Below are 286,316 nucleotides of genomic sequence, written 5' to 3' on the forward strand. Positions count from 1 at the left end.
GGTTCTCTCCTATTTTGCTTTAAGACAGGGTCTCTCTTGTTGTGTTACTATGTTGTGTTTTGCTAATTTTCACGTGGGTTACAGGGATTAAACTCAGGTTGACAGGCTTGCACAGGAAGCATTTTGACTTGTTGGACCAGCTCCTATTTACAGACCCTGTCTTTTCTTTTCTTTTTTTTTTTTTTTTTTTTTTTTTGAGGCAGGGTTTCTCTGTATAACCCTGGCTGTCCTGGAACTCACTTTGTAGACCAGGCTGGCCTTGAACTCAGAAGTCCGCCTGCCTCTGCCTCCCAAGTGCTGAGATTAAAGGCGTGTGCCACCACGCCTGGCTCTGTATTTTCTTTAAAATTTTTTCTAGCTGGTTGTGGTGGTACATGCCTTTAATCCTAGCATTCAGGAATCATGGGCAGGTAGATGTCTATGAGTTCAAGGCCAACATGGGACATTAATTAATTATTCATTATTAATTAATTAATGTTCCAGGGATGGCAAACACCTTTATCCATTGAACCACATCACTGGTTCTGATTGTTGCTGTTTTCTTGTAAGCTCAGCAAATGTATATTTATTAAGGAAAAGAATGGAGGGAGGGGCTCTAAAGAAGGAATACCCATCCTCAGACTTATCCCATGTGTTGGGATTACAGGGTTGGCTCTGTTTCTTTAGATGATAGGATCTCATTATGTAGCCCTGGCTGGTCTCAAACTCAGAGATGTTCCAGATCTGCTTCCTAGGAGCTGGGAACGCAGGCATGTGTCACTCAGCCACCTTTTAACTGCTCAATAAATCGCCATATGTGGTCAGTGGTGACTGTAGTGGACAGTGCAGAAATGGAGCACTCCATTGCCATGGAAAGAGCCACAGGATGTCATCATTGTCAGTGCACTTCCGTCTGAAATGCTCGAAAGCTGACACGCTCATCAGCCAAACACCCAGAGCTCTCGGTAGTCCATCGAGATTCAGAAGCAGAAGTGAGCAACCTTCCCTTATCACTCAGGACAAACCCTCAGCAAGGTAGGCTCTGAAGGGTTCGCCTCTCTGCAAGTGACACCTACAGGTCAGAAGTCTCCGGCTCTTCTACGTGAATGGTGCTGGTGATAAGCACCCTGTGCTGCTCACCGCCTGACCACCTAACCTAGTTAACAGATTTTGCCAAGTGAGATCAGCTGCCTTAGTTAGGGCTTCTGTTAGTATGAAGAGGCACCATGACCAAGGCAACTCTCATAAAGGGAAACATTTAATTTGGGCTGGCTTACAGGTTCTGAGGTTTAATTCATTATCATCATGGTGGGAAATATGTCAGTGTTCGAGCAGACATGGTGCTGGAGAAGGAGCTGAGAGTTCTACATCTTAATCCAAAGGCAGCAAGGAAGAGACTGGATGGTGTTTCACACTGGGCATAGCTTGAGTGTTTAAGACCTTAAAGCCCAGCCTCCACAGTGTCACACTTCCTCTAACAAGGCCACATCTCCTCCAATAATGCCACACCTTCTATTTGAGTCACTCCCTATGGGCTAAGCATTCAAACACAAAAATCTATGGGGGCCATTCCTGTTCAAACACCACACAAGCCTTACCTGTTCTTCCCATCTGATGTCTATCTTGACACCACATCTCCTTGGAAGCTGGTCCCGAGGCCAGCTCTTCTGCAGTGGCCTAGGGCAGGTTCTTAGGTTCTCCCGGCACTTCAGTGTTTCCCTGAAAGCAGAGTTTAGCTACCTTTGAAAGGAAGCAGGGATCAGTGCCTGTCTACAATATCTGCAACAGGGATTACATTCCAGAATAACTCACCAGGACTTCTCAGGACAGACAGCTTAGGGACGCCATTGGGGGGTTCTATTTTGCCTGCTGTTTTAGGTACACTCTCCCTGCTTGTAAAATACTAGAGGAAAGGGACCATGGAGGTTTATATGGATTTACAGCTTAAGGGATGGGGGAGAGGGAGGTCACCTGTGATCACACTGCCTCTGCAACCAGGAAGCAGACAGAGCGGGAAGATGGTATTCCACTTGCTTTCTCATTTTTCCCTAATCCAGGACCCCAGCCTATGGGATGGTGCCACCCAGGATGGATCTTCCCACCTAAGTTCAGTTAACCCAATCTAGACACCCCCTTTACAGATACACCCAGACCTACCTTTCTTTCTTTCTTTCTTTCTTTCTTTCTTTCTTTCTTTCTTTCTTTCTTTCTTTCTTTCTCTCTCTCTCTCTCTCTCTCTCTCTCTCTCTCTCTCTCTCTTTCTCTCTCTCTCCCTCTCTCTCTCTCTTTCTTTCTTTCTTTCTTGTGTGTGTGTGTATGGTTTTTTGAGACAGGGTTTCTCTGTATAGCCCTGGCTGTCCTGGAACTCACTTTGTAGACCAGGCTGGCCTTGAACTCAGAAATCTGCCTGCCTCTGCCTCCCGGGTGCTGGGATTAAAGGCATGCGCCACCACGCCCAGCTCACCCAGGCGTTTCTAAAGGCTATCAAGATGATAGTAATGTTTTTCTTAGGAGATTTATTTTTATTTATGTGTGTGCATGTGCTTGCATGACATTATGTGCACCATGTGGGAACTTTACAGATGTCGATTCAGGCCAGAAATGACTGGATCCCTTGGAGGGTTGTGTAGGTGCCTGTAGGTTACACACAGCTGTGAGCTGCCATTTTGGTGATGGGAGCTGAACTCAGTCTGTTGGAAGAGAAAGTAAGCATCCCTTACCACTGGGCCAGCTCTCCAGCCCCAGCAATCAGTCTTCACCACATCTGTTTGGTACAGGAGTGGAGAAGGAGGAAAAGCAAAGGGGAACGGAACGCCCCCTCTTCCTACTGGGGTTACTAAGATGAGAGACAAAGGCTTGCCTTCCTTGCCTCTCGGCCTGAGCCAGCTTGAAAAGTGAATCTTGGAGAGCAGGAAAATGGAGACAGGGGAGCCTTGCTGTGTCCCAGAGACCCCAGCACCAATTGTGCCAAATTCCATGTGACAATGCGGCCACACTTGGACAAGTTCCTTCTTGGTTTAGTTTGAGCTGAGTCTCTGTCGCATATAACCAAACAAACCTCCATACAGTTACCAGGCTACAAGATTTGGGGGTGGCAGGAGAAGAAGCCTTTGCTTAGAGACCAAGTTCAAGTCCTTGTCAAGAGTCCCTGTGCTGTAGTTACTTTTTTACTGCTGGGAAGAGACACCATGAGCAAGCCTACTTATAGAAGAAAGCATTTAACAGGGTGCTTGCTTCCAGTTTCCCAGGGTGAGTCCATGTTCACTGTTGCGGAAAGCACCGCTGCTGACAGGGAAGTAGGCACTGACATCCTGATTTACAAGCAGGAGAAGAGGGGGTGGGGAGATTGGGCCTGACATGGGCTTTTGAAACCTCCAGGCTTACCCTCAGTGACACATTTCCTTTTTGAGACAGGATTTCTTGGTGTAGCTCCTGGCTGCTCCTGGTTGTCCCGGAACTCTTTCTGGAGACCAGGCTGACCTTGAATTCAGAGATCTACTTGCCTCTGACTCCCTAGCGCTGGGATTAGCATGTGCCATCACTGCAGTGCTAAAGCCACACCGATTAATCCTTCCTAAACAGTTCTACCCGCTGGGGACTGTGAGCCTGGGGGGGGGGGGGGCATTCCCATTCAAACCACCACAGCTTATAAGAAATGGCCAGATGAAAATGTACAGTCCAGAGACTAATATTGATCATAGGTTTATCTTCCTAATGCTATCCTCTGTTCCTGATAATTTTCCCCCTCTTCAGCTTTCTAAATGCCGCCCCTCCCCCCATTATAAAAGCTCTGGTTAGGAGCTGGAGAATTGGCTCAGCTGTAAAGAATACTTGTTGCTCTGCTGAAGTACCCAAGTTCAATTCCCAGCACTGACAAGGTGGCTTACAACTTTTGGTAACTCCAGTTCCAGGGTGGGTATCTAACTCTCTCTTTTGACCTATCAGGGCATCAGGTATATACATGCACAAATACACACACATGCACAGAGGAAAAACTTTCATACACATAAAATAATTTTTAAAAATCTAACAAAACAAAACAAAAACCTCTGGTTAGAGCCCTTCGCCTCCAAATGCTTGCCCAACCGTGCATGTGGTGAGTTCCCTATCCTCTGCCCTTGCCCTCTACTTCAATTATCAATGACATCTGCTTCCCTTGTCTGGAATGAAACTTAAGTTTCGCTGTTCACAGTAAAATCCACCGGGTCAATGTCAGAGCTAGCACATAAAACTTTTTTGTTTCTGTTTTGGGTAACAGTTTCTTCTGAGGAGGAAACATTTTAACCCACAGGGAATCTCCTCAAGCAGGAACAGCTTCAGGAAGTCCCTGAAACAGAGCAGATTCAATAGCCTCTTTCTCCCAGAATAAACAAACCAAGCTGCAGAGAAGACTCTGAGACCAGCAGAGCTGCTTGGAAGAAACAGAAACCAACAGTACTGCCTGGAAAAGGTTTAGACCAGAGTCACTTGGAAAGGACACTCTCCAACCTGTTGAGCTCCAGGTTCCCAGCTTTTGTGACCTGTCACCCATGCTGGAGTGGGCTTTGGTGATGCAGCTGTCTTTGAGTCATTTCTCCTCCTGAAAGTAACATCAATTAACATCAGTAATTGTTTCACCATGCTGGACTTTGCTGACATCCATACTTCAGTCTGTCATGAGATCCCTACTTGGGGTGAGTAGATGTGTGTATTACATCTCCCCAGAAAAAAGTTTTGCCATACAACACTCTGACAGAAAGCCAGTGTAATATCTGGCACATAACAGACCTCAATGACTATCTGGGGAACACGAAAAGTTATGGGACATGATTTTAGGGTAGAAAATCGCTGGGATGTCATAGTATAGGAGCAACTAGAGACAAGTTGCTTCCAGCTCTCCTTAGATAGGAGGCAAGCATGCTATTCAAATGCCTGATGACAATCAACTGCATTCCTCTGTTAAAGCTATCTGATGGCCTCTTGCCAGAACCCATATCAGAGAATGAAGACGGGGAAGGGAAGGAGACAGAAGATAGGAAGGGCAAGGTGCTGGACTCTCTGGAGCTCAGAGTTGTCTCTCCCAACTCGGGAAAGTGGCCTCTTGGCTCCTCTATCAACCTCTGTAGATCAGGCTGCTCAGTTTCTTCTACTTGTGACTTCATTTCACCTAAGAAATTTTTGACTCAGCTGGGCGTGGTGGCGCACGCCTTTAATCCCAGCACTCGGGAGGCAGAGGCAGGCGGATTTCTGAGTTCGAGGCCAGCCTGGTCTACAAAGTGAGTGTCAGGACAGCCAGGGCTACACAGAGAAACCCTGTCTCGAAAAAACAAAAAAAAAAAAAAAAAAAAGAAAAAACAAAACAAAACAAAAAGAAATTTTTGACTCTCGGAATATAGGTATATAAAACAGATTTTAAAAAATAATTTTCTGATGACAGACCATAGAGAAATTGATTTCAAAACAATTCTTTGGTACACATATAATTTTAGTATTTATTAAAGATGATGTAAAATTTCATACTAATGAGATAGGTGTGCACAGGAGGCAGAGGCAGCATGATCTGTGAGTTGGAGGCTTGCCTAGTCTACAAAACAAGATTCAGGATAGCCAGGGCTAAACAGAACATCCCTGTCTCGAAACTCTCCATCCACAAGTTTTGTTTATTTTTATATTATGTATATGAGGGTTTTGCCTGCACCCAGTGTGTACTAGCTGCCCTCGGAGGTCAGAAGAGGGCAATGAGGTCCCAGGGACCTGGACTTATGGTTGTCAGCTGCCACACGTGGGTTCTGAGAACTGACCCTGGAACTTCGGAAGGAGCAGACAGTGTTCTTCATTGCTGAGCCACCATTCCAGCCCTTCCTGTTTAATAATTTTTTTTTAAAGATGAAACTCATGTCAGTAACTCAAACAATAATTTTGTGGTTGTTTTGTGGTGCTTGGAATCGAACCCATGACCTCCCAGATGCCAGGCAAGCTACACGTCCAGTCCTCAAAAGGCACTTTTGAAGATCAATCGTTCTAACTCAATTGAATCCAAAGACATACTATGAAGGAGGAAGATGAGAACATAGTAAGAATCTTTGGTTTTGGTCGGGCGTGGTGGCGCACGCCTTTGATCCCAGCACTTGGGAGGCAGAGGCAGGCAGATTTCTGAGTTCCAGGCCAGCCTGGTCTACAAAGTGAGTTCCAGGACAGCCAGGGCTACACAGAGAAACCCTGTCTCAAAAAAAAAAAAAAAAAAAAGAATCTTTGTTTTCCATAGTTAAACTCTCATGTTCCTATGAGAGCAGAAAGCTTTGTACGTACGTACAGTGTACGTACACTGTAAAACACTATATCTGTAGTATACAGGGGTCTGTGAGCCTTGCATGGTGTGTGCAGTGTGAAGTGCAAGTGTACACACAGAACCAGGCTGCAGCACAGTCATGCTCTGCCACTGTTGGGTGCTGTCAGAAAGACCTTGGGTTCCTTACCAGCCCTACAAAGAATCAATCTCCCTAGGGCCTGCTCCCACCAGAGGAGTCTGAATGGCAGTCAGTCATTTCCCAGACACCCTCCCCAACCTAAAAAGTGCCCAGGGTTTGACAACATTCAAGCTATTAAAAATAATTTAAAAGCCTTTTGAGTGGTGAGGAGATCCTTGAGATAAGCTCGTACCTTGTTCTTTGAAAGGCAAATACACTTCAGCTGGGCAGGTGGGTAGGTGGGCGGGCAGGGGTGGAATATCTTTCTTTTCTTCAGGTACAATAATAAATGGTCACACAGAAAATGCAGACCTGCAAATCTTTTCTATTTGCTTTGGAGTTTATTATTTGATTTGGTTACTTGTTTTCCTCCCAGAATAATGTCATGGCTTAGACTTAAGTCTAAAGTCCCAGTAACCAGGACGGCTGACAGTGACTTCCAGGTGGGTTGATGGTCGGTCGGGTGGCTGGGTAAGCCCCTTCATAGATAACGTACCTATGAGCTAACGTTCCCCAGGAGAGCCACATCTATCTTAAGGTTCTGCACATGGATGACCTGAATAGAGGGTCTCTTCTGGCTATTCCAATCTCTGACTCCATGTGGCAATAAAGAAATTAATATACTAAGTCTGACCTTGGAAACCCAGTACTTATAATCTGAAATTAAGAAAGAAAAACAACCAAATAGTGTAACTTTAGCTATTTCAAACCTTATTTCTAATGATGGTTCTTGAATGCTTTAACCTCCCTTGTAGCTCATCACCCACCAGAGGTAGTGGGAAAGAAAGGATATGAGGGAACTAGAGCTGTTTAGAAAGGTTCTTTGGAGCAACTCCTGTATGTATTGTCTGGAAATTGGCAGTTCGGTTCACAGGTTAGCAGCAGCATCTCCGTCCACTCGAATTTGGGGATACACTAGCAGTCCAGTTCCATAGAGTCAGGTTAGCAGTAGTGATGACACCTTGCAGAGAGACAGCCAGGCCTCAACCTTGGCTCGAGTCAGCAGGAAGGAGCAGCAGAAGGGAGCAGCAGGAACAGCAGAAGCTGTTCTCTCTCAGCTTGGTTACATACAAGAGAGTAACAAAAGGTGATGAAGACCAGACGATTCCACAAAGTGCCCCACATGCAGAAAGTATGGGTTTTGGTAAGAGCACCTGGCAGCCAAGGACAGGATGGGCCCGTGAGTCTCCTCATTGACACTGTGCCGGTGGAAACTCTCAGCTATGCCAACCACCTGTGTGGCAATTCCCAGTTTCCTGGATGAGTTGCTGATGACTTAGGAGACCCTCAGGGCTGGGCCTCAGTTACTGTAGCGTGCTTTAGAACCAACTTGCGTTCCCTGTATGGTCTGGTGCAGAAACCAAGGGAAGGGTATGCAGAACAAGCTACCTCAGTATGACTTTCCTGTCATCTGAGGAAAGTCAGACTAGCCAGGGCTGAGAACTCACACGCCAATGCAATGAGCAAAACACAGCCATGATTATAGCCAGGGAGAACTGCCTCCCTCTGCAAGCAGCTGGGCAAGTGCCTACTAATTAAGCTCTTGTTCATTGTTTTGGAAGGATCTGGTGGAGTCCCTGGAAGACCTGCCCTGCCCTTCTGCTCGCCAAGGTGTTGAAGATTGAGGATTGCAAGGGAATCAGTGTGGAACTCCTCTGTCTGATTTAAGAACAGCCAGACTTACTCCAGACTCAGGAAGCCTCCCAAGCAAGACCCTTTTATCTTTTGCAGCATGTGGGGATTGTCAGTGTGTGAAATAAATGGAATAAAAATTCTTATGAGGCTAGAGAGATCTCAGTAGTTAAGAACTCTTGCAGAAGATAAGAAGCTCACAAGCGCCTGAAATTCCAGATCCAGGGGTATCCAGTGCTTCTGCAGGTGCCAGCATTCACATGTACACACCCCTACACACACACACACACACACACACACACACATATATATAATTTAAAAAAAAAGATTACACATACTGAGCCAGGCATGGTGGTACATACCTCAACCTCAGCATTCAGGAGACAAAGGCAGGTGAATCTATGACTCTGACATCAGCCTGCCCTATATATCGAGATGCAGGCCAGCCAGAGCATCACAGAGACCTCGTCTCAAAAACCAAACCAAACCAACCAATCAAACAAACGCCCCAAGAATCTACATGCTAAAGCTGGGTGTACTGTGAGTGCTGACAATCCCAGCTTTCAGAAGGTGGTTGAAGGAGGATCAGGGATTCAAGGCCAGCCTTGGCTACATGAGTCCTATCAAACACCAGTGTAACAGCAAAGAGAATGAAGATCTACATCAGCCCTGAATTAGAAAATTTCCAGCGACTTTTATGAACCCCATACCTGAACACCTCTAGTACAAAAGGATCTAGAAGTCCCCCCAAATAACTAAAAATACCATGTCACCCAGTAGGTCTACTCCAGACAGTCTTTCACTTTGGTATGGAGCAGTGTACAGCTTGTTTATCTATCCACAGTCTCGCAGACAGAATAGCAGCCCATAGAGGCCAGAGTCAGGCAATGAACAGCAAGCTGTGTCTAAAGCAAACCCAAGGCCTCTAAGGCCGGTGTGTGGGTGCCAACTCCCTGTCTCAGGTGTTCTGAGTGCTGACTGAGCCCTTTTATGTACTGATAAGGTAGGTGAGCATAAGAGATCTTCAGAAATGGTTCACACCGCTCCCGGCTTCTTGAAAAACCGCAAGTGATTGGCAAACGCTTCGGTTGCAGATGCAAAGTCAAACAACAGCTGTTTCTTTCAGACTGCCCAAGAGGCAGGAGTTGTGTGCATGGGGCAGTCCCCTTCTCCCTTCCCCCACAGCCTCTTCCTCTTTCTGATGTCACATTTTTCTGACACCAGGAACGGAGGAAGCTATCAATAGAGACTTTCAAGAAGGGGCACCCCACCCCACCCCCTGTTATAACCCTCTCTAAGAGTTAATTATAAATCTTCCTTCTCAGTGGTTTTGGGAGAAGCTTGGGACCACAAAGCTTTGAATTATTGAGTGTTCTACGGCATGGAATTACAGTGTCTATAGCTTCATCTAGCACTCTCTGCTGAAATGCAGAATTGAGACGGCCCTTCCCTTACTTGCTGAGCATTTTAAGGTGCATACAGAAACAGATATTTGTTTGTTTGAGACAGGGTCTCTCTCTATAGCCCCCAACTGGTCTCAAACACATATATCATAACGTTTTACCTGTTTAATGATAATAAAAGACCCTGATGGTATCTCTTTAAAAGTATCAATTGATTTATTTTATGTGTATGGGTGTTGTGTTTCCATGAATGTTTGTGTATCACATGAATGCCTGGTGACCATAGAGGCCAGGCGAGGACATCAGATTCTCTGGAACTGGAGTTACAGGTAGTTGTGAACTGCCACGCGTGGGTGCTGGGAATCAAATTTGGATCCTCTAGGAAGAGGAACCAACACTCTCAACCACTGAGGCATCTCTCTGGTCCCCACTCTATTGATCAAAACACACAATTCAGATGGAGGTGGTGGTGTATGCTTTTGGTCTCACTAGGAAATCTGTTAACTAGTCATGGCTGTCAACTTGGCTATAACCAAAATCCAACCATGGAGGGTACACCTGTGAGTGAATTTTGCTCAATTTGCAGTAAGAAGATCCTCTTCTAGTCTGGGTCTTTGAGGTAGGAAGACATGCCTTTAACCCAGGTCTTTTGACCTGGGAAAGGGTGAGCCTTTAATCCGGGCGACACCTTCTGATGGTGATGGTGATGGTGATGGTGATGGTGATGGTGATGGTGATGGGCATGGGAGAAAGAAGTCGTTGCTCTTTGTCTTTTGCTCTCACTCTTGCTGGAAAGTCAGTTTCTTCACTGGCATCAGAGCCTCCTTTCTTCGGGATTCTGGCTTATACTGAAGATCCAGATGACACATCCGGCCTGTGGACCGAGCAACTCCTGGATATTTGGACTTTCTGTTTCCAGTGGCCATTATTGCATTAGCTGGATTGCAACCTGTACGTCATTCTAATAAACCCTCTTTCTCTTTATGAGATTCATTCCATAAATTCTGCTACTCTAGAGAACCCTGACTAATACACAGACAGAGGCAGCGACTCATAAAAGAGGCTGGAAGCCAGAGGATCATTTAAGCCCAGAATTTCCAGAGCAGTGTGGAACGGGGCCTTGCAGCATAGGTAGGTAATACCAGGTACTCAGGAAGTTGAAGCAGGAGGATCACTGCCCCAAGGCTTGTCTGAGAGCTACAAAGTACCCTCAAAAGTGGCCTGGGCAACTTAATAAGACTATCTCAAAAACAAACAAAGGAACAAAAAACCCCCAAAGGGTCAGACATGTATCTCAGTAGAAGAACACTTGCCTAGCGTGCATGAGTCTATGAGTTCAAGTCCTAGCACAAACAAACGACAGTAAGAACAGAACACTCCCTTCCCCCACACTCCCAAAACCCAGCCTGACCCATCTGTTTAAATTGTAGTTAAAATGTACAATTCTGGCTATTGTGTAACTCAGTGCGAGAACCCATGTTTAACACGGGTATAATTTCCAACACAAAACCCCAACTCAGCAGTCAAGAATAACTAGCGCAACTGTCCCGGTATCTCAGAGTCCTGAACTTGTTAGCAGCAATTCCTCATTCCTCCAACCCTGTTCTGTGCAGTTTAGACAATATTCGGTTCTTTGTGACTGGTTTCTCGGCAATATGCTTTCAAGCTCACCCCAAGATTCGGGACGTCCTTCTACTGTATTCCACATGACCTTTCTCTTTACCACCAGCAGTCGATGGCTATTTGAGTTTCTATTGTGGGTCTGCTCCAAATAATGCTGTTTGAGCATTTATGTTCACAGTTGTGTGTGGACAGGTGTTCTCATGTCTCCTAGGGACAATCCTGGGACTGGAATTGTGGGTCATCAAGGGAATCTATGTTTAATCTTTGAAGAACGGCCAGACTGTTCTGCAAAGCAGGGACAGCAGCTGTGTGAGAGAGAGGGTTGTAGTTTTCTCCCAGGCCTTAGGAATACTCACTGTCATATGCAGCAGCCTTCACTGTTGGTTTTTCTTTGCATATCCTCCGATAAAGCTGTGGGTTTGTGTTTGGTGCCCATTTATATAGCTTTTTGGAGAGATGTCTATTCAGACCCTTTACACATTTAAAAATAGGTTGTCTTTTTATTGAATTGTAGGGTTGTGTGTGTGTGTGTTACATTTCTCCCATTCTTCCCCCTCCCCCCATCTCCCCCACCTCCAGCCCCCAGGGTCTTACTATGCAGTCCTGGCTGTCCTAGAACTCACTATGTAGACCAGGCTGGCCTTGACCTTAAGAGATCAGCCTGCTTCTGCTTCCCAAGTGCTGGCATTAAATGTATGTATACATCACCATGCCTGGCCTCTTTCTTTTTTTAAGACAAAGTCTCACTCTATATTCCAGGCTGGAGTCTCTATGTGGCCCTGAAAGCCAGGATCAAATGCCTGGCAATTTTATTTTCAGTCCTAGTCACAGAGCCTCATACATGTAACTGAAGCAATCTGCCACCGGGCTTGCAACCTCTAGACCTTCACTCTTCTAATTCAGAAAAGTTTGATACTGTGAAGTTTATCATCTTTCTTCCCCTTTTGTTGTATGTGACACACTTTTTCTTGTTTTCTGTGGTGCTGGGCTTCAAACTCAGAGCCCTGTCCACGATAGGCTCTGCTAAAACGCAACTTGCAACCCTGAAAGCACAGATTTCTGAGTGTAGTAGGCTCACCTTTGAGGATTTCTTCCATGTTTGGGGATGAAGTTCTGTCAGCCTCAGCAAGCCAGGGCCCCTCCTCACAGCCAGGGATCACAGCCCCAGGGGATCTATTGCCTGTGTTTACATCCCTCCCTTTCCTGATGTTCACAATGGAGCAGCAGAAATGACAATTGTGAAAACTCAGTGGCCTTGGTGTCTGGGATTCGAAGCTTTCCTGCGAGGCTTGGTAGCAGGCGTTGAGAGGCAAGGGATGAGAAACTCTGCATTGGTTCCCTGTGAGTCATCTTGACTCTGGTTGTTTGGTTTTCTCATCCATAAACTAGGGGGAACACCTCCATTCTCCCTTCCAAGTGGAGGGGCTGAGGAGATGAATTAATTTGTATTTGTTAGACACCCTGAGACCTCAGATTAAAGGCATTACTGAGACTCAAGGTGTTATTATAATAATAAATGATTTAATAGCAGGGCGAGGCCGCTCGCTGAAGCAAGAACTGGTGGGAAGGCAGAAAGGCTCAAAGCTGAGAAGGGGGCTGCGGCTCGGCTCGAGACCCTGGTCCAGACACTGACTCTGGGGCTTGGAGGTAGGAAACTGATCTTTTATAAAGTCTTGCTTGTTTCATCTGGCTCCAGCATGGCCTTATTGAATGCTTCTTACAAGTTCTGCATAGTAAGATTACAATCTTTTCAGGAAATGGGCATATAAATTAAAGCAATTAGAAACAACTCGAGGCGGCTTTAGAATCAAGTTCAGGATGGACTAACAAGTGTCTAGAAGGAAGTGGAGAAAGAGCTGCCTGGCTAAATGCAGTTTTCCCTGTGGGTAGAAACTCCCAGCTCTACCACCCACTAGCAGTATGACCAAGCCTCAGTTTCTCCTTCTGTAACCGCAATTGTTCTTGTAAAATGCTCAAAGGTTAACACAGTAAACTCTCCAGTGTCGCTCCCTCAGACTACGCCTTGATGCAATTGATCTTGGCCAGACTGCTCCATCCTTAGAGCCTCAATATTCTTCCTGCAAAATGGGAGTAAGTGTATTCCTGCCTTAGTGATTATAAAGTACAGTGCACTTGGTAGCACCCTTCCCTAACCATTACTATCATCAACATTTTATTTTTCTTTCCTGGCTAAGGAGCCAGTCATGCATTCAAATTTTAAATCTCTGGGTTGGGGCTGGGGGACGTCTTTGGAAGTTGGGAGTTTAAGATTAGTAGGGAAGGACTGGTAAGATTTAACAGATTAGTGAAGAAACCAGAAACCCAGAAAGTTCGAGGCCGGAAGGAGTGGGACTTCTCCCTTTCCCATCCCACCCAGTAGTTTTATCTCTTTCTCCCGTTCCCGGGTAATCTTGCTTCTCACCAGTGCTGTCCTCTAGTCTGCCGCTCTTCAAGCCTAACCTGCGGACTAAGTAATGTGAGCCTTACTTTCTGGCCCTCCCGCAGTCAGGAGCAAGGACTACTTTAATCTTTACTCTTCCCAGGGATCCCGTTTCAAAGTCACCTGAAAGCCATTTCCTCTCCCTCTGCCCCGCCCCTCCCCGTAAATCACTAGGTGCTCGCTTTTCCCTGGGGCAGCTTTTTTTTTTTTTTTTTTTTTTTTTTTTTTGAGGGCAGTGGTGGAGGAGGGGATTTTATAAACCATTTAGGATTTTCACTTGTCTACACTTCTACACTTGGGGGTCTAAATGCTGAGTTACTGGGGTCGATTCTCCATTCCTGTTCCAAGAACCTGGTGCCATCGTTTAACGCAGGAGTCCTACTCTTTCTGTGATCTCACACTGGGCTCCCATCTCCTACCCCTCTTCATGGTGCGTACTGGGGACAGCATCTAATGCTACCTCCCCTAAGATCTTTACCAATGAAAGATTTATTCTTAGTGAGCTGTAGTAGCGCTCACCTATAATTCTAGCACTCTGGGGGGGGGTCACTCAAGAGTTCTGGGCTAGCTTGGGCTACAAAGTGTGGGCCTGTCTCAAATCAAAAAATAAAATAAAAACGATAATTAGGGAGTGGTGGTGCACACCAGTAATCCCAGCACTCGGGAGATAGAGGGTGGAGAACCATTACTCTCAAGATTACCCTCTGCCAGTCTCAGGTAATTGAAATCCTGCTTCCAAAACAAAAACAAAAACCACACAAAAGATTTATGTTCTTGCTCAATATCTAACTGGTTTGTATTATATGTGCTTGTGCTAAACACTTCTCATCCCCCAATTTTCCCATCCCCTAATTTCCCAGTTCATGCCTTTTGTTGATCGCACTCAAAATGGGGTCCACTGACATTCAGGTTCCTCAATCCTGCTTTTCTTACTAACAGTCCCGCTGAGCGCCCCGCCCCGCCCCGCCCCGCCCCAAGTTATGCGCTTCTTATCTCTTTCTCCTCAGAAGGAAAGATTTTACAACAGTAAAGAGCCACCGAGACCTAGTTTCGGCGAGGAATTAGAGACGTGCCTTTCTGACTCAGCGGTCGTGGTGACCTGCTCCAGAAGGACCAGGACGTCCTTGCCATCTAAACCTGTGCTTCTCCTGGGAAAGTCCAGGTGGCTGGGCTCCGAGTCCTCTCTGGTCGGAACCTGGTCTGGAGGTTTTCGTTGCCCTCTCGGCGTGAGATCAGGGCGGTGGCACTAGAGTAACCCCACCACGTGCGTCTTGGGATCCCAGAGTTCCAGGTGGCAAGGGGAGGCGGCCAGCGGGACCCACATGGCGGGCCACGCGCGTTAATCATTAGCCACGGCGGCCGCTGTCTACAGCGGGAGCCACAGCTCGCTCGCACCGCCGCGAAGGTTTCCCCCCCCTCGGCCCCCCAGAGCAGCCAATTGCTGGATCGCAGCCGCGAGCACAGTCTCCACCCACTGGAAACATTCCTGGTCCGCCCCTCCCTGGCTCCCTCCCTCTCCCTCTCTCCCTCCCTCCCTCCCACCCTCCCGCCGCAGCCTGGACTCCGGCCGCAGCTTCCTGCCCGGTGCTGGGTAACCGTGCGCATTTCGGGGGTCCCCTGGAGTCTGGTGCTCGCAGCGAGCAGAGGCTGGGACCGCGGGGCGGCCAGCCGTGGGCGGGAGCGGCCGGCGGCCTCTGCCGCTTCCGAGAGCGACTTTCAAACTCGAGCCCGCTTCGCGGCGCCACCTGGGCAGCTCCGCGCGCCTGGCGCGTCGCGAGCTGGCGGGGCGGCCACCGCTTGGTGAGTGTCCCCAGGTTTGCCCTTCTCTCTTTGCCCATGCTCGATTGACTGAGTGGCAGCGCTCTGCGGAGACCCCAGGCTAGCCTTCTGTGGGATGAGGACCTGGCCCAGGGCTGCTTCGGACACACTCGGAGGAGGTTGGGTCGCGGGAAGGTCGTAAGGGGAGTCACTTTTTGTCCCCACCCCGGAAACCAAAGCAGCATAGGCTTTGCAGAGTTTAAAATCCGGGCAGCTCTCGACATTCCCGCCACCCCTTCCTTGTGTGCCCTGACGCCCGTGGCCTGAGACTGTGGGCCCTTCTAGAAGGACTCGCCTCTGGTCCCGCCAGCCTAGGAGTGCGCAGGCACTCAGTCTGTTCTGGGTTGGTGCCACACCGTGCTTCTGGGAATCTCAGCTGCATGTCCAGGAGGATTATTAGAGTGGGTGTCAGAAGCCAAGTGTCCAAGAGCTGCAAACCTAGAGCCCCTTGATGCTGCCCCTAACAGCCTCTCCTTCCCTCCCTTCAACTGGTTTGGTTATTCGCACCCTTCTCCCAGACCTTCAATTTGGGAAGCTTCAAGCTTCAGTCGTTCAAGATGCTCCTTTGGTGTTAACGATTTATTCTGTGGCCACTTTTGAAAACAAAGGGGAAAAAAAAAAAAAACCCGGAACAAGCCGCTTGATGGTTGGAGGGTGGAGAAAGAGGCACTGCGAGGTGGTGCTAAAAGTTGGGTTAGAGTATCCTCTAGAGTCGCTAAACTCTTGGTAGATTAAGGGCTGTTAAGGTTGTTAACCCCCCCCACCCCCCAGCAACCGATCAGCATTTGAGCACCTTACAGAGAACCCTAGTCTTAGGGTTCCCAGTCTTCCAAGCTGTGCTTGTTCAAGAGTGAATTCCAGTCACAATGAACCCTTCAGAAATAATTAGTGTGGAGTATAATGACAGCCTGAGAGGGAGAGGCGAAGATGTTCCCTGCTGTGCCTGGCCTTCCCGAGAGTTCCTTTCCAGTCCCTCTGCTAAACTGGAATCTTGCTCCATAGATGCTCAGCATAAAACCTAGGGACTAAATACCAGAAAGCCAACTGTGGCGCTGCTGTTATTTCTTATGGTTCTGGGCTCACTGGATGGCTCACAGACCCCATCTCTCATGTAGACAGACTACTAGCATGCCTGCTTGCCTCTGCTGGCCGCACTCTCTGGACTTTCCCACTGGTGCTGGAAATCAGGGATGAAGCAGGCCACTTTCACCCCTCCACTTAGTCTGGGCTGATAAGGGTGGTAGTCTGTTTTAGAGTGGCCTTGGGACTTTTCTATTGACTTTTATCAGAGGTGGCCCAGCTAGGAGAGTGTTGGAAGACCACTGGGCTGAGAGTCCAACAGGATTTTTTGCTAGAGGTTTAATGCTGGCTGTATTGCGTCACATCAGAGACTGATCCTGTCTGAGGCTTTTTTTTCTTACATGATTGGCCTGAAGCCAGATCTCACCCTCTCCTCAACTCACTTATCTTTTCTGACTCAGTTTCCATATAGAGTAGTCTTTTTGCTTTATAGGGGATGTGGTAATGATAAAGGGGAGGAGGGTGTAGGAGAAGTAGTCCATAAACTCCTATCAAAAAAAAAAAAAAGCTGTGTTGTGGCTGCAAGGGGCCCTTACATGTTTGCTGGATATACCCCATGTGTGTGACACAGGAGATGGTAGACACCAGGAGCCAATTGTGGCAGTTTACTCTCCAGCTTGTAATATCATAGTCCCAGAGTAAATATTGACTTTACCAAACCCGCTGCTATCTCAGGGTCACCGTGTTTATGCTAGAACAGGCCAAAGGCCACGGCCTGAGGGATGGCCAGACCCGGAGGGAAGGGAGGAAGGTGCCGGTCCCAGATGTAGGGCTTGCTATTCCCACCCCACTCACCACCCTGTACAGGCTCTGGTCCTGAGACTGGAGGTTGCCACAAGCCGTGACTTGCCCTGGAGGGTTAACTGTGAAGCTGCTCTCTGTGGTGTTGTGGGTGGAGAGGACCATGGTGATGGGAGGTGTTGTCTTTGCAGCTGCACTGAGGGCTGACTTCAGTCCAGCCATCCCGGGCTGTTCTCCGGCTCAGGCCACTGCTCTGTCCCGCCTCTCTGGCCAGCTGCATGTCCACAGGCCTTTGTTAAAGTACAGAAGCCCTCCCTACTCATTGCCCTCCTTCCCCAGTTTCTAGAAGCCCTCAGGACAGGACTTGGCATTACTACAGACTGTAGGAAAGCTCTTCTGGAGTCCCCAGGGTCCGACAGACCTGGTAGGCTCATCCCGAGGCCTCCAATACTCCCGGGTACATACTGTCTCTGTTGTCATCTTTCCCTCCTCCTTCCTACATCCATGCATCTTAGATCTATTTTATTTATTCATCCATTTTTATCTAGCATCGTCTATGTATGAATACTGGGCACCAGGGAACACGGCAGTGACTGAAATATAGTTTTGTTTTGTTTTGTTTTGTTTTGTTTTTAGCAATTGTTGACCTGGTGGAGTGGAATTCTACTGGGGGAAGTGGACGGAAAACAAGACAGGTCATTGAAAGCGAGTTTAAAGTTATCAGGAAGGCATGCCAGGGAAGGTCAATATGAATGGTTGAGGACGGGAGGAGGTGACAGCTGTCCCCTAAGGAAGGGACTTTGGAGTTGATCATGAGATATTTTCTTTGAGCTCTGGATCCCTTGAAACCCAGGTCAGCATCCTGATGTGATATTTAGGAACAGGATTTGGAGTTGCACAGACCTAGGTTTAAATCTCGACTTGATAACTTCCTAGCCCTGCAGCCATTTGTTGACTAAACTCCTTTATGTCTGTTTCTCACCTGGAAAGTGGAGCTAGTCATCCGGGCCTACCGCATGTGGCTTTGTGAGAGTGAACAAAGAGATAGCGCATCTACAGCACTTAGCAAGCCCCACAGAGCCGTGCGCCACAGTGAATTCTTTCTCCAGAGGTGGCAGGGGATATATCCTGCCAAGTGCTAGCCAGGACTCTGGGTGAGAGGCCTTTTTGAAGTATTGGGAAGGAGCAGGGAATTCAAAAGGAGGGCCACTAGAAGGCTTCTGTCTGTCTGGTAGTGAGTGAGCCTCTCCATGCTACCCTGGATTCTAGCTGGTTGAGGATGCAGGACTCCCAGATGTGTGCTGGCCACTGTCCCTCAGATAGACAGGGTGACCTAGGGCAGCCCTGGCCTGCCTGGCTTTGGAATTCCCCTGCTTCCAGTCAGTTGGTGAATCACACCTCTGTGTCTAGCCTCTTTGCTTGGCCTCACCGTCCTGAAGGCTGTCCACCCCTCTTCACCTTCATCCTCTGAGTGCATTTGGTTTACTAAGTGTGGGGGGGTGGGGAACATATTGAGATTAAAGACTGAGGGATTGAGGGGAGAGGGGCACACAGTGAGCGAGCTGATCAGGGAGAGTTGGATAGAGGTTCCGAGGTACACTGCAAAGACTTTTAATAAAGGCTCATCCACCAGGGACCAGAATGAATTAAAAATGTGGAGGTGAACTTGTGGGAGTCCTACCACGCTCCCACACCCCCAGGATCAAACTATCAGGTTTGGTGGTTACGACTGAAGCCGTTTTGTTGGTGCAGAAATTAGTAGGGTCTTGCTGTGTTGTCTAGGCCGTCTTCTCTCTCCTGGGCTTTACAAATCTCTACTCAAAATTGCAACTGGCTGGATTTTGGACAGTTATAGGAACTCTTGAGAGCTCAGGGTCTGGCACACCCAAGTCCAGAGTGTCTCCGCCCAACCCCTGTGATGGGTCTGTCTCCTCCCGTCTCTGCTGGAACCACCAGCCTCCTCCTCCGGAACAGTTTAATCTAAAATGCTGTTGTCAAAGTTTGTGGTCAGCGGTTTCCTGGGGGCCCTCCTGTGCAGGAAGTGAAAAATGTGCAGTGGAGGCCAGGCCTAGGGAAGTGGTCATCAGGCAGAGCACTCCCACAAGGCCTCTACAGGCTCATACATGCACAGGCAGGGCAGCCAGGCCCGCTCTGTGATGAAGGGACTTTTGGAGACTGTCAGTTGGTATATAGCCGGATAGAATCAAGCCTCAAAACCAAAACAAAACAAAAAAACCCCACAACAACAACAAAAAACAGCCGGGCGGCACGCCTTTCATCCCAGCACTTGGAAGGCAGAGGCAGGCAGATTCCTGAGTTCGAGGCTAGCCTGGTCTACAGAGTGAGTTCCAGGACAGCCAGGGCGATACAGAGAAACCCTGTCTCGAAAAACCAAAAACAAAACAAAACAAAAATCAGGCCTCAGAGGAAGTTAGGAAGAGGGCCCTGTTGTAACCTTGAACTTGGTTGTGACGTTGGTATTCAGAGGTCAGGAGGAAGAAAACAGGGCCCTTGATCAGCAAGAGGTTTGCCTAGAGTTGCTAGCTGCTCTTCTGATGTCAGCCATCTGGGGACCAGGATGTCTTGTTAACTGGACCTGAGATACATTGGCTTCTTTTCCATCCTTTGAAACAGGGTCTGGCCGGACAGAGAGCTATGCTTTTTTCCCCCCAGACCATTTTCACCTCACACTTGACGCGATCTACTTGCCTTTGCCTCCCAAGTGCTGAGAACTGTGCCACCATGTTTGGCTCTGTTGGCTTCGTTTCGTTTAGAGGCTCTCTGAGGGCAGGCATGGGGCTTTGCTCAATCTTGTTCTCATTCAGAACTGGGGATAGTACAAAGTGTGATCTGCAGGGCATGATGGGCTGGTGCAGAGGCTCCACCGGGAGGAATCCCAGCTTGGTGGGCTCACCCGCCCTGGGGCTGGGAAGAGTGCACATGTAGAGTCTACACCGAGTGGGCTCTTGCCATCTGAGAAAACGAAAGGATACCAATATCTGGATGGTGCGTTTGGCTGGCATTTGGAGAGGATGCTTTTCTTTAATGTCAGGGATTAGGAAGACTCCTATTCCGTGTGCTGAACAGCCTCAAGAACTGAACATAGACTGAGCAAGGCTCAAGAAGGTGCCAGGTACATGTAGTCCTTTTAGAGACATAGCGAGAGTCCTAGGAATTTCTCTAATTATTGCTAGAGTCCGAGTTGAGATGGGAGAGAGGAATGTAAGATTTTTTTTTTAAAGCCATTTTCTTTTGTGTATTTGATGTGTGTGCGCGCACATATACATGTGTATGTGTGTGTTTTCAGAGAACACCTTACTTCTACCACGTAGGACCCAGGAGTTGACGTCATCAGGTGTGGTGGCAAGTACCTTTACTCACAGATCCAACTATCTGATAAATATATATATATGTGTGTGTGTGTGTGTGTGTGTGTGTGTGTGTATTGGTTTTACTCTTGAACCCAAGAGGATATCCTGTGGTATCTTTGTGGATGAACTGGCTCTAGGACCTTGTAAAAATTCACATGTTTTAAAATTGATTTTGTTGCTTTTATCCCAGACTAACACGAGACCTCTACATATGACTGAGGAGAACCTTGAGCCTCAGGTCCTTCTCCACTTCCTAGTGCGTTGATTGTAGGCGTTCACCGCCGTGGCTGGTTTATGCATTGCTGGGGATGGACCGCTTGGTTTCATGTATGCCAAGCAAGCATTCTACTGGCTGAGTTACAACTCTGGCTCTCCTTGCTTTTTTTTATTTTTATTTATTTATTTATTTTTGAGATGGAATGTTTCTATGTAGTCAGGCTGGCTTATTTTGTTTTTAAAGGCTAATATATATATATATAATATGTATATTATTTATTTAGTTTTGTTTTATGTACATTGGTAATTTGACTACATGTATGTCTGTGTGAGGATGTCGGATCCCCTGGAACAGGAGTTAAAGACAGTTGAAAGCTGCCATGTGGGTGCTAGGAATTGAACCCAGGTCCTCTGGTAGAACGGCCAGTGCTCTTCCAGAGGATCCAGGTTCAATTCCCAGCACCCACATGGCAGTTTACAGCTGTCTAACTCCAGTTCTAAGGGATCTGATACCCTTACAGCAAAAAATAGCTGGAGAGATGGTTCAGTGGTTAAGAGCACTGGCTGTTCTTCCAGAGGACCAAGGTTTGAGTTTTACTTGGTGGCTCACAACTGTACACCCTCTTCTGGCTTCCACAGGCACTACACACACGCGATGCACAGAGACACATGCAGGCAGAACATCCATACACATAGGACAAAAAAAAAGCTATTTTTTTTTTTTTTTTTGGTTTTTCGAGACAGGTTTCTCTGTGTAGCCCTGGCTGTCCTGGCACTCACTTTGTAGACCAGGCTGGCCTCGAACTCATAAATCCACCTGCCTCTGCCTCCCGAGTGCTGGGATTAAAGGCGTGTGCCACCACGCCCGGCTAAAAAAAGCTATTTTTAAAAGCTATGAGCTTTTACTTTTTTATTTTTTAAAGATTTATTATATATAAGTATACTGTAGCTGTCTTTAGACACACCAGAAGAGGGCGTCAGATCTCATTACAGATGGTTGTGAGCCACCATGTTGTTGCTGGGATTTGAACTCAGGACCTTCTGAAGAGCGGTCAGTATTCTTAACCGCTGAGCCATCTCTCCAGCCTGAGCTTTTACTCTTAAGGCTATGGGGAGACACACACTCTCTCTCTCTCTGCCTCTGTGTGTGTGTGTGTGTGTGTGTGTGTGTGTGTATGTGTGTGTACCACAGACTTGAGCAACAGATGACAAATCTTTATTGTAGAGAAAGAGGAACTAGTGTCCTTACAGTTTCTAAGTAGGTCATTGCTACATCCCCAGTGCCTGTTGTATGGTAGGTTACAATAAGTACTTGTCAAATAAGAGTCATGCTACTGTGTGATAAACCTTAGGAGTGGAGTTTTTGTTTGTATTTATTTCTATGGTCTCCAGTCTGGTCTTGAACTCAAAATCTTCTCGCCATAGCCACCAAGTGCTGGGATTACAGATGTGAGCCACCGTGTCTGGTTTATAAATGATCTATTCTTGTCTTCTAATGCAAATGATCAGGATATAAGATTCTACTTTGTACCTGCACAGGTGAGGCCGTGATGCAGGCAGCCTAGTATTCTTGTACCTTGCAAAATGTAAGGGACCCGGGAGTCCCTGGGGTCCATATTCCCAGGCCCACTGCAGAGTTTATCACCGTGCAAATGGGGCCAAGAGAGGACATTAGGGTGTGCTTTTATAGATTTGAATATACGTCCCATGATATCCTATGACACCACTCTCAGCTGCTTGGCAGCCTCCCTAATTTGCCCATCACCAAGAAGGGCATATAGCCAGGGGTTGAGATACCTATGAAATATATTCACAGCAGGCCCTGTCTCTCTTCCACCCAGCCTGTTTAACATCCCCGTATAACCTGTGTCTTAGGGCTGAGCCCATTGCAGATGGGTAGCGGTAAGTGAGGAAGCCGGAATAGAAAGGGAGAACCATCGTGGGGCGGTAGGTTGGCAAGGAAAACAGGCTGAAACAGAAACACCCGGAAAAGCCAGTCCTAGCGGAAGGACCCGGGGTCATTTGTTTGCAGGGAATGGCTTGACACACCTTCCTTCCACCTGGATCGGTGGAGGGACGATGGATGCCTGGCCAGCAGCCGTGATCCTGACTCATGAAGAAAAAGCTAAATTATGCTCCCTTAACTGGGTTTAGGGAAAGCAAGGAAGTGGAAAAAACATAATTTTAAAAATTCCCGGTCTGATTGACTGTAATCGTAAGCGATGTTGATCATCGACTAATGAGCTCACAGATCTCCCCAAGCTCTTTCAAGGTCTGGTAAATTGCCCAGTGTCTCTGTGCTGACACTTAGAAAAGATAATGTTTGAATTTCCCTTACCCTTTAAAAAAAATGGGGTGGGGGTGGGGGTTAGGACTGGAAATGAGCCCAGGGTCTTCTGCCTCTGGGAAAGCTCCCCACCTCAGCCACACTCTTACTCGGGTCTTGAACTTCCTAATGACTCCTGAGCATGCGCTCTCGGCCCTCTCACTGTGGAATCGCAAGTGTGGACTGTGCTCTGTGGTGTCGTGGTGGGGCACCGCTGGAGCCCAGGTTTGGGTTACAGTAGAAGTGGGATGGCTCCTCACTTAGTTCAGTTCTGTGAACATTGATTGCCAGGTATCCTGGAGGTTGCCTATCTCTCAGAACAAGAGTGCTTCCCGTGCATCTGTTTCACCGCTAGCATTTTCGGAGGCCAGAAAATGACGGGGAGAAATTGCCATCTCAACACCCCACAGGAATTCGCCTCTTTGTTTAACTTCTGGGCTCTGCCGCAGATGCTGAACTGTGTGGTCTTGGTGTCTGGTGATCCAGAATGCTAAGTTTCCGGGCTTGTCTCTTATAGAAGTAAAATGTTCTGATTTCCCCTGCACCCAGCCACCATGATATTTTCATTTTAAACTTACCTGGAGTGTACTTTCTGGTTGCTGGATTTTGGCCCTGGCACTGCATGAAAGAGCTCACTCTGGGTCACAGTCATGGTCGCAACATGCTTCAGGGACCGTGTATGTACCCATGGCTAACCTTGTAAGATGGAGATGATTTAATTTTTTTTTTTTCCAGAACACTAGCCAATTCCCCCCCTCCCACCCCCCATTGCTTATTGAGTGGTCTATACTCCCCTACTGGCTTGTCTTTAATGTTTTCCTTTTCTTATTATTTTGTTTCATTGAGATATATTTTATATATAAATTAAAAGTCACCCACGCACAGTGTATCATTCATTGGTTTATATTTACAGTTGCAGAGTTGTGTAACCATGTGTAACTAATTTTATAACATTTTTTATTACCCACCCCTCAAGAAAAGCCTGTTCCTGCCGGGCGGTGGTGGCGCACGCCTTTAATCCCAGCACTTGGGAGGCAGAGGCAGGTGGATTTTTGAGTTCGAGGCCAGCCTGGTCTACAAAGTGAGTTCCAGGACAGCCAGAGCTATACAGAGAAACCCTGTCTCGAAAAACCAAAAAAAAAAAAAAAAAAGAAAAGCCTGTTCCTATTAGCAGCCAGTTCCCATTTCCCCAGCCCCCAGCTCTAGGTAGGCACTGAAGTACTTCCTGTCTCCCTAGGGTTACCTATTTTGGACATATACAAATAGATTTTTATACTTTTACTATCTGTCTTTCTGATTGACTTCCTTTCTGCACTTAACCTCTGGTTTCCGGTTCACCAGTGTCTCCTAAGATGTTCCATGTTGTAGAAAGCAATTCATTTTTTTATTGCCAAATAATTTGGCATTGTGTGGATATATTACATTTTGCTCATTTGTCTACCAGCTGATGGGCATGTCTGTTTGAGCTGTTTAGTGTTATGAGTAATGCTGTTGGGCGGGGCCATAGCTCAGTGGTAAAATACTTGTTTAGATGCACAGGGTCCTGGGTTTGAACCCCCAGCATTACCAGTAAGTAAATACATTTTAAAAGTAGATATGGCCGGGCATGGTGGCGCATGCCTTTAATCCCAGCACTCAGGAGGCAGAGGCAGGCGGATTTCTGAGTTCAAGGTCAGCCTGGTCTACAGAGTGAGTTCCAGGACAGCCAGGGCGATACAGAGAAGCCCTGTCTCGAAAAACAAAAACAAAAAACAAAAAAGTGGATATGGCTGCTGTGAACATTAGATTATGTAATGTGTAAACTTCTTGGTGTGGATATATGTTAATGATTTACTCAAGACTAGGATTGTTGGGTCACATGGTAATCCTGTGTTTAGTTAAAAGAAATCTTTGTGTATAAATGTGTGTATCTGTGTGTGTGTAGGTATATGTTTGTGTGCGTGTGTACATGCATGTTCATGTGGGCAAGCATGTGGAGGTCAGGACAATCTTGGATGTGAGTCCCTATCTTTGACCTTGCTTGAGAAAGAGTACCTTAGTCACTGCTGTGCACTCTGAGCTAGCTGACCTGGGAGTTCCTAAAGATTCACCTGCCTCTGCTTCCCAGTGACCTGACTCCACCAATACATCTTTTTTTGTTTGTTTGTTTGTTTGTTTGTTTTTTCGAGCCAGGGCTTTTCTGTATCGCCCTGGCTGTCCTGGAACTCTGTAGACCAGGCTGGCCTGGAACTCAGAAATCCGCCTGCCTCTGCCTCCCAAGTGCTGGGATTAAAGGCGTGCGCCACCACGTTCGGTTTGGCTTTACCAATAAATCTTATATGACGATACTCACACTGACTATAAATGTGCAGCTTTATTTCTGTGCTCTCAGCTCTGTGCTCTCGGCTATATGCTCTTATGGGAGCCAGAAGAGTTCGGTCCTGATGGTCCTGATGTCAGTGCTTTCGAGGGGGGAGGGACAAGGAGAGCCAAATCTGCAGATGGGAGTTGCCATTTTTAACAGTGCTAAGTGCTCAGTATGGATAGACCACGAATGACTATCTGCTTGTTTGACGATCCTTAATTTCTTTCAACAGTATTTTAGTTTCTTGTGGCTTTTTTCTTTTATATTTTTATTATTTATTTATTTTTGAAACAGGGTCTCTCCACATAGCTCTGGCTGTCCTGGAACTTACTGTGTGGATCAGGATGGCACTGAACTCACAGAAATTCATCTATACCTAGCCTTTCTTGCTTGCCTTAAAAAAAAATATTTATGGGGCTGGAAAGTTGGTTTAGGAGTTAAGAGCTCTCTGGCTGCTCTTCCAGAGGTCCTGAGTTAAATTCCCACACCTACATGGTCGCTCACATTCTTTATGACTGTAATCCTGTGGAATCCAATGCCCTCTTCTGGTGTGCAGACATGTAGATACAACACTGTACAATAAAGTAATACATTAAGAAATGTGAAAAAGCTATGTATGTGTGGATGGATGGATGGATGGATTGGGGTGTCTGAGGTCAGAGGACAACCTGCAGTTCACTCCTTCCACTGTAGAGTGCAGAGGACTGAACTCAGATGCTCAGTGGGTACTGCAGCAAGTGATTTACCTGCTGAGCCATCTCATTACTCCGGGTTGTCTTCTTAATTACGTTTTTAGATTTTTCATTGTTATTATTATTGTATAGGAACGGGTCTCATTATTTTTTAAAGATTTAGTATGTGTGTGTGTGTGTGTGTCTGTCTGTCTGTCTGTCTGTCTGTCTTGGGGGGTGGGTATGCCTATGCTGTGGCCTGCATGTGGAGGTCTGAAGATTACCACCAGGAGTTGGTTCTTCTGGAACTATGTGGGTCCCAGGTCAACAGGTTTGGGAGAAAAATACGTGAGCCATCTTGCTAGCCTCTTGCAAGTTTTGCATTGAGCTTTTTCTCTTCGTGGGATGTAGAGAGACAGGCTTCAAAGCAAGTCTCTGGGGCTTCAAAGCAAGCCATTGTGCAAATCTGTGCTTCCTTGCGATGGGTAGGTTTGGGCTTGCCGTGAGTGGAAGTGGATGGTTGAGGTGGGGTAGAGGAGCAGCTTGCCTGTTTGGCTGCTTTTTACTGTGTATGTCATCTGGACACCTCATCCTGCTCTCTTCTACCTAACAACTCTCCCTTCCCCACCACACCATTTTTCCTCTTTTCTTCTTCTGCATGGCACTTAGTGCCATCCTGCAGTATACTGTTTATTTACTGGTGTGGCTGTCTTCCCTGCTGTCACCTAAGTTCAGTAAGAAGAAGCACAGTCTTGTATTCATGCTGCTGGTCGCTGTGTCCCCAGCATTTAGCCTATAATTTATACTGAGATCAAACATGAGTGAAGCCTCTGCCTTTCCTGGGTAGTGAGCATGGGGAGGGGGGGCGATGGGGACAGGGACTGGCTCCTGGGGTCTCACATGTGCCAGGCGAGCAGTAAACTCCTGGGAAGTTAGGCCAGCTTTGGTTCTGTGGTATCAGCTACAGCCAGGCAGTGGACAGGTCAGCTGCACCTCAACCCCCCATTCCCAAGCCTACACCAGTGTCTCTGCCAGGAGGACACCTCTTTCCTCAAACACAGTCACCCACAATGTACCATCTGTGTTCACATCACCTACACACTCATTTACATCAGCCTTCTTCTGGCAAGTCCTCACACAGCTGTCAGCACAACTGACAGGACCTGGAGGACACTAAGGGCACAAACGTCTTGGACTTGCTGTCCGAGTTTGTAAGTGGGGTACATTGTCGGGACACTCTCAGAAGCAGTACGAGATTCTTGTGCCTCACTGAGTGCTGTGTGCAGACTACTACCCCACTTCCCTGGAGTGTGTGGGCAGAAGAACACCGCTGTGTGTTTGCCTCTTCTGCTGGTCTCACAAGTGGTTTCTTACTGGACGCATCTATGGGTGAGTTATAGGTTCCCAGATGACTCCGTTTGGGCCTCTTTCTGAGGTTGTCACACTGTGTGGGAACTTTTCCCCGGCAAAATGTTAACTTTTAAAAAGAGCAACAAAAAAAGGAGGTATTCCATGAGGGACTGTGGATTCCTCTCTGGCTCCATCTAGTCTCTTGGGTCCTGTGTGTGAGGAGGGGGAGGCGTGCTGTTTCTTGTGAATGGCTTGCTCTGGAATCCTGGATTCCAGCAAACCCTGCCTTCCACCTCCCTAGCCGCATGGCCTCCAGTCGGAGTCAGGGGTGGGAGTGTGGGGGGGTGTTGTGAAATTACATAGCGAATGTGTCACAGCGGTGCCTGGGACACCCTCGTAAAATGTGGCCTGCAATTTTAGTTTGCTATCTGGGAACAGCTTGTGCCTCAGTGTTCCTGACCAGAAAAGCAGGGATAATTCTGCTGTCCACCTGTGTCCCACCTTCCAACTTGCAGCCTCGAGGACCGAAGGGTTAATAGCCTCAGGCTTTGAGGGCCTGAGTGGGGGAGGTGCCCCACAAATGGAGTATTGTTGTGTTGTTGACTGATCTGGCTTTGTTTGAGTCTTCAGTGTTTGACTTCCTGCACTTAGTACCCCATGTGCTTAATCTCTGGAGATATCTGTGGTCTTCTTCTGCAAGGTGCTTACCTCCTGGGGCTGGGGCTGGGGCCTGGGTCCTCCCCCCATTGGGAGCCTGCTAAGTTTTGCCGGGAAGATACGTTTTCATGGTTAAGGCCCCCCAGCAATCAGGAATGAGAGAAATGCAGCAAGTATGACCCACACGCAGAACTGGTTCTGAATAGGACGTTTATTGAAGAGGTTTCAGCAGGAGGCAGCGGGCGCTTTAATTCCCGAGGTTGTTGGTGGCAGTTCGTTGCTTGCCCAGCCCGAGCCTGTTAACTGCTGGGCTGCCGAACTCCGGAGAGAATGCCGCTCCCCAGTCTCTGGCCACCTTCCCAGGACTGTTCTCTGTGTTGGGATGGGAGCCCTTTTGAGGAAAGCGGTAGGTAGCCTCTGAGACCCGGCCAAGGGTGGCTGAGTGGGGTGCAGCTGGGACTCTGTGAACTCTGGGACTCTAAACCTCGCCTGGCAACCTCTGGGGAACGTGAGCAGCCACAGGCTTGTGGCACAGGGCTTTCCAGTCTCCCCTGGAGGTTCAGAAATGGAGGACCACACCTGGTTCATTGTAGAAAAGTGACTTCTATTTACCTTGCCTGGATGCTTCCAGTAGGTTTGGCCATGTGACTGGCAGACAGCCCTGTGGCTTTTGGAGTGCTTTGCTTGGGGACTTCAGAGGTCTTCTCTCAACATTCACGGATGGGTGGCTAGAGAAGGTCCTGTGTCCCCATACCCCGCATACATACATGCATAATGGGAAAACAGTGTCCTTTTCCCAGAATCCATAGCGGGTGGTGGTAGTGGTTGTTCTAGATGAAATCAAGTGGCACCATTGGCAGGGGAGGTAACAAGTGGGTCCTGGATACCCTAATGGGTGTCAGGCCGGGTGGAGCCAGCACCTACCATCTGTGTAGCTCTAGGAGGCAGGTGCAGGGAGCCGGGGGCAGATCCTTGCTCGGACTTCACTACTTCTTTCTCTTGTGTGTCAAGGCCTCCCTCTTCATGGAGTGGACTGCCACCGGAGCTGCCGTGCCCTGTGTACTCTGTAGCCTCTGGGGTTTGGTAACAGGTGAGGGAACTGTCGAAATTCTGGTCTTTGTGTGCTCCTCGCTGAGGGAGAAGTTTCCTCTCTGCTGGAAACTGGTTGGATGAGTTTCCTTTAGGCCTGTCTGGCTGAGGCCTCTTAGCCAGGGTGTGAGGGACTGGGGGATGGGAGCAGGTGTTGTGGGTGGAGTGGCTTTCAGAGCTGCGGCAGGCACAGCAGGGTGAGGCGCTGGATTTGAAGATCTGCCTGACTGTGAGGATTTAACACTTGTGTGCAAATCCCTAAGGTCTGCCTTGGAAAAGCCACTCCCCTAGCTTCTGGGCTAGGATCATATGGTCCTGGTGGAAGCCCCGGCAGAAGTAGGGGTGGATTGTGGAGAAGCCACGGAGGAGGAAGTTGGTGTTTTAACTACATCAGTCCAGGAGGGAGCTTCTCTTGTACGTTTGTTTCTGTACCTGGAGGCTCATGCTTAGAATTAGGAAGGAGCCAAGAATGAGGAGATACCGTGCTGGCAGCCTCACCCCCCACTCTGACAAGTGTGGGAAAGAAAGGTAAAAGATGGGGTAGGGGGTGTCCCTTTGATGTTAAGATTCATATGGACCCTTCCCCCGCCCAGATGAGAGCTATAAGTCCCTATTCCTAGAGGGAGACTCCCCTCCAGCTAAGACTGGAACCTCAGTGGTCCCTGTTGGATAATAGCCTCAGGTCAGGAGGAATTGCATTAAGCTGTTTGGGTGATAGCTCTTACAGTCCCTTTCAACCCTACCTCTACCCCATTCTAGAAAGGTCACATACAGCCCAAACTGGACACACACTCCCTATGTAGCTAAGAATAGTTTTGAACCTCCAGTCTTTTGTTTCCACCTCTGGTTTTACGTAGTACTAGGTATCAAACTCAATCTTTCCTTCAGGCAAGCACTTTAGCAACTGGGCAACATCCCAGCTCTTCCTGCTTTTCTGAAACACCTAATTTACACATTGCTTCGAGTCACCTTGATTTTTGGGTCTCCCATCTTCCCTCTGCGAGTGAAGATCTCGGGGTAGATCTTACTCCTTTCTGTCGAGTGATCTCTGGGGTGCTTCCCCCGAAGCCCCACCTCACGCCCTAGATATCAGCTGTGGAATGTCTGCAGGTCCTGGGTCTCTACCTTCCTTTCAAACACCTCTTGGCCCCGTGGGCACCTGAGCTGCAGTCTGATTTCTCAAGTGGTGCCTTTTGAGGGCATATTCTCCCATCTCATCACCTGGGGCCTGTTTCCACCTGTCTCTGTTGCTTGATCCTCCAGACCTGCCCTGGTTGTCCTTTCTCACAAAGCATATCAGGTGCTCCCAGGCCCTGCTTCCCAGGCCTTGCTGCTCCAGCTGGTCTGGATGCTGTCCCTTTAAAGGGAATCCAGCTTTGCTGACCCCCTTTGGATCTCTTCTTAGCCTGGCTTTCTCCTCATTAGTGACTCAATCAAAATATCACCTCCTTTTACAAAGCTTGCAGGTCCCGGGCATACTTGCTCTTCTGTTAGCCTCTTTTGTTAATTCATTATTGACTTAAGTGCCCGTACTCAGGGCATTGTTACATAGATAATCTGCCTACAAGCCCTTTTCCTTCTAGAGTTCAAGTTCCTCAAAAACAGAGACTGTGTGTCACCAATTCTAGTGTCCCCAGGGCTTAGCATCAGGCTCAGAAGCGGCACATAACTAAGCTGGAGGCCTTCCGGAGCTCTCGGGCATCTCATGACTCACTCTCTGGATGTTTGAGTCCTGTTTTCACAGGATAAGGTCTTGAACGCCAGACCTGAAACATGCTAGCAAGCCCTCCCCCTCCCCCGGCCACATCCCCCAGCCCGTGCTACCCCTTAACCCCGCTGTGTGATTGCTACACTTGTTTCTCCTCATAGAAGAAGCTCTTGTGAGTCCGGCCTGTGTGTGATTCATTGTTGTGGCTCCCACATGGCTGCCACAGTGTCTTTGTGCAAAAAGTAGGCACTGAATAAACGCTTGAGTGAGTGAATTCCCAAGCTCCAAGCTTAGGGATGGCAGCTAGTGTTATCTCCAAGTGAGCTTAGGCATGGAGGCGAGTCCAGGAAGCAGAGATAGCCCCTCTTAGCCACTGTTCTGCTGGGAAGAGGCACCATAGCCAAGGCAGTGGTGGGAAGCTGTGAGTTTGGGGGCTTGCTTATGTCTTCAGAGGGTGAGTCTAGGACCTTATGGTGGGGAGCTTGGCAGTAAGCAAGCAGGGGTGGGCATGGGGCTGGCTGTAGCAGTAGCTGAGAGCTTATGTCTGATTAATAAGTTGGAGGCAGAGAGGGAAGGATAGAGAGATGGAGGGGGGAGAGGAGGGAGAGGAAGGCTGGGCCTGGTGTGAGTTTTGAACTCCCAGCCCACCCCCAGTGACAGACCTCTTCCAATAAGGCCACACCTCTTAATCCTTTCTAAGCAAATCCACTAATTGGGAATCAAGCATTCAGTTTATCTGAGCCTATGGGGTGAGTGGGTGGGGGGCATTCTCATCAAAACCACTACAGCAGGCTACAGTCCTGGTCTCTTGTATTCTTCTGCCTTTTTTCCTGTTTGATACGCCCTGTGATTTACGAGCACAGGGTCCCTCCTTGCTGCTATGACAGTCTGAAGCTGTTCTCCAAAACCCAAGGACCAGTGTGAAGGATGGAGTGTGTTGCTCACTTATTTGTGCTTTCGCTCCCACAGGGCTTTGACTGTCTTTTCCCTTGGGCTTGTGGCTCCCCACAGTTCTGCTGCCTCTGCCATTTTGCCCTATGGAAAGCTGAGGAATGTGTCCTGTCACGCGCTCTTGGTGGGGGCTCTGACTGACCTGGGCTTCTCTGGTGTGAGTTTCAGTTGAGCTGCCCTTATGAGATTGTGAGAGGGAGACCTTGGTCTGAACTGTGTCGGGACCCTAGAAGATGGATACACACTGGTTTAGTGGGAAGGGCTAGGACACTGCTGGTCCACCACGTTTGACTTGAGCCATTATTATTATTTATTGTATGCATGTGTGTGCACGTGTGTGCATCTGTGCATGTATGTGTGTGTGTGTGTGTTTTGTGTGGGTGTGTGAATGCTACATCATGAGATGGTCAGAGGACAGCTTGCTTGAGGAAGCTGGTTTTCTTCTTCATCTCGTTAGTTCCAGGGATGAGACCCATTGTCCTCTGGCTCGGTGGCAAAGCCTTTTTCTGCTGAGTTATGGTATGAGATATGGGTGGGTACAAACTTAGGTCTAAGTGAGAAGAATATTCCCGGGTGCTTGTGGAGCAAGGATTCTCTTCTCTGGCTCTTGGTCGTCTTTCTGTATGTTGATGCTCAGGTTACTGGCACCCTCCAGTCTTGGAGGCAGACAGGGTTATTGTGACCACTTATCCGATGGAGAGCTTGAAGCTTAAGGCCACATATAGTACCGTTGTGGGAAAGTGAAGATCTACCTGCTTCCAAGCCTGTGGTGTGAAGTAGTGCATCTTAACTTCTATTGCATGCCCACGTTGTCTCTTCTTTGCTGAGAGCTCTGCTGGCCCCAATAGATTCCCTCTGTGTTTCTCCCCTGCCTCTGAAGTGCTTTCAGTAACAAATGCTATAGCTGTGGTTCCTTTTCTCCTTTTGCAGCTAGCTCCCGATAGGCCTCAAAGCAAGGAGCTCTCCAAATGGGGGTGAGGCTAATAACATGGGGAGTTTTCAGGGCTGGGGCTTCCAGCCTTGACCTTGAACTTTGCTAGTAAGTAGTAGTGGTTGTGAATGAGAGAAAGTGTGTCTCTGTGTGTATGTTTTTCTTTTTTTGTTTGTTTGTTTGTTTTTGTTTTTTCAAGACAGGGTTTCTCTGTGTAGCCCTGGCTGTCCTGGAACTCACTTTGTAGACCAGGCTGGCCTCGAACTTAAAAATCCGCCTCCCAAGTGCTGGGATTAAAGGCGTGCGCTGCCACCGCTGCCCGGCTGTGTGTGTTTGTTTAAGTACTAGAGATTGAACCCAGGACCTAGGGTAAATACCACTTAGCTATATCCCCAGCACCCTTCACCGCCCCCCACCCCCACCCCTTTAAACCAAGAGATGAGGGGCTAAAGAGAGAGCTCAGAAGTTAAAAGCACTGACTTGGCTTCAGTTCCCAGCACCCACATGGCAGTTCCCAGCCATCTGTAACCCTAGTTCCAGACGATCCAATGCCATCTTCTGGACTCTGTGGGCACCAGGTACACAAGTGAGGCACAGATATATATGAAGCAAAGCACCCGTACACATAAAATCAATACCAAAACAACAACAAAAAAAGATATTTTAAATCTATAGAGGAAAGGCCCCTTCCGTAGGTTTGCAGTTCCCCCAGCACAGCCTTCAGGAACCTTTATTGCTTCCAAGGTCTTGGCTGCTTCCTCTTCTGGTACTCTGTGTCTTTCTCTGCTTGGTGACAAGATTTGCCAGAAGCCAGATAGACTTAGCCCAGCTGTGAGCAGTAGTCCCCCTCCTCTGTCCATGTGAAACTTCTTGCTAGGCTGCTTTCTTTGGAATACGTATAGGGAGACCTTATCGCAGCAGTCCCATGTCTAGACTTGGCTGCTTGCCCTCTCCTCCAGTCTTTTATGACTGATCACTGAGTCTGTGGCATGGCAGGGCTGCCTCTGTGGGGCCAAGTATGACGAGATTGCTGGGGTGAATGATCAGTCACCGATGCTGGGGACGTCTGGGCTCATGAGACTCTCTGGCAGTGACTAATGTGAGTACTTGTAGGAGGAACTAGCTTAGGTCATGATCTCAACAACTGTTTAGCCTTCTCCTGCCTATGGGAGGTCGTGAGAGGTGTTCTAGAACTGTAGGTCTTCCTGTGGGTGTTTATTGAGCACCTAAGGGTGCCTTGCCCTGTTCAGACCCAGCCTGTTGGGTTTCTACAGACTTAGGTCCGAAGAAACATTTACTTATATCCACCTCATGAACCAGTGTGTCTTTATGTGTATAAGTGTTTTGCCTGAATATATGTATGAGGTCTCCACAAGGATGCTGGGAACTGAACCTGGTTCCGCAAATGCTCTTAACCACTGAGCTAGCTCTTCACTTCCCTCGTCCCCCAGTCTTCAAGGTGTGTGTGTGTAACTTTATTCTGGTCTCATGGGGCTATGTGTTCCCTTTTCTTTCTCTTTATAGCTTTCAGAGGCTGCTGTGTACCCTTTGACTTTGTGATCTTCCTCTGTGGTCAAAGGTAACATCTCCCAATCCGACTCGCCTTCCTCATCCTGTAGACTTCTGACTCAGGCTTCTGCTTGGTGTCTTTTATGATATCTTGGGCTGACTCAGATAATCCAAGATAATTTCCACTTCTCAATACTCTTTTATTTCCGTGGTTTTCAACATGTGGGTCACGACCCTTTCTGGGTCAAACAACTGTTTCCTGGGTCACACGTTAGATATCCTGCATATCAGATATGCACTATTCATAACAGTAGCAAAATTATAGTTATGAGGTAACAATGAAAATAATTTTATGGTTGGGGGCTACCACACCACGAGGACCTGTTTAAAGGAGCGCACCGTTAGGAAGACTGAGAACCACCGCTTTATTTGATCGGGATTGGGATGTGAATGTCTTTGGTGGTGGTGGGGGACCTATTTGGCTAGCAATAGAGTATATATATATATATATATATATATATATACATCGGGAGGGTTTATGAATGGCTGAAGCAGAGTAGATTCTGAAAGTGGCGATTGGGCTAGTGTAGAGGGAGGGGGAGGGGATGGGGGGCTTTCAAGTGTGAGAGCAAGCATGATGAAGCTAGGCCTCCCTTGTGAGAGGAAGGAACAGTAGGAAGTAGGGTTGTGTCCTCCCACTGAAGCAAGGTGCCAGGGGCTTCCCTTCTCCTCGAAGGGCAAGCTGAGTGTTTTGGACGTTAGTCCGTAGGCCTGGTCTTCCTCTGGGGTTCAGGTGTCCTATCCTCTAGGCAGCTGTGGTCTTGCTGTCTTCCAGCCAGCCAAGGGCTCCTGCTGTTCCTGGGTGGTGGGAAAATGGATTCTTCAGAGAAAATGAGTCCCAGCCAGCTGGGCTGGGCTTGGGTGGCCCTGAAACCCCGGTCACACTGTTCACACAACCTCTCCAGAACACATTGCTCACATTGAACACAAGCACTCCCCAGGGATCGTCTCGGGGCGCAGGGCCCTTGAATCTCTAGGAGGCGTGGAATGGGCCTGTGACACACATTGGGGATAGTGACAGCCACAACCCCGGAGAGGCCTCCCCCCATCCCCCAGAACCTCAGAAGGGAATGTGTAGCTTTAAGAACACATTGGCAAGAGTGGGGCTTCTGGGAACACTTAGGAAGTAAGTATGATCTGTGTGTGGGGTGGGGGTGTGCCGACTTGTGGCGAGAGCACAGCCCAGTGGTTTGTGGATCTCGCTTGAGATCTCTAAAGAAGTTCACATTGCTCCTCCACCTGTTTCAGTGGAAAAGTTGTAGCTGTTCTCTAATGTTTCCTTCTGCTACCCTCTCTAGGGAGGTTCTGAAAGTAGAGTCAGGGATTGCTCTGGGGAAGGTCAAAGGTCCTTTGGCTGCTCTGATCTCCAGAGGTTGGGCTGGGAGGCCAAGAAGGCCAGTGGATGGAGGCTGGAATGTCTCTGAGGAAGGACTGCTGCTGGTGAAGGGGCTGGATGAATTCTTTCCCCACAGGGACCCATGGGATCCCCTCCCACCACCCCCACCCCTCACTCCTTTTCTTGGTGCTGCTGAGGTAGGTGTGGCACGTGGGGCTTCCTGGGTAGGGTGAAGGGTAGTAGGTGGAAGATTGATTGGAACCCGAATTTTTACTGGTAGTCTCCAACCTCCCCTTCTGCTAGACTTGGGGTTCGCCAAGTCTACAATTCCTCTAACTCTCCTGCCTTCTCCTGAGAAGGGACAGTTAGAGGAAGTGTAGACAATTCTCGGGGGTCTCCCCAGGATCAGCAACAAGTTCCAGAAGGCTCCAGTGGGTTCTTCTGTGGGAGGATCTTTTGTGAAGGGAAGAGTGTCTGAATGACAAGAGGCCCGAGGACAGTACAGAGCCTCTGTGCATTTGGGGGTATCCCCCTTTTGGGTCAAATTGAGGGCACGCTATTGAGACATAGTTGGAAGAGAAAGGTGCAGGCTTGGCTCCAGTCTACTACTAGGAATCCCAGGGGCCTGTTGCAGCCTGCCTGTCTCCCTGCCTGGGGAGACTCAGGGAAGGTCCTTGTGGGTGGAGCCATACACTTTAGATGGGTGTGGGTGGAGGAAGGCAGTAGATAATATTTCAATTTAGATATAGAAGGTGAGGAGGGAGGGGAAGGAAGGAAAGAAGGAGAGAAGGAAGGATGGGTGGGTTTCTCTTCCTTGGATTCTTTGGGGGAATGTCTCAAAGAGGGTTTTGTAGGGTAGGACTTGAGATTCAGTTCTCCAGAAGGCTGGCTTATGGATTGATAACTTGCTGGTTGCCCAGTGCTGAAAGATGAGCGCCATCTCTGCAGGAGATAGCTGGGGACTTGACTGTGGTGGGATAGGTGGGCTTGAGTCGTGGCTACTGCTGTGGCTGCTTCTCCTTCTCCTCTTTCCCCAGTGGACCTTGTCTTAAAAGACTTAAAAGTTTGAGCCTGGCAGTGGTGGCTCACGCCTTTAATCCCAGCACTTGAGAAGCAGAGGAGGCAGAGAGAGGGGGAAATTTCAGAGTTCAAGGCCAGCTCTGGTCTACAGAGCAAGTTCCAGGATAGCCAGGGCTAAACAGGGAAACACTGTCTCAAAAAAACAAAAAAACCAGCCGGGTGGTTGGCGCACGCCTTTAATCCCAGCACTCGGGAGGCAGAGGCGGGTGGATTTCTGAGTTCGAGGCCAGCCTGGTCTACAGAGTGAGTTCCAGGACAGCCAGGGCTATACAGAGAAACCCTGTCTCGAAAAACCAAACCAAACAAACGAAAAACAAAACAACAACAAAACAAACAAGCAAACAAATTAAAGTTTGAGGGACCAGATTCTGGTTCTGGTTTAGGGTGAATCTTTGACAGTGGGTGCTGTTCATCAGAAGAAAGGACAGGTCGCTCTGCCCTAGGGAGAATTTGGGGAGGATTTGGCTTAGGGGTCTACACTGTCCACCTGGCAGTGACTCAGGGCAGCCTCTTGAGTAGGATATGTCTTCCGTCAGCACCCTGTGGCTAGCCTAACTGGTCACTCTTGAGTCTTGCTCCTGCATGTTCACGGCCACTCGGGCTCTTTGGATCCTTCCTTCTGGCCTCTTTCTCCAGGAGGGAGGCCCTTGTGATCACAGGTAAGACCCCAGATCACTGCAAGTCTGTGTGTGTCATCGGACCCTGGGGATCCTCTGCTCACTGCTTCCCCTATGGCCCATGATCCCAGAGTCTGTACTGTCTATTTTGTTCCAGTGCTAGGGTAAGTCTTCAGAGACTGGCCACATGGGACAGCTCCAGAAGTAGCCTTCTCAGTCCTTTGGATGGTCATGTAGGTCTCAGGCTTTCAAGTTAACGTGTGTCCTTGTAGCTTATCCTAATTCAAAGCAGTGGCACCCAAGGGACCGTGACTAATGCTTTGCTGGTATGAGGTCCTTTAGTGTGGTAGCGGCTGTGAGAGTGTGGGTCATGGAGTCCCAAGTGTGGCACAGTTCCATACTCAGTACATCTGGACAAGGACACTCACAATAGCATCCACTGCAAGGCATTGCCAGGGATAGGTGAGACCACCCTGCAGCCCTCAGACCGTTGAGCCAGTGTGTGTTCTGTTTTGTTTGGGTTCCAGGGGATGCAGGTAGGTAGGTTCCCTGCTTTCAACAGGACTGCTGGATTTGCATTCAGAAAGCTGTATGTAATTAAAGAGTGATTCTCAGAAGGTACCTTTCAGAGACTAACCCCTCTGATTGTGTGTGTGTGTGTGTGTGTGTGTGAGAGAGAGAGAGAGAGAGAGAGAGAGAGAGGGGTGGGGGCAGGCTGTGGTGACTCTCTGTAAGGCTAATGACCTGGCTGGCTGTGAAATTCATTTGGGAATTGGGTCTTTTCCATTTAGCCTCCCCTCAGGAGCTGACCTGACCCAGGGGCTAATCTGAGAAAGGTCTCAAGAGAACTCCAGGGTTGCTGCTTCTGGTCCCAGAGAGGATGCTCGTGAGAGAACATCTAAATTTCTTTGCCTGGTTGTTTTCTAGCTGGGTCTGACCTGGGTGGAGATCAAGGGCAATGTAGCATTTGAGCCCCTGGCTCTGTAGTGAGCTAGCTAACATAAAGGCTCTTGGAGGCGGGGAGGGCTGGAGGGAGCAACAGAGCAGAGAGCAGCAGAGCAGACTTCTCCGGAGTGTTCCCCCTAAGATGAGCTCCTGTGCTCTAGGCAGAAGCATACACTAGCACCAACACCAGAGTTGCCACTGGGCTCTCACCTGTCACGTGATAGGCTTAGCTAGAGTATCTCACAGGGCTCTGTATAATCCCTTAGCTGAGACACAGTGACCAAGTACTGACCCTTCTAATGGTTTGAGTTATTGTTGGACCACAAGTGGGTCTGAGCATGCTTAGCTTTTAGCTTAATAAAGCAACACTCTGGGGATGTGGCTCCCTTGGTAAAATCCTTGCCGAGCATTTAGGAAACCCTGGGGATGAGCCCCAGCACTCCATAAATTAGGCGGGGTGGCATGTGCCTGTAATCCCAGGAACCAGGAGGTGTGGGTAGAAGGATCAGAAGTTCAGGGTCATCTTTGGGAGCTAGTTGGAGGCCAGCCTTAAACATTGAAGACCCTATCACAAAAAGAAGGGGGAAAAATCTAGTTAAAACCCAGCAATGTGTTAACCATTACGAGTCACCAGACAGTCCTAATGACCCCTGATCATGTAACTGGTAGCCCAGGGCAGAGAATCTCAAGCTAATCTCAGTTCCACGTCGTGTGAGAGTAGAAGAGGAGACCGGAGGCAATCAGTACACAGCAGAGGCCTCCAGGGTCACTGCTTCTGATCCCAGAGAGCATGCTCGAGAGAGAACTTCTAGCCTGAGACTGGAAGGTTGAATGCAACATGGAGTAGGTACGGAGAGTGAATGCCAGGTAGAGAGGCAACGTTTGCAAAAATCGGAGTCCGAAGACCCTGGTTTGTAGGTGAGAGTAGAGAGAGACACAGGAAAATGGATGGAAGTGACAACTGTTTATAGATGGGTCTCTGGTATAGCTTGCCTGTGCGCCAGGCCTATTGATGAATTGACCCTTTCACAGGGGTTGCACATCAAATAACCTGAATACCAGGTATTTATATTACAATTATATTATGAAAGAGAAAAGCTACCTGGTCTGGTAGCTTCTGCATCTCAGGTTGGAGTTACGAACACTTGGGAGAGTAGAGGTGAGAAAAGTGCCTAAAGTTCTTCCTCTCCCCCCTCCCCCCTCCCCCCATGCGCCCCCCCCCCCCCTTCTCCAGGGAAAACAACTGAGAGAACATTCTGGCAGCTTTGGTCCCATGGGTAGACGTGAGGTGTTCTCTCTCTCTCTCTGGGCTGTGAGCAGTAGTGCCATCTGCTCAGGGACTAAAGTCCACCTGTGGCTGTGTTTGTCTCACCTGGGTGCAGCTTCCTGCCTGCTGAGCCGTTCTGCCCGGCTGTGCTAAGAGGAGACTCAGCTGTGGCTCAGCGCAGGGGAATTTCCTGCCGCCCTGGCTGAGTCAAGGGCCTGCCTACAGCAGGTACCTGGGAGCGGGGCAAGGAGGAATGCTGGCTCAGTTTTCGTCATCTTCGCCCTTCCCTCTGAGTAGAGAGAAAGTTTCAGGTACAGGCGGAGACACTGGGTGCCCTGAGATTTTCAGTCCTTCTGAGAGTATTACTTGCTGGTTGTAGGAAATTAGGAGCCGGACGTGGTGGCACACGCCTTTAATCCCAGTACTTGGGGAGGCAGAGAGAGGCAAGCGGATTTCTAAGTTTGAGGCCAGCCTGGTCTACAAAGTGAGTTCCAGGACAGCCAGGGCTATACGGAGAAACCCTGTCTCGAAAAACCAAAATAAATAAATAAATAAATAAATAAATAAATTAGGAGCCTGGGTTGGTGAGCCGGCTCAGTGGGTAGAGGTGTCTAGCCCGGTAATGACTTAAAATTAATGGCAGGAGGAGAGAACCATATATGTACATATACTACATATGTGTATATATGGTATATACATACGTACACATATACACACAAACATAAACACATAAATACATTTTTTTTTTTTAAAAAGAACCAACCTTTGGCCTACCCTGTGCAGAGATGCTTAGCATGGGCCCAGAGGGGCAGGCACGTAGGCTACACATTGTGATAACCACCATTATCATCATGTACTGATGGTTTGTGGAATATTCACTCTGCCATGTACTGTGCTCAGAGGCAGGCAGTGGGGTTGCACTACCTTTGAGGACATAGCTCTGGGGTACGCTCTATTTTACGGGTAAAACCCAAGAGGCTGAGCACTTTGCCTAAGTGGCTGACTTGTCTAGTTTTCTTCCTTTTTAAAAAAATAATAGTTTTTTGATAGTGTCTCATGAGGCCCAGGCTAGCCTGGAACTCACTGTATGGCTGAGGATAGCCTTGACCTTCTGATGGTCTTGCCTCTACTTCCCAAGTGCTGGGATCACAGGTACGTGGCACCATGCCTGGTTACAGCCTTGTGCGTGCCAGGCAAGCGCTTTACCGGCTGAGCTATAGTGGCAGCCCTTAGACCTGGGTTTTGAGTTCTTCAGAAGGCATCCTAGACTATTATGTTAGCTTAGGTAGCCTCTCTACTACCTTGAGCAACCTTATCAGACAGTGTTCATAGTCTGAGGGAACGGTCTTCCCTGGAGTTTAATTTTGTGTGTTTGTTTTTAATTTATTACACTTATTTATCCCGGAGGTGGCTGCACATGCTTTGGCACACATGGGAAAGTCAGAGGACAGCTTGCAGGACTCAGTTCTCTCTTTTTACCATGTGGGTCTCAGAGACACAGCTCAGGTTCGCAGGCGTGGTGGCAAGAGCCTTTACCTGCTGGGCATCTCCGTGGCCTTGTTTTTAAAATTGTGGTAAGACTTGCAAAAGTGAAAATTGATCGTCTTAACCATTTGTGAATGTAGTTCAGTGACATCGAGTACTTTTGTGTCATTACCACATACATGACGATCCATTCTGAAACCGTTTTCATCTTACACAGTGAACTTTGGACCCACTCATAGTGACTTCCCATTCCGCCCCCTCCCTGTCTCTGGCAATCTCCCTTCTGCTTTCTGATTCTGCAGGTACTAGAGCTTGACCCTCCATCTGTCTGTTTTGCTCCAGAATCTCCCCGAGGTGACAGCCCCAGGCAGCGATGCCAGGATGCCCGTCTCCACTGCCCTCCACCAAGATGGCAGCCAGGAGCGGCCACCGAGCCTAATGTCCACCACTTCTTCATCCGGCTCCTCTCGTGACAGCCACAGTGCCATGGAGGAGCCCACTGGCTCGGAGGCTTCAGCCCAGAATGGGACAGGCTCCCCTTGGGACCGGCATGTTCCCAACAGCAACAACAACTCCAGCGGCTGGCTGAACATGAAGGGACCTCTCTCCCCATTCAACGGCCGTGCAGGAACAAGTCCTGCCTACCACAAGCTCAGCTATCTGGGCCGGGTGGTGAGAGAGATCGTGGAAACAGAGCGCATGTATGTGCAGGACCTGCGGAGCATTGTGGAGGTGAGTGCTGAGTCTGGGAGGGGCTGGCTAGCTAAGAGGCCTTAGGATGCTGGCCTCCAGTGGCCCATCTCCAGTGGTACAACCTGTTTTTATACATTTGTTTCTCATAAGGCCATGAGGAAGCTTTGGGGACCTGCTGGTGGGGACTCTTGGCTTCTCACACTTCCTTATGACACCAAGCCGCATTAGTAGGATTGTAGAATTTCCCGTAGTTGCTTGGGGAGTGGGCACTGTGCTAGCACAGGGAGGGGCTTTAGCCTGACAAGGAGGACCTAAGGCTCTGTAGGAATTAAGCCTGGGTAGGTTCATCCAGGTTCCCCTCTCCGCTATTTCATGGCTGTGGGACCTTGAGCACGGGCACAATGCCCGGAGCCTCGGGCTCTTTGCCTGAAAAAGATTAGGCATGGCAGAAGAAAAATGTTTCATACGGTAGGGCATTTGGGGAAAGGTGACATGTGCCTTCCATCGAGGAACCTGCCTGGGGAGGAGGCAGGTGTGTGAGTCTATTAGTGCGATGCACAAAACCTGCTGACTTAAAGCACCACAAATGAATTCTCTTTCAGACTGTTTGTTTTGATTAAGAAAGTGTGGGGCTGGAGACATGGCTCAGCGGTTAAGAGCGCTTGGCTGCTCTTCCAGAGGTCCTGGGTTCAATTCCCAGCAGCCACGTGGTGGCTCACAACCATCCATAATGGGATCTGGCGCCCTCTTCTGGTGTGTCTGAAAACAAAGCACTCATATATGTAAAATACATGAATAAATAAATCTAAAATGAGATCTGGGTGTGGTGGGAGCACGCACGCTGATCCCCGCATTCTGGAGGCAGAGGCAGGCAGATCTCTGTGAATTTAAGGTCAGCCTGGTCTGCAAATGGAGAAAAACTCCATCTCAAAAAACAACAAAAAAGAGAGAACACGTTTACGTGAACACATATGCATGTGTGTATGTTTGAGCATGTGTATGAAGTGAAGATGTTCCATCTTTAAGTGGTTCTGAGGATCCAATCAGGCCACTAGGCAAGCATCTTTACCTGATGAGACATCTCACCAGCCTCTTGGCTTGATTTTATTTATTTATTTTTTTAAAGAATTATTCATTTATTATATGTAAGTACACTGTAGCTGTCTTCAGATGCATCAGAAGAGGGCATCGGATCTCATTACGGGTGGTTGTGAGCCACCATGTAGTTGCTGGGATTTGAACTCAGGACCTTCTGAAGAGTAATCAGTGCTTTTCTGCTGAGCCATCTCGCCAGCCCCCCCCCGCCCCCCCCCGCCCCCCCCCCCTCCTTTAAGATAGGATTTTGCTGTGTAGCTCTGGAGGGCCCTTAACTCAAGGCAGCTCTCATGGCTCTGCCTCCCAAGTACTGGGATTACAGACAGTCATGATTAATTTTCTCAAGTGTCCTGTGGCTGCGTTGACCTGGCTTCCTCCCATTACCTGCTTTCTGGCTGTGCCCTTATCTCTGTGAAGGACACCAGCAATTAGACTTAGAGCCTCCTTAAATATTAAATGATGTCAACTTGAGCAGTTTAATGACAAAGACCCTGTCTCCAAATAAGGTTACATTCCAAGTTGCCAAGTGGATGTATGTTTCTGAGTCAATACCTGTCACTCGGGACAGTGGCGCTGCCCGCGGGGATTGCGTCATCGCAGAGTGAGGTGTGATTTGGGGGGTTAGGTGATCAAGCCAAGGGGTGCAGGGTGTTCACACTTCTCTCCATGCAGGACTACCTCTTGAAGATCATTGACACTCCAGGACTCCTGAAGCCAGAGCAAGTCAGCGCCCTCTTTGGGAACATAGAGAGCATATATGCACTGAACAGGTATGTGCTCGGCCTGTGTTGTCTGGGGGCCTGGGGAGAACCCCTCGACGTCTGGATACACGGGCTATAACACATAGGCCTGACTGTGGCGATGGGGAGTTGAAGTCTACCCTTGCACAAGATCTTGGTGCTAGGCTGGGAGAGGGCGCCAGCTGGCCTTTCTTGGTCACATGCTTGCAGGAACGGTGTTAGGCCTTGTGTACTTGTGTGCTTCCTGTGGGTGCCTCTTTTTTTTTTTTCTATATCATCTTGCACATCTTACAGTTTATTTCTCTTCCTTCCCACGGATTCCAAGGGAACCAAAGACTCTCTGAAGGTCTGGCCTGTTACAGTGGGTTCTCAGCTTGTGGGTGGTGACCCCTTTCGTGAACCTTTGCCTCCAAATATATTCACATTACAGTTCATAACACCAGCAGAACTGCAGTTATGAAGTAGCAGTGAAAAAATTTTAGAGAGCTGGAGAGATGGCTCAGAGGTTAAGAGCACTGACTGCTCTTCCACAGGTCCTGAGTTCAATTCCCAGCAACCACATGGTGGCTCACAACCATCTGTCATGGGATCCCATGCCCTCTTCTGGTGTGTCTGAAGACAGCTACAGTGTACTCATATACATAAAATAAAGAAATATTAAGAAGAAGAAAACTTTAAAAATTTTAGAGTTGGGGTTGGGGGTCACCACAACATGAGACAGTGTATTTAAAGGGTTGCAGCGTTAGGAAGGTTGAGAACCACCGTATTAGGATATCACACAGGCCAGGCAAAAATGGCTTGATAAGCCCCTGAAGATTCAGTCTGCTGTTCTGAGACCATAGACTCTCAGACAAGGGTACTGTCAAGAAAAACAGTTTAGAGAGCAGCAGTTGACTGGGCAAGACTCTCCTTCCGGTTCTTTGCAGCTGGAGGAGTCTGGGCAGTGTGTAGTTAAGAGGGTGGGCTACACACACAAGACCTAGGAAGGCACAGAGCAGGAAAGAGGGAAACGAATGGACGGGAGAGGCTTGCTGTCTCCAGTGTATCTCAAGCGCCCCCACCCAAGCTCAGAGTGCTGAGTCTCCTCCTGTCTCTCTTCCCCCTGCACTCTCCTATCTGGGCGCGGTCTTTGCTAGTTTCCTCTCTCTCTTTTTTTTTTTCTTCTCTCCTTTAATCTCTTCTTTTGTGTGTTTGACTCCTGCCTACAGAGGAGCTGTGTCCTCTCCTAAGGTGGGTACTGGTGTGGCCCTCTTCCTCTGTTGCTTGCTGAGCATGTGGGTCTCCGGGTGTGTGTGGTGTTCTGAATATTTTCTGTGGTATTCCCGGGGGCAGGGTTTACTCAGGGCAGAAGCCGTGACTCACAGCATGACATCAAGGATAGCTGTGTTCTGTGTCTGAGGAGGTGGGCAGCGGGTATGTAGCTACAGAGGAGGGGGTCTCATGGTCTTTGTCCCCTCCCACAGCCAGCTTCTCAGAGACCTGGACAGCTGCAATAGTGACCCTGTGGCAGTGGCCAGCTGCTTCGTGGAAAGGGTAAGAGTGACTGGGTCCCCTCTCCTTGTCCTGTGCTTCTGGAATTGGAGAGCCCCAATATAAGAGGACACTTAAGCACTGAGCATCTCTGTCTAAGGCTGGTAGGTGGGTGGGATGCCAAGATGGCTCTGCAGGCTCTCAGGGATGAGAAGACTATTCCCAGGAGTTGGGAACCAGTACTACCCTAACCCCACCTCCCCGCCCCCATGTCTAGTCCTCTGAGAATCTCCCTGTAATCCTTTCCCTTTTTTTCTTTCTTTTTTTTGGTCTTTCCTTAGAGCCAAGAGTTTGATATATACACTCAGTATTGCAACAACTACCCCAAGTGAGTAATTTTGGGTAGAGAGGGACAGCTGGGCCATTTGATGAGTATGGGGTTCCTGCCCCCACCCCTCCCCCCACCAGACCTTCCCCAGATGGTAACACCCATTCCCACCCCTCCCAGCTCAGTGGCAGCCCTCACAGAGTGCATGCAAGACAAGCAGCAAGCCAAGTTCTTCCGAGATCGGCAGGAACTGCTGCAGCACTCCCTGCCTCTGGGCTCCTACCTGCTGAAGCCGGTCCAGCGTGTCCTGAAGTACCACCTGCTGCTCCAGGTAGCTCAGGCCTTCCCCCCAGGTAGCAGGCATGTGCCGGGGTGCGGGGCAGAGCCTCGGAGTCGGTCTCGCTCAGACAGCTGTCATTGTCTAGGAAATTGCCAAACATTTTGATGAGGAAGAGGATGGCTTCGAGGTGGTGGAGGATGCCATCGACACCATGACGTGCGTGGCCTGGTACATCAACGACATGAAGAGGAGGCATGAGCATGCAGTTCGGCTACAGGTGCTCTGGGCTGGGAGGAGATGGGGCTTGAAAGCAGGAGTATTGATTGCGCTGTGCTTGGCTGAGTCGGGGCGTGGTATCCGAGGAAGCCTTTGGGGTGGCATCTGTGTGAGCTTCCTGGGAACAGTGAGGCCTGACTCCGGGTGTCCACGGGGTCTTTACTGCAGGAGATCCAGTCACTGCTCATTAACTGGAAGGGACCGGACCTGACCACTTACGGGGAGCTGGTCCTGGAAGCCACCTTTCGTGTGCACCGCGTGCGCAATGACAGAACTTTCTTCCTCTTTGACAAGATACTGCTCATTACCAAGAAGCGAGGCGACCACTTTGTCTACAAGGGCCACATTCCGGTAACTATGCTGTCTCTCTCTTGCTGCCTTCTCTCCTTCACTATGGACCCTGGCTCCAGCTTCCTTCTGGCTTCAATGGGCTCTGCTGCCATCTTCTGAGACTTGTCTCAGGGTTGGGGTCCCCCTCTCTCCTGCTTAATTATCTTGTTCTCTGCCCCCTCCTCCCCACAGTGCTCCTCACTGATGCTGATCGAAAGCACCAGAGACTCTCTGTGCTTCACCGTCACCCACTATAAGCACAGCAAACAACAATACAGTATCCAGGTGAGGAGTGGCTTAGGTGAGGGTGTTCCCTGGCTGCCCCATGCCCTAATGTCTCCATCTGTAAAGTGAGATTATCAGGGGCACCTCTCCGAAGTATAGACAGAAATCCTAGCCCTCCTACTCTTTCTGTCCCTTGGTAGAAGTACTGTGTGCTGGACAGTTCTGACCTGAAATAATAAACCCAGTTCTTTCCCCTTGGGCCCTCCTAGGCCAAGACCGTGGAGGAGAAACGGAGCTGGACTCACCACATCAAGAGGCTCATCTTGGAGAACCACCATGCCACCATACCCCAGAAGGTTGGCTCCTAGGGCACACTCAGATGGGCTTCAGGGAAAGCATGACCCAGCTCCCGAGAATCTGCTGGAGCCTTTCTTCCTGGCTCCAGTGCACATTGGGTGTTGTACACCGCAGATATACAAGCCATGGCATGAAACTGTGGGTGTCCTCTGGGCAGGCAAGGCGCAGTCAGGTAATTAATTACTATATGGGTTTCTTTTCCTTCTAGGCCAAGGAAGCCATCTTGGAAATGGACTCCTATTGTAAGTTACTCTTTTCTGCCTGTTTCATCCCTAATTGCGTACATGGTTAAGTCAGGCCATATCATGGGCAAATCCTATCTAATATGTTTGCCTAGGAGCAAGAAAGATGGGGGCTCTTGCTGCCAAGGGCTGGGATCAGTTGTATAATTAGTGACATGGTCCAACTGAATGAATGGGCGTCTCAGTGCTTGAAGCAACCAGTTGTAAGAAGATGGAAGATGGGGGACCTCCAAAGAGGCATCTAGCACCATCAGGAGTTGGTGTGGGTGAAGAATATGCCATCCGGTATGGGCAGCTTCTAGTTAGGCCATTGGGGAACCAGAGACCTAATTATTTCTCTCCTGGCTACAGATCCCAGTCGGTATCGCTGCAGCCCGGAGCGGATGAAAAAGGCCTGGTCCTCCCAGGATGAGGTGTCTACCCACGTGCGCCAAGGACGTCGGCAGTCTGGTGAGGGAAGGGCTGTGTGGACAAGAACCTTGTTTCTAGGATCCTGGCCCAGGCTGGGATCATCTGCAGCGACATAGTGGGGCGCTGGTCTCTTCAAAAGGCTGGGGAGGACAGCAGGGTGGGTTGGTGGATGTCTGTGGACCGTTTTCTCCTTATGCCCAGGTTTCCCTCCACCAGCCACCTCCTGTGCCTTCTGCTCACCAGGGCTGTCCACCTGCTCAAGGGCCTGGGGATGTTTATTATTCAGGATTTGGCGTCTCTTCTTAGCCATCTAAACCTCCTTGTGTTGCTGCTGCTCAGCCAGAGTAGCACTTGGAGATCATGGGATAGTTTCTCCGTTCAGGTCTCGAGTGACAGCAGAGGCTGGGTGGGCGGAAAAACACTTAGACCAAGTGGCACCAAATCCAGACAGGAAATATTTATTTTGGGTCATGCTATTTTCCTTTCCTGGGTTTTCTTCCATGACGGGATTTGCTAATGTGCTCGTGGAGTTATTAGAATGAAGCGTCTGTTGAGAGAGAGAGAAACCTTGCTCTTTAAGTCTTAGCTCGGCCGCGATGGGGTGGGATGGGGTGTTTCTGTGATCAATTTTACCTTTTTTTTTGCTCTATTTCTCTCTAACAATAAGCCTGAGCCCCAGATGCAGATCTGGATTAAGCTGTGGTGAGGCTGGAAACGAGTTCCATGCGACAGTAGCTTGGAACAGATGCTTTTAGATTGAGAATATTGTTTTGGTTGGATTCACGGGTGTTTGGGTCATGTTTGGCCACCACCTTCAGGGTCCTTGAATACTTGGGATTGATATCTTAACTTTGGTCTTTCTGGAGCCAGGTGGTCTCTGGGGGAGTTTTCACGATTGCAATATTTGGTATTATTCCAGGTGACTCCTTTCTAGGATAGCTTAATTTGGCTATTTAAATTTTATGATTAAAAGCCTCAAACCGGGGTGCTGCTTTATTGGTCGCAGGCTTCTGTATTTCTCTTCCCTTCTGTAATTCTCTCCCTTTCCCTCTAATGGTCTCTCTTAGCTTGCCGTAGCTTAGTACTAGAAGAGTCTAGCAGTGGTAATTGTTCCAGTTTCTTTTCTGGTACCATGATAAAATACTCTCCCCGAAAGCACCTTAGGAGAGGGAAGGATTCATTCAGCTCACACCCCATTGAGGGAAGTCAAGACAGGAACTTAAGGCAGCCCCACTCGCTATTCCACATATTACCCGTGACCAAGGAACTCACTCCACAGCTGAGAAGTACAGCAGGAGCCGTGGAGGAGGATGCTTGCTAGCTGACTCTCTATGGCTCATGCTCAGATAGCTTCTTTATACAGTCTAGGGAATGGTGCCTCCCACAGTGGGCTGTGTCCTCCTACATTAATTAGCAATCAAGACAATCCCTTACAGTCCTGCCCACAGACCAACCTGATAAAAGACGGTTACTCACTTGAGACTTTCAGGTGGTTCTAGGCTGTGACAGGTTGACAGTTATTGGCAATTAGGATAGCTGTGGTATTAATACCATTGTCTATTACGACATCAACATCAGAACTTTAGCTCTAAGAGGTAGGGATAAGAGCTCAGCGGCAGAGCACTTGGCTAGTGTGCCAAGGCCCTAGGTTCAAGTCTTCAGTATCACAGAAGACAAATAGTGCCTCCCAGCCAGGTGGTGGTGTTACATGCCTTTAATCCCAGTACTTAGGAGGCAAAGGCAGGTGGATCTCAGAGTTTGAGGTCAGTCTGGTCTTCAGGGTTCTATGACCAGCCAGGACTATACAAAGAAAACCTGTCTCTAAAAACCAAAACAAAACAACAACAACAAAAAAAAACCAGAAAAGTCCCCCAAACTAGAAAAGTACCCCTTGATACACACACACACACACACACACCCCTCACACCCCACTAGCAGCAGCTCTGAGGAACAGCTCTGCTAATGTATTTAAAGCCATTGAAGTGTGTACTTTACACAGGTGGTGTATATAGTGTGTGAACTATAGCTCAGTAAAACCGTTGTCTTTCTACCTCAAGACTGTAGCTGTTCAGGATGGTTGGGAAATGAAATTTCCATGTGGCTGAGATTTTAGCCTGTGACTACTTAGAGAGTTGGCTTTTTTTATTTTTATTTTTTATATTTTTTCGGAGCTGAGGACCGAACCCAGGTCCTTGCACTTGCTAGGCAAGCTTGGCTTTTTAAAGACTTGTTAATTTTTCTGAGACATGCTTCATCCTTGGGAGCCTTCTAGAAGACCACCTTTTCCTTTTCTGGAGTTGGTGCTGCAATGCTATTGATGGTGTGTGAGCTACCAGATGCGATGGTGGCAGCACTGTGGGTGGCCGTGGCGATGGCCTGTATTTGAGATTCATGTTCATCATGACATTTCTTCCATAATACTGGGGAGTGTCCATCCTCTTGCTCCTAGCATGTTCCCTAGAGTGGCTCTTCTTTCTCTTGAGTGGTGGAGATCAGCTGATGGATTTGGAGGAATTATGTGTAAAAGCAGTCCTTGGAGTTGCAGAGAGGAAGGACTGAGACCACATGGTACAGCTTAGGTTCCCAGGCTCAGGGTCTTATGCCTCTGCCTCCTCCTCCTCTCCTTCCTCCTCTCCTTCCTCCTCTTCTTCCTCTTCCTCTTTCTCCTCCTCCTCCTCCACCACCACCACCACCACAGCTGTATCAGGCAGACAAAGCCACCGTGGTATAAGTTAGGATCATAGCTTTTAAACTCTTAAATAGTCTTAAAAGGTTTCAATGGAAAGAATAGAACATTTCTATTTCCCACCTTGTTACATTTTAAAACCTTTCATTTTAATTTAATGCCACATGTATTTCTCTCTCTGGGTAATGTGTGTATTCAAATGCTATGGCCTTCCACCATGTGTGTTCTGGGGACCAAACTCAGGCCGTCTGGTTTGGCAGCTAGTGCCTATCCTGATGAGCCCTCTTCCTCATTAAGCAATCAAGAGAGGGTAGTTGGTGCTTGCCACATAAGAATGTGGTCCTGAGGGGCTGAAGAGATGTCTGATCTTCTAGAGGTCCTGAGTTAATTCCCAGCCGCCCACATGGTGGCTCACAACCATCTATACTAGGATCAGGTGCTGCCTTCTGGCATGCAGGTGTCCACACAGATAGAGCACTCATTTACATAAAATAAATGAAAAAAAAAACCCCAACCTGTTATGGTTCTGTTTACTCTCAAATTGGGGTTTCTACTCCACCTTAGATTATTCAGTTCCAAGATAAAAGATACATAACCTTTATATTTATAAAAAGCTTTAATCAGCACTAAAGCTGGGCAGATATCTACCTACCACCGGTATCAATAATTCCGAGTTATGACTTGTCCATCTGGGCTGCTCTTAACTCTTAATAGGCTAGCCCTCATGGCCATGTTTTCATGACTCACCTGCCCCATGGCATCTCTCCTCTCCCACCTTCTCTCTCTCCTCCTCATGGTCCTCTGACCCCAAGCCTGGCAACCAAAAAACCCCTGACTATCTCCTGCCCAGCTATAGGCTGTATGCAATCTTATCACCAATCAGAGATAACTTGGGGCAAGGTTACATAGAATCACTTGGGTTTACCTGCAGATTCTCTCATCCCTGGGGGCAACCAGGCCTTGGGGGCCAGTATTTAGCATTACAACATGTATCAAAAGACCAAACCTCAACAAGGACCTCAAGTGGATTCTCCGGTCTGCACATTAAAAGTCAGACACAGCTGTGCGTGCCTCTGATTCCAGTGTTGGGGAGATGGAGGCAGAAGGATCCACGGGGCTTTCTGAATAGTCAGTCTTGCTGATTGGTGAGCTCTAGGTTCCTTGAGAGACCCTGCCTCAAGAAATAAGGTATGGCACTCCTGAGGAAGACATCTGATATTGATCCGTGGTCCTTCACACATATACAAATACATGTCCAAACATGTGTGAGCACAAAACAACAAAAGTGCATGCAATTAGGAGCCAGAGGCTGTAGTCAGTAGGGAGAGTGGTCATCTAGCATGTATGAATCCCTGGATTCACCCCTAGCTCCGTGTAAAGCAGGTATGGTGGTATGTATACTCTAGGAATCCGAGCACTTAGGAGGCGGAGACACAAGGGTCAGAGGTTCAAGGATATGCTTGGCTATCAAATTTCAGGCCAGCTATGTGAGATAATGTCTTTTCAAAAAGCAATTAGGAGTTTACTTATGTGGATATAGCTAGGGAATGTGCCACTGTGCTGGTCTCAGTGTGACCCCTTGAGGAGCAGCTAAAAGATCTCTGTAGACTTTGCTGTGACTCTAGAATTACAGAAAATCAGGGACATCCATAAGCCGTCACATTTCATCAGGCAGGGTAGAGGTGGGCTGAGGTCTCTGTAGAAACAGGATTCTCTTATCCTTCCCCTCCTGTCTCACATCTGTCTCCAGAAAGTGGTGGCACCATTAGCCTAATAGCTGTGTTTTGTGTCCTCAGAGCCTGGTCATACCCTGTTCAGCAGGGCAACACTCCCCAGCAGGCAGCAAGGATTCGAGATGCCAGGCCTTAAGGGCCGTAGAAAGTCGGGTGCGACCTCTGCTTCCCGGCCTGCATGCTAAGAGGGCTTGGTGTGGGACATAGCTATTGTGCTGCTGCCGCTGCCTGTCACAGAGGTAGAAGTGCTTGAGGTAGAAGCGTGGCTAGTGGCTAGTCGGTCTGAAGTGGGTAGCATGGGGTCCATCTTTTCCAGATGGCTCCTTAACTAAGGCCTTGGCTGGCATGCTAATACAAGGACTGAGCAGTTCACCCTGTGCTGCAGAGAGGCAGAGGTGGCTCAGGCCCCACCAGGGGGCCTCGGTAACACTGAAGAAGGCTTTCTTGAGGCTGGGCTGGCGGGGCAGGGGCAGCTAGAGTGGACTTTGAGCTGGTGATGGGTCGGTGATGCATTGAGCTTGGGACCCAGATTAGGAGCAGCTGTTTCTTGGCCTGTGCTAACTACCTGTCTGTGTTCTTCAGAGCCCACCAGACACCTGCTCAGGCAACTGAGTGAGAAAGGTGAGTGTGGGGGAAGAGCAGGCAGGTCTCCCCGGGCTTCCTCGGTGGGGTGGGAGGGCGAAAGCAGCTAGGAACCTGGTTAGGGACTGTGGAGAACAAGCTAGAGGGAATTTGACTTCAGTTCTTCACCCCTGCTGTCTGTAGAGCCCCATGTGTTTCCTCCCACCCCACCCCACCCCCCAGTCCCGTACACTGTGCCCTTTCTTCCATTGTGATAGGAGCCTAGCAGCTCACATTGGCTCTGTGCTGGGCTCCTGAGCTGCCAATCATTCCTTTGAAAGCCAGGACTAGGTGAGGGGTCCGGCAGTGTAGGAGCCCACATGAGGCTTCCCCAGGGGCTCTGGTCTCTCTAAAAAGGCTCTTTCTTTCTCTTCTTCTTCCCTGCCCCTCTTACCGCGTGTGCTTGGACCCTGCGGTGGTATCAGCAGCCAGAGCAGCGGGAATGAAGGTGAGTCAGGGGCTCCAGGTACTGGAAGGAGGGATTGTGGGTGGCACTGTCCAGACTTCTCCCCTGGGGACCCTTTCGTACCCTCTTCCTTACAGCAGCACCCCGTGGTGCCCTGCTTGGCCTGCGTCTTCTCATTTTTCCCTCTTGGAGTATATAGGCTTTTGGGGGGGGGGGTGGACCAGATCTCAGCCTTGCCACCATAAAACACCTCACTTCAAAGAAAGCCAGGATTGGGCATTTAGGAGTAGATTTTTCTACAAAGCCATTTCTAGCCGCCTACTGGAGGGGTTGCCCACAAGGCAGGTGACAAGGGGGGGCTCTTCTGCTCTGAACAGCATGCAGGCAGTGCTGGAGCCCTCTTGGACTTTGGGCAGCCAGCCCATGCACAGAAGCAGCAGCCAGAGGCTGAGAGGGCTGCCAGGGAAGAGCTTGAGGAAGAGGAGGAGCTGGTGGAGGAGGAAGAACAGCGGCAGCAGAGCTTCCCGGGCTCCCTGGAGGGCCTTGCAGGGCATGATGGCAGCGAGAAGGTGCCTGGGCCAGAGCTCCCGGGCTCGGAGGAGGAGGAGGAAGAGAGTCTAGCAGTGGCGGAGCAGGTAGCTGACTTTGCCAGCTCCCTGCTGGCCGCCCTGCACTGCTGGCACTATCGGGCCAACGCTTTACTTTTCTCCCGGGGTGCTATGGTGAGGTGTCTCTTTGATCTCCCTTCTCCCTTGCATGGTACCTGGCATGTGCTCGTCCTTCCCGTGTCCTTCCCACTCTCCCCCCTACACCATCCCCTCCTTCCTGCCGTCAATACTTAACTCACTCACTGTCACGCCCCGGTGAGCCCCTGGCATGCACTGTTCTAGAACTGGGTACCCACTGGTACACTACCCCCTGACTGGGACTAACGGGGTCGGGGAGGGAGGGGAAAGCCAGCATCCATTAAGTGTGAAGGTCAACTGACTGTGCCTGTACGTAAGGGACGGTGGGTTGGGCTTTTCTAAAACTGCACACTCTGCAAAGATTTCTGTGGGCCCAGGCCTGGCAGTTCAGGTTATTTGGAAGGGCTTGGGCACAGAACTGGCTCGGAGCTGGAGGTGCTGCCTGGACCTCCTTGGGATACAGGAGACACTGTCCATGTTGGATTGGAAAGTGGAGGGGACCTGTTCTCAGTCGTAAGCTGACTTCTGTTTGCTGCAGGGGAAGAGACACAGGGAGTCTGAAGGCTCTAAAGGCTGCAGAAGGCCCAGTAGCCGGTCGCCAACCAGTGCGGAGAAGCGCATGAGCTTTGAGTCTGTTTCTTCCCTGCCAGAGGTGAGCAGTCAGCAAGTGAGAGGGAGACGGTACAAGGTAGCTGGAGTCCAGAGCTTGAGATCTACAGGCAGGTCTTTGGGGCACAGGCTGTCTCACTGGGTACATGGAACAGGGACTCCCACTTCCTGGCCCTTGCTCCTTCCAGAGGCCTGGACAGCCTAGAGGTGTGTGGTTTGGCAAATAGTCTACCTGCTTCTATGAACTAAAAAAAGGTGACCTTCACTGGGCCTCCTCAGACAAGCTGCCTGTGTAGGCCCTAAGGCATGTCCTGTACCACATCTTAGCTGCCTAAGTAATACCTGGGGCCACCTGGGCAAAGGGCTAGAATGTGTGTATCCACTGGGGGGTAGCTTTTGCAATTTTCTCCTGTTCCCCACAACCGCTTCAAAAGGAAAGAGGCATGGAGAGGCTGCAGAGCGAGCAGTGTCTGAGGGCACCTAACTCCTTTACTGTCTCAGAGTTAGAAGAGCAAGGTCAGGAGCTCGACCCCAGGCTGAGTCTCAGCTAGGACAGGGCTGAGGACCAAGATGACACTAGATAAAAATGTAGCTGTCTACTTAAGCTGCTATAACAGCGTATCTTCCATCAAGTGTTTATAAACACAGGAATGGGTCGTTCAGAGCAGTGAGACCGCCAAGTCCAAGATGAAGGCACCTCCAGCTGGTTCGCTGTCTGATCAGGGTTCCCTCTCTGCTTCAGTCACATTGTTTCTCCTCACAGCAAGGAGGCTTCCTTTAGCCTCTTTTATGAGGCATAAGTATGGAGGCCCTGTGGGGAAGTCACTTCCTAAAATCCCTGCTTGTTCATGTTATCACAGTGGACGGCAGGTTCCAAGCTGAATTTTCTGGAATCTCATTAATGATTCAGACCCTGGGAGTTGTACTGTCAGGAATGATGATGGTGTGTGATAGTATGTGACTTTCTAGAGTCTACTCCCGTGTTATCCATTGTGCCACTAGCCCACTCAATTTTCTAATAACCATATTAAGAAATACAAAGAAGCCGGGCATGGCGGCACATGCTTGTAATCTTAGTACCCAGGAAGAGGAGGCGAGAGAATTTGATATTTTAAGGCCAACTTCAGACACATAGCAAGTTTGAAGCCAGGGTGGGTTCTAAGAGAACCTGTCTCAAAAGAAAAGAGGAAAAAAGTGAAATTCATTTTAATACCTTATTATACATAGCCTACCAGAGCTAAAGTAAGATTATTGATATTTTGTTTTGTACAAAGCCTTCAAAGATCTGGATGTATCTTACATTCCTCACAGATTTTGATTTGGACTAGCATCATGTCAGAAACTCAGTCGGAATGGCTGGTGGTTGCTGTGGTGGGCAGCACTGGTCTAGACCATAGGTGCAGCCCAGGTTATGGAGTCAAGTCTGATGCTTCCGAAGTTGGCGTCTGCACGGGTCTTCTCCCAGGAGACTGCTTTGGGAGGATACTTGTGTGGGCCAGTTTACTAAGGCTCAGATGACCACGTGGTCAGTGGGGGGTTCTCCTGTTGCCTTTTTTCCTTGCCCATCTGTTGAGCATATGCAGTGATGCTGGGCCCACAGGTGCTGAGGCAGGTTGGCTGACAGGAGACAGAGACAGGTAGAGACAGACAGACAGACAGCAAGACAGAGAATGTGTGCATGTGTGTGCTTTATAAATTTTGTAAGTGCGGGGGGTGGGTATGTGGTGATCAGTGAATAGCTTGGGCGTCAGTTCTCTGTATCCCCAGTCCTGTGGAATCTGGGTATTGAGCGCGCCTCTATCGGTGATTGGAGTTGAATTGCCCTCTGGCCCTGACCTCATGGAATCTTTGCTCCCTTGGGGAAGTTGGGATATGGTTTCATAACTGCTCAGCCCTGGGTTTGAATCACAGAACCCTGAGTTGCCTTGACATCAGGCAGTGGCTATGTATATATATATATGGGACCCCTGGGAAACTGGATTAGTGTCTGGCTATGTTAGATGTTTCCACACTAACCTTAGTTCCCAAGCAGGTTGCCACTGAGAGATGTTAGAACCCTTCCTCATTCCTAGTGTTCTTCTTGGGTGTGAGGACATGGGTCTATCATCAGCTGCAGGGTAACTAACGGGATGAATGGGCCTGGGGCCCTGCTTTTGAGTCCTGTGCATTCTGATTGACTTTGTCCTGAGCTGCATACCCTCTACCTGGTCTGAGAGCAGGCCATGCCATCTTGTCCCCCAAGCTTTGGGAAGGAACCCCGGTTCCACCCCTAATATGTTCTCTGTTGCGTCCCAGGTTGAGACAGATCCTGAGCCTGGGACCGAGCAGGAGGCCTTTACTGCCTTGGAAGGTCCCAGCACAGAGGAGATGCCTTCAGACCCAGAATTTCCAGAAGCCCTGGAGACACAGCTTCATGCCCCCAAGGGGCTACTAGGAGTGGACAACCCAGCTGCTGTGGTGGACTTTGTGGAGCCTGAGGGGTCTGAAGACCTTAAGCCCCTGAGTAGTGAGGAGGAAGAAGAGGAGGAAATGGAGGCCGCCCAGGAGCCCGAGAGCCTCCTGCCACCCTCTGTGCTGGACCAGGCCAGTGTCATTGCTGAGAGGTTCGCCAGTAGCTTCTCTCGGCGGAGCAGCCTGGCAATAGAGGATGGCAAGTCCAGTGGCCTAGGGACACCACGGCTTATCAGCCGGAGCAGCAGTGTGCTTAGCCTGGAGGGCAGTGATAAGGGCCTAGCCCGATGGAGCAGCATCGGGGACTCCCTCAGCAACCCACCCACCCCAGAAGTGATCATTGGTGCAGACATGGTCACAGACAATGGCCCTTCTGTCAATGGGACAGAATCTCCAAGTGCAGGCTCAGGCTGCCCCACGGAACAGGACAGATCTTCCTGTAAGAAAAAAGAATCAGCGTTGTCTACCCGAGACCGTCAGCTGCTGGACAAAATTAAGAACTACTATGAAAATGCAGAGCACCATGATGCCGGCTTCAGCATCCGTAGGCGGGAGAGCCTCTCCTACATCCCTAAAGGACTGGTGCGCAGCTCCGTGTCCAGATTCAACAGCCTTCCCAAGCCAGATGCAGAGCCAGCAGCTCCAGTTGGGTACAAGAGGCCGGGGAGTTCTCGTCCAGCCTCATGGACCTTGTTTGACCTTCCAGGTCCCAGGACAGACAAAGGGGACCCAGCTCCTATCACAGATGCTGAGTTCCGTCCATCTTCAGAAATTGCAAAGATATGGGAAAGAATGGAGTCTTCAGAGAGAAGTCCACGGACAGGGTCTGGCCAGAGCCAGGCCAATGGCTTTGAGCTACAAGAGCCACTGTTTATCTTGGAGGAGCATGAACTGGGGGCCATCACTGAGGAGTCTGCTGTCGCCTCTCCAGAAAGTGCCTCCCCCACCGAGCAACCCAGCCCAGCCCACCTGGCCCGGGAGCTCAAAGAGCTGGTAAAAGAGCTGAGCAGCAGTGTCCAGGGGGAGCTGGTTACCCCACTGCACCCCCGGATTGTGCAGCTCTCCCATGTGATGGACAGCCATGTGAGTGAGCGGGTCAAAAACAAGGTCTACCAGTTGGCCCGCCAGTACAGCCTCCGAATTAAGAACATCAAGGCAGCTAGGCCACATCTACAGTGGGAAAAAGTCACTCCTGACCGAGAGGAGCAGGTCCCTTCCATTTCTGGCCTGCCTGAGGAAGCTGGAGAGCTGTCAGGGGGCAAAGGTATGATGTGGGTAGGGAGCTTGGGGTAGAAAAACCATTTAGCCCCAGTGCTTCTGGGGGGAAATAACCTCTAAAGAGGTTAGACCATGCGAGGGCTGGACTCCAAGCACCGCATGGTATACAGTGAGCCTTGGCACTGCAGGGCCAGCCTACTCTCATGATCATCAAAGCCTCAGTCTGTCCTGTCTGCCCTCCTCCCCAGCTCTTCCAGTTGAGCAGAGGGAGTTTGGAGAACAGGCCAGGGGCTCATGTCATACAAAGATGAGAGCAGAGGGTCAAATGGCATTTCTCTTCCAGTATACCCCAGTCCCCACATACAGCTGAAGACGGTTTCCATCTCACCCTTTCCGTCTCGAATCTTCCTTCACAGTGGTTCACGTAGCTTGCTCTCTTTTTTTCTGCAGCCAGGAGGAAGCCTGTGCTATCCCTCCTCAGCTATGAGCAGCTGGTGGCTCAGGAGCATGGCACATCCAAGTCTTCCTCTGCTGTGGAAACCTCTCCACGCCGTTTCTCCTTCAGCCCTTCTGCTGTCAGCCCAAGAACCACCTCACCTGGGGCTCGGTCCTCCTCTCGGAGCCCCCTCAGCCCCTTTGACACCGAGACCTTCAATTGGCCTGATGTCCGGGAGCTCTGCTCCAAATATACCTCCCACGACAAGGCTGCTCAGGTCGAGAGCAGCTGGCCCCGTAGCCTGCTGGTCAACAGGAGTCACTCCCTGCCCGAGAACATTGTAGAACCTCCCATGTCTGGCAAGGTGGACCGCTGCTGCGGCCTGAACACCAACAGGCGCCTGGGAGATGGGGAGGCCTCCCAGCCTCCACCTCCTGAGTCTCCTCCCCAAAGCCAGCTGAATGGAGGTGACGCCCTGTATGTCACCGCAGACCTTACCCTGGAGAACAACCAGCGTGTGATCATTATGGAGAAGGGGCCCCATCCTAGCTCCACCGTGGGGCCAGAGGAAGACAGTGGGAAGGAATCAAGTTCCCCAGTGGCTTTGAAAGGACAGGGCCAAGGTTTCCAGGCGTCTGCAGAGTACCAGCCCAAAGAACACGGTCCCAGGGACTCAGCAGACACAAGCAAACAGGGGAGAGTGAGAAACCTGAGGGAGAAGTTCCAGGCCTTGAACTCTGTGGGTTGACTGACTCCTGAAGGAGAGAACAGCCATGCGGAGGTTGGAAGGACCTGGCATGCTCCCCCCACACCCACACCCCCTAGGCTTGGCTCATTAAGGCTGATCCTCCATTCTTCTGGAAGAGTGGTCTGGGAAACGCGTATGAACTCATCTGTTACCTGTGCTGGCACCACCCCTCCCCTGGGAGGTCCCAGGATGACTGACTTTCCTTAGGTCCAGATGAGCCACTTACCTTCTCTGTAAATACTTCTCTGATAAGAAGCCAACTGTTTTATTTAAGCTTATCCTGCCCAGGGAGGGCGAGCACTGCCCTGGCTTTCCTTACTGGCTGGCCACTGCCCGGCTGAGAACCCAAGGGAGAGACCTAGGAAGTAGCCCGGGCAGGCTTTGCCCTTTAACTGCCTTGTCATAGGACCCAGGCAGGAATGAGGCCAATAATTTATTGCTTTACATCCTGTGGTTGTGTGTGTGTGTGTGTGTGTGTGTGTGTGTGTGTGTGTGTGTGTGTGTGTCTTGTAAAGAATGTAACGGACTTAGTTCAGGTACTCTTGAAGGTTGTCTTGCTGGCCCTGTGGTGGTTGCCAATGGACACACATTTCATTATTTACCTATGGTGTAATAACCACTGCTGACCAACCAACCTGTGTGTGGCCTCCTTCCTGGGGACGTGGATGCTCTCTCAGATGTCCAGGCACAGCAGACAAGATAACAAGGGTGCTCACGGGTCAGGTGGGGTACAGAGTGTGAGGTGGGACCTTGTTCCCTGCCACGTTTGCCTCTGTGCATTCCTTTGTTCACCCAAAGCGTCATGTTCTGTCTCGGGCGAGATTCCCACATGGGAGCCTTGAGTTCTTTTCCCAAAGACAAAGTTAGGAAAAGCTGGAGCCGACAGGGGCGAGCGGAATCCTTCAGATAAACGGGGTTTTCTAGGGTCCAGTGCCTTCTACTCATCTCTCCCTCTCAGGTCCCCAGGAGTGGGCGAGGGTCCTAAGGTTGAGGCTTAGCAATGTCCTAAAGTGGTCTGCAGTGTTGTGGAGTGTAAGTGTATTCTATTGGAATGGTTCCTGTTCTCAACAGCACCCACAGAAGTGTCTGGTTGCAAAAGGCCAGGAATGCTCCATTTCTAAATGGGCTTTTTTTCTCCACATAAGACCAGCTTTACTTTGGCTTGTTCTGTCTGGGGTCAGAAAAGAGGGCCTTGGTGATAGACCAGTCCCTCTAGTGTACCTGCAAGTCTGCAGGGGGTAAAACCTGGGGCTCTTTCAACCTAGGAGGATGGATTGGATCTGAACATAGGATGACCATCAACCCCCACCCCACCCTGATATCGGGTGAGTGGTGGTCTCCTGGGCAGGAACAGAGCAGGACTGCAGTAGCCCATGTCCTCTCGGTCCTCTGCAACCGCTGTCAGTCACTGAGAAGACAGCTACTGTTTCTGAGGAGGCCAGTCCCAGGATATGACACCTGATAACGGCCATAAAAGCATTGGATAGGTGACTCTAAGTCTTGTCCCAACCTTGCTACCAGCTGGGTCACCCAACTATGTACTTTCCTCATCTACAGATTGAGGGTGGGATGAATCACTGTTTCTCAAACTCAATGACGGCATCCAGGGGTGGCGCCTGGGCAGTTGTGGCTAATGTCTTTCGGGTGAACCTTACAGTCCAAGTGTAGGTGTGTCTATGAACCTTGGACAGGGACAGTTGCATTCACAGGCTCCTATTAGGATTATCTGAAGACCCTCTGAAACTTGGCAGTCCCATGTCCCACCCAGGCCAAACACAACTGCCCCTCTGAAAATGGATCCCAGGACAGATAGGAGATCAGGTCCCTGCTCCTGGTAGTTAACAGCCCAAACAGTAGACTGCTTAGAGACAACTTTGGCCTCGAGTTGATTGAACTCATGAATGAACAAGCTTCCTCAGCGTCCCAGATGGGATCGAGTGCCTGGATACCAGCAATCATTCCCATAATACTCTGAGGAACAAAGTAAAACCCTAGCTGTCTCTCTGTTTCCATGGTGGAAACATCCCTCTGATGTCCAGTTCAAAGGAACAAGAGGCTGGTCAAATAAACAGAAACAAACACAGTATTATTGATTTATTAGAAAAACTAGTAAATGGGGTTCCTCTGGTTGGTGGAAGCACATTTGAGCAGGTGGAGGACAAGGCCCAGCCAGCCCCAGGACCAGCCCCAGATGGCATGATCTGTGCCCAACAGGGTTCCATTTCTCTACCTTCCCTTCACTTTCTGTGTCCTCCCTGAGCTTGTCCAAGAGACCAAGCCATGTGGCCTGCTGGTCTCTTCCTCCTCTGAATCTCTGCCTCCTCTTGCTGACAGAGGAAGGAGATCCAGGACCGGCCTAGGGGACCTGTTGCCCTCCAGTAGTCAGGAAGGAGAATGTGGAGGAGGGGAGGGAGCCGAGCCTACACAGACTTCTGTTAGTACCAGTAGAGGTGGGTTGGGAGGGTCCCAGGACCCTCTGCTCCTCCTCAGCCTGTCTGCCCAGGCCCAGGACAAAGGCAACAGGGAGGGAAGGAGAGCTGCCTGGCTGTGCCCAGAGAGCTTCCTCCAACCGCCCAGGGGAGGAAGCCTGTGGTGCTGGTGTGGACTGGAGCAGTGTTAACCCAGTTTGAGAATACTGTCGGGGAAGACTGCAAAGTAGAAAATACCAGGAGAAAAGTCAGTCTTGCCAGGGCATCATGAGAGCCCATCCCTGGAGTTCACAGGGTTCCTGCAAAGTCAGTCCAGTGTGTTGAGTGCCTTGGGGCCTGGGTGACATGAGTGACAAGTGTGGGGAGCTGGCTGTGATGGTAGGTCCAATGCAGCTTACTGCCCTTGTATAATCCTTTGTGGTGAAATCCTAGCTCTTCCATTGGAGCCTTTTCTTTCCTGGCTCTGTGGAGTTACCGGGAAATTCTCACTTCAGGTGCTACTTGAGTACATGTGGAAGGGAAATGTAGACCCTCATCCCTTGGTCCCCCAGACTAAGCCAAGGGAGCTGCCTGAGGGCGATGCTTGCCACCTAATGCTTCATCGAGGAGCCCACTTCCTCTCCCAGAAGATAGACGTGCCTTTCAGTGTACCAAGGCCATTTTTATTGTCAGGGGTGCAGATGCCTCCCTGTCTACTGCTTTGGTTTCTCCAGCTGTACAAAGAGGCTGGTGAATGGTGCCCTCTATGTTCCCTGTAGGAGAGAGTTATAGGGTCCTATACGCTGAGGCCAAGCTACAGACTGGCTGTGGAGATGAAGAAATCAGGCCCCACTGGCTAAGGTGGTTGTAGTCTACAGGAGTTGAGTTCATACTCAGATCATGTTGGGGGTCACAGGGTGCAACTGATCTCTGAGCTATACCTGCCTGGTCAACAATGAGGAATTCTGGGAAGGCCTAGTAACTGTATGCCTATCGTTGAGCCTTACCCATGGGGAAGGCAGTAGAATCTGGCTGTGGGTCCTAGGGACACAGATGATCTCCTAGGCGAAAAGGCCCCTTGCCCTCACCTCGACCATCTTTTGGACCTAACTCCAGCTGTCATGTTGGGCTGGAGCTGTGTTGCTTTCAGTTGTGAAGCAGAGCATGCCTGTAGGACCGGTGGTCCTAGTCTTCCATAGGCATGGAAAAGCACTCCCCAGGGATAGGCTGCATAGCCCCCTTTGATGCTTGAAGAGGGGTAGTGGATGTTTGGTGATCTCTATACCATGTGACCCCAAAATCTAAGACTAGGTCTGCAGAAACCAACCAAGAGGAGCCACGCCTTTATAATAGCCTCAACATTCATCCCTATGTTCCAGGGGTTTTTGTGTCACAAGCCTGCATTTGTCACCCTTAGGTAATAAACAGCTCTGTGTCCAGCCACTGGCCTGGTTGGTGCCAGCTGCAGGGCTGGTGGGGGGAGGGGGGGGGACATGTAGCTTTGAGATACTTGACTGCAGGGCATGGGTATTCAGCTTGTATCTGGCACCAGCCCTGATCACATACTGCTGGTTTGGCTGCAATTGGGAATGGGAGAAAGAGCCGCAATACAGGCAGAGCCTTAAGCAGTGTTGGGACCTGTCTGTCCCTCCTGTGGCAGAGGTCTGAACCCTAAGCTGTACCAGGGTTTCCAAGAGAGCAGTGTGAGGGATTCTGGTCCTAACACTTTGTTGATGCCAGGAGGATCAAAGGGAGAAAGAGGCTCATTCACTGGGGACTCACCCAAACCCTTAAGGGTATGAGAAAAGAAGGGACATACTAGCCCTGAGGAGAGAATCCTATCTCTGAAGGAGCCCAGCGGGGAGGAGACTGGCAGTACTCAAAGCTTGACATCCATATAGTCCCCTTGGTACTCCACTAGCCCCTTACCTGGTTCTGAAGGCCCTTCCTCCTGCCCCTAAGGAACAGGGCAACCATTGTCAATATTAATTTTCCTTTCCCTAGCTGACTATGGTCAGTGATTCCAAAGGGGATTTGCTGTGGTGGTAGTGGGCAGTGCTGGAGGAAGGCCATCAGGCATCCCAGCTTGTAGGCAGGAAGAGGAGAGTATATGCCTTACAGAACCGTTTCCAGCCCCAAAGGAGCTGGACCTCCAGTCCCTGGAGCCCAGCCAGCTGCTTGGGGTAGGGGAATTGGAGGGCTGTTGGCAGGCATTGGGGAGGCCAGGGAGGCCAGGCAGGCAAGGCAGCTATTGCAGTGCAGTGTGGGGCCCTGGAGCTGGCCCAGCAACTTGAGCAGGCAGGCTGCAGGCAGTGAGTGGCAGGCGGGAGGAGGACTGGCCACTGCAGAGGTCGAGGCCATGGGCTCCTTGTCCTTGCTTGTCCCAATGCACACTGCAGTGCTGCCTGGCTGGCCCCGCCCACAGGGGCCCCCAGCTGCTACTTCTTTTTGGGGAAGAAGCTAAACCTTTTCTCCTTCTCCTTCTTGCCAACGCTAGCATCAGGACCAGCCAGGGAAGGCAGAGGCAGACTCTGAGCCTTGACACGGATGCTCTGGGACTCGTTGATGGCCGTGCTCATGCTCTGTAGCCACATCAGCATCTCCTCCTGCAGGGTAGAAATGTTGAGAAGTCTAGGGGTACACAGCCCTCCTGGAGCCAGGAAGGGATGGGTGTGCTTCTATGACCACCCCCTTCTGAGGAAGCCCTGCCGATCAAGTGTTGGGTTTCCACCCACCCCATTGTTAGCCCATCAGAGTTAGGCTGCCTGTACTTACCTCATCCTTGCCATGGAAGAGCCACTCGCTGCCATTGCTTAACCTAGGAAGACAACGGGTTTTGAGTCATGGTACCATCTCCAGAAGTCTTAACCTGTGCAGAGAGCTAGCCACTATCCTACAGCCCAATATTCATGCCCCTCTAGGGCAGCAGACCACCCAAGAAAGCTAAAAGTCTATAGGACCATCAATCTTTTAAAAACACCCACGGAAGAGCTCCAGCTGGAAGCTGGTCTAGTGCGCATCTCCACCCGGCCATTAATGCTCAATCAAGCCATCAGCATAAAGATTCAAAAGGCCCATGGCTCAGGTCGATGGGCTGGGCAGCAAAAGCTCACCTCAGCTTAAACACATGCTTCTTCTTCTTATAGTTGACAGCAATCTCACAGATGGCATGCCTCAGGGCCAGGGGCTCCTCTCCATGGTAGGGCACCCCAAGGGCCAGGTTCTTAGCATCCTTGTAGAAGGTCAGCTGACTATTCCTGAGCACACAGTACAGGTTGTTCCAGGACCTGCAACAACGTGGATGGGCTTGTCACCTGTGGTCCTGATGCAGCCCCTCACAACCAGCTCCAATAACCTTGCTGCTTGTTTTTTTGTTTCTTTGTTTTTGTTTCTTTCGATGACCTGGAACCTGCACTGTAGACTAGGCTGGCCTCAAACTCACAGAGATTCACTGGCCTCTGCCTCCTGAGTGCTAGGATTAAAGGTGTACGCTGCCATCACTGCACTGCAGCCATGGTCACTGCCACCACTGCTGTTATTTTCCCCATTAATTAATTAGTTAGTTAAATAATTTAGCGGTGCTTACTTTTATTGCACCATTTTTACCTGGATAAATAGCAGAGTCTATTATTTAAAAAAGAGGGGAAGATTGAAAATATGTAATTTCACTACCAGAAGTTAACCATTGTTCACATATTGTGTCCCCTGCTAGTCTTTGTTCTGGTCCCATTTTTCTACTCAGAGATAATTAAAATTAGATTGTATTGTATATTGTTCACTCTCCCCCCAACAAACACACGAACACGCACCCACACACACATGCACCCACTGGGAATTGAACTCAAACTCCAGAACATCTATCATTGAGCTACATGCCCAGCCTTCCATATTCCAGTTTATATTCAAGTTAATTTTGAGCATAACATTATGTCATAAGTATTTTTCATAACTTCAATATTCTTTAAAAGTAATTTTGCATACTTTTTTTTTGGGGGGGGGGTTTGAGACAGGGTTTCTCTGTGTAGCCCTGGATATCCTGGAACTCACTCTGAAGACCAGGCTGGCCTTGAACTCAGAAATCTGCCTGCCTCTGCCTCCCAAGTGCTGGGATTAAAGGTGTGCGCCACCACTGCCCAGCTAGAGAATGTTCCTTATCAAGATAGGCAATTGTTTTCTCTTTTGGTGGTATTAGGGATAGAACCAGAGGCCACAGGCATGGTAGGTAAGTAACTACTACTGAGCTACATTCCATCCTCAGGCCTGAACATTCCTCTGCACACATTTTTGTTAATAATTCTAGGTTTTTAAGAATATTTTTAAATTATTTTATTTTTATTTTTTTGAGACAAAATTTTACTCTGTAGCCCTGGCTGGCATGGAACTCAATATGTAGACCAGGGTTTCCCCAACCCACAAAGATACACTACCTTTGCCTTAAAGGCAAGTTCCACTCATGTGTATGTTTGCAAGTGTGGTGTGTGTTCATGAGTGCAGGTCCCATTGGTGTCCAGAAGAGGGCATCAGAGCCCCTGGAGTGGAGTTACAGGTGGTTGTGAGCCATCTGATATAGGGACTAAGAAATGATCTTGAGTTACTCCCCTTTTTGATGCTGGAGTTAGAAACTCAGGGCCTTGAACATGCTAGACAAAGGTTCTAGTTATGAGTTACACCCCATAGCCACTGTTTAGTTAGTTATTTAAATTTTACAGTGCTGGAGACTGAAGCCAGAGTCCTTCACATGCTAGGCAAATGCTATGATTCTGATCTTACCTTGGGATATGTTTCTCAAAGTAGAATTTCAAACTCTTTCTTTATTCTTTGCATATTTGATGCATCAGAATCGAGCTAGGATGTGTGTGTATGTGGTGTGTGTGTGTTATACTTGGTATACTGTCCTCCCTCCTTTTCTGTTGTCTTGTGTTTGTTTTTTGAGCCAGGGTTTCAAGTATTAGCCTAAACTTGTCTTGAAGTTGGTATTAGAGGCATGTTTAACTCTGTCCTATCATTTAAGAGAAAAAAAAAAAAAAAAAGAAAAAAGGAAACAAACAAAATCCCTCAGACACCAGAGTTCTGCAAGCCTAGGCTTGTTTCTATGGTTGTGTTTGGAGAACACTGAGCTCTCAGGCTCATGGTGGCTTCTCTGGGTTTCTGAGCTCAGGGCGGCCTTGTCTGAGCTCCTGAGCGCTCGGCAGAGGGTCCAAGCTCCTGTACTGACACTGGGAGGCATGCCGCTGCAATTTTATGGTAAGGAGCACTCAGCTTCTGTCTCCCTCCGCCTGTCCATTTGTCTGTCCGTCCATCTGTCTGTCCATCCGTCCATCTGTCTGTCTTTTGAAGGCAGCTGAGGAGCTAGGCGGGCCTAGAGAGCACTTGATTCCGATGAAGCGGTTGCAGAGCCCTTTTCCCCCAAGCCCAGGTTTCCTGACTGAGCTTGGGTTCCTTCCTCCTTCGGTGACGCAGTGGCTAACATGGTCCTTGGTGTCCAGGCCTGCCTTGAGCAAATGACTTAACCTCTGTGGTGCTATTTCCCCATCTGGAAATGTAAACTCCAGTATCTCTTTGCAGCTGTAAAGAATGCCAGGCCCACTGGAGATGCCCAGTAAATGTTAGCTCCCTTTCCCCGTAGACTGCGCTTAAACAGTGAATCTCCTCAGGACCACCGAGTCTCTGAATGGCTGTCCCTGTTTTGAAGTTTGAAATAGCTGTGTTGACCAGAAGCTCCAGAGGCAACACTGGCTTCCGCCTCCCAGTGCTAGCCATTGTTTTTGTAATGCTGCTAAAAGGGAAGGGCCTCAGGGATGAATATGACTGGCTCAGTGACATGAAAGGATGCCTGCCATCTTTGCATCAGCACTGGAAAGGACCTGCAGAAGGCATCTAAGTCACTAACGTTCCCTAGTCATCTCCCATTTTTACAGCAAGGAAAGTAAAGTCCAGATGGGTAAAAGTGGGGCTTGGTTAAGACCATGTGAGCGCCAGGGCTTCCTGTTGCCCACCCCTGTGATAACTGGGCGGCGCTCATCAGGATCCTACTGTTTCCCAGGCACAGCCTCTGTTCTGAGAGGGCCTACTGTTGTTATCATCCACCCTCATTCCATTTTTTTTTTTTTTTTTGGAGGGGGAACGGGTAGAGACAGGGTCTCACTATGTATCTCAGGCTATCCTGGAACTATATAGACCAGGCTGGCCTTGAACTCACAGAGATGTGCCTGCCTCTGCCTCCTGAGTGCTGGAATTAAAGGCATGTGCCACTACACCCAGCTCCATCCTCATTCCGTTTTACAAATGGGAAACACGTAACTTGAGGGATTTGGGTAATGTTTGATGAAGTCATAGTATTTGAACTCAGACCCCAAATCAAGATAGGCTTCTCCTATCAGGTCAAGAAACACATGGGGGGGGGGGCTGGTGAGATGGCTCAGTGGGTAAGAGCACCCGACTGCTCTTCCAAAGGTCCGAAGTTCAAATCCCAGCAACCACATGGTGGCTCACAACCACCCGTAATGAGATCTGATGCCCTCTTCTGGTGCGTCCGAAGACAGACAGCTACAGTGTACTTACATATAATAAATAAATAAATCTTTTTTTTAAAAAAAAAAAAGAAACACATGGGGATAGTCAAAGGCTCAGGACGATTCTCCCCAGCCCACACCTCTGGCATCAAAGCTCTGCTGGTGCAGTGACCCCTCGAGCTGCTCCGACTCCCCATAGCCCTCCCCCCACCCACCCACACACCTGTTAGAGGCCTTCTTGTTGGGCCCCTCTAGGTCGTGCTTTCGGCCCAGGTAGCCCTCCATCTGCACAGTGTGCCCGAGGTCTCGCTGGGCTGGCAGGGTCGTGGGCTCGTCACCCTCACTCAGGGGCGTGTCCAGGACCTTAAAGAGGGGCTCTGTGGCAGGCCTCTCATCCCCAACGGATTTCTCCTGCTCGTCTTTGTGGTGTCCTGGCAGGGGTGGTGGTTGCAGGTCCTGAGGCCATGGTCCTCTTTCTTCCCCCTGCTCAGGGGCACAAGAGAGGAGCGTGCCTTCATGGAGGGTCAGCCCAGGGTAGCTTTTCTTTGGCCCTTTCCACCTGAGCCTAGTTCTCTTCTGCCACTAGCTGCTGGGCCCTTTCTGGCTCTCCTATAACTTGGGATGGACGACTACTCCCTGGTCTCTGGCTCCATTTTCCCTGACTTCACTGTGGGGCAATTCCTTCTTCATCTTAATTAGCAAAAGAGGGAGAGATGAAGGGGTCTGGTGATAAACACATGAGTGACTTTCAGGGCTATGGCCAAGCTCTCTAAAGCCTGCTCCAGGGCCCAATCCTCCTTCTTCCAAATATTTTTGTAGAACGGGCTTACTGCACGGACACATTACAAGCCATCTGGGTGAGGGTGTTGAGCAAATACTCTTCCATAACCTTCAAATTGTCACTAAAGCCATAGGTCTCCCTCACCTTTAACGAAACTCTATCTTCCCCCAAAACTTGAGAAGCGATTCCCTTACCATATAAAACAAATGGAGTCCCTTCAGGTTCTGACAAGCCCTCTTCCTGTCACTTTGTAGGAACTTGTTAGGATGGGGCAGGGGATCTGTCACCCATTGCCTGTCTTGTGGAAATGCTGTGCAGTTTACCTCTGTGTGGGCTCCCCGCAGACCAAGCCAAGTGAGGGAAGCAGGTCTGGGCTGTGGGGATTAGGTGCCAATGAAAAGGGAAAGGGTATCCCATTTCCTAGCTGGATATCTCATACAGGGCCCCTTTGAGGCAAGAACAATAGGAGGGTTTTCTGACTGGGTACCAAAGAAGGCAGTTTCACTGGGGCCACGAAGCTGGAGCATCACCCCTGTGGCTGACTGCTGATAACCTCAGGATGAGGTGGGGAGGCGTCAGGCATCCCCAACGGGCATACAGGATGCTCTGAACATTGGGGAGGAGCAGGGAGGAATTGGGAAAGGTCAGGCCTTTTTCTTCTCATTGGGAGCTTAGCCAAGGGTACAGACATCACTGGACGTAAAACTGAAGCTTTAAGATAAAACTGGGTACTTCCAACAGCTGCCACGGCTGGGCTCTGCTATGGAATGCCAAGTGGGGGATGTTCAAAGGCAGTGGTCAGAAGACAAGAGAAGCTGGGTGTGTCCCCACCATATTGGTACTGCTTAATAAACAAGCTCTTAAGGACCAGGGTCCTGATAAGATTTCATTCAAAGAAAAGGAAAGCTGGCTGGAAGCATTCGGAAACCTCTGACCAAACATCTCTATATTTAATGAAAAAAACGACGCTCAGAGGTTAATGGCTTTTGGGATGTTCTATAGTCAGTGGGTATACAAAGCAATTAAGAGTATGTACTACAGAATAGGGCAGGGCTGCATTTTATGCTATTCTTATCCCTTCGTTAGAATCCTTTGAGGGCTTGGCCAGGCTACTATGCTGTATGTATGCTGAAGAACTTATGTCTCAATGTTTGCCATGAGCAAGCGTGGTCCCCAAGGCTCCAAAGGCTCTGAAATGCCTGCTCTGCTACTTTCTAGTGAGGAGAAAGAGCAGATGTGAATGGGATGGGACCTCAGAACTCAGTTTGGAGTCGCGTGGCCCCTGCAGCCTACCTTCTGCCTTGGATTGAAAGTTCTGGAGGCAGTCACCAACCCAAATGGGAAACCTTTTCTCATGGCCCACCTATCAGCTCCAGCCTCAAGTATGGTGGGGCTTCCTTATCCTCCAGGAGAGGGAACTCCATCCAGAGGGCAAAAGTGTGAGCACCATGCCTCTCCTAGAGATGAGCCAGGAGGGGGCTGATGCCTGAGAGAAGATGCCACACCAGTGCCGGGCAGGACACCACCAGCTAGTTACAACCCACCTTCAGCTATGCCTCTCCCAGATTCTGCCTGCCTTCATTTGCTTCCTATGCTTTTAATTCTTTGAGAAAGTGGCCTTTAAAAATCAAGATACATTTAACTAGGGCTGACTTCTTGCTGCTGCATACTGGAGCCAGGGTGTTCTGAGCAGACTTGGCTTCGTTACAAGTTAGCTTTGAAACATGGGGCTTTCCAGTAACGGCAAAGATTTCTTCTCTGGTTTTGGAGTGGATTTCAGTGCATTCTGCTTCCAATCCCACACAGAGGTCAAGACCTGAGAGGGAGGAGCCAGAAATGAGGGTGGAGCTGGAGGGCTTTGGCTTTGGAAGTCTATAGTTTCCTCCTGGACTGGGGAAAACACACAGATCTGCTGGGAGGAAGGTGGATGCAGGAGAGGGTGGAGAGGCTCCCCGAGTTTGTCTTTTCTTCAGCTCCCAAGGAAGTCTGGCCAACTTCTGGAGGAGTGGGGGATGGGAAAGGGAAGGAAACCCCCTTCCTCAGCAACCCACCCCTCCCCCATAGGACTCTGCCCCTCTGTATCCTTTCTAACACCCAAAGCCCAGGCATTGGGTCAGACAGACCTGGAATGAAGTCTGGGAGCAGTCGAGAACCCAGCAAGTCACTAAACCTTCCTGATATGTCTGCTTGTAAGGCGGTACCCATGACCACTTTATGGGTGATTTGAAGCTTTTCAGAATAAGATAGGAATGTTGGCCGTTAGGATCCTAATCCTGCCAAACCCATCTGTCTCCCAGTTCTCCTGAGCTGTTATGGCCAGTGACTGTGTAGTCAGCAATACCATCTCAAATACTCCTTTTCCTAGAGCATGGGGTTGTTCTCAGGATGCCTTGGTGACCCTTAATGGGAAATTCTAGCTGCTTGCTGGCAGGCAAGGTCCCCACTGCTACTTCCTCTGTTGTTTTTAGTAGGAATACTCCAGGGCTCCAGTCAGGAACAGGGGAACTGTGGCGACCGGGGAGAGCCCTTCAGGGCAGCTCAGACTTTGTTATGAAGCTCACAGAGCCTGAAAATGGACTTGAGAAGGTGTCTTTGAAGTCACTAGCTTGGGCTGAGGACAACAAATGTTCCTAGTGGAAGGTCCTGGTAATTCATGGTAGGAGTTTTACAAAGATCTCACAGCTTTGTGAAGACTCTGAGGAAGACTTTACCTAGACCTGGTGGGCAGAAACAAAGCAGAAAGGAGGTTCTGATCCACAGAGCAAAGTCCACAAGCCAGCAGGGAAGCGAGAGGGAGCTGCCTCCTAGTTTAATGTGAGTACCGCACGCAGTATGTCAGAGGTCTCTGGAATTCAGCTGAGATTAGAAATGTCCCCTGGGGTCTTTTACTAGCAGCTGGTGTCTCAAGGAGGAGGTGGACAGAGGTAGTGTTGGCAATGAAGACCTTATTAGGAAAGCAGGTCCCACCAGAGAAGGCTGGAGGTAGCAGAGACAGATGGAGTCCCCGCAAAGGGAGCCAAGGGGACAATTCTTGGACTTTTGGAGACTGTGAAGATGTCTTGGGGAACCACGGAATCAGCCAGTCCTACCAGAGATTAGAAAACTGGGATCCAGAACGTTGAGGGACGACCTAGGGTCACACAGTAGGTTAGCAGAGTCAGGGCAAGAGTCCACGCCATTATTTCTCTGCCCCCCAAGAAGGTCTTGCAAATTTGAAAGGGAGGCAAACCAAGCCCTTGAGGGTAGGCCTAGGCATGCAGGTGGTCAGGGAACCAAAGGAGCGCCCTGGGCTTAGCTCCAAACCTGCCATGAATGGATTTGAGACCTGCAGCGCAGCTGAATGAGTTACTGCCTCTTTCTAGGATTAGATGCACCAAGGACTTCCCAGCAAAAAGCTAGCTGAACGATGGACCCATCCAAAAATGGAGCCAGAGATCATGCTGGTGGATGCCTGGGGACAGAAGGACCAATGGTAGTGGTGGCACATGCCTTTAATCCCAGCACTCAAGAAGCAGAGGCAGACTGATCTGTGTGAGTTTGAGGCCAACTTGGTCTACAGAACAAGTTCCAGGACAGCCAGGGCTACAAACAGAAACCCTGCCTGCCTGCCTGCCTGCCTTCCTTCCTTCCTTCCTTCCTTCCTTCCTTTTCTTTTCTTTTGAAAGGTTCCAAGGTTAAATAAACTAGGGAAGGGACAGGAAGAGATGGCAGTTCCCTTGTTCTCCCTGGAAGCCTGCAGCGGTCTGAGGGAGAGAGCCACTGCACTGTCAGGCAGAGGAGTCTCTGGTAGAAGTGCCAGAAGCCTCTGGTCAGGGCTCGGAGTTGTGTCTCATCCAGCAGAGGTGCATGTTAAAGACAGACAGGTTCTGCCTAGACACTGGGTGAAGGAGGTGGCCAAAGCCCCTGATGACTTCTATACACTCAGCCAGCAGGAACACTCAGGTTCTGCACCATTGAGGGTGTCCATCACAGGACATCACCCAGGAAGCCTGTAGGAGAATGTGGAGCTACCTGGAAGAAATTCTGGGGGTCAGGCTGGAAGGTGGTGCAGATGTCTTAGCCCTAAGAGGGGGCCAGCGGGTAGGGTGGGCCTGCAATAGGAGGAGACACTGCCTGCGGTAGAGGCTGGTTTGCTGATTTGTTAAAACACACAAGAGGTGTCTGATGGGAAGATGTGTGTACCAGCTGCTGGCACGATGTCTGAGAAGGGAATTGGCTGCTGATTGGGGGACATTATGGAAAGAAAAGACACTCAGAAGAGCCTTGTAGGACCTCCTGGGATTGAGGCTAAACAAGGAGAGACTCCTGGCTTCTGGGAGTATAGCCACCCGAGTCTGGAATCTTGACAGAGCCTTGCAAAGTCAAGTAAGTCACATAAGCTTGGCTTTTAAGCACACAGCCTTGCCGAGGCTGGGAAACTGGGTTGGTGGGGGACATGAACAAAGGGGTGGGGATCTTTCTCACAGATGCTGAGAGGTGGGAAAGTGGACAGAATGGGTTTTCTTCTGGGGACTAACTTAAAGATGCATTTCCAGGATCAGCCAGCAGGTGGTGTGGGGGACTGCACACAGACCATTAATTCCACAGGCCAAAATACCCTGGCCCAGGACCACAGGGTCTTCCTAAAGATGCTCAGTGAATTACGATGTACCCATAAGCAAAAGAACCTCGCTGACAGAACTCTCCCTCTACTGTTAATGTTGGTGAGAGCCAGGGGCATGGATGGACCTCAGAACAGACTGCTTCATGTTAGCAGTGAGATGAGTTCTGGGATAGGAGCCTAGAACGTACATAGATGGAGTGTCAAGGATGGAGGCCTTGGGCTGGTTGCTGTCTACAACCATGGTAATGTTAGAGTCCATATGGGGGAAGGTTCTTCTAAAAGATGAAGGGTTAAGGTAAGGATGACGGGACCTAACTGACCATGTGCTAAGCACCAAGTTCTCTATGCACATTCTGTCTTGCAAGCCCCACAGGCTCTGTTTTACAGATTACAGGGAACAGGAAACCTGCCCACAGCCATATATCTAACAATGGAAGGTAGAAGATGGGTCTGCTTAGCTCCAAACACAATGCTTTTTCTATTCAGTCCAGGTGTGTTTATGTGTGTGTAATACCGAGACTGCTGAAGAAAGTATCACCTGATGGGTTCCCAGTCTAAATGAGATGTGCCCAGCTTACGTAAGGCATGTGGCCAATTTGTTAAGGTGGTACGATCTGCTCTCTTCTCTGCTGGAAATGGGATTTGTACCACAAAAGACACACTGCTAGATGCTTTAGGCAACCAAACAGTGCCAGGTGAGGGCAGGGTGAGCAGCAACCCTAGCAGTTCAGGATATTTATTCTTCCCAGTGTCTGACGTCTTGGCCCCTGGGCTCTGAAGGAGAAGGGTTGTCTAGATAGCTTGTGAAGGGTACCTGAAAACAGTTGTTTGCAAGAGAAGAGAAAGAATCGGTTTGCTGAGTTGAAAAGCAGCCAAAGACATGCATGAGATCCTGGAGACTTGGGGTAGACAGTTCCCCCAAAGGAGAAGCTTTGCGGAACTGGAAGTGTAGGGGTGGAGAAAGAAAGGCAAACTGGCAGATGGCAGGCCGGGAGATGGCGAGGGGCTTCCAGAAGTGGGGTTTGGAAGCAGAGAGGCTCAATCCTACACCCCCAGGGGCAACTGTCATCTGCTATGTCTGCTGAGGAGCTTGGGCAAGATAGAGGGAATATGGTTCATGGCACTGGACAAAGCAAAGGGAGGTGGGAAATCCGTCTGGAGGCTTCTCTTGGACACAGGAGGAGGCTTGACCCACTGCCACCAGAGAGCGAGCGAGGTGGTTTTCAATGTGTATGACCTGTGTGCTGACTTTAGAGGAGTTGGTGACTGCTGGGTTTCTTGGTGACCTGGACCCTGGCACTGTCAAGTAGGCAGTTCCCCACCCACTTCTGAGGGCTTCCGAATGTTAGCTGAGTCTCATCCTGAATCCATCAGTATTGGGGGATGGGGGACTGGAGAACACACAGCTTGAAACAAGGAACTTGGGGGGAGACTTTGCAGCAGAAGGACCAGGCATTAGCATCTGGCATAGCAAAGAGAGAGCTGGCCACACCCTGCTTGCTGTGTGTAACGCCCAGAAAGAGAGCAGGTTTCTCTAGGGAGCCAGGGCACAGTGCCAGACTGCAGGCAGACACACCCTTGCCACGCTGACTCAGGCATCCTGGGGAGACAGAAACACGCCCAAGTTTGGGGCAAGGCTGACGTCTGTTCCGGGCGGAGACTGCCCATTTGGAACAAAGAGGACTTGCATTCAAGGCAAAATGTCTGAAAAAGCTGCTGTTTGGGGGTGTAGGAGGGGCAAGGACTGGGAAAGCTGTTCAGGCAAGAAAAAAACACAGCTGCTGTCCCACTCACAGCATCCACCAATGTCAGAGCCTCACTGCTGGCTGCTGAGCAAAGCTGGCTGCTGGGGGCAACTGTGGCTGGAGCTATCAAGGCCTTGCCACAGGGGTGGCCATGGACCCCCGAGATCCCAGTGCCTGAACAGCCTCTGGGGTACAGCCCCTCACTCACATGTGCTGGCTGTTCTCCCAAAGCCTCTGAGACAACGGAAGAAAGATCAGCAAGATTCAGATTACCCCAGCAGCCCTACTCTGACGCTCAGCCTGTCTCAGGGGAAGTTGGCTGTGTGGCCATTCATGGAAGGTCACACTTAAAGAGTGGTGTCTGGGAACTACTCTGGGGTAAGATTCGTCCCTGCCAGACTGACCATGAGTAGCACCCACTCTGACACCGTCTGGAGTGGCTTTGATCCTTGGGGTCCCCCTGCACTGCACACTGGGCCTAGCCTGGGGACTTGGAGGCAGGAAGGGTAGGTTGGTTCCACACTAAGACTATTTCTCGTTACAGCCCCCAACAACATCTGAGTCTCTCAGGGGTGTCACTCCTGTCATCCCAGCAGGGACAGTGTGACACAGCAGTGTGTACGAAGAGGTCTTGAGCCTGGGGAAACTCACACACTCTTTAACCCCATGAGAGCTTGCTCTCTTCCCTCCTAGGAGGAAACATCTTCCCACAAACACAACACTGGGCAGTCTGAGGAGCAATGCCTGGAAGATGAACTTTCAGGAGAGGACTGGATCTTTCCCAGGGGAAGAGAAGCACACGAGGCAGAGAGGGTGCCTGTCTCTTGCCAGAAGGTCCTCCTGCTTTACCCTCTGGCTGAAGGTCCCCTCAGGGCTCCACTTCTGGCACTATATAGGTTTGAACCTCAGTCCTTTCCTCAAAGAGGGACAACGGCAAACACCCTAGGCCGTGACCTCTCCTTCCCTATTCTGATTTCACAGTAGCTGCTTTAATCTCAGAGTTAGGAGCAGATGGAAGGAAAATAGGAAAGTCATCCTCTCAGCCTCCCCCTTGAAAGGCTATGTCGCTGACTCGTGGGACTGTGGACTTTCTGTAACCCTACAAAAAGACTTTTATAAGGCAAGAGGCTTGGGGACGGGAAGGATTCCAAACCCACACAGGTTAATCAGAACCAAAGACCAGACCCCAGACATTCTGACTTCATTCTAAGTCTTGCTTCTTGTGATACCTTGTGTCTCTAGCTTGGCCTCACACTTACCTGTGGGAAGGGTCCGGCTTTTACCAGAATGCATTCTAACATGCAGAGGCGAGGGGCAGTAGTGGCAGTGCACAGTGATGGTTTGGCAGCTCAGTCATTGCATGTACACACACAGGAAGGGGAAGGCTGGATCGAGGCCCACAGGGTGCCACCTATCCAGGCACTATCCAGGCAGGGCAAGGGTACGTGGTCCACTCCCATTCGTAACTCCAGCAGGAAGCGACATGCATTAGTAAGGGCTTTTACACGAAGCAATGTGGCATGTATCTAAACTACAGGACCCGACACCAGACTGCACAGATAGGACCAGCAGGAGAGCCATGGCACCCCAGGCCCATTCATGAGAAGGCACAGCATACAACTGAACCTTCCTGTGATGGGCCAGAGGTTGTTAAGGGCAGTGAGGGGGGCTGTAGTGAGCTGGGGAGGACCTCTCTGAAAGGAGGTTGGGCTTTCTGTCTGCATGGGCTCCATCCTCTTTCTCATATCAAAGATGATTTGGAGTTAGTTATGTCCTCCCTCCTGCATCTTTAAGGCTTGGGAAGACGTTGCAGCAGGAAGAAGGCTGTCTCCAAGAGGCCCTGGGCCTGGTGTTCATTTGATTAGCCATCTGGTTGCTTTCTGGTACAGATACGGGTTGCATTTCCAATCTGGTGAGTGGCTGGTTCCTCAGCAGAGATTCCCCCACAGGGGCTCATTCCTCCCCCAGAGAAACACTCAGATTTAAGCAAATTTTATTCCTCCCAACCCAGTGATATTCAAGTGTCGGATGGAGGTGGCTCAGGTGCACATGTAGTTACATTTGCACGAACGTACACGTACACGACAGACAATGGTGTCGAGATGCTCAGGTGGTCATGAAGCCCGCACACCGGGGACACCACGGCATGCAGACACACAGGGATGCAGGGCAGAAGCGCGGGTGGAGGCAGGAGGCAGGGGCAGGGGCAGGTCCAGCCCTGTTCACAGTCCGTAGCCCCAGGAGTTCTCTCTCCCTCTGGTGGGAGTGGGCTGAGGGATGGGGTCAGGGGAGTTGGTGCTGGGGAAAGGGAGCTGGAAGACCGACCGTCTACCACAGGCAGGATGGGAACTGCAGCAGGATCTTCAGAGATAGGTCTTCCAGCAGAGCCCAACAGTGCCCTCTGCTGAGCATGACGGGTCGGTGCAGCTCAGAAAAGGGCACCAAAGAAACTGAGATGCGTTTGTGTGTGTGTGTGTGTGTGTGTGTGTGTGTGTGTGTGCAGGGATTCTGCACAGGAAGATATGTGCGTCTTTCTAGGGGTAGCTGATGTAGTAGAAGTTCCCACCAAGGACACTAATCCTTCTCAATCCCTACTCACGTTACACCACACTCACCTGGGCTCTGAGAGAGGGAGTACATGAAGTTATCTGTTGCTACTGATACCCAAAGCCACATGCCGCAGGGATCCATGCAGTGGTGCAAACCACATGCAGATTGCGTTCTTCTCAGCCGGCTACTCCCCAGAGCATTTCCCCAATGTGAGTCGCAGCTGTCCAGGCTCCCTGAACAGATTCTCAGGGCCCAAGAGAACCTGCTCTGGGTACGGTCCTACAGCTGTACATCCCAGGCCTCTGGAAACCACTGTTCTTTACACCCCTGCTCTATAAATTGGGGGCTTCCTCGAAGTACTAAAAGCCCTGATCTCCTTCTCACTTGCAGGACTCAAGCCTAACCCTGCCTTAGAACCATCTCCCTAGTCAAACTTTATGACCTATAGCCATAGAGGGATGGACTCTGTCTGAAAAGAAGTCTGCTAGACGGGTGGGTATCAACCCTTGCCGCATGAGATATCTGTGGGTGGTTCAGCAGGATGAGATAGTCTGTCGTGTGGTCTGTGTGAGTGTGTGTGTGTGTGCCAGCATGTATGGAAGAGGACACTGTGCTAAGGACGGGGTTTGAAGGAAAATGGGAAAAGAGACCATGTATCAATGGAATCAACTCTGAGTAAAGTGTTTCCCCTGTGCTGATGGTGACCGATTTTATCCCATAAAATTTATTAGGCTAGAGAAAACCAAACTTGTAGAATCATGTTGGTGGGCTGGCTTCTGGGTTGGAAGGAGAGGAATTATTTAAGAATTAAAATCTAAGTATAAAAGTAGACGGATCTGAAGGAGGCTCCTAGAGGGGGCATGTAGGCAGGATGAGGGTGGGGACCAGGAAGCACACCCTGTCCTCGCCTTCCTTCTGCCCTGGCTGAGTCTAGAAGGGGTGAGCAGGCTCTGGCAGCAGCGACTCCCAGGAACTAGACAAGCGGGACATGAAACTGACCGGGGATGTTCTCTCTGTGGCCGCATGGTGGACCTGGGGGGCCTCGCCAGCTGTCTCGCCTTCCTCCTCTTGAGGCCTAAAGAAGACACAATCTCATTTTAGTGACAGGTGCCTCTCTGCAAGGCCTGGCTTTCCCCACACTGGGAGCACAGAGCATGCACAGGTGTGATCCCTGGCTCCGTCCCAGAGGTGCTCAGCAAGGAGTCGGCCCACGGCTTCATGGGAAAAGTGAAAGTAGACACATCAGAAACGGATGAATTCCATAGGAGACAGCCTGAGGGCGGTGCCCGGGAGTGCCTAAGGGAAAGGCTGGCTTAGCAACAGGCACTGTTAGCTAACCCTTCCTTCCTGTATTGGGCTTCAGGCTTCTGTGCCTGGTGCAGCAGAGCTCTGTACATTCTGGGTTGTGCTCTTAGGGCCCCCAGGAGAGGTCAAAGGGTTCTTTTTGTTCACATGACAGCTCTTGTTAGCAGCTTCCTTTTCCTCCTCCCCAGTCACCCCTTGACAGCCTGCTTGGCTCCTTGTACGTGGAATACAGGGCTGACACTCACCCAGGTTCCTCTGTGGGTCTTTCTGGAGTCTGGCGTTCCTTAAGCTCAAGCTGGGGAAGGGAAAGGTCAAGGGTCAGAGCGAGCAGCCACAGGGGAGCTGATTCTCAGAGGACCTAAGTTTGGCCCTGCACTGTAACACACCCTAACGTCTGCAGCCCGAGAGTCATATGGTTGGTCTTTGATGTTTACACATCAGTGATCTCCTGTGCCCGTCCACCCTCTTACCAGCCTGAGTACAGGACATGAGAGCCACTACCACAGCAGCCCAACAGCTGCTCCCTCCCAGTCCCCCAGACGGCCTCGGCTCACCGTGGTGGGCTTCTCCAGGGCGGCAAAGCGCTCTGCCCAGCTGGCTGTGGACTTCTCAAACGCCTCGTGCCTCTTGATAAGCTTTTCCACGCTGTCCACTGTATGTCCAAAGTCCCGGCTGGCCAGGTAGGGCTCCTGGGCAATCAACCATGCCTCGGCCACAGAGGCATCCCTCGAGAACTGGCACACCTCCAGCACTGCCATGAGAACGAGCCACGGACCCACCCACAAGGCCCAAGGGCCAGTTAGCATTTAGGCATCCCTCAACTCTATGGGTATCTTGTTCAGCTGTGAGTTTCTGCCTAAAGCCACTTCACCCCCCACACTAGAGACCCACCCCATCTCTACCAGTGGTTCCACAGCTACACAAAATTTTACATGCATATCCCACCCATCTCGAGCAATGGTTACATAGATAAACAAAATCTTACATGTATATAAATTTACTTACATGTCAAATTTTATGAATGTATACTATTTGATTTTTATTTTTGTCATGCTGGGTATAAAACTCAGGCCCTTGCTGGGTAAATACTCTATCAAGGAGCTTCATCGCTCACCCTTAGCCTTTGAGACAGGTCTCAGTGTCCAGCCCAGGCTGGTCACTCTCAGTCCTCTCTCCTCCACTTCCTAAGTGCTGAGGTCAATGGTGGGTGCCTCCATGCAAAGCCAGAGTTTTATATATGTATATATATATATATATATATATATATATATATATATATATATTAATCTAAGTACACTGTAGCTGTCTTCAGACACTCCAGAAGAGGGCACCAGATCTCATTACGGATGGTTGTAAGCCACCATGTGGTTGCTGGGATTTGAACTCAGGACCTTCGGAAGAGCAGTCAGTGCTCTTAACCGCTGAGCCATCTCTCCAGCCCCCCAGAGTTATATTTTTAAAGTAATCATCGGAACCAACTCCATTGTGACTTATATTGCCTTGCTTTAGGGAGCAATCCCTTGCCTCAAATTCATTCCCTTATCTATCTCACACAGTCAGACAAACAAGCACAGAGACCAACTAACCAGTCCTGGCTTTATCCCTGCTCGCAGCTTTCCTGAGAGGTAAGATTTTCTTCCCCCTCACCTCAGCCTCCAGCTGCTGGAGGACAGAACTCCTGACCTCCACAGAACAACCTGAAGGCCTAATACCCAGGCGAAACTAGAGCTTCCCTGACCTCTCCCAAGCCACAGCTCCGCAGGGGAACCAAACTGGGCATAGGCAGGGGCTGGGGGGGGTGGTGGTGAGGAGGATGAGAAGGAGGGTGGACAGGGGTAAGAGGGTGGAGCATTTATCTGCGCAGACCTGCCTGCCTCTCCTCAGGCCAGTGGCCCAGAGCTTTGTCACTGAGTACTGCCGTGGAGTTTCTTTCAGGCACAGTGTGGCACCTTGTAGGGGTCTCCTAGACCCTGCCCTCAGGTTCCCCAGCCCTGAGCTGTACTCACGCATGTGGAGCCTGTCAGAGCGGGCCTCCCACTTGTCATTCATCTCCTGCCTCCTGGATATCACTTGCTGTAATCTCTCCCGGATCTGTGGAGAGGAAAGGGGAGAGGTCCAGGCTTTGCCCATGCTCCCTGCTGTCTGAGGCAGCACAGTCAGCTGCAGAGAGCAACCTGGGTCACACGGTCCTGGATTCGGGTCTTGACTCTGCACTCGCCAGTGGACAGCCTTGGACAAGTCACCTCATGCTTCAGAGGGACCTGTAGGTGTCTCACCTGAGAGGTAGAGGCAACAACTCCAAAGGACAGGCTCATGTGGGTACTGGGCAGGTATGAACCTCCTCTCCTTTGGGGAGCTCCTGCCCCCTTAAGGCAGCGGATGGGCTTGAGATGGCTCTGATCTCTGGCTTGTCGGCTCCCCAGCTCATTAGATGCATCTTCTCCTCCCTGCTCCCTGAACCTGCTTGGCCAGCAAGCATGAGCGCAGTGACACGGAGAGACTCACCTCGTCCGAGGCCTGGTGTTGCCTCTGTAGCAGGGACTCCCCAAGCTCTAGGCAGGTGCTGAAGTTCTTGGCCCTGGTATTGATCTCTGCTTTGATGCCCTGATGATACTTCAAGAGCAGTTCCACAGAGGAAACATCCCTACGGACAGGAGAGCCAGGGCTGAGAGGCAGTTTGAGAGACAACAGTGGGCTACCCAGACCTGCCTTGAGGAGTCTTGTCTGCCAGGAACTCCTCTCTGTGGCAGCCCCAGCTGTCACACTAACGTGTCACTGTCTTCACAGATCAGTGGCCCCAGCAAGGACAACAGGGACCCTACAAAAACCTGGGAATATTGTTTGAATGAATTACTAAGTCATGCTACCTGAAATCTTTGAAACAGGCTGAGAGAAAGCAGCCGGTCATGGGAGACCATACACTATGCAATACCGTTTATGCAAAACATAGCGACTAGGTGGACAGAGAGACGGGGCTACAAAAGCAGCCGCCCAGGGACCAGAGGCAGGGAGCACAGTGAGTGTTGTGGATGGTGATAGTGTCTCCCCTCCCCCCGCCCCCCAGACAGGGATTCTTTGTGTAGCCCTGACTGTCCTTAACTTAGCTCTGTAGACCAGGCTGACCTTGAACTATCCGAGATCTGCCTGCCTCTGCTTCATGAGTGCTAAGGTTAAAGATCTGTGCCACCACAGCCAGGCCAGGCCTTACTTTGGGTGTGTGTATGTGTGGTGATGATGAAATAGACTAACTTAGATGGTGAGGGGTGACTGAATCATTGGAAATATATGACTACCACAGATGATATACACTTTAGAAAGGACAAGGAAAGCATGCAAATTATATCTCAATAAAAGTGTTCAAGTGGGCTGGCGAGATGGCTCAGTGGTTTAGAGCGCCGACTGCTCTTCCCGAAGGTCCCGAGTTCAAATCCCAGCAACCACATGGTGGCTCACAACCACCTGTAATGAAATTTGATGCCCTCTTCTGGAGTGTCTGAGGACAGCTACAGTGTACTTACATATAATAAAAAAATAAATCTTAAAAAAAAAAAAGTGTTCTGGGCGTAGTGGCACACGCCTTTGATCCCAGCACTCGGGAGGCAGAGGCAGGTGGATTTCTGAGTTCGAGGCCAGCCTGGTCTACAAAGTGAGTTCCAGGACAGCCAGGGTTATACAGAGAAACCCTGCCTCGAAAAACCAAAAAAAAAGTGTTAAAATACCTTGGGGTGGAGGGACAGAGCCAGGTCACCCAGGTCACCAACACTTGCTGAGGCAGGGGTCCAGCCTGCCGGATTTCAACAGCCATGAGCCTGACCTTGCCTCTTATGGACAGTCAACTTTATAATGAGTTTTAGGGGAGGGGCCTTGACACCCCAGTGCTGGAGAAGAATGGTCTCGAGCCTCTCCAGATATATGACTCATGTACTTTCCCTGACAATAGTGGACATAGTCCCCTTGGAGATTCGAAATGACTGATATTCTCATCCTAATCCTTTCAAACAGTCAGTAACAGTCAGTTCTCCCAGGGGAAGATGAACCGCTCTGTTCCCGCCTGCACCCAGCTCAGGTCTCTGTTCCCCCTCAGGAACTTCCGTGCACTGGCCAGTCTGGGATCACTCCTCCTGGAGGAGCCTCGAGTGTCCTAGGATGTGAGAGAGCATCCCCGAGGACGCCCCTCACCTGGGTCTCTCCTGGGTCTCAATCTGCCTGATGATGCTCTCCATCCAGGAGAGGAGGTCTCGCACCATGCTGAAGAAGCGGAACTTGTCTGCTGTGTCCACCAGCTGAGCTCGGCGCCCGGCACATGCATCGAGCAGTGCCTGCCAGGCCGCGGACACCTCCTGCTCTTTGCTCTGGATAGCATCTGCCTTCTCCCCGGCATACGCTGTCTGCAGTCGGGTGGCCACGTCCTGGAACTGCTGTACCTGTGATGAGGGAAACCTGTATCTCAGGTGTGAGGCTGGAAGGCCGTCTGACTGTCTCCTCCTGAGTCCTCCCCAGGGTACCACTGCAAGGCAGGATGCTTCAGGATAGGACTTCCTGCTCTAGTACCTCTGCCTGTCCAGAGCCTGGGCTGGGCTCTGGCCCAGGGTTTGAGGGTAAAAGGGTCTCAGTTCCCTTTGGCCTCCTCAGGAGTGCAGTAATGAGAGTAACCAATGACCCAAGCACAGTTCTAGAAATCTAATTAACGCTCTTCATCTTTACTGCAATCTATCAAAGAGGTACTATTATATCCCAGTTTCTGTGATGGGGAAACCAAGGCACAGGGATGCTAAGGGGGTGGTCTCAGTTTCCTCCCACGAGCCAAGGGGACAACTGGGGTTGAACTATGTATCCAGGTGCCTGGTTCTTATTCACCCCATGTGCTGCCTCTTCAAGGATGGGCCTACCTCAAATCCTTTGACCGGGGCCAACTCAGGGACAATGACACCTCGCTCCTGACACCTCAGTGGAGCTCTACCTGACTCAGTAGCTCTGACACCACTCCAGATATGACATTTATGCACCAGGCACCACCTTCAGCTGGAGGACAAATCCCTAAGATGAACTAAAGGGTCCAGTCTACCTCAGTGTTCTCTCCCTGAGTCCTGTGGAGCTGGCTCGAGATTGTAGTGCCGGCTCAACTCTCCCAACTCCACTGGAAGCCAGGGGAGCCTCCAGCAGCCCGCGTCCCTCAATGACCCTGCCTATTACAAGTTCCGAGAAATCCAGAGAGGCCGCAGAGGTCCCTCGGGGTATGCTCTAGTGATCAGAGAGGGATTTAAATAGATTTTAGGGACTCTAGAACCCCATGAAAGTCAGACCTGACTAGTGGCTAACTAACCCTGAGGGGTCTAGAACCAGCCCACTAGGGCCTGGGTTCTGGCTCCACCTTCTATCTACTATTCCCCAGGCAACACTCTGTACTGCACTGTCTTCATCTGCAAACACAATGTGAGTGCCTACTTGGAGACGTCTGTGAAGATCCAGCCACTACGCACATCCCTTAAAATAATATCCACTACTGAAAAAAGCACTGTGTGTTAGCTGATAAGCTGTACAACAAGCCGGGAAACTACAGCTTGAAGAACCACGCCTGAAGCTAACGACTGTCTGAGAGCTGCTGCGCTCTGTCCTGAGCCATTGGCTGTCTAAGGAAGAAAAATCTGATCCTATTATAGAGGTTTCCACTAGGAGCGAAGTGGGGCCCCCAACACCAACACTGGGAGAAGGTGGTTGCAGATGGGAAGTGGGTGGGTGGTACCTGCACTCCCAGGAGGTGGAGTTCCCGCTCGAAGGCAGTGTGGACCCGGTGGAAGGACTCAGCGGTGCTGGCGTCCAGCCCCACGTCCTCCGGCAGCTCTCTGTGCTTCTCATCTATGAGGCCTAGGATCTCGGTGCCTGTGTAGAAATAGCGGTGCAGGTCGTAGGAGGCAGCCAGCAGCTGCATGCGGGTGTCAATGAGCTCCAGCAGGTCCGCCCACATGTCATTGAGTCCATCCTTCCACTCGGCGATGGTGGCCGCCTCGCTGTGGCCCGCATCGATGAGCCGCTCAATGATAGTATTCACGTTGTCCACTCGCTCCTGCCCGATGGCCCCGGTCTCCCGGGCAAAGTCTCGGAACTTGTCACGGAGCATCTGGATATGGGGTGGGGTAGAATGCAGTTAGCTAGGGGCAGGCGGGGTCACTTTGCCAGGTTGTTACTGTGGCCACCTGGAACTAGCTGTCACACTTTCCCCAGGGTAGACTGTCTGCTGTTGTCCACTTGTGTGACTGCATCTTTGTGAAATTTCTCCCAATTGGCACATGAGTCATACAGGTCTGGAGTGATGGTTGCCTGTGTCTACTGACTTAGAAGAAGACCAAGAAAGTAGCAGCTGTGGGTACTCACAGTCACGTGGTCAAAATCCTGCCCCATTTCTTGGGACGAGGCCACCATTTCTTTTTCTGTAATCCACTGCTCTAAGTCGTCAGCCTCTCTCTTCAGCTGGAACAGGTGGTACATGTTCTCCAGCCTCCGCCTCCGTTCTTCAGCCATGTCCTTCAGCCCCGCATACTGCTTATCCACCTGCCCCTGGAGTCTGATGATCTGTTCCCTGGGACCCAAATCAGGAAACGAAGTAAGGAAGGTGAGCAAGACCCAGGGCAAGGCCTGGGGGCAGCTCTGGGGTAGAACTCTTGCCAGCAGGTGTGAAGTCATGGGCGCCATCCTCAGTTCAATGAAACAAACCAGAATAAACCAGAATAACCCAGAAGTGCTGGCCCCAGAAATTACAGGGTTTTTTTTTTTGTTTTGTTTTGTTTGTTTTTTTTTTTTGTTGTTGTTGTTATTATTTCTTCCCCCCCAGGAAAAGAATGGGGAGAAAAGGAATACCTGCTCCCCTCAGGGCGGAATGCCTCTGGGGACAGCAGGGCTGTGTTGGAGTTCTGTCCCCACAAGGTGCCTCTCACAGTGCCTCTCTGGGGAGGTCACCGATGCAAGCACGAAGGGCGAATCTTCTCCACTGACCTCCGCAGGAAGCAATGCAGCTTCAGCAGGAGTGACCCCAATTAGCTCTCCAGAAAAAGACAGAACCAGAGACTCAATTCTTGGGGCTCCCTGGGAGATGTGTGGGGTGGCTGCCAAGGAGACACAGTGTGTGTGGGGGGAAAGGGGGCAGGGACTAATGGTAGCTGAGAACAGAGCCATGGCTGGAGCAGCCTATGAAGTCTGAAGTCTGGCCAGTATCTACCTGATTCCTACCTAAGGATTTGCTTCAAGGTCCTGAAGTTCTTTTTTTGGAACCATTAAAACATAAACAAACAAACAAACAAACAAATAAATAATAAAAATAAAAAAACAGGTGGTGGTGGTGCATGCCTTTAATTCCAGCCTTCAGGAGGCAGAGGCGGGTGGATTTCTGTGAGTTTGAAGACAGCCTAGTCTACAGAGAGAGTTGCAGGACAGCCAGGGCTACATGGAGAAAACCCTGTCTCAAAAAAACCAAACCCAAATCAGAGTTGGTCTTCAGAATGTCTTAGTACAGGCTAACTCTTCAAAGGACAGGAGTTCTCGGTTCACCAGGGGCATTTTGACTCTGACCTTTATATAAGGACAGTCTCGGTGGCCTATCTTGTAGGACTTCTTGACACAACCCAAGGAACGAGACGTAATAAAGACAACCAATAGTCCAGAAACCTCTAGTTCTGGGGAAACCAGTCCCCGTTTTCTCCCTCTTTGGACCTGAAGGGTTCCTGGTCTGACGCCTACAACCCGCCAAGCCGGCACAGGAGGCACACGTACCCCTCAGGGTGGCCTGCAGATAGCAGGCTCTGGGCACGGCCAGCCAGCTGTTTGATATTCCGTCCATACTCCTCCACGGTGCGCTGCTGCCGCAGGTGCCGTTTGAGCATCACAATGGCTCCCTCTTCATCCTGCGAGGTGGCAGGTGGTGAACACCAGAACCCTACCCCTCCATAACTCCTGTCTTTGGAAAGCTATAGCTAAGCTCTGGGGAGCCAGACTCAGAGGGAAAGCAGCATTCCTTCCCTTCTTGTTCCTGCCTCCAAGAAGAGCTGTCCCCGGCCCCTCTCCTCTCTCGGCTCTTTAGAGTCTTACTTGGTTTCTGCCCTTCATTTCAAGTCCAACTCCCAAAGGTCTGTCCCCATGAGAACTTCCTAGGTCCTCGATTAGCTGGCCTGAAGAAGGTAACCTACTCCTTCCCAGTCCTCAAAATACGCAGTGGCTTTTCCAAGGAAAGAATAGGGTCACTGCAGTCCCGAGAGACCCCCTTATGTCCACACAGCACAGCCACAAGAGACTATGAAGAGCCTTTGGGTGGAACACCCCCTTGTGGCGAGTCGGAAAACTGTAGGGATGTTCTTTTTTTTTTTTTTAAGATTGATTGATTGATTGATTGTACCAGAAGAGGGCATCAGATCTCATTACGGGTGGTTGTGAGCCACCATGTGGTTGCTGGGATTTGAACTTCGGACCTCCGGAAGAGCAGTCGGGTGCTCTTACCCACTGAGCCATCTCACCAGCCCTGTAGGGATGTTCTTAATGAAGTGGGATGCCCTAATGGGTACCACAGAAGAGCAGGGTTCCCTACACACCCATACTTTGCCCTTACTTTCTCACACACCTGGATTTCCAGGCTCTCCAAGAGCTTGCCCACCACAGCTCTGCCTATCTGCTCAGCTGGCTGGCGGACCCTGCCCCCTGTGTACCTTAGGGGGTTCATCAGAGAACACATATAGCTCCTGCTCGCTGATCCAGGCTTCGGCCTCGCCTGCATCCAGGTAGTACTGCTGTGCCTCGTGAGCATCCCGCAGGCGCTGCAGTCGGCCAGCTGCTGCCTCCCGCAGCGTGTCCCACGAAGTCTGAAGATGCCCCAGGCGCTCCTCGATGTCTTGGCAGTCAATCTCAGCGGCCTTCACCAGCTCCTGCCCTCGATGTAGCACATCCTCCACCCGTGGCGCATGGCCTAGGATCTCATTCTGCAGGGTCTGAGGCCAGAGGAGGGGCTCAGAGGCGGAGCCTTGCCGCTGAATAAGAGGCAGCAGGAGACCCCCCTCCCCCTCCTGCCAGGGCAGAGCAAGCGATAGCCATCAACCCCACCACCACACTTTTTGAAATAGGGTCTTATGTAGCTCAAGCCTTGAACTTGCGATCCTTCTGCCACCACCATGCCCAGAAACTGGAGCTACAGGTGTTCACCACAAACCCAGTGTATGTGGATATGGCCATGGCTTTGGGCATGGCTGGCAAGGCTCTACCATCGAAGCTACACTCACAGGCCAAACCAATGCTCTTGACTCCTGCTATGAACACCCTCAGAGCTTGATTTTAGGTGTCTGTGCTCGAGGAAAGGAAAACAACTTCAGAACCTGCAACTGCCATTTTATGTTAGCATGTCTTTGCTCCGGGTAAAAGAACAAGCTGTGACTACCAGTGCCTCATGGAATGCTTTAGCTTCCGTCTGTCTCCATTTCTGTGGCTCAGATCTGAACTGTATATCATTATTCCTTATTTGAGCCTTTGGCCACCAAAGGGCCCTTTCCACACACTCTGGTGACTGAATTATTATCTTTTTCTTCAGGAGGTCCTGATACTTGATCGCCTTTCTGGGGGTCAAAAAGCTTTCAGGGGGTAGTATGTACTCTTGGGCTCCTTATACCTCCTCCATCTTGACAATTCCCTCCAAGCCTTTAAAATCATCTAAAGGCAGGAGCAAGGGGAGGGTGTGGGCAGAGCACTGACTTCCAGCACTTAGAACACATGACTAAGAATATGCACAAGCACCTGCCCTACTGCAGTGTGTTACTGTATTTTACACTAAGGATCTTGATTTCTAGAGAAAGGGCTGAGACCAACCCCAGGGCAGGCATGAGACGACTGTAATCCCATGCTGCTGGCTTTCTTAGGACTCAGGCTCCCTCTGCAGCCTCGACAAGAGAAGTGTTTGGTATCTGCTAGCATTCGGGAGTCTAGCCACAAGCACCTAATCTGTCCTCAAAGAGTGTTTCAGTAGATGCTTGCTTCTGGGACCCGAGTCCAAACTCAGTAGCTTTCTAATGGGGTTGAGCCTCACAGGAATGGTCATGTGTCTACAGAACAGGATCTATAGACCCTAAGGATGCTGTATACGCCAAGCTTAGCCCCAGAAGAGGACAAGGGACTGCTGTGGTGCTGGTGGCCTCCCAAGAGGAGGCCACCAAAAATAGGACTACAACAGTAGACTGGACACCCCCTGTTCCTCAACCCCACCCCAAGCCAGGTACTCATTTGAGCCTGGTAGAGTCTGGTGGTTCCAAATCTCTAAGTAGCAGGATGCCCAGCCTCCACTTTCTGCATTGAAATTTCAGATGAAGTTAGGGGACTGAAAGCTGCCATCAGGAGCAATAATCTGCTGTCACCAGCCGTGTGCACATCATGGCTAGGCCAGACCCCCCCGGGGCCAGGCGGGACTAAGCAGGGGCAGATGCGCTGGTGAGATGAGACTCACCTGGTTCTTCTTCATGAACAGCTGCACAGTTTGCAGATTAGTGCCATAGTCAGCTGACTGAGCCAGTGGCAGCCTCTCTTCCACCCAGAGCTGCAGAGACCAGAAGGCAGGGGATTAGCTGACAACTATCACAGACAGACAACCTTTCCAGGACACCCACACAGAGACAGACAAGGTGCTGCCTGGTTCTTCCCAACACCCTCCTTGGATTTTGCCCCCATCTTACAGACAGGTATTTCAAACTGAGGTTCTGTTCCTGATCCCAAAGTGGAACCTTGTCCCCAAAGTCTCCCCATCAGTACTAACAAGTGACTTGTAAGCTCCCATTCACAAAGAATCCACCCCGATTTCCAATTTAACCAAATCTCTAAAGCAGCCCTATGAGATAAGGGGCGAGATGACCAGTCATCTGCTGCCACGATTGCTCTGGGCAGCAGCCAGCTTTCCCCGTGGCAGCTGGCACCTCAGACCCGGGGGTAGAGAGACTGTAGCCCACACACCGTCTCATCCTCTAAGTCCCGGCTGATTTGTAGCTTGGCTTTGGACAATTCCAGCTGCTTCTTCCTCCTCCCCAGAGGTTCTAGAAGGTCTAGGAACCGCTTTTCGATGCTCATGTCCGTGTCTCCTGCCTCCGCTCCTAGCGAGGGTGCCTCGGCAAAGAGTTCTTCCAGCTCCTCCTTCCGCAAATTCACTTGTTCCTCCACTCGCTGGGACGTGAGAAACAGTGTCAGTACTGTCTGGGATACCCGGAGGGTGTGCCTCCAGCCACCTACCCGTACCCCACCCATCCTCTGAGGCCCATTTAAAGCGCAGCCTCCCCCGAGAAGTCCCCCTGGTTGCTTCTCCTCAGTCTTTCCTCCTGTATTTCTCATGCACCTTCTTACTAGATTCCTGTCCTACCACTGCCGAGGTAAGGAGCCGGCTTCTGAATCACGCATTTCTGCATGATACAAAGTCAAGCTAAGAGGAACAGAAGGTGCGCTTCCTTTAGGGGTTCAGGTTGGCGTCCTCAGATCCCTTCTACACTGAGTGTACAGCCTGCTCACGTGCCTTCAACTTAGCCAACATCCGGTTGACAGTGGTGAGATCCTTGCCCAGGTCGTCTGATCGCAGCTGGTCCTCCATGGCACCGATCCATTTGTTAAGGTCGGCATGGGTCTGCAGGCGCAGGTCAGAGCTCCGCGCAGCAGAGAGTTGTTCCGCCTTCGCCTTGGCGGTGGACTGCAGCTCCTCCCAGAGCTTGTGCAGGGCTTCCAGCCTGTCTGATACCACATCCTTGAACTGGGGCTTCTCTGCCATCAACTGCCTCCCCTCCTGTAGGGGGAGAAGCAGAACTCACTCTGGGCTTCAGCAGCCTTCGAGGGGCCCCACTCCAGGCGGCTGCAAGAGAAATCCTGAGGAGAGGTTGGCAAAGCCAGGAATGGACACAGACTTTGGCTGAGGCCATACCAAAAATCACTCCGAACCTCTAAAGTTATCTACAGATGGGGGTGGGGCAGGGAGCAGTGTCTGGACAAATGACTCAGAGAGATCCCAGCATAGGGGCCTACACTGAAAGAAAAAAAGCAAGGTTCATTCAGGAGCCAGGCCTTTAACACCAGCACTCAGAAAGCTGAGGCAAGAGGAGAATGAGTTGAAGGCTAACCTGAAGTACAAAATAAACTAAAGGCTAACCTTGGCAGCTTAGTGAGATACTGTCTCAAAATTTAAAAAATGAGAAGAGGGTAGGGTGGGGGACCTAGCTGAATGGTAGAGTTTTGACCCCCAGTTACCCTCCTCCTAGGAAAGAAAGAAAGAAAAAGAAGATCAAAATCTATCAGGAGTCAGGCATGGTGGTACATGGTGGTAATCCCTATACTCAGGAGGCTGAAGGGAGAAGATCATGAGTTTGTGAGCAGCCTGGGCTACAGAGTAAAATCCTGTCTCATAAAAAATTAATAATAAATAAACTAATAAACAAATCAGATCCAGGTACTCATAGCATGGGAACCTCTTACAAACTCCAGAAGTAATGCTTTCGCCTCAGAGACAGGTTGGTCACTAAGGCCACCTGACCTGGTTTCCCCTGTATAAATGTCTGTGCTTTGGGTGTGGACAGTGTGGTAGGACTTGGCTCTAGGCACATATTCTATTCATAGTGGATCATCAATGGCTTCCCATTTGTCAAACACTATCCTAAGTGCTTTCTCTGTCTGCAAGCATGCAGCGCTCCCGGCTGGGTCGGTAAGAGCTATTGTCCCGGTCTCAGGAAGGAAGAGCTGAGCAGGGAAGAGAATTGAGTCTGGTTCCCAGAGCGATGCCCTAACCACTATTAGGCACGGCTTCATGCGGCCACTGAGCCTACTTCTTCCTGGACAGCCACAGCAGGGAAAGGAACAGGACTTCTAGGTGGAGCCCCTGCCACACTGACCTGGACCATGGGCGAGCCTGACACAGGTGGCTCCCACAGTTTCATCTACAAGGGCCGTGAATGGCTGCTTCCTGCTAGCCTTGCTCAACCAAACAATAGAGAGCACAGTACCGGAAGGCTAACAGAAATGACTGCCCTCTGGGTGCTGGCTGCTGGACCCTAGCTGTTCTGACCAGGTTGAAGGAGTCTAGCTATGGCAGGAACACTAAAGGTTTCGTTTTTTACGGTCAAGCTCTCTATGGTCCAGGAAGCTTCAGGGCAGTTTCTGTGTCACGGATGAAGCCTGCGACACAGGTACTTAGCTCGGGACTATCACCCGACTGCCTACTTACTGCGTCAATGTTCTCAAGCCAGCCTTGGTGTGAAGCCAGTTCTGCCATAAACGCCTGGTGTTTCATCCATTTGTTGTGAAGGTTGCGAGCCTCATCATAGGAGACGTCTGGAGACGTCAGCAGCTTGTCATTGATCCAGAGAGTGAGCTGTGGGCAGAAAGTGTGAGCCCTGTGGCTTCTGAGTATACGTCCAGGAGGTCAAAGGGTTACCTGTGCCTTCCTTACTAGAGTGTGTGGGGTGTGAGATAGTTTGTTCTTTCCATACTTCTAGGACCTAGGATAAGGCCTGAGACATTGTAGTAACTCAGTACGCTCTTAGTAGATAGGTAGATGGATAAATCCATCCCGATAGTGGGGTGATAAATGATTAATAAACAGCAAGAAAATATTACATGGGGAAGAGGTTAAAGGCAGATGTCCTAGCCTCATGCCAAGCCTGGCTTGTCAAGGGCAAAGCAGATGGGAACAGAGTGATATGGGCCAAGAGGAAGCCCCGAGGGGAGAATAAGGAGTCAGAGAAAGCCACATAGCATTCGGGAAGTGTCATCAGCAGACTCTCTCCTTAAGTTCCTACCCACCTGCCCTCGGGGGCCTAACAATCTGTTAGCACCAGGACCAAGACTTGTTCCACAACTCTAGGGCCCAGTACAAAATGAAGGTGCTCAAAAGAGCGTTGTGGATTTCCAGTCAGCACCAACAGGTCATTACACAAGAGCCCTGTGTGTGGATGAATGTGCACACCCCAGAGCCTTGCAGGTAGCTCTGTCCAGGCTTAGGTGACTCCAACCCAGAGTGTTTGCAGACCACTCCTTGTCCTAGATCGGGCAAATCAAAGGATGACTTCACCCTTAGAGTTTGAGGGTAGAAAAGAACTGTGGGACAGAAGGTGTCAAGGAGTACTGAGTTAAGTAACGCCAAGTCCCCAGTTCCTGTAATGCTGCCATTCTTGAGACAGGAATCCTTTGGCCTCCTACCTCTGAGTGCTTGAGGCTGAAATCTTAGAAGCACCCTGTCCATTGGCCTCACCTCCTTGCAGTTCTGGAGGAAGTTCTGCAGCTCCAGGTTGTCTTTTAAGAGAACTGTAGCCTCCTGGGCCTTCTCATTGTTCTTCTTGTGCCTGGGAAGTCAAAGGAAGTCACACTAGCACCAAGCCTGGGGTCCTTACCCCGGGGTAGCAGAGGGCCTCATGGACCTAGGGGTAGGGAGTACCTGTCTTCAACCAGCTGCACCTTCTCCTTGATCTTGTTCGAATACAGGTTGCCCTCGGCCACCAGCTTGTTGCCAGAGTCCACAGGACTCAGGATCTTGTCTCGGTTGTTTTCCATAGACACTAAGAAATCCTCAAACTTTCGGATGCCCGCCTCTGCAGCTGCTAGGGAGTCTGGAGGCTCCAAGTGAGCCAGAGTGTATTCCTGTTAAGGTAAAGTTTCCAGAGGAGGCCTGAGGTTGAGCTAAGCAAGGGCACCGCAGGTAGCTGTGCGGGTTACAGAGCAATGCAAAGAGAAGGCTCTGCTCCCCAGGCCTGGCCTTCCACTCCCTCCTGGACGGCAAGCATGGGCAGTGGTGAGAGCTATGGGAGAGGGTAGTAACCCAGGGTCAAGTCCACTTCTCTAGCTTCCAAATGACCCAAAGCAAGACAGCTTGGGACACGGGACCGGAGGCACGTGATAAGGAAAGAACACAGAGGATTTCCTTTAATTGGTGACTAGGAAGAGCGTACCACTAGTAAAGTCTCCTGAGGGACACACCTGACCCAGCTCTGTATGCTTCTTCCTACCTGGTTGCTGAGGATGGCTTCAGCCTGCTTGGCATCTTTCTGGAACTCCTGGAAGCCCAGGCACTGGGTGAGCGTGTTCCCTCGGCTCTCCCACATCCGGCGTAGAGCATCCCAGTCAGTATCTAGGCCCTCTAACCGCTGTCCCAGAAGCTGGTAATCTGGGTCGGTCTGACCTTCGATCACTTTCTCCCCAGAGGCCTTGACCCTATGGTAATCGTCTCTGTGTGCATCAATCTCTTCCTTAATGGCTGCATGCTGCTGTAGGAGCTGCTCCGCCTCTGGGAGTGACTCAGGCATGTCCTCGGAGGCCACTGCCTTTTGGGCCATGGACAGCCAGGCCTTGAAGTCATCCAGATCTTGCAGGAAAGCCTGCAGCTTGCTGGCCTCACCTAAGGAGAGCTCCTGACCTTGCAAGGCATCTTGCAGGCCCTTCCACAGCTTCTCAACATCTGCTTGCCGCTGGCCAATGTCCTCTTTCTGCTCAGGGTGTGACTCCATCAAGTACTGGGACTCCCGTTCCAGGGCACTCACACGATCCCGGATGGCCAGTACATCCCGCTCCAACCCTGACAACTTCCGCTGGATGGCAATGACACCTGCCAGGTCCTGTCCCAAGTCCTTGGTTGACTCCACAACCTTCGTCTTGTCCATGATCCACTTGCTGGTCTCCTCACAGTCTACACAGTAATTGTTTACTCGGAGAGCTGAGTCCACAGCCTCTCTCTGCTCTGACACCACTGCCTGGAAGGCCTGCCACCTGCCAGAGGAGACACAGACCAAGGGAAAACGGATACCACACCATTCCCAGAGGAGACACAGAACGAGGGGTTCCCTCTCCCTATTTCCTACCAGTCTTCCCCCACAGACCTCATATATTACAAAATAAACAAACAAAATGTAATGTATATATATTTAATTGCAGGTAAACAAAAATTAACTTGTCCCATCTTACCTGAGATATACCTAACGGAGAACCTGATGTTTTTAACTCTCACGAGTCAAACAATGATGTGGTCCTAGCCACACATAATGTTCAGTTGAACCTCAGGTAACTACGAACAGTCTGGGATCTATGATGGCTAGGCTTCTGGCTAGTGTGAAGGTAAATATGTATTTAGCAGGAACCGTGCTGTGGGTTTTGTCTGTTGCCAGAGCTGGAAGTATCAAGTGTGAAACTGGGGTAGGATCGAGCGGTGGCAGCGGCTGACACTCCCAGTCAGCCCTGTGACCACAGGGGACACAACCAAGCCCACAGAGTGCACGCTGCTAAGCTAGGTGAGTAGCAGCTTTGAGCTGCCCAGACTGGTCCCTGACTCTTGCTTGGTCTCGGTGAGCCTCCTGCTTTAGTTTCCAGAGTAGCCAGGATTAGTGCCACAGTGCCTGGTCATAGGAGTGTGTGCGCGTGTGTGCACACGTGCATGGTGTCTGTGCCCATGTGTGTATACAGGCATGCTCCCCTGTGGTGCATAAGTGGAGGCCACAGGAGGATGTCAGGGGTTTTGCTCTGCCAGTCCCCATCTTACTTTTTGAGACAGTCTCTCACTAGACCTGAAGCATGCGGTTTTGGTGAGGCCAGCTGGCTGTCTCTACTCCACTCCACCCCCATGCTGGGAATACGATCGAAGGTAGCCATGGCTGGTTTTTACGTGAGTGTTAGAGGTCTGAATCCCGGTCCTCTTACTCACAGAGCGAGCTCTGTCCGTTATCCACTCACCCCTGCAAATGCGTTTCCTGCTTATGATGCTAACCACTCAAAGTGGGTTCATCAGGTTCTAACCCTGCCACAAGTCAGAGACATTCTTTAAACAATTTCCCCAGAGTTTTAGAAATGTTGGAAATACCTAGAAAGCTCACATTATTAACTTCAAGAATGCTTCAGGACAGTCCCTAGCTTCTCTAGAGGAAGTGTGAAAATGCCCAGGGCCACATTCAAAGTGCCCTAGGGCCTGAAAGCAAAACAAAAACAAAAGAGGCCTGGTGAAAAGAGAAAGGAAGCAAGGGGAGAGAGGGGCAGACTCCAGGAGGGACTGCCCCGGCAATGCACAGTAACATCCACCTTCAGGCACAATGCTGCTATGAAACCCGGAAACATACAGAGGTCTGACAAACATGCTGGAGTCTCCCGTTAGTCTGCAACATCCAATAAACCTCTTTAGAAGAGTTGCCTGTCAGCCAGGGCAGACCACTGGAGACACCTCCCTTGGGGCCAAGCTTACCCATTGTTCACCGTTTGAAAACAGCACACTTGTAAACTGAATGCTTGTGTGGTGGCTTGAATGGGAACCCCCCACACACACACACACAAACACTCCCCCCCCTCCCAGCTCAGGTATCTGAACACTTGGTTCCCAGTTGGTGGTACCGTCTGGGAGGAGTTATGGAATCTTTCAGAGGCGGAGCCTTGTTTGAGGAAGTACATCACTTTGGACAGACTTCCCGTTCACTCTTTCTGCTTCGCGCTCAGGGTTTAGAATATGAGCTCCCAGTTTCCCGTTCCTGCTGCCGTGCCTTCTGCTTCCCACTAGGCCCAAATCAGCACTTCCTTTTCTAAATTGCCTTGGTCATGGTGTTCTGTCACCGCAGTAGAAAAGTAACGGATACAGGGGTTGGTAGCAGAGATTGGCTGCTGCTCTGAAGAACCTAACCACGTTGGGTTTTTTGTTTGAAGGAACATGAAAAGACTTTGGAATTTAGGACTAGAAAAGCAGTTGGATGTTGTTAGAGTCTAACAAGCCATTTTAGTAGGAGCCTGGAAGACAGCGGAGCTGAGAGCCACTCGGACTACAGAGGTCCAGCCCAAGAGGTTTCAGAGGAAAGCAAGGGCAGTAACCGCATCGGGCTTACAGACCGTTCCTGTATTATCTTGGCAAATGCCCAAGCCGTAAGAACTTCCCTGAGGCTAAATTTAAAAGTAATGACCTAATTTCTTCGATGAAGGAAATGCCAAGACTAGATGTTTGTTCAGCCTGTGGCCTAGGCATTACTAATAAATAGTCCTAGGCAGGTCTGCAACGAAAGAGAGCAAGTGGGGCAGAAAGAAATACAAAATGTATGGTTTAGAGGGAAAGGAGCACCAGTAGGCTTAATGTTCTAAACAGGGCAGCGCTGGAAGGGGTTGCTAAGGAGACTGGCACCATAAAGAGAGGCTTTGCTGCACAGAAATAAGGAAAAAGGCAGCCTCAGGGCAAGACCCCACCCAGCTGAATTCCCAACATGTGAAGAGAGCTGAAAGAATTGTGTGTGTGTGTTGTTTGTTTGTTTTGGCTCCTGGAAAGCCACTGCTAAACTGGGCGCTGGTTGTGCTTGCCTTTAATCCCAGCACTCAGAAGGTAGAGGCAGAGGCAGAGGCAGGCAGATCTCTGAGTTCAAGGGCAGCCTGGTTTCTACAGAGTTTCAGAACAGCGAGGGCTAAACAGAGAAACCCTGTCTCAAAAAACAAAACAAAAACCAACAATAACAACAAAAAATGTTGCCTGTGGGTGGATCTCTGAGTTCAAGGCCAGCCTGGTTTCTACAGTGTGTTACACAACAGCCAGGGCTACACACAAAGAAAATTTGTGTCAAAAAACCACACACACACACATACACACACACACACACACAAATTCTTCCCTGACAAAACACACACACACACACACACACACACACACACACACACACACACACACACACACGAGCGCTTAAACAGCAGGCGTCAGGGCCCATTTCAACTGGTAGCCTAACTTGGCAGTGCCATCATGTGGCACTGACTTTAGAGACACAAAGAAGGCAAGAAGGAAAGATTCATGGATTCTCCCTCCACTGTATCAAAGAGCAGCTGACCCCAGGCCCCTATGACAGGGACAGCCCTACACGGCCGCCCTGAGAAGACAAGCTTAAGAGGTCATTGCATGAAGCTGTGAAAACGAAGCCTGGGTTGCAGTGGAAACCCCAAGATGGTGGAGATGCCAAGATCTACACACAGGAAGTGGAACCAGCCTAAGGGAGAAAAGCACGCTGCAGAGCAGGGCTGGAGGGATGGCGCCTAAAGCCCCTAAGCTCTCTGAGACTGGACATCGAGCTATAGGATTTGGAGTTCACCCTGCTGGGTTTCGCTTTGGTCCAGCGTTTCTTCACTGTGCCCTTTTGGGATAGAGATGCATATTCTGTGCCATTACATGTTGGAATTATAAAATTTGATTTTTGTTTTGTCAGGGGTTACGCTTAAGAGTTTGCCTTGAGTCTCAGAAGAGACTGTGAACTTTAAACCAGCACTGAGACTAAGGGACGATGGGGACTTTTGAAGTGGGACTGAATGCATTTCGTACTAGGATAAGGCATGAGTCTCTGGGGTCATGGAGTGGGATGTGGTGGTCTGAGTGAGAACTGTCCCGCATATGCTTGGGCATTTGAACTGTGGCCCCCAGCTGGTGGCACTGTCTCGGGGAGACTGTGGGACCACTGGGGGTCTTGTTCTACTTCCTGTTTGCACCCCCTGTTTTGTGCTTGATAATGCTGAACGATGAAGCTCCTGGCTTACACATTCACTACACTATGCCTCTCACTGTTATTCTGGGACGTGTCATCCACATGTACTGCTTTTCTGTGAGCAGTACGTGGTGCTGCCCAGTCCGAAGCCTCATGGACCTCCCGCTTGTGGTCATTGCATGGCATCGCTTTCCTGATGTTTGATGAGGAAAATCTCGTCTGAGTTTTTTGGTGGTGGTCCTGGGGATTGAACCCAGATCCTTGTGCGTGCTAACTACACTTGAACCTACAATCCCGACCTCATCTCATGCTGTTTTGTTCACTGTGGCCTGGAAACAACAGAATATGCATCCTATGTGTAGGAGGTGATGGCGCTGAGGTTATGTCAGTACACTCTACGATGTTCACACAGTGACAAGACTGCCTAAACACATTTCCAGTAAGGTATTCCTGGTGCTAAGCTTCAGAACTGTAGTTATAAATACAAGGTAAGGGGGGCTGGGGAGATGTCTGAGCATCTGCTCTTGCAGAGGACCTGGGTTCCGTTCCCAGCACCCACATAGCAGTCCACGAATGTTTCCAATCCCATGAAATCTAATCCTCTCTTCTGCCCTCTGAGGATACAGGTGTGAGTATGGTGTGCGCACGCACACACACACACACACACACACACACACAAATTAATACATCTATAAAAAAATTGCGAGGTTGCATGCAAAGCTCAAGCCAGTACAAAGAAAGGAGGGAGGGAGTATCTCAACAGGCAGATGAGTCTGTCTGGGCTAAGCGCGGCCAGGCTTTGGAATACATAGTTGAAAGAGAAGCACACTGAGAGACAGGATCAGAGAAGTGGCCCTGAGGTGGAGGTACAAAATGAGTGTGAGATGAACCAGGCAGGTCCTGCTGTCTCTGCGGAGCTGAGCCAGAATCAGAGACAGGCTTCCATCCTTCCGCATCAGCCCAAACATCCTAAACCAGAGAGCTGCCCCAAACAGTGTGTGCCAGCCCCACAGTAAAGGAGCTTCCCCTTCTCTGCTGAACTGGATGGATTTTCAGCCCTCCCTCAACTCTTAGACTTATCAGAAACGATCTCATCACCTCACGCCTCAGCTCTTCTCGAACCCGAGAATGGTGACTGCCTTCAAGTTTTTCACTTGAGGTGGGGCATGGCTTAGCCACGGTGAGTGTCAGCATGCCGTGACTGTAATAGCACTGCATAGCAGGCAAGTTCTTCCTGCCTGGAAGTTTCCCATCTAACTGCTTCACTTGAACAGCAGCTTCAGCCCCTCCCCCTCCCCCAACTTCTCTTCCTCTCCCACTCTCACTTAGAGCCTACAGGCCTGGTGAACAGGAGGCACCCCTCTCAGTATGAACATCAGACTTGCAGCCCCCATGCTGGGGTGGTGAGATGGTCAGCCTCCTTCCAGAGGCTCTAGAACATTCAGCTTGAGGTTCCCAACAGGCTCCCAGCAGTCCCCAGAGGGCCAGCCTATTGCTTCACAGCTGACTCTTCCCTACGTGAACTGCTGTAGGCAGTAGGCGGGAGGGGCCACAGTTAGGAGGCCGGAGTGACCATGTGGCAGTGCGTGTGCAGAGGATGCAAGCGTTTGCTCTGTCCTCAAAGATCCTCCAGGAACTAATGAGCAATTACGCCCTGCTCTGAAAGCAGCCCCTCTCTAAAGGCTCCTCAGGGCCTGCTTTTTGTTCCGGCCGTGAAGCTTGCTCAAGGCTCCCTGCTAATTTTCCTCACTCTGGCCAGTCTTATTATCGATGCTGTATTTTGGCACAGGCAGGGACATTTCTTTTATGGACAGTACTTAAGAACTCTCAGAAAGCAATTTTCCATGTCCAGGAATGTCTGGGGAAATATGGCACAAGAACACGTGACCTACCCTAGCTATCTGCACACTCAGAATGTCCCTTTTATCGTAAGTGCATGGAGACACAGGCCTTCATGCCCAGACACAGCTTTCAAAGCTCCACCAACATTCTCCTCCCTGATGCTTACAACGGCATAGACTCCCCCCGCCCCCTTGCTGCTGTAGCTCCATACTAGCAACCAGGTTGGCAGAGAAAGACTGGAATGTTTATAGCTCAGGCCATTTCCCTAGGTGTGTGTCAGGTGCTAGTAGAAACCCCCTCACACACACCCCACCCCTGCTCTGCCCACTCCCCACCTCTTGTTCAGGCGGTCCTGATATTGCTTCACCTCCCCACTGCGTGGGTGGCCGCTCTCTACCAGGTTGTTGGCGGCAAGGTTCACACCATCAATCTGCGCCATCAAGGTCTTCATCTCCTGGTCCAGGATGTCAAACCTGAGGTGGACAGAGAACAGGAGCAGTGAGCGGCAGCAGGTCCTCTGGTGTCCAGCATTTCCTACTCTCCAGATGTGCAGTTCTGACTTCCTCCCTCTCCATCCTGAATGCTTTGTCTCCAGGCGGGAAGAAAGGAGGCAGATCTGCTGGGATACGCTGATTTTTAGTTCAATGGATTCAATTTTATGCCTTAGTATTTCTGAGCCAAGTTAGGAGACAGTTCCTTACTATACAGCCAACAGCTCCACACAAAAGTGTGAAGCAGTGCAGGCTGTAAAGGGCTTATAGTGTTGGGGTTGCAAAGGAGTCAGTCACCCCAAGGGCCATCTGCCATACCTGCTATTCTACCCTAGTTCTGCTACCAAGAAGTGCTTCCCCAAAGGCTCCTGTCCCTAGTCAGAAGCTCTGTTCCTGAGAAGGCTAAGCAGGGACGCTGAGGAAAGAAGACCAACTTTCCCTGACAAGAGTCCAGCACCCTCCAGCGCAGCAGTTCTCAACCTGTGGGTCACAACCCCTTTGGGGAGGGTCAAATGACCCTTTCACAGAGGTTGCCTAAGACCATCTGTAAACACAGATAATTACATTACAATTCCTAACAGCAAAATTATGAAGCAGCAAAAAATAATTTTATGTTTGGGATCGCTACAACACGAGGGGCTGGATTAAAGGGTCACAGCGTCAAGAAGGCTGAGAACCACTGCTCTAACATCAGTGTAGGACGACCTTGGCGCTACTTCAGGGAACAGTTGCGCCTGCTCCAGGATGCTTGGATTCTGTGCTAGGCTGCTGAGATGCGGCAAAGACGGAATGCCCCGCCCCCTTCACAGCTGGATCACGCCCCTTCTCCATCACCTCATCACTCCTCCCCTCTCAGACCCTTCCATAGCCTGAGTACCCCATTCACCTACAGTCTGAGCTTGTCCCCTAACTACAGCTGAAGCACCCCTCCATCCAGTGCCTTAGCACCACCCTCCTCAGCCTGAGCATGCCACCCCTCCCCAGCAAGGTTCTCCCCCCTCCACAGCATGAACATGCCCCCAGGCCATATCCAGGGTGCTATGGACTCAGAATACCAGAAGTCAGAGTGGCCTTGGAAACCTGCGGTTTATAAACTGGTCTCTGTGGCTCCTTGTGGTTCTCTGGCATAGGGTCTAGCACAGAGAGTTAGAGGTGATAGAATCCCAGCCTCTCAGCCCCATGTCCACAGCACCTCCTCTCTTCCTGTATTCCAATGCTCAGAATTCATTGGAGTAAAGACTCCTGTTGCTGAGAAGTATTTGCATAATATATTTTTTAAAAATCCCCTTTGTCTCCAGAACTATGAAGTGCCAGTGGGTGAAGAATCGGAGGCCCCGGAGTCAGACCAGAACTCAACTCCTGATGCCTGTACTATGACACAGAGGAGGGTCTAGCGGTGGGAAGTGACCCTCAGCCCTCGGGTGGGGATGAGCAAGGCTGAGCTGTCTGACCTGTGCTGCACCACCTCCAGATCCTCCAGCGTGTTTGGGATATCCATCTGGTCCAGCCACTTCCCCTTCTCCGTCATCCACAGCTCACAGGCATCTGACTCCCCAAACACGGTGTACAAGTCCAGGGCTTCCTGCAGCTTGTGTCCACGCAATTCTGCCTGGGTCAGTACCTGCTGGTAGAGCTTCCTGAGTGCCTGGAGTCGGTTTGTTACATCTGGGGAATCTCGGAACTCCTCGGGGAAGCCCTGGGCTTGGTGCTCCAAGTGCTCCATCACCCCTCGGCTCTCCTCCAGCTCCTCCAGGAAGTCCTTGTGCTTCTTTCCCAGGGCCCTCGTGGCTCCTTCATCTTGCCCTACATCTTCACCAGAGAGCAGCCGGTGAGCGTCTTGCAGCCAAGCCTTCAGGTCGTCTGCATCACCCTGGAACTGGAAGAAGTTTTCCGCATCCTGCAGGTCTTTCTTACGAAAGGCAGCCAGCTCTTTCAGGTGGTCCCACTGAGCTGATACTTCTTTGACACGGGTCTCGATCTGTGGGTGTCCAAACTGCTTCTGCGCAACCATGTTGTCTGCCTCCTGGAAGATCTGTTTCAGATGGGCGTCCAGCCCCCGGAGCTCATCCTCAAAGGCCTTGTGCTTGCGCTGTAAGATGAGCACGCTGGTCAGGTCCTTGCCGTAGTCCAGGGAGGAGTAGATCTGCTCCTTCTCCTTGATCCAGCTTTCAGCCTCATCCATCTCCCAGAAGAACTTCCAGAGTCGCTTAGACTGCTCCAGCTGAGCCTTCCGTCCAGCTGCCATGTTGCTCAGTTCACTGAAGCACTGCTCTAGGTGGCTGACACGGTCCTGGATGACCTGGGGGTCACAAGGTTGATACCCTGGAGGAATAGGAGGAGGAAGACAAAGAAGGGATTTATTTATAGGCAAATTTCAGATCAGGACCACACAATGCCAAACTTCCATTTTTCACGGTCTTGGGGACCTTGTGTGTGGTAGGCAAATACTTGACCACTGAGCTATGTCTCTAACCCTTCAGGGACCTGTGGGGCTGGAGCCATGGATTCTCAGTTACTCAAAGGACAGCACAGATTCTTTATAACTGGCTCCCACCACACTTCAGAAATGAGGGAGATTGAAAGTTGAGTCAGTTCTTGTAGAAATGCATAACATGACATGAGATTTTAAAAAGCTCAGTTACAGATTCCCAGGAAGTAATGAACTCTCTTATTTAAGACAAGGGCCTAGAAACATAAACAGTCTCAATAGCAAAAAGAACAGGTGACAGATGGCATCTTATGATGTCACTCTGGTTACAGGCTGCCGAACCAGCCGGCTCCTGGGAGAGCGAGGTTACCCCTCAAGTTTTGTACACAGTCATCTGAAAGAAGAGGCAGAATTCTTAAAATGGCTCCAGATTTACCCAAGGTGGACAAGGGCCCAGAGCACCCTTTGCCTCACCTTTCCCCTCTGTGAATTGCAGGGTGGCCGCTGTGATGGCCTTCACTTTGTCGCCTTGGATGGCAATGTCGGCCTCCATTAGCTTGTGCTTCTGCAGCAGGTCTTCAACCTCTAACAAGTGCTTCCCAAATTCAGCAGACAAGATGTGAGCCTGTCAAGGGACCAGGACAAATGAAGAGGAAGGCCACCTCCTTAGGGTGTGTGCCCGCATCCTAGCCAGGGAGACTCGGATACAGCAGGGACATGGCTGCTGCTTGGGATGAGAGATGCTCCAGAGTAGGACTTCCTACAAAAGGATGCCCTCTGGAACCTTCCATGCTGTGTCCTACAAAGTCTCAAACTTCACACTCATCTGCATCATTTGCTTCAAGGTCTGGAGCCTGGGCGTGTTTATTTTTAGAAAGCTTGTGGTCAATTTCACGCTTATTTTCACCCAACACCTCCTGCATCAGAGGGAGAGAATCCAGACTTCTCTGGTTTCCCATGTAGAGTAGGTCTAGATTCTAACCAGGATCAAAGCCCAATTAGTCGGAGCCTGATCCTGTGGGCTTCTTATTACCGTCTATCTCTTTCTAATTCCTGTAGGTTGATGCTTGTATAACCACTAACCTAAGATCCCTGGGTCATTGGGAATATTGTGAACATGGGCTAGTGACATTTCTGTCCTTTCTCCACTGTGATTTAGAGACGTGACTGGAGGCAGGTATTTAAGGACGCCTGTGCTGACTACAGAACGGGGTGTGGGGTGGGCAGCCCCAGCGCCCACCTTGATCTCATCCATCCAATCGATGCTGTGCAGCATGTCCTGGAAGAGTTTCTGCAGTGCCAGGGTGGCCTCCAGCCTCTGTCGCCGGGATCGCAGCAGCTCCTGCAGGTAGCTCCACAGACGGAGGATATTGTCCTTCCGGGCAATGATACGCTTCTGGTCATGGTAATTCTCCTTCTCCAGCTCCTGGGCCAGGTCCTCCAGTGCCTTTACCCGCTCCTCATAGGCAGCTGTGTCGGTCTCAATGGCTTCGTGCTTCTTCTTGGCGGCCTCCACAGCTGCCAGGTCATACCCAAAGTTATCCTGCCCCCAAGAGAGAAAAACAACAACAAACAAAACAGCAGCTCAGTCAGACTCTGCTGGCTGGGAAGTGGTGGGCCCCTCAGGCAGAGCTGTCACACGGGAAAAACACATTTCTACTCAGGAGTTATCTCTGCTGCCTGTCGAATCAGAGCGGAGTTTCTGAATGTCTCCCAAGCAGCTCTAAATGCCCCCAATTACTCTCTGCACCACACATGCAGGTGAGGCTGTGTGTCATTACAGACTCCTCTGGTGGCCTGCTGGGTCTTCCCACCCTGCCTTGAGAGGATCTGTCCATTTCTGGCCAGGAGGGGCTGCCTACACCAGGATAACACATCGCTGCAAACAGATGGTTTACCCACACACTATCTGGGGCACACGTATGCTCGCTCTCCAATGCTCTTAGAGCACTCGCTATCCCCTTAACAGACAGAATTTAATTTGATTCTAAGCTCTAAGTGGGAGGGAACAGATGCTCTAATGGAGAATTAGCCCTGGGGTTCACTGTTAGCCAGTGAAATATGTCCCAGGCCTGGAGGCCAAGAAACCAAAAGGGGTTACCTCTGCTGTCCCCTGCTGCCTGTCTTATCAGGGCAGAGTTTCTGAATGGCTCACAAGCACCCCTGGTTTAACGGTTTCCAGAGAAGAACCATGATGTCAACTCTGACTCTTGGATCTACTGATGCTACAGCCAACACGAGACACTCTGGGAGCCCTGTTCTAGTATGTGAGACTCTACTCTAAAAAGGAGAATTAATATGGGCTGGGAGTGTAACTCGGTGGTGGAACACTTGTTCTGTGTGTTTCAAGGTCCAGGGCTGGACCTCCAATGAGGGCAAGAGATAGAGAGGCAGAGAGAGACTTAGGTCCTAAGGGTTTCTCTTCAGATGTAGGTTTGATCCAGCTGAGCACCTCAAGGCTGAGAAGAGGTTATTTAGCTGCTGCCGAGATTGGCTGGATCTCCGATTCCATCAGGAGCAGTGCACTTCCCCTCTCCTGCCACGTTGTACCCCCTTACCTGGGTCACCAGGCGTTGGTTTTCATTGAGCCACGTCTCTCTCATGGCAGCCTTCCGGTCGAAGCGCCGCGCCAGCTGTTCCAGCTTCTCCTGCCGAATGAGCTCGCTCCTCAGAGCCAGCTCCCTTTGGTACTCTGCTTCCTCCAGGCTCTCCCAGGCCTGCATGAGGCAGAGAATTATTGGGGTACAGGAAGGATATGTGGTCTTGGGGTTGCCTCTCTTTCACCTGACACTGGATGTATGAATCCAGGGAATCCTGCCACTATGGGGTGAGGCGGATTCAAGTTTAGTAACAGTCCTTTGATTTTTGGTCTGGGCCAGACCAGTCAAAGACTTCCCAGTTCTATTTCCCTAAGCCTGCTTCAGACACTGGCTTAATAATATAATGGTTTCCACCTCTGTAGGTGCTCAGCAAATCCTTGACGACTAAATAGCCACCTCCATTCTATCAGAGCTTCCAGATGGTGCTAAGTCTCCAAACGTCTGAAACACCTCACAGCATTCCCTTCTGTCATAAGTAATTAACATTCTAGACTCAAAGACAAACTCAAGGTTCGGTAGAGGACAGGCTACCAAAAAATGGCCCCAAAGAATGATTCTGGGTGCCTAAAGAGATTCAGGAGGTAGAGTCTGACCTCTTTAGAGACGTTCAGATGATTCCCCTAAATAGTCAGCATGTAATCAATGCCAAATAAAGTGACCAGAACTAGCCCCGTTCAGTGGCCACCCCATCTCCTCCTCAGCTCAGATGGGCAGTTGAAACTGTCACAGTACCCTGTTGATGTCAGACACCAGCTTCCCATCGTGGGGCGTGTACACCTTCTGATTGTTGGCTCTCATCCGGGATTGGATAGTGAATAGGAGGACTTCCAGATTCCCCTTCTCCTGAAACCTGTGGGGAATATAATTTGGGATACTGGGATTGAGGTCTCCAGAGACAAACTGTTTGCTGAAGTCAACATGGAAACCCTGACCCTTTAAAGACAAGGAAAAAGACAAGATAGGTCTACTTTCCTGCTAAGACATCTAACACTCACTGGCAGGAATTGGGTAAGACTCTGCATTTTTTTAAAATATATTTTTTAAAGTTTTATTTACTTATATGATGAGTACACTATAGCTGTCTTCAGACACATCAGAAAAGGGCATTGGAACCCATTACAGATGGTTGTGAGCCACCATGTGGTTGCTGGGAATTGAACTCAGGACTTCTGGAAGAGCAGTCAGTGCTCTTAACCACTGAGCCATCTCTCCAGCCCAAGACTCTGCATCTTTATAACTCAATTCAGAGGAAATGCAATGGTTATCAGAGCATTCGTTTGCTTAGGGATTCACTAACTGGAATATTCTGGTAACTCCAAAAAAAAAAAATACCAAGTTTTACCAACCCACACAAAGAAAATCCTCTCTGTCCTACAAAAGAAGGCTTGTCAGACAAATTGATTTTAGTTGACAAAAACCTTAGAAGCAGCAGTATCTACACAAGAACATACTGCAAGGAAAGCAATTTTTGCTCAAGTCTCAATTAGCTGGTTCTTCAAGTCCTATAGACCAGCTGTGCTCAAGGGCCAGAAAGGATCGAGAGGACACAGTCCAAGTAATGTTACCTTCACATTTCTTCATGCACCAAGAGTCCACCCGCTTCTACCCCTGAGCACAGCATTGAGGAATCAGCTGTGCGCCTAGCCTAACACACCTCACTGCTCCGACTCACTCCAGGACCCTTATACCCCAAAACTCTATTAGTACAGCCAAGCGGTAACACCTTTGTATACCCGGCTTAATGTTATCAGTTTTGAATTTAGGATTTTAGAAGTGGGTTAGTGTCAGACCAGAAATCTGATCCAGGGTTACAGAACATCCTGGGCTAGGGGTCTCCTGTTTTCCTGTTTGAGAGACTTGAATAGAGACTGAGAGAGACGAGTGGGGTAAGAAGAATCAGGGTATCACTGATGAACCAGAAGCCTCTTTTCAGAGGCAGACAGCTAATAGCAGAAAGCCCGGAACTCCTGACTGTATATGCATGTGTGTATATTTACGTGTGTGCATATTTGTGAATGCATGCGTATGTGTGCCTGCATTCCTATGTGTACCCATACACGTGCATGTGCTCATATACATGTGTTACATAGTTGTGAATATTTGTATGTGCATTCCTGAGTGGCTGTATCTATCTGCACATGCCTGTATAAATGTGTGCGGTTGCATATGTATGTGCTTATGTTCGTTATACATGTGTGCACAAGTGTGTGCATGGTTCCACGTGCACATGCACATGTGCGGTGGGGCGGGGCAGAGCTCCTGAGAAGCAGGCTTAATGCTTTGCTGATGAGAAGTGACAGATGGGATGGAGAAAGATGGATATACTTGATGATTGCAAGGCCCCATGCAGGGCACTCAGGTCGATAATACAGAGGCTACGCCTTGAGAAGAAAGGGGACAGACTCACTAGGAGGAGATACCCAGCACTGGCTCTCCAAGGAAGCCTGAGACAGCTCCCCAGTTGGCCTTGAGAGCCTAGAAAAGCATTTTCTTTCTCTATAAGCAAAAGTTACTCATCAGTGTCAGTAAGCTGGATGACATGGAAGTGGGGTGGCCAAGCAGGTGACAGATGTCCTGCTATAGAACTCAAGGTTGTGCCTCATAGATACACTTCGTAGGGCACAACCCTCAGCTCTTGACCTTTTCAGCCCCCAAGAACTGACCACATCCCTCAATGCCAGGGCCTTACTTGGGTGGCTTCTCCACAGTACGGTAGGTGCTGAAGGCCTGTAACTGCTGCTGGACGCCACTCAACGAGTTGGCAAACTTGCGGCTGTTCAGGACGCTAATGGTTTGTTCAATCCAAGTGAGCAGGTCTGAGGCTAGCCCACTGTACTTTTCAATCATCTTCTCGGTCTCGATGGCGTGGTCGATGACCTAGGGAATCATCTCATCAGAAGGGAAATGTCACCAATGATGCTACCGATGAGACCTACCATCAGTGTGAACCACACTGGGGCTGCCGCATCTCTCTCAAGCCCTGTAGTGTTCTCCGTTGGGCTTGTTCCCTGACATTCACATTGCTAAAGGAATGGAGGAGATGTGGGTGCAGCCCTCTTCTGCACTGACCAGTGATGAGGTTCAGTGGTAGCATCCCCCCTCCTTCAATCCTATAGATAGTTAAGTTTGCAGAGCCCTAGAGGGGCCGGTGCTATATCTCAAACTTTATTAGGAGTCAAGGGTATCCAGGCAGCTTTTTGGGAAACAGGAGTGGGCACACAGAGATGGATGGAAACCTGTCTACTCTTGAGGAGCAGCAGGGGAAATAAATCAGGCATGGCAGTCTGCACGGAGGGACGTGCTCTTGGTATGCTATGGGAGCCTTTGGGGTCTGATGCCACGATCAACAAATTAAGAGCCTGTGGTGCTTGGTGGGCTGGGGAGCTGTGTTTGGGAGATACACAGGTCCCCAGACTCAGGCTGAGATGCAGGGCTGCAGCCCATCAGGACAGACACTGAGATTCTTTGGAATCAGCGCGAGTGTTTTCCAGGGAACTCTGGAGGAAGTGGGGAGCAGGTGTCCTGCACACCAAACTGCAGCTGGGGGACCAACCCCAAAGCTTTTAGGATGGACAGGGGGCTCCCACTCAAGGCCTACGGCGGACAAACGAAGAGTACTGGTGTGCCGACTACACAGCTCAGTACCTTGCCGACTCGCTTGCCCTCCACCGCCAGCACCTTCATCTTGGAGAAGTAGTGATAAAACGCCACCACGTAGGTGATGATGGATTTCTCATCGGGGTTTTCTGTGAAGACATCTGGAAGAGGGAGACGGGACATTCTGAGCACCCAAACTGGAGCCCGGGAAAGCCATATTTCAAGCATTTAGCTCTACTTCCTGGGTCATGAAGTTCAACCGTGTGCATCAAATGGCAACGTCTAATGGTATGAAATGAAGGCGTAGCTAGGTGCAGTAGCAGAGGCTGCACGGTCAGGAGTTCAAGGACAGCTTCAGCTACATAGCAAGGAGAAAGAACTGGGAGGAGGCCCCTGATTTCAGGCAGTGCTGGGATCCACATAAGAACAATAATCTACAAACACGGAATGGAGGCAGTCCAAAGCCTCATAGCAACCCTCCTCCTAAGCCAGGGGTCTGCTGAAAACCTATCGTCACTGAGGAGCAGAGCCGGGCCCTGGCCTAACCCCACATCTCTGTACCCGTAGCTCGCCAGGCATCCGGACCAGCACGGGAAGGAGTCCACCTGACTGCTCCAGAATGGTACAGCGGGAGTGGCTCACCTTCGGGGTCAAGGAGTGGGATAATGCCCAGCTGGCGCTCGGCTACATCAAAAGCATGCTCCAGGTTATGCCGGGCATTGGAGTCCTTCAGCTTGTCAAAGTCGATGAGGTCAGGCCTGGGGACAAGAGCTGAGCTGTTAAGACGGAGTGGCCATGGGGGTCCCAGGTACAGGACAGCTGCAGTGTGAAGCAAGGATGCTAGACATATGTAGGGAGTTGGGAAGGTGAGAGAAATGAGACAGAGGGGCAAGAGGCAGGAGAGCTGTGAGCACCAGCTTGGGAGAAGGCAGCAGTATGACTGGAAGTCGAGGAAAATCGGAGGGCCAAGGGTAAAGGGAGAATCAGCAGAGACAACATCTTCCTTGCCCTCTGGTTAAGCGCAAGGTCTCAAATCTTCCCCAGCACCAGGGATCGATCCCCTTACCGGTGTTTGTGTATTAGGGCATTGAAGGCCAGGCCATCCTTCCAGCTGGAGGTGAAGTTGGTTACATTGACATGGGGGTAGCTGCATTAAGAGAAACATTAAGACTAAGAAACGAATTCTTGTGGCGCACGCCTTTAATCCCAGCACTCGGGAGGCAGAGGCAGGCGGATTTCTGAGTTCGAGGCCAGCCTGGTCTACAAAGTGAGTTCCAGGACAGCCAGAACTATACAGAGAAACCCTGTCTCGAAAAACCAAAAAAAAAAAAAAAAAAAAAAGAAACGAATTCTTTTGAGATCTCAAATGAGCGTTTGAGCTGAGGTTCCATATGCTAGGAGAGGAACCGACCCGTCCCATCTTGAGTTGCTTTAACATAAGAGCACACAGATAAGCCACACAAAGACATTCCTGTAAACTGTGGCTCATAACTCAACAGGTTCCGGAGTTTGACCATAATGACTTTGGAAAGGAATCTTGAGTTTCGGGCCTAAGAATCAGGTCAGGACAGACTTGTATAAACTGTACCAGACCTGCTATAGTTCTGGGGGGACCGGTGTCTAATGTCCCTTGGAGGTAGCAGCCTCTAGGGCAGTGGTTCTCAACCTGTGGGTCGTGACTCTTTCACAGGGGTTGCATACCAGAGTTTTTGCATATCAGACATTTACACTGTGATTCACAACAGCAGCAAAATTACAGTTATGAAGTAGCAATGGAAATAATTTTATAGTTGGGGATCACCACAACATGACTAATTGTATATAAGGGTCACAGCATTAGAATTGTTGAGGATCACTGTCCTCGGGGAAGCAAGGAGCCAATGGCAAATTGGAGATTGGTGTCAGGTTTCCAGGGCAATACACACCCTGCTGTCTTCATCTGGCACCACAGGAGCAGAGCATCCTTGGCTGAGCGTGTCTCCCGACCTTCTTGAGTTTGGACAACAATGTCCTGAATCTGGGAGTGGCAAAGAAAGAGAAGAGCAGATCTGTATCTGGCTGTATGTCTTTCTGCTTTCCTATGGGGAAGGGGGCGGGGTGGGGGTGGGGGGTCTCTCTCTGTGTCCTTCGTATATCTGCAGCACTCATTCCTACAGCAACCCCACACCCCTTAAAAGGTTTTGGGTCGGGCTGGTGAGATGGCTCAGTAGGTAAGAGCACCCGATTGCTCTTCCGAAGGTCCAAAGTTCAAATCCCAGCAACCACATGGTGGCTCACAATCACCCGTAATGAGATCTGATGCCCTCTTCTGGTGCATCTGAAGACAGCTACAGTGTACTTACATATAATAAATAAATAAATAAATAAATAAATAAATAAATACATACATACATACATACATACATACATACATACATAAATACATAAATACATAAATAAATAGGTTTTGGGTCCCAGTTGCCTACTTCTCTGCCTTAGTCAACCAGAATGGCATAGAGATAGCACCCTATATCAGGGAACGACTTTAATTAGATATCTGTGTAGGAGTTTGAGACCTGACAATAAGACACCCTGACAGCTTCCTCTGATGGTACACCACTTCATAGAGTGGAACAACATGAATGTTGGGCGATGTTGCTAACTTGATTGTACTGAGCTATGTCTATCAGACTGGTAAAGCACACGCCTGGATATGTCTGTGTGGGTGTGTCCAAATGTAACTAACTATGGGAAGAAGACACCCTTTGAATGTGGACAGTATTGCTTCCTAAGGTTGAGGGAAAGGGCGAAGGAAAGAGCTTTGAATCTCAGTAGAGAAAACAGTGTCTGGTTTAAAAAGTATAAGGGGAAATTTTTCTGCACAATTTTTGCAATTTCCGAATCAGATTATTTCATACGGTAGCTACAAGTCAGCTTCTATTTTTGCCCTCAAGACTAGCTGGGCATCTGTCCTGAACATTAGCACTTTGAGATGGCACCGAATGTAGGTCTTCCATCCCGAGAACACCGTTCCCCAAGGTGGGCTTCTAGCTTCCCTAGATGCACACAAACACACTCTAGTCACCATGTTGTAAGGTCGTCAGCTCCCGACCAGCTCAGGGAGGTCCCCCCAGTTTCTTCTACCCACAGGACTCACCTGGAATCGGAGGATGATGGTCCAGATGAGGCCCAGGACCAGGCGGTGGTTACCATCCACAATGTCGTGGGAGCCCATGTTTTCCAGGTGCACGCGCTGTTCCTTGAGGAACTGCAGGGCTTTGTCCACGTTCTCCAGGCAGTGGATGCGCATCTTGCCCTTGGTTGGCCTTGGCTAAGAGACAGCATGGCCTCATGGGCATGAAGGGACTTCACAGTCACACCAGAGGTGGCTGCAACCTGTACCAGCTGATGCCATCAGCTCTACCCTCTAACCTTCAGTTTCCACAGTCACTCCTGACACCTTGCTTCTCTTTTTACACTTATTTATTTTCAATTTTATGTTTATGGGTGTGTTGCCTGCATACCCATCAGAGCACCATATGCATGCAGTGGCCACAGAGGCTGGAAAAGGACATTAGATCTCCTGGAACTGGTGCTATAGGCTGCCATTTGGGCACTGGGAATTGAGTCCAGGTCCTCTCAAAGAGTAGCCAGTGCATAACTGCTCAGACATCCCTCTAGCCCCTCCTCACACATTTCAACGCCTCCCTTTTAGCAAAATTCAGATGGTTGTTTCTGTATCAAGCATTCAGCTAAACTTCACGAGAACCCTTCTGGGTCTGACACAGCTTCTGTGGGCGCTAAGTGACAATCATACTCAGTAACACAGTAACAGACAGTGAATTGAGTACTTGCAGCGAACCAGGCATGGTTCTGAGACCCACTCACTGCTAGTCAGTGGTACAAATCTTCCACCCCTGAATACCAAAGGGGCTTATTATTAGTGCAAGTGTGTATGTGTGCGTGTGTGTGCGTGTGCGTGTGTGTGTGTGTGTGTGTGTGTGTGTGTGTGCAGATATGTAAGCATGTGTCAGAGGACAACCTAGGGTGTCCTTCAGTCACTGCTCACAACTTTGTTTGGGTTTGGATTTTCTGAGACTTGCTCTTACTGGTCTGGAACCTGCCAAGAAGGCTAGATTGGCTGGACAGGGAGTCCCAGGGAGTCCCCTGTTCCCACCTCATCACTGCTGGGATTACAAAAGCACACACGCCACCTTGCTTTGTGTGCATTCTGAGGGTTGGACTCAGGTCCTCAAGCGCTTTACCAGCTCGACCTATCTCTCCTAACTGTGTCTTTTGAAGGGATCCCCGGGGCACCTCTTTCTAGCGGAGTTTCAGTGTGGGCTAAAGGGCAAGAACTGCAGCCTAGAACTGAAAAGGCAGAAGTAGAACACTTTTCATTCAAACCCCAAGAGTCTCACAATGCCTCAGTCTATCCACGGAGGAAGTGAGGGTGGGGCAAAGAAGATCCTGCCTGGTGGGTCACAAAGGAAGTGTCAGAGCAAAACCATACACCCTCACCTACCACAGTGCTGGGCAGGGACAACCAAGAGCCCCCCCTCCCCTCAAACAGGTCTCCACGTGACCTGTGGCAAAGCACACAGCAAACTTTCCTTCCTCTCGGTTCTAAGAGGAATGTAAATTTATCCCACAGCTCATATATCTAGGCCCATGTATACCAGCTCCAGATGCCCAGACCCCAGACAGAAAGGTTAAGCTCTGCATAGCCTCTGGGATGAGCCTGCAGGGGTGGGAGTGGTCAGAAGGAGAGAGAAGCTCTAGGAAGAAGTCAGAGACCCCAATCAGCCACCCAGACCCCTAACATTATGAGAAGTGGAACCTGGAAGAGGACCATGGAGAAACTCTGGCAAGCCAAGGGAACCCGCCCGCTCGGCTCCAGCCAAGGCCTTTCCTCAAGAGGTGTTGATGGCAGCACCACAGGCTGGGAGGGGCCGGGTGCAGGCAGATGAGGAGGGTCTTACCAGCATCTCTCCAGAGAGCACCTCCAGCAGCTTGATGAGCATCCGTCCGTCCCGCAGGTCCTTGTAGAGGTCGCTGATGCGGCAGGACACTCGAGCCAGGTGGGAGTTCACCCATTTCGTAAAGGTTTTCTTCTGGACCACTTCCCGCTCATCTGGGTGAGGAGAAGAGCTGGGGTGAGCTGCCTGGGGCTGGGGGTGGGGTGCACCATGGAGCTGAAGGGCTTCTCTGTAATTCTAGTGTCATCCTTGCCTGGTAGAGGAGGCTGCTGCAACCCCCCCCCATTTCTGGGGGTATATGCCAACCCTGCAAGTCAGTCTCATTTGCCTATCCATTCTGGGGGACCCCAGGCCATCAGAACTAGGGAAATGGTATGATCACCATCACCACCTCCACCTCCTCCACCACTACCACCATCACCTCCACTTCCTCCACCACTGTCTGTTCATTGTAGCAAGACACCCTGATTCAGTCACCTGTTTCCTAATGCCAGGCAGAACAGTCTGTACTAGTCTAACATTAAATTCTGATTTTAATACCAGTTCCATTATTAATCCATTCACTCCATTCAACCATCTATCCATTCATCCATCCATCCATCCCTCCATCCGTCCACTCAGTCCCTCTGCCTAGACTGCTCTTAGCATTCTCCCACAAGCCCTCCACTTAATTCCCATTTGTCCGTTAAAATCAGGGCAAATGGAATTCTCAGGAGGGCTTTTCCTTACGCCCCACCGCCCCCCATCCAGGCTCCCCCTGTGTGTTGTGATTCCCGCATTCTCATTGCCAATGATTAGTTGAATATACGTCTTTCCTACAAGACTGTGGGCTCATGGCACCCAGAGAAGCCTGTCTCATTTGTCTCTCCATTCTCAGACCTCCAAGTTCGATGCCCAGTAGGCACTTTCAGTTGTACTGCAGGTGACTAGTGAAGCAGTTACTCAGTTCTGCCATGTGGCTGGCCTATGCTAGGCCTAATGACACAGCGCATGCTCTCAAGCAGTTCCCGCTGAAGCAAACACGCCAGGGAAGAGTTGGGCTGTGTGGAACCCCCATCTATGTAAGTTAAAGGAAGTGAAGGCTTGGGCTGGAAGCTGTCCATGGTGGATGTTACGGCTTCACCCCCAAGAACGGCAGGCAAGGAATCTTGACTTTCAGCTTTGAGATGGTGACAAAGCACCTCCACAGTAAATCGGCAAACCCAGCTCCCGCCGGCCCATGCTAAACCAGCTTAGATGGGTACCTACTAGTACCTCTGTGAATAATGGTGGGGCATTCAGGCTAAGGCTTGAGAGAAGACAGAAACTGCATAAGTGAAGGGTAGAGAATGACACAGAGGTGTAGCAAGAAAGAGGAGACAAAAGTAAGGTAGAAACAACAGGGCAGAAGCGGACAGCAGAGCCCCCATCCTTTGGGTTTGTGAATAGTGTGTGACCACAGGCTCCCAGGCACTTGAGTTTGAAGAATGAGGCCAGGAACTGACCCAACAGTGTGTCTGGGTCTGGGGGCCTGCAGATCCCTGGGCAAAGAGTGTGTAGATGGGACACAGCCAGGGCAGACACAGAAGGGAATGTCAGCACTGGGAGAGGAGGCTAGCTATGCGTTCCACTGAATACAAACCATGGAAGGGTTGGCTTTCTAAATTATTAAATATCAGGCTTAACACAACAAAAAGTGGAGCTAAGCCAGGGCTGCCCCTGGGGCACGATGCTGGCAGCTTGCATCAAATTCCTTCCTACCTCATGGCTATTTTAGTGTTAAGAACTCAGCGTCTTTATTCATCTGTTCATCCATTCAATGAATGCTTACCGTACAACCATAAAGTGCTCAGCACTGGGTGGAGGTGGCTTCAAGGACAAGCCAGAGGGTCCCTATTCCAAGCAGACAGACTCTATGAGACATACGATGTGTTCATGCATCACACAGAAACACTTCTAAGGTAGCCACTTAAATAAGCTTTCCATGAAGTGGAGGGGCACTGTACTGATGGTAAAAACATGTAAAATGCAAGTGTCATTCATTCCTTCCAGGCCTCCGGGCCAAGGAAATCCCCAGTGTGCCCTTCTGTCAACAGCAAATTACAAGGTTTTCTTGATTTCAGGGCTGTCATAGCAAAAGAAAAAAGTTCTGATGATATGATAGACAGAGTGCCACAGTCTGGGGTATGCTGGGCTGGGATTCCACAGAGCCAGCTATATAGCCTTACCCCCACCCCTAAGGCCTTTCCTAGGCCTGTTTCTTAAGTCAAAGTTGGGAGGGACCTTTGACCAAGGGACTAAAGGTTCTAGCCACTATAGAGGTGAGTGCTCTCACAAGCTAACTGTCTTTTTGTTTCCTAATTTTCCTGTTCATAAGACTCTACAGATTTCACTACCTGGTGCTAAACTCTATTTATTAGTGCCTGGCAAAGAATAGGGACATGCTTCTCCTAGAGACACAGAATGCAACTCTAGGCTGCTGAGCTGGCACAAACACTGGTACAGACATCCCATAAAGCATCCTGAGCCCTCCTCAGCTTTCAGAACGCAGTGATGCTGGAGTTGCGGGGTTGGAGCCCGGCAGATGGCCTCTTGGCTGCCTTCATTTAAGTGTGTGTGTGGGGGGGGGGGGATTACCCAGAATCCCTAGCACCACGAAACACTTTGCAGTGTTGAGGCATGGGAAAGATTCCGAGAGGCTAATGATGATCAAAAGCAGAGTAAGGGCCCAGAGGTGGGGATTAATTTCCATTAGCTGTTCACTCGGCTGCTGCACATTGGCATGCTCAGCACATTCCTCCCTCAAGACTGAGACTCTCCTCAGGAGCCGACTGAGTGCAGGAGAGGCCAGTGACCCTGAGCCAGCCACACAGGAAACCATGGTAGTACGAGCAGAGCAGGAAGAGTGTGCTGTTCACAAGGGACCCAACAGTCTTAACACCTACCCTGAAGAGGGCTTCAGGAAGGCCCTGCAGGAGCTAGTACTTATTTCTAGAGCCCTGCCCTTGCCCATGCAGGAGTGGGGGGCGAGGGAGGTGACCACGGAATGGTCTGTGCCTCCCTGGCATCCAAGTATGGTCTCTTCCTTCTCTGCTTCTCTTCCTCACTCCTCAAGTTGGGGCCACACGTATTCCCTCATGTGTTAGGGCTGCCCCAGAAAACTCATCTTCTTCCCTAATCAGCTCCGACCTAGAATTACTGTGAGGGTGTTGTGACAGGTACACCCTCCTCACAACTCCTTTTCAAAAAATTTAGCTTGAAGTCAAACGTAGCCACGACACTGAAACCCTCAAACATCCATCCGCTGACAAGCAAGGCTGCACACAGAAAAGTGCCAGCACACAGAAAGGTGCCATCCTTCCACCACGGTCACCACATCTAAGGGACTGTCCCAGAGGCTATTGGGACATAAGACACATGGTTCACACTCGCTCAGTAAGGATCTGTCTCAAGAAAACAGACACAAAGTCACTCTAAGTTTGTTTTGCAGCCATTTAAGTGCATTTTTCCCAGACTGTGATAGTTAATCATGGCAACTGACCTGACTACATTTGTCATCAACTATGCTTGTGAGGGATTTTCTTGACGAGCTCTTTCGAGGTTGGGAGACTCTAAATCCGGGCCACACCTTCTGGTAGCAGCCCACACAGAAGGACATGGAAGAAGGAAACACTGGATTTTGCCTGCTTGCCCTCACTCTCTCTGGCAAAAATAATCCATTCTCTTGGCGAGGCATTCCTTTGTTGGTGTCAGAAACTACTTGAGGGTTCCAGAGAAGACTGAAGAGCAGAAGCTGTCTAGGAATGCTCCAAGGCCCCGGCACCACCAGATGGGGACTGCTGACCTGCAGCTCACAGACTGAACAACTCCTGAACTATTGGGAACTATTGGTCCTCTTGGGGACAGCCACTGCTGGACTACCCAGACAGACTTCAGCATGTAAGACACTCTGATTAAAACGGCACACACACACACACACACACACACACACAGAGAGAGAGAGAGAGAGAGAGAGAGAGAGAGAGAGAGAGAGAGAGAGAGAGAGAGAGAACCCTGTCTGATACATACAGGCATGCTGCACAAAGCAATACTAGATCACTTCTATAATCGATGTCCATGGGGGTCAATGCAAAGAGAGGTCTGTGACAACTGGAGTTGTCAAAAAGGTCTTCGAAAAGAAAAACATTTTGGAAGGGCAAGAGGAAGACAAATGAACCCAAGTGGACATGGATGGAAGATTGTTCACGGGCTACTGAGTAGCCACAGACTTGGAGACTAGATATAGAAAATAGGTTTGGGGCTGGAGAGATGACTCAATGGTTAAGAGCACCGACTGCTTTTCCAGAGGTCCTGAGTTCAATTCCCAGCAACCACATGGTGACTCACAACCATCTGTAATGGGATCTGATGCCCTCTTCTGGTGTGCCTGAAGACAGCAACAGTGTACTCGTATAAATAAAAATAAATAAATCTTAAAGAAAGAAAGAAAGAAAGAAAGAAAGAAAGAAAGAAAGAAAGAAAGAAAGGGAGAAAGAAAGAAAGAAAGAAAGAAAGAAAGAAAGAAAGAAAGAAAGAAAGAAAGAAAGGAAGGAAGGAAGGAAGGAAGGAAGGAAGGAAGAAAGAAAGAAAGAAAGAAAGGAAGGAAGAAAGACAGACAATAGGCTTTAAGTTAGACATGAAAATCTCTGGGATAAGAAGCTTAGAGACATAGACTAAAACGCCCTGGGTTCGATTCCCAGCTATGGAGAAGGCAAGGATGAGAGGTAGGGAACAGGTAGGACTAGTTAATGTTTAAACTTAATTCTGGAGACAAAGGGAGCCAGGGAAAGTGTGACAGGGTCATCCCAGAAATATTGATTTGCAAGGCCTCTAATGATAATAAAGAGACAAAACGGTTCAGGTTACATCTTAGGGTAAGTCTTCAAAGTCTACACAGAGACATTAGAAGACCCCCAAGGACTACTACAAAAGAAATTTTGAGCAAATGGAAAACTCGAAATCACACAAACGTCAAGTATAGTCTTGTGATAAAACCGTGGGGCATTATCATATGAAAGGTAGACACGGCAACCAGGAAGAAGTAGTCTTGGCTACATACAGACATCTGACATCGGATAAAAGAACATTTCAAGTACGTGTGAAAAAGGAAAACGGATTATTCTGTAAAAGTTTTTGCAAAAGTAGATGACAACTCAAGAAGAGTTAAATCCAAAGTTCAAATTCCAGGAAGAACTTTATTGATCAAAAACTGGAGTGCACAAAAAGAAACTATTGAAATACAGTAATCAACTGTGGTAGGAGAGTTGTTTAAAATGAAGCCAGGGGAAGGTCAGTAGGGCACCGAATCCAGAGCCAGAAAATGAAACACTGAAAGCTCAAATGTGCTAAAAGGTTTCGGGGGGGTGGGGATGGGGGACGACTGTGAGCAAGGGCGAACTAATGAGGGGGATGCTACTGAGTGGACCACGTGTGAAAAGACGTGGAGCTCTAGTGTGGAGCTGGAATGGCCCTCAAATGCCCATGCGATGGAGGCTCCATCTGGTCTATAGCCTGCTGCTCCTCAAAGGCAGCAGAAACTTTAAGATGTGGGACCTGGCGGGAGGCCTTCCTGTAACTGAGGCTTGTGGCGGACTGAATGAGGATGGCCTCCATACATGAATTATTGGTCCCTAGTTGTTGGCTATTTGAAAAGCATTAAGAGGTACAGCCCTGTTAAAGGAGGTGGATCATAAGGACCAAGCTCTGAGGTTTCAAAAGCCCAAGGCATTCCCATTTAGGTCTCTCTTCCTCCTTGTAGATGAGGATGTAAACTCTCAGCTAATGGTCCAGCCTGCCGCCAATCTCCCTGCCATGATGGTCATGGACTCTAACCCTCCTTGGTAAACTCTTTCTTCTATAAGTGGCCTTGTTATGGTGTGTTAACATAGCAATAGAAACCTAACTAAGACAGGGCGTGTTCTCAGAGGTAGTGAGAGGGCCCAGGGTTCTGTCTCCCTCCTTGCCCTTCCCAGGCACTTGAGTGTGCATCTAAATCTTGGCTGTGAGGCCATCAGTTCCCACCCTCTATGTGCTTCCACTGTGACACGCTGCCTCGCCAAAGGCACAACGTTATACAGGCTACACACCTGTGAGCCAAGATAGACCTTTCTCCTCATAAGCTGACAAACTGGAGAGTTGGTTTGTTACAGCAAAAGAACCTGGCTAGCACCAATGTCTATAAGTTAAAAGGAAGACAATTAACAATGAAACAAAGAGCTAACAACAAAAAACTATAAAAATCTTTCAATATTAAAAGCTACCCAAGATGCTTGGAGAGGTAAAAACTACAAGCACAGGCATGAGGCGGAGGTATGACTCATTAGTTAACAGCACTCATTGCTCTTGCAGAAGATGTGAGTTTGATTCCCAGCACCTCCACAGTGGCCCGCACCCACTTTTACTCCAGCTCAGACAATCCAATGCTCTCTTCTGACCCACGTGGGCACCAGGCATACATGTTGTGCACATACATGCATGCAGGCAAGATATTTATAAGCATAATATAAATCTGGAAGTAAATTAAGGCACATACCTGGGCACACAATATAAAAATAAATTGTCCTTTTCAATGACAACTGGGAAAATGCTTCTCTCAGATTTTGATTATCGGGGAATGGTTGTTAATTGTCAGCTATAAGAAGCAGTATTAGGTTTAAGTGGGAAATGTTCTTGTTTTCCAGAGACACACACAAAGGTCATTTGCAGAAACTAGATTATCTTTAATTTACTTCAAAATAATTCAGCCCCAAATATGCAGACATATCAATAACATTAACCCCACCAAACAAAGACATATCAACAATATTCAATGTCCCAAAATACGTAGACATATCATTAATACTAAATATGAATGGTGGCCTATTTTACCTTCACTTTTGATATTTTTGCATTTGGAATTTCTCATACTAACCCTAAAAAAGCAAAAGGGAAGAACAAGAAGACACACGTGCTTCACTTCTCAGATGAAAAATGATCAGAAAGTCTGATGAAGTAGAGCTCTGGCAAGACTGTGGGGAACACATCTGTGGGGAGCACGGCACTCATGTGCCCTGGAAAGAGTTTAACTGGGCCAGCCTCTATGAAAGGCATTGGCCAGGATGCTCTCGGATGTACATCCTTTTCCTAGTGACTCCATTTCTAGGGATTTGTCCGACAGACACACTCAGACACGTACATTCATTCAGGTTTACTCACTGTAGTTTTGGAAATGGTCAAATATTAAAAATTACCTAAGTACACACAATTGGGGACTTGTTGCATTGAGATATGTTCATACAATGGAAAAGTATTTACCTGTAAATAGAAAGAAGAGACTTTTGTGTAGTGATATAAAATCATTTCAAGATATATTGGGTGAAATGCTTAGAACTGTGCAAAACTTAAAAAAAAAACAAACCAAAGCTATGAAAAACCAATACAGATTACACGTTTACCTGTGCATAAAATACAACAAGATGTGGTTGACGCTATGACTTGGCTATTCATTCCTTAAGTGCTTCCTGCCCCTCTCCCTTTTCTCTGTTCAAAATGTCTCAAAATAAAGACTGGTGGGCTGGGGTTGGGGGAACCCATGGGGGAGAGTGTTTGCCTAAAATGCAGGAGCCCCCAAGGTTCAAACTCTAGTTCCAGGACAAACAAAAAGTCGAGATAACAGAGTGCATGGCCAACAGGGGGGTTCTTCATATTTTGGTTCCATTAATGAGGATATCAAGGTTGCATAAGACGTTTCAGCGACAAAAGAGGGTAAGATATATTTTGAGGCAAAATTCAGGCTCTCATGCCATATGTATGTATAATATGACTTTATAAATAAAAATAAATCAATCTGGGTGGTAAGACTATGGGTGGTATTTGCTTTCTTCTTAATTAGCCATATAAATAGTTTCTACAATGATAAAAAATTAAAAAAAAGAAAATCTCTACAATTAGCATGTGTTACTTTTAATAATAAGAAATAACAGATGTCACAGAAAAGAGAGTAAAGGCTCCTAAGCCCCAAGGAATAAATGATAAAGATTTTAAAAGGGCAGCCTTCTTTAAAAAGGGCAGTCTGCGTTTTAGCCAGCTGAGAGTATTATGCTCTGGGCAAAATCAGCAGAATAGACAAGTAGGATAAGAAGTGAGTGAGAGGCACAAGGAGGCCCGTGATTGGCTCATGGAGCCTGCGCCTGGGCCAGCAGATTCCCAGCTCAGGCTTTCTCTCCAAGTCACTCCCAGAAGCCAAGGCTCAGGCAACCACAGTGAGTCATGCTTTATGCTGTAACTCCCAGGAAGGAGCCTGGGACAGATCTCGGGGACACAGAGCCAGTCTTTTACACAGAGCAGTGCAGAAGCAGACCCTCGGGGCACATCATCAAAGGTGTTGGTAGCATGAACTCTATTCTTGTTTAAGAGAGGAATTTCCCTTTCAACAACTCACTCCCAGTACACTGGCTCTGTGGCCGTTCCCCTGCCCTGAAGAACTGATGGTCTAGTTAGAGTGGATCTCACAGAAAAGCTTTACGATGTGACTGCAAACCTGAATAAAGCACATACAAATGATAAAAGCTGAACACGATAAAGTTGGCTAATTAGCTTGGAGTAAATTAATGTAAAAGAAGGCAAGAAAGCCATTATAGTGATCACCTACGTGTTTGCTAATGAGAACTGACATGGTGAATTTTGTGGAAAATATTTAGAATTATAACAAACATTGTGACACATAATCATACCTCTATAGGCATTAAAATAGCTTTATAAGATATTAGCAATGTCTATAGTTCTTTATTTTTTATCTTTTCTATTCTAAAATAGCTCATGCGATATTTTTGGTTGCAACTTGATTACATCTGGAATTAACTAAGACCCAAATGGGTGGGCACACTTGTGAGAGATTTTTTTTTCCCCTTAATTAAATCATGTGAAGTGGGAAGACCCACTTCTTTTTTTTTTTAATATTTTTATTACATATTTTCCTCAATTACATTTCCAATGCTATCCCAAAAGTCCCCCATAGCGCCCCCCACTTCCCTACCCACCCATTCCCATTCTTTTGGCCCTGGCATTCCCCTATATTGGGGCATATAAAGTTTGCAAGTCCAATGGGCCTCTCTTTCCAATGATGGCCGACTAGGCCATCTTTCAATACATATGCAGCTAGAGACAAGAGCTCCGGGGTTCTGGTTAGTACATCATGTTGTTCCAACAATAGGGTTGCAGATCCCTTTAGCTCCTTGGGTACTTTCTCTAGCTTCTCCATTGGGAGCCCTGTGATACATCCAATAGCTGACTGTGAACATCCACTCCTGTGTTTGCTAGGCCCCGGCATCGTCTCACAAGAGACAGCTATATTTGGGTCCTTTCAGCAAAATCTTGCTAGTGTATGCAATGGTGTCAGCGTTTAGAAGCTGATTATGGGACGGATCCCTGGATACAGCAGTCTCTAAATGGTCCATCCTTTCATCACAGCTACGAACTTTGTCTCTGTAACTCCTTCCCTGGGTGTTTTGTTCCCAATTCTAAGAAGGTGCACAGTGTCCACACTTTGGTCTTCATTCTTCTTGAGTTTCATGCGTTTATCAAATTGTATCTTATATCTTGGGTATCCTAAGTTTTGGGCTAATATCCACTTATCAATGAATACATATTGTGTGAGTTCTTTTGTGATTGTGTTACTTCACTCAAGATGATGCCCTCCAGGTCCATCCATTTGCCATTGTGTAAATGTACCATAATTTCTGTATCCATTCCTCTGTTGAGGGACATCTGGGTTCTTTCCAGCTTCTGGCTATTATAAATAGGGCTGCTATGAACATAGTGGAGCATGTGTCCTTTTTACCGGTTGGGACATCTTCTGGATATATGCCCAGGAGAGGTATTGCTGGATCCTCCGGTAGTACTATGTCTAATTTTCTGAGGAACCGCCAGACTGATTTCCAGAGTGGTTGTACAAGCTTGCAATCCCACCAACAATGGAGGAGTGTTCCTCTTTCCTCTTTCTCCACATCCTCGCCAGCATCTGCTGTCACCTGAATTTTTGATCTTAGCCATTCTGACTGGTGTGAGGTGGAATCTCAGGGTTGTTTTGATTTGCATTTCCCTGATGATTAAGGATGTTGAACATTTTTTCAGGTGTTTCTCAGGTGAGAATTCTTTGTTCAGTTCTGAGCCCCATTTTTTAATGGGGTTATTTGACTTTCTGGAGTCCACCTTCTTGAGTTCTTTATATATATTGGATATTAGTCCCTTATCTGATTTAGGATAGGTGAAGATCCTTTCCCAATCTGTTGGTGGTTTTTTTGTCTTATTGATGGTGTCTTTAGCCTTGCAGAAGCTTTGTAGTTTCATGAGGTCCCACTTGTCAATTCTCGATCTTACAGCACAAGCCATTACTGTTCTATTCAGGAATTTTTCCCCTGTGCCCATATCTTCAAGGCTTTTCCCCACTTTCTCCTCTATAAGTTTCAGTGTCTCTGGTTTTATGTGAAGTTCCTTGATCCACTTAGACTTGACCTTAGTACAAGGAGATAGGAATGGATCGATTCGCATTCTTCTACATGTTAACAACCAGTTGTGCCAGCACCATTTGTTGAAAATGCTGCGAAGACCCACTTCTAATCTGATTGTTTGGGGTAGGAAGTTCCACCTTTAATGTAAGCCACGCCTCCTGCTGGTGACCTAAGGGCATGAAAGGAGGAACCCTGTTCTCTCTGCCTGCTTGCCTTCATTAGCCAGTCCATTCCCTCACTGGCATTGGAGCCTGCTTCTTGGGGGTGCTGGTGTATACTGAAGACGGGCTGAGACACCCAGATTCGTGGACTGACAGCTACTGGATTCTTGGACCTTCCGTTGGTAGACAGCCATTGCTGAACTAGTTGAACCACGGTCTGTAAGCCATTCTAATAAATCTCTTTTATATAGAGAGCTTCATTCTATAAGGTCTGTTCCTCTAAAGAACACTGGCTAATCCAGTGGGCAACTATCAGATACAAAAGAAAACCAGGACAAGTGTCGAACTGTGGTGTTTATTAGCAGACCAAAGTGCATGCTGGCCTCCAGGCTCCCTCAGCGTTGCAAACACCTACAACAGAGACCCTTGCTGGCCTCTAGGCTTCTCTCAACTCTTCTCACTCCACCCCTACCCTAAACTTCTCCAGCCTGTGGGCCTCCCTTCCACCAGCTTCTCACTGCTATACAACCCTGCCATTTCAGCCATGTGCCCTCTTTGCCCTCTTGGCTCTTTCTCTGGGTCTCCTTGGTTCCCTCTCTCTTCCTCTCTCAGCCTTCCCCCTCCTCTCATGGCCCTGTCCAGTGTACTGGCCATGTTTAGTCTACCTCAAGAGGCTGCAGGTGAGGAGAAAAACAGGAATAAGTGTCGGACTGAGATGTAGAGCAGGATGGGCCACAGAGGGCTCAGGGATACAGAAGACAACCTGGGGACTCAGGCTACACAGCACCGTGATTCGTAATGTCACTTCCGTCCTGTCTGTAAATGATGAGGGAGCAGCTCTGTCTGCCCACGTCACAGGGTACTTGAAGGGTGGTGGAGACAACCTGGGTAAAGCCTGTGCACACAGACTTGTTTCCAGGTGCCAGCTATTGTTAGACTTGGCTGGCACTCCCTGGGATGCAAGGCTACAAGTCAGAATGGTCTAGGATACAGTCCCAGCCCAGGCAGGAATTTCTGGAGGACCTAATGATTTGTTAAAAAGGTTACTCTCTTTCCCCAAGCCAGGACCTAAAGCTCCATCAGTCTTGATAAAGTGGCACTCTGACCTTTGCCAGTGATGTTGGTGATAAGTGGCTTCCCAAGTAGGTGAACTGGGAGAGCCTGAAGCATCATAACTCAAGCTCCTAGAGGTCAGAGAGCTCCCAGAGCTCCACAGAGCAGGAAGGTGGCTGTACCAAGGTCACTTGACATAGCATCAGAACAGAAGAAGCAGCGTTGGAAGGACAACATCAGCTACTGCCAGCATGAGTCACTTTCTCCCCACATGTGGTGGCCTTCGTGGCTCAAACAGCCATCTGCCTTTCCTAGACTTCTGCATGGCTTCCCCATACCTTCTGTCCCCAGGTCAAAACAACCACCTCAAACTCAAACTAACCATACCACTTCTTTGCTAAAATACTTTGATTGGTGGGAGCAACCCTGTTCTCCATCCCTGGTATCCCGAGCACACCAATCTCTCAGGCAGCTGCCTCTCCCTTTGACCATTCATTCAATCTGCCATTCCTGTTCCAAATACTCTCCTTCACTACCTTTTTCCTGAGGCTCCTGCTGCCTTCTTCCAGGACTTCTCTATGTCTTCTAAGGCCTTCTGAGAGATGACTCCTATATGCCCCCCCTTTTCTGCTACCACTAACTCATGCATTGACTCCAGCAAGCTGGATTGGTTGAGCTGTAAGCAATGGTTGGTTGATGCTATAAATTTATAGTGTTTCCAGGAAACCTTCCCAGTGTTCAGAATCATGTGTGCGCACATGTGTGCGTGCATGCGTGCGCTCGCGCTCGCGCGCGCGCGCGCGCGCGCGTGTGTGTGTGTGTGTGTGTGTGTGTGTATACACGGTATGTGTGTATGTGATGTGTGTGTGTGTGGCATGTGTGTGGTGTGTGTCTGTGTGTGTCTCTGTGTATGTGTGTGGTATGTGTGTATATGTGGCATGATTGTGGGGGTGTATGTGTGGTGTGTGTGATGTTTGTGGCATGTGTGTGTGAGGTGTGTGTGTGGTGTATGTGTGGTATGTGTGTATGTGGTATGTGTGTGTCTGTATGTATGTGTGTGGTATGTGTGTATATGTGGCATGTATGTGGGGGTGTATTGTGGTATGTGTGGTGTTTGTGATATGTGTGTGTGAAGTGTGTGTATGGTGTATGTGTTATATATATGCATGGTGTGTGTATGTATGTATGGGGTGTATGTATGTGTTGTAGGTGTGTGAGTGATATGTGTGTTCTATGTGTGTGTGTATTTGATCATGTGTATGATTATTTGACCCTCTCTCACTGGACAGTAAGGTGAGAGATTTCCTGGCTGATCCAGTTTCCAGCATCTGAAAGCCAAAGTGTCGGGATGCACAGTGCTCCCAGACGCCTCTGCCAGCAGCCTCGCTAGCATTCTCTCTTACTGACATGATAAAAAGAGAAAAATGAACACACTGAACAGATGCTCTGAAAACAACGCCCTCGGCACCTCTTCAGCATGCAGCGTGCAAGGGAGCCCTCAGGGATCTGGGGTGGGATGTGGCTGCTCCTAGGAGGCCTGGCGTTGGAGCCTGCCCTTGGGAATGAAGCTGACAAGCCACAGGAATGTCCCAAAGATGGAGGAGGCTACTAACGTGGCTCACTCAGACTGCACGGCACGGGGAGAGAATAGAATCTTATTATTAACCTCCGTGCATTAATATTTGATAAAGCTTCCTCACAATGATAGATAGTAGTCACCCATATGAAGGGAACAGCCTGGTTCTGCAGAGTCTCAAAAACAATGAACAGCTTTCATCAAGAGTGGGGAGCTGGGAGAGGCTCAGTTGGTACAGCGCTTGCTGGATTAAAGTGAGCACCTGAGTCAGATCTCTGGAGCCTATGTAAAGATGGCAGGCATGGTGGCACACACTTGCGATCCCAGTTCTGGGAAGGTGGAGAAAGGTGCGTTCATGGGGGCTCTCTAGCTGGTCAGCCCAGCGGAACTGGTGAGCTCCAGGCCAGTGAGTGACACTGACTCAATAAAAAGGTGGGCAAGAGCTACAGAGCGACACTCAAGGCAGACAACACGGTCAGGACGTTACCCTCTCCTGGGCTTCCCGGGAGCACACGGCACGGGAAGTTTCATCTGTGCAGAGGCTTGCCTGGGCTGGGGCTCGGTTTCATAACTGCCTACCTCCAAGAGGAAGCTGCTGATCCAATTACTTTCCTTCCTCTGATAGTACATTAAAATGACGGCTGATGAGTAGATATTTAGTATGTTTTCCCAATATGTGATTTCTAAATGTTTTGAAATCTGAGAAGACAAAACAAGAAAATCCCAAACCCTCAACACTTTAAAAGCTGTCGTAAGTGTCACCACCTCCGGGCTCACAGGTAGCTGGAGGGGTGCTGTGACCATGAAGAACTGATGTCTTGGTGGCAGCTGCTTCTTCTGAAGCCACCAACAGGCTGTCATGAAGCAGTGGCTGTCCACCCACTGAGTTAAAATCCTGCTCCCTAAGAGAAACCAGACACCCTCTGGACACAAAGCCCTTTCTGGGTCACTAGGAACAACAGGATCCTGGCACCGGTGGAGAAAGCCAGCTGAGGGGAGGTCTTAAGGCATCTCTTAAGAAGACTCTAAAAGCCACCGGCCACCAAGGTAAAGACCAAGCATGCTGTCCCCTCTCTGGAGGGCTCCAGGGCAGCCATGGAGGAGCCAGGAGCAGTGAACTCGGAGGGCTGCCACCCTGAGATTCTGATGGCATGTCTGCTAGTTATAGAACTAACCCTCAGGGCGTGGCACTGTGGGTCAGCAACAGTGCTCATCGGAGCAGGGACGCAGCCTGCTGTGCCCTGCCCCCAGCACGGATGACCCTGTTACATTCTTTAAACCGTCATTGTTCGTTCTCACTGCGCAGCCTCATCCCACTGTCAGGGAGGCGATTACAAAGAGAACACAGAAAGGAAGCCTGCCTCTCTTTTGAAGCATCCTGGATATGCAACCCAAAGGCAAAGTGAAGCCAGCTGCACAATGTCAGGCTCTTGCTTCAAAGGAGGGGCTCTGTCTAGTTTCTCCCTTAGTAACCGTTTCACTGGTCAACACTTAGAAAGGCAGAACATGTCAGCCACTCCTCCTCACAGGCCCCTCGGGAGACAGGAGACGCAGGACTGCTCTGCTCTCTGTGCCGCCACCTTTGAGATGCATCTCTGTGTGTGGAAGGGCCATAAATCACGTAAATCATGTAGTGAGTGGCATATGGGGTGCGGGAAGCCAAGCTGTGTGCCTGTGGACAGGGGACAGGGTAGGAAGGAGGAGGACTGTGGGAAGGCAGATCAGGAGGGGGTCACCACACGGACTTCCCTGCTGGGGCATCTTTGTGCTGCTTTCTTTCTGGCCCTCCTCTTCCACCAGGGCCACATTTGTGGCAGGCATCGTCACTGGGGTATGTGACCAAGTGCAGGGAAGTGTGTGGGTGCAGGCAGGGGGGTGTGAGGAACGAGTCCAGGGGTCAGGGGTCAGCGCGCTGACTGCTACAGTTCCCTGCCGTCCTCAGCACTTTGCCTCCCATTCAGGCGATCACATGTTGGTGACCCTAACAGTGGAAGGGAGCAGGATCCCTGTGACAGTGAGGGTTAGCTCTCTGAGACCCTTGGAGCCTGTCGGTTGAAACACCAAGGCTGGAACCTTGGGAAGGACATGGCTTTTGGCTTTCCAGCTGTTTCCTTCCTCTATCCCTTGAGGCAGATCCCAGAGGGAGAAATGTAACCCCACCAGAGACAACCCAGCAAAGCCTGGTCAGAAGGAAGCCTCCAGCCTGCCCATCACTTAGCCTGGCAAATGCTGCCAGCCAGAGACAAACTTGAAGAACTTAGAGTATGTTTACAGACCTGCCGGAAATACCCTTTCTGGGCTCCAGCACTGTATGCCCAGCTCTCCTCTGCCCCACCCCCTCCAAGGTCAAATGTGTCACCTCTCCAAGTTCTCTCTCCCATCCCCTACTTCACTTTAGTCAGACACCTTAAAAGTCATTCACTCTAAAGCAAGCTCAAGGTTTCTATACACAAGGGCAGGGTAACCAGATGGCTTGTTTAGTCAGGCCTAGCAGGGTTGGGGGTTGGGGTACCAACACTGAAGCAAAAACAGACTAGGGAGTGTATTCTCGAACACTGACGGGAAGTGCACTTGAGAGAACGAAAAGATGGGGGTCTGTTAACCTAAGGACCAAGAGGGTCTGCCATGCTGAGGAGAGCATCTGGGGAAGCTCACCACAGTCTGCTTCCCTGGGCTCTGAGTGCTGAGGAAAAAGCAAAGGTCTTGAAATAGCCGGTTTCCTGAAGAGACATGGGGCCCATGCCCAAGATTTAGGCTAATTTCTGTAGTCCCAAGCTACCTAGACAGTGGGAGAGGGAACAGGATCCGAGTGACAGTGCAGTGGCTTTTGGAGACCCTAGGAGTCTGTTTCTTCCAACCTCAGCTTCCCCAGGTAAAGGGTGCATGTGTGTAGGGGAGGCAAGGGATAATTAAGGAGGAAGAAAACGTTCTGGAACAGGCCAAGGTAACCAAGCTGATGATCTTGGGCATTTGAGGTTGAGAAAGGACAGCAAGTATTTATAGAGAGCTTTCTTCAGACCAATAAAATCTACTATTCACTAGGCCGCTAGGCTTTTTTTTTATTATTGCTTTTTCATTTTTCATAAACTTTAGCTTATTTGATCTCCACAACCTTGGAAAGCACTGCCACCCACTTTATAGCCTGGGAAGGACAGCTAGCGCTCTTCCATGGCAAGAGCAACAGCGGGAAGGTGGGGATTCCAAGCTGAACCTGTGACATTTTCCTACGCTCTAGATCGTCAATAGCAGAACGAGAATGGCAGCCCATAGCCAGCCTAGCACATGACCCTGACAGACGCACGAAGAGGCAGGGGCCAAAGCCTTCTGGCCTTTAATACTCTTACAGGTGGACATGCAAGGGGACCCTGTGATATGGCATATGATCACATCAAATGTAGCTTCCACTTCCTGAGGCCCTGCTAGAAAGGATGACTCCGCCTGTCCCACCAGGATGGCTCCAAAGAGAACTGAAGATGAAATGATCAAGAAGTTAAAACTGGGGAGAGCTGACACGTTCCTCTCTTTACTCTTATTCAAGTTGACTCAACTCCTGTAGCAGGTCAGGGGGTCTCCAGCAAATCCTGGATAATCCCCCAAATGTTAAGGGTCCATAGTTCCCAGAAGAGTGATACCCTGGACTCAAATAGTATGGAAACTCCCAGCGGACCTTCCTAGAGCTTTATAGCTTCTAGCAGAGATCATTCCACATCACCTCTCAGGAGGAAGCCAGCAAACGCCTCCTTCCCCGGGCCAACTGGAGCTACTCCGAGCACTTCTGATTTCCCAAACTCCACAGGGCCCTCACCGCCCAGCTCCTGGCAAATGCCCCCACATTCTGACTCTCTGCGTATCATCTCCTTTGCTTTCTCATTGCTATTTAATTTATGTGCCTTCCCCACAGTTCTTCTCCAGTTCCACTCATGCTAATTAATTGTGAGCACAGTTCTTTTTTCCCTATTAGATTATAAGTCCTTAGAGACAGATGCTATATTGAATTTATCTCTGCGGTTCCCCCACTCTCCTTTCATGTTTAGCTGGGGGGGGGGAGGATAGATTTAAACTTTGTGGCCATACAACATATAATTACTAAAATGAAATTTACCTAGGTTTCCAGTGTGTGTATATGTATGTGTGTGCATGTGTGCACCCATATACACACATGTACACATTAGCTGTGAAACAGATCATGGGTCGAGTCCTATGATGACAAAAGAGAGGAGATGCCACAGTCCCTTCTTGGAGTGAGAAGCCATTCCCAAGGGGCCTAAGTCCCTGCTCCTGTCTCCAGGTTTCCCAGGAACTAAGGTGTCTGAGAATAAAGTGGAAAGGAAAGGAAGAGACAACTTAAGCAAGGCCGTAAGACAAAGAATCTTTGTCAAGGCCAAAAGTGCTTATGGGAAAGCCTGAGACTTTCTGGCAAGGTAGAAGACGGCAGCAGGCAGTGATTGGTGCTCAGGTCCAGTCAGGTAAAGGCTAGCTCCTCCCACTCACACACACCACCACACAGCCCATAGAGCTCCAAGTTTCTTTATTGGCCAAAGATTTAGGGTCAGTTCTCTTGAGTCAAGTTCCAGGGAGACAATAGAAGCAGTTAGTAAAGGGGGGAGCGGGTCCTAAAAAAGCAGATCTCAGCTAGCAGGCAGAGAAGTCATTCTACTAGAGATGTTAAGATATTCCCTGCCATGAGCATGTGTGCACACACACACATACACAGAGACACGCACACAGACACTCGCACACACACCACACTCTCGAAGGAGGAAAAGCCTTGTGCCATACTAGGGCTCACAAACAGAGGCTCCACCATAGCAAGGAAGGACAAGGATCTGTGTATGTGTGTGTGTGTGTGGGGGGGAGAGTCGACTGTAACCTTCTGACCCTCATGGTCCTGAGCAGTACCTGTCAAGGCCTTGATCTGAAAGGGCCTGGCTGAGCTGTTCTCATAATCCAGCTATGAATAAATCAGTAAGACACTGCTAAGCACAAATCCAACCCTAGTTCAAGATGAGAGGCTTCATGCCGAAATGTCCTTCCTAAGGCAGACTGGAAAGAATGCTCTCTGTTTACAATTTCCTACCTTCACTGGGACCACAGAGGAAGCAACGATAATTGCTCTCTCCATACATATAGGCAGGGTACTAAGGGCACAGGTCACCTCTTGAACTTGTGCCTGTGTAGCCCCTCAGACACTCCTTACTCACATTTTTCACTTTAGTCCCAGGTCACTTGGAACAGAGACAGATGGCCGAACCTACCCTCCACCAATGTCAGCATTTCCCTGACTCTCTGAACAATTGGGAGGAAGTGGAGGATTCTGGGACAAGCTGTTGAAGCCTGTACTCCCTGGGGAAAGGGTGCTCTCGGAACTTGGCAAAGGTGTTCCCAACACTGCCATATGAGAGCTCACATACAGAGGCTCCACCATAGCCAGGAGGGACATGGACCTGATAAGGATTATGACTGTAACCTTCTGACCCCCATGGCCCCAAGCAGTACCTGCCAAGGCCTTGATCCGTGACCTCTCAAAAAGCCTGGCTGAGCTGTTGTCATTATCCAGTTCGTCATCGGGGGCATCCCAGCGGGCATTAATCCGGCTGAATGGTGGCTGGTTGCCCACGTTTTCAAACTCCGTGGCCGATGTCATGTCAGCAGGCTCTTCTTAGCAGCTGTGCCTGGCTCAGTCTTCATGGAAGGGTCCCTAGAGGACAGCAACACAGGCAAAGGGTTAGCATCCAAGCCCCTTGCTCTTTTTCTCGGTGGAGACTTATGAAGGAAGTCCAACAGAAGCAGATCCTATGGAAGCCACGCACTGTCAGGGCAGTTTCTTCCCCTGAGGTCTCAGGGTCCTGTATTACAAAATATTGCAGCAGGAGTAACAGCGGCATTGGCTGTGACAGTGGCAGTGTTTGGGACAGGCTGAGAGCTGCATGCGGCAGGGTCAGGACGGCCAGCAGGTGGAGACATCAGTCCCAGTGAGCCAGCTTCCGTCAAACCTGCTGCTGCCTAGGTACTGGAGCAGCTTAAGAGACAGCTCCCTTGGGAGCCAGAGGCTGGGGAGTGTGGGATGGGCACTCAAGGAAGAGACACCTCAGTCATGGTCTAAGATCAGAAGTCTGCCTGGGGGTGGGTGGAGACGAAGGCAGGTGAGGGAGGGGGGAATGACAGTTGCAGTTGACTGGGTCTGACTTACACGGAACCAGTGTGGGGTTGGGTGGGGGTGGAGACATTGAGTCTATCAGGCCGCCAGCCCCATCACTGAGACTCCACCCTTAACAACAGAAGAAGTCAAGTTTCTTCTTGTTCTTTTTGTTTTGCTTTGTTTTGTTTTCTTCTTGAAAGTGTGAGCAGTTGTTGGAATAAGGTCTCCTGTTGAATCCCTGACCAGTCCAAGCAGCCCAGAGAGCCAGGGTAGCAGTAGCAGGCACTGTACGCCATGACATAAGGAGAACTGGGTATGTTAGGGACTGAGTGCCAAGAGAAAAAGGAAGAGCCACGTGATTGGCAAATGCTTTCCAAGGAAGTCTGGAGGCACTCGTGGAAGGATGGGTCGAAAGGGACAAGAATCTAAACGAAAGGAAATATCAACACTGAAGATAAGAAGCAACAGCAAGAACCAGGGAGCCGGCAAGTAACTGGAGAATGGGAGATGTTGGGGAGAAAAGAGAGACAGGAGGTGGCAGCAGCGGCCATCTTGGTTACCAATGTCCATGGCCTTGGGAAAATTGCTGCCTTCTCTCATCTGTGCCTGGGAACTTAAGAAATTCCAAGTTCAAGTCTGTACTTCAGAATGGGGGCCCAGAGCCTTCCCATTCAAGAGAGTAACCATGGGTGGAAAGGCCAGGGAGGCGGTCAAACAACAAATATGAATAACTAGTAAACTATACACCATCTTTTCACATATGCCAACACGTGGGCTCACATCCCCGACACAGTCCCCAGGAGGCTCACACAGGCAGGAGGCACAATGTTTGCTCGCCACTCTGAGCACGACTGCAGTGTTTGGACCTTACTCTTCAGACTTAGTCACTCCAGACTCTCGTCTCCCAGTCTGATAAATCAATCCCACCACATCCCTTTGAGGTAAGTCAGGAGCCAAAATTATCATTTCTAACTGCACAAGGGAGAAAAGACACAGGATGAGGCCTCCCCAAGGTCGTCTACCACTACTGTGGGGGCTTAGACAACAGGCCATGCTGGAGTCCTGTTATCACCCTTGACCGGAATGGTCTTAGGGATAGGGAGAGAGAATTGGGCCATTGGGAGAGTGTGTCCCAGATGCTAGCGCTGAACGAAGGATTTACTGCTCAGGGCAAAGAGAACGTGCAAAGTGGGAAAGCCAGTCATTATCCTGAACACAGTATCCCCCACACCATGCCAGGCCTGTGCTCAAGACTACTGTTGTCCCTTTGAACAATCCGTTCTCCATAATGGACTAGCTGCTTCTAGGGCTGGGCTGTCCTCTCGATGGTCTGAGCAGAGACAGCTGGGAAGGGTTTCCCTACTCCTCAAGCCTTCACTGCCTCCCCGGAGGAATGCAATGACCACAGAGGCTGACAGGCTGACCACCACCTGCACAGCCACAAGCTTATCCAGTAGCCCCCTGAGAGGGGCCAAGTTGTCAGATGTGAGGTAAGATCGCCTCTGAGCCCCAGAGGTAACCAGACCCTGGCTCACTCCCTTCATCCCAGGCTATTTTTAAGAGTGGCTGAGAGAGGCCCAGGCTGTGGGTCTGGGAGTGAGATTACCTTAGCTATGGCTTCGTAAATAAGTCTGCCCCAGAAAGATGAGCCCAAGTAGGCAGACCAGCAGAACCAGCGCGCAAGGCAAGATTGATGGCCCTGGGTGCAGGAGATCAGGGACACAACAGCAATTCATCCTGCTTAAAAACACCATCCTTCCTGAGACCGCAGCTCACAGAGGACAGCAGCCAGACAGTGGCTCTGCCAGGAATGTGGGGAAATACATTTGTGTATCTGAACAAATGAGTCTAGTATGTTTGTTTGCTTGCTTGCTTGCTTGATAACAGAAGGACCAGGTCCCTGGGGATAGATACCACAGAAGAAATGAGAATGGGGTCTCTTCCTCCTGACACCTTCCCTAGCCCCTGCCCAGGTGGCAATTTTGCCAGAGTCAAGGGTTGGTGGGTGAGGTGTGTCCACATGCTGAGGCAAAGATGGTCTCAGAGAGGATGGATTACCTATGGTGATTCCAGAAATGAGCAACACCCCTCACCCCAGGCCAAGACAATGAGCCTGAAACCAAATTCAATCCAGTGCTTTCTTGGTGTCACCCAGGTCCCTCCTATTACCATCACCTGGACCCTTCAAAGGCCCGGCCAGAAGAACCACTATAGCTAAAGAGAATAGCACATGATGGGGTCTCACGGGAAAACATCTGATCAAACCAGGAGCCACAGAAGTGGCATTCAAGTTGTCATCTGAGGGGAACTTAGAAATGGGGTGATGTGATCAAAGCTTTGATGATGTCAGTCACTGATGCATGCAGAGTGGACTTCCATGACTCGTGGAGGCCCCCATACAAGCCTAAACATGGACCTTATGCCCCTGTCAGCAAAAGGAGAGAGGGTGTCATATGGGTGGTGCTTGAGCATACAACTCCCATTTCACCCCAAAGATCTTAAGCTACCAAACCTCTTATCAAAGAGTAGGCGGGTCTCCTTTGTCACATCTCCAGAGTCATCCTTATCCCTTCCTTGTCTCCAGGTGACATTGCAGGACAAGCCCTACGGAGCTTGCCTACACAGCTCAACACTGAAAAGCCCATGTGACTATAACAGCTCAGAGTGCTTGATCCTGGAGCCGCTCACAGCCACCTCTCACACATCCTGGAACCCATCTGCTTCTAGAACGGGTGTTAGGCCTCACAATGTGAGCCTCAAGTGCTTTGCCCAGCTCATCAATGAGGACCCGAGGAAGTGCCGGGGGCTACAGTGTTTTCTCTGTAGGTCTGAGTTATGGTTTATGTTAGCTTTAATAGACTCTCCTCCAGTTCCAGTCTCCCAATAGTAACCAGTACTCCCGCTTCTTCCCCAGGTCCCTCAAAGGCAAGAAGGAGGAGGAGGAGGAGGAGGAGGAGGAGGCCCAACCTGCTTTTAACCTATTTGATACTATGGCAACCCAGGGCAGGAGATTAGATTCTGTAGTTCCCTTGGTTACTTTTCGGCGAATGCATCTCCAACAAGGGAGCATGCCCACCTACCCACTCCTTTCATAAATGGGTTGCATATGTACAGACACCTTAAAGAAAAGGCAAATGCATAAACACACACACACCCAAGTAAGGCGAGAACCAGTGAGATGCCATTCACCCCAGGAGTCCCACTGTCTCCTGGTCATCTCCAGTCTCAATATGGTTACAACTAGTGAACACACAGCTCTCAGAACAGGAGGCCACGGGAGTGTCAGCGTCATGGGGCAGGATGGAGGCCTAGGTAAGTGCCACCTGTAAGTGGCCTTTCCAGCAGGTGAAAGCCACCAGCATTTCTCCTTCTGGAGTGCTCTCTGCCTTGCCACACTGTGCAGTTCATATGCCAACCCAGCCTGGCCACAGCGACAGGGTGTGGCTTAGGATTCAGAGCTCCAAGGCTGTAGTCGCCAGCATCAAGGATGCCTATGCATTTGTGATGTTCTGCAATGTACTGGTTGTTCATTCCTGACTGTTCCTGTTTGGCGATGCCTTTCGCAATCCCTGCTGCTGCAGTTCCTGTCATTAGGCAGGGGCTTCAGGCCCACAAGTTACAACATGCCTGCCCTCATCATGGAAAAATCTATTAAGCACTGTCTCTGGTCACCCTGCTGCGGCTGGAGCAGGGGTGGGGTGGTGCTAACTGAGCTCTGCCAGTCCTTACAGGGATTTGGTTGGGAACAGGTGCTGCTTAGCTCTAACTTAGCTCTGACGGGGATTGGTTTTTCAGAACAGTGTTTATCAGAACTCACGTCCTGCTCCACTGGGAACAACAAGAGGGGAGAAGAGACAACAGTCTTACACGAAAGGTGAGCATCCCTGCTCTACAACACTCCAAACTCTGGAGCTGTTTCAGTTTTGACATGAGATTGCAATTGGAAAATCCCATACCTGACCTCATGTGATGTTGGAGTCACTAAAAAAAATACTACATAAAATTGCCTAAGGCTATGTGTGTAAGGTGCACATGGAAACATACATGAATTTCATATGTATGAAGGCTTGGACACCCTCAGGACTCTCGTTATGTGTGTGCAATTATTCTGTTAAATATTTTTTTAAAAATCCAGAATACTTCAGATCCCACACCTTTCAGCACATAGTCTTCAAAGATAATGTCTCAGTGTTTCTAGGCTCAATAGCAACAGTTACAGAAAACTGATGCTCTGCAGCCCTGCTTCCCCAGACTCAGGTTTTTGTTGAGATTAACACTGATTTATTCTCAGCTGTAAGGCTGAAAAGGTAAAATGCCCACTCTTTCTTCATTCATTAGGAGGTCCCCAGCCCATATTCACTTCTCTCTTCTCTGAAGAGAGCTGCAGGAGGCAAGGAGGTAAAAAACAGACGCTCCAACACTGGAAATGGTCAAGAATAGATTGAAATAACAAATTTCAAATAATTAAATATTTCTAATAAAAAGGATCAAATGATAGGACGCCTAGTGTCCCTGAGAATGGGACTAGACTGTGTGCACAACACGGACCTTACGACCTGTGATTTTCTTGCCAAAACCGTTGAGCCCTAGACTCAAGTCTTCAGGGCTGACTTCCCATGTTCAGGATTTACAGGAAATCAAGAGATAGGAAAGCAAGGAGCCAAATCCAGAGCTCGGGGCGTCCTGCAGACGACGGACTCAGTTTCCTCCAATTCATGTCACTGCGACAAGGCTGGCAAGATGGCTCAATGGTTAAGAGCACTGACTGCTCTTTTAGAGGACCCAGGTTCAATTCCCAGCACCCTGATGGTGGCTCATAACTATTTGTAACTTGTGCATGGGATACACAGACATTTGCAGGCAAAACACCAATACTCACAAAGTAAATAAAGTTAAAAAAAGAGAGACGAGGTAGGTTTTTTGTTGTTGTTTTGTTTTGTTTTCGAAGAGACAGGAATTAAGGATTGTCATGGATCAAAAGAAACTTAGAAGATGTAACAAGTAAATAATGTGTAAGATGTTTTGTATCTTAGGGCAATCGAGGCTATCTGAACAACAAACTCAGTTTTGGATGCCAATTAGGAATTATAGTCTATTGTAACAGGTACAATAATGATATTGTGATTATGTAAGAAAACTAAACTGTGTTGGTTTGAATGAAAATGGCCCCCAAAGCTCATAGGGAATGGCACTGTTAGGAGATGTGGCCTCGTTGGAGAAAGTGTGCCACTGAGGGTGGACCTTGAGGTTTCAAATGCTCGAGACAGGTTCAGTTTCTCCCTTTCTGATGCCTGCATCTGGATGTAGAACTCTCAGCTACTCTCCATCACCCGTCTGTCTACATACTGCCATGTTCCCCATCATAACAAAGGACTAAGCCTCTGAAATGTAAGCCAGCCACAATTAAATGTTTTCCTTTAAAAGAGCTGCTGTGGTCATGGTGTCTCTTCACAGCAACACAGTGAAACCCTAACTAAGACATAAATCTACTGCATAGTTTAACAATGCTGAAGTACGCATTGAGTAAGACATGACATCTAGGATTTGCTTAAATCTGTTTTAGGATTGTAGGAAATAAATAAACCAAATGAGAAAGTTCTAGCAGCTGACTTGGAGTGAGACACACATGGGAGTTTGCGGTACCATCCCCATGGCTTCTTCAGGAAAGTCTTGTAAAATTTTTGAAGTTAGTTATGATGGCTCACGCTAGGAATCCCAGCATTCAGGGGGTTGAGGCAGAAGGATCGCCATAAACTCAGGGCCACAGTTAGGTGTCAGGCCAACCTGGCTACACAGTGAGACTCTGTCTCAACAACAAACAAACAACAAACAAATAAGGCCTTAATAAAGCTTTTACTTAATGATATACTAAATTTATAAAATATAGTAGTCTACCCTTCATGAAAGATATAGTTCTAGATTCTCAAGTGGATGCTTAAGACTTCACTTAGTGCTGAACTCTAGATAGAGTGGTTTTCTCTACAGATACAGATCTATAATAATGCTTATAAAACTATGACTATAATAAAATTATATTATATAAGTTATATAATATATTATATATATATATATATATATATATATATATATATATATATAATTGCCAGCATACTCTTTTATGTTGGCTCCATTCGGCAGACTAGGAGTTACTTAAACTTTAGCTATGACTCTATGAAGGTCAACCTGACTAGAAAGGCTAGTGAGCGAGTGCTGGGTGGAGAGTATACACAGCGTGGATAGGCAAATGCAGAACGATAGGATGATTGGCATCTACCGAGTAGGAGCTGCAAGTCTTCATCATGTCGCTCAGCAAAGGCTAAAGCTTACAAATTCACTTCTCAAGTTTTCTACTTAATGCTTTCAGATTGCCATAACCATAGAGGGAAACCGCCTAACAGTCATAAGCCTGAAATGCAAGTGGTGCGTAGAATACAAGTCAGCGCCTCCATGGCCCTAACACCTGGCAAGGTCTGGCTTCTCCTGCCTCCCTCTCTGAGCTCATCTCCCATCTGCACATGTAACACCCAAGCCTTCTTTCATCTCTTCAAACTTGGTATGTCTAGCCTACCTCTGGGCCCTTGTGTGTGCTGGTGCCAGAGAATAGCTTTTGAAGCAACCATACATGTCTGTCTCTGTCCCATTTCCCAGACTCTTCTTAGAGATCACTCCCTTGTGGCCGTCCTCCCTGGGCACACTACATAAGCTGAGTTCTCCCCACCATCCTTGGTCTCAGTCGTCCGATCCACTATCAGAACTGCATTTACGCATCTGTCATTGACTTCTCCCCAAGTTTACTCTCTTGCCTGGACGGTGGTGGGTTCCGTGGAGGCGGGCCAAGCCACACCCATATCCTAGCACTCAGTGCTGTGCTGTACCTGGGACCCGAGTAGGTGCTCAATGCCTGTTTGAGACCGACTCTCATTCTGGAGCCCCCGACCTCCACCTCACCATACCCATCACCTCATGTTCTCATGCCCCAGTTACCCCACTTGTGTGCACTAAGCATTCATGTGGAATCTATCAGCACTAAGGCCGGTTATTTCACATCTGACTTTAGAGTGCCTTTCATTGGTCATCCCTTCATGTTCTAAAGCTCTCTTTACGCCAGGCTCTTGCCACTTCTTGCCTGGCTTTGGAAAATATTTCACGTCTTCCTATGCTCAGGCCTTTCAACCTACCGCTCATAAGAACACATCCCACCTCTGGAAGCTTCCAGCAACACAATCTAATCAACAACGGCATCTAGGGCTGAGCGCATCTCTCCGTTGTGCTGACTCTGATCAATGTATCCTGTGCCTGCACATTCCATGTGTCATATCCACACACTGAAAGTCAGCCGTCTCTCTCCTCACACTTTTTTTATGTTTACAATGAACACATTTTTTCACTTAGAAATTCAATATAGAGCAGTTTTTCAGAATTTAATTGGGTTACCTTTTCTCTCCCACCCATTCTCCTGGGCCCTAGTGGAAGGAAGGGGCAGTAACTGGTAGGAGCCCAGCTGTGACTTCCTTCCCAGTCTTCCTCCCTACCTCAACCTCAGTTGCCAAGGGCAGGCCAGTGTAGATCCAGACATCCACACAGTCCTCCCTACTTGCCACCCCTCAGTCCCTGGCACCAATGTTGTATGTACTCCTTTGTTTTTGTCAACTTGATACAAACTAGAGTCCTCGGAGAAGGGAGAACCTCCTTAAGGAAATGCCTCCATCAGACTGGCCTGCAGGCATGTCAGTGGGGCCTCCTCTTGGTTAATGACTGATAGGGCAGGGTCTAGTACACTGTGGACAGACAGACAGTCCTAGGCTGTACAACAAAGCAAAGCTGCACAAGCCATGGAAGCAAGCCAGTAAGTAGCACCCTCCATGGCCTCTGCATCAGTTCCTGCCTCCAGGTTCCTGCTTTGAGGTTCTGCCCCAACTTCCCTCAGTGATGGATGATGACCTGGAAGTCGTAAGACAAAATAAACTCTTCCCTCCATGAAAGTTTTGCTCAGGGTTGTTTCTCGTAGCAACAAAATATAACTAATGCAAACGTCTAGACTTTTCTCCTTCCACCATTGTTTTAACAAACTCAAGTCTTTCCATCTTCAAGCAAAACTCTTCCCGATCCCCTGCCTTCCCCCTTCTTGACAAAGTTGCCAAGGACACAAACATGTAATTGATTTAAGAGGAAACCCAGCAGGCTACAGCAAGGCCAAGAGCCAGTCGGGCCTTTCAGAGCTGAGAAGTATAGATAGAAACAAGGAGGTGAAGGCTGTCCTTAGCAAGCTACAGCATGCAGATGATGAGGGCGGCTGCTACCAGCAGTGTGCTGCCCCAGCACGAGGCCATACACACCAAGGGGCCTATAAGCCGCTTGCTGAACACATGCACAAGACTGGGAAATGGCCCTAGGACGATAAGAGTCCTCCTGTAGAGGACATACTGTTTGGGGGCTCAGAACATGGCATATGCCGTCATGCTGAGGACTGGTCATCGATATCCGATGCTGTCACTGCTGCTCCTGTTCCTCAGTCATCACACGCTCCCAGCCCCTCTTCTGTTGCTAGACCGTGGGGCTCAAGGGATGGCCAGCGGCACTGAGGCCCAAGCCCTATGAACCTCTTTACCCAGTCCCAGCCTCAGCAACCTCACTCGCAAGACTGAGAAGAGCAGCAGCTTCCCTGGGTGCTTCCAGACAGGAAGGCCTTCCCCACTTCACGCAGAACTCTTTCCTGTCTCCCTCCTCGTGCCACAGAAATGCCAGTCACGGAATGATTTCAACCCCAACATCTCCACCACACAAACAAAAGCAGCTATTTTAAAAGACGGACTTTTAAATAATGTATAAGTGATGGGTGCCAATTTATTCGTTCATGTTGGAGCTTTTACAATAACTCAATTAAAGCTCATCTTTTAGTTTGGGCCCACAAGGACTCCTGAGGGAACAAGTGCTGGCCAAGGGGTTTTCCCATCCTTGGCCAGGGCACTGAGCCTGACTTCGTGAGGCCATCCTCTGGGGACATTTAGGAAGTTATCTGCAAGAGGCAGCTCCAGACTCAAGCAGAGGTAAGTGCAACTTCTTGAGGCCTGGCATCAGCTCCTGCCTCGCCCAGTCTCCCGGGCCTTCACACGAGCATGTAGCCACTTGGCCTGAGCTCTGCTGGAGGGGACCAGCCACCAGCTTATGAAAGTCACACTGCTGGCCACACTCCTCAGGAGCAATTTCAAACTCTTTGGCTCATCAGATCTCAACCTTTGGGTAGTGACCTCCTTGGGGGTCACATATCAAGATATTTACACTATGATTCATAGCAGTAGCAAAATGACAGTTATAAAGTAGCAATGAAATAATTTTAAGGCTGGGGGGTCACTACAACATGAGGAACTGCATTAAAGGGTTGTGACATTAGAAATGTTGAGAACCACTGCTCTAGATGATTGTGAAGCAGAGCTTGGGCTAGGAATGCCTTAGCTACTACTTGCCTGTTGCTGTGATAAAATACTCTGACCAGAGCAAGGGTTTATCTTGGCTCACTGTCGGATTGTATAGTCCACCATTGTGGGGAAGCCAGGGTGGTAGAGGATTGAGGCAGCTGGCTTCACTGCATCCATGGTCAGGAGAGACAGAGACAGAGAGACAAAAATAGACAGAGACAGACAGACAGACAGACAGACAAAGATAGACAGAGACAGACAAACAGAAACAGATTGTTAACTTTCTTTCTTTCTTTCTTTCTTCCTTTCTTTCTTTCATGTATATGAATGCACTACACTGTAGCTGTCTTCAGACACACCAGAAGAGGGCATGGGATCTCATCACAGATGGTTGTGAGTCACCATGTGGTTGCTGGGAATTGAACTCAGAACCTCTGAGTCAGTACTCTTAACCACCGAGCCATCACTCCAGTCCCAACGTTTCCCCTTTCTATCCAGTCTAGGATCCAACCTCAGAAGGTGGAGCCACCTACCTTAGTTAACCTAACCAGGATAATCCCTCACAGGCACAGCCAGAGGCTAACCTAATGTAGACAATCCTTCACATGTGTGTCTGGAGGCTTGCCTCCCAGGTGAGTCCAGATCCTGACAAGATGATGATCAACACTAGCCATCACAGACGGGAACCCAGAATAACTAAGATATATATATGCATATATATGGTTTTTCGAGACAGGGTTTCTCTGTGTAGCCCTGGCTGTCCTGGAACTCACTCTGTAGATCAGGCTGGCCTCGAACTCAGAAATCCGACTGCCTCTGCCTCCCAAGTGCTGGGATTAAAGGCATACGCCAGCACTGCCCGGCAGATGTACACATCTTAGTGTATACATCCCCACTTACTGCGTGCTCACCAGAACAAACTTAAATATCATTGTTGAAATCATTGTTGCTATGGCTGTTATTACCATACTCTGTCAAAATAAAAGACCTAGCTTGGAATCCTAATTGCTGTACTTAGTAGTTGTGTTCTGCAAGTCGATTAACCACTCTGTGCCTCAGTTTCCCTGGGCTGCTATGGCACAGCTACTCTGCACACCCATGTGTTGGTGCTCCCCTTTCTGTTCACACAGTCGAGATGCATGTCTCAGCCAGCCTTCTGCTTAGGTGACGCTGAGGACTGAGCAGAAGTCCTCTTCCAGGTTTTAGGCATCAGACTCCTCCCCATCATTCTCTGACCTTTGCCCCTAAGCTCCTAGAACCAAGGAACCAGGGCCACAAGAGAGAGGGAAATGCCTTCCCGGACCACTAGGGTGGAAAGCTTCCTTCTTGCTGCAAGAAGCTCTCCTTACCTACACAGTGAGAGAGGAAGAAAAGCTCCTTTTGCACTCTCCTCCAGTCCACTCAACCAACATCTACTGCACAAACTTGCAGAAGAGATTATAAGAAGTTATCCGACCACGATGTAGAAACCGTATACTGCTACACAGCCCAAGCTGCTATTTACAAAACAACATGCCGCAGCGTATTCTCCACCTTGTGAATTCCATCAATACGCTCTCACCATAAAGATAAAGGGAAACTGGAAGCAGAGTTTATTGCCAGTCCACTGTTCTCCCTGGGCTTTTTTCCCTTCCACTCTTTCTGAGTGTCCATTCTAAACTGCCTTAAAGCCAGGTCCCTCCAGCACCTTCCTCCTTCCTCAGACCCACTGACCTTCCCACAACCAAGCAAGACTGACACTGACAACCTAAGGCCCTGAAACTGTAAAGAGAGGGGAGCTGCGATCACTTTACTGGGAAGATTCAAAGGAGGGAACGCCAAAGAGGCAGGTTTGGAGCCAAGCCAGGCCAATGGGTCAGAAATGGTTAGCCGGACAGGCTACTCGCCACCTTCAAATAATGCAAGGGAGGTAGTGGTCTACGGTATCTGCAGAAAGCCAGCTGCACACACCCAGCCTGCCGCTGTCAAGTATGGACTCCTCATTCTGGCTTTGCGCTGTAACTCTGGTCTAGTTACTTTTCCTGTCTCTGTGATAAAAACAACTTAAGGAAGAAGGTTTTGAGAGCGCAATCTAGTGGGATGGGAAGGCAAAAGGCAGCAGGAGCCAGAGGCAGCTTGTTGCACTGTATCCTAAGCAGGAAGCTGGGTTAGTTAAATTAGCTCTCTCTTTCCTGGGTTTTCAGCCCAGACAGTAGTCCACAGAATGGTACCACCCACACTTAGGGTGAGTATTTCTACCTCAATTAACCTAATCTGGATAATCTTCAGATGCACCCAGAGATTTGTTTCCATGGTGATTCTAACTTCAATCAAATTGACAATCAAGATAGGACTAGAGAGGTTATTCAGTTAAGAGCACTGTCCACTCTTCCAGAGGACCAGGATTCAATTCCCAGCATCCACACGGCAGCTCACCACTGTCCATAACTCCAGTTCCAGGGGATCCGACATCCCTCACACAGACACACATGCAGGCAAAACACCAATTCATATATGATAAAAATAAATTAAAAACAAGACAACCACCCAAAACAACAAAACAAAATAAGGAGGAATGCTTTGCTGGGCAATAGTGGCCCGTGTTTTTGATCCCAGCACTTGGGAGGCAGAGGCAGACTGTAAGACAGCCAGGGTTACACAGAGAAACCTTGTCTTGAAAAACAAACAAACAAACGAACAAAAGACTGGCCACCACAGAGAAAGAACCTGATTAGGGAGCAGGAGTTGTCCAAGGTTTAAAAATGCATCTGGGAGAGTCCAGACTGAAGGCTAGAGCGCTGGCCCCCGAGGGTCACACTCAGACTTAGCGTCACTGTGCACCTTACCATAGCCGAGAGACCGGATGGATTTCCCAGTCCCACTCTAGCATCTTATATTTGATTGCAGAATTAAGACAAGCACTCACCAGTCGTCTGTAACTGTTTATGTATGAATTCAATAAATATCTATGAACTATAGCATCCCTAAATCTATTACTTAGATCGAAATATACAAAATATTTATGATAAAAAACTATAAAGCAAAGAAAAAAATCATGGAATAAATCAAAGAACTAAAGAAAAATGCTGTGCTCTGGGATTAGAAGAATCAATGTTGCTGAAACGTGAAGTCTCCAAAAGCTGATCTATAAACTCGACACACTACCAGATGAAATCCTGGCAGGACTTTTTGGTAAAAATCAACAAGCTGGTTTTAAATTAAATGGAAAAATAGGTTAGAAAAAGAAAACTTATATTACTCCATTTCAGACTTACCATAAAGCTAAAGTTATTAAGATAGTTAAAAAAAAATGCCAGGCATGGTGACATACACCTTTAATCCCAGCACTCAGGAGGCAGAAGTAGGCGGACCTCTGGGTTTGAGGATGGTGGGAGCTGAACCTGGGTCAGCTTAATCCAGCTGGGTTGTATAATCCAAATTAAAATCATCTGTTCTTCAAAAGACACTGCCAAGCATGAAAAAAACAAGCAGCAGGGGAAGACATATTTACAAAACACACGTCTAATAAGGAATTTCCAACCAGAAACATAAAGAACTCTCAAAACTCATTAATAAAAAATAAATAAAATAAAAAATAAAAAACCTGGATGGATAGTGTCGATAATATACCTTTAATCCCAGCACTTGGGAAACAGAGGCAGGCAGATCTCCCTGAGTTTGAGGCCAGCCTGGTCTACAGAGTGAATTCCAGAAAAGCCAGGGCTACACAGAGAAGCCCTGTCTGGAAAGAAAAAAAAAAGCAAACAAACAAAAACAAAGAAAGAAAAAGAAAAAAGAAAAAGAAAAAACCTCTTAGCTGAGGGAAAGCAGAAGGTTTCTAAAGATGCCTCACCAGACAAAGCATGAGGATGACCAATGAAGCACACAGGAAAAGGTGAGTGACCTCATAGGGAGATGCAAATTAAAGCCACAAGATAGCAGCATCTGCTTATTCAAATAGCTTATCTAAAACAAACAAACAAAGCCCTGGACTGATCAGGATGCCAGCTAGGCTACCCAGGCTCCCTTACTTCACATGTGATATGCAGAACAGTGTGCAGCGAAGACAGAAAACAGAGGCTGAGATTAGACATGCGTTTACCACAAGACCTAGCAATCCCACCCCCAGGCATTTACCCAAGAGTCGTGAAAACCATTCCCACAAAACTCCTATGCAAATATTTATAGTGACTTTACCAACCAAGACTTGGAAACAACCTAAATGCTTATCGGCTCATGCAGAATGGCTTCGCCAACTGGAAACATTCACAAAGTCGGATATTACTCAAGCGATAGAAAAGCCTTGACAAACACACAACACTGGTGAGTCACAGATGCATTACAGTAAGTAAAGAAGGATGGAATCAGAAGGCTTCCTGTTACATAATTTGATGTATGTGACACTCTGGAAAAAGGCAAAACTATAGGGACAGAAGCCAATCAGTGATGCCAGGGGTGAGAGTTGGGATCCCAGGCTGCTAACAAGCATGAGGGAATGCTGGGCACTGCCGAGTACTCACACGCCATGAATATTTACCAAGCCTATGGAAATATAATCCAGAATTTAGAATGTGCATGTAAATTACACCTGAATAAACCTCAAAATAAAATAATGAAGCTAAAATTATAAATAAACATAAAAGACTAAAACACATTTACAGAATACTTACTTCTAGCAGTCACGTTGTTATTAACTGCTCCGACAATAATAATTTAGAACAATTATTATAATTTAGTTTTACATAAAGAGAGAGTTTTCTCCAGCTAGATACTGTAATGTGAATATGTATAGAGAAGGATTCTGGGCGTGGGAGGGATGACTCATAGGTGAAGAGCATTTACTGCTCTTGCAAAGGACCAGGGTTTGATTCTCAGCACCCACATGGGGATAGGGTTACTATACTTACTTGATCCGATCTGCAGAGGATTCAAGGCCCTTATCTGGCTTCTATAGGTACCTGCACATACATGTTCACACACACACACATGCACAAGCACTCATTAAAACAATAAATCTTAATTCTCCCTATGTCCAAGTTATCTAAAATATCATATTAATAATGACAGAATAAGTATAAATAATGGCAATAAATAAAGTGGGGTTTCAGAGGCAGGAAAGAATATTTGAAGCTAGAAAAGTCTTTAGAAGAAACATCTGAGAACATAGAGTGGTCATTTTTATTGTCCAATGTAAATGATATTTATTAGAAAGTTTTCTCAAGCCATTTCTCCCTGATCACCCTCATAAGTCTGTAATACAGACGAGAGACACGTTATTAATGTCAGTGCAGCTCGACAAACCAGGAGTTGGAAGTCAAATTCTCTTCCGCTGTGAGCCATCTCTCCAGTCAGAAAACCAGATTCTCTACCTTAGACTTGGGAAGATGGAGTCAATGTCTAAAATCTCAGGGCTTCTGGAAGAAGCACCCTGAGCAAATGCATCTTTTTCTTAAGACAGGCAGGGCCCTTAACGAGAGCCAGGTGCCCTGCTTCCGATGGTGTTCCATAAGCCCAACACGACTGTCTGAGTCTTTATCAAGTAGGAATGAGAGCCAACAGAGTGAAGGGTGTGTGTGTGTGTGTGTGTGTGTGTGTGTGTGTTAGAGGACATTTGGAAAGTGGGTCTTTCTTTATATTGTGGGGTCTAAGAAGTCAACTCACAGGGTGAGGATTCATCAGGCTTTACCCACTAGCTATCCTGCCTTCTTGTCCACCTTATTTTTTGAGACCTGGTTTCTCTTCCCAGTTCTAGACTGGCTAGCTAGCCAGCAAGTACCAGGGCCCTCCCTCTACACGCGCAACCCAGAGCTCTGGGATTGCGGCGTGCCTGGCTTTTATGTGGGTGTCGGAGATGGAATTTAGGAACTCAGGCTCATGCAGCAAGCACTTTACAGACAGAGCAGGCTCCTCAACCCAGAGCAGAGGGCTTTTGAGGTAACTGGTTATATTTATGGTTTCGATGTCTCAAACCATTTTTTATAAATACAAAAAAAGAAAGAAAGAAAGAAAGAAAGAAAGAAAGAAAGAAAGAAAGGAAGGAAGGAAGAAAGAAAAGAAGAAAGAGAGGGAAAGGAAAGGAAAGGAAAGGAAAGGAAAGGAAAGGAAAGGAAAGGAAAGGAAAGGAAAGGAAAGGAGAGGAAAGTGAAAAGGAAAAGGAAAAGGAAAAGGAAAAAATGGAAAAACCCTTGAAAATCACATGGATAATGCTGTCTGCTTCAAATGCAAGATAACAGGCTCATCCCGCAATTGTTTATATCCTACCTGGCCTCCAGTGCAAACTCAGAAAGCTGTTTCCTCTTTGGAGAGATCAGTTCCCTGTGACTGAGGACAGCACATGCTCCCCGGGCTTGCCTGCCTGAGCTGTAACCCATATAGCTCAGGGTACCATTCCCGTACACACTGGATGCTCACACACTGGCCTTGCCTGCCTGAGCTGTATCCCATATAGCTCTGGGTACCATTCCCATACACACTGGATGCTCACACACTGGCCTTGCCTGCCTGAGCTGTACCCTGTATAGCTCTGGGTACCATTCCCATACACACTGGATGCTCACACACTGGCCTTGCCTGCCTGAGCTGTACCCTGTATAGCTCAGGGTACCATTCCCCTACACACTGGATGCTCACACACTGGCCTTGCCTGCCTGAGCTGTACCCTGTATAGCTCTGGGTACCATTCCCATACACACTGGATGCTCACACACTGAGCTCCTTGCTTCTGGAGCCTGTCCTTATGCCTAACTCTGAGCAGAGGGGAAGGCAGATGCAGAGCGGTCCTCCTGGTGTAGAAACCACAGCACCAGTGGAGTCACATCTACAACCTGGACATTTTGCCGTGATATACATTTTTTTTTTTTTGCCACTGCTAACAAAATGATACAGGGCAGTGCTGTGATGAATATCAACTATTTCCTGAGTGGGTGCTAAATAGATGCCCATAAGCAGGTGGCCTGTCCTTGTCAGTGCCCCTTCCCCCCACTAGCCAAGGAGTAACAATCAGGCAGGTGACTAAGAAATCCCTTACAGACAGAGCTGGAGAACATGCCTCCCCTCTCTGCTTCAGTTGTCTTACCTGGCCTACAGGGAGTCAAAGTCTCCTGCTATGAAGCTGTTACCATCAAATATTTATTGGCAATTTGCCTTGTGCCGGGCATGGGGTTTTGTAAACACCATCACGAGTAAAACTCAGAACAGCACTGAGAGGCAGCCATTCCCTCGATAGGTCAGGAAATGGGGGAGGGGGTTAGAGGATCAGCAACTTGCTCCAGTCAGTCAACCTTTGGGGGACAGAGCCCAGGCAGTCTGGCTCAGAGCCTCTGCCCTTATCCACTTTGGTCGCCACCCCATTGGCCCAGTCTGACACCAGCCCTGTGCAGGAAGGAATATGGAGATCAAAGGGACACAGAAAGTATAAACAGTTTTAAAAGCAAAGGAGATGAACTCTTCCACATCCAACTTGACACCAGGCAACAGGAACTTCCAGAAAGGCGACAGGAAGAAACTGATCTCCCCAGGGAGACCCAAGAGGCCTCTTAGGGTCACACTAATCCATCCTGGTATTTCAGAACACAGACACACCGGGCCTCTAGCCTGCACCAGATCCACATCTTACAAGGGCCACCATCTACTTTGACCCCCCAACTCACAAACAGCAAGATGGGGAGCATTCTGGGATAGAAAAGAAACTGAAGCAGAAGAGAAATGTCTGCAGTCAGGCCCGGGGGGGGGCATCTGAAGTCCTGCTTTTATGTTTTTTCCCCCATGGGCTTTCTTTAACATGAAACACATCTACTTATTTGCAGGAGGGAAAGCCCAGTGTGTGGCAGACAAGAGGGCTTCAAGCAGGAGGCTCCACAAGGTGTTGTGGTTTGATACCGCTCTCCCCGTATCTGTTAAAGAACGCGGCAAATTTTATCATCTGGAAGCAGCCAGAGACTACCCCTAAATTCTGGGCACTGTACGTGGGCTCCCCAGAAGCTCCTACACTGGACTTAACATAAGTACCTCTGCCATCAGATAATCAGGGCTGAGCTGCTGCCAAGTACCCAAGATCACATTCTTCTCTTAAAGTGGCCTGATTCCAAATAGCTCCTCTTGGAGCAATGGCTGCGAGACTGTAGAGGGCCACCTGTTCCTGGGAGGCATGTGGGCGCAGCCAGTGTGGTGGACGCATAAGCTGGGAGAGGGTGTCAGCAACCTGTGGAGAAATGAGCCCGTCCCTGCTAAGACAGTGTATAGCAACTCCAAAACACCAGCCGGGCTCCAGTGTCCACTAACCCAAGGCGACAGGAATCTTCCGTTCAGGAGTGGCTTGAGCTAGTGTCCAGAAAGAGCCAGAGATAGCATGTGCGGGATTTAGGACATAAAGACTAAACCAGGGTGGCTCTGATCTGGTGTTCCGAACCAGGCAGCATTTCGTGGAGTTAGGCACATCTGAACATACACTGCCTGAGGATAGCTGGACACAGCCCCTTACTAACTGTGTGGCCTTAGGCTGCTTAAACTCTGTGCGTCTCTATTTCTCATCTACAAAGTGGAGTGAATAACAGGTATCACCTCCCAGCACTGCTGCCTCGATCAAGGGAGACAAGGTGTAAAGTCCTTGATGGAGTGCCTGGGTGCCTGCACTGTCTCAGAACCAAGCGTTAGCCCCTCTTGTACCTCACTTCTCCAGTTATTAACCACTCTTCCCTCTGTTCACGGCTCGTACACGAGTACAGTCTTTTGGTTTGTCTGTTGTCTTGTTTTTCGTCACCAGAAGCCTATTATCCACGGCGCCTGCACAAGCTCTGCCACCATGCCTTGTCTGGGTGTCGTCCGCGTGGCGACCCTACTGCGGGATGCCTGTTAGGCAGGCCATCTATCCTTTGCATTCCTCATGGATTCTGTGAAGCTGGGGACAGGCAGGGGCAGCAGCAGCTTCTATCTGGGTATCTGAGGTGAGATACTGGGGAAGGGGCAGAGAGTCCCATAGCTGATGCAAACTGACAGGCTTGCCAAGCAATTCTTTAGATTGTTGCTGACCCCTTTTTCTCATTTTACATTAAAAAAAAAGGATGGTTTTAGTACACTAGAAGGGAAAGAAACAACATCCAACTGTTTGCCACAATTCTTCACAATAAAGGCCTTTCTTCCTACTCTTTTCCTGTCTACGTGGTCTCAGCACCACCACAGTTCCGCTTCCATCTCAGTGCTAGCTTCTGATGCCAGGGAAGACCCGGTTGTGACACCCTGTTCAGTTAGTGCAGGCTTCAGGCTTGGCTTAATGGCTCCCTTCAGACAAGGCTTACCCTAAGATCTGGGCTCCGAGGGAGGACAGGATTGGCAGAGGGAAACGCTGCCTGGCTCACCTCAGCAACACACCCACCACACAGCTGACAGGCCTAGAGAAACCATCGTTAGTATTCTTGGCATTAGCTTGTGGGCTTTGACCCAAACTACCACATGCTCACCGTTATAGGTAAGAAGTTGCCCGTTCTTGCCTACAAACTCGATACTCTGGAGGACATGTAGGAGGGCTGTAACTAGGAAGCCAACCTGGGTGACATGCTGAGGCTTTATCTCAAACAAAATGAAAACAGAACAAATAAAAACTGTACAGACTTCCCAGTCTTTGCCAGGACTCTATACACTGCTACCACCACCAGACCTCCCCATTCCAGAAGAGAACTGTGTTTATACAGTTCGTTAATTTGATGTATCTCCTTCCTGCCAACCTAATATATTTTATTAGATTGTTTTTAATTATAGATGTTGATGTATGCCAAGCCCTTAGAGAACCCCAACCAAAAAAGGCTACGATTGAGAATCGAGGCTAACAATGGTGGACTATTGGTAGCTCAGAATGGTACCAGTTGAGGAGAGAAGCAAGGGATAAACAGCAAGAAATGGCCTTTCTCTCCGAGAACGGCTTGGCCATGGTCACGGCATAAACACAGCCAGCAAGAAACCCACCTCTGCCTTTATATTTACACTTGACTGCCAATGAATGGATGGATGTCTGTTATAAACTATCCACACACACATGAAGGGATCAAGCCCCACACACAACAGGAAGTAGATCTCTAATAACAGACAGCTATAGGCACCATAATTGAAAGCAACACGACTCATATTTAGTACGAGGGTGAAACAGCCCTAAGAGCCCACTACACTGTCTTTTGGTCCACTCCTATGAGTGACTTCTGTCTGCTTTTGAGACAGGGTCTCATGCAGCCTGGGCTAGTCTCAAGCTCAGTGTGTAGCTGAGACTGGCCATAAACTTCTGCTCGTCCTGCCTTGCTTCCTGAGTGTCGAGAACACAGATGTATTGTGTACTGAGACCAGCACTATGCTCTCTACCAAGGGACTCCCATCCCAGCCCCTACAAGTGCCTCTCACCTGCTCTATTCAATCCATTTACAAACTGAGGCTTACAGAAGTCATCCAAGGCCACACCAGCAAAAGAAGGAAAGGGTGAAACATGACCTCCACCTGCCCGCTGCTGGTCTCACAGAATCATTTCGGGACTCTATTGATACATTTCAGTTTTCTTAACAGCCCGGTAATTCACACTAACGCTTAGGAGGGCTTGAATAGACATAGAATATAAAAGGGATGCTGGTGCCTGCTGTAAATTCCTTCTAGTGTAAAAGTCACACTTACCCTTCTCCTCTGCCTAACGCTATTTCTAAAAAGAAAAAATAACCAAATGTTTCTAAAATATACCCAAATGATCTCCAAGGGCTTCACCTGATCTCTGCAGCGGGAAAGGTGCCCAGTTCCTTTGGTGGCCACAGGATGCTACTTCAGAAACAGAGAGGAAGCTGCTGTTCCTAAAAGCCCTGGGTGATTCATGTCACTAGCCCAACAGAAATAAGATCCAGAGACTATGTCCTTGAACTGTTGCTCTCATAGCACATGCCTCTCATTAAAGGAACAAAAATCGTCTGGGAAAACCAGGAACCCAAAGGTCTGAGTAACGGCTACCCAAGCCAGACTGGGGCAGCCCACATGCACTACCCAAGCCAGGCTGGGGCAGCCCACATGCACTAGGCTCCCCCCGAGTTCTCTCCATTATCTAGACTCGGCAGAACTGGCTGACTCCTCTTGCTTATCTCCCTGTGCCTCACAAGGGTTGCTACACCCAGTGCATGTAGGACCTCTTTATCGGGAAAGATCCACAGGACTAGCTTGTGCATTTGTGCACAAGTGGTTATTGAGCCCGCCAAAAGATTGATAATTCTGTGTCTGCCTATTGGCACATACATTATGAACACGCACGCACAGCTGGTGGATACAGACGGGGTAGACACCGACCACAGAGCATGCGGCTCTGGAAGCTGCAAACCTCCTCAATAAAGCTATATCACCGCCCTTTCCCTAGAATGCCTGCCATTGTCCTGATGCCCAACAGCTAGAAAACAAAAACAGAGCTTGCTAGGCTTTGAATGATATAATTCATTCCATAAATATCTCCTCAGCTCTGTGCTGAATCCCCACATAGCAAGTTTTACCAAACTCTAGCATTCCTGAGATGAGACCAAAGGCATCCTTTAGCCCTATTGTGGCACGACAGGATCAGTGAGACAGTAGGATCACTGAGCTCACAGGCTTGCCAAACGGCAGCAGCCTTTGACAACGTGAAATGACATTTAAGGCTTAAAAGCCCTCCTGTATGTTTCTGACACTGTGAAATAATAAGCTTGCCACAGGCTCATCTACTTTCTTTGTTTCTGAGTCTTTTTTAAATTATTGTTTATATTTCTAATGCGTGAAAATTATTTATTAGATATGGTCAGACATTGGGGCCAATATTGACTTTCAAAAAGACACATTTTACATTTTATGCATAAAGTAAGTAGACCAACTAATGTAAATAAAACAGGCAGTGCCTTCCTGGTCGTTAAAAGATTGAGACCTACCGCTGTAACGCATGGTTGCGAGCACAGCCTAAGGTCTCTCATGAAACACTAGACGCTCCGTCCCTGAATCACCTGTAATCAGAATGAAAGCAGAGAACTGTTACTCCTGACTTGTGGTAAGTAACTTGACTATAATGCATCGGGCTGACTGGAATTCCCTTCTCCCTACACAGAGAAGCCTGATCTCCACCACAGAACAAAGACTACACAGTAATTAAACACCCTGGCCCAGAAGTGGAGCGGGGACTGAACCTCACTCTCCAGTCACCCTTTGAAAGAATCAGTAAACATCAGGGTAGGAGAGGAGAGAGAGATTGGAAAGACCCTCAAAGTCTGGCCTATCTGTACAAGGCAAAGGGGACCTCGTACTTTGCAACAGACAACACACGGCTACATAAACTGTACAGTTTTGAAAAGAGGCAGGATCCAGGCTCCGCAAGGTGCAGCCTGTCAGGATTTGTAACTGGATAAAAAGCACAGAGCTGAGGAACGTGTGGACCTGGGCTGTAGCAGCTGATTAATTCAATTAATATTTATTGAGCACCTGGAAAGTTCAGGGCTGAATACTGTGGGCAGAGGTAGGCAGTGGCCCGTGCTCTCCTAAACTCACAGCTTCACTGTAATAGGACAATGGCAGGAAAAGGCTCTGCCGAGCCCATTCAGGTCCTGTGTGAGCCACATTCACGAGTCCTTCCAACTGGGTCTAAACATCAGTCCGAGATAGGCTTGGTTTCACTGACCCTTCACATTCTTGCACAATGGCAACACAAAGAAGTCAGCTCCACCAGCAGATTCCAATCTGGCCTACAGTTTTGCTGATAAGGTGAAAGGGACATCAGGGGCTCCCCACAGTCCCAGAGCAGGGGTGGGGGTGTGCACCGGCAGCATGTTCATTAAGGTGGAGAGTGGTCTGCAGTCAACTACTGAGCTATCAGGAGTCAGACGCCCACCTACATGTATCCGTTCTTTAATTCTTCTATTTTGTCATGTGTTGGTATGTTTTGAGACCAGGGTCTTGCTATGTAGTCCGGGCTTCCTAAGAAGTTTCTATGTAATGGTCTGGGCTATTTTACAACTTACTCTCTGACTGTCACAGCTTCCCAAGTGCTGGGATTACAGATACACCTCCATGCCCGACTATCTTCACATCACTTTCTCTTTTAAAAATATTTTTAATTATGTGTATGTGTGTGCATGTCACATGCATGCATGTGTCCTTGGAGGCCAAAACCATCAGATCCTAGACTTATACGAAGTTAGAAACCATCTGAAGTCCGTGCTGAGACACTCCCCAAACACACACACAACTCAGGCAGCCATCTCTACAGTCAAGTATCCTTAATGTTTCTAACAATTATCAAATCATTTGTCTATATGTATAGTCACTTCAGGATGTGATTCCTCCCACATCTCCCAAGTCTGGCATCATGAAGCCTAATCAGGTTTGGGTTGAGCACCTCCTCATCTTTGAAGGCCTCAGAACACGACAATGGAATTTCAGTAGGAAACAGTAGTGCTGTCAAAATCTGCAAACATTCTCTTCCTAGAACAATACAGACTCTCGGGCTAAGAGGACCACAATACGGAGACTGAGAGGCAAAGTCTACTCCTTCTGCACCTTCCCAGGCTGCCTGCAACTCCTCTCGAGCCACAGTGGCCTTGCCTCAAACCATCTACCCTGATGGGGAAATCTAGAGGGTCGGGGGAGGCAACCACTGAACTCCAAAGCCCTAGAAGCAAGCAAAGCGCAAGGAACCTCTGAGATGAGACGGGAGCATTTAGCGCCACACCACGAGACACCGCGCCAGCTGGGGGGAAATGCTGACTTGCTATATTTCCTTCCTTTTCCGGACAGATTCTAAATAAACCACTGGAGACTCACTGCAGCGTCCATGCCGAGCAGAGCATCCCTCCCTGTGCTGTGGTGACAGCCGTGCCGCACGGACCAACTCTTGGAGGGAAGCATGCCCTGTTTCCTCCACTCTCATTCCCCAGCCCACCCGGCCAGCACCCTCTACCACGGGGGAAGGAGGGAACCCCCACCTCTGCTCCCTCCACAGTCCACAGGCAGCCCAAGCCAGGCCGGCGATCAGCACCGAAGTGCGTTTCTCCCTCTTGTTCCTCTCCTGATATTTACACTGATCAATCATCCAAGGTCACTTTTAAATATAGTCTGAGAATGGAGGAGTCCATGCTCCCCTTTGATAATCTCTCCTAGTGACTCACAGTCCTCACATTAATGTTTTATATTTGGCTTTCATTCCTTCCCTGCCATTAGGGGGAAAAAAAACCCAGCCAAGACCAGGGTGGTTTTTTTCCTCTTTTACCTTCTGCTGGTAAGTGTTCATTCCCCCTCTCATATGCCTTTATATTTTTATTACGGGTCCCATTACAAAGAAACACACTCATTTTCTCCTCTCTTCTTCACGCCAACTCCTATCTCCCCTCCTTTCTCTCTAGAAAGAGCTCCCTAATGAGACCGGGCTATGGAGGGAGCTGGCCAGATGTTCTGAGAGTATGACGTCATTGTTCCGCCCCTGATGGCGTACCATTTTCAATACCGTCCATCACATCACTTGTCATTTGCTGGCTTAAATAAGTAGCTGGGTGGTGTGTATGTTGGGGGGGGGGGAGAACTCTTCTGATTTTCATTTTCATCAATATTGCACATGACAACTACAGACCTGGAAAACCACAAGCTACCTCAGCCAGTGAACTAGCCCACTGTGGCTCCTTCACTCTCCGACACATGGGGTCCAACGAATTTACCGTGCTCCAACCTATGATCCATCAAAGCTGTTTTTACGCCGGGCAGTGGTGGCACACACATTTAATCCCATCACTTGGAAGGCAGAGGCTTCGGATTTCTGAGTTCGAGGCTAGCCTGGTCTACAAAGTGAGTTCCAGGACAGCCAGGGCTACACAGAGAAACCCTGTCTCAAACACCACCCCCCAAAGGCTGTTTTTACTGTTAATTATACTTTATACAGAAGTTCCTTTTCATTTTCTCATATGTTATTACATTTATTTATTTGGGGGGGGGGCAGGAGGATTGAACTAAGGTTTTCAGCAAGCTGAGCCATCTCTCAGCACCTCAACAATATATATATTTATATAATTATATATATACACACACGCACACACCTTTTTTTCAATTAAAAAATGGCAAGGTAAATAAGGGCGAGCTGTTTAACAGCCATAGTGAATGGACCCTCAGAATAAAGTAATAATATCTTCCATTTTCAACTGGAAATTCACCTTTGTATTATAGACAAGGTGTATAGAAAAGGGGCTGTGGGCTGGAGAGATGGCTCAGTGGTTAAGAGCACCATCTGCTCTTCCAGAGGTCCTGAGTTCAAATCCCAGCAACCACATGGTGGCTCACAACCATCTGTAATGGAATAAGATGCCCTCTTTTGGTGTGTCTGGAGACAGCAACAGTATACTCACATACATAAGTAAATCAGAAGAGGAGGAGGAAGAGGAGGAGGAGGAGGAGGAAGAAGATGTGGGGAGCGGGTGTGGCCGCAGTCCCAAAGGCGCCAGGGACTGCAGCTAAGTCTTATGACTTGCACCTGACTTCCTCATACATCTAGCCACAAACATCGTGAGAGCTGCGCAGGTGTACCAGGTTACTGGCGAAGCCATTTTGGTGGAGATATGCCCCTGCTGCCCTGATTAGCTGAAGCTGCGTACCTGGTGAGGTGATGTGGCCTGCTGTGAGTGGATGGGAACTGATAGTATATAAGAGTGAGAGGCCCAGGGCTTGGGGTCTTTCGCCTACACAGTCAATGCGCAGCCCAATAAACGTGTGCAGAAGGATCCTATTGTGGTGTCTTACTTGCTGGTGAGTCGGGCGCTCACAGGAAGAGGAGGAAGAGGAGGAGGAGGAGGAGGAGGAGGAGGAGGAGGAGAGGGGCTGTGTTCACCTCACGAGCACCGAGAAGCTTCCGGGCTCCAGATTTGACCCATGGTGCTGCAGCCTTAGAACTGTCACCCAGAGCACGTCTCTCTCGCATGTGTCGCATGTGCCAGGAGCTTAGTATTCAACACCAAGCTGCAGCACAAACCAAACTCTCTGGATTCTTTACGTTGCATATAGTGGAGCCTGAAGCTGCAGTTGGAAGGATGGTTTTGAACCCACAGTCACCCAATGGCAGTGCCCAGCCTACTTCTGTACAGCCCACACATACAGAGTAAAGTCTAGGTTTTTATCTTTATTATGTTTGTTTTGTTTTATTTTTATGTTTGTAAGTGTTTTGCCCACACGTGTGTATGTGTTCTACATGCCTTCCGGTATTAGATTGAGTCCATGTGGGTGCGAGGAACTGAGTCTGGGTCCTCTGCAAGAGCAACAAGTGCTACTAACCATTGAGCCAACTCTCCATCCCCAGATTCTAGAATTTTAAAGGACTGTAAAATAAATAAGAATCTATGGCGAGACCATCTCCAGCCCTATAAGGGAAGGTGATGCTCTGCCTCTGCACCTGCCTGAAGTCTATGGAGGGTCAGACGCCATGAGACTGCTTACATGGCTCACCACTGGTAGTACAAAAGAGGGGACATGAGTAGGGTAGATGAGTGACCTCCAGGACAGCGGTAAGAGAAGAACCTCTTCAGAAACCCTACCACACCGTGGATGGCTTCTTTAGAAGCCACCTAGGAAATCTCCGACCTGATCGCAGAACTAGTTCACTTAACCTCAGAGCTATTTTTAGAACAGCCCACTCTCTCTTACAGAACCTTTCACCCCAATATGTCAGTACAGAAGCCTCTGCAATCTTTCAGATTCAGGCCCTTCACAGGGGCTCCCTCCCAACCCTGAGCTTCTTTCACAAGCAGAACCTGTGCGGTGACCGGTGCCTGACTTAGGACACTAACCCTCTACCCTCCCAGATGAACATCTGGGTTCTTAGAATAAGCCACAGAAGAAGACAATTAGGAGAATGCCAGCGCTTTTAAATTCCTGTTTTTTAATTAAAAAATTATTATTATTGTGGGGGTGTATGTGATATGCATGAGAGAGTAGGGTGGGTGAGTGTCAGGATGCACATGTGGAAGTCAGAAGAGAACTTGGTGGAGTTTTTCCCCTCAACCTTTACATCAGATCCAGGGCTCAAACTCGTGCCTCCAGCCTTATTTGGTAAGTGCCTTTATCAGTTGGGCCATCTTGTCAGCACCCCCGCCCCCATTCTTTAGGATTTCTGCTAGTGTGAAAATTGTGGAGGAAACGTAGTTATTGTGATAGTGACCTCAGTCTTCCATTTCTCTCCTCCCTCTCCCTCCCTCTCCCTCACTCTTAATAGAGAGTCTCTATGTTACCTTGCCTGGCCTTGAACTCTTGGCCTCAAGCATGCCTCAACATCTTAAAGAGCTAAAAGCCTGTGTCACTGTATCTAGCTCTCTTCTTTAAAACAAACTTCTATTAATTCATTGAGAATTTCATGCAACATATTCTGTATGTATTTCGTGCATGTATTTTGAATGTTGACCCCATCCCACCTCCTCCTATACCCACCCTCTCCACCCTACGTCCTTCCTGGCGGGCCTATCTCCTGATGACTCTGGTAATTCCTTCTGCTTTCTTCTTTGCACATTTTTCTTCCAACAAACTAGCTTCTAGGATGTCAAGATGACAGCAAACTTGGCATGTTCTCATCCCCATTCAGCAGGGTGACATCTGAAGGACCAGAACACTAAATACGGTTTTTGTGACATTAGAGGTAGACGTATTGAGGTGACTCCAATCTGGCTTTTACTTCTATCCACCTACATGTCATATTCCTTTTGAACCTGACACAGCTTTCCAGGCAGAGAAAAACCAAGAGATACCCACTGTTAGCCCTGGTAGCTGCTTTTAGATTTTAAGTCTTCAAGGACAGATAATGCAACAAGACCCATGGGCACAATGACAGAAGTTCCATGCATGGTTCTAAAAGTTTGCATGTCTCATCTCTATTCATGGAAAAAAAATAGCACAAGGACCAAGAGTCAGGGCTCAGGACAGACAGGCTGTGGGATCCAAATGCCAGCTGTGCCCCTTATAAGCTTCAAGAGCTTGGACAAAAGAATGTAATCCCCTGTGCCTTGGCTTCTTCATCTATGAAATGAGACTAAGAAGATCACCCACTCTATGGGATTGTTGTGAAGATTAAAGGCTTCATATATGTAAATGCCAGAGACCGAGTAACAAACACCTGCTAACGACAATAATAATCATTGTATGGTCTGTCTTGATCCCATTGCCTGTGGCATTCATTCATTCTTTAAAAGGGTGATCACTCACGCTTTGCTAGGCAATGGGGTTCCAAAGATTATTATAACCCAGTCCCTTTAATCTATAGTCATTGTCTCCCCTCGTCCTCCAAAAGAGTTTTCTTAAAACCATGTTCCTAGCTGAGCAGTGGTGCCACACACCTTTAATCCCAGCACTCGGTGGACAGGGGCATTAGGATCTGTGAGTTCAAGGCCAGCTTGGTCTACAAAGTGAGTTCCAGGCTACCCAGGACTATACAGAGAAACCCTGTCTCAAAAAAACCAACCAACAAAAACCATGTTCCTGCATTTGAGACAGCTGTAAAATTGTGGTGAGATGTAGAGAAATTCCCAGTGTCTGTGCAGCACAGCAGAACATGTCTCCAAGGGTGGGTGGGTGGAGATCAGAGTCTTCGAGAAGGAAGGGAATCATGGACGTAGCCAAGCCCTGACTAACCCCAGCACTGCTGAACTAGGTGAGGTGGCACACAACCGCAGGTCCAGCTCTCGGGAGATGGAGGAGGGAGGGTCAGGAGTTCAGTGTTCTCTTCAGATTCACAGCGACTCTGAAGCCACCCTGGGCTTCAAGGAAGGAAGGAAGGAGGAGAGGAAGAGAATGGGAGGGAGGGAGGAAGGGAGGGAGGGAGGGAGGGAGGGAGGGAGGGAGGGAGGGAGGGAGGGAGGGAGTTATCTAATCATACTGAAAAGAGGCAAACTAGGTAAGGGCATTCCTAGGAAGGAGAAAGTCAAGGCCACAGAACAGGGAAGGAAGAAGAAGCCAAGTCACAGAAGCTGGAAGCAGCTTGAAGAGGAGCAAGAGTAGAGAGGCAGACAAATAACATGGAGCCAATAGAGGGCTTTAGTTGGAATGGTATGGGTAGGTTGGTTTCTGGTCTAACAGAGGTAGATTTAGAAGGGAATTAGTACAGGCCGGGGAATGACTAAGATAGTAGTATGGGCCTGGTGTGATGGCTCATGTCATAATCTTGGCACTCAGGAGGCAGAGGCAGGTGGATCCCTGAGTTGGAGGCTAGCCTGGTCTACAGAGTGAGTAAGTGAGTTCCAGGACAGCCAGGGCTGCACAGAGAACCCTGTCTTGAAAAACAAAAACAAACTAAAAAAGATATTAGTGTAGTCACTGACATGAGGTGGTATAGGCAAGCCAAGACCGAGGGGGCTGTTTACAAAACTAGAGAATAATAGTGGGTGGCTGGAAATAGCAAGTGGGGCAGTGTGGCCTCCCTTCCCCCAGCCTGGAACCTGCTTGCTCAAAGGCTCATTCGTCCTGCCACGCCCACTGCTGGAACCTGCCTTTGCTGCCTGGAGGCACACACGTGTTCGTCCTGCTACTGGACCCTGAGTTACTTGGCGGGATATTGGGTTCCCTCCCCCTTCCTTTATAACTGAGTGTCTGGAAATAGTAAAATTGAGCTTTGATCAGGATGTTGTCTTAGCTCCATTGTTTCTTCCGCCCCGTCTAGATTCCTCTCTTTTCAGCGAACTGCCATTCTCAGTTGAACCGTTCATGTTGTGGACTGCGGGCAGGCCGCAACAGGGCAGGGGATAATGAATGACCTGCCCACTTTGGGTGACTAAATAGCTGGTGGTTTCTACCAGTTTGGAGATTACAAGAAAGGAAGAAGTTTACTAGAAGGGATAATGAGACTAATGGCTCTATGTGAGCCATGGGCCTGTGTGAACTATGGATCTGTGTGGGCCCTGGACCTGTGTGAGCCATGGCCTGTGTGAGCGCTGGACCTGTGTGGGCCCTGGACCTGTGTGGGCCATGGTCTGTGTGAGCCCTGGGCCTGTGTGGGCCCTGGACCTGAGTGAGCCATGGCCTGTGTGAGCCATGGCCTGTGTGAACCATGGTCTATGTGAGTCATAGTCTGTGTGGGCCATGGCCTGTGTGAGCCATGGGTCTGTGTGAACCATGGTCTATGTGAGTCATGGTCTGTGTAGGCCATGGCCTGTGTGAGCCATGAGCCTGTGTGAGCCATGGCCTGTGTGAGCCATGGGCCTGTGTGAGCCATGGGCCTGTGTGAGCCATGGAGTTAGGTGCTGGGAATGGAGCATTGAAGCCAAATACAGAAGTTCTTTAGCTTTGTGGTGCATTCAGTCCAGTGATAGAGATTAACAGATAGTGAACTACTCGAAATAATTGATAATTTACCAATTATGGGGTGCTGCAGATATGTACAGATATTAGGGAGAATGATAACTGAAAATTCTCCTCTCAGTTGGGAACAAAAGGAGCTTCCCTGGGCAAGTAGCCTTTAAATGGTTATCTGGAATCTGTAAGTGCTAGAAAGGCAAAGAATGGGGCAAGAGCATGTTCAAGCTGCGCAGTAGGTCCTGGATGTTCTGTGGGATGTCTGGGTAGAAATGTTTACTTGTTGATCAATAGCTATCATGGAGAAATGGCTGAAGACTAGAGAGATTTGAGTTGCCTATCACCAAATAGATGGCAGCAGAAACACCCAAAGTAGGCAATATTGGTCCACAAGAGATGCAGGATGAGATAGATCCTAGGAACCCATCCTTGGCTATGCCAAAGAATCCGTAGATCAAGGCCAGTCAGGAGAGGATATCATCAAGAAATAAACTTGCCCTCAGCTAGCAGGGGCGGACAACGAACGGTCTCCAATGTCCAAGAGAATCGAATCTATTCCCAAGTGGGACCACAATAAGGGTAGCTTCATCAGAACCGTGCAGACAGACTTCCAGTGGCTCAAGTAACACAATAGTGAAGACAGCCCATTCCTTCAAAACATTTGATGGACTTGTGGAGCTTCAAGGATGGCTAGACAGTGGTACAGGGCCAAGTGATGGTTTCTGCCAGTGGGAAAAACACCAATAACAAAACTAGCCTTGTCTAAAGACTAGAGGAAAACAGCAAGTCAGGAAAGACTCAAGACCCGAGTCTATGTGTCAGGCTTGAAGAGTCTGTCAGTGGTTCTAACATCTACTACCCTAGAATGTCACAGAGTGAGTACTTAGGAAAATGCAAAGTCTGGGCAAATCCATGCCATAGCTGTGCAGAACCTTCGGTGGGGATGGTGCCCTCTCCAGAGGGTACAACTTTGAACTCCCTCTCAATAATACTTCAGTTGGCTTTGTGGTATTAACAAGAGAGAGACATGGACAAGAGTTTATCTCCTCAAATTACTCCCCAGCTCAGGATGCTGGGAGACTCAACCCTACTCCAGCCAAGGCTTTGCATTTCATTAAGGGGAAAACTGAGAAATTCTGTACCATTTCCTGGTAAGGAAAGAGTAGTGGTTCCTCACCCCACAAGCTCTCCTGCAAACGATCCACGCGCACGGAGGGCAGGCTGAGAGGGCTGCTGCTGTCCCTAGGTCGGAGTTGGCTCCTCAACCATCGCTTCCAAAAGTGGCACCTGAGTGAGATCAGCCTTGGAGCTCATGCCCGTAACTCAGGGCAACTCTCCAGCAAGTGGGTGCCCTTTACAGCCACTTTGGTCAGATGACAGCAGGGACACCTGGAACCAGTCGGCTCTAGGAAGGAGGCCACACTCTACCAAGCCGGTAAAGGGCTTCCACGTCATCAGAGGAACAACGCGTCAAATGGAAGAGCAGCAAACTCTTTGAAAGGCAAAAGGAGAGGGTAAATAAAGGGAGAGAGAAGGCCGGCAAAGCCTAAGTGTCTATAGAAGAAAGATGACTCCACAGGGGCGCTGGCATAGAGATCTTGGCCCAGCACTGGAGGAAAATACATCCTGTTGTTATCCCTTGTGACATATGAAACCGTGTGTGTGTGTGTGTGTGTGTGTGTGTGTGTGTATGTGTGTATGTGTGTGTGTTTCATTGTTAGGGTGTATATCTGTATGCATTACATTGCTTGAGTGTGTGTTTCATTTCTAGGGGTGTGTGTGATTCATTACTGGTGTATGTGGTGTGTGTGTGTGTGTGTGTGTGCGCACCATTATGTGTTTCATTGCTAGGATGTATGTGTGAGTGTGTGTATACATGTGTGTGTGCAAGCATGTGTGTTTCATACCTAGTGATCAAGTCCATGGGGTCCTACATGCCAAGCTAGCACCCCACCACCTGAACTCTATCCCTAACCCTGCTAACCACCACTAACTAGTTATTCATTTAGGTTTGGGGAGATAAATAGAGGGTCCTAGGCTGCATTAGATGCAATACTCCTCTCACAAGGTCCCAAATATTATATATAGTCTCCTGAGTTCTAGCACAACACAATTGCCTGGAGAAAAATGAGAATTCTTCTCAATGGCCTCCAGACTTGAATTCTTCCACAGTTCTTGGGTTTATCTGGGTCACAAAACTCATGAGGCCACATACACCAAAAAGGGAGGAGGGGTGGAAGGCCTATCTTGTCACCCACAGGGGAGACATGATATTTGCCTCTTCTCCCTGACTCCAGAGGGGCCCCCTGGAGCTCCTCAGGGCTCCTGTGACAAGCGCTGCACGGGTAGCTGATCTCAGGGTGCCAGGTCCCCCTGGAGGACACCTGCTCAGTGCACTGAGAGGCTCCCAGGCCGGGACACAGAGCTGCAGGAACACTGGCCACCACCCAGGCCCCAATCCGAGGAGGGAGGCCTAGCAGATGGCAAGGGCATGCATGGCCCAGCTGGCTTTGCAGCCTCCTTGCCTGGTTCAGGAAAGCAAAGAGAGGGTGAGCCCTGAAGGAAAGAAGACAGCGTGCTAATGCTAGGTTCCGTAGCTCCCCTGCCTTAAGCAGGGTCACTGGCTAAGAGCAGAAGGCCGGTTGTCCAGGCTCCTCACTGCAAGAGCAGACAGCGCTGCTGCTGTGTTTCCCTGGGAAGCTCCATCCTAGAGAAGGAAGCTTCCTGACTCACATTACAAAGTCTATAAGGTTGTCACCAAGTATTTCCTGACCCTCCCCACCAGGACTCTTTGCAGCTGCCTGCCACCTGAGAGGGAACATCCTGCCACCCCGAGAGGAGCCCATGGCCAAGTTCCTTCCCTTTCATGAGAATCCAACTTTCACAGCACAAGTACTGCGCCTGGCTACCCGGGAGGGCTAGCCAGCTTCCCCAAGGAGGCAAAAGCTTCAAGAATCTGAAGGGAAGACTCAGACTAGAGAGGACCTTTGGAATCCACCCGGGACAGATTACTCTTCACACTCACGGAAGCCTTCTTAGTACCCAATGGGTTGCCTCCAAACAATTAGTAGGAGCAGACTTTGTAAACCATATGCCTAGAGGTTACCAAAACCTCCCAAGTAAACTACAGCCTACACTCTCCATAGAATACCCACCTTGATCAGGGGTTCAATCACCTCCGCAGTGAGGGACTGCAGCTCAGTGGTCGCTGGCTGGCCTAACATCCAGCTAAAACGGCTCCCCAAATAATAATGCAGAGAAGTAAGGGACAAAAACATCCCAACATCAGCCTCTGGCCTCTACACTTGCCTGTTTAAGTAAGCATACCTGCACATGTACATGCACTGTAAAACACACACACACACTCACAATATATACCACACACATACACACAGCACACATGCATACACATCACATTTGTATACACTTACACATACATGCACACAGCACACATGCACACATCACATTTGCACACACACATACACGCACACACATCACTCATGCACACACACCACACACTCATGGACTCACATATACACAAAACACACATGTACACACATCACATTTGTACACACTCACACATACATGCACACAGCACACATGAATACATCACATTTGCACACACATACACGCACACACACCACACATGCACACACCCTCACACATACATGCACACAGCACACATGCATACATCACATTTGCACACACATACACGCACACACCTCACATGCGCACACACATATCACATACAAGCACACATACCACATTTATGCACACACACTCACACATGCACACACCTCACACATACATGCATACACATGCCACACACTCATACATACACATACAGAGCAGGGGTAACTCAGCTTAAAGTAGTGCAGAGCTACTCTCAGGAGTCACTGATCAAAGCATGACATGCAAGCTGCAGCTGCTGTTGACATGTTGACCACTGTGTGTAGGGAACAGTTCTTCATTTGTGAGTCAGTAAACAGACACTGGACCTCCAACCAAGAAACTCCAGGTCAACCAGCACGAAACCCCAGCATGCAGCGTGATCCCTGCAAGCAACCAGCATACACAAACGATGCCATAGTAATCTATGAGAAACCCTGGAGAGACAAGGCAAAGTCTTGGCTTACAAGCTCTGGGGTGCACATTAGTGCCCACAATTAAGTCACAAAGGACATCTTCTAACAACTGTTGGACTGTAGAAGGAGACGCAAGGAAACAAACACCAAAAGAGCTAACTCAGACTCTGGGAGCCGCTGGATCTGAAAGGAAAAACCGATCTCTCTGTATGACAAATTAGTGCTGGGTGTGGTGGCTCACACCTGTAATCCCAGCACTGTGGAAGCAGAGAGCAGCAGGACCGCCTTGAACTTGAGGATGCTCTGGATTACATAGTGAATTCCAGGCCAAAGAGGGCTACATAGTAAAACTAAGTATGTGCTATATTATGTGTGTGTGTGCATGTATATATACATGTATATGTATATATATACATGCACACACACACAGACAGAACTTCAGATATCTGAATTCTTGCCCTAAATGTTTGTTTTACTAACCATTTGAATTTACTATTGCCAGAAATAAGAGAAGCATTCGTTGTCTAAATGTTTATGTTCAAAGGACCGTGGACACACTGGGCTCTTGATCCTTTATAACACAAGAGATCAGTTCCACACTAGGAAATCTGATAAAGAAAACCCAAGCTACAGTGACAATAGCAACTAGCAATTGTGGCTCACTGACCATGTGCCAGGCTGGCATCTGGGGCACAGTTGTGTCCATGCCTTAGCAGACACCTCTCTGCCAGGTGGGGATGGTTACTGAGTCCCCATTTTAGTGAGGAGTGTTAGGCCCTGGGGACAAAGGACTGAGGTGCATATTTCACACACCATAGCAAACCTGACCTCTAGGTTCTCCCAACATCCTTCAGTCCCTACCTGGCATACCCTGTTCCCAACCTTGAACTTTCCAGCCAAGGGGAAGGGGCTGGGCCCAGAGGCTCCTCTCTTCATAATGCAGACATTTTTGTTCTTGTTCTCTCTCTCTCTCTCCTTCTCTCTTTTCTGTCCTCTCTCTACCAACTGGCCCCTTTCTCTTTCTCTCTCCCTCCCGCATGCCCCCTCCTTTCCAAACCATGGCAACATCTCTGGCCTTGGTCCTTAGGGCCAGTGAACCCTCCTGCTTCCCAATAAACCTGCCTTTAATCTAATCTAATCTGGTTTAAATTGGCTCATTTAACCAGCGGCTCAGAAATAACCCATCAAGAAGGAAAATGAAGCTTTCAAAGACAGGTAGCCACACAATGAGTAAGTGCTGGAACCTGGATGCCAAGTCAGCTAAGACCGTAGTCATCGCATGTACTTTCTCTGCCATGCCGCACCGCACGGCAGGAGTTTCTACTAGGAATGAAGTCACCTCAGAATGGAAGAATGGAAATATACTATTCACTGTACCACAGACAGAGGGCAAGGAGTACTGGGTGATGTCAGACAAGGAGGCAGCTCGGGCAGCTGGGTTACGCTGGACATTTATTTAAATCTTTTAAAAGGCAGGCAGGGTAGGTGATGTGGGGAAGCAGTAGGTTTAATGCATCTCTCTCTCTCTCTCTCTCTCTCTCTCTCTCTCTCTCTCTCTCTCTCTCTCTCCCTCTCTCTCCCTCACTCCCTCTCTCCCTCTCTCCAGACAGAGTCTCCAGCAGAGGAGACTGCGGGAGAAGCTGCCAGTTTCTAACAAGGGCACCATCTAGAGAAATTACGAAATACAGGCAGAAGCACAAATGAGATCAGACTAGGGGCAGTGGGAGGACCCACTGGGAAGATAAGCCAAACCCAGACACCCACAGGTGAGTCCAGATGAGGAGGGAGCTAGAGAGATAGGCAAGGGGGTGCTAAGTCAGTGGGAGAAGACCGAAGGGAGGGCGGGAGAGCCAAACAAAATGAGGTCATTCGGACTAAACAAGCTTTATAGGAAAGAGAGGAGGCAAGGTCTCCCCTGGGCCCCAGGAAAAATCTTTTCTTTGGGGGGTGGGATGTTCGAGACAGGGTTTCTCTGTATAGCCCTGGCTGTCCTGGAACTCACTCTGTAGACCAGGCTGGCCTCCAACTCAGAAATCTACCTGCCTCTGCCTCCCAAGTGTTAGGATTAAAGGCATGTGCCAACACTGCCTGACTGGAAAAATATTTTTAAATTTGTATGTGGGGATAGAATGGAGGAACAGTAGAGATCAGCCTTCTCCTTCCTCAATAACATTTTATTAAGCCCTCTTAGCTAAGGCTGACCACATCCATTCCAATCAATCAAAAACCTGCTCTACATTACTGGTCAAAACCAAACCAAAGCCAAGCAGTGGTGGAACACACCTTTAGTCCCAGTGCTTGGGAGGCAGAGGCAGGTGGACCTCTATGAGGTTGAAGCCAGCCTGGTCTACAGAGTGAGCTCTAGGATAGCCAAGGCTACACAGAGAAACCCTGTCTCAAAAAAAACAAAACTAAAATTTTAAAAGGTTTAAAAAAAAAGTAAGAAATGAAAACAATCCAATTAGATATCACTTCAGCACTGGCTGAATGAAGAACGACTCTTCTATACATTGGAACAAATATATATAGTAAGTAGATCTACAGTATATAGGTAAAAAGGTGACCTTTATGTACCAACAAACTAATGTGCCAAGCAGTGGTGGCACACACATTTAATCCCAGCACTTGAGAGGCAGAGGCAGGCAGATCTCTTTCTGAGTTCAAGGCCAATCTGGTCCACAGAGAGAGTTCCAGGAGAGCCAGGGCTACACAGAGAAACCCTGTCTCAAAAAAAACAAGACAAAACAAAACAAAAATAAATAATGTATTTAAAGTATGTAGCGTTAAAGTGTTTTCTGTAAAAAAATAAAATAAGTAGCAACTGTTTCATAAATATTGGTTCTAAAGTATTAGAAGAATAACCATCAAGATATAGTCAATACTTGGGATAGGGAAGGTAGACAATGCCAATTCTCGTGTGTGTGTGTGTGTGTGTGTGTGTGTGTGTGTGTGTGTAGTATTTTATATTAGTAAAACTTTGTATTACATCAGTAGTCAAACAGCATTCCTGGAAAAGTCACCAAGAACAAATGACTCCTGTTTCATCTTAATGAGAAAAGGATAAAACTGCCTCAAATTTAAAGGAATTAGTATCTCCCACAAACAAAATACTTTTAACTCCTAAAAACTAAAGCAGTTAAATCAACTATGGGCTGATATTTGGACTCTCTCCTTCAAAACAGAATTCAGGGTGATCCTTTGGAGCTGGGCTTCTTAGCAGAGAGAGCCCCCCTGTTCTTTAGGCAGGAGGGAAGTCCATTGACAGGCCAAGCAAAGAAAGAGCGTTCACACCCAGAGCGCTCTTGAGGAAACAGAATCCTCTCTTATCACCATCCCAGAGAGTCATCTTTCACCGGCTCCTTGAATGAGCCCCTTTGTTTCCCCTAAAGGATCATCATATATTCATTTGGCTTACGGACAGCGAGAGGCTCAGGATGGAGTCCCGGCAAAAACCATACATGTCCTCAGTTTCAGCAGAAACAGAACTGGGAGAGGGGGACCCTGAAAGGGGAGGGTGGGGCCCAGGTAGGTGCAGGTATATGATAGGAAAGATGGCTCACCTTATAACCGAGCTTTGATTCTTCTTACACACTGCCTTCTCATATGCCATATGCCTCACAATGAAGCCTAAAAAAGACAAGGATGAAGCCTTCCCCAGGATGCTGAGAACAGCTGTTAGGGAACCCATTGGTCTGTTGATGAACACAGCCAATGGGCATGGAGGTCAAGCAAGGAACAAAAAATCCGTGCCCTTGAGTGTGCGTGGATATCCATAGCCTCATATAAGTGTATATGGCATTGTGCTACCAACCAAGGTACTCATCACGTGATACGACTGTGCTTCCTGCCAGGTAGCAGGGGCCTCTTCTACAGCAGAGCTGTATATAGTGAGAGGATTGGCTTCCTCTGCACTTGCTGATTATTGGCCCCGAAAGCCTCCCATTGTTCACTAATCCTTTCTCTCATTACTAGGAGGAGCCATTTCATCTCCACTTGCTTCCCAGGGCTCTTCACCCTTCTCCTCTCCTCCACACGCAGAGTCCCTTGACCCATTTCAAACCATCTTCATCCATCAAGTTTTCAGAAAAGCAGCTGGAAGTCACGTTGGCTTTACTCTGTAACTCCTGACCCTCCTCCACAACAGCTTTCTCAAGGGTTGGTGAAACCTCCTTTAAAGCTAACGGTCCTCTTATTCTCTTCTGAGGATGATCCTTCACCTGCCGGAGACTCCAGTTCTCGGAGCTGGATTTCCATCACTCGGCTTTTCCTGGGTTCTCTCGCCCTTAGTACCTTGGGTCATTCTCACAGTTACTAGGTCTTCTGCCTCAGTTGATATGCTACATATATGCATTCCTCAAAATCAAGGCCTTTGTGCTGCCTCTCCCATGATCCTATCCCATAGGCCAGGCTAAGGGCTGTTAAGTTGTCACCCCACCCATTCCCAGCCCCTCCCTGGCTCAAACTCTCTGGAGAAGCTCCCTAGGCACGCGGGCTGAGACTTCCCTCCCAACATCTAAACACTGAATTCTGGCTTTCAACCTCCTTCCCGGGCCCAAAGTTACTGCGTCTTCTTTAGGCTGAAATCTTCAGAAATTATCAATGTCAACCTCTTAGATACCAGAGGTAGAAGGATGGCCATTTCAGCTACTCTCAGTTCACCACTGGCACTGTGACCTCTTTCAGGACTCCTCTGATCCCCTCCTGAGGTGATCCTATACTTGCTAAACTGCTTTTAATGTCTGGGATTGAGGAGAACTCTTCTGGATTGTGCATGGAGCAATCAACAACTCTCTTGTCAGTACAAAATGAATTTTTTAAAATCAAAGTTAAGAAAAATTTGAAAATCTTTTCTGTCCTGGCTGGTTTTAGATGTCAACTTGGCACAAGCTAGAGTCATCCATTGAGGAAATGCCTCATTGGGCTACAGCCACAGCCTGAAGGCATTTTCTCAACTAGTGATCAATGAGGGAGGGTCCAGCCCATTGGGGGTGGTACCATCCCTGGGCTGATGGTCCTGAATTCTATAGGAAAGCAAGCTGAGCAGGCCATGGGAAGCAAGCCAGTAAGCAGCGTCCCTTCATGGCCTCTGCCTCAGCTCCTGCCTCTGGGTTCCAGCCCTGCTTGAGTTCCTGTCCTTTCTTCCACCAGTGATGGACTATGACCTGGTACCATAAGCCAAAGGGTGCTTTTCTCTCCAACTTGCTTTTTGATCATGGTGTTTCACTGCAGAAATAGAAACTCTAAGACATTTCCCAAAAACAAAAACCAACCAAACAAACAAAACCCCACTTTCTTTGTTGTTTTATTTGGTTTGGGTTTTTAAAGATAAGCTGGCCTTGAACTCCTGACCCTTTTGTTTTTCTTTCCCTCCTGCTGGGATTACAAGTGTGTCCTGCTATACCAGGTTCTTTCGAATATTTTTGGATGGCAAAACATATTTAACTGAAGAGGTTTCTGCTTGTAAGACCTTTGATCCTTTATGCAATGGCACCTATAAAGATGGACACAGGGACCTCACTAGCCCCCACAGGAAGTCCCGGCACCTCCGAAGCTCTTGTGTCACCTCTTCTGTGCCATCCCTACTGTCCCAATCCCCTGTTCACAACTGCATGGATTGAAGGTGATCTGACTGTGACGTCTGTCACTCTACTGACCATCAGGGTTGATCCATTGCTCTGGCTGGCTAAACAGGTGTCTTTTCCCTCCCTCCCTCCCTTCCTCCCAGGTCCAGAGTTAGATGACCTCCCTGATAAAGAAGGTTCACTCTTTGCTCAAGATCTATGAGTAGCCATGATCCGCTGCTAAAAGCTTTAAAACAATCTCTCAAAACTTCTGGTGCTACCGTAAGGATCTATGGTCAGTCTCTATGTCAAAGACTCTAACGGTCTAGCCTCAGCACACCTTAGATTCCTTCATCATGACACTGGTCAATCTCAAGGTCAAGGACTATTATGGTCTGGCCTCAGCATACCTCTGGATTCTTCCATCATGACATCTTCTCACTCATCCTTTTGTTTTGTTTTGTTTTGTTTTGTTTTGTTTTGTTTTGTTTTGTTTTGTTTTGTTTGTCTGAGACAGGGTTTCTCTGTATAGCCCTGGCTGTCCTGGAACTCACTCTGTAGACCAGGCTGGCCTCCAACTCAGAAATCCACTTGCCTCTGCCTCCCAAGTGCTGGGATTAAAGGCGTGCGCCACCACCCCCGGCCCCTCACTCATCCTTTACTTAGGCATTCCATTTGGCTCTCCCACTTGTTCCTCACGCTCTTTGGCAAAGGCTGCCTTCTCTGTGTTCCTAGCACAAACCAGTTTTGCTTCATGAACCCCTAGAGCTTGCTGCAGCTCAGGAAACAACCCAGCTCTGCTTTATGTTACGCCACAAGCCTCTCAAGAGCAGGAAATGTACATCAGTCGCCTCTGTCCTTCCCATACAGCCTAGCACATACCGGAGGATAACATGCTCACAGAGCAGCTGGCCACTGTCTCTCACCTCCCAGCACCACATCTGTTCTGGCCCCATCACAACTTAGCTCTCCGTGTCATTGCTGTGTTCATGGTGAGTTTCTATGTTTAAAACAGCCGGTGCTGAGGAACTAGATTTTAAATGCTTTGTTTTTTTACATTTCCAGGAGCCTAGCATTCAACTGTATGACCTCAAGTAAACCTGGTCTGACTAGCCTCAGCTTCCCCATCAGTAAAATGGGAATGGTGATATCTCATCCTCTGTCTTGCCAACTAAAGGAGTCAAGGCACTTGAAGCTTGTAGCAGGCCAGGCACATGGGTTAGGAGTGAGTGATAAAAACAAATAAAGGCAGAGCCTCAGAGCTCTCCAACTGTGTGGGTCATGTGACCTTGCCAGCCATATCCTTCTTGGATACTTCTAAAAGTAGGGATTCTTACTTTAACAGCATAGATCTAGAACTCAGATTCTATAGTCCCGCCTTCTCTTCTAAGACTAGCATGTAACAGGCGCTGTCTACCTGTTAGGAAAGAGTATGTAGGGCCAGCGTGCCACTTGCCTTTAATCCCAGTTCCCAGGAGGCAGATCTCTATAAGTTCAAGGCCATCTTGGCCTACAGAGGGAGTTCTAACTGGTCAGGGCTACATAGTGAGATTCAACAAAAGAAAAAGAAATAAATAAAAAACAAACAAAAACAATTAAAAAGAAAAAGAACATACACATCTACATGCACACAGATATTCACCTACACAAATATTCACAAATTGGTAGCTTTGTGCATATGTCTAGCATGGAAATACAAGACATTGCCAGTAGTGGTAGTAGTGGTTATATCAAATAAAACGTCTGTATTACTCTGCACGCTTGGCTTCTTTTTATCATGGGTATCTGTTCATGTTATAATTTCTAAAATAAATAAATATAAATTTTAAAAAAATTGTAGAGCCAGGGTCCGAGAGATGATCGGCAGGTAAAGGTGCTTACCCAGATTAACCATTCCTATAGCTACATGACAGAAAGAGAGAAGTGACTCCCAAAGTTGTCCTCTGATTTCCACATGAGCACAGTAGCACATGCCACCCCCAGCACACAAACACACACACAAACAAATGTTAGAAACTGTAAAGACAAAGACAGAAGAGGCCAGGAGAGCAGGTGAGCAGGCCGGGACCTGGGCCCCACGTACAGAGTTCTACAGCTAAAAATCATCTGTCACTCCAGGTCCAGCAAAGCTGATGCTCTCTTCTGGGCTCCATAGGCACCAAGCATACATGTGGTGCATAGACATGCATGTAGGCAAGACACCCATACTCATAAAATTAAAAATAAGGGGGGGGGGAATAGAAGAAACTTTTTTTTTTTTTTTTGGTTTTTCGAGACAGGGTTTCTCTGTACAGCCCTGGCTGTCCTGGAACTCACTCTGTAGACCAGGCTGGCCTCGAACTCAGAAATCTGCCTGCCTCTGCCTACCAAGTGCTGGGATTAAAGGCTGCCACCACACCCTGCTCAGAAAAGAAGAAACTTAAAAAGAAACAAACAGCCGGGCGGTGGTGGCACACTGCCTTTAATCCCAGACTTTGGGAGGCAGAGCCAGGCAGATTTCTGAGTTCAAGGCCAGCCTGGTCTACAGAGTGAGTTCCAGGACAGCCAGGGCTATACAGAGAAACCCTGTCTTGGAAAAAAAAAAAAAAGAAAGAAAGGAAAGGAAAGGAAAGGAAAGGAAAGGAAAGGAAAGGAAAGGAAAGGAAAGGAAAGGAAAGGAAAGGGAAGGGAAGGAAAGGAAAGGAACAAACAACAATGGAGTCAGATGTTTTTCAGGGATGGCTCTAAGGGTACTGCTAAGTATGCAAGGCGCTTTGCAAGGACATTTTATGTATAGACCCATCTTTCTTCGAGTTCTGATGTCTCAAGTATCAGATTTTGAGAGAGAAAACGTAGCTGCAATTTCATCACCATCCTCTTCCCAATTCAACGAGAAAGCATCCCTGCTGTTTTATAGACAGAGAAAGCAAGTGTAGTCTGAAATGATCACTTGCCAACCAAACGCACTGAATGCGCTGCTCACTAGACTTCGCTGTTTGCAAAGACTTATGACTGCCAGAAGTTTTTAGCTCCCAATTCATTCTGTCCCTCCTGCAGAGGAGGCGCTAGGCATATGCAAAACAAGCAGAAGGCTCTCTTTGCTGGTGGAGACCGGGTGAGATGTAAAACGACTTCCTCCGGGGCCACAGTATAAACAAAGCTGGCTCCCAGCAGAGGCAGGAAGTATCTAACCCTCGGGAACCAGTCTACGTCTCTCCCCAACCTGAGAGCTTCACCTTGAAGATGAGCGATTCACTGCAGTCATTTTCTGAGTGTTTTCTGGGTCAGAAGCAGTGAGAGCAGCCGTGCCCAGGCTGCCAGTGAATTGCTACACTGAGAGTGCAGAGCCGTGTTAACGTCTCTACTATGCTCACCCCCTGCGCTCAGGCAGCCTGGGTGAGAGGAGCCCAGCTGGACTACGGCAGCTGAGTACTTTTCCAGTCTCTGGGCAAAGTGACTTCACCCAGTTTTGCAATGCAAATGACCTGGTTTGTCCTCCTAGGCGTGGGTTTCTGTCTTGGAGGAGGATACACACTTCCTCTCCCAGAGTTCTTGGCTTGACACCTCAGTCCTTGCACCTGTAAACACCTCCATTCTTCTCAGAACTCCACACAATAAAGGCACTCTCTTCCATCCAGGCAGTTTTCAGTCGGCACATACAGGATTTGATCTACTCAGTCTATATGTAGGACCCTACAATTTAAATGGGAAGCGAGACCAGAGAGCAGCCTACAAAGGAAACCACCTCCCAACATGAAGAGGATCGGTCCCTCAAAGGCATACCCAGCCGAGCCACTGGCCGCTGGACTGTGACCGGTGACCTCTGCTGTGGCACCTAGCATCTTGCAACAGGATGATTACTGGTTTTCATGGCTCCCTAGACCTTCTAGAAGCTTCTATGTGTTTAGTCGACTCTCACACGGTTAAATGTGTTGACCACTATATCTGCTTCTTTGAACACTCTATCTGCTTCTCGCCGGCCTCTCTATTATGCCCCTCAGAACACACTGAGATCCCAGCCGACTACCCTGGCCCGAGTTCCCTCCTGCCCTCAAGACACCATCACACAGGCCCTCTGTTTATCCGTTCATCTCAGACCCTACACACATATTTATAGAGGCCGCCTCACCCCACTCAATGACTTTGGCAGCCAAACAGCAGCTCCTAGCGATCCCTAGGCACAGAGCGGGGCAGCAGTGGGAGTGTGCCTATGACAGAGAGTTTTGTTGAAGGAAACAAAACACACCCAAAGGCCTGAGCAAGCAGAATGCTGGTGAGTCCAGCCATTGGTGAAACTCGCGCTGTGTTCGGGTAAGGCAGAAAGGAAAGCAGAGTCAAGCACTATGGCCTTATACAATATGGCTTCCACTTCGTTCGTCCACAGAAGAGCGATGTACCCAGGAAATCAAAACTTCTCTACAGGAATGTGGGAGGTTTTTTTTTTTTTCTTCCTGAAATGTGTTCCTTAACCCTTCCCCCTTATAAAACAAATCTTACATAGATGCATCTGGGGCGGCCATCAAAGAGTCTTTCATCACTGCATTCTGAGGGTCAACATCAAACAGCCACTGAGAAATGAGGTGGGAGGGGCTGTATGCCGGATGAATAAACAGATGTGTTCTGATAGGGCCTGTTAAAACCAGCTGTTACCTTTCCTCCCTATAGGTGGAAAGCACTGGAGGAGGTCGCAGTAGGAAGAGCCCCCCACTCACCCCGAAGCAGTCTTCGCCTCTTAGTGTCACTCATGAACAGCTAGTAATTCCACCAGCCCTTCCGTAGGCGGCTACTGTGTTTTAGCACAGTGCTGAATATTCCAGAAATTACCCAATTCGGGCAGCATTTCTAGACTATCACCCGTGAGCCAGGGAGTGAGTCGGTCGGGCACCAGAGTCTCCATGGGAACAAGACACTGTCAGTTCTTCAAGGAACTCATAGCCTAGCAGAATCCTACACAGGACCAAGCAGCGTCAGAACCAACAGAGGAGAAAAACTCCTCAGGTTAGGGGAGAGGCACAGAGGTTTCAGGAAATTTTCACGGTGGGGTTTCATTTGAATGGGGTGTTCCGGTACACAACACACAGAGTAAAAGTGGCAGACAAAAGACACACTTCAGGACTAGACAGCAACAGAAACACAGGCATGGGAATGTATCTACAGTTGAGCAAATCATAGGCACCCAGGGTGGGTAAAGGGAGAGAGGATGAAGCCAAGAGAGGCAGCCACAGACTGGAAAGTTCCCCGTCGGTCCACTTAACTTTACTGGGAGCTGAACTCAGAGACGCATGCTAGGTAAGTCTCTATCACTGAGCTATGTCCATAATCTTTCCTCTTTAAATTGTATTTGGGAGCAACAGAGAACCTAATGGTTTTTTTGGTTGGTTGGTTGGTTGGTTAGTTTTGGTTTTTCGAGACAGGGTTCTGGGTGTAGGCCTGGCTGTCCTGGAACTCACATTGTAGGCCAGGCTGGCCTCAAACTCAGAAATCCGCCTGCCTCTGCCTCCCGAGTGCTGGGATTAAAGGTGTGAGCCACCACTGCCTCTCCTGAGAACCTAAGAACTTTGACAGTTAAACAACTTGGTCAGACTCCTATTTTTAAAAATAACTCCAAGTTCAGGGTATGACACAGATCGAAAAGTTATAGACAGAAAGCCAGTTATTCAAACATAACACACCAGCGGATACTGCAACATAAAAAATAATCTGGAAATTGGAGAACAGAAGCCAGCAGCCATGTGGATGTGAGAGTTTGAAAGAACACATACGGAAACATGTTGCTGAGGTCGTCATTTAGGGAGACGGAAAGCAAGGAGCCTTCAGCAAAAGGCAAGGGGCAGGGCCTGGGCTGAAGCTGAGGGGTCCCATGTAACAGGGAGAAGGAGACATCTTAATACAGCAAATGATGGCAGCCAGGAGAAGGCTATGCTACACAACCAGGGAGGGAAACTGAGGCTAGAGATCAGGCACTGGAGACCCCAATCATTAATAGCTCATAGAAAGAAATGGACCAAAAAAAAAAACCCATTAAGGCTAAGTATGATAAAAGAAGACCAGGGAGCCCAGTGGCAGGCCCTAAGGTGGAACCTAGTTTCAGAGAGAGAATGCTCACAGCCTATGGGAGTCAGGGAGACCACTGCACCAAGCAATATTTCTAAGGCAGCTTGAATGCAGAGGCCTCACAACCATGTGTGTGCTAGGCAGCACTAATCAACATCTCTCTCCACCCTCAAATGTCAAAGAACCATGTCGCAAGTAGGACTCGGAATGTTAATTATTTATTAAAAGCTAATAAAGGGATTTAAGCCTGTTAGGTTAAATCCTTACACATATAAGGCGGCATATGGAAGGATGCAATTAATTACCTATCTCATTTCAGACTAATTTCAGACTATTAAAAATTCAGGATTTTAAGGAAAAGAAAAGAATCATTAAACTGAGAGTCATGTAATGTCAACCTCCACCCAAAATTCTCTAAGCTGGACTATTTTTTATTCATTTATATCCCAGACACTGTCCCTCTTCCCCATCCCCACTTTGAGTTTTTAAAAATCTTTTAGAGAAATATTAGTACATACATATATTATAAACACACATGAAAGCTTTTAGCATCGTGCCTAGTTCTCAATAAATGTTGCCCTGTTACTATAAACATATTTTCAAGTTAAAATATGTATTAATTTGTGGCTGAAGGGATCACTAAAGTACTGGCTGTTCTTCCAGAGGACCCAAGTTCAATTCCCAGCATCGACATAGGAACTCACAATAGTCTGTAACTCCCTGAGATCTGTACCACTGCCCAGCACTAAGATTTAAAAAAAAAATACACATACATACTTAGGTGCTAAGAAAAAATATATGCCGGACGTGGTGGCGCATGCCTTTAATCCCAGCACTCCGGAGGCAGAGGCAGGCAAATTTCTGAGTTCGAGGCCAGCCTGGTCTACAAAGTGAGTTCCAGGACAGCCAAGGCTACACAGAGAAACCCTGTCTCAAAAAACAAACAAACAAAAAATGTGTGTGTGTGTGTGTGTGTGTGTGTGTAAGTATACATATATATGTAAATATTTAGGTTCTAAGAAAAAAGTATATATGTGTATATATAAACATATGTGTGTGTATATATATATATATATATATATATATATATATATATATATATATATATATATCTCAGTTTCTTATTACAAGAAACTTGGCCAAATAGTACAGAAGGCAACAATTAAATGGCAAATGGCTCATCCTGAAGCTAAGCAATGAGAAAAGTACCCTGAAAATAAAGAGGAAGCACATGGTGGTACCCTAAGCCCTAGTGAGGGAAGAGGGTACCAGCAAGGTGATCAAGGTGAGACAATACGTAAGCTTTAAAAGAATCATTAAGGAAAATTTTAAGGATAACTAACATTAAGGTGACAAACTCATACACCTTGGGAAAGTCAGAGAAAGAGGGAGTTCTTGCCCAAGGGCAAACAGAGAGAAATAGATAGATAGAGATAGAGAGAGAGAGAGAGAGAGAGAGCGCTGCTTCCAGTCTCACCGTCCAGCCCAAGGAGACCTCTTGACTGATACGCATCTCCCTATAATGTTTACACCTTTCCCACCTGAGTTTGGCTACATGATCTTCAGGGCAAAGCAAACACGTTCCTGTCCTCTAACTGTCTTCCATCTAAAAATAGACAGACTGATCTACGGACACATTCGGGAGCTTGGATGACAAGTTATTCCCCAAAGATTGTGATCTCAAATAATATTTAGGTTCAGTGTGGTCCCCAACGTGATGATATTAATACATTTTCCCCTTCCCTTCGGAGATTTTAAACAGTGGGGGGAATATTACGACTGATGGATGGGTTCCTTAAAAATAGAATAGACGATGATCCAGCAATTCTGCCTCTAGATATTTATCCAAAAGGAAAAGCGGGATCTTGAAAAGAGACAGGCATTTTTCACAGTGATATCTTGTTCACAGCAGCATAATTTACAACAGGCCAAGGTTGGAAGCAACCCAGGCGTCTGGGCTGGAGAGAGATGGAGATGGGGAGGAGAGAGAAGGGAGTTAGTATCCAGTGGATACAGAGGCTGAGTTTGGGAGGATGAGGAGTGCTCTGGAGATGGATGGTGATGATGGCTAGAGAGCAAAGGAGATGCAATTTTGCCTCTGAACTGTATACTTAAAAGCCGTTCAAATAACAAATTTTATGTCAAGCATATTTATCACCATGCGGGAAGAAAAACATTTTAATTGCATGGTTGCCATGCCTGGGAAATAACTATTCTTCATCATTTAGGGGCAAATAAAACAAAAACAAAAACAAAACTTTGTTTCTGGCAAGCATATAGATATAGATAGCACCTTGGAGGTGGGGCTAAGGGATATAATGTCCTTCCTACAGGGATGAGGTCCTGGCTCCATCCCTTGCCCCCTGCAGAGATGGAGAGTGTGATCAGGGCATATCAGAAAGTTCTTTATCTACAGCAGTGGTTCTCAACCTTCCAAATGCCGTGGCCTTTTAATACAGCTTCATGTTTGGTGATCCCCTACCATAAAATTCTTTCATTATACCTCAAAACTGTGATTTTGCTGCTGTTTGAATCATAATGTAAATATCAGATATGCAGGATATCTGATATGCTACCCCTATGAAAGAGTCGTTCCACACCCTCCCACCCATTCCACCCCCACCAAACAGGCAGTGACCCACAGGTTGAAAACAGCGGATCTAAAGGAACAATATCCAGTTACCATTCCCTGGGAACGGACACCTTTGTTACACACTAGGAAGGCAGCATTGGGGGTAGCTATCACCAGGAAATTATCAATTAATCTAAACCTGTGTACCAGAGCCATCTATCAAGAATTACTAAACCGGGCTGGTGAGATGGCTCAGTGGGTAAGAGCACCCGACTGCTCTTCCAAAGGTCCAGAGTTCAAATCCCAGCAACCACATGGTGGCTAACAACCATCCGTAATGAGATCTGGCGCCCTCTTCTGGAGTGTCTGAAGACAGCTACAGTGTACTTACATATAATAAATAAATAAATCTTTAAAAAAAAAAGATTAAAAAAAAAAAAAGAATTACTAAACCGGGTGTGGTGGCGCACACCTTTAATCCCAGCACTTGGGGGGCAAAGGCAGGCGAATTTCTGAGTTCAAGGCCAGCCAGGTCTACAAAGTGAGTTCCAGGACAGCCAGGGCTATACAGAGAAACCCTGTCTCAAAAGAACTAAAAAAAAAAAAAAAAAAAAAAAGAAAGAAAGAAAGAATTACTAATAAGCAGTAGTGTGGTTGCATATGCCTATAACCCCAGTGCACAGGAGGCAACAGAGTGAAGATTTTGAGTTTGAGGCCATGCTAGGCTACATAGTAAGATCGTGTGCCGAAGCCACAAACAAAAAGTGACTGGTCAGTATAAAACTTAGATCGATTGCAAATCTTGTAAAGCAAAAATAAAATAATTTTTTAAGTTACTAGTGGAACTTCTATTTCTAAAAGCATTAGTCAGAACTTATGTAAGACCCAGGACTGTAATTCATACATTAGTTCCTTCCCTTAAGAGTTTATTATAGAGGAGCTAGAGAAAGTACCCAAGGAGCTAAAGGGATCTGTAACCCTATAGGTGGAACAACATTATGAACTAACCAGTACCCCGGAGCTCTTGACTCTAGCTGCATATGTATCAAAAGATGGCCTAGTCGGCCATCACTGGAAAGAGAGGCCCATTGGACTTGCAAACTTTATATGCCTCAGTACAGGGGAATGCTAGGGCCAAAAAGTGGGAGTGGGTGGATAGGGGAGTAGGGGGGGAGGGTATGGGGGACTTTTGGGATAGCATTGGAAATGTAAATGAGGAAAATACCTAATAAAAAACATTTAAAAAAAAAGAGTTTATTATCAGCCAAGTACAGTGGGGCAAATCTCTAATTCTAGCAATGGAAAAGCTGAGGCAGAAGATTCACAAATTCAAGACCAGCCAGGGCTGTATAACAAGATCCTGTATTAAAGCCACAAAGGTTTGTGGGTAAAGCCACTTGCCATTTAAGACTGACAACCTGGGGCTGGTGAGATGGCTCAGTGGGTAAGAGCACCCGACTGCTCTTCCAAAGGTCCAGAGTTCAAATCCCAGCAACCACATGGTGGCTCACAACCATCCGTAATGAGATCTGACTCCCTCTTCTGGAGTGTCTGAAGACAGCTACAGTGTACTTACATATAATAAATAAATAAATCTTTAAAAAAAAAAAAGATTTAAAAAAAAAAAAAAAGACTGACAACCTGAATCCAATCTTCAGGACCTCCGTGCTGGAAGGGAGAACGGACTCCCAACAGTTGACCTCTGACCTCCACACTCATGCCACGGCATGCTGTATGCCCATCCACAACACACACCCAGATAAGTTGAAAAATAAAAACAAAACAAAACCTAAATAATTGAATGAGCATATTGTTTAGTTGAGCAAGATTAAACAGTAACGATAGAAGAAGCCTGTAGTTCCGTTCAAATCAGTCATACATGTACCAAGTGTGGGAAAGGGGGGATCATTATGTGATGGGAAGCATGAGGCAGACTGACTTAGCCTTGAATCCAGGCCCTCTGTAAACCACGCCAAATCTGGGAGACCTGTTTAGAACTTCGAGGCAGACAGAGGAGGGTCTGCGACAGGAAAGATTGAGAGCTAAGGGTAGAAGATGAGACCATGGCCAGGTTACGAGGACTCTTGATGAATACATTTCCATTCCTACTTTAACTGTGTAGAGAGGCTGGCAGGACCCCAGGTCACTTAGGGACCTATCCGAGCGTCAGTCACTAAGTGGCAAAGCCTCCTCCCAAGCCCTAAAGAGAAGCTCAATCCAGCCTTTCGCTAGATTTAATCTATCACTCTGAAATGGGCCAGGCTGATGCTCAGATGTGCGCAGCACTTTTCTGAAAAAAAAAAAAATGCACAGGAAATTGTTGTCAGGGTGCTGCTTCCTAAAACTAAGGGGCTGGAGAGGTGGCTCAGTAGTTGAGGGCAAGCACTGTTCTTACAGAGCACCGGGTTCAATCCCCAGTATCCAAGTCAGGTGGCTCACAATGGCCTGTGACTTCAGCACCAGGGAATCCAACGCTCTCCCAGCGTGCACAGGAACCCGGCACACACAGGCATATGCACAAACTCACACACTCACACATACATGGATAGAATCTTCCGAGCCAGGCACTAATAGTGTATTCCTTTATTGCTTGGGAAGCAGAAGTAGGTGGATATCTGAACTAGCCAGGTCTACAGAGCAAGCTTTAGGATAGCCAGAGCTACACAGAGAAACCCTGTCTGGAGAAATCAATCAATCAATCAAACAAACAAACAAACCTCTAAATAGTAAAGACTGAACATAGCAATGACTTTTATTTTTCATTGTAAAAACCTCGTATATTGTGGGTATACATTTTAAATAAATAAATAAATTTGGTTTTACAAATTTAAAAGGTCTTCTTTATGATTAAAAAAAAAACCCTGAAAACATCACAAAATGTTTGCACTTTAACCAGCAAATGGAAAACGTGCATAATCACCAAATGAAATACTTTTCGATTTTGTCTCTCCCTGTCTTCAAAGACATGTGGGGATGATGTAAAAGGAACAGTAGCAGGGTCACAGCCTTCCCCGCCCCCAGCCTCCACTTCAAAGCAAACAGATCGTGAACCACAGACAATAAAATGTTTTCTTATTTTGTTGTTGTTATGTTTAAATGAAACGTCTGCCTGACACGATCCCAAATCTACTGCTCAGTGAAACCAGAAATCCAAAATAATGGACTCGAGTATGTTTGATAAAATGTAAATGGTCTTTCATTTTGACCCTTGTTGGAGCCCAAAACAACTACACTATCCTTGATCCTTTCTTTCTCCTTTCCCACCCACCCTACCTTCCAAATATACCCAGAATCCAACTGCGTAGTACCACCCCCCTCAGCCCTGTGCCTCGTCTGTCGGCTGGACCGCAATCATTTTCACTGACACGCCTGCTTCTTGTCCTCCACAGTCAATCCTCAGGACACTAGATACATCCTCTTTAAAATCAACCCTGAATAGGACACTTCTCTGTCCACAAGGCCCAGTGGCTGCCTATTGCGCTTGGACTAAAGCTAGAACCTGAATCTCCCAAATACCCCATGGCCTCCTGTCTCCTTCTATTTGGATCTCTATCAGGATGAAACCTCATCAGGATTGAACCTTCCCTTGTCCCCTTCACGCTGCCCAGTTTTTCTCTAAAACACTTGGTACTATGATCTACCCGTTTGCTGCCCTTTGGTGTGATGTAAGACTCATCTCTCCCGATGAAGATGTGTGCTCCATCATGTACACGGTTGCACCCTATGAACCTAGAGCAGTGGTTCTCAACCTGTGGGTCAAGACCCTCCTGGAGGTCACATAGCCTGCATATCAGATATTTACATTATGATTCATAACTAGCAAAATTACACTTATGAAGTAGCAATGAGATAATTTTATGGTGGGGGGGTCATTATAACACGAGGAACTGTATTGAAAGGTCACAGCATTCGGAAAGTTGAGAACCACTGGCCTAGAATATGTTTGTAAATGAGAACTCAGTAAGTTTTTTTTTTTGGAGCTTGAGAGAGGTGCAGGTAGTATCCCTGGGAAAAACAGAAAATGCTGAGGTCCCAATGAAGCAGAAGCCAAATGACGGAATGAGGGATGGAAAAGCTAAAGCGTCAACAGGCAAACGTAGAAACCCACTGCTTATCTACCCATGGCATCTGCCGGTAACCACTACGTTGTGCCTTGCCCATCGTTATAGTATACTCTGTCGGGCCATTCTTGAGGACTTGTGGGTATGCTAGAGTGTCAATACTGCCACCAGTGTCCCTGTACCTCTCTCCAAATCAATACACTTACATGGGACATTCTACTGAAGGAAGAAAGCAATTACTGTCTTGGCCGGAAAGTCCAGATTATTCAGTTCTCCTATGGTGAAAACCTAGACAAGGTACTCTTGGGATGGGACTAGGAAACTGGGTGAAGGACAGAGTCTGCTGGCAACTACTGCCTGGGGACATTTCTAGTGCAGTCCCCCAACTCTAAAAGAAGGATAATGAGATATTCTTGAGTGTTCATTATAAAATTCATTGAAATTATACAAAGGCATCCTGAAAATTGAAGGGACTAAACATTGTCTGAGTGCTCCCCTGACGTAGGACAAGTCCACCCTGTGCCACCTCTAATTCACTTTCTCTTCTCTCTGATGAAGAGCTTTAATGTCATCAAGAATCTGGCCTGACCCCTCCGACACACATATCTCCACTTAAAAACCTGCACTGATTTCAACATGAACTTCTTCTAAACGTCTTCAGCAAATGGACCCTAAACCATGTTGTGTGGTCACTCTCCAGCCACATGGAACCTACTGACTCTGGAATGCAGTAATGCTTTGCTGCCCATCTGGGTGGCACACATACTTACAACCCTGCACTACACCCTTACAGCCTCCCATCTAATAGTCCTTGACACTTTTTGAAGCCTTTCTGAACACCCCAACCTCCGTTAGACCGTCCTGCCCTTTCTGGGAGCACCACCTCCCCCCAAGCAACCTGTCACGCCAGCGTTTGTTTAAGGGTCTACCTCCCAGGAGTGAGAGGACCTTCATCTGCCTCTTCCCTATGTCCTGAGCATATGCCAGGGTGAGGTACATAGTACACGCCCTATTCTTGCTCTCTTTCACTACATCTCAATTGCTTTCTCAGTCCTTTCCAGTAAAGTGTCCATGACTTCTGCCTCAGAGCCAGGCTTAGGGAAGGCCTGGCCTTGTCTTCCTAAGGAAATAGGCTGGGCAGTGAAGCTGATTCACCACTCAAGGATCTTCTGGAAAGAGTCAAGAGCTGAGCGTGGGGACGGCATGAGATCTTTCCAATCCTTGTCACTATAGATGCATCTTTCCAATCCAAGACTATAGATGAATCTCGCTGTATCTGAGACACTATGAATCTACACATAAGACACACCTATATTTAAGTCTGGTACAAGCAGAAAGGATTTTCAACTTACTCATTTGCAAAACTATCCAAGTTTCTGCTTCTTTCACAATGGTGGAAACTTCGGAATTGACTATAATTCAAAGCAATTATTGTTCTTTGACTGTCAAGGTGCCCTGTTCCTCTTTTCATAAATATCCTGCAGGATCCCAGCCCAGTTCAATACAAAGTCTTTTTTTTCCCCCTAGGCCCATTCCTATTCGTTTGCTAAATTTACAGCATTCAAATGAAAGAAAGGAGACCTGCTTTTGCCCCCACTGTTAACATGATATATGTCTGAGTTTTAATTGCCCTTTAATTATACCCTCAGCCAGGTCTGCACAGATATAATAGAAATATAGCAAAGCCTGAGAGGGCCTTGCTGAGGCGCTCAGAAGACAGATCTGTAATATTTCCTGCAACCAGAAGGAAAGAACAAAATGAGAGGTGGTCTGGGGATGTCAGAAGCTAGCTAAACAATTACCGAGAAAGCACTCAGCCTTTAAATTCGGCAGGCTGCAAGGCTGGTGATCCCCTGGTGATTTGATGCTCCGCTAAGGCTGGCTGAAAATGGAAGAACTCAGATTGCCTGACTGTGAACTAAGAAATAAGCAACAAAAGGAAACCATGCCATGACATTTTCTAAATATTTACTACTGGGAGTTGACTGTTCCCTGAGAGGAGCCAGGTCTGACAGTGAAATCCCCGGACTGTCTCCTACATTCTCCTTTGATCTCTATCTCCATCTTCCATGCCAAGAGACCTTTACCTCCTGGGGCTGTCAGAGGAGAGATACTTGTCTGATAGCCCCAGCCAGTGCAGAGATGAGCAAGTCAGTGTACAGACCAACACATGCACGCTTCCTCCCAGACTCCTTTCCTACAGTGTAGTAACCAAGAGCATCTGCCCGTAAAGACCAAATGAGTCAGTACAAACTAGTCTACAGACAAAACACCCTTTCCCAAGTACCCTCTGACCCGGATTGTTGTCTTAACCCCACCTGTGCCGCTTTGGAGTCCAGTATCCATGGCCTTCCCAGCCAGACATCATTGTAACACCAAACCTCTCATCAGCCTGCATAGCACCTACTTTCATCCCTTACGCTCCCAGCTCACTTGATACGTGTTAATCTGAAGGTCAGGGGTGATGAAAAACATTATAGAAACCAACAAATGTATTGATAGTACTTCAGACTTCCCACTGGCCGTGTTTTCTGCCTTTTCATGTCTTGAGCAGAGTCTGATTTTGGACAGAGTGCTTGACTTTGAAACAATATTCTTCAAGAGCAATTTCGTGACTAGGTTCAGATTAAAACAGAGATGACCTGGCAATTAAGAATGTCTCCCATCCTTGCAAAGGACACAAGTTCTGTTCCCAGCACCCATAAAGATGCTCAGAACTCCCTGTAAGTCCAGTTTACGGGCATCCAGTGCTCTCTTCTGGCTCCCTACAACACCAGGCACACATGTGGTTCATATATCTATATTCAGGGTAAACATTCATATACATAAAAAATAAATAAGTAATTCTTTTTTTACAACAAAACAAAACAAACAAAACCCAGGAATCTGGCAGTCCCGATGGTTCTCGCTCATCCCCCAGAAATGTCACAGAAAAAGAGTTGCTTTGAGACATATACTGCCTGTGGATAGGAATGTGCAGACGTTTTATGGGATAACGCATACATCTATATAGTTAACAAGCAACGGGGAAATTAGAGAACAGGTTAGCATTTCACTATGGAAAACATATTCTCTTCTTCCTCTCCCAGTACCTTTTCATTTTGTCTCCTGGTTTTGAACTTCACTAAAGCTGAAACTATTGGATATTAAATATGTCCCTGCCTCATCTTCCTCAAAGGAAAGAGAACCTTAGTGGTTTGAATGGACCGAACCACAGGAAACAAACCTCCCTGGCCACAGGAGGGAAAGAGATGCAGAGAAGACATGGGTTAGAATGACAAGAGGTACGGGAGCATTATAAAGGACAGGTAAACTGCAGCTGGCTCTCACCTTTAAGCAAGTGATCATACAAACAGAAGGCTGGAACCAGTGACCTCCAAGGTTCCTTCTAACTCCAGTCCTATTGGCCTCATGAATTTTTTATAGTCACCCTCTGTCCTACCACACTGTCCCTATGCATCACCAAGCCCTTCTGGCCACTTCCAGGACTGAAAGGAAAATCTTTTTTTTTTTTAAGTTTATGTTTGACTATTGCCAAAATTATAATTCTGTCCTTGAAACAATGACCTGAAAATAAGAGGCCGCTGGGCTAGAAACTTCTGAGCAAATAAATGCTCAATGCTGCCTTGAGGTAATAGATTTTAAACTTCTCTGACATAAGCAAAATTACGACCTTAGGTTCAAGGAGTGAAGACCATGATAAGCCAGTGCTATAAGCAAATCTTCCCAACCCATTCTGCATCCCCTGCTGAGCGTCTAATCTTAAAAGGACAACAGACCAAGGGATCCTGGCCTCGCTGCATCTCTCATCAGCTGTGTGGGATGAACAAGTTATTTAATTCCCTGAAAATTCACTTTTAAAAATGTATTATTGTGGTGTACGTGCATGTGCGCATGAGTACTGGGACACTTGTGGAGGTCAAAAGACAACTTTGTGGAGCGCATCACAAGGCTTGAACAGCAAACACCCTTACCCATTGAGCCATCTCACCAGCCGCGCTCTCTTTGCTTTTTAAAATGGGATAATATGAGTGACCTTGCAGAGTTGATAATTAAATGCCTTAGCAAGCAACCCTGATCACTCGTTTTCTCATTCAGTCAACAAAGCCTATCTGAGAATCCACTACCAGTCAGCCACAAGTACATAAAAGATAGACTAAATGAAAGCTATTATTCTTTTTATTCATCAAAAACCTATATTATTTTCCAAAACTGTGACAGACTGACATTAGTTCAAAGTTTTCGCTCACACCTAGTTTGCCTAAAATAGCCATATTTATTTTGTCAAGCGTGATGGCAGGTGGGAGTCAGCCCCCTGTTATGCCTTTAGCCCCAAGCGAACAATCCAACAGGTGTGTTGGTTCCACCGGACACCTTCAGAACACCTACACAAAGCAATGACCAGAGCAAAAAGCAGTATCCCAGCTCTCCCCTGGGCAAGTCACTGGGGAGAACTTAATATGCCTGTGCAGCAAGGCCCAGCCTGAATGCCTGGGAGGTTTTGGGTGCTTTCAATTCCTTGAGTGGACTCTATGTCTCCAGAGAACTCAAGGTTAACAGGACTGGCTCATCCCCAGCCACTACCACTGGGCCACTGATAAAGGGAGGTGCACCAGCAAAAGGGTCCCTCTCCTTTCAACAGTGCTTTACTCAACGCTAGAATGTGATAACACTGTATAAACGGCTGGCCTCATCTCGAGATTGGTGGGCTCTTCTCTGTTCTAAGTTTACTGTTCCTTTTGTGAGCTCGTCCCCAAGCCTCTGTGGGTGCTGGGCATTCAGTACATAGTTAACAAACAGTCTACATTTGTAAGAGTTTCCCATAACATTCTGGAAATCAGGGCTCATTGGAAAAGCATATGAAGTCTGGTCCTGGAATAGGAGATGACTACCCTGGGTCGTAGTCATAGAGCAGTGAAAAGAGAATTCTAGATTAAAATTCTGAGCGATCCGTGAAGCTAAGGATAGCCTAAGAGAACAGCTTAAATGTGCCTCGATTTTTTTTTCTTCCCTGAAGGCTCCTCTCATTCAGGAGCTATCTGAATCACCTCCCTTGGAAACTGAACTATATACATCCATTGCACAGGCAGGGGTTTTGTGTGGCTGCCTCCTAGCGTGGAGGTGACAGCCGTATCCTCTCCCCACTGAAGTTCTTAGTAAAAAGAGACCATCACTATATAATCCCATCCCACCCTGCCGGATGCATCTAAAACAATGGCTTCTTTCCATATCCCTTCAGTGAGTTAAGGGTGTTATTAACTGTAGCACCTCTAATTGCTCACTGAAAACAGTGGTTTGGATATTAATAGACTATAAATCAAGGCCCTACCTAAGGCTTGTTGTCACGGAAACTGTACTCAAGCCTCGTAGCTATTTCCCCTTTGGGAAGTCTGGGTAAGTTGGTGGGACTTGAGGATTGTGTTAGAGCTCTTGTTTCTTCCATTTTCTGCTATTTCTCCGGGGCCAAGTTGCTGGAACTGGCACGAAGGGTAACCGTAGAGTGGGGCAGTAGCTTGGAGATTAGGAACTCAAAGGGGATAGGTGGGGGTCCTTGAAGTATAGTCCTGGGACACTTGATCTCTCCCTTCTCAGTCTACACTGGGCCACTCTGCACGTCCTGGCATCCTGAGGCCCGGCCCCCTCTGCTGCCCTGAACTGTCCTCCCAGCCTTGGCACTGGGCAGCTCTGGTGCGCGCTAGCCAAGTTCCAGAAGAGGATCCGACACGCCCGGGGGGTTGAGAAACCAGGCAGCAGGAGGCACAGGCGCGGACAGTCCTTAGACCGACGACAGGCAGCCCCCCCCCTCAACTTTGCTCCCAGACGAGGGTCCTGGGGGAGGCGGCCAAGAGCACACAAACCCCCAAACCCACTCCCCGTGCCCCACGGCGACACTCTACTAGCTGGCTTCCCAAAGCTAGCGCCCTGCTCGCCCAGCGCCAGCGAAACCCACGCGGGTTCCCGCGTCCAGGGGTGACGACTGCCGCAGCCGCCAGGGCCTCCCGAGCTCCTCACCCCTCCCGCCCCATGCTAGGCACCCGGGGCCAGGCCCCCACCGGGCTGTCGCGTCACCCGCCCCCTGGGCCCCGCGCTCCCGGGCACTGGCTCCAGGGCACCCAGCTCCCTCCCGCCGCGCGGCCCTCGGGGACTCACCTGCGCTGGGGCTGAAGCGGCGGCCACCCCGAGCCCGGGGGCGGCGGCGCAGGGGGAGGAGGGCAGCACGGGGCTCCTGGCACAGTGGCCGCCGGGCGCCTGGTGCAGCGGAGCCGCGGACCCGCCCAGAGATATAAATAACATTATCTGAGGAGGGACATTCCTGCCGGGGGACATCGCTGCTGCCGGGACCAGATAGTCCCGCGGCGGGGGCGGGGAGGCGGGGCCGCAGCCTCCCGCAGCGCCAGGCCCGCCTTCCCCACCCACTCCTGCACCTGCCAATCAGACTGCGCGCCCGGGGGCACCTGCCTAGCCGCTAGCGCCGCCGCCGCGGGGACCTGGGACGCCAGGGTCCTCTCTCACCTCCCCTGATCCCGCACACACAGAGCCCCTTGCCACGGGAAGAAGACTCGACTCTGCTGCTCCGGCCTAATTCGTGTGCCGGGAGCCGCAAGCTGGCGGCGAAAAGGAGTCCTCCCAGCCTTTCCCGCCTAGCGTCCCTGCAGACTACGATCTGGTTTTGAAAAAACATCTAAAGACCCGTTTAGGCCATAGGGTGGGTGAGGAGGGCGCCCCGACTGTAACGCCCCTCCGGAGATAGGCTGGAAGGGACAGATTGTTCCCGCGGGCGGGTTACGTTAGAAAGCGTGCTCCCGGCCGGCTACAACCGGCTGGTAGTAGGAGCAGACGCTGGGAGCACAGGGGGTGGGCACTGGGCCGAGGCCCCCGCCCCCAGCCTGCGGGCTGGAGGCCGCGGCTCCTGCTCGTAAGCAAGGTACTGTCCCGGAGAACCCGGCTGTGCTGGTTGGTGGCGCTCAGCCTACAGTTGCATATTGCAGGGTCCATAATCAACAGGCAAGCCGGCACACCAGCCCACCTGCACCATCCTGTGAGCCCCGGTCTCCGGGCAAGACCCTGCTTTCTCACTGCAAGCTTTGGTAGGGTGGAGTACAGCAGGCCAGAGGAGATGCTAGAACCAAGGGTGTCAAGTACATCTGCGACTAGGGAGGGTGACACACGGACGAACACGGGCGGCTTGCAAGGCAGGTTATTTCCTTGACTTTTTAACAATACAAGGTCATTACTCAGTAACGTTGGTTGCGTGCCTTGCTGTACCTTTCCTTGTTTTATTTTTATTGGTGGGGGGGAGGGCGGCCCTCCATACGCTGTGCCTGGGATGGTCTCTCACAGACTATCAACCCGGGTAATCGCAAGTGTAATGGAGACACCAGTGGCGATTAAAAAGAGCATAGATGCAGAAGGGAGCTTTAACTTTGATGCTCCCCGGAATTCTTAACAGGAAACAGCCTTTCTCTTGACTTGTTTGCTTGAGTGTATAATTACGCTGTTTTCTAGGATTCATGAGCAAAGGGTGTTGTTGAATTGCCAGATGTTCAAGCTTAGTCTTGGGGTACGCAAAAGATATTTCACTGCCTGCTGCCGTCACACTTCTTTTGAGAGTAGGTATTTGGACTGTAAGAAATGCTAATTGGGACAAAATCCACAGGTATTAAAAAGCCATAGAACTCTTCCCTCTCCTTTTGCCTGAGTTCTTATTACATACTAATTTCCCAAATGGCATCAGTATTACAAGGAAAATGACACACCGGCCTGGGTTATCCCAGAGGTTAACAGTGACCTCCCACCTCCTTCCCCCACCCAGACCATCTAGCAATTCTCAGTAGTGAGCAAGAGCTGTAGATCTTAAGCAAAGCACACATTTAACACTCCAAAGGCCCTGGGACTCCCCAGTATCCTCCACCCCCCCCCAAACCATTTGCTTTGCTTGTTGTTGAGTTCAAAATCATCTTTTTAGGAACTAATTCCTGGCAAAAGCAAAAAACAGGCCAACTTCAAAAGCTGAGACTTAGATATCACAAGTAGAAATCCTTGATCTATTTTTGAAAGAAAAAAGGGGGGTTGGAATTATGTATTTATGTGTTTTAAACCGTGTGTGAATAAACTTATTAAATAAATTCATGAATCCCAGAATTGCAGCTTTGCAGCTACGTAATTATATACTAGAGGAAACAGATAACTCTTAGCTATAGGCTTGAGGCTCTGAACTGAATGGCTGCACACATATTTTCCTTTGGAGCATTCAAATTTATAATTTTCAACCACAAGAAAAAAAATGAATATGACGACGACAAACGCTCCAAAGCAACAGACAGATTAGTCCAAGATTTTACAAACCAGCTCTTCTGCTGTGGCTATCTCGACTTTAGCTGAACGATAAATAATTCAATACAACCTCATTTGCTGCAGATCCTGTTATCCTGACAACATCCCCAAATGCTTCCCAGCTAATAGAGTTACAGTGAAATGATAAATCAGAGCCCAGTGAGAGAGGAAGTTTAGAAGTGCAGAGAGAAAGGGCATTGCACAAGCACAGGAATGAGAAATTGGGGACAGTGTGGGGGAGGGAGGGAGGACACTGATAGAAAGGTTCGCTATCAAGGTCATTGTTGAGACGGAGCATCTTCAGGGACCTTCTTAGAAGACTGTACAGTATCTACAAAGTATCGTTGAGAATTCTCTACAGGAGATGAAGATGGACCTTCATCTTCATTGGTCAAAGGACTGTCCCTGCCCATCTTGACAACCTGGACTTCCAAGGTTCCCTGTAAGCTTCCCCAGTTAATCTGCAGCTTTGGAAGAGTTCTGGGACCCAAAGGGAGAGCGTAAGACTTTAGTAGATGCTGTGAGCCAAGGTTTGGGAGGAAGCCTTCAGAGACTGAGTGCCCAGCTCTAGCTGAAATCAATAGGTGAGGCCAAGGGGGTGGACGTAAGTAAGAACACTAGAGGCATCTAACTATAGGAGGTGCCTGCTAGTCTCCTTCTCCTTCATATTCTCTCTCTCTCTCTCTCTCTCTCTCTCTCTCTCTCTCTCTCTCACACACACACACACACACACACACACACACACTTCTTTGAGAATTCCTTACAACATGTCTGCATCATATTCACTCCCCCAGCTCTTCTCAGAACCACTCCCTTTTCTTTAACCTCCCTCCCCCAATTTTATGCTTTTATGCCTTCCCCCAACCCTTTAAGATTAATTTGTGCTGCCCAAATATGCTATTTTTATTGAACCACAAAGCCAAAGCTATTTAAGTAAACCACCTTGAATTAAAAATGAACATATATATTAGAAAGATACTCAAAAGCAAATGCAAAGCTAACCCTGACCAATTCAAGTCCTTAGTGGCAATAATGAAGGAATCAAGAATTCATGATACCAGCATGTACTATACCCTTTAACTGAGCTGCATTTCAGGAAACGAAACCGAATTTTCCTTCCCATGTCTGGGATTACCTAAGGGTGCCACTTCCTTCTCAGCGTGCAAAGACAAGAGAGAAGCAGGAAGGCTAATTCCTCAAGCACACCACTGAGAATCAGGAGGGGCTGAGGACTGGGGCTCTCAACCCTTTGCCCTCATGCCTCAGACTTCTAACGGCTCCCCCATCCTCCCATTTTTGTTCTCTTTCAATTCTTTTTCCATGTAGCAGCCAAATTCTACTCTAAGAATGAAATCTGAGCCAGGCGTAATGGCGCACGCCTTTAATCCCAGCATTTGGGAGGCAGAGGCAGGTGGATTTCTGAGTTCAAGGCCAGCCTGGTCTACAAAGTGAGTTCCAGGACAGCCAGGGCTACACAGAGAAACCCTGTCTTGAAAAACCAAAAAAAAAAAAAAAAGAATGAAATCTGATCGTGCCACTCGGTTACATTAAATCACCCGTGGCTTCCCAGTACTTTCAGGATACAGTGCTAAGCACTTAGCACATGAGACAAAATCAGTAAAGATAAAATGAGTGAATAAGTGAACAAATCAGGAATTAAACGAGGTTGCAATCTTGGAGGCCAACCTGAGAAGTCCATAAAAGTTTTTTCTTTCCTTCTGGGTTATAGATACATTATATGTAACTTTTTTGTTTGTTTGGTTGGTTGTTTGGTTGGTTGGTTTGGTTTTTCGAGACAGGGTTTCTCTGTATAGCCTTGGCTGTCCTGGAACTCACTTTGTAGACCAGGCTGAACTCAGAAATCCGCCTGCCTCTGCCTCCCGAGTGCTGGGATTAAAGGCGTGCGCCACCACGCCCGGCTATATGTAACTTTTACAGGAGGTTCACATTGGAATAAGCTTGTCTGAATGAATTCCCATTCTCTGAGATGTAACTGACACTACTGTGGCTGAATTTTACCAGCTCCTGCACTCCCGCTGCTCGCCATGCCTAACTTACTGTCTGTTGGGGACAACAGGGGCTAGTTTAACTAAGGAGACTACCTCCCAGCTCACTCATGTCTCACGGACAATAAGGTAAAGCAAACACTGACAGTTCAGATGGGCTGGACTCTTACTGCTGTGCTCTCTCAGTACCATCTTCAGTCATGGTCCTCAGATAGAAACCCCATTCCAGACCCCAAGCTTCAGTAAGCCTACATCTTGAGCACACAAGATTAAGGCCACAGGAAGGTAGATCAAATGCATTATAAGGAATGAGTTCATGCTTTGATAATAACTCTGTCTTAAGTCTTCCAGAGAAGATATTCTATAGGTGGATAATCAAGAATACCTTAGCTCAAAACCTCTGTTTTCATCCTTTATCAATATATATCAGTCAGGGACTCAGACCACAAGGAGAATTTATAATGTAAAAGTTGACTTTGAGGTGGCTGGAGAGACAGCTCAGCAGGTGAGGACACTTTCTATTCTTTTTTTTTTTTTAAAAGATAATCCCTTTTTTTTTTATTTTTATTTTTAAGATTTATTTATTTATTATATGTAAGTACACTGTAGCTGTCCTCAGATACTCCAGAAGAGGGCGCCAGATCTCGTTACGGATGGTTGTGAGCCACCATGTGGTTGCTGGGATTTGAACTCTGGACCTTCGGAAGAGCAGTCGGGTGCTCTTACCCACTGAGCCATCTCACCAGCCCCCACTTTCTATTCTTAAAGAGGACCCAGGCCATTCATGGAGGCAACACATTTGTCCGCATCAAATAAATAAATTTAAAGAAATTGCAATTGAGTTTATTATAAGGAATGACAAGCTACCATTCTAACAATTCAACTAATTAAACAATTTTCTGTGTATGTGATAATTGCTGCCAACATAAATGGTTTTGCTAATTGTTTTGTTTGCAAGTGAGCAGCTACCAAAATCACAGGTTTTTGTTTTTGTTTTTTTTTTTTTTCACAATATTAACCAAGACCTTTGGGAAATTTTCAATAAAGTTTGGAAAGAATCGGCAATAAAAAGCTCCATTACCTCTGCAAATTAATTTCCCTCTCTATTCTGTGGGTTATTTCTACAGCTGCTCAGCTTCTGTTTGAATATTTCTTCAATGTTTTGGAGTCTATAAGAAACTATAATTCAGCTTAAACATGATGTATTTTATAGAATGCATACAGAATATAATTGGTTCTTGCTAGAACCCCTGATTGTTTTCATTTTTATTGGCAAGTTCTGTTTTTAAAAAGTTATTATTTTCTTCCTGTCAAATGTTTTCACTTTATTTCATGAAGTAAATTGCTATGGTTATCTTCATTGCTGGGTCAAGAATCTCAGAATTTAAGTAATTTCCCAAAGACAACACAAACTCCAAATCTCAAGCTTATTTGGGTCGTTTCTTCAGGAACTGGTAACACATGTTGGGTTTTTTGGTTGGTTCTTTGGTTGGTTTGGTTTGGTTTGGTTTTTGAGACAGTGTCTCACTCTGCATTCCAGACTGCCAGACTGGCCTGGAACTCATAGCAGTCCTCCTGCCTTGGCTCCCAATGTGCTAAAATTATAGATGTTGAGTCATGTGTGGCTTTGCGACTTAAATTAACAGGATTTATCGTCTCCTACTTGAACGCATTCAAGAATTTAGCCCTGGTGGCTGGAAAGATGGCCCAGCGATGAACAACACTGACTGTTCTTGGAGAGGTCCTGACTTCAAGTCTCAGCAACCACATGGTGGCTCACAACCATCTGAAATGGGATCCGATGCCCTCTTCTGGTGTGTCTGAAGAGAGCAGCCATGTACTCACATACATAAAAATGAATAAATAAATCTTTAAAAAAAGGAAGAAAGAAAGAAAGAAAGAAAGAAAGAAAGAAAGAAAGAAAGAAAGAAAGAAAGAAAGAAAGAAAGAATTTAGCTCCAAATTATGCTGAGCACATGCACAGTGGCAACTCTGCTGCTTACCCTTTTCCACCATCACTGAAATTACCCAAGTCTGCTTCATCCAGCATCCAGCGCTGCCCCCTTGCAGACAAACCAATTGAAAACTGTGGGTCCTCCTCTTGGAATGGGTTTCCAGCTATAAATAAGCATTTGTATGCCACCACTGACCCAATCACTACCTAGCTTCTTGACTGCGCTTCACCTGCACAAAGTGCTGCCAGAAGTAAGTAGATGTTTGCCTCTTAGGATTCCAGGTGCTTGATAGACCTCCCGCTAACATCCCAAAGACTGTAATTCTTTATTCCATAAATAAAAACAAACCTTCAGAGGAAACTGACTTTGGGAAGGAGTTAGCTTTTAAAGTACAACCTTCTGCTGGAGAGATGGCTCAGAGGTTAAGAGCACTGACTGCCCTTTGAGAGGTCCTGAGTTCAAATCCCAGCAACCACATGGTGGCTCGCAACCATCTGTAATGGGAACGGATGTCCTCTTTGGGTGTGTCTGAAGACAGTTACAGTGTACTCGTATAAATAAAATAAATATTTTTAAAAGTACAACCTTTTGGTATAGGAATAAGAAAGAAATGTGCAGTGCAGCGTATTGAATAGAATCTTATAGTCAGTATCAGAGTAGGCTTGAAAGACCCATAGATGGAGACTCAGAACACTCTGCCTGCCCTTAAGCTCTCAATTTCTCAGCCACAAAATAATGACACTGAACCACCACCTAGACTCGGACGACTCTCTCAGCTTGATTGAGCTTCCAATATTGTACATATATACTAAGAATTTAGTGGTGGTGGGTCACACCTTTAACCCTAGCATTCAGGAGGTAAAGGCAGTCAGATCTCCATTAATTTGAGTCCAGCCTAGTCTACACCGTGAGTTCCAGGACAGCCAGGGCTACCCAGAGAAATCCTGTCTCAAAAACAAAACAAAACAAAACAAAACAAAAGAATTTATGAAATGTTTATCATAAAGATGTTAATAATTGTGAAAAAGTATATGCAATGTCAATATTCTTCAAAAATAGAACGTTTTAAAAATCGAGATTAAAATTTGTTAAAATGGGGACTGGAGAGATGGTTCAGTGGTTAAAAGCACTGGCTGTTCTTCCAGAGGACTCTGATTCCATTCCCAGCAACCACATGGCAGCTCACACTGTCTGTAACTCCAGCTTTAGAGGCATCCTCACATAGGCATACTAGCAGGCAAAATATCAGTATACATGAAATAAAAAGAAATTCATTATTGCTTAATTGGTTAAAGTGATGTTAAACACAGTATGTGGAAGCCTGTAATCTTGGAGTGGATGCTTGCACTGGGCCCAGCCTTCTAACCAATGGAGAGTTGAGTTACAGCAGAACGTCTTTGTCTGGTCGCAGGAAGTTTTGTAAGAAATTCATCAGTTAAACCAAGCAGGTGTCTAGCTGACTGACTCTCCTGTAGCCAGAAAGTTGTTTTCTATCCCTGTACTATTGGCTAACAGTATGGGCTGAGAGTCTCAGAACCTTCTCTAGTCCTTGCGGCTGTCTGATTTGTGGATCAATTTTGTTGTGTTTTGCAACGATGAACTCTACTAAATTTAATTGGTCTACAGAAGTTCCCTTTTAAAACCAGTTATGATATATATATATCATATATATATATATATATATATATATATATATATATATATATACACTTTCACACACACACACACACGTACATGCAAATAATATCTTTTTTTTCTCAAGACAAGGTTTCTCTGTGTCGTAACACTCACTCTGTAAAACAGGCTGGCCTGGCTCTGCTTGAAGCAGAGTCAGGTAGATCTCTATGAGTTTGAGGCCAGACTTGCCTACAGAACAAGTTCTAGGAAAGCCAGGACTGTAGTCCTGTGTACAGAGAAACCTTGTCTTGAAAAAATAAAATAAATAAAAATTTGAAAACAGAAATTAAACAGTTAATATCAATAAGAATGCTGCTAAAAATCAATTTATTCCTGTATGATAGGTTTGGAGTAATTCTTATTTCCTTCTTCTTTTCCTATAGTGTTTATTTTATAGGCATAGAATATTTTGTAAAAATCAACAGATATTTCCAGTTTGGGGGAAATATAGTAAAAACTAAGCAAAATATGTTGGATGTTTTCTTGGAAACAAGTTTTGCTAGAAAGCTAGGCAAGAACAAAGTATTGGTGAACTTGCAAAAGAAATGTCTGAGCATTTTACTCAATAACTCAGATAGTTTGTTGTTTTTGTTTTTGGGGGGGTTGTTTTTTGTTTTTGTTTTTGTTTTTTTACAAAGGGAAAAACCTCTTTTCTGTTACACAAAGCTGCACAGTCTATTTTTCCAGCTGGGGGTATCACCAACCATGTGAGAGATGGAGTGGCTTGACCCATGTCTGTTCCTCACCGGTCTTTCTCTTACACTAAGAGCTGCCAAGCTATGAGACTGGCCCAAAGGCCAGTCTGAGGCTATAGAAAGAAACAGTCCTAACTATGTAAAGACAGGACTGATCTTTATAATTTTGTTTTCTTCAATACCATGCTTTAATTGTTTACGTTTCCAAAAGTTACTTGGCAATTTTTCTTAGTTTATTTGTTGGTTTTGTTTTCTGAGACACTCTTAATTAGTCCAGGCTAGCCTCAAACTCACCGTGTAGTAAAGGCTGATCATGAATTCCTGTGCTGGTTAATTTTATGTCAACTTGACACAGCTAGAGTCACTGGAAAGGGAAGAACCTCAACTGACAAAATGCCTTCATAAATTAGACTGTAGACAAGCCTTTAAGGCATTTTCTTAATTAGTGATTGATTGGAGAGGACCCATCCCATTGTGGGTGCCACCCCAAGCTGGTGGTCCTGGGTTCTATAGGAAAGCAGGCTGAGCAAGCCACAGGGAGTAAGCCAGTAAATAACACACTGCTCCATAGCCTCCGTATCAGCTCCTGCCTGCAGGTTCCTGCCCTGCTTGAATTCCTGTCCTGACTTACTTTTGATGATGAACTGTGCTGTGGAAGTGTAAGCCAAATAAACCCTTTCCTCCCCAAGTTGCTTTGGTCATAGTATTTAATTACAACAATAGAAACCCTAACGGAGACAATTCCTAATCCTTCTGCTTCCAATTCCCAAGTGCTAGAATTATAGACATGTGTTCACCACCACGTCCGGCTCCAATCAATCTTGATAATTATACTTACCACTCAAATAAGAATGAACGTGCAGAACTAATTATTGGAGGCTAGGTAGATTAAGCCAATCTGAAATTCACATACGAAACATCAACAAAGGAATAACAATCTTTCTACATACAAAACAGTGAAAGAATTTTCACCCAAAGTAAAATAAATTGGTGAATAACCACTCCCCACACGCACACAAACAAATTGTGTCAGGGACTTAGTAAAATATAGCCTCTCCTGTAGCTGTCATTCAAAGAGTGTGGCACATGCTTGTAACACCCTGTGGAAGAATCGCTGAGGGATGAAAGGTCTGTGGCTAAGCTTCTGATGGGCTGTGAGGGACTTTGTGGCTGACTTCAATTGTTTGTTTTACACTGTTTGCTGTTCACCAGTGCACCAGGCCTTCTGTATCCGAAGAAATCCCTTCGTTCATTTTGGGGATCATCAGCTCCACAGAGCAACTACACAAGAGTTAGAGAAGAAGCTCTGCCTCCAAGGAGAATTGCCAAGAGCCAGACTCAGCATCTCAGGAAGTCAGCGGGCCCTGTGTACTAAGTACTACTCACAGCAGGACATAGAGAGTCCGTGTACGTCAAAGGCAGCCCATAAGTAGGGGCAGTATCTTTACTGATTTACTGTCTGTGTGTCTCATCCTGCTCTCCGAAGGGTGTTTAAAAAAAATCTTACCTTTTACTTACGAGAGAAATCCTGAACCAGCTTTCTCAGCTGCCGTGTGCAATGTCTAACACTTAAAAATCTGTCCCAACATGGGGCAGCAGTGGCACAGGACTGTAATCCCAGCACTCGGGAGGCAGAGGCAGGTGGATTTCTGAGTTTGAGGTCAGCCTGATCTACAGTGTGAGTTTCAGGACAGCCAGGGCTACACTGAGAAACTTTGTCTCAAAACAAGACAAACAAACAAACAAAACAAACAAACAAACAGACAGACAACTGTCTTAAGTTTCCTCTCTGTGGCTCATAGTGTATGCCATGATGGTGAACGATGATAAATGGGCACACATTGAAATAATACTGGGAAGTTTAATAGTCAACTATTACTGTATAAGGTTGCTTTCATTTGTTTACTCCAGTTTACTTTGCAAAGCCTTTTTACAGTATCCCCTTTGCCTAAGGCAATCCTGGTTTGCCCCTGCTATTCCTGCCTAATCATTAACTGTTGCCCTTAATTTTCAGAAGTGTGATACAATATATAACATATATTGATGAGCATCCACTGCCACCAAGAGTTCCCAGTAAATTCTTGTATATAGAAAGTAATTTGGCTCTAGTCATAAAAGAAAGATTTGTGACAAAAAGACAACCACACAACATAATAAATATTACAATTACTTTATTATTAGTTGCTGTGTCCTATCAAGGACAATTTATCTCTACATAAATTTAAGTCAATTCTGCCCTCTACTGTCTCCTGACAGTATTATGATGCTGTTCACAGAGGCTGATGATCCATTCTGCCCATGTTTAGAGTGGTGGTCTCCAACCTACTACAGTTATATTAGTTTCATAAAGTCTCCCACTGCCTGTGTTGAACCCCACACCAGTTACATTAGAATCTATGGTGGGAAGACCCAAATATCAAGTGTTTGGAAGCCCTCTACCTGGCTTCAATGTACAATCAAGGCTTAAAAGTGCTTAAACCACTGCTTAAAAGTGTCAGAACAGATATCAGGCAGTGGACACTTTTAGTCCCAGCACTTAGGACTCAGAGACAGGCAGATCTCTGAGTTTGAGGACAGCCTGGTCTACAGAGTGAGTTCCCAGAGAGCCAGGGCTACATAAAGAAGCCCTGTCTCGAAAACCAAATAGTCAAGTCAAATAGTCTGCGTGGTTCACTTAGCCTTTTCATTCCGTAGTCTAGATTATGTACTACACAGCTGATCATGTCTAGTTACATTTGGAAGATTTGAGAAAAAGAACATCAGGACAAATCAAATCACTACTGGGAAATTGGCATTACTGTTTCCCCTAAGGGGTGATATTTTCCCTGGTATAAAAGTCTTTTTTTTTTAATGTACAGTGATGATATGTGGAACTTTCTAGAAGATGAGTCTATCTAGGCATCAGCCTCATGTCAGCGCCCCAATTCTTAACTGATGAAATTACCTGCTGAGGAGGCTCCATGGTAGCCAAGAAAGCTGAACCAGAAAGACGGGGCAAATGAGGTAGCGCCCATTGCATTAAATTACAGCTTCCTTTGTCTTGAACATTCAGAGTCTCGTTAATGGAGTTCATCATATGGAAAAGCACTGATGTAGAAGCTCAGGGAATCTGCTGGAGTGGAATTTGCACTAATTAGAACATTAACTAAATTAAGGCACTAGGGAGAACTGAACTCCAAAGGGAATAAGAGAGAAAAAGATACAGAAAAATCATTAATAATCAGCAAGGGAGAGGAAGAGAGCGATACTGCGGAAAGCTAACCAAAAAGGAGGTTTCTGATGGTAAATTAGACAGTCATCTCTCACTCTCTTTTCCTAATGTTCGCTTCCAAAGCTGACATGTCCAGGGTCTGAGATTCGTCCCACTGGAAGCCATGTCATTCTTCCTAAATTCAAAATGTGGGAACCACCAGAGTGTGGATGAGAGGAGGAAGGGCTCGTTTCAGAATTTGGACACTGAGCTCCTGTGCAATCAGCAGGGGCTCTCAATGCTAAAGAGAGGAAAGGAGGAAGGGATGTAGTGGGGAGAGGGTTAGGCCTTTATACACCTTTGTTTGCACTTGTGTGATGTCATTCTGCCCGCAAACAGCAAGACTTGGCACAAGTGTGACAGGGGTAGAGACTTGGAAACCACGTTAGAAACTAGCTTGAAAGATTCCATCTGAGGCTGATCTTGTTGTGGAACAATTACCGAGGCTTTCAAATGTTCCTTTCCAAGTAGTCAGCCTGCACAGAGTGGAAACACCTCCATAGATGTATTTATGGGCTCAGAAGAACTGCCAGGCTTGGTGGCTTATGCTATAATTACATGACTTGGGAGGAACAGGGCTGCTATGAGATCAAGGCCAGTTTGGGCTGAGACCTTGTCTTAAAAAATGAAAAATGAATGACTTTTTTCTGGGTGATGGCCCCCATGAGTCCCTGATGGAAGCTAGGAGCACTTTCTACAGAGAACTCTCTACCTGGGGAGGGAGGAATGGATGTTTATACTTAAATATGTAGTTTTACGTATAGTCGCATAACCATGTTTGCTTCTCAAAAACACTTGATTGATAAAATAGCCATACATCAACTTATTTACATTGCTGTAAACATATATTAATATAACCATAAGCACCCCAAAATCTGTGAATTGAGCAGTGAATAAACTAAAGTTAAATTGTAAGAGCCTGTCCCTTTAACACTTGTAGTGAACAAATAATATTTTGTTTGTTTGGTTGTTTGTTTGGTTGGTTGGTTGGTTTCATCTTGCTATGCAGACTAGGCTGGTTTTGAACTCAAAATCCCCCTCCGCTACTTGCCTGGTACAGGATTACAGCAATGTGCCACTATGACAGGCTTTAGCACATAGCATTCCTGTAGCCTTAAAAAGGAAACTGACACTAAAATGAAAACAAAAGTAGTCTGGGCATGGTCGTGATGAACCTTTAATCCTAGCAAACAGGAGGGAGAGGCAGGTGGATTGCTGTGTGTTTGGGGTAGCCTGGTCTACATAATGAGTCCTAGGCCAGCCAGGACTACAAAGTGAGACTGTGTCTCAAAAACAAAACAAAACCAAATAAATAAAATAGAAAATAAAAGTATTTGGGACGAGAGAGATGGTTCCTCAGTTATGAGCAAGGGCCTTGGATGCTCTTGCAGAGGGACCCCTACAGGTTTAGTTCTTTCTCAACACCCACTTTTTGGCTAACAGCTACCTATAATTCCAGTTCCAGAGGATCTGATGGCTCCCTCAGGAACCCACCCATGAGGCATACTCACATGCATGCAGGCAAAACACGCGTACACATAAAATAAAAATAAATCTTAAATAAATAAAAGCACTGGGTCTGGGGAGATGGGCCAGTAGTGGTTAAAGCACTACACAGCTGTGAGTGTGGAAATTTAGATACAGACAGCTGTGAGTGTGGGAATTTAGATACAGACAGTTGTGAGCGTGGGAATTTAGATACAGACAGTTGTGAGCGTGGGAATTTAGATACAGAACCCACATAAGTGGTAGTTGTGGTGGTCTGCCTGTGCCTCTCAGCTTCCAAAGGGAGAGGGTGCCCCACAGATCCCCCTAGAGCAAGCTACTATCGAGACTAGCCATAGCTGTGAGCTCTGGATTTGATTGAGAGAACCTGCCTCAATGAACAAGGTAGACTCTAGATCAAGAATGATTCTGAGCCGGGCGTGGTGGCGCACGCCTTTAATCCCAGCACTTGGGAGGCAGAGGCAGGTGGATTTCTGAGTTCAAAGCCAGCCTGGTCTACAAAGTGAGTTCCAGGACAGCCAGGGCTACACAGAGAAACCCTGTCTTGAAAAACAAAACAAAACAAACAAACAAACAAAAAGAATGATTCTGGACAGTAACCTCAGGCCTCCGCATGCATGTGTACCCACACACATATGCCCTCAAACATGACAACATGCATACATGTGCACATACACACTATGCACACAAATGGAAAAAATTTAATGCATCTTAATAGAAAAGGGTTAGAGGTGTGAGCAAAAGTGGATATAGGTAATTCAAAGAACTTATTGACTAGTCCTGTTTCCATGCATAGCATTGTACCTTAGCAGGGATTAGATATTAGTACTGTTTGGTTCTGAGGTGAATCAGTCTCATAAATGCATTTATATAAAAGCTACAAATAAAGCTGGGCGTGGTGGTGACACACTCCTTTGATCCCAGCACTCGGGAGGCAGAGGCAGGCGGATTTCTGAATTCGAGCCCAGCCTGGTCTACAAAGTGAGTTTCAGGACAGCCAGGGCTACAGAGAAACCCTGTCTCAAAAAAAAAAAAAAAAAAAAAAAAAAAAGCTGTGAAAGTTGGGTTTGAGAGATGGTTCAGTGGTTAGCCTGAGATCAATTCCCAGCAAGCACACGGTGGCTCACAACCATTTATAATGGGGTCTGATGCCCTCTTCTGGTGTGTCTGCAGAAAGCTACAAGTGTATTAATATACATATTAAATAAATAATTCTTTTTTTAAAAAGCTGTGAAAGTTAAGACAGAAAAGGTCAGCTGAAGCCATAGTATGGCCGACTTTGAAAACCCTGCTGAAGACCCCCGACCTCATCTGGTTAGCAACAGGAAATCTGCTGAAGGCTGAAGGGTTTTAGGCAAAGCATAGATAGGACTGGAACTGGGCTTTAGGAGACGGGGTCTGGCAGCAATGTGTCTGATGGCTTGAATGGAAAGATGGGGACAAGTCATTATCATACCACAGGATGTGAGAAGTGGGCTCTTTGAGGGCAATCACCAGCTGGTGCTATTCACAGGTGGCCAGATCATGCAACCATTTCCCTGGATGGGGATCAGTTATCTCTGGCTTCCCTCCCTTCCATTTCCTCCACATCCAGGTTGAGGATGTGGAAGGACCACAAGCAGTTTTCCTTCAACATCCCCTTCCGCCATAACGTTCCCATGCTGCCACAGGAATGTGGCTTAGGCATAGTGGAGCCAGCTGTCAGTGGACTGAAAGCTCCGAGGCCATGAGCCAAGACAAGGCTCTCCTCACTTAGGCTGTTGATCTCAAAATATTGTCAAATAAGCAAAAAGCTAATACAAAGTGAGCTGACAGGTGGAGTCCTTTCTGTGACTGCCCTTGACCGAAGGGTTTAGAAGCCCATGGAACTGTTTAGCAGAGAGAATTTGGAGAAGGGGACTAGGAAAAGCTTAGAATACTATAAACAGAGGTTAATAAATGATTGTGGTGTGAGTTAAGATGACCAGAATGCTGAAAGGAATTACAAACAAAAGCACACTGAAGGTTATCTGGCGTCTTATCAGGGTTTCCACTGCTGTGAAGAGACACCATGACCAAGGCAGCTCTTATAAAGGACAACATTTAATTGGGCCTGGCTTACATGTTCAGAGATCCAGTTTGTTATCATCATGGCAGAGAGTATGGCAGTGCCCAGGCAGGCATGATGCTAGAGGAGCTGAGAGTTCAACATGTTCATCAAAAAGAAACCAGGTGTCTTCAGGCAGCTAGGAGGAAGGTCTCAAAGCCAACCCCTATAATGACATACTTCCTCCAACAAGGCCACACCTCCTAATGGTGCCATTCCTTGGACTAAACATATTCAAACTACTGCAACTGGGTATATTAACCTTCCAAAAATATTGTGTTGAGGTATTGTTTCTCTTTTTTTTTTTGAAAAAAAAAAGAACTCCAAATCTTTATTGTATAGAAATACATATTATATATAAAAAAAAATCCACGATGCTATTCTCTCATTTTTCCATCTTCCTTCTCTTCTTCAACGCCTCTGATGTAGAGGACATTATTATACCTTATTAGAACTTCGCCCAGATGTCCAGACAGCGCCCCATCTATGTATTCTTCTGTATTTGCAAGCTGCATGTTCATGTAGCCATCCACAGAGACCAGGTAGCCCTTGTACTCCATGCCCCACTTCAGTTTCACCATCACTGGCTTTTCTGTCAGTCCATTGAGAAAAGGCTTGGGGTTGAGGGGTAAACTCATCGCGACCACAGGCAAGTGTTGCACCCCGCTAGCCGCCGACTCCACCGCTGCGGTCGGCTGCCCAAGCGACCCGTGCTAAGAGAAATCTTGTTTCTCTTCATTTAGGCCAGGTAGTGGTGGCGCACGCCTTTGGTCTCAGCACTTGGGAGACAGAGGCAGGCAGATCTCTAAGTTCAAGGCTAGCCTGGTCTACAGAGTGAGTTCCAGGGCAGCCAGGTTTACACAGAGAAACCCTGTTTTGAAAAAACAATCAACCAATCAACCAACAACAGTTGTGGGTCTTGTGTATTGAACTGTGATTGTCAGACAATTCAACAGGCAAGGGGAGATAGAGAGCCGAGATGAGGGTTTTGGTTTGAAGCCCCGTGAGTATGTGTGGTGAATGGCCACACTGGAACCAGCCATCAGTAGGTGGATAAACTTTACTTAGGGTGATCCAAGACTCATAAAGTTTTGGGGAGTTGGGGGTAGGAACATCCAGGATTGGCAAAGGTCATTGGCTGGGGGCTTAGGGTACCTGGAACGTCTCATTTGCATGGGGAAACATATCAGGAGTCTCAGGTGCTGGCTGAACAGATTCTTATAGGGAGAAAGGAAATTGATCCTGTAATCTAGTGAGGCAAAGTGGCATTCCTCAGATAGAGGCATATGTGCTGGGAGGGCTTAGGGCAAGGTCAAGAAGGTGAAGCCCCACTAACGAAGGGAGGCTTCCATATTGCACCGAGCCCAGAAGCTACCAGGTCATGGTGGACTTCAACCTTAACCAGCAGAATTTTCCCAAAACAATAACAAAACCCCTCTTCATTCAGATTCTTATCAGCTACAAGATTAAATTTAAATGCTTTAAACTAGAATTTGCTTCCTTCTATCGTCTGTTCTACACCTGGGTTTGTTCCTACCGTACATGAACGCTCTTCTCTGGGGAAAGTAATTTTCTTTTTCTTTTCTTTTCTTTTTTTTTTTTTTAAGATTTATTTATTTATTATATGTAAGCATACTGTAGCTGGGGAAAGTAATTTTCTTTTCATTTTAAAAAAACTCTTTATCGATTCTTTGTGAAGTTCACATCATGAGCCCCAATCCTGCTCATCTCCCCGTCCCTCCACATCTTCCCTCTGCCCTTGCAACCTCCCCCGAAAAAAGAAAATAAAAAAAAATAAGAATAAAATAAACAAACAAAACCTTTCAACATCGTGGAAGCTGTGTCCCAGTGTGTCCCACAGTGCACCCATCCTCACCTGGACACCTGTGGATATGCTGTGGTTGTCCTGTGTCACAGAGATCCTGCAGCTTTGGATCTGAAGGACCAGCCCCTTTACACACTCCAGAGTTCAGTGATAAGGTAGATGTTGGGGTGGGCCAACTCAAAGCCCCTAGACTGCCAGGCGGTGGTGGCGCACACCTTTAATCCCAGCACTTGGGAGACAGAGGCAGGCAGATTTCTGAGTTCGAGGCCAGCCTGGTCTACAAAGTGAGCTCCAGGACAGCCAGGGCTATACAGAGAAACCTTGTCTTAAAAAAAAATAATAATAATAATAAATAAAGCCCCTAGAACAGGCCTGGGCAGAAGTTGCTTAGCTGAGTCGGTCAGCTCACCAGTTTTCCTGCACCCACACCACCAGCATGAGCTCTCTAGCACCATCCTGGCTAGCTTACCCAACGGAGCAGCCAATGAGGGGCAGGGCCAGCTTTCCCATGATCATGCCCTCTAGCCAGCTCACCCAAGCACATCCACCAGGGTCATTTCTACTGTGCTGCCTAGGCAAGGTATAGGGCCTGCTCTCCTGAATGCCGAGGCTCTTGAGGGGCAGAGCCAGCTCTTCCACTCTTATAGCCCTGAGGTGTCAGCTCCTGTCTGTTGAAGGTCATAAGGGGGGATGAGGAGGAGGAGGAGGGCATCTCTCCATACACCACGCTACTGCTTTCCAGCACTCACACCCTCAGGGCCCCCTTATCTGTGCCCACGCCACAGGGTCAGCTGTACTATGCTGTCCAGGTGAGGTGTAAGGTCCACTCTCCAGAGTGCTACAGGGTGAAGGGCAGGGCCAGCTTTCCTGAGTGCTACAACCAGTGAGGAGCAGGACCAGCTCTACACAGCTCTTGGACACCAACATGGTCTCTGGCTGTAGCCCAGACTGGGGACATCTGTAGGGCTTTTTGGTAATGTGAGTCAGGGACACTGGCATATAACCCTGCTGCTGCATGGCCACAGACCTAGACATAGACCAGGACCTCAACATGGTCTCGGGGTTCGGGCCAGGCTACTCATATCAGGCTGTTCCTTTCCACCCCGAGGCTCCAGTTCTGCCTCTCTTCATAGCACACAAACCATTCTTCTGTTCTTTCCCTCCCATCTCTCCACCACATACTTGCACATTGTAGTGGCTCCCACTCCGAGTGGGCCATGAGGCAAGTAGACTTCTGGGTATTTCTGCCATGTGGCATGGCATTGGTGGGCCTCGGTAATTTTTGTTTTTTTGAATAACCTGGAACTTGCTCTGTAGACTAGGTTGGCCTCGAACTCAGAGATCTGCCTGCCTCTGCTTCCTGAGTGCTGTGACCAAAGGCGTGCGCCACCACTGCCTGGCTAGTAATTTTCAACTGCTGCCTCAACAGATCAAGCTCTTACAGCCCACAGTCAGAATCCTAGGGTTACACTTGGGTAGACCATAATGTAACCTATTATCTCCTTCTTCTCCTTCTTCTTCTCCTCCTTCTCCTTCTCCTCCTCCTCCTCCTCTCCTACCTTCTTTTTTCTCTACAATATGTGCACAAGTGTTTGCAGAGGACAACTTTAGATGCTATACTTCTCAGAAACATCATCAACTTCCTTTAAGGAGGGGTCTCTCATGAACCCAGGGTTCACTAATTCGATTAATCTGGCTGCCAGTAAGCCCTAAGGATCCTCCTGACCCTGCTTGTCCAGTGTTGGGATTACAAACACAGCATCTGCCATTCTCAAGTGGGTTCTGAGGGCCGAACTCAGACCCTCATTCCTACAAGCAACCTCTTTACTGACTGAGTCTTCTCCTCAGCCTCTACCCATCTTTTAAATATCTCCTGGTAAGTTATATTCCTCCCCCTCCCTCCCTCCCTCCTTCCCCCCTCCCTCCTTCCCCCCTCCCTCCCTCCCTCCCTCCCTTCTTTCCTTCCTTCCTTCCTTCCTTCCTTCCTTCCTTCCTTCCTTCCTTCCTTTTTTTTCCTCTCTTTTAGCTTACATCCTAACTCTTCCTTTGGGACTTGACTCAAGTTCCACAGCTTCCTAAGCTAGAACCCTCACCACAGAGAATTAATTACTCTTACCCCTACATTTCTAAACGTAATATTATACATATGATAAGCATATGCTATATATCTTAGTCCACACTGTTTGAATGTTGATGGGGACACGATGATACCAGTCCAAACCCTGCAAACCAAACCACTTGGAGCATGAAGGACCAACCAGGCTATACAATCATCCTACCCACTTAGTATTCAGTTACCACTCAGAGTGTGTTACTTGACAGTTTTTGTTGGTTTGTTAAAAAATACACAGATGGGGCTGGAGAGATGGCTCAATGGTTAAGACTGACTGCTCTTCCAGAGGTCCTGAGTTCAATTCCCAGAAACCACATGGTGGCTCACAACCATCTGTAGTGGGATTTGATGCCCTCTTCTGGGGTGTCTGAAAACAGTTACAGGGTACTCATATACAGAAAATAAATAAATAATTCTTTTTAAAAATGAATACGCATATGTAACTTTACAGTTGTGTACCTCCTTCCCATGGCCATAAGTCATCTGAATCTGACACATGTATTCTCAGTTACCTAGTACAGTGTGTTCTTACACATGATACACTAAAAACCGTTCATGTGCTGGGCATGGTGGCGCACGCCTTAAATCCCAGCACTCGGGAGGCAAAGGCAGGCGGATTTCTGAGTTCAAGGCCAGCCTGGTCTACAAAGTGAATTCCAGGACAGCCAGAGATATACAGAGAAACCCTGCCTCTAAAAACAAAAAACAAAAAACAAAAAACAAAAAACAAAAAACAAAAAACAAAAAACAAAGCATGTCTTCAGGATTTTTGATGAAGGCGAGGCAGTGGCTGCCCCACGACTTTGTTACTTAGCAATGCCCTTGCTCTCTATCTCCACAGCAGCACCCTCTTTCCGTGGCTCTGTCCGCTACATTGAACACAGATGATGGCTCCAACCTGGGGCTCATTAAATCATATCAAAATAAAACCAATACCTGAGGAAATACTATTGTGTCTAACGAACCCAAAACCAAACATGGGAAGTTGTGAGTTGCTTGGTTAGTTTTGCTTAATTAACATCTGACCCCTGCTCAGTGTTGTCTGGCTGCATGTCTACCTTGCCACTGGGTGCCCGATCACCATCCACCATCGCAAGCTGCTCAGGTAAGACAGAATGTGATCCGAGGGTCTCTGCTGGGCCAGAATTCAAGGTTCCTTGGAGCTTTGGCCTGGCCAGAATGGCCAAAATGTTATCAGCTCTCTGAAGGGAAGCCAGTGTAGGGCCAATAGCCTCAGTGTCTCCGCACCCCCACCCCCACCCCACCCCGGTCCCCACTCCCCACCGTTGTAGTGACTTTGCTAGCAGCAGCAGTTGCTGCGGGTGGCCAAAAGCTGTGGCCATAGCCACTAAGCAAATGGCGGGAAGCAGCTGCGGGAAGCAGCTGCGGGAAGCAGCTGCGGGAAGGGGGCGCACTCCCAGTCTGCTGAGCAGATCTGAGGTCCAGCAATGAATGATTCTGGAGAGAAACTCTTCCCCAGAGTGTTATAGCGCTGTAAAACAGCCAGCCTCAGACGATTCTTGGTGAAACAATTTGTGTACTTTATTTCATGTGGACCTTATAAACGTTTTGGGAGGAGGGTGGAATCCAGAAGTAAATGCTTTCCATTGGCTCAGTCTGAGATGTTAGGGATGCTCTATTTGCATGGGGAAGTCCCTCTGTGACTGATTGTCACGGCCCTCTCAATGGGGTGTCATGGTTACACGTTCCAGGACAGGTAGAGCTTATCAGGGAGCTGGTTCCACGCCTACTATTCTCAATTCTGAGCTTCCCTGGCGTTTTGAATCTGCTTCAACTCTACCAGTTCTCCTATCTGGTAGCAAAATCCACTCGCCCCACACAAGGTCATTCCTGCTAAAATACCAGGAAGGAGAGAAGGGAGATGGAAGAATGGGAGGAAAGACACAGAATTGCTCAGGCTCTGAAAATAAACTGGAACACAAGCCAGAAAATCAAAGAGCCATGGAGAGATGGTTAGGACAGAATCATGTCCTGGGAGTAAATATTCAACGGAACAATGGGAAGAGTGTTGGGTTCAAAAAAATCCAACAAGAGGTAAGCCAAGAGGGAAAATCATTAAGAGGAGGAAGAGAAGGAGGAAGAGGAAGAGGAGGAGGAAGAGGAGGAGGAAGAGGAGGAGGAGGAAGAGGAGGAGGAGGAAGAGGAGGAGGAGGAAGAGGAAGAAGAGGAGAAGAGGAGGAAGGAGAAGAAGAAGAAGAAGAAGAAGAAGAAGAAGAAGAAGAAGAAGAAGAAGAAGAAGAAGAAGAAGAAGAAGAAGAAGAAGAAGAAGAAGAAGAAGAAGAAACCAAAGGCTCAGCTTCCTCGAATCCCTCTTCAGTGGACCGCTAAGGATCATCAGCTGCGTTCAACTGCCTTTTCTATGACAGCATATGGATGCTTGTTTTCTACTACTCTAGACTTTAGTTCCCAGAGAGAGTTCATCTGTAAATATTTGGCCCAACATTTTTATGTCTGTGTACTACAGTCTCACAACACCAGCAGTCTTATTAAACACACAAACCTAGTTAGAGATTCTAAGTACCAGCCTCCGAAACTGTGAGGTGTGACCCCAAGTGAAGAATGGAAGAACCACAAAAGATTTGGCACCAGCAAAAGATTTCTGAAGATGCAGTGATCAACTCTTGAATCAATTATGTGAGTCTGAGGTGTCTATGGCTGTGCTGGGCTGTGCCGTGTCATGGGACTTCGCTGCATTGCTGGCCCTCAGTATTCAGACGCTGTACCCCTGCTTCCTGGAGCACAGTTGTATGTGATTGGCTGCAATGTCTTCGCTACACATACAGTTTTGTATCGTTGAAACTTAATAGCTTAATTACAGGAAAATACGACTTTAGATATTTTCTACGATTGTTTATCAGAAGGTCACTCAGATGCTGTCAGTCCTCAGAAGTTGGGTATTAAATTAATGTGACATTGGATTGTACTGTGACAAATTGTTTGACTTTTTTTTTTTTTTTAAGTTGAGGATGTAGCTCAGTGGGTAGAGTGATGACTTAGCATGCAGAAAGCCCCAGATTCAATCATCAACAGTATTTAAATTGTCAGTGGTGGTCCATACCTGTAATTCTAACATTCAGGCAGTGAAGGTAGGAATATTGGAAGATCAAGATCAGATGGAGACATGGCTCAGTGGTTAAGAGTACTGGCTAAGCCGGGCGTGGTGGTGCACGCCTTTAATCCCAGCACTTGGGAGGCAGAGGCAGGAGGATTTCTGAGTTCGAGGCCAGCCTGGTCTACAGAGTGAGTTCCAGGACAGCCAGGGCTACACAGAGAAACCCTGTCTCGAAAAACAAAAACAAAAAAAAAAAGAGTACTGGCTACTCTTCCAAAGGAACCTGTTCCCAGCACCTACAAGGCAACTAACTGCACTAACAATTCAGGGAATCCAGTGCCCTCTTTTGGCCTCTGTGGGTATTGCATGCACCCAGTGCCCAGATTTACATGCAGAGAAAATACCATAAAATGTAAACACATAAAACACATAAAATTTAAAAATAAAGGGGGGAAAAAGTTCAGTGTCACTCTTAGCTTCATATGGAATTCAAAGCTAACCTAAGATACTTTTAAAACTCTAAAGACAATGATGAAAATAATAAAAAAAAAGATTTTTCATTAAATGAATTTTGACTTGGGATTAGGACATAATTTCCAATGATTTCTGAAATGACCCTAAACATACTTCTACCGTTATGTAATATGTATTTATATAATGTGGTATTCTCAGTACTGCTGATTATAAAATCAAAATATTGATCAACTTTTGAAAACATCAAGGACACCTGCATCCTGCAGCATCAAACGCTCAGCAAACGTTCGGTTCTTGATATAAAACAAATGAACACATTCATCTCATCAGCATGCAAATCTGCTTCAGTCGTTAATGAATAATCAAATATAGTGTACTAAAGAGTTATTTTGAAGTTGATTTATGACTTACTTTGAGTAAACATCTGACTCATATACTTGGTGTGTATGCTTGTATACCTGGGATCATTTAAAACTTTTGGGGTGAAAAGAAGCCATAAACAGAAAAAACCTAAGTAATCCTGACGTAAGCAGACTTTTGGGGTTTGAAAAAGAATTCTCTAGAAACAATGGCTACTTAAGATACCACAGAGACACTTTTTTTCCTTTTAAGATCTTTTTATACCTGGATTTTCTGGGCTTGTTGAATGGATGACCCCGGGGTACTCACGCCCTTCATTTAGTTATTTTTAGCACGAGGAAAATCATCTTTTTGCCTCAGAAAACTGAAATCAGAGATAGACAACTTCATCAGCTCACGTGCAACCGAAAAGCATGTTCTAAATCTTGTCCAGTCTCCCTGCTTCCTTTCCTCCTGGCACTTTATCTCTGCCCGTGGTTTGGTTCAGTCTTCTCTGCATCTCCCGTCCTCCTGCCTTGGCGGGAGGCAGAGTGGAACTTAGAACTTTGGTGCCGGAGAGCGCGTTACATAATATCGAGCTCGGAGATTTCCTGCGCTGTAGTTAGCTACCTCTCCCAGTTAGCCTCCCACGTAGTCTAGTATGTTCTTTAGGTTCTCCGGACTCACCTAAATCATCAAACTAACACTTACAAGTTACTTAACAAGAGATAGACTGACTATCTCTTATACCTCTCACAACAACTTGGGGAACACGGAATAGTTCCATTTTCCAAATGAGGAAAAGGACCCAGGAAAGTTACTTCGCTTGCCCAGCACACTGAAGAGCACTTGCTACAATGTATTGTGATCTCTGGGTTTTCTCCCCTTCTCTAGAATCTGAGTCTCTTGAAGACAGAATCTCAAATATAAAATTATATGAATTAAATCCCTGAGCTTTACTATATTAGTATTTAATACATTTAATATTTAAATATTATCTTATTACTTCATGTATATATATGATATATATGTGTGTATACTTTTATATACATATATATTGAATACCATTTTTTCTTTATTTTTATTTCATGTGCAATGTTGTTGTTGTTTTTTCTTCTTTTTTTGTCTCTATGATTGCCTATGTGAGCGTGTTAGATTCCCTGGAAGGTGAGGTTACAGACAGTTGTGAGCTGTCATGTGGGTGCTGAGAATTGAACCCCGGTCCTCTGGAAGAACAGCCAGTGTTCTTAACCACTGAGCCATTTCCCCAGCCCCTTGAATACCATTAATTTTTTTCAATGAAAGGCCCTCTGTTGTATGTATCTCAAGTATTAACTGATTGGTAAGGGAGACCTGAAAAGCCTCACTGTCAGAAGAGTTAGCAACCTTCCTTCAGCTCAAAGAAACAAATGTTTTTTTTTCTTGTTTGTTTTCTGTTGCTGTAACAAAATACCCAAGGTTGTGTACTTTAAATAGAAGAGATTTATTTGCCTTACAGTTTGGAGATCCCAGAACAGAGCTCTTGTTATGTATTAATTTCCACTGTGGGCCTTTTAGGTATATAAAACATGGCAGACGCCATCATTGTGAAAAATGTATGTAAGAGGGAGAGTTCACAATAACACAGGAAGCCAGAGAGTAAAAAACCAGAATCTTTCTATTTTATAACACCCTACCAGCAGGGTCCCATGATAATCACATTTTCCAAAAGTACTCTAGCTGGGCAGTGGTGGTATACACCTTTAATCCCAGCATTTAGGAGGCAAAGACAGGTGGATTCTGAGTTCGAGGCCGGCCTGGTCTACAGAGTGAGTTCCAGGACAGCCAGGGCTACACAGAGAAACCCTGTCTCAAAAACAAAGAAAGAAACAAACAAAACCCCTTAAAATTTAAGATGCTGAAGACATGGCTCGGTGGTTAAGAGCACTGGCTGATCTTTCAGAGGTTCTGAGTTCGATTCCCAGCAACTGTATGGTGGCTTATGAATCTGATATCCTCTTCCAGCATGCAGACATCCATGCAGACAGCACACTCAGACCTAACAAAAGAAACAAGGTGGTGCGCCAATGGCCTTCTCTCTGCCTGCTTCTTACTCTGCCTTACTTCTTACTGATCCTGCCACCTTTTCAACATGGCCACCCTGGAACTAACTGAAAGTAGGAGGTGTTGCTGACCTTCCAGTAATGAGGTGACAAGCTAGCCTCCAGGTTTATGGATCACTTCCTAGAGAGTGGTGAGGTGGTATGGTCACATGACATCAGGCACACTGTCCCCTTGCCTTGGGCGGAACCTTTCTTCAGAACTTGCCATGAAAACGTGGCAGCAATGTATTCTCAGTGATTTATGGATGTTTCTTTGGACTTTAACTCTTTTGTTGCTAGGCTTTTTTGGAGATGGGGATCTCACTGGATAGCCCAGCCTCTCCTCAAGTTCTGATACACATATACACACCACCTTTGTTTGTTTTGTTATGTATGAATGCTCTGTCTGCATGTACGCCTGAAGAGCATTACAGATGGTTGTGAGCCACCATAGGGTCACTGGAAATTGAACTCAGAACCTCTGGAATTACAGCCTGAGATCTTCCGTATACACATCTCATACAAGTATAAGCTACTATACCTAGCTCAAACATTTTAATAAGTAATATATTTAATTTATAAAATTAGTTAACAGCAGGGGTGAGTCCACATGGTGGATAGTACATACATGGAGGTCAAAGGGCAATTTTCAGAAGTTCTTGCCTTCTACCTGAAGCAGTGTCTCTTGTTTCTGCTGTCGCTGAGGAAACCAGGCTAGCTTCCAGCCAATTCTCCAGTCTTTGCATGCGGATCCTCCAGCACCATGTCTGCCTGCATACTGCTATGCTTCCCATCATGCTGGTAACAGACTAAACTTCAGAGACTGTAAGCCAGTCCCAACTAAATGCTTTCCTTTATAAGAGCTGCTGTGGTTATGGTGTCTCTTCATAGCAATAGAAGGCTGACTGCGACAGTGGGTGATGACAAGAAAAACCAGGAGGAAGAGAAATGAAGCAACCAAGCCCGGGGCTGCAGAAGTGGGCTGGCCTTTGAACGTGCATCAAGGAATTTGTCCTTTATTCTGAGAGAATGGGAACTCGGTGGGGTTTTAAAGTGCTGGGACAATGAGATTTATAATTACTGCTACATCTTTTTTGTTTGTTTGTTTTTGTTTTTCAAGACAGTTGGCACTGGCTATCACAGTCACAGAACAACATACCCCAGCTTTTGCAAGCCTGGCTATGAACTCCCTCTGGTTCACAAGGAGGATTTTTTTTTTTTTTTTTTTTTTTTTTGGTCAGGAGAAAGGTGCTCAAAGAGCAGGAAGCAGTTGCAAAGCCTCCCTGCGTTTTCTGGCCAGGAGATAACTTTCCAAGGCTACACCCTGAAGGAAAACAGCCATTTGCTCTCTCCAGGACATCCTCTGGTGCCAGCATCCTCTCACCAAGCTCACTCTAAAGAAGCCCCTGTACAGAATCACTCATGTCCGCATCCATAGCATATAGGTTAAAACAATACCAATTTCTTTTCCTAATTTATATCTCTTCACATTTAAAGTTAACAGGTTTCTTTCTTTTTGTTGTTGTTGCTTTGGTTTAAGTTTTTTCTTTTTTCTTTTTCTGAGACAGTGTTTCTCTGTGTAGCATTCACCCTGTAGAGCAGGCTGGCCTGGAACTCACAGAGATCAGACTGCCTCTGCCTCTGCCTCCTGAATGCTCGGATCCAAGTCGCACACCACCACTGCCTAGCACTAAAGTTATTTTTAAGACCCACGAGTCACAGGTAGATGCTCACGTAGCTAAAACATTTGTGAATCCTTTTATAAAATAGTCCTGGGAGGGAGGTCCATTTGTTAATGTAATAACTTTACAGACCAGATAATTGGAGCTCAACCACTAAGCAAGAGTATGGCTCTCCTGCTATTATGATACGGCTGGGAGCTGGAGAAATGGCTCACAGTTAGGAGTTATTGCTGCTTACCCAGAGGACCCTAGGCTGGTTCCCAGCATCCACAACTGTAACTCTACCGCCAGGGTATCCAACACCCTTTTCTGGCCTCCTTAGACCTCTCTCTCTCTCTCTCTCTCTCTCTCTCTCTCTCCCTCTCTTTCTCTCCCTCTCTCATACACACGCACAGAGACAGAGAGAAAACCAACCTTAAAAACAAACAACAAACCCCCCTTAACTCTAAAATCACATTATTTCCCAAAGACATGCACCTTTTTCCCAGTTGAAGTCAAAAGCGCTCCTTTCTACCCAACCCTCATCTCTAGATTCCATTGACTTCTGTGACTGAGTCACTTTGTAGGCGTTTCCCTGCTTACCCTTCTATAGGAAGAACAGGAGGCTCTCAGCTTCACTCTCCTTACACCGCAAATACACCAACAATTCCAAACGCCTCCCTCAGAGTCAATACAGCACACAGCGATCATACAGACAGGATTAAAATAAAACAAAAACTACTCTGAGGGCTCCTGTATCCTTGGGGTACACTTCGCAGCAGGGCAAGGAGCCCACACAATAAAATCCCATCTAAAACCCAGTTGTGTTTTGCTGATTAAATCCACTCCAATTCACACAACAATTTAGGAGAAAAGCCTACATAGAAGTGATCGCGGTGTTTGGGAAAGAAAGCGATGAGAGCCGAAGAAAATGGAAATTTTCCAAAAGGAACTGGGGCCGAATCTCCCAAATGTGTGTGTTTGAAACACTGTAGCTCATCAGAACAGAGGAAGCAAGCTGCCCAAAGCAGCCTCCAGGAGGGAAGAAGGCACAGCTCTGCTCGGAAGGAAGCCAAACTGAACCAAATGGCTTTGTCCGCCTGTCTAATCCTACCTTATTTTTTGGTGCTAGAGATTAAACTCACACCCCGCGGCCTCCTCTACCACTGAGCTGCACCGCAGGCTGGGGCTGCCAGGTGCTCTCGCTCTCAACCAGATTCACCCTGTGCTTCCTGACTTCACCTAGCTGGGGCTGCGTCATCCAGCATAGTAAGGTGATATCAGGTAAGGACAGCCACGGGTTCTTATTTCACACTTTCCTTGAGACGATGGAAAGAATGACATACACCTTCCCTGAACAGGCAGTGAAACTGGCAATGTTACCACCCAGCCTTGGAGACACTTCTTTAACCCTTTAAAGAAAGAACAGAGAGGAGACACTATTGGTATACTGTGTGGTCCTTCAACCTCTTGGCTTTGGGCATCATAAAAGTCTTAGGGGAAAAAAGAGACTCGAGAGGCTAAACTCCTATGCCTTAAGCATATAATAAGTTTTATATATGTGTTTTCCTTTCCAGGATATCCTCTGGTGCGAGCATCCTCTCAACAGGCTCTGTCTTAACGATGCCCCTGGACAGAATCATTCAGCTACACATCTGTATCTGATGGTTGAAACCCTACCAATTTCTCAAAAATAGACCGGGTGGTGGTGATGCATGCCCTTAACCCCAGCACTGGGGAGAGAGAGGCAGGAGAATTTCTGTGAGTCCAAGGACAGCCTAATTCTATTGAGCGAGTGCCGGGAGAGTCAGGGCTACACAGAGAAACACTGTCTTGAAAAACCAAAACAACACACAAATTAAAAATGAATAAATAAATAAAGCCAGGTGTTCATACCTGTAATGCCAGGTGTGAAAGGCTGAGGCAGGAGGATCACCATGAGTTTAAAGTCATCTGAGTTATTGAGCTCCCGGCCTGTGTAGGCTACAGAGTAGAACTCTGTCTCAACAAACCAAATGTAAGATAAAATGGAAAAGGATGGAGCTTTCAAACTGTACTCTTTAAGGAAAGCTTTACTCTTGTCTAATGGCGTAGTTCAGCAATTGAATGGAAAAATTGGTTATTTTAACATTTAGATTCACCTAAATCAGTTCCCAAGAGACCATCTCATTCATAAACTGTAACCTCTACATATATTTGACATACAAACTGAGGTCACATTTTTAAAAGATTACTATGGGTAGGGTGGTGTCCTGGGGAGGAGGGAGGAGGGGGGAGGGGGAGAGGGGAGGGAGGAACATTATGGATGGAAACAATGATTTCTGCAAACTTTGTTTTATACAGTTATAAATAAGGAAAAGAAAACAAAAGGTTTTTTTTTCTTTTTTAAAAACCATTTGCTCATTTTACTTCACAACTGTTGATTGCTCTGGGTGGGTACAACCCTCCTGCTTGTAGCCTCTCTTTCCCTTTCTTTCACCTGTCACCTTCAGATCTATTTATTTATCTCCCTGTTACTGTAATCACACTTGAATTTCTGGTCCTGTTTACCCACCCCAGCCCGCATTCTAGTCTTACTTGGCATCTCCCTTCCTGAAGGTGACTAGATTCGAATGGAGGCCTTGGTGGATAGCCCTTAGATCTTTATCCTCTCTGTGACTATAGGCTTCCTCTCCACCCCCACCCCTGCCCTGGATCATCTTGTCTAACTATAATGGCGTTCTGGGTAGTAAAAAGACACCTGTAATTTTGTATTTTGTCTTTCATGATCCTAAACACAAAACCACTTCATGCCAAAGGATATGTTTTGTGACCATCCCGTAAGTGTGTGTGTGTGTGTGTGTGTGTGTGTGTGTGTGTGTGTGTGTATTTGGGGGTGGGGGGTATTGTCCTGTATGGCAGCTACTGATGTAGAGGCAGAAAGTTTTTCATCTCCCCCTAGTGGTTCCTCTCGGTATCTGCCTTTCTTATTTCTGACTTCTCCCAGTTCCATCCCAACAAATAGGTGCAGAAATAATCCTCAAGCAAGAATCTGGCACCACTTTCTCTTCACCTTTCAACGACTCTTGACCACACAAAGAGCACAAGCGTAGCCTCCGCCCACTCACCTGCACTATGTAATTTCTCTTCCGTTTTGAGACAGAATCTTATGCAACCAAGATGGGCTTCTGGTTCTTGTGTAGCTGAGGATGACTTGGACTTCAGTTCCTTCTGAGTACCCAGGGTTACAGATGTGTGACACCACACCTAGTTTATGTGGTACTGAAGACTGAACTGGAGCGTTCTGCATGCCAGGCAGATGTTCTATCAAGTTGTGTTACACCCCTAGCTCTATACTATCTGCTTCTTGTGCATTCTTCAGGGTGCAGTTTTAATATGTGCATCCCGTGTGTGTGTGTGTGTGTGTGTGTGTGTGTGTGTGTGTGTGTGTGTGTGTGTGTGTGTGTGTGGTGCCTGAAGAGGTCAGAACAGGGAGCACCTCGTGGAACTTGTGAACCACCATGTGGGAACTGAACCCAGGTCCTTTGCAAGGGCAGCAGGTGCTCTTGAACCTCTGAGCCAGCTCTCCAGCACAGGTACAAATTAGACCCTGATCCCCTGCCTCAGAATGGCCTCTCCATTTGTACCCCACATTGCAGCCTGCCAGGACTTCGCTATGCATATTTGGACTCATTTTATTTCTGACCGTTTTGTGAGGGTCTGGCGAGCAGGAAAGCAGTGTCTTTTTCATGTTCTGAACCATGCAGTTCCTCACACACATCAAACACATTCAATAACTATCTATAGAATTGAATAAGATAGATATAATGACGAATACAATTTAAAAGCTGCCATTGGACTTTGAAAACAAACATTAAAGGTGGAGTCAGAGAATTGGATTGATAAGCTTAGCTCAATAAGAACAGAATAAGAGCTGCATGTATTTATTATATTATTATTATGTTTTCTGAGACAATGTTTCTTTGTGTAGCCATGAATTTCCTAGAAATTACTCTGTAAAGCAGACTGGCCTTGAACTTAGAGATCTACCTGCCTTTGCCTCTCAAGCACTGGGATCAGAGGTGTCCGGCTTTGCTTGTGTTATTTTACATTTTTCTTTTTTTCTTTTTTTTGTTTTTTGTTTTTGTTTTTTTGTTTTTTGTTTTTCGAGACAAGGTTTCTCTGTGTAGCACTGGCTGTCCTGGAACTCACTCTGTAGACCAGGCTGGCCTCGAACTCAGAAATTCGCCTGCCTCTGCCTCCCAAGTGCTGGGATTAAAGGTGTGTGCCACCACGTCCGGCTTATTTTACATTTTTCTACTAGTTACATTTTAAAAGATGAAATGAACTTTAATAAAAGGATTGTTGTCTTTCACCTGCTCAAGGAAGGAACAAAATTCATCCTTAACTGACCTGTGCACCATGCACAATCCCTACAAATACCTTAATGGTACTAAGATTTTAGTTGTGAGATTCAGATGATGCAGAATGTGCAGCTCTGGCGAGATTCATCCTTCGGGGCTGAAGTGACCTAATGTTCCAGCCCTCTGCCTCTTGAAGCTGTTTCCGGAGACTTGCTTCCAAAACAGCTCCAGGAATAGCTGATGATTCCAGACGATCTCGCTTCATCTAACCTTTCAAACAGATCCAATCAAAACTTCCGTCAAGCCCTGAGCCTTCTAAGCATACAGAGACTGGATAACAAATGCTAAAGCTAGCTTTCCTAAGTCCAACCAAGTTTTCTAACTTTCCTACCCATCCCTACCCCTTTAAAGAATCTTTGTCATCCCTATTCAGCAGCTGAAGTTGAGGGGAGTCGTCATCCCTATTCCTTGGGTTTGGGTGTCTGGTTATGGTTATTTTATAAATTATAGATAGGTTGTCATTTTAAGGGGTAACTTGAAAATGATCATAATTTTGAACAGGAAGGAAGTAGATGGGATACATTCCTAAATTTATTCTTTTGTTTTGTTTTGTTTTTTTGAGACAGGGTTTCTCTGTGTAGTCCTGGCTGTCCTGGAACTCACTGGGATTACTGCCTGGCTACTAAATTTATTCTTTTTTTTTTTTTTTTAAATTTATTATATGTAAGTACACTGTAGCTGTCTTCAGACACTCCAGAAGAGGGCGCCATATCTCATTTCGGATGGTTGTGAGCCACCATGTGGTTGCTGGGATTTGAATTCTGGACCTTTGGAAGAGCAGTTGGGTGCTCTTACCCACTGAGCCATCTCACCAGCCCCCTAAATTTATTCTTAAGCAAAGCATTATATAGCCACAATCTTCTATTGGTAGAAATCTTTATAATTGATACAAATTGAAGTTATAATTTTTCATTGGTACAGAATTTATAGATTGATGCAAATTTAAAGTTTTCATTGGTATGAATTTCTTTTATTGATACAAAATCTGAAATTAATATTGTTACTCTTAGATAGGCATTGTGCCTATGCAACTCATTTAAGAATACAAGACTTAGACCCAGTCCTAATAACTGCTATTACAAACTGTTTATGATGATTAAGTAAAACAGGTTAAGGGGCAGATAATAAACTCATGGTTATATTAGATTCTGATCTAACTATATTAAGGTGCTTTCTATAATATTCAAATAGAAATAGCTATCAAGGTTTAACAACTCAGATATGCTTTATATAGATAATCTTCAAAGACATCAGAAATCAGAGAATATGACATTTAATATTAATTCATTATTAAAGATCACTTGACTAGAGACATGTCTGCTCCCAACAGTATTCCCTTCTTGGTTCAAAGAAGAAATTGAGCATCAAAACCTCCATGTGGAGTTGCTTCAATTATCGCAAAATAGCCACTAGACAAAAATTACCCTATTCATCGATAGACAAAAAAAAAAAAAAAAAAAAAAGCCCAAGAAAGGAAAGGGCACACAGTGCAGCATAGGCGACAGTTTAGCTCTGCCAGGTCAAAGTAAACAAACCTGAGTAAACTCAGGTCCTGAGTTCAAATCCCAACAACCACATGGTGGCTCACAATCATCTGTAATGAGATCTGGTGCCCTTTTCTGGTGTGTCTGAAGACAGCTACAGTGTACTTACATATAATAAATAAATAAATCTTTAAAAAAAATTTGGACAGAAAGAGTGAGATGTTGGGAATTGGTTCTAATGCATTCTTCCAGACCTGAGGGTCTCTGCTCCTAGCTGGCTTCGATTGGGAATAAAGATTTGCTGTACAGCCAATGTCTGGGAAGGGAGACGGGGCGGAACTTTTAGATTACTTGGGCAAGGGACCAGGGGAGAAAGGGGGAAGAGAGGGATCAGAGTAAAGAGCTGCAGGAGATAAGTCATCCAGCTGTACAGGGGGAAAGGGAAAGCAGCCCTGTGGGGGTGGAGGAGGTGCCCAGAAGTTTGCACTTTACATTTGTGTGCTAAGCCAGGAATACTGGAGGGCAGTGTGTGCTAGCCACAGGGAGGTTTAGAAGTGCTCAGGCACTGAGCTAGTCAAAGCATATCAAAATTAGCTGACGTGTGTGTATGTGTGTGTGTGTGTGTGTGTGTCTTTCATTGGCTAATCCAGAGCTCTTGGGCAGGTGCAGCGAGAGACCTATCAGAGGCAAAGTGGCTTAATTAACTGCTACCCTTTCTTCTTCTCTTTTCTATATATGATACTATTCCCACATACACATTTATTTCTACACACATATACTATTGACTACTGATGTGTTTATAAAATGATAAAGAGAGGGGAGATATGTTCTATGGAGGCATAGAAAAGGGTGTCTCTGTGGACCCATGCTGAGGCATCCCTTTCCCTGAGGGACCAGCCACAGGACCATATAGTATAGAATAGAGTTTATTCAGGGCATGGGGAGGGGAGTCAAGAGGGTAGAAGAGGCAGAGAAAGGCAGAGAGAGAAAGAGTAGAGAAGTAGAGGGGTGGAGGCCAGCCATGAGCATTTGGAGAGAGAGGGGAAGAATGGTCGAGAGGACAGAGCAGGGGCAGGAAGACAGGAGCAAGAGAGAGAGGAGGGGGGCAAGCAGCCCCTTTTATAGTGAGTCAGGCATACCTGGCTGCTGCCAGGTAACTGTGGGGTGTAGCTTAGAATGCTAACAACTACATTCTGGGTATCATGGAGAACAGCTGTTTTTCCTTTCCGAGGTTGTATTCCCTTACTTAATATTATAAGTCCACTCATTTTCCTACACATTTTGTGATTTCATTTTTTTCTTTAGAACTGAATAGTATTCCTTTTCTTTTCTTTTCGTTTGTCTTTTTTTTTTTTTTTTTTTCCTGTGTAGCCCTGGTTGTCCTGGAACTCTCTCTATAGACCAGGCTGGCCTAAACTGCACAGAGTTCGGCCAGCCTCTGCCTCCTGAGTGTTGGGACTAACGTCATGTGCACCACTGCCCAGCCCCAATTTTTTATATATATAGATTTTTCATTTTACTTTCATCTGTTGATGGACAACTAGGTTGATCTTAATTCTTATTTTTTTTTTTTTTTTTTTTTTGGTTTTTCGAGACAGGGTTTCTCTGTGTAGCCCTGGCTCTCCTGGAACTCACTCTGTAGACCAGGCTGGCCTCGAACTCAGAAATCCGCCTGCCTCTGCCTCCCGAGTGCTGGGATTAAAGGCGTGAGTCACCACGCCGGGCTTTGATCTTAATTCTTGGTAGAGTAAATAAATTGGGAATAAACACCGGTGTAAATATTCCTATGTGTTCTGGGTAAATGCCCAGGAATGGAATAACAGGTTCATATGGTAATTCTAGTTTAATTTTTTGAGAAGTCACCAAACTGATTTCTACAATGGCTGTGTTAATTTGCACTCCCACCAACAGTGACTAACAAACAGTTCCTTTCTCTCCACATCCTTCCCAGCATTTGTCATCAGATTTATTGACGAGAGCCATTCCGACAGGGGTGAGATGGTATCTCAAAAATAATTTTAATGTGCACTTCCCTGATGATTAAGGACACTGAACACTTATTGGCCATGTTTGGTTTTTTTATTTTGAAAAGTGTCTATTCAATTCATTTGCCCATTTATTGACAGGCAGTTTTGTTTCCTTGGTATTTAGTTTCTGCAATTCTTATAAATTCTGGATATTTCCCTCTTGTCTGAAATATGGCTGGTAAAGATGTTTCCCATGCTGAGGACTGTCACCCCCCCCGCCCCCCCCCCCCGCCCCGCTAATTGTGTCCTTTGCTGAATAGAAACTTTTCATGAAATGTAGTCTGTTGATATTTAGTTTCTGTTAGTGTTAGTGTTCATGTGCTATTTAAAAAGTTCTTGTCCAAAGCAGAGTCTTTTTAAAAAATTTTACTTTTATTTTATGTACATTGCCTGCATGTGTGTGTGTGTGAGGGTGTCAGATCTTGGAGTTACAGACTGTTGTGAGCTGCCATGTGAGTTCTGGGAAGTGAAGTCGGGTCCTCTGGAAGAGCAGTCAGTGCTCCTAACAGCTGAGACATCTCTCCAGCTCCTCCAACCCAATATCTTGACAACTATCCCCTATGTTTTCTTCTGGAAGTTTCAGTGTTTCCTGTTTTAGATAATGGGTTTTGATCCATTTTTGAATTGATTTTTGTACAAGGCGAAAGATAAGAATCTAATTTAAATAATTTAGTAGGTTCTCGACAGCGCTCTAAGCTTCTCTTCCCAAACACCAGCTTACTCCTTCTTTGAAGTCTGATCTCTTATCTGTTATTATAGCACAAAATGGTATTTAAACTGTCATTTCAGGTTTTTTGAGTCCGGTGGAAATGGAGGCAAGAAGAAACAATTCCCTTTTTTGCTGTACTTCTGTAATTCTCCTTTTTTAATCAGAATTCAAGAAGGCGCCTATTAGAAGTTCTTTCAGGCTCAAAGCCTCTTCCTCTTTTCGACACTTCTTTGAGTCCTCAGATCTTTTCAATACCTGAAGATTTTTAAGTCCAGTACTCGGCGCACCCTCCTTACCGGTGCGTCCCGCCTAACAACCGTTGCTATGGGCGGAGACTTCTAGCCAGCTGTGGAGTCCCTAGACCGCGTGCAGCAAAATCGAAATCTCAACTCTCGCGAGGTTTCGTTTTCCGGGTGTCGCTGGGGACGTTCTCCGAAAACTGCGTGACGATGTGTGGGGACTGTGTGGAGAAGGAGTACCCCAATCGGGTGAGCAAGTGGGCGCGAAGAGCCTCCCGCAGGCTCGGTGTTCGACCGATATTCCTAGACAGGCCAGGGGCCCACTCTGCAGGTCTGTCACCCCAGTGACCCTACGTACGGGCCGCAGGTCCCCTCCCTGGTGGCTGACGTCAGCGGTCCTTCCGGTTCTGTTGCTGGGGACAACGGGGAACCCTCAAGATTACCTACCCACCCAAATTGACAGCCCCTGAGGCCCTGCCGCGATCCCGGCTTCATCCTCCAGCTCGATTTGATGGAATTCTTTTTACCTCATTCTGTCGCTGAATGAACGTCTGAGGTCATTTTAAAATCCACTTTTTTGAGACAGGTTTTGTGTAGCCCAGGCTGGTTTCGAACTCTCTATGTGCCCGAGGAGGATTTTGTTTGACTTTGATCCTCCTTCCACATACCTCTTGAACGCTGGCATTACAAGCGCGCGCCACTGGGCTCCATTTAGAAAATGTTAGGGATAGAAATGAGAGCTTGGTGCGGAGGCAAGCTTTCCACCGACTGAGCTACACTCCAGCCTCTTGTTTGAACCCACGTTTGAAGATGGTAGAACTGATCCCCAGAGAGGACCTATCACCTGCCCAAGTATGAGAGCCGAGACTAGATTGTGATCTCCCTCTCCGCCTCGTCCCGTTCTCTTTTCCTTGCGCCTTCCCTTTCCCCTTCCCTTCTTGGCACTGAGGCCTGACCCCAGGATGTGTCCCTACCAGGCAAGCACTCTGCCAACAGAACTATACCCTCAGCTCTTCTTTTAAGCCTTTGCGCCTCTCGGGCTTAGGAGGTTTTGAGGCTTGGCTCTTACTGTTCTTTCAGGGAATCGCTACTGCACATTGATGTGTGTAGCGAGTGCTTGGCTGCTCTGTGAAGGAGTGACTACCAAGGCTCTGGGGCTGCTTCTGGGCTTGCAGTTTGGGGGCGTAGGATTGACAGGCTGCTGTTTAAACGTAGTGAAAAGGAAGGTTGAGCAGGAATGGGGCTGCGGTGTTATCCATCCACATAAGGTGGGTTTGGACAATGATTTAGAGGAGGAAGAATCTGCAGGAAAATAGCAAGATGAAGGACCCTTGAATTGTCTGGGAGGGAAAACATCTTCATAGTTCTTTCTCTTAATAGTTTGTGAGTGGTGGCCACACACCTCTAATCCCAGCACTGGGGAGACAGAGGCCAGCAGATCTCCAAGTTCAAGGCCAGCCTGATCTATAGAGCTAGTTCGAGGACAGCCAGAGCTACACTGAGAAACCCTGTCTTGAAAAACAACAAAAACCCCACAAAAAAAAAAACTTTTTGAGTGATATGTAAGTCTTTTGAGATTGTTATGTTAGAGGAATTTTCATTATGGTACAACCACTTTGGTTTATAAAGTAATTACCATTCATTATCAAATTTAAATGTCCCCTGGAATGATACAGGAGTGCTTATCCTGGAAAAATGCACGTGCTCTCATCTCCTGGCAATGTGTATAAGAATGCTTGTAAGATCATTATTATTCGTCGTAGGCCAGAGCAAAACTCGTGTTCGTAAAAGGAAATGTCTTAAGAGTAGGGTTGTGGGCTGGAGAGATGGTTCAGCGGTTAAGAACGCTGACTACTCTTCTGAAAGTCCTGAGTTCAATCCTCAGCAACCACATGGTGGCTCACAACCATCTGTCATGGGATCTGATGCCCTCTTCTGGTGTGTCTGAAGACAGCTATAGTGTACTCATATAAATAAAGTAAATAAATATTAAAAAAAAAAAAAAAAGAGTAGGGTTGTGAGTGTGAATTAGCATAGAGCATCAGCTCTCCAGTGGAAGCGGCTTGGCAGTATCCAGGGACACTTGATTGTCACAGTGAAGGTGCTCCTTGACATCGAATGGGTAGAGACGAGTATTATAATGCAGTGCACAGGACAGCCATGGAACCGAAGGTCTGTATGCCCCAGTGTCAGTAGTGCAGAGGTTAAAGAACTCAGAATTACAGCAATGGGAGCACTGGAATCAGACACAGCAGCCTGACTTTAGTCTGACAGCATTGGCGAAAGAACACATGTAGTGCAGCTTTAAATGAAGCAAGCTAAACTACAGTAAGACTTTCCTGGTTGGTAAAACAAGAAGTTACTCTAAAGACATTGTGTTGATGGCTGCTAGACAGAGTCTGATCGAGAGTGGTTATATGAGGGGCCAGAGACATTGCTCGGTGATTGGTGCTTTTGCAAAGGACCTGGATTCAGTTCCTGGCATGGCAGCTAGCAACTGTCTATAACTCCAGTTCTGGGGCTCCAACTCTCTGGTCTCCGTGAGTACCAGGCAGGCACTGATAGACATGAAATAACTGTAAATCTCTCAACAACAAAAAGTCGGGGGGTAAGGGGAGGCTTCGGGAATATAAGGAGTGTTTGGGTTTTTTTACGTAACTGGTGGTTCTGCTGTTTGCTTATAATTATTATGTTTCTGCTTTTATTATTTTTCTATACTGTGTTTTAGTTCATACTCTTTTTTTTTAACTAGGTATTTTCTTCATTTACATTTCAAATGCTATCCCAAATCCCAAAAGTCCCCCATACCCACCCCCCTTTTTTTTAATCTAGCAAGGGGTTTTTAATGAGTCTTAATGATGGCCATTGCACACTGGGCACCACGAGGGAAAGTTTCCTGTGGAGGTTATTAACAGAGTTGTTAGGGGCTAGAGAGAGAGCTTAGAAGTCAAGAGCATTTAATACTGCAGCAGAGACTCCAAATTCGTTCCCACCACTCAGGCGGCTCACAGCAGCCTTTAGCTCTGGCTGAGGAGATCCAGTGCTCTCCTCTGGCCTCCACAGGCACTGCACTCATTACTTAGACACAGACAAAGACATCTACACAGTTTTTTATCTTTAAAAAAGACAGTCGGTTCATTCCTTTCTTCCCCTGCCCCCAGAAGTAGCAAGATAACTTTATTCCAGGTAAAATGCTAGTACAAATTAAAGGGAGATGCACTGGGCTGGCACTTGCCCACCAAGCCCAGCAATCTGGTTCCATCTCTAGGACTCACACAGGGAAAGACCAAGTGCTGCAAAGTGTCCCCTGACCTCCACATGTAGAGTAAGTGTGCACCTGCAAAAGGAAGAGATGGAACAAGCAGAGAGATAGACTGTCATTGGCGTTGAAGAGAAAGGACAGAGAAGTGAGTGGAGAGCCTAGAACATGCCATTCTGGTCTTTTTTTGTTTTTGTTTTTTCCGAGACAGGGTTTCTCTGTGTAGCTCTGGCTGTCCTGGAACTCACCCTGTAGACAAGACAGTCCTGGAACTCAGAAATCCGCCTGCCTCTGCCTCCCAAGTACTGGGATTAAAGGTGTGCGCCACCATGCCTGGCTGGATGTGCCATTCTGAAGCTGTCCTTCTGTTAAATAATCAAAGTGCTGCCCTGAGAGAGAGTTAAGTGCTTCTTTGGAGTTGGAGAAGACGGATTTAGAACTAATTAGTGGGTCGATATTAAGAAAGTTCCCAATGCGACTTGAGACCTGGGATGGAGAACTCTAAAGGAATTCAGTGCAGTCTTGTTTACTAGAAGCGAAGTGGCCATTTAATCCCAAGGTTAATTAAATTCAGAATTCTTTTTCCAGAGCCAGGGATTCTTCTTTCAATTAACTGGGACTCATTAAGGCTATGGCATATATTTTTAAAGATTTATTTTGTTATTCTTAATTAAAAGTATATGTGGTATACACGATGGCATATTTTAAAGAATATAAGCCACCATCCACTAATTAAAAAAAAGAAAAAGAAACAGAAACCTGGTGGGTGATGGCACAGGCCTTTTATCCCAGTAGTCAAGGCAGAGGTGGATTACTGAGTTCAAGGCCAGCTTGATCTACAGAGTGTGTTCCAGGACAGCCAGGACTACACAGAGAAACCCTGTCTTGAAGAAGAAAAAGCCCAAACAACAAAAAGACAGGTTTCTCTACATAGCCTTGGCTGACTTGGACCTCAGTCTGTATAAACCAGCCTGGTTTTATTAGGAAGCTCTTCTGTAAGCAATAAGTGATATTTAGTTATTTATCTTTGGGTAGATGTTTCTCACAGACTAGAATGCACAGAACTAAGGTCCGTTCTAGCCTCTACATGTAGTATAAGTGTGCAACCTAAAATAGATAAACAAGGGCTGGGTTCTAGCCTCCTGGCCCGTAATGCTGTACTAAGAATTTAAAATTATGCATGAGTTTACTTGAAAATAGACCACCAATTTTCTGAACCCAATTTTTAAAAATTATTGTTCCTTTGTGTGTGGGCGAGGGTGTGCATTTGCTGTGATGGGAGTCAGAGGGCAGTTCTCAGGAGCCCCTCACCTTCCAGCTTGGTAGAATAGAATTCAAGAATTCTTGATAGGGATAGAATTCAAGTTGTCAGGCTTGGACTGCCGCCACTTTTACCTAATGAACATTTCCCTATTCCACAGCCAACTTTTTAAAAACTCAGTTGTGAAGCATTTTTTTTCCAGAAAAGCATTTTGCAAACCAATTGTACCTAAAACTATATTATATTTTCTAAGATTATAACAAAATATTTTCAACCCAGTGTGAATGAAACTTGAGCTGCATATATATCTCTTCAGTTTTAGACTCTGTAATAACACAATGTTACCACAAAAAAAATGAGCCGCTAATTGAATCAGAGACAAAATCTGTGAATTAGTGATGTACAAATAAAAATTACATTTTATATACTTCATTTAAACCTTAACTTTCCAAGTTTGTGTACTCAAAAGTATCTTAATAGAATTACATGGAATTTCAATACTTTCTGGGTTGGATATGTAGTCACTGAAACAGTTGTGTATGTGTAGGGCTTCTTAAAGGACTCTGCAGTTTATAGATTTATGGTTGTAAATACCTATATTAAAAAAAGAACAATCTGGAACCTGTAGGCTAACATTCCAGTGGAAAACCAGAGCACACTATCCTGCAAGCCAGGAGAGGGAAGGAGGAAAGGGAGGGATGGAGGGAGGATGGAGTAGAGATGAATGAAATAGGGAATAGAAAAGTCATAGAGCCGGGCGTGGTGGCGCACGCCTTTAATCCCAGCACTCGGGAGGCAGAGGCAGGCGGATTTCTGAGTTCGAGGCCAGCCTGGTCTACAAAGTGAGCTCCAGGACAGCCAGGGCTATACAGAGAAACCCTGTCTCGTAAAAACCAAAAAAAAAAAAAAAAAAAAAAAAAAAGAAAAGCCATAGAGAGCTCTCTCCTCCTCTGAGCTTCTCCCAGCCTTCCATGTCTCCCTCCACTTCCTGCCCCTGTCATAGATAGGGTCTCATGTCTCTCAGGCCGGCCTAGAACTCACTGTGTAGTCAAGAATGACTGCTCCTGATGCTGAGTGCTGGAATTACAGCACAGACCATCACACCCCATTTATGTGGTACTGGCTATTGAACCTAGGGCTTCATGGAAGTGCTCCCCGAGTCAAGCTAAACCACTGGCCTCATCAGCCCTCGGTTTTTAATTGTAAACCTTCCCTGACAGAACATACATAGTAGCATACATAAACCTTATAGCTACATTGACATGTATAATCTGAAATAATAATAATAATGTCTTAGGTTGTAGTCCTTGCAGTTTCAGTTTGTTTTTGTTTTTGTTTTCTCCTGCCCCTGTTCCAGGTTTTTTCAGACTTGTAAGTTTTTGTTTGGCTGATTAGTTTTGGTTTTTGAAGGCAGAATTTTTCTGTGCTGTAACTCACTCTGTAGATCAGACTAGACTCAGAGATCTGCCTCTCTGCCTTCCAAGTGCTGAGATTAAAGGCACGCACCACCATGCCTGGCCCTCAAATTTGTAAGATTTTATATTATCAAACTAATAATCTTTGCTGTCTAATTTTCCTAGTTTTTAGCCATTTCTTTTTGTTTATATACCTTTACAAGTCTTTAGCAGAGTTTTATGTAAATCACATTTTCTAAGTGTCCTTAACAGCCCAGGCCAGCCTGGGCTATACAGTGAGACCCTGTGTAAAACAAAGAGTGGAGCCAATAGACTTGATTGGACACCTCATGAACATATGAATAGACTCCAGGAAGATTAGTAATCACTGGAAGAAGGCAAATTAAAACTGTGCTAAGATTTCTACTTATGTCATTAGAAAAGAAAAACAATGTGTTCAATAGCTAGGGTTGGAAAAATGTGCAGTGACTGGGAACAACACATTGCTGACAGAAGTGTGAAATGGAGAACCCCTTGTGTGAGGGAGAGGGGCGGCTCTGTGGAAAAGAGCATTTATTGCTCTATTAATTTAATTCCCAGCAGCCGTATGTCAGGCAGTTCATAACTGCCTGTAGTCTAGCTCCAGGGGTAGCCAAGATCTCTGGCCTCCATGGGCACCGCCATCCACCTGTACAAACCCACACACAGACCACACACATTCTTCACATTTTTTTTAAAGAAAAGGAGAACTTGGGAGAAGCATCTGATATCGTCTTACGAAGTTCAGCATACCACTTAAAACTAACCAATGTGACCCAGAAATGGAATTTGTAGGTATTTACCCAAGAGAAGAGAAGACGTGTGTCTACACAAGACTTGTACATGAATCTTTATAATTGCTTTATTCATTATAGTCCCAAACTGAAATCAACTCAGATGCTCACCAACAGCTAACTATAGAACACTACTTAGCAAGAAAAAGCAATAATAAGCAGAGATGTTATGCTGAGAACAAGGAGTCAGAAACAAAAGAATATTCTAATCCATTTGCATAATTCTGGAGCATGAAAGATTGGAAAGAGAACACCATCTCTGGGGCTGAGATGCTGATGGTGTTAGACTACGAAGAGTGGAGAACTTCTGGGGAAATAGAAATAGGCAATATCATAATAAGGGTGGTACTCACTTGATATATACATCATTCTCTGTCCTGGTGTGCTTTCTGTTGCTGTGATAAAACACCTTGAACAAAAACAACTTGGGGAGGAAAGGGTTTATTTGGTTTACATTGCCTCAGAGTCTGTGTTTGGGGGAAGTCAGGCAAGAGCCAAGTTTACTGGGTTTTCTCCTATGGCTTGATCAGCTTGCCTTCTTATACAACCTAGAACCTACCACCTGCAGTCACTAATCAAGAAAATGTTCAAGAAATGTTCAAATCCCAGCAACCACATGGTGGCTCACAACCATCTGTAATGAGATCTGATGCCCTCTTCTGGAGTGTCTGAAGACAGCTACAGTGTACTTACATATAATAAATAAGTAAATCTTTAAAAAGAAAAGAAAAGAAAATGTCCCCACACATGTCCACAGGCCAATCTATTGGACACAGGTCCTCAAGTGAGATTTTTCTCTTTCCTGATCTATTTGTATCAAGTTGACAAAAACAAACCATCACATTTACCTTTACAATTACTCTTTGTAAACTATTCTCAGTAATGTTTTCTTTTAAAAAAATTAAAAAGTGTATCATTAGTTCCTAGTAGCTCAAAGTTTACAAATCCAAGGTTTGGTTTTTTTTTCCTTCAAAATATTAGTCAAGGTGTTTATGACATCACCTCTCCAAACTATATGGTCATGTCTTTGTTCTTGCTCTAGAACTACGCTCTTCCTTAACACATAGAGGTAAGACACCCTCAGAAGGGAGAGATTAATTGTGGTACAGGAACCAGGAGAACTTTGCTATGGTATTTAAGGTGGCTCTTCCTGAACTATGTGTATAAAACCATATTTGGCTCACCATCGCTGTAGTATGGCATCAGGTACACAGGTGCTTTGGAGAAATGATTTTTATATCACTTTAACTATTAAAATCACTCAATTGGGGGCTGGTGAGATGGCTCAGTGGGTAAGAGCACCCGACTGCTCTTCCGAAGGTCCGGAGTTCAAATCCCAGCAACCACATGGTGGCTCACAACCATCCGTAACAAGATCTGATTCTCTCTTCTGGTGTGTCTGAAGACAGCTACAGTGTACTTACATATAATCAATAAATAAATCTTAAAATAAAATAAAATAAAATAAAATCACTCAATTGGGCAGGAGAGATGGCTCAGTGGATAAAAGAGCTTGCTGTTCAAGCCTAACGACCTGAGTTCAATCCTCAGAACTAACATAAAGGTGGGAGGACTCCACATGCACACTGCCCCACCCCCATAATAAAATACATATTTTTACAAATAAAAATATTCAGTGTTGCTTGCAATTGGATTGGATAATCTGTAAAATAGTTTTCACATTAATAGAGTCTTTAGCAGAGATTTCTCTTTAAGCCAGCAATGTTTAGTTTCTCCATGCCAAAGCAGAAGCCTCCGTTCCCTGGGCACTGCTGTGTGAGTCTGATCCGTTGAAGCCTTTACCCTTCTCTGCTGCAGTCACACACACAAAGGCTAACGGCTGTAGGCGGATTCGCTGGTTTGTTTTGTGGTATTAGCAAAGGCGCGAGAAGAAGCCTTTCAACAGTGTATACGCTTTCCTTTAGTAGTGACTTGTTTGTATTTTGATTGACTTAATCCTAGTTTTTTGGCCGATCATTTAAAAATACTTCTAAAACTCTCTGATTTACTTTTTGTATGGAATATTGTTTTCCCCTGCTATTGTAAGTATTTGGACTTAGTTCTCTTACATTTGTTTGCTCTGTGATACAGGGATTGCAGCTGAGGCTTCACAGATGCTGGGCAAATGCTCTACCACTGAGCCACATCCCCAGCCCTATGCCTCTCTGGCAAACATACTTGTAGTCCTTAGAAGGTCATGGACTTCACATGTGCATCGAGTGTCCTTATAAGTAGTCATTCTGTAGGAAGGCTAGTTACTTTAAAAAGCACCTTGAGCAGATGTGTTCTGGCTGTGTCTTTGGCCTGTAGAGACTTTGAGTCATTTAGTCAGTTTCACCAAAGCTTTCAAACTGTAAGAGAGTTCCTGCTCTCATACTGTAGGGCACCACCTGTCTGGAGAATGGATCGTTCTTACTGAACTTCGCAGGCTGCGCAGTGTGCAGTAAGCGGGACTTTATGCTGATCACAAACAGATCCCTGAAAGAGGAAGATGGAGAAGAAATAGTTACCTATGACCGTAAGTAGAGTTTGTTTTGAAATGCAGATCTGTTAGCAGGAATCAGCTTTCCGAAGTTGGTGTGTTGTATGGGTGCTCTGAGGGCACGTTTAGTGCTGTGTTACAGTGCCTGGTTACTGCTATGTTACTGAGAGGAAAATACAGTTAGGACTCCTTTACCCAGCATCTCCACACTGTGAATAGCATAACATGGCGGTCTAAGTGTGATCTTCCTGCTTCTGCCTCTTCAGCACTGAGATTATAGATGTGTGCCACACCATGCCCAGCCAGTTGTAAAGACTTTATAGGGCTGGTGAGATGGCTCAGTGGGTAAGAGCACCCGACTGCTCTTCCAAAGGTCCGGAGTTCAAATCCCAGCAACCACATGGTGGCTCACAACCATCCGTAACGAGATCTGGCGCCCTCTTCTGGAGTGTCTGAAGACAGCTACAGTGTACTTACATATAATAAATAAATCTTTAAAAAAAAAACGACTTTATATCACCTCAAATGAGATGACTTCTTGGTTGTTGTTTGTATGTTTGTTTTTTTTTTTTTCTTTTTTTTTTGAGGTAAGATCTCATTTTGTAGCTCAGGCTAGTCCAGAACTCATTCTATAGCCCAAGCTTCCTGGAACTCATGGCTGTCCTGCCTCAGCTACCCAAGTGCTAGAATTAAAGGCATGAGCCACTACTCCTAGCCAGGTATTTTTTTTAAACCTTGGATTCATGGGTTTAAATTTAGTGGAATGGGGTTCTCTAGTAGGCATAAAGGCCAGGACCAGCCTGGTGTGGTGGTCACCCCTGCTGACCCAGCACTCAGGTGGTGGAAGGGGGATCAGAGGGCCAAAGGCAAGCAGGGCTGAAGAGTAGGGGAGGGGGGAAAGAGAGGGGGAGAGTGTCACAGTATAGCACCATTTTCCCTGGTACTGAATGACACTGGCATGCTTTGGTATTTCCTGCTTTGCTCTGGCCTCCTGTCCCACTGTCCATCTCTTGCGTCCTTCTCTTGCTTTTATCCTCAACCCTAGTGTCTTTGTTTTGGCAGATCTGTGTAAGAATTGTCATCATGTAGTAGCCAGACACGAGTATACATTCAGCATCATGGATGAATTTCAGGTAATGTATATGAGGGTATTGTTGAGGAGGGACACAGACTCTAAAGTACTCTTGAGCATCTATACATAAGTTTTGTAGTGAAGTGCTAGCAGTTATTACTGCTGTCCACTCCTGTCTTTACCTGTGCATGCTGGGAAAATTTAAAGGTGGGTGGATCTGTGCATCTTCACCTGAATCACAAATCAAAAATGTGTGCTTTACAGTGACATTCCAGTCCTGTCATCTTATTTAATTAACCCATTATGGGTTCTCAAAAAAAGATTTAACAGATTTGTTTTGTGTGTGTGTGTTTGCCTCTGTGTGTGCCCGTGTGTGTGCCCGTGTGTGTGTGTGTGTGTGTGTGTGTGTACCACCTGAACTGCCCCCATAGAACAGAAGAAGGCCCTAGATTCCCTAGAAGTAGAGTAACAGATGGTTGTGAGCCACCTTGTGGGTGGTAGGAACTGAACCTGGGTCTTCGCAAAAGCAGCAAATGTTCTTCGCAGTCTCTCTAGCCTGCCATTACAGCAGCAAGTGTGAGCCATCTCTCTAGCCTGCCATTACAGCAGCAAGTGTGAGCCATCTCTCTAGCCTGCCATTACAGCAGCAAATGTGAGTCGTCTCTCTAGCCTGCCATTACAGCAGCAAGTGTGAGCCATCTCTCTAGCCTGCCATTGCAGCAGCAAGTGTGAGCCGTCTCTCTAGCCTGCCATTGCAGCAGCAAGTGTGAGCCATCTCTCTAGCCTGCCATTGCAGCAGCAAGTGTGAGCCATCTCTCTAGCCTGCCATTGCAGCAGCAAGTGTGAGCCATCTCTCTAGCCTGCCATTGCAGCAGCAAGTGTGAGCCATCTCTCTAGCCTGCCATTACAGCAGCAAGTGTGAGCCATCTCTCTAGCCTGCCATTGCAGCAGCAAGTGTGAGCCGTCTCTCTAGCCTGCCATTGCAGCAGCAAGTGTGAGCCGTCTCTCTAGCCTGCCATTGCAGCAGCAAGTGTGAGCCGTCTCTCTAGCCTGCCATTGCAGGTTTTTATGAGGTTACTACTGTGGTGCCTTTTCTCTAAGTGCTGTGGGAATCACACAGTTGGCTTACTTCAAGTATTGGCTACTGGGGAGTGCCAGCAGTAGCAGCACACATCTTTAATCCCAGCACTGGGTAGCCAGAGGCAGGCCCATAGTGAATTCCATATGTTGTCCAACCCTCTTGGTGGGTATGAGTCTGACAAGGAGGCTGTCTCTGTTTGCTCTTGTTAGTGTATGGATTTGAGCAACTCTTTGGTTTCAAGTATAGTAAGTTGTTTTCTAATTTGTTAAGCTAAACATCAAGATGACTATGTCAAGGTTGGAGGATAAAAACAGAACCTCCAGAGAAAAGGGGTTTGTTATATTTTCTTACAGTCAGGAGAGCATGTGAAGAACTCTGGTCTCTGGCGTAGGTCCACGGTTGCTGAACATTCTCAGGTCTGACAGTCAGGAAGAAACACTGGACAGCGGTGGGCCTGGCTCTGACACTGGGACCCAGGGCTCTCTCTCACAGCGCTTGTCTTCAAGCTTTCAGACTGACTTTGTGTGAACTTCCTGTTTATCTGAAAGATAAGAATATCAGCTTAGAACTTTTAACAGTTACGGGAAAGTTTATCAGGTCATTGAATTTGGGTGGTATTTACTTAGGAAGATAAGAGTTAATCAGCTGCAGTGGAACCATAAAATAGCATGATACTACTTCCCCGGTGGTATTTTAAAGTTTTTATTTATTTTTAATTTTTTTTTTGAGATTTTATTTGATTTTTACTTTCATGTGTGTGGGTGTTTTGCCTGCATGTATGTTTTTGTACCATGTACATGCAGTGCCACACAGAGGCCCTAAGAAGGTGTCAGGGAGTTACAGTTGAAAGCTGCCAATGGCTGCTAGGAATTGGACCCAGGTCCTCTGGAAGAGCAGCCAGTGCTCTTAATCACTGAGCTATCTTTCCAGCCCCTAAGTTTTCTTATTTTATTCTGTATATGATTATTTTGCCTGCAGTATATTGTCTACCACATTTGTGCCTGGTGCCCATGAAGGCCAGAATAGGGCACTAGATCCCTGGATCCATAGGGGATCTGGAGCTACACATGGCATGAGCTGGCTAATATGTGGGTGCTGGATACCAAACCTAGGTCTCCCACAAAGAGCAGTAGGGACAGCAAGTGCCCTTAACTGCTGAGCCATCTCTCACTCAGAGTTTAAGTGGAAAAAAAGGAACATAGTCACATGTATCAGGGTGTGATCTCAAATGTTTTGGTCAACCTAAACATCTTGACCATAACTATTTAATGTCCAAATTTTATGCCTTAAAATATTTATATAATATGTGTACCTTAGAGCAAAAACATGGCTCAGGTAGTGGCCAAAGAAAGTGACCATTTCATGGCTTAAAGATCCCAGCTCTGTTTTAGTGAGGAAATGAGCACACGCAGCTCTCTTCCTGAGAGCACAGGAGGTCTTTAGAACCCTGAGTGGATATTGAGATTGCCTGTCTACGTCCCGAGACAGCTGTTGTAAAGCACTTCCGTGAGACCAAAGTCCAGTCATTTTCCCTGACTGAGTGCAGCCACCTTCCAACAGCCCCCCAGATTACTCTGGGTAGACATAAGAAAAGGAAAAAGGAAAATGGCTGTAGTCATAGTGTCTAGGCAATTACCACGCCTCCTGAAAACAGAGCTCTTAGGCTGCGCTCTGCCTGCAGTCTTATTTTACCAACCCACATCCTGTTCTCCGCTGGTAGATGGTCTAAAGAATGTTCTTTTATGCATCCTCGTTGGCCTTTTGTGTCATCCTTGCTACAGCACAGTGATCCTTATCCCACGGCTGGGCTGCCCAGCTTCTCTCCCTTCCCCAGCTCTCCCAGGGAGACCCCATAGGAAGTAGTGTTTCAGCAGCAGCCTCTGCTCCCTTCTGCCCACTGCAGGAGGATTATACTTCCTCTTCTTGAAAGCTGCTCTGCCTCATTTCCTGGACGATCACATGGTACTGTCTCCAGCATCTTTCTAGATTGAAAGTGTTAAATTTATATTTGTATTTTATATTATCCAGTGCCCTCTTTTGGCCTCTGTAAGCACTGCCTTTATATATTTCCATCTATAGCACACACACAAATACACATTTTTTTTTATTTTAAAATTATATTAAGCATACTTAGTTCTTATTTTGTTAAAAATAATTTAAACTTGTTTCACTTAGCCACTTCCGTGACCAACTCTGGAAGCAACCTTTTACTTCTTCTTGCTTTTTCACCTGAATAGTTCTGTTTTGTGCAGCACCGGGAACCCTCCGGCCTTATCCCCAAGCACTGAAAGCGAGCCTGCACCACATGGCTTGGTTTTGAATATTTCCTTAGCTGGCTCTTCTGATTTTCCCATTTCTCTGAACTCCCTGTAAAATGCCTTCATTTGCATTTGACTAAATCTGCCCTCCCATAGGCTTTCTGTGGCCTGTCCAAATCCTGTACTCTTGCCCGTTCTAACTCGCTCAGTGTCTTTCCCAGACCTAGGTTTAACCAGCATCTTTTAAAGCATTTCTACTCTTGAAGTCCATACTGCTTGACTTATTTTCCCCCTTTTTAAAAAAATAATTTCTAACTGTTTTTCCCCCTCATTCTCTTTTCTGTGTTTTGATGACAAGGCCACAAGGGGCACAATGGAGAGTGACTCACAGAAAGCAGCAAAATATATCCCACATGATAGTAATCTTTGAACCCTTCTGAGAACAGCCTTTCAATGCATGGTGTGTTGCCCCGGGATGTTGGGGACAGGAGATAATATTCTTCTGTTCCTCAGTAGGCCAGGAAAGAGGACAGGGTGGGAAGAAGTCGGGGAAAGAGCAAGGCCTCTGAGTGAGCAGAAGATCTGGCCGCACAGTGGGCAGATTCTGCCCAGCCCACCCTTCCTCCAGACCTCTGGCCCTTAGCGCTTTGAGTCTCCTATGAATGCCTGGGGACCGTGAGTCTCCCCACTTGGACAGCTTGGTAAAAGGTCCTGATCTCACCACAGCCCTGGCAGCACAGGGACGGTGGCCCTGGCATCTCAGCTTAGAATCTAGCCATACTTTCCCACAGAAACACCAGAATATGTGGCTAGAGTCCACAGCCTTTGTACAGTGCAAAATTAAAAGACTTGGGCATTTTCCTGGAAATCTGACTGCCATGTATATAACATTACTCCCATGGGAAACTGCTTCTGAATTCCAAATCATGACTTACAATGGAATGAATTTGCATTCGAGACTGCCTATAAACCAAGAGTACAAGTATGACCCGTCTCACGAATTTAATAATCCTGGCTGGTTATATCATACATTATATCAGGTTTTTTCCCATATGCTGTGTGTTAGTTTGGTAAAGGTCATGGTGCATTCTTTCCTTGGTTGATGGCTGGCCACTGTGCATATATAGCAAAGCTCAGAAGCACTGACTAGACACTTGACAGAGCTTAGCTTAATTGAAGATTCAGTTCCCTCCCCTTTTTTAATTGAACGAACATTTTTATTTTGTTGCTGTTTAGATTTTGTTTTGTTTGAGCCATAGTGAGGATTAAACTTTAGTCTTTGTGCTTGCAAAGCAAGCACACTTCCAGCTGAGCTGTATTCTACCCAGAACTCAGCCATGTGTGCAGCTTCACAGGGTCACTGGCTCCCTCCCTGCGTCAGCCTTAGGATTCTCCTGTCTCAGCCTAGTGGGTGATTGGAGATGTTCGCCATCACACTCTGTTAGTCCGTCTTGGTTTCTGTAAGAGATTGCATCCCCAATGGTGATGTCCAGTTGACAACAGTAAACGCCTTGTAGAGGTAGGTTACTGTTGTATGTTGTATCATGCCTGGTATCTCTCCTCCGGGCTTTAGCCTGTATGTGTTTCTCCTGGGCGTAGAGGAGACTTTAAATCACGAGTGCAGGGAGGCAGCTCAGTCTTCACTAAGAAGACTGCCTGCTCAGTGTGCACAAGGTTCAGGATTTAACCTCCAGTATTGGAAATCAATCAGCTGGCCGATTGATTAATTCAAGAACAGTCTTTTTTTTTTTTTTTTTTTTTTTTTTTTTTTTTTTTTTTTTTTTTTTTTTTTTTTTTTTTTTTAAAGGGATTCCTCTTCACCCCAGAAATAACTGATCCTCAGATCTTTGTCTTTTTTTTTTTTTTTTAAAGATTTATTTATTATATGTAAGTACACTGTAGCTGTCTTCAGACACTCCAGAAGAGGGCACCAGGTCTCATTGCGGATGGTTGTGAGCCACCATGTGGTTGCTGGGATTTGAACTCTGGACCTTTGGAGGAGCAGTCGGGTGCTCTTACCCACTGAGCCATCTCACCAGCCCTCAAGAACAGTCTTTAAGAAGCAGGCTGTCTACTGTCTGCTGCCTGTCTGGACTTGCCAGTTGAAATAGAAAGGAACTTGTCTTCTTTAGAGTCTTTGTGCCCTCGTCTCTGTTGAGCTCGGCAGCCTTGTCTAGTGACTGTCCAGACCCAAGAAACTAATTGACTGATCCATTTCCAGACAGCTAGCAGTAGCAACATCAGGTGTGAAGACACTAGTAGATTCAATGTAGATACTTGTTTTTGTAAACAAAATAAAAATATTTTAAATAAAGAAATTTAAAGGAAAAACATCTATGACAACTGTCAGAACAGGACTTTGCCCTAAGGAATTGTGCTTAAAATAAATCCCCTTCTGTCGGCAGTCTAGACACTTGTTACACACCAGATCCATGAAACTTCATAGATACCTAAATAGATGAAGTCTCAGGCAATTAACCTTTTAAGTATGAGGTGTGCATGCTAGTGAATTTAATGTACATTTATTTATTTTTTTATTTCCTAGGGCTGATAAAGATAGCTTTTCAGTTTGAGAATTCTCTTTTTTCCCATCCTGTTGTATAAATATCCTGGAAAGGAACGGTCCTAAGAACAAGAATTTGTCCTTAAAATACACATCCAATCTGCTTTATTATTTTTCTCTCTCTCTCTCTCTCTGTGTGTGTGTGTGTGTGTGTGTACAGTGCACATGTTTGCATTGGAATGTGTAGTGGTCAGAGGACCACCCTCAGAAGTAGATTCTCCCACTGTGTAGGTTCCTGGCATCAGCTCAGGTTACTAGGTTGGCACAGCAAGTGCCCTTTACTTGCTAAGCCACTTTACTGCCTTTGTTCTGTTCTGTTCTGTTCTGTTCTGTTCTGTTCTGTTCTGTTTTGTTTTGTTTGTTGTTGGTGGTGGTGGTTTTTGTTTTATTTTTATTTTTATTTTTTATTTTTTTGAAGCAAGGTTTTCTGGAATCCAGGCTGTCTTTGAACGCCTGCTCCTCCTGCCCCCATCTCCTGAGTGCTGGGATACAGTTGTGTGCCATCATGTCCAGCTTGTGCATCGCTGGAGATTAATATCAGGGCTTTTTGCATGCTGGGCAGGTACTTTACCAGTTGAGGCACATGCAATCCCAGCCCAGATATCTTCGTTAGTACTAAGCTAAATATGTATGCTTTCTTAAACCAAGAAATAGCCATATGCTTCAGTATGTAGGCTATTCTTACATACATGATGAGAATTTATATAAACAAAAGGCTCCAGGAGTATACAGAATTCACCTAAAGCATTGCTAGTAGGTTTTGGAAAACTAATCAATGTTCAGGAAGATTCCCAGTGACAATTTGTAGGGAAGCTTTACTGAGCAGTGGTTTATAGAACATCTTTAGTCTCTGTGTCTTGAGGTAATTGTGCACTTTGTCTCGTTCTAGGAATATACCATGCTGTGTCTGTTGTGCGGCAAAGCTGAAGACACTATCAGTATTCTCCCTGATGACCCCCGACAACTGACTCTGCTGTTCTGAGCCTCCTGTGGTTCCTCTGTAACTGTGCTGGCCTGGTTTAAAATACAGCAAGCCTAATGGTTTGTTTAGTAATGAAAGTTGTTTGTATATTTTCTTTTCTATTTAGACTTCCCTGTTTGGATGAAAGAGTAATTTGGGGTACTGTTGTTTCCTGGAGTTGAGCTGCTCTGATAAAGTCCCTGTACACATTAGCACAGCTAGAGTGAGATGTCTTTTCTAGTGCTTATCTGACTGGAATATAACTAAAACCAAAGCACTTCTACACTCAGATCTTGGTTTCCTGTCAGGACTCCTTGCAAAAGTAAATGACACAATGAGGCAGAAATTAGAGCATTTGGTGCCATATATATATATATAACAAAACCCACAGTGATTAAGACAGTGGTTCTCAACCTTCCTAAGGCTGTGACCTTTTAATAACTCATGTTGTGGTGACCCACAACTATAAAATTATTTTCATTGCTATATCTTAACTGTAACTTTGCTAGTTATAAATTATAATGCAAATATCTGATATGCAGGATTTCTGATATGTGACCCCTGTGAAAGGGTTGTTAAGCCCCAAAGGAATCTAGACCTGTAGGTTAAGAACCACTGGATTGGGCTGGTGAGATGGCTCAGTGGGTAAGAGCACCCGACTGCTCTTCCGAAGGTCCAGAGTTCAAATCCCAGCAACCACATGGTGGCTCACAACCATCCGTAACGAGATCTGGTGCCCTCTTCTGGAGTGTCTGAAGACAGCTACAGTGTACTTACATATAATGAATAAATAAATCTTTAAAAAAAAAAAAAAAAAAAAAAAAAAGAACCACTGGACTAAGAGATGGTCAGACAGGAGCTCCCAGTGAACAAAGCTTTAATAATTTGAAAATGAGTAAGTTGCTGTTTTGGAATATAGCCAGAGTATGCACTAAATTTCCATTGGTCCATGCTGATAGCAATGATTGGGTAGATGGATGGATGGATGGATAAATAAGGAAGAGAAGAAGGCAGGGGTAGGAAGGGATTTCTGATGGTCCTACTCTGTCAGTGTGGGCTATGTATGCAGTTGACTTCCTTCCAAAGAGTAGCATGGAAAGAGAGGGCAAGGAGTGACTTTATGGAAGAGAAAGCTAACGAGCACTGGCTCAGTCAGGCGATGGCAGGATCCTTGATGTGATGCAGTGTGAAGATCTCTGTGGTTTTCTTCCCAGTGAGCATAATCTGTTTACTCAGAAGATCAACATGCAAGTTCAGTTCAACAGACTACCTGCCAGTGTCTCTCAAAACTACCAAGGTCTTCCAGAACAAGGGGCATCTGAGAAGCTGCCAGGAGGCTGAGGAGGGAGGCATGATGACCGAAGGTGCTGTGGCCTACATGGAAGCCTGTCCCAGAGAGCACATGGTAGAAAACAGAAATCTGAGTAAAGGATGCGATACAAGTGAGCAGAACTGTTCCATTTACTCAGAGGGATCTTAGAGTGTGCTGTGTGCAAAACTGAGAGCACAGGCCTGGAGGTCATAACCCAGGCATTTAGGTCACACTGTCCTTGGCAGCCACACAGCCCCAGGATAGAGCAGTGCTCTGGACTTCAGTGTCCTGTTTCTGTAAAACCAGATGGACTCGCAGAGTGTGATATTGCACTCCTTTGCAGTTCTGTTAGAAGACCCAAATGAATTCACGAATGTAAGATGCTTTGGAAAGCCTTGTAAAGCTCTCGATACAATGATGTGCCTTCAGTTCTTAGTCTACACCCAAACTTAAAGGGAGCAGGTCTTAGAAAGAAAGCTGTTTCTTACATTGTATCTAAGAGTTCCCTACGAAGGCATGCAGAAAATGAGCGCCTGTGCAGTGTGGATGCCTGGGAACCCTTTTTATATTATAGTAGTTTGAGTGCTGCTCTGCACCATAGCCATTGAGAGTGCTTAGTTACACTGGGCAGAAGTGGTGCTATTGTAGTTCCAGCTTTGAGTCAGGAAGAACCAACTTAATATCGACAGCTCAGAGTCCCTCAGGCACCACAGGGACCCCCTCCCGGCAGTGGTGCTGGGTGATTGTGAGCTATAAGCTTAGGTAAGGTTACGGGGAGGTTGGTTCAGGGTGGAATGATGGCCCTCCACAGAACCCAGGCATGTCAGACGAAGACTTATTATCCAGGTTAAGTCGGGTGGTTTATTCCTGGAAAATGCTTTCCATTTCGCTCTAAATGTATATCTGACCTGTTGAGGAAACCACTTGATAAAATGAATCCAAAGGGCAGAGAACTGCTTCATTTTTGCAAATAGCAGCAGTGAGTGATTCCCGCTTAGGAGTCCCATTGCGGTCTGCTGATGGGTCTGACCTAGTCATCTGGGGCTGAAGAATGTGGTTCTGTCTGCCCCACTGACACCTCATCTGTCACACAGTATTACAAAAGTACCCATCTGTTTTGATATAAATTACAACATTTCAAAACACAAGACCCTTTCTATTTCACTATTATCCAGCCAACCTGGTGCTGTACTTTGTGCTATGCTCTTGTGTTGGGAACTCTTCTGGGACTCTAATGGAATAAAGATGACCTAAATCCAGTTCCTCTGATTTCTCCTGTTGTTCATTTTCTGTTCAAATGAAGGACACCCAGACAGACTCATGTACTAATGAGAGGAGGTCACTCTGGGTATTGGAATGTCAACTGTCCTGACGTCTTTCTCTTTACTCAGCTATGACACCAATCGAGAGTCTAGCTGATGGCCTTTTATTTTTACCTATGTTTTGTTGTCAGTTAGTTGTATTATTTTTCATGTTTTTATTTACTTTTTCCAAGGTCATATACTATATTGACATATGCTTTTCCCTCCCCCAACTCCTCCCAGATCCTCTTCCACCTCCCAGTACTCCCAACTTCATGTTCTTTCTCGCTCTAAAACAAACAAACAAATAAACACAAAAACAAAAGCCCAAACAAACCAGCAACAACTACAAAAAAACCATGAAGTCTGACTGTTTCGACCAGCTACTGGGCATGGGGCCTGCCCCGGGGTGTGGTTCATATCCCCGGTATTACTCCATTGAAGACAGTGGTTTTCCCATTCCCAACAGCTATCAATTGAAATAGCCTCTTGGCTAGGGATGGGACTTTGTGCCAGCCTCCCCTTCTCTGTGATGGAATTCTGTCTGACTTGATTGGTTTTTGTTTTTGCGTGTGTGTGTGTGTGTGTGTGTGTGTGTTTTGAGACATGATCTCATTATGAAGCCCTGGCTGGTATGGAATTTACTAGATAAACCAGGCTTGCTTCACAGTCACAGATATCCTCCAACCTGTGCCTCCTTCCTAGTGCTGATATTAAAGGTGTGGACCACCATGTCTGGCAACTTTATTGATTTATTTACTTTTGGCTTTTTAGGACAGGGTTTCTCTGTATAGAGAAACCTTGGCTGTCCTGGAACTGGCTCTGTAGTCCAGGCTGGCCTCGAACTCAGATATCTGCCTGCCTCTGCCTCCCAAGTGCTGGGATTAAAGGTATGTGCCACCATTTAAATACTTATTTTTGTTTATACTTGTATGTATGTGTGTGTGCCTCATGTATGTGGGTACCCGAGGAGATGAGAAGAGCATGTCAGATCCCATGGAGCTAGAGTTACAGCTTTTGTGACCTACCTGCCCAGTGTGGGTACTGAGAACCAAACTTGAGTACCCTGGAAGAGCAACAAGTGCTCTTGGGCAATCTCCCCGTGATTGATTGATACATATACATATATGTTATATAAAATTATACATTATAAAATTCATAAATATAATCTATAAAATCATATGTTTAAAAGTTTGTAATTAAAATACAATGACATCATTTTCCCTCTTTGATCTCTTGTATTTGCCCCTCCCTTGCTTCCGAATTCATGTCCTTTTTCCCTTGTTGTTACACACACATACATGTGTGTGTGTGTGTGTGTGTGTGTGTGTGTGTGTAGTGTTGTTGTTGTTGTTTGGTTTTTCAAGACAGGGTTTCTCTGTATAGCCCTGGCTGTCCTGGAACTCACTCTGTAGACCAGGCTGGCCTCAAACTCAGAAATCTGTCTACCTTTGCCACGTCTTTGCTGGGATTAAAGACGTGTGCCACCACAGCCTGGCGTGTGTATTTATATTACTAAATATAGAAATACAACCTGCTCAGTATGCCTAGTGTTACTTGTATGTTTATGATTTCAGGTCTGACCACTTGGAACTGGATAACCAATTTGGGCTCTTTTCTCTAGCTAGGGAAGATGGTTTTTCCCACTCAATATTCCTTAGTTGCCTCTAGCTCTCTGCCTGTGGTTGAGGCCTCTCCTCCTCCTTCCATATTAGCATGTCTATTGGTAGTGCTCTTGTTCTGGTCTTGTTTAGACAACCATGTTGATGAGAGTTCATGGGCGTTTCTTCATTTCCAGGACACACAGTCTAAGCTTCCTGTTCTTCAGGCTTTTATAATTTTTAAAAAAGATTTATTGATTATATATATATGAATACACTGTAGCTGTCTTCAGACACACCAGAAGAGGGCGTCAAATCCCATTACAGGTGGTTGTGAGCCACCATGTGGTTGCTTGGAATTGAACTCAGGATGTTTGGAAGAATAGCCAGTGCTCTTAACCATCTCTCCTGCACCATAATTTATTTATTTATTTTTTAAGAATATCTCCCTGGGGCAGGAGAGATGGCTCAGAGCTTAAGAGCACTGTCTGCTCCTCCAGAGGTCCTGAGTTCAATTCCCAGGAAGAAGAAGAAGGAGAAGGAGAAGAAGAGGAGGAGGAGGAGGAGGAGAAGGAGAAGAAGAAGAAGAAGAAGAAGAGAAGAAGAAGAGGAGGAGGAGGAGGAGGAAGAGAAGAAGAAGAAGAAGAAGAAGAAGAAGAAGAAGAAGAAGAAGAAGAGAAGAGGAGTGGGGAGGAGAAGAAGAAAAACGAGAGAGAGAGAGAGAGAGAGAGAGAGAGAGAGAGAGAGAAGAAAGGAAAGGAAAAGAAAAGAAGAAGAATCTCACCCGGTTTTGGTCAGGTACTCATTATGTTGAAACTTTCAACTTTCAATTCTGCTATTTACTAGGTCTTTATCCTTGGTAGATGTCTTACCCAGGCTTCTCTAGGGGAACAGACGGGGGTGGGGGGGCGAGGGAGGGAGTGAGGGAGGACGGACGATTTATTTAATGGTTTATAGGCTGTGGTTCCGCTATTCCAAGAATGACTGTCTACCAATGAAAGATCAAAAATTCCACTAACTGTTCAGTCCACAAAGCTGGATATCTCGGCTGGTCGTCAGTAGATGCCACAATCCCCAAGAAGTAGGCTCTAATGCCAGTGAAGAAATGGACTTGCTAGGGAGAGCAAGCAGACAAAGAACAAGCTTCCTTCTTCCCTGTCCTTTAGAGAGGCCGCCAGCAGGAGGTGTAGCCCAGACTAAACATGTATCTTCCCATCTCAAAGATCTGGGGTAGAAGTGGGTCTTCCTACTACAAAGGTTTAATTAAGAAAAAAACATCCCTCACAGGTGTGCCCAGCCATTTGGGTTTTAGTTCATCCCAGATGTAATCAAGTTGACAACTAAGAATAGCTATCATAAGTCCACCCTTGCCAATTGACACACAATCATACCTCTTTATGTTATGCTTAATTACCAAAAGGAAACAATAGCCTAATAAAGTCTAGACACAATGCAACTATCCCAAATACAATTGCAAACATCTTATATATTTAACCTTATTATAATTATACCTAACATGATATAACTATTCCCCATAAAGCTGAAAATGAATTATAAATAGGGGGCAATGTCCCTTGAAGGACATTCTTTAGTATTGAAAGACTCCAAAACTCCCAAAGGGAGGCACTTACTCAAGCCTCGGGTCAGCCGCGCACCCAAGAAGACACTGAGACCGGTACTTACGATGTATAGGGAGTAAGATTTAATACAGCAACGACAAGAAAGCAAACAAAACAAACAAAAAGCACATATACCAGATATCTGGGGTCGGACCTCATGCAGCCTGCAAGGTGCAGAGGAGATCCGGCCATTAGCCCAAACTTTTCACAAGCTTTTATAGGTAGGAGGCAAGGGGGGGAGCAGGGCAGGGAAAATACAGTTTTACGTCACTAAGTGATTCAACCAAGGGTTTTTCCAAAGTGCTTTTGCAACCGCGTCCCACACTTTGGCCATGTACTTGATTCATTGGAACTGAGGTTTTTACTCACACCCTTATCTCAAAAATGTCCCTGGCACAGTCCTTAGTTGGGAGGGGTAGGACTGGGTTCGTTCCAGGAAACCCTTATCTCAGAAATGTCCCCGGAACAGTTTTCATTTGAGAGGGGGGTCTGACTCTGGTGTGAGAGTTCAGAATGTACTCTGGGGTGAGAGTTCTGGTGGTCAGTAATTTTCCTCTTTCATTCCCCACTCCTTCTAGTGAGTAATTCTAATCTTAGAATTTCAGAAGTCTATATTTTTATGCGGAGAATACTGCATTTACTCTATTTTAACATGGGAACAAAAACAGAATAAGAAGCATTAGTAAACAGAACTAGGCAGGGGCCCTTTTAGCGAGGCTTGAGGGTCTGGGCACGATGTAGGTGCACGTAGATCAGATCTCTGGCTGGAACTGGTGAGATGTCCTTGGGATACCCAGCTGTTCACTGTCTCAGCTGTTGGGATCCCTGGAGCAATGTCGTCCATGTACTCAGTCCGATTTTTCCCAATTGTGACCAGACCACCTGCAAGCCTTTTAACTTAGCATACAGATCATTATTATAACAACATAGGTTTAAACACATCATTTGAGACTATGATGGGCATAGGAGTTTCATAAAGGATTTTAAACAGAGTAAAACTGAATCAAGAGATAGGGCATAGGGAAGGAACACCAAGTCTGTGCCAGTCTCCACGATTAATTTAGTCAAGGTCTGTCATAGAGTTTTAAACTAATTTATTTTATCTGTCCTGAGCTCTGAGGTCTATACACACAATGTAATTTTTATTTGACCTCTAAATGCTTGGCCACACCCTGACTTACCTGGGCAACAAAGCAGGGCTATTATCTGACACTATTGCTTTTGGCACTCTGAACCTTGGAAAAATTTTCTTCAATAATCTTCTTGATGACTATGTGAGCAGTCTCAATTATCCATTTTGAGAACGTCTTTTTCTGCAGATGTCATTTATAAAGCTTGTATCAAAACCACAAATTCAGCTTTCTGGGCTGAAGTCTCTTTAGGGAGGCTGCTGGCCTAGATCACTTGCTTTTTGTCCACCACTGCACTGCTGTCCCCGCCTTCCGCTTACCTTAGTCAAATCTGGCAAAGCCAGAGCGGGGGCTGCAAGCAGTGCTGCCTTTATGCTGTCAAAGGCTTTTTGGTGTTTTTCAGTCCAGGTGAATGGGACTTTTTCTTTCTGCAAAAGCCCGCCGTCCCCAGAAACTCACGTACTTGGCGCGGGGTGGTGGGGGTTGGGATCAGCATCACAGTCTTTTTTTCTGGCCTCGGTGAGCCACCGCTTTTCGTCGTCTCGGCACCTCGGTCTCTGCCTTTAGCCAACCGCAGGGCTTGGGTTAGTGCCAGGAGTTCATGTTTTCCAGAGCATTAGTCAGCCATCGGTCAGGGGGCTGAACCACACTTTTAGGGCATGTGCCAAGTTTTGTCTCAGAGTCAGTTTATCTGCGTCCTTGACTAGAAACCACTATGTGCAGACAAGCAGGTCATCTTACAGTCACCAGGTCTAATTTTCACAAGTATGCCACCGGTCTTTTTCAGGGTCCCAATCTCTGAGTAAGAACCTCTTTGGCAATACTTTTGTTCTCAGTCACATCTAGGAGTCCCAAAGTTAGGGACAACATTAGGGCAGTCTCAATAGCATCTAAGGCCATCCAAGGTTGTTCTTTTTTTTTTTTTATACGAAGGGCTGTTTATCTTTTTAATTCAGCAAAACCTGGAATCCACAGTCTGCAAAGGCCTGCAGTGTCCAGGAACCTTTTAAACTTGCTTTGCACTGGTCAGTGGAGGAATATGAAACACAGTCTCTTTTTAGCTGCTTCAACAGGTAGACCACCAGTCTCTTTTAAGGACTCAGCTTCTGTGTTAGCACCCCTTCTGCTTTTTCTTTACTTTCAGCCACAAACAGGTGAAGGGTTTGGTCATGAGGGGGGGCTCCTCTTTTTTTTTGTTAGGGCAGTCTCTCACTCAGTGCTCTTCTTTTTCAACAGCAAACACTCTGATCTTTAGCCAAAAGCTTTCTTTTTTTCTGTTGCCAGGTACTAAGTTTTCTAGTCTCCCTGACTTTTGTGGCCGGCATTTTATTTCTCTTATCTTTTTTAGAAAATTTTCTGGCTCCTTATTTCTTGTAGATCATCTCTAAGTGCTAGTATTATTAGCAAGTGTCACTTTGCTAGGTTCTAGTCTTTGTCAGTTATCTCTCTTTGCTCCTATTTCTTCTTTCTTCTGCCTTCCGCCTCTCTCTCTCTCACACACACTTTCTCTGCCTCTTTCACTAGATCACATAACTGTCTCCCTCTCTATCTATAAATATATCTTTTTGTTCTCTTTCCTTTGAATGTTATCTAATTATTACATCTATATTCTGTCACTTAACTTTTTTCATAGTTTACCTCTTTTTACTGTTAGGTCAGATTGTCGGGGCACTTTCAGTCCCACAGAGACGAGACCTCATCAGAGCCTGGCAGTTAGACCCATAGGTGCTCCTTACCTTGTATGTCTCCCTCACCGGAGCTTAAAACAGACTTACTGCCAACAACTCAGGGCAGTGCCTGAGAAGAGAAAACACATGGGGCAGAGAAGGGAGTGCAGTTTTCACATCAGACCACTGATATTTCAAAATGAACACAATTTTTTTCTGTTAACAGTTAGCAAGAGACAGGATACAGGGGACAGGAGAATGAGCCTTTCTCCCACCCAGGAGGCAAGCAAAGGCTGAAAACAGATCCTTTGATGTGAAGAGCCCAGCGCCGAGTCTCCGCTGCGCGCCGGAATGCAGCGTAAACTCCTGGGAGTGGCAAACAAACGCTGGCAGGCAGAGGCAGCAATTTAACTATTTAACTACCTGATAGACACCTAGTGTTCTCTGCACTGTTTTCCCGCATGGCTTGAGCCCTTGGAGGCGGCGGCGGCGGGGGAGTGAGCACAAAGGAGTGTGGGCACGCACCCGTGCGCAGACTCTGGGGGGGAGCCAAATGAGGGACTGACGGCTGTAGTCGGCCCCTCCCCAGCTGTGGCAGGCTTTACAGCCACTCCGGGACTGGCAGGCGGGGGCCGGCAGGCCGCTGCACTCATCACCAGCATCTCACAACTCGGGGCACAGACAGCCTCTGCTTCTGCCGTGCCTGCAGAAGCCAGAACCTCAGCGCCACCGCTGCTATCAAAGCCCTACCCGCGCTGCCAAAGCCGGAAATTCTTAGCCCAGCTCTGCAATCTCAGAGCTCTTTTGAGCAGTCTGGGACTCACCAGCACTGAGTTTTTTTTCCCTTTTTTTTCCTTTTTTAAAACTATTGCTGACAAATTTTGTCCTGACGTCAGTCCAAGTCTACAGTCGACAAAGGGTTAACACACACACACACACACACACAGTCTTGTCACGTGACACAAACACAACCAGCCAAACGCCACTTTTTGACGGGGTCGGATTTCACATTGACTCTTTTTCCTGATAGGGGTGGGATTCCACATCCACTCCCGCCCTGGCAGAGAGAACACTCTCTCTCTCCTTCACTCTGCCAGGCAACAGCCAGGTCTTTTTGACTGTTCTGTACCCTGGGCACTCCTTCCAGGGTCTCCCTTGGAACATCTTTTTGGGGTGCAGATTGTGAGGCCATAGACAGTCGTCCTCTCACAGCCACTGCCAGAATAAACCCACAATCTCAGAATACACAAATGCAGCAGTTCCACACCTACACACCCAGCAGATTGTCCCATTTCTAGAATAATAGCAGACACGACAAGAGCAGACACAAGACTGAGACAGAAAGAAAAAAACCAAAGCACGAGGTGGGACTCGAACCCACGATCTCGCAACCTGAAGCACGAGGTGGGACTCGAACCCACGATCTCGCACAGAGGCACGAGGTGGGACTCGAACCCACGATCTCGCAACCTGAAGCACGAGGTGGGACTCGAACCCACGATCTCGCAACCAGAAGCACGAGGTGGGACTCGAACCCACGATCTCGCACCCTGAAGCACGAGGTGGGACTCGAACCCACGATCTCGCAACCTGAAGCACGAGGTGGGACTCGAACCCACGATCTCGCACAGAGGCACGAGGTGGGACTCGAACCCACGATCTCGCAACCTGAAGCACGAGGTGGGACTCGAACCCACGATCTCGCAACCAGAAGCACGAGGTGGGACTCGAACCCACGATCTCGCACCCTGAAGCACGAGGTGGGACTCGAACCCACGATCTCGCACAGAGGGGTCCACTAAGCGTCCTTAGTCCTCCCCTTGTCCTCCTGGGACGTCTCCCAGGGCGCACAGACGGTGGACACCTGGACACGTCTGTCTTTTGTCCACACCCTACGCTCCTACCCGGAGCGCGGTCTCACTGTGCACATTGCACACTGAGCGTCTGCAAAACCGAAACTGCGATCGCACCAGATACAGAACAGCCTATCTGGCCTCTCAGAGACAAACAAAACACAGACACCAGACCAAAACAGAACAGCAGAATAGTAAATCTTACTTCTGAGTGGGTCCAGGACTTCTGGGTAGTCGCGCTGATTCCCGGCCAATGCACCAAATGAAAGACTCCAAAACTCCCAAAGGGAGGCACTTACTCAAGCCTCGGGTCAGCCGCGCACCCAAGAAGACACTGAGACCGGTACTTACGATGTATAGGGAGTAAGATTTAATACAGCAACGACAAGAAAGCAAACAAAACAAACAAAAAGCACATATACCAGATATCTGGGGTCGGACCTCATGCAGCCTGCAAGGTGCAGAGGAGATCCGGCCATTAGCCCAAACTTTTCACAAGCTTTTATAGGTAGGAGGCAAGGGGGGGAGCAGGGCAGGGAAAATACAGTTTTACGTCACTAAGTGATTCAACCAAGGGTTTTTCCAAAGTGCTTTTGCAACCGCGTCCCACACTTTGGCCATGTACTTGATTCATTGGAACTGAGGTTTTTACTCACACCCTTATCTCAAAAATGTCCCTGGCACAGTCCTTAGTTGGGAGGGGTAGGACTGGGTTCGTTCCAGGAAACCCTTATCTCAGAAATGTCCCCGGAACAGTTTTCATTTGAGAGGGGGTCTGACTCTGGTGTGAGAGTTCAGAATGTACTCTGGGGTGAGAGTTCTGGTGGTCAGTAATTTTCCTCTTTCAGTATCTCAAATATAGCCACTGATAATTTCTTAACTGTTACATTACACAATAAAGAAATGGAATAAAGATAGCACAAGTATTTATATAAAGGAATACTTAGCAAAATATGGCAGAAACACTCCTGTCAGTTATAATCCTCATTCCTATGAATGCTCAAATAGCCTTGGCTGGTTTTTGTAACTACCTTTCTCTACAACCCATTCTGTATCTCCTCCACCTCAGCAAGTCTTGGCTCTCTCTTCCTGGAAGACTGATCCATACCTTCCTTCCTAAAGGGTGTGTGTCCTTTGTCATCCTGCCTGGATTAGGTTTTTATATTTTCCTAGTGACTTTAATCACAGGGCATGGTAATCCTTAATACAGTTCCTCATGTTGTGGTCACCCCAGTTGGGAAATTATTTCATTGCTACTTTATAACTGTAATTTTGCTAGTGTTATGAATGATAAAATTTGGTATGCAGAATATCTGATATGCAATCCCTGTGAAAGTCCTCCAAGGGGGTTGCAACCCACAGGTTGAGAATAACTGCCCTAAAGGATCTCCTGTACTCTCAACATAATCTTTCTTACTCCACTGTGGAGAAGTAATCCAATTTCCCTCCCAGTAATCTGGATCAGTCACCCCTCCTAACACTGTTATTCCTGTCTTAGCCTGTAGGCTCAAAGGCATCAGAAATCCCAAGTGGCCACGGGGAGGTCTGAACTTGCAGTTCAATGAAATGTTTGTTGTGACTCCTGGGAGGAGCCCTCCTACCTCTGGAACCAAAACTTCTATTCCTGGACCCATGGATCCTGGTTATGGGAGACACTATCATATATTGGACATCAATTCAAAGCATATACCACCTTCTGGAGATGCCTGGCCCAGCCCCCCAGGCTGATGCCATGTTAACTGGCACTCTGTGTCTTCAATGGATCCATGAGAGGGCAGAATTGATTAGAATGGCCTACAGACTATGGTCCAGCTAGTCCATCCAGCTACCATCTCCTTAGAAAATTCCTCATGGGGCCGGGCGTGGTGGCGCACGCCTTTAATCCCAGCACTCGGGAGGCAGAGGCAGGCGGATTTCTGAGTTCGAGGCCAGCCTGGTCTACAAAGTGAGTGCCAAGACAGCCAGGGCTACACAGAGAAACCCTGTCTCGAAAAACCAAAAAAAAAAAAGAAGAAAAAAAAAAAAAAGAAAATTCCTCATGGAGTCTGTGTAAATAATGCCTAGAAATTACTCAATGCAGTGTGTGAATATAGTCTATTTCAGTTACTGGTATTTTGTATTGTCATGGTTAATGGTGTTATAAGAAAGTTCTAGAGTTTGGCTCAGTATTTCTTAAGGTGAGATGTAGCTATGGCACATAGTAAAAAAGATTATAAGTTATGCCCACCCACTTTAGTCTGTATGTCTTGGTCCTCTAAACCACCCCCACCCCCCCAAGCTTGTCTGCAGAGCCCTCAGTGCAGTCCGGGCACTCCTACGTTGCGCAGCAGCATCTCAGCACGTCTGCCAGAGCATCCTACGGAGACCTCGGCCTGCTCCTCAGTGTCCCTGGGAAGTCTGAGTAAAAGATTTTGCTTATTCAGGAAAGTGGGAGATTCTACTAACTGTGTTCCTGAGGACAGAGTGTGGGGAAATGAGATGGAGAATGGAGGAAAGCAGCCCTTACTCCTCACTACAACAATGGCGTCACAAAAGGTCACCCTGCCTCTCTGCCTCCTAAGAAAAACTGGGCAGGTCCTGTCTGAAGCAAACAGCATTACCCCCTTCTAAGCAAGAAGCCCACTTTCTACCGTTTTTTTCCCCTTTCTGACTCTGTCTAAGATCATACTGAAATTCTAGTTCTCCTTTGAGCCACATGGAAAAATCCAACACACTGGGCTGGCATGTCGCACTCTTAAGTTGCCAGTGGCATAATGCCAACATCTAGGCTCGCTGGACATACACGATAACTGTCTCAGTTATCAGATACAATGACAGGCACTATCAAGATGATGGAAAGCAAGACAAAAACAAAACATAGCACCAGGCACAAATCCCCTATTCCATTTCACCAGAGAGAGAGTTTGTCTCTATCGTTACTGACTCTAAAATTAGCGCATGGCCCTTCTGCAGAAGAACATATATACCAGCTGCTGGCTTTAAGATAAGCAATTCAAATGGGCTGCATTTTTCAAGAGTCAAGCTGAGGGCAGCCTTAATAGAGGGTGCTTCAGATGGATGCCTGGGCTCCCCACTGTAACACTCAGGTTACCCCTTTGACATGAAGCACTGTCAGTGAGAGCTGGAGCTGCAGGTCAGACAGTCGGCATCACTAACCTCAGTCCCACACTCGCTTCTAAGAGGATGCAAGTGCTTGGCAAACGGATTATGAGGAGCAGCCTGAAGGGGACATCGCCGGCACTGCCATTCTGTAGCAGGGTCTCTGGTTTGGAGACCTGTCCCTTGAGGGCTTTAAGACAGAGGGGAAAATGTTAACAGAAAGGAATCCCACCGAGCATGACAGACCCCGACTTTGGTGGTATTGGTACTTTTACAGTGTGCTTGCGCTGGATGAGGAATCTGGGGCAACCTGTTCTTACAGTGAGTACCAATCACGGGAACATCATAAACTCATTCTCTAAAGGGTCATTCTGTCCCCTCATAGAGGAAGTAAATGCAGTCATGCCTCTGTCCTACCTTCGCAGAAGACATTAACTCAGTCATTCATTCATGCCTCCATTTGCCTCGTGCCTGGCTTTGTGAGTGTGTGAGCTTGAATAGAACACAGGTAGTCCATTTATAAGCCCGATGACCTGATTTCAATCTCTGGCATTCCCATGACGGAGGGAGGCTTTGCGAGTTGTTCTCTGACCTCCACATGCCACATCCCATATACATACATGTATGTGAACACGCACGTGCATGCACACGCTATAATTTTAGAAATTTAAATTTAAAGTAATCAAAAGAAGGATAAAGTACATTTGTGTTCCTGGTAACTGCAATTTCTACACCCTTGCTGTTGGTAAAAGTTGTCAGTTAAGGTTTAATTAGTCCAGGACCCACAATGATGAGATGTCTTCTTGACTGCTGACTGTAGTCTAACAGCCTCCTAATACACTCAGCCAAAGGGCCCTGCTGTCTTTTCCTTCTCTTTATTTCACTTTATCACCACCTCTTTTTGCTGGTTCTAAAAGAGCCATGAAATAATTCACATTTACTACAACTCCAACTGTCACTACAGACCTTGACCACAACTTAATCCATATAGTAACTGGAGTATCCCCTTGACCAGAGACACACCCTCCCAAACTTCAGTGTGTTTCCAGCCCCTCCATCCCACCACAGTTCTGACCACCCCTCCACCTCTGTCCAGAAAGAAGACATGGGGCCAGCAGGATGGCTCTGTGAGACAAGCCTAGTGACCTGAGTTCCATCCCTGGAAGCAATTCCCCAAAGTTGAATCTGACCTCTACCCATGTGCACACTTATACACAGAATGAAACACTTGAAAATTTTAGAAAGGAAGACAGAGACTCAGGCCATTGCCACACCTACACTTTATTGGACTCTAAAGCAGACTGGCTCTGGACCATTCACAACTTCTCAGACATCTCCCAGAAGGGTTTAGGAAGGTGCCATCATTCTGTGAAGGCCCAGAACCTACCCCAGACTTAGAGCCCCAAGTGAACTCCCCAAGAGCCTTGAGGGAGCTAAAGGAAATGGCTGGTAGGGAAGGCAAGGGGACGATATTAAGGGAATGCCTTGGTCTCCCAGTGTCTCCCGAGGGTACACTGAGCCCTGAGGAAGACTGCTTGGGGAAACAATGGGAGATTCCTGGGCTGAGCAGCTCTCATCTAGATGGCAACTTTGAGGAGACGTTTGATGTCAGGCTCGATGTTGATGGTCTGGAAGCTGCGGCTGTAGCGACGGAAAGGCTCCCCTTCTGGCCCTATGAGGAACTTCTCAAAGTTCCAGGACACGTCTGAGCGGCGCACGGGACTCCATATGATGAACTTGGGATCGGTCATGAGGGAGAACGGGTCGTCATAAGGGTAGGGCAGCTTGTCTTTCAGGTAGGCAAAGACAGGATGCTCGTTCTGCCCATTGACGTCACACTTTTGGGTAAGACTAAAGGTGGGCTGGTACCCACCCCCAGGGCGGACATACTTGAGGCTGTTCAGGATCTCCTCGTTCTGACAGTTCTCCTGGATGAGAAGATAAAGAGCATGAAGAAAGGAAGAGAAAACCCAGGGTGCACCAGTGCAAATCTTTTCTTCCCCAACACTCCTCCACGATCTCTCCTTCCTGTGTGTGCATGTGTGTGTTGCACGTGTGTGTTTTTTCTCCATTTTCCCTGCCTTTCTCTCTCTCTCTCAGCCATTGTGTTGTGGGTTTTTGTATTTTTTACATTTATTTTATACTGAGTGCCACCTTTGCACGTGTAGAGGTCAGAGAACAACCTATGAAATTCACTTCTCTCCTTCCACCACCTGAGTTCTGAGGATTGAATTTAGGTCATCAGGTTTGTGGCAAGTGCTTTTGCCCACTGAACCCTCTCACCAGCTATGGCCTTGGTGGGAAGGAGGCTACATCCAAAACTTTGGAGGCCAGGGAATATCACATGACTTAAGGAGAGTCCACTCTCACAAATTGTGCTCTAACCTCTACCCGTGCACTGTGGTGTGTGCACACCCTCACACACATTACAATCAATCAATCAATCAATCAATCAATGTAGTTAGAGATTCAGCACTTTTAAACAGTTGGTTCAGGCCCTAATCTACTTTAAGGAACCTTGCTTTAAGGAACCTTGAGATCAGGGAAGAGAAGGAAAGGAGGAGCCTCTACCTGCTGTTGGTAAAAGTTGTCAGTTAAGGTTTAATTACTCCAGGACCCACAATGATGTGATGTCCACAAATGTGCATGCGCGCACACACCCTACCATTTTCCCTTTCCTCTGCCCTGATTGTGCTCTGGCTCTGTGGATATTGAGTTATGACTCCTTTCAGCAGCTAGCCAGCCAACCACAAGTGAGGTGTAAGGCCAGAGGTATCTCCTGGGTTGAGAAACACCTCCAATGGGGTGTAGCCCTTCCTGTCTCTCCCCGGCAAAGTCTGAACAGAGGCTTGAGGGGGAAGGACCTGTGAGCATAAGTGATAGCTGGGTCTCTGGTTTATCTCAGCCATCCTTCCTGTGTATGTCCCAGACATCCTTCCTGTGTACCTTCCTGCCACTGCGATTTGAACTATGAGGACTCTAATTAGAGAGTCCACTTAGGGACACCTGGCTTGCTAGTACAGTTAAATCATAAATAGAAACAGAATCCCCAAAAGATAGCTTGAGGTGTGCATGCTGAAGCTCTGTAAGAATCTGACCTGTTATTCAGAGACAGAAGGTGCACGATGTCCAGAGGAGGTGAGTGCACGCTTCAGACCTTACCCTTCTCCTATATTCCTTTTCCAACTTGCTGATTAGAAACAAGCCTTTAAATAATATTCGCACACTATTTCCACATCTCTCTCCTTACTTTTCATGCGTCTTTTTCCATGAGCCTCACAGTAAACATGAGCTAAGTCAACTTCTATTAAACCAACACATGTGGAAACTCAAACAGAAAACTAAGCCACCTCTCTCAATGGTCTCAGAGCCATTAAAGCATTGAACCAAGGCAACAGGAACTAAGGACTCCCAAGTCACCGACATCTCAATCCCAATTATTTGTCTAGATCAAGTTCTTCAGGTTCACATTTGCTGTAGTCAGGGGATCACCTTGAATTTCTGACCTTCCTGTCTCCATCTTTCAAGTGCTGGGATTAGAGGTGAGCTATCACAGCTGGCTTATGCAACGCTTGGGATCAAACCCATGGTTTCACGTAGGCTGGGCAAGTAATCTACCCACTGAGCTGTATGCACAGGCTGATTTTTTGAGACCTTGCTGGTAAGCCCAGGTTAGTGCCAAACTCACATCAATCCTAGGAGTACAGGAATGTCCCACCATGCCAACATAGTGATTCTTAACGTTCTATTTTCTCCACTCATTTGTTCAACAAGTAACTAATGAAGTACTCAAAGACACAGTGGAGAGACCTGGAAGCAACCCTCATGGACTATTCTGGAAAGACAGTAATAAAAGGCACACCCTCAATGCTTACTCTGAGACCATATCTACTTCTTCCCTGTGATGTTTTACATTCACCTAGACCTCAACTGATGCAGCATGCCCTTCAAGTCCAGATATCCCAAGACACACTCAACTCTTTCTTCCACTCAAGCTCTGTCAATCAACTCCTTGGATAGAACCCAAGGAACTCCTCACCTGATGTCCGAACTGGTTGCAAGGGAAGCCGAGAACTACCAGGCGCCTGGGAAAGCGACATTGTAGCTCATTGAGCTGGTTGTAGTCCCGGGTAGTTGTTCCTCAGAGTGACGCCACATTCTCAATCAGCACAGCCCTGCCTCGGAACGTATTGAAGTCTATCTTCTCCCCATCCAGGCCAATGGCACTGAGATCGTAGAACGACTTGGCAATGTAAGCCATGCTGAAGAGCAGTGAGCCCTGCCCTGCTCTGTGAGCCTCCTTAAGTCCTCTAGACAGGTGGGAAGGAAGGAGGAGCCAGAGAAGACCGAAAAGACTTCACAAAGGGCCTTTGAGCATTCCCGGGATGACTTAGCAAAAACAGGTACCCACCTGCAAACTGTTTGAACAAGGCTGTGGCTCCTCCCACTTACAGCCGCTGAACAAAGCCACCTCTGCCCCACCCCACTGGCAACCTGGAAAGGGCCAATTTGATATCTGTGAGCAGATGTGAATAATTCACTCCTTGCTGGAAACCAGAGCCATAAAGGTCAAGTGGGGAGGAAAAGAAGGGAGGGAGGATGCAAGATTGACTTCTGCTTGCCCCAGCAAGTTGATTTTACCTGGCACAGACGTCTGTCTCAACGCATTTATTAGAGCATCAGTCTCTGAGTTGTGGGGGGTCAGATATGCTTGGGTCTGAATTGAGTCGGGTGGATTCTCAAGTAGAATCAAAGGGACCCTTGGGAGGAGAGTGTGTTGTTTTCCAGTGCCTCAGTTTGCACCAGGCAGAGGGACGAAGATGACTTTGTCTTAGGAAGCCTTTTAGTGAATGATGTTCCTTGTCCTGGAGAACACTGGGGTCTTTGTCCCTGTACTGTAGCATGTCCTACATTAGGACGTCCACCTCCATTCCCCATTCCCAAGCCAGGCATGAGGATGGAGTCCTTGCTGACTTAGTGATCAGGACCCTCAGAATGGATGGTAAAATTCTGGGTAGACAACTGTACCTATCTCCCTCTCAGACAGGTTCAGTCTCTGAGACTTTTTGGAGGAGGCTTGCATGAATGTGTGACCCTCTTCCTCACAGGAGGTGACGTGCAGGAAGGCAAAGCAGCTGTGGTTCCAGGTAGGCCACTAAGACATCCTCAAAGCCAGCCATGTATGATGGGCGATCTCTGGCCTGCTGAGGGCTGTCATCGGAGCCCACTCTTGGGAGCTCAGCAGCTGAAAAGACCATAATGCCACTCCACGGTCCAAGCATGAGCTAACTGAATCAGGAACTTTTCAGAAACCCTTGATTTCCCCATCAGTAAAACTAACCATTGGGTTTATCCTGGCTATTTTAATAAGGCAAATGTTTCCCAGAGAGCATTTTCACAGGTACCTATCCAGTGGGAGCTGTCTCCTAGAACAGAGTCAGCAAGTGCGGCACCTAGCCTTCCGGATCTGATTTGTTGGGAAACAAAGAAACTACTTGCCCGGGAGTTCTGCTGCATAGCTTGTTTAAGGGTGTGGAGCTCATCGTCTCGGCTGACAGCTCCCTAAGAACAAGTTTCCATTATCCAAGTGGGAATGGAGTCTTTCGATGCCATAAATGGTGGCAAGAAGTTAATTCTCCTGAGGGCATGACAGAGTCCCTGGGCACAGCCAGTGACTATTGCTACCAAGCTACAGAGTCAGAGGGACTTGGCAATGGTGTAAATAAGAACTTGATAGTAACCCGCCAGGTTCCTCTGCCCTCTAGAGCTTCCTCCAGCACCCGGGGCTTCCAGAGAGAAGGATGCTTTTCTTTTGCTGCCTCTTTGTAAGCCCTCTTCAGGCAAGTCCTGAGTCTGGAGTGGCTTCATACTTCTTCAAGAAGACCTAGAGCCCTCACGGGTCTCCTGGAGGCTCACTTCTTACTGCTGAGTAAAACCATTAAGATATTCCTAGAATATCTGTCTGCAGGTGTACACATTGCCTCCACTTTCCAGAGGCTTAAGACTTTGGGTGCGCACTAACAAAGCTCGCTTTCCCTGTGGCTTTCTGCCGCAGAGTGCTTGTCCTTAGTCGTAGTAGGTGGGCGGATCTAGGTTCTGACTGTAAAAGAATTGCTTATAGAGAACTTTCTAGATAGATATCCCAAAGCTTTACTATCTCTACTCTGGGTTCTAGGAAGTCCAGGGCACTGACTTATTTATAACTCTGCTATTTCTTGGAACCCTTGGGTGAAGTCTTTAAAGCTCTCTGAGAATCTGCTTCCTTATCTGTTGAACTCATAAAGATAACCGCTCCTTCCCGCATAGCAGCAAGTGTTCAGAATCAGGCAAGTGCTCTGATTTAGGACTGCCACTTCCTTGCTGTTTCACTCCTTCCCTCATCCTCCTGCCCACCTCGCTGTCTCCAGCATCTCCATACTGCCAACACCTCACCTTCCTAGGTTCCAATCCAACCTAGGCTCCCATGCTATCTCATGGGATGGGCTATCTGGAATACAGAGAACGCCCGTGCTTGCTCTGTTCCAGCGAATCTGAAACATTACCAATCCTTCCTAATGCCTCCAGGAAGGACTTTCCTGATCTAGCTATAACACATGGCCAGCCACCATCTTGGCTTTAAAGATCCCCATGATGTCCACCCTTCTCCTAGTTATTCCCTTGCTCCTGTGAGCTCACAGGTGGGCAGTGGGGGTGGGGGTGGGTTGCTTTGGGCTCTTCTGCAGATGTCACTAAGGAAGACAAACAAAGCTCACCAGGTCCCTTGTCATTCTGGGCTTTAGGATTCTAGGACCTCTTCTCTCAGTTTCACTGTCTCCCATGTCACCATCAATGTCCTGATAATACTTTCTCCCTCACAGAGATTCATACAGGACTCATACACCTATGGTTTGAAATATTCTTTATTTTGTAAACATTTGTGTTTAAAATAGATGAACCCTGCTCACAATTCATATAATGGACCCAAGACACAGTACACAAAGGTCACCCATCACAGGGAGATAGTGGGACTCAGGTGGTGTACCAGGGTGAGTTGATCTCAGGTCATGGGCAGACAGGCCAGGAAAGCCTGCTGAACAGTCAAGGCCAATGACACAGCCCAAGCCACATCCCAGACTGGCAGTTAGGGTGAGGCAAACTCCAGAACAGAGCAAGCACAGGTGTTCTTCATATCCCAGCTTCCTTCTGTTGCTATACTTCAGAGTGACCAGGGTACAGAGTCACAGCCCCGGATTCCCTCCCAGAATCCTCAAGGTAATAAAAATCAAGTCCTTTCTTAAGAGGCTGGGACAAGAAGACAGTGACACTTGGGACAGCCTGTGCCCTGTAGAAGCTCCCCTCAGGTCCCTGGCTGAAGGCAGGTCTGCTACCTAAGGCTTACTACTACCCAGGAGTCAGTCCCCAAGGAAGCCACCTCAGCCAGTCATGGTCCAGTCTTCACAACACTGTTTCTCTTTAGCGAACAATGGCTCCTTTTCCCTCCACCGGTAATCCTGAGCTGTTCTCTTCTGCCTGTTTCCTTGTTTGCTAAGTCAGGGAGAGATCCCCATTGATTTCCCCCCCATCTCCCTTTTTAGAGGACTAAAGAGGTGTGGGGCTCTCTGTCATCACAGCTGTGCCCTGGATTTGAAAGGACCTTGGTCAGTGCCCAGTTCTTCCTCTGCTTTGGCTCCAGCCCCAGGTTTGAAGTGCATCTTGGGACTCTTCTCTTACCTGAGCTCCTCCCACCTTGGGAATGTAAGGACGAACCCTACCAGGGTTGGCTTTGTTTGTTTGTTTGTTTTTCAGGGGCCTCCTTCAAGCTACTCTTGGACCACAGGGTTAAAGAAACTTCCTGAGCAAAGAACTCTGGAGGAGGGTGTCTCTTTCCCTCCCTTGGTAGCCACACAGCAGCTGGCAAAGCCGACTTAGAAATAAGGGAACCAGGGGGAGGGAGTCCTGGAAGGCAGAACAGCACCAAGTATTTCCGTCATACCCACCCTTCTCTTCCCTTGTCTTAAGGCCTGTTGTCCAGATCTGGGGAAACCTTAACTTCCTAAGGCTGGGTTCAGTGAAAGAGGAGTGGTTGATTACTTGTCACCTCTGATGCCCTGCAGTCGCCACAGCACTCGCTGTTCTGCGAAGCTCCCTCTGCTCTTGCTCTAACCCTGGTTCTGGGAGCCCGCACATCCGCTCTTGCCTCTATCTGGAGTTCACAGCTGACTATACAGTATCTGACCCCAAGGCTCCCCTTGCCCTTTGGTGTCCTCAGACCTCGATCCCCATCTTTAAATTTGTGAATCCAGGTGAGGAGAGAGGCATGGGAGGTAGAGAACAGAGGTGACTTAATCCCTGCCACCCCATCGTTTCTTTCGGTTTTTCTTCTCTGCTGTGCCTGCCTCTGGACTCAGTTCCTCACAGAGGCACAGAGGCAGCCAGGCAAGGCCAGAACACCAGCAGAAGGCAAAGGCAGAAGAGGCCAGTCCAGGCTTGAGGGCCACCTAGTAGTGTTTCCTTCCTACCTCAGTGTTCTACCTTCCCAGGCCACTGGGGAGGCAGCCCACGGCACAAGGAGGAAGAAGCACCCTTAGCCTTCAGCCCACCCCGGAGCAGGGTGAACAGTCCTCCCTGGGGCAGAGCCTGGGTCCATTCCCTTAGGCAGAATCAGGAAGGAAAGAAGGAAGGAACTGCAGTAGCAGTGCTTGGCAGGACACACAGACAAGGGAGGAGAGACTGGGATGATGGGGGATGCGAATTACAAGGGAGGGGAGGGAGTGGAGAAAGAGAAGAAAGAAGAGAAAAAGCAGAGAGCCCACGAGATGCACTAAGGAATCTTGAAGTGGCCTTGATTCCAGCCTTGACCAGCATCCCAGAAGCCTGGGGTGGTCGCAGCACATTCTGGGGTCACAGGAGGCCTGCGGCTGGGAAACAGGCTGAAAGGTCACCACTCCAGAATTAGAGGGGCTGGGGGCAGAGGCTGCTCAGAGACCACAGCAGAGCTGCTCGAAGGGCCAGGCAGGGGAGTAGCAGCTACTGGTTTTCAACAGGATTGTCAAATGAAAGGACGGTGGTGGGCAAAGCCCAGACTCCCTGCCTCCACGGGCCTCCTGAGGGAAGGGGGCTGGGGGATTCCACTCAGAACCCTCAGCACCAGCAGGTCTTTGAAGAGTTTGCTGGGCCCTCAGGTTTGCCTTCGTCTTCCTCCAGCTCGGCCAGTGCGAGCTCGTTGCTGGCACGTGTTCGGAGACCATCCAGCTCTTTCCTGTGGGCCTGCAGCACCAGCTCTGTCAGACGAGTGAAGGACTGGGAAGCCAAGGAACACACGTTAGGCTAGCCTATCCACCTTTGCTTCTGGAGACCCTGCAAGTGCCCACGCGGGAGGGGTCGCCCATCTTATCTTGGCTCCTTTCTGTCGCGTCTTCCCACCATCCCACCAGAGACAGAGGAGAAGTCCCTGGCGCTCTCACCTCTTTAATGTTAAGGTTGGTGCAGGCACTTGTTTCGTAGAAGTCCATGCCGTACTCCTTAGCCAGCTGCAAGACAAGGGCATTTCTGAAAGAGAGTCAGTGAGGGAGGGGCGGCCTGTGCCTCCTGGTGTGTGCCTCTGCCATTGCACACCCTGAGCAGACTGCACGGAATGCCTCACTTCTCAGGAAACTGCGGGCTTTTTAGGACATAGGCTGGCAGAGAATGGGACAAGATGTCCCACCGATACACCCATTTCATCCAAGTCTACACACACACACACACACACAGAGGCATGTGTGCACCCATTTCATCCAAGTCCACATAGACACACAGACACACAGGCACGCACACACGCACGCACACACACATACCACTATATCAGGACAGAAAGACGACAACATGAAGCCTATAAATGAGGAAAATGGACTGTGAGTATAACAGCCAGTCTAGGCGCCATGCTGTCACTCAAGAGCGGTAAAAGCTGGAACAAGTTACTATTAATTCTCTCCAAGGCCCAGCTCCATCCTCTGTTAAAGGAGAATGATGGTGTCTGCATGCGGGGTTGCAGGATGACTACACGGGGTCACACAGCTAAGAGCACTTACCACCGTGCCACGTGTATAGAGAGTGCTCAATAAAAACCGTTACTCTTGTAGGGTATGTCTCTATTTTCACATGTTAATGACCTTGTGTTATTTTTTTATGCCCCCCCCAAAATCAATTTTATTTTAAGGACTAATGGAATGCTATTGACTGCAGAGGAAGAGGAAGACTCCTGAGGTGTTCAGGGTTAAGAGGATGGCTCTTGCCTCAGGGTATCACCCTTTCTGCTGTGTGGGAGCATGGTCTCCCTGCATGTGTGGGATGCTTAGACTCTCTCTGCCCCCTGGCTTGGCTACCGGGGGGGGGGGACCCTTCATTCCCACTTTCCAGGCGTGTGGAGTCAGGGTGTGGAAGGGATGGAGTGGGAGATGGTCCCCTGACCACAAAAGGTCCGTTGTGCACAGATGCTGTTAAAAATGTCAGCAGCTCCTTCCTCATTGTCACAGAGGAGGTCTTCCGAGCAAAGCAGTACCCTGTTTAGGGCACTGCGCACCTTGCCTGAGAGCGCTTACTTTCCCCCATGAGGACCCCTGAGGACCAGAAAGCAAGCTCTCTCTCTCTCAACGGTGCTGACTCCCCAGCCTTGCATTGTGCGTGCACTCCTGGGTCCCTGCTCTCAGCACAGGCCCTGCTAGTGCCACAGAAACCCTGAAGGGTGGGACTTCACCTACCTGCTGCCCCTGCTCTCTCCCCACCTGCCGTTTCTGCTCTTCATCAGCCTTATTCCCAATTAGGATCTTCTGGACTCCTTCTGGAGCGTACTAGGGACAAACAGAGGTGAGCGTAATCGAGGGCCCTTCTTCATTTCCAGATCCCAGACCGGCTCCACCGGCCTCCACCACCGCCGCATTCAAGACCTCGAGACAGAACAGGCTCCCATCATACAGGAGCCTGTATCTGCAGTTTTGTTTTCCACAATTTCAATTACCACCAGTCCGCCTTGATCTAAAAGATATTACGTGCAACATTCCAGAAACAAACAATTCATAAGTAACCTTTATTGTAGCACGTTGCAATCTTGCTATTATTGTTGTTGTTTTTTTTTTTTACCATGTCTAATTTATATATTTTTGTCACAGGTATTCAAGAATAGGGAAAACTAGCCGGGCAGTGGTAGCGCACAACTTTTATCCCAGTGCTTGGGAGGCAGAAGCAGGCGGATTTGAGTTCGAGGGAGTTCGAGGCCAGCCTGGTCTACAGCGTGAGTTCCAGGACAGCCAGGGCTACACAGAGAAACCCTGTCTCGAAAACCAAAAAAAAAAAAAAAGACTGGGGAAACCCAGAGTATGAAGGGCTTGGTACTGAGCGCTCAGCCTCCATTGTGAGTCTGGGAATGGAGTGTCATGGGGACCACAATACCAATACCCCTGAGTGTCACAGGGACATCATAGGGTAGAAGATACCACAACAGAAGCCTCTTTGGGCTGAAGGAATGGTGTCTGAACGACACTGGGCTTCATTTAGCCTTTAGTTGACAGATGAGGGCTTGGGGACCCAAGGAGTCAACATGGCCTTGCCAAGGATGCACCGGGTGCACAAGCAGATCTAGAAGCCCAGACTTGCAATTCCACCTGGCCCTGAGGGTTTGGGAAGGGAGCTGCCCATGAGGCAGTCCTGGGACTAACGCATCTCCAGGAAAGACACGGCTACAAAGCCTTGCGGGGTATACCGCATACGGGTATGGAAGTGTTGGCTTTTCCAGCCCAACTTGCCCAAAGGTCTCTAAGTCAAGTCAGAAAAGGCAAGATTGTTTGACAGACCCTTAGAGCTTGCTTTTGTCCCATGGCCCCTGTTTTCTTTTCCCCTAAGCACCCTTCCTCCATCCCATCAGAAAGGCGGTGTCTCCTACCTCATCCACGTCACTGACCCACTTCATGATATGCTGATAGGAGCGCTCACTGCTAATGTCGTAGACTAAAAATATTCCCTGAGAAAGAGAGGGGGAGAGAGACACACAGATGGGAGACATACATAGAAGAAGGTACAGTCATGTACAGACTGGTGTCCTTGTATGTCCGGCCCACCCCCTTCTCCCTGCCTACAGTGAGGATGCCTCAGCCATGCTTGTTTTCCCTCAGCTGCTCCCAGATAGGAGGGCAGTGCCTGATTTGACCAGGCTCTGTGGCATGAGGTAGAGGAGGCAGAGCAGAGGCTGTGTGTGAGAGTGAAGAAGGTACGCTAAGCGGTCTTTGAATGGTTGCAGAACAAACGACTAGTGGGAAAGAACAAGCCCCCCCCCCCCCCCAGCGGGCAATCTGAGGACTCCACCTCAGAGTTCAGTGACACAGGCATCTCGAACACCCAGTGCTGAAAGTGTGAGTAGCAGTCTCCCGGGTCTGACCCTGAAGTGGTGGCTCACCTGGGCTCGCCGATAGTACTGTTTTGTGATAGTCTGGTACCTCTCCTGCCCTGCTGTGTCCCTGCAAGAAAAAGCCAGTCTCTCAGAGAAGAGGCCATAGGGATAGAAGATGAGAAGCAGGAGCTAGGGAGTCCCTGTACCCTAAGAGGAAATACTGCAGAATTTCAGGGTGAACACTTAGTAGTGCTCTAATCCCCAAGAGTATCCAAACACACCCCAATCTTCCAGGGGAGGCCTGGTCCTTGGCATCGGCACGGGCAAGGCCCCAGGTACTCTTCTTAGGACCTACAACCTGACAGAGCCTTAGACAGCTCTCCAGAACTCAGCCACTGTGGCCGTGATTGAGCAGATGGGAGGATCTGTCACACACCCAGTGACCAGGACATCTCTAAAGGCAATTCCCCACAGTATTCTAGGATTGGGAGGTGTCTCCATATTAAGTGAGTGGTAAGGGCTTCCAAGACCTTTAGGCCAGAGAGACACAGAGACACAGCAGCCCCTGGTGACCAATAGTGGAAACTGCACCATGTGGTTAGTACTGAGGCAATCTCAAAAAACAGTCCCAAGCTAAACCAGAGAGTGGTACTTTCAGCCTCCCTGTCTTAAGCGCAGTGGTACAGAGTACCACTAATTCTGAGATAAGCCCACAACACTATTCTACCAATTCCCCCGACTTCCTTCCCTTTGGTGAGCTCTCCTCACTCCCACGGTTTGCTGAGATTAAGGTTTACAGAACAGGAGATGGGGGTTTCTGATCTCGCTCTTCATAGAGGTACCCAGTTATCTCGGATGGAGCACAGGTTTACAAATGACAGGGGTACTCGGGGGCAGCTCAGAGCCCTCTCTCCATTACCCTCCTCCTCCTTGGCTCGACTCACCAAATCTGTATTCTCACTTTGATGCCGTCTACTTCGATAGTCTTCATCTTAAAGTCAACACCTGGAGAAAGCAAGCAAGTCAGGAAGGGCTCCCTCAAAGAAGGCTGGGACACTCAAAAAGCATGGAAGGGACTCCGCTTTGGTCAAATGTGACAAAGAGGTGACCAGAAGCAAGCTCCTTCACTAACATTTTAACTCTAAACAGATCCTAATGAGCCACTTAGAGCTTTGAATGGGGAATGTCCATTTCACTTCCCAAGCTTCCATTTCCTTGGCAGTAAAAAGTGGGAACAGCCAAAACAGCCAAGGTGGTGGTGGCACATGCCTTTAATCCCAGTACTGGGGAGGCAAAGGTGGGCAGATTTTTGAGTTTGAGGCCAGCCTGGTCTACAGAGTGAGTTCCAGGACAGCCAGGGCTACAGAGAGAGGGAAGAAAAAGTGGGAACATTACAAATTCTGATCTGGTTGCTAAGAAGCCCCTGAGAGAGACAGTGCTGGCCTGCACACTCCACTGCAGCTATCACTGACTGAGTACAGTGCCAGGCATGCAGCAGTTGCACCAAGACCGTCAACTAATAGGGAAAGCAGGAAGGTACAGGAAACCCAGAGTTCTCCACTTCCTCTGTCCTAGGCCCTGAAGCGCTAAACTGCCAGTCCTACCAGAACCAAGAACCCAGAGGAGAAACATTTGAGGAAATCTACAACAAGGGAAGTGAGCGCCATCTGGCAGGGCCAGGAGAGATGCCTGGATCACCATGCCTTTCCCAGCCCCAACTGTGCCCAGGCACTGTGCCCATGGATTCAAGAGCTACTCACAGGGCATCACAATCCACGGTCTTGAGCTGGGGAACATGGGAAAGGTACTGTGCGCTATCCATCAGCAGCTGAACATCCAGTCCAGAAGGTCCCAAGGATGCCAGTGTTCCCAACCCCGTCGGCATTCTCCCTCCACATCTGGGCTTTGCCAAGCAGGAAAGCATGTTCTCTTATCTCTCCTGTCCCCAGGTTTCCACCAAAAGAGACATTAAAGTCAGCCTCTCCCCTCCCACCACCAAGAACAATCATCTTTTAATCAGAAGGGAGAAGAAGCTTCGGAATGGAAGACCCAAACTAAATCAAGCCGGTCAGGCATGAATCATGCCTGCCTGAGCTGATTCATATCTACGCGGCTGTACTTTTCCAAATGGCATTCTTCCCTGTGTCAAGAGAAAGGATGATGAAGAGGAAGAGGATGAAAGGAGAGGGACACCTGGCCCTGGTGGGAGGCAGCAGCCTACTTCCTCCCTCCTTGGACAAATAGTTACAAGGAATTGGCTTCTCCTCAGAACCTGACATAGGAGGTAAGCAAGAATCAAGACATTCTTGTTTCAAAGAATGGTACCTTCGTCCAAGAAAGAAGAGGGAATTCCCCATATAATAAACCTAGCTCACACTCGTAGCCTGGTCAGGAGTGTTCCTTGTTCAAAGTATTCATAGGAGAGTTGTATTGCCTCAACCCCTGAACATCCGTGAAATTTTCCACTGTGCCCTGCACAGGTCTCAGTCTCAAGGTGGGCACAGCAGCAGAGACACATGGTGCCTCCCCTTACAGGGGCCAGTAGGAAGGAAGGGCTCAGATGCAAATAACCTGCCTGAGGTTAGCACAGTGCGGATCAGAGTTTCAAACAAGGGCTTGCTTGATGCTGGAATGCATGCCCCACCCCCGTACCAATTCGGGGGGGGGAGTGTGTGGGGGGAGAGTTGTGTGTTAGCATGTTAACCCCTCATGGAAGTGGTTAATATTATCAACTCAGCAGGAATCTGGAATCACAAGCTTTTCGGACTGAGAGGGAGTCTCTAGATTGTATCAACTGAGGTGGGAAGATTCACCCTAAATGTGTGGGGGGTGCCATTTCAAGATATGGGGGTCCTAAGCTGAGTAAAAGCGAGAAGGCAAGCAGGGCCCGTGCATTTAGTTCCTCCTGTTTCCTTCCTCACTGCAGATGCAATGTGATAGCTCCCTCAAGCTTCTGCCATGGCCCTCAGACTGTGGGCCCAAGTAAACTCCACCTTCCTTAAGTCACTTTAGTCTGACATTTTTTTTTGTTTGTTTGTTTTTTGTTTTTTGTTTTTTTTGTTTTTCGAGACAGGGTTTCTCTGTATAGCCCTGGCTGTCCTGGAACTCACTTTGTAGACCAGGCTGGCCTCGAACTCAGAAATCCGCCTGCCTCTGCCTCCCGAGTGCTGGGATTAAAGGCTTGCGCCACCACGCCCAGCTTAGTCTGACATTTTATCACATGGACCAAAAAAAAAAAAAATGTAAACCAAAAGAGAAGTCTTCACTGTTTGGTTTCCTGTGGGTCCTGTGCTGAAAGGAGGAGCTGCCAATCCTAAGGAGACCTTCCCCATGAGAGGATGCTGTTAGAAGGGGCAGAAGGGATAAGCAGATGTGGAAGTCACAGACTCGATTGATGCTGGAGCCCCATTCCTGTTTGGTCTTCCCTCACTTGGACCTTGGGCACGAGTCAAGACTGGGCAATTCTGAGATTCCAGCAACCTCCACTTTTACAGGCTATACTGCAACCTAGCCACTCCAAGTTTGTTTTAACACGTCTTAGGAGAGCAGGGCCAACTGGAGCGAGCAGGGCTGACCGGAGTCAACTGGACTGGAGTGAGTGGGGCAGTTTCAGTTCCCAGCATAATGGCTCACAACCATCTGTACAGCTACAGTGTACTCATATACATAAAATAAATAAATAAATCTTAAAAAAAATAGTCTGAGGACTAAAGGCCTTCCTCTTGGCTTATTCATATTTATTAATGTATGAAGGAAGGAATGGACTGTATCTTCTGAAGGACTGCCCCCATCTTTTTCTTTAAATATAAAAGCTGTAATCGCCCAAGGATCTCCATGTTCTCCTCCTCTATGTCCCCTCCTCCCCTGAGCTTTCCATTCTATCCATCCTACCAATGGGACCCTGGTCGGCAGTACCATATGCTGACCCAAGACCTTGCTCTATGCTGCATGGCTGTTGGGTTTGTTTGTTTGTTTTCTGTTGCAAGACACAATCAAAATACTGGCCTGACGGAGTCCGCTGTAGACTCAAGCTTCCCCACCTCAGGCTAATGGCTGCTCAGCAAGCTAATCATTCAAATGTGTTCACCTGTCACAGCCTCATGCGACTGTCCCTGAGCCCCTGTGTGCCCATTCCTCAAGCTAGCCAGCAACAGAGTGACTTTCCACAGCATCTCCTCTCAGGCCCACTACCTCTCTTTCTTCCTCACAGAAGAGTCCTCTCCCCTTCTGGAGTCCATCTCCCAGCAGTCCTCCCTGCTGCTCATCCTAACCCGAAGCTCCTCCCTGTTTGCCACGTTTGCCTCTCCTAGAAAAGAGAGAGAGTCTCCATCTACCTCCACCCCAGGGTTTGCTCACGCCTTGCCTCTCTAAGGCAGAATTAAGATGCACACAGATTCGGATTCAGGAGGTGTGAACTCAAGCCTGAGGAGTTATATCTTGCTTCAGGGTCCGTGGATTGGACCTCAGTCCCTGAGTTCTCAGGACAATAGTTTCCAAAGGGCATTCCCAGACTTGCAGCCTTATAGCATCATCTTGGACTTAGAAAGGGGAGTGCCTGGATCCTACTTCAGCCTTGGAGAGTCAGAACCCCAGTGATGCAGGGCCAGCAGACTGTTTCAGGAGAGTCCCACATATCTTAAGTTTGCCAGCCACGTAGTGCAAAAGCTTTGCACCTGAACTGTCAAGACAGGCGGCGTGGGCAGTCTCTTTCAGAGTGTATACTTTGCAAAACCTTGGCTAAATTTAGAATTACCCGGGAGGATTTTTTTTTCTTTTATTCTTTTCATTTTAAGGCAGCCACCTTAAAACATAAATAATAAAAATTAAGGAAAAGAAAGAAAAAGGAATATAGCTGCCTTAACTTGCCTAAATCCACTAAGTCATACTTTGAGTAAGACCTGGAAACTGTATTTTAACAGACTGTGTAAAGCAGTGGCCCTCAGCCTCTCTAACGCTACAATCCTATAGTACAGTTCCTCATGTTGTGGTGACCTCCAACCATAAAATTATTTTCATTGCTACTTCATAATTGTAATTTTGCTATTATGAATTTAATGTAAATATCTGTGTTTTCTGGTGGTCTTAGGTGACCCTTTGAAAGGCCATTTGACCCCCAAAAGGGTCGAGGCCCACAGGCTGAGAACCACTGGTGCAGACTATGGCGGGAAGTTAGCAAGAGGAAGTCTGAGAATAGAATGTAGGGAAGAGACATTGGTTAGCCCTGGAATCAGAAGGACCTGAGTTTGAATTGGGCCCTTAATATATGACTACAGGCAAATCTTAATTTCTTTGCCAGTTTTCATTTTCTTACCTGTAGAAGGAGAGTACCACTTGCCTTCTAAGGGTCACTGTGGATAATTAAATAGCAAGTGTACAACACCTAACTACCTGCAGTTTCTATTCCTACCATGGTGGTTTAAATGAGAATGTTCTTCTGCTGAATGCTTGGTCCCCAGTCGGTGGCCCTGTTTGGGTAGCTTTAGGAAGTGTGGCCTTTAATCCCAGCACTTGGGAGGCAGAGACAGGTGGATTTCTGAGTTCCAGGGCAGCCTGGTCTATAGAGTGAGTTCCAGGACAGCCAAGGGCTACACAGAGAAACCCTGTCTAAAAAAAAAAAAAAAAAAAAAAAAAAAAAAAAAAAAAGTGTGGCTTTGTTGAAGGAAATGTGTCAATTGCTGTAGGCTTTGAGGTGTCAAGACCTGGAACTGTTACCAATGAGCTCTCTCTCTCTTCTGTCTCTCTCTCTCTCTCTCTCTCTCTCTCTCTCTCTCTCTCTCTGTTACCAGTGAGTTCTCTCTCTCTCTCTCTCTCTCTCTCTCTCTCTCTCTGCTTCCTGCTCGGAATTCAAGATGTGAGAGCCCTTAGCTTCTGCTCCAGCCACAGTTTGTGTCTGCTTCTTACCAGGATGAATGCACATCCCCCTGGAAAAAAAAGCTAAACAAACCCTTCCTCCTCTAAGTTGCATTGGTCCTGGTGTTTTATCACAGCAATACAACAGTCACTGACACGCCTGCCTTCTGTCCACCGACTAAGGCTCCTGAGAGCTCTGGGACTGTAAAACCCGAGGACCCAATACAAAACAGATTTCACCATCAAGATCCTTGCCGCCCTGCTATCCTTGGTAGGTTAGGAACAGCATGCAGGAGAGATGCAAACTCTCAGTAATGCGTGCTGAACCCCCAGCCAATCTCCAGGCAGAACCACACCCAAGGCTAATAATAATATTTGTCTTTGTAAAAAAAAAAAAAAAAAAAGATGCCTCTTAGCTATAGAATCCCGGTGAAGCTCATAGGCGTGGATACTGTTATTGCAAGGCACGTAGAAACCAGTTTATTCATGTGCCCATATCCTATTGCTGAGTCAGAACTGGAAAAACCAGTCTCTTAAGATGTACAGGGATGCTCTTAACTCAGCCAGTGGCTTCCAACCCTCTGAGGCCGAGGAATGATCAGATGGGGTCTCTTCCGACTCAGTGCCCAAAGCCCAGTAACATGCTGTATCCGGCATGGAGCCAGTCCCCTTTGTGGCTAAAACTACAGAGCCAAATCCTCTGCTCAAGAAATTAGGTTTGGGTGCTGTGAGTTCTTTGTGGATAGGTAGCTCAGTGGTGATTCCCACGGTGGCCTGGCCAACATGAGCAAAGAGGGTTAGCTAACTAACTTCAGACCAACTCCCTCCAAACCAGCATAGAGGCACACACGTGTAGTCCCAGATCCTTAGGAAGCTGAGGCAAGAAACGAAAAGAAGCCAGTCAGCTTCCTCCAGATGAAGTGAAAGGCTTATCTGGGTCCTATCAGGAGAAACATGGGCAAAAGGATGCTAGAAAGGACCAGAGGCATGCATAGCAAACATGCTGGCTGGAGCCAGGGATGCTGCTGCTATACCACGGTATTGGAGTCAGTTTAGACCAGGCTCTCCAAGTTCAGCCTCCGAGTATCTGCACAGCCATGATACTTGGCTTAGTGATACCCAAAAGTGTCTTAGGACTTCCAAAGGAGTCTCGGCCTATGACTGTCCACTGCCCCCTAAATGGCTTCCCACATTGGTAGGCAATACTCCAACCATGGGTTCGGAAGAGGGGTGTTGAAAACAAAGTTCCCTGTCTTTACTGTCTCTTACTCTTGTCTCCAAGCCCCAACTAGAAATAAAGCTGCTAAGGGCCAGAAGACAAAATATGGGTTTAAGGCTTTTGTTATTAACTGCTTTTTTTTTTTTTGTAAGACTTGCCTCTGTATAAGCACAGTACTAGGAATAAATCTCTGTCCCCAGAGAGCATAGCTATGCACCTGTGCCTTAAGAACCCCTCACAGCCACTGACACCTTAGGTAAGTGCCAACACCAGGTACTGTCTGTCTGTGGAAGGTGCTGCCTTCTCCAAGTAGCTGTGCACTAGGGGACCTCGGGCCTCTTCTCTTCCTGCTGGCTTCTGGCTGTGTGGCCTCTACCCCCTGAAGCATCAGTCTCCCACAGCACTGTCCAGAGACTGCCAGGACTGAGCCCAGCTCTAGTACCAGCCTCAGTGACTGGAGAGATGGTCAAGACTCTTCTCTGGGCATTGACATCTGGGGTGGCATAAGGACAGGGCCAGAGACAAAACCTGGTGCTTACTTGGTTCCAAAAATATCCTAAAGGCTTGCCAGCTCTCTTCTTTCGCAGTGAAGGTGAAGGCTCTAGAAAGAAAGCAACAGGACTTGTCTGGGACTCTTCCTGCCCACTGCTGAAGGTGACAAGGACAGCCCTCAGAATGCACACAGGGACTACATTAAGTACACCATGGGCCGGGTGGTGGTGGCACACGCCTTTAATCCTAGCACTTGGGAGGCAGAGGCAGGCGGATTCCTGGCTACAAAGTGAGTTCCAGGACAGCCAGGGCTACACAGAGAAACCCTGTCTCAAAAAAACAAAAACAAAAACAAAAAAGAACACCATGGGTGGTCCATGCCTTTAATCCCAGGGAGGCAGAGGCAGGTAGATCTCTGTGATTTTGAGGCCAGCCTGGTCTACAGAGTGAGTTCCAGGACAGTCAGGGCTAAACAAAGAAACTCTGTCTCAACAAAACAAAACAAAACAAAACAAAACAAAACAAAACAAAACAAACAACAAAAACAAACAAACAAAATCCCAAAACAAAAATAAAACAACAACAAAAAGAACACAATAGGTGGTCAGAATTCTCTTTCCAATTCAGCCTTTACCGCTAGTCACTTGCATGGTCATGGGAGTGCTGGCTAATCTCTTTAGGTTTCCAGTTCTGCACCTGTCCGCTGGCGGAGGGCAATCCCAATGTCAGAAGATTCTTGTGAAGAGCAGGAGAAAATGTATAAAAACCCTAACAAAATCTGGCATACTGCTTTATGAAATGCTAGCTGAAGACCTTATCAATCTCCCCTAGAGAAGGAAAGTGGAGACTCTCCTGGGTGGTCAGTTTTGTTTGTTTGTTTCTCAGTTTGACACAACCTAGAGTCACCTGGATAGAAGGAACCTCAGTTGAAGATTTGCCTTGTTTATAGACATACTTGTGAGCATATCTATAAAAGACTGTCTTGATTGGTGATAGATACATCACCAACACATAGGAGGGCCCAGCCCACTGTGGGCAACACCATCCCTAGGCAAGTGAGCCTGGAGTGTATGAGAAAGCTAACTGGGCATGAACCAGTGCGCCAGCCAGTAAGCAAGATTCTTCCATGATTTCTGTTTCAGTTCCTGTTGAATTCTTGCCCTGAATTCCCTCAGTGATTGATTGTGACCAGGAAGTGTAAGCCAAGCAAACCCTTTCCTCCCCCAAACTGCTTTTGGTTAGAGTGTTTTATCACAGTAACCCAAGGCAAACCAGAACATAAACCGAGAGTGACAGCTTGGGCCATGGAAAGAACCCTAGGAAGTGGAGAGTGCTTCCTGTTGGGGAGAAGGAGAGCAGAGCAGAGCTCTAGACCAAGCAAAAAGCAAAGTTTACCAACCCTGGAACCCATGGGGTCTTCGGAGTATGACAAACCTAAGCTGTCCCTGTGGGTATCAGCAGCTGCCTCCCTCTAGCCAGCACCTCAGGGGTTAAGACCAGGTGCCAGCTTGCCAGTCCACCAACTTGAGTGCCACATGCTTAAGTGGAAACAGGGCTGTCTCTGGATGCCAAATGTTATCACCATGATCAGCCATCGCCCAAAGGACCAGCATCGTGACCTGAGCCTTTTCATTAGCAATGAGACGCCACATAAGGAACAGCTGAAACCCAAGGCAGACACCCAATCTCTGGGGCCATGCTGGCTCCAGTTACCAAGCATCAGTCCCATGAAAGCTCTCATTCTTCACCTTGGCACGAAACTGGCACGTACTGGGCATGTGCAGTTCCTATGAGTTATAGCTGGAGGGCACTTCTAAGCAGATCACCCTGGTCGACACTGAAACAGGCTTTAGGTAGAGGGGGAGTGACTGGCTGACTCCAAAACTCCCTCCGAGATGGGCAGTGGTGATGCACACCTTTAATCCCAGCACTCAGGCAGACGTAGGCAGCTCTCTGAGTTCAAGGCCAGCCTGGTCTATAGGATGAATTGCAGGACAGCCAGGGCTACACAGAGAAACTCTGTCTCAAAACAAAACAAAACAAACCTCCCACTCTGCAAATAACTCCTCAGGAGACTGACAATGCCACCCCCATAAGTGAGGGGCACGTGAGAGCGAGAGAGGATTCAAGACAAAGGCACACCGTCCTTCCAGGAAAAGGAAGAGAACCTTGTGTCCCGCCTGTCACTTGCATCCTTCTGCTTTCTGTCTGGTGACTCTTACCTCACTCTTCCCTGGAGCACATGCTGACTGACTTTCTCCTCTGTGGAATGGCAGACCGTCCCTCACTCTGGCTTTGTTCTGAGGAAAAGGTACACAGACCTCAAGACAAACACATTAGTCACCATCCCACGGCCTTGCTCTGCAAGTGTCAGGAAGCAGAGACATAAGACGGTACCCTAGTCTAGACAGACTCCTGATCCTCTAACTTACTCCAGGGTGTGTTTTAACCTCCAGAGTACTAGGCTCAAAGACTCTGACTCCCATGTCTACCCACTGGGAATTCTGGAAATCTCACAAGGATACTCTAGCTGTTCTTTGAAGCTCAAACACATGCACACACTATGTGTCCTCTAACACACCCCATCATATTTGTTTCATTTTTATTACATATTCATTTTGTATGCCTGTATACATATGCACACCTATGTGTGTCGTGGTACACATACGTGAGGGTGTAAGTGTGTGTGTGTGTGTGTGTGTGTGTGTGTACGTGTGTGTGTGTGTGTTTGGAGGACACCTCCAAGAAGTCCTTTTCCTCCATTGACCATGTGTTCCCAGGGACTGAACTTGGCAGCAGGCACCTATACCCACTGAGCTGTCTCACCTGCCATTTAAAAAAAAATGTTTTTTAAGTTAAAAATTAGAAATAGGTGGGAGTCCATGATAATAATTGGAGGCCTTTCCTTTCCCTTGGAAGCTAAAAGACTCAGTCTTTGGGAAGGTAGGCGTTTAGGAGCTATTCTCAGATAGTGGAGTAGTTCCCCCTGTCCAGCACTGACCCTCATGAGACTATAAGGATTTTGAGGTCCCAAGGCTTGAGTCCAAGAAACATCTTACTCCAGGGCTCCCTGGCTGTTGACATGGTCTAGCAAGGTCACTCTGGCAGCCTGACTGATAAGCACCATTTCACCCTGGGAACCTTGGCTAATAAGCAACATTTGACTTTACTCTGAAATGCCAACCTATCATCCTTGTATGTCCCAGAGACCTCCACTCACATGCCCATCATAGGAGTCACTGCCTCCTTCCCTGCCATGTCTGATTTCTTCTATGCAGTGCATCAGAGCTAAAGAGCTAGATGCTACTGGAAACAGTTCACCCCTTGCAGAAATCTTTCTCCCCTTCTCTCACAGCCCTACATGTGCCTGACATATTGAGTTTCTCATGGTCTTATGAGTCCCCCAAACCCAATCCCACCCCTTGACTGTCCTAAGGAACTGTGGAAGTCCTCTAGGGAAGGGTACACATTCCTTTGTTCAAATAAACCTCTTGCTCATAAATGCTTACTGTGTCTTGGATTAAGCGAGGCTCTCTGAAACAAGCGGCGAACACAGCCTGTGCTCTGAGAGTCATTCTAGCAGAGCAGACCGACACTGAGGAAAGAAAATGATGCACCATTTCAGAGAGGGTCAGGGAGCCAGAGCAGGAGAGAGGGAGAGGCACTAAAAGTGGGATGTTCAGAGAAGAGCTCTCAAGGTAGGTGGTACCTGGGTTGAGGTCTCAGTGTCAAGGGCATACAGCAGAGAGTGCTAAAGGACCAGGGCTCCAGGCAGAGGAAGCAACAAGCGTCTGTCAACAAGCATCTAGCTAGTAGAGGCTAGCATTATCTTGCATGTGATATTAGCTCTTACAAAGTGAGAAAATGTGCAAGACCCTCACATCTTATTGAGACTCTCACATATGCATGCAAGCACAAGCACACACACACACAAAGACTGACTATCTTAAGCTCTGACCCTAACAAATCCAGCTGTAGCGGAAAGGGCAGGGCCTCTACACGCAGCCAGGAAGGGCTATGGTGTGTCCCTGCTGGTTCCAACAAGCTGAGAGATAGCCTCCACATGTTTTTTCTCCTGCACCTTTCCTTGACCCCTGTCCCGTGAGGAAACTGACTTAGCTTTCAAGATCCTGTTCAAATGTCACTTCTGTGACGCCTTATCAACCTGCTCAGGAGGGACTCCTCAATCTGTGAGTTCAAAGCACGAGGGCATGCCACCCCTGTTCCATGGTGATCTTCTGGTTATTTGGAAGCCTGTCACCCAATGACCCTTGGAACTCTTGGAAGACAAAGCAACATCTTTTCATTTCATCTTCTCTTTGTCTGGCAGAAGGACAGGTCATTAAATAATATTCAATGAAGTTGAAAACATGCAAGAAAAAATTGAATGAGAAAGTAGTGAGAGAGTGAGTGAATGAGTGAATGAATGAATGAATGGACGCAGTATAAGCCAAGAGAAAAGAGCAATGAAGAGAATTTTCTAATCAAGGGAGAGCAGTCAGAGATTAGTCCACGTTCAAAGCCAACTGCTGGCCCTCTCCCTAGGTCACGGCGCCCCATCCCAGCGTTCTCAGTAAATCTACATCAAGCCAGCAATAAAAGCATAGCATTCATATCATCGTGCTGACCCTCATCTGGCATCCTTAGTCCTGCATCCCAGGCTCCCTTCAGGGGGTGTGCAGGGGTAGCAGAACCCTCCGTTGGGCTTTTGGCTTGCAGGATAGAGGTTCCTTTTGGCAGCCTTTGAAGGGATTTCCAGGATGGAGGGCCTGCCCAAAGCCAGTTTAGAAGAAGTGAAAGGGGACAGTTGAAGCGCGGGTCGCCTGCATCAGAGATAGCAGTCACTAAGTTGTCCTGAATATTTTTTGAGTTAGGGTGGATGATTAGCTCCTACCTCCTGAGCAGAAGGAATTAAAGGTGGAGAAAGCCCTAGACCTCTTTCACTAAAGTTCACCAGCTAAGCAGAGGAACCAAGGAGAAGCCAGGTGCCTATTCAGATAAGTAACAATTTTACAAGGGAAAAGGCCCAAGGATTAGATTACAAAAGTAGCCGCACTGAGAAAAGCTGGCAATCAGGACAGAAAGGTAATGGCCAAATATCGATTTTCACGTTATAAACCTCATTTCCATGTCTGTGCAGGGCGGGGAGGAAGAGGGGGTGGAGGAGAGGAGGGGGAGGGGAGGGGGGAGGAGAAAGAGAAAGGACCAGCAAGTGCAGGGAGGCAGGAGAGAAACCGGGGTGCTCAAAGCCAGCAGATCTGTGAGTGTGGTACAGACGTGCAGATGAGCAAGACTGCAGGTTTCAGCTGCTCCCTTCCAGGGATGGCATCCTTGGGGAAAGGGTGGGAGGCTGGAGCTGTGCCTCTGTCAAAAGGAGGAAGGAACTCGATGGAGAAATAGATGACTGAGAGAGAGTGACAACTGGGAGGGGCCCCAGCCACCTTCACCCTCCTGGGCTACCCAACTCTGTTGTACCTCCTAACACTCACCCTTCAAAGACACTGCCAGCACCAGAGCTGGCAGTCGTGGAACAGAGGTTAAAACAAAACAAAACAAACAAACAAAACCCCCAAAACTGGTCCCACGTCTGTGGCACATCAGACAGCTCTCTGATTTCTCCCCATTCATTTAGCACTGGATCCCTGGCCCTAGCTTAATGCCTGACACACACCGGCTTCATGTTGTTCAATAAACGGTGCCCAGATGGGGCCAGGGAGGAGCTCGGTTGGTAAAGCGCATGCCACACAAGCATGCGGACCTGAATCTCCAGCATCCAGGCAAAAGGTCAGGTGAGGCAGGAATCCCAGAGCTGAGGCAGGAATCCCAGAGCTGAGGGGTGGGGGTGGGGGGTGGGGGAGTAGGGCTGAGCCAGACAGCTCCTTCCCTGAGCTCCCTGGCTAGCAAGCCTAGTTGAATTGGTGAGCCCAGGCCCCAGTGAGAGAGTGTTGTCTCAAAAACCAAGGTGGGCAGCTCTGAGGATTGACATCCAAGGTTGACCTCTGGCCTGCATGGGTACCAGTATGTACACCCCCCCCAAAAAAAAAACCCAGCATCCAAATGATGAGTCTTCAAGTGATGGACAGGATGACATCATAGCACATCACTGGCCATTTACTCATCGCCATATCATTCTTATGAGCTAAGAATAGTAAGAGTGACAGCAGCTACAGTTTTATGGCGGACTCTCCCACGTGCACATTGGATCTATTAACCTCAATAATTTTCCTAGCAACCATTAAGAAAGGCTCCGTCGCAGTCTTTTATTTGGAACTGGAGAACTAAGCACAGAGATCAAATGGGTGTTTGAAGGATTCAGGGATGGAATGTGCGGGTCATTGTCTGGGCTCCTTCCATTCTGCCCAGGGCTTTTTATCTTCCTTTCCTTTCTGCGAGGCCTGGAGGAACAGAGTAGGGGGAGATGGGTCTCAGGCTGGCCTAGATCGGCAAAAGTCTGATGAAGCCACGCAGCATAAAGACTGGGCCCTAAGTCTCACTGTGTCTCGCATTGAATTTGTATCCAGCTCCTCTGTCTAGAAACCTGCGAAAACCCTGTGGACACGGACCCTGGGGTCACAGTACCCAAACATCTGCCCAGTGTCTGCCGGATCACTTAGATCCAAGGCTCAGATCAAGCACTCCTGGGTCTTCCTTCTCTCTGACTCCCCTCTCCCCGCCCCAAGTCACCACAAACTGGATCTGACTGCTTTAGGCAGTCAGATCCAGTTCCAGTTGAACTTCCAGTTGAACTTCTTAAGGCAAGAGAAAACAGTCAGAGCCTAAGCTGTGGCAGCCAGACCAGTCTAGCCAGAAAGAGGTCACACAGCCCCTCCCCACTCTGAAGAAAAGCAGCCCGAGGGAGGCTTGTCAAACAGAAGGCCCAGAGAACCAGGTGAGCCTACTTATGGAGGACCAAGGATGGGCGGGCAGAAACCAACCCCTGGGAAACCCCCTCAAGCTAGCATTACACCCCAGTCAGGCCACCATAAAGAAGATACCTGATCACAAATATCCACAGAAGTCTCCTGTCTGCCTGACCAGACAACACTGGTCACATGATACTCTCTACTTTTTCAGAAGTGCGGGGCCTGATGGTTTGAGTCATTTCCCATGTCAAGAGTGGAAGCCAAATCACGAAGGTGACAGTGCAGGCAGCTTCTCGGTCCCAGAGGAATGGAAAGGAGCTGAGTGGGGTTCCTCCTGACACCAATAGTAGCACACCCTGGATGGGCCTTCAAAGTCTTCACCGCCTTCCCTGGCTAACATCTTTTGTACCTCACTTTTTAAAAACAGTGCCTTTCTCCTATTTCTAGGCTCAAGCCACAGCCAGGGCCATGATGGTCTTTGCTACCTGGGCCTTACATTAACTATCTCCCAAGAGGTAAGATGAAACCTGGCTTGCACTACCACCCATAAAAACTAAAAGGCACATGACTAAGCCTCACCCTCAAATTACTTACAGTTTAGGAGACAGCGCCAAACCGAGGAATGTTCTCTGTCCTAAAATCTTCCTTCTGCTGCAACCAGACTGCCCAGCATCCCATGGGCTCCCACTCACTTCTCACCTCTGTTCTCTGTGCTCTCCTTGTTCCATCTGCTCCCTTCCACTGCGGGAACCCACCCACGGGCAACCCACATGGCAGCGCCCAGCTTCAGCCTCCCCTGCCTGCTGGAATCCACAAGGACCGCTCTCCCTTTCCCCATTAGCAGCATCACCTCTCATAGGCTGCCTCAGGCACATATAGGACTATGAGACCTTTACAGTGGTGAGGCTGTAGTCAATCCTTTCTATCTAAACGGTGCTTTACCAAGCACTTGCAGACACGTTATCTCGTCCTGGCAATAACTCTTTATTGCCCGTGTCTTGCTTCAATGAGATGAAAGACTTCTGTGGGCAGGAAAGGGTGCATTTAATGTCACCAGAATGCCT

At 47.6% G+C, this 286,316-nt stretch overlaps 5 protein-coding genes and 1 pseudogene across 18 annotated transcripts in view; 2 read left to right on the forward strand and 4 right to left on the reverse strand.

Moving 5' to 3' along the window:
* Positions 1-15,074: 15,074 nt before the first annotated feature.
* On the forward strand, positions 15,075-59,750 carry Plekhg3 (pleckstrin homology and RhoGEF domain containing G3). Of its 13 annotated transcripts, none has more exons than XM_085830480.1 (19): positions 15,075-15,323; positions 41,418-41,807; positions 43,536-43,633; positions 45,067-45,136; positions 45,415-45,461; positions 45,582-45,732; positions 45,827-45,958; positions 46,126-46,308; positions 46,480-46,572; positions 46,782-46,868; positions 47,078-47,111; positions 47,463-47,561; positions 52,005-52,094; positions 52,524-52,562; positions 52,988-53,010; positions 53,346-53,690; positions 54,193-54,306; positions 56,559-57,978; positions 58,383-59,750. In XM_085830480.1, exons 2-19 carry the CDS (start codon positions 41,457-41,459, stop codon positions 59,114-59,116), a joined length of 4,110 nt encoding a protein of 1,369 aa, XP_085686606.1. In that variant the 5' UTR covers positions 15,075-15,323; positions 41,418-41,456; the 3' UTR covers positions 59,117-59,750. The 13 variants fall into 13 exon arrangements, with proteins under 13 accessions (XP_085686606.1, XP_085686604.1, XP_085686605.1 ...); XM_085830478.1 differs by lacking the exon at positions 15,075-15,323 and adding an exon at positions 28,163-28,503; XM_085830479.1 differs by lacking the exon at positions 15,075-15,323 and adding an exon at positions 28,164-28,503 and having other exon boundaries at positions 52,991-53,010.
* Positions 59,751-61,201: 1,451 nt separating this feature from the next.
* Sptb (spectrin beta, erythrocytic) lies at positions 61,202-192,173 on the reverse strand. 2 transcript variants are annotated; one of them, XM_021178696.2, is made up of 36 exons: positions 191,956-192,173; positions 133,182-133,383; positions 114,394-114,545; positions 112,569-112,742; positions 111,358-111,449; positions 110,499-110,579; positions 110,075-110,190; positions 109,481-109,593; positions 108,525-108,712; positions 106,568-106,685; positions 105,794-105,952; positions 104,476-104,778; positions 103,710-103,860; positions 102,259-103,129; positions 100,652-100,789; positions 94,008-94,764; positions 93,440-93,642; positions 93,257-93,347; positions 92,231-92,377; positions 90,539-90,802; positions 89,989-90,195; positions 89,489-89,578; positions 87,711-87,989; positions 86,785-86,915; positions 85,393-85,597; positions 84,764-85,138; positions 83,200-83,444; positions 81,526-81,664; positions 81,027-81,111; positions 79,575-79,771; positions 79,266-79,315; positions 78,715-78,790; positions 68,260-68,519; positions 64,638-64,811; positions 64,300-64,342; positions 61,202-64,130 (listed from the first exon to the last, which is right to left on the reverse strand). In XM_021178696.2, exons 2-36 carry the CDS (start codon positions 133,327-133,329, stop codon positions 63,963-63,965), a joined length of 6,990 nt encoding a protein of 2,329 aa, XP_021034355.1. In that variant the 5' UTR covers positions 133,330-133,383; positions 191,956-192,173; the 3' UTR covers positions 61,202-63,962. The 2 variants fall into 2 exon arrangements, with proteins under 2 accessions (XP_021034355.1, XP_029340693.1); XM_029484833.2 differs by lacking the exon at positions 191,956-192,173 and adding an exon at positions 155,126-155,170.
* A 15,518-nt stretch (positions 192,174-207,691) lies between these two features.
* Positions 207,692-207,952, reverse strand: LOC110307479 (small nuclear ribonucleoprotein F pseudogene; annotated as a pseudogene).
* A 19,985-nt stretch (positions 207,953-227,937) lies between these two features.
* On the forward strand, positions 227,938-245,004 carry Churc1 (churchill domain containing 1). The gene is made up of 4 exons (XM_021178674.3): positions 227,938-227,991; positions 236,872-237,007; positions 238,034-238,104; positions 244,835-245,004. The coding sequence occupies exons 1-4, from the start codon at positions 227,953-227,955 to the stop codon at positions 244,925-244,927; spliced, it is 339 nt and encodes a 112-aa protein (XP_021034333.1). The 5' UTR covers positions 227,938-227,952; the 3' UTR covers positions 244,928-245,004.
* A 14,757-nt stretch (positions 245,005-259,761) lies between these two features.
* Positions 259,762-262,892, reverse strand: Gpx2 (glutathione peroxidase 2). The gene is made up of 2 exons (XM_021178673.2): positions 262,528-262,892; positions 259,762-260,416 (listed from the first exon to the last, which is right to left on the reverse strand). Exons 1-2 carry the CDS (start codon positions 262,747-262,749, stop codon positions 260,066-260,068), a joined length of 573 nt encoding a protein of 190 aa, XP_021034332.1. The 5' UTR covers positions 262,750-262,892; the 3' UTR covers positions 259,762-260,065.
* A 2,487-nt stretch (positions 262,893-265,379) lies between these two features.
* Rab15 (RAB15, member RAS oncogene family) overlaps positions 265,380-286,316 on the reverse strand; it is a 24,202-nt gene continuing 3,265 nt past the window's right edge. Inside the window, exons 2-7 of the mRNA XM_021178670.3 lie at positions 271,773-271,833; positions 270,895-270,955; positions 270,385-270,462; positions 269,207-269,296; positions 267,932-267,997; positions 265,380-267,767 (exon numbers count right to left, since the gene is read on the reverse strand). Coding sequence (XP_021034329.1) covers positions 267,609-267,767; positions 267,932-267,997; positions 269,207-269,296; positions 270,385-270,462; positions 270,895-270,955; positions 271,773-271,833 — 515 coding nt within the window. The 3' untranslated portion in view covers positions 265,380-267,608. The remainder of the gene's footprint in view (positions 267,768-267,931; positions 267,998-269,206; positions 269,297-270,384; positions 270,463-270,894; positions 270,956-271,772; positions 271,834-286,316) is intronic.

This window comes from Mus caroli, unplaced genomic scaffold, assembly GCF_978045245.1.
Source record: "Mus caroli unplaced genomic scaffold, Mus_caroli_1 scaffold_14, whole genome shotgun sequence".
Taxonomy (NCBI): domain Eukaryota; kingdom Metazoa; phylum Chordata; class Mammalia; order Rodentia; family Muridae; genus Mus; species Mus caroli.

What these genes read in the sequence shown, in the direction of transcription:
- Plekhg3 (XM_085830478.1), top strand. Translation starts at nt 28,480, where the DNA reads ATGGGAGCCCTTTTGAGGAAAGCG. An exon ending in TCTACAAGGGCCACATTCCG is followed by an intron (nt 46,309 to 46,479) that starts GTAACTATGCTG and finishes TCCTCCCCACAG; the next exon opens with TGCTCCTCACTGATGCTGAT. An exon ending in AACAACAATACAGTATCCAG is followed by an intron (nt 46,573 to 46,781) that starts GTGAGGAGTGGC and finishes GGGCCCTCCTAG; the next exon opens with GCCAAGACCGTGGAGGAGAA.
- Sptb (XM_021178696.2), bottom strand. Translation starts at nt 133,329, where the DNA reads ATGACATCGGCCACGGAGTTTGAAAACGTGGGCAACCAGCCACCATTC. An exon ending in ACTGTGGAGAAGCCACCCAA is followed by an intron (nt 106,686 to 108,524) that starts GTAAGGCCCTGG and finishes TATTCCCCACAG; the next exon opens with GTTTCAGGAGAAGGGGAATC. An exon ending in AGACCCACAGAGGAACCTGG is followed by an intron (nt 78,791 to 79,265) that starts GTGAGTGTCAGC and finishes TGTCTTCTTTAG; the next exon opens with GCCTCAAGAGGAGGAAGGCG.
- Churc1 (XM_021178674.3), top strand. Translation starts at nt 227,953, where the DNA reads ATGTGTGGGGACTGTGTGGAGAAGGAGTACCCCAATCGG. An exon ending in AGAAGGAGTACCCCAATCGG is followed by an intron (nt 227,992 to 236,871) that starts GTGAGCAAGTGG and finishes CTCATACTGTAG; the next exon opens with GGCACCACCTGTCTGGAGAA. An exon ending in GCATCATGGATGAATTTCAG is followed by an intron (nt 238,105 to 244,834) that starts GTAATGTATATG and finishes GTCTCGTTCTAG; the next exon opens with GAATATACCATGCTGTGTCT.